This window comes from Marmota flaviventris, chromosome 2 (assembly GCF_047511675.1).
Source record: "Marmota flaviventris isolate mMarFla1 chromosome 2, mMarFla1.hap1, whole genome shotgun sequence".
In the NCBI taxonomy this organism is placed as follows: domain Eukaryota; kingdom Metazoa; phylum Chordata; class Mammalia; order Rodentia; family Sciuridae; genus Marmota; species Marmota flaviventris.
The window spans coordinates 97,556,366-97,831,848 of NC_092499.1; the positions used below are offsets into that span (position 1 = coordinate 97,556,366).

The window sequence follows — 275,483 nt, forward strand, 5'->3', positions numbered from 1 at the left end:
GAGGAGAGATAGAAGGAGACAGAAGTAAAACCATCACCTGTCAACCATCATTGCTCATTTTCCTAGAAGAACTGTGGACACATTTGTGACAAGAGATGAAACACTAAATTTCTCCTTGATCACTACTCTATTTCCTATTTCCAAGTTAAGTTAACCATCATCTTTCCCCAACTCCTGGTCCAGTAAGATTTTTCTCCATAAGCCCAGGGCTGCAATTTATTAAAAAAAAAAAAAAATTTAAACTTGCCCTTTATAAGCCTTACAGGAATCTGCATTGAGATAGCCAGACATTTTTGGGCAACTAATCATTATTATTTCTTGAACTCTGGACGTTTATGTATGTGCTCCAAGCTGATTTGCATTCTACACAAGTTACAGGAATAGATCTGCCAGGAAGTTGTGAAATTCAAGGATAGATAGGCCCCTTTCTTGGTTAAGTCATAGCTCCAGATCTACAGATTAGCCTAGCAAGGCCCTCCAAATCTTTTGCAATGCGCATTTTGAAATACATGGGTCATTTGCTTCTGGCTTCCAGGCAGTTCAACTAAAGGCTTAGGCTACAAAATTGCAAAAGTTTATGATTCCTCACAGAGGAATGAAATGTGACGCAGTAGAGCAAACTGCAGGCATTTAATACCAGATGTTAATGTAAAAATTGGAAAATTGTGGCCCCTTGTGGTTATCTGACCCATGACCTTCAAAATCCCATCAAAAAGTCTGTAAATCATAATTTCTAGAATCTTCCACTATTAAACCTTGTGCCTATTTTTAATGTGAAATAATAATTCTGGATAGACAATTTGATCATATCAAATGTCTTAAGACATTTACAGTCTAACAGAATAATTCAATTTCCAATCATAAATCATTAAGTGCAGACTTTCTGATTTGTTGGGCTTTCTAAAGTGATTTTTTTAAAAAATAGTTTGAGACATGTTTGATTCCCTTGTCTGCACGCTACCCCTATCAAATTTATAAGATGTTAAAGAAAAGTGAAAAGGGGAAGAAATCTCACTTATTTGCATGGAGAGGGAATGAGGACCCTGGAAATATACCTTTCAAAACATTTTTGCATTTGTTTGCACTTCTTCCCAGAACCTACACACTTGAGAAATGAAATGAGTGATTCTGAATGAGGTAGGACTGTTTAGAAATCCCATGTCTATGAGGAGAGCTTGGTGTTAGGTGAGGAGTTGCTAAGAGGTTCTAGATTCAGTGTTAGAGATGAGTGAGGTCTAGCTTTTCTACCTTCTGTGGGATATCGGGCAAAGTTCTTAACCCCTCTATGCCTCCATTGCCTCTTCCGAAAAACAGATTTAGCATGATGTCTTGATCATCCCACAGGGTTATAAGACTCAAGGAAAACAGTTCGTTTAAGAGCCAGACATGAGCAGCAAAGTGCTCTACAAGTATGAAGAACATCATTCAGGCTCTTTCACGCAATTTAAATCTTGAAGAATCTCCTTCAAGCCCAAGGACAAGGTAGAAAGGACTTTAAAATATTCCTCTTCTTACTGGGCATGAGTATCTTAACTTTGTATCTATACTTTTTATATTTAAAGTGGTGGAGAAGAAAGGAAGGTGGAAAGGAATCTTACTGAATCATTAGCAAGAAACAATATGTTCAACCACCACAATATATTCAATCACCACAGGGTTTAGCGCCTCTCTGGTGAACAGAGAGCCACAGAGAGCAGCATACCAGGGCTATTCTAGAGAAATGCAAATCAATGTTAAGAGTCAGGCCCTTCCATCAAGAGAGCCTCCAGTTTCATGTCTCCTCTTTCTCTCCATAGTCAAACACAATTGCATAAACACATGAGCAACACTGGCAAGAACAGCTCACAGAATGGGAAAATGCAATAAGGTCTTTGAGACCAACTAGTCCAATTGTCCATGGACGAATGAAGACTCTGAGGCAGACAATGTTAGGCAGCATGCCCCAGTAATACAAATCAGCAGCATCACTGTGATGACAAGCCAGAGCTACTGGCCCCTTGCCAGGAAGATCTTGATATCATACAGAACGTACAGGAAGTTTTGTTACTCAAGTCTCAAATACAATGTAAATTTTTCTTTTTCCTTTGAGGGATTAAATTTGTATTTCAGAGAGTCACATCACCTTAAGAAACTCACAACTAGAAACGTTTCTCCTTTCTTCCTACCTTCCATCCATTTCTTTCTCTCATTTTAACTAACTTTCTTATCCTCTTTCCATCCTTCATAGATATATATACCTGGAGGCAGATGAGAGCAACAAAGATAGCAGACCTAAGTCAAGGAAATGCAATTTGCATTTGCCTATGGTAGCTCAAAACTTGGGATGAGAATTTAAAACACAAGGATATCAACTTAATTCCTGAATCTAGAAAAAAATAAGTTTTTTTTCTCTCCAAATAATCTGATATCATTTATGAAAATTAAAAATTTATTACTCCCCAGTGTCCCACCATCACCATCCCACTCCTTGGACTTTTCATCTTCAGGATCAAAATCATCCCTGGCACTTGTAATCGAACAATCTCACAATGGGTGTGTGTGTTTATTTGGACCTTGTGGAACCAAAGTAAACTGATAATGTGTTTCTCTTACAATAATCCACACTATCTGTTTATAAACAGCCTTATTTAATTTGAACTGAATTTGCAAAATTGGATCATTTCTAATCTTTCCCATCCTTACACAAAGTTCCAACTGGTCCGTTTTATTCCTGACTCTGATCCTAAGAATGATGTACATTTTCCCCAGACATACAAAGGAAGGGGGAAGAAAATAGTGGACCAATGCAACAAAATTTTTCCCAATGTGTTCCCCATAAAGAAAAGAAAAAAAAAAAAAAAACACATCAAATACCAATATGACAAAGCATTTACTGAAAGTTTTCAAAATTTCCAAAAAAAGTTACAAAAAGTGAGCACACAATGAAACTGATGACAAATTAGATACTAGAAACTAACATATTGTTTAAGTCTGCACAGACGTGTAGAGGGGAAAAGGGAACACCTATAAGCATTTATATGGTTAAAGCACTTTATTTGGCTCTTTTATTCATATTATCTCATTTGGCCCTATTCAGAAAAATTATCCCAGGCTTGGAAATTAAGACCAAAAAAAATAAAAAAGATTCTGACCTTTTAAATATCATACTGGCCCATTATTCATCAAGCCTACTCAAGGATCATCACACTCTCTTGAGAAATACAATTTTGTTTAACCAATAATTCAATAGGGAACAGATTAAGAAACCTATAAAACTAGAGGTTGGTTTGTAGAAAACTAATAAGGAATGATGATTTATTTTTTGCTTTCTAGTTGAGAAATAAACCTCCAAGTTTATAGTTTTATGTCCCTGTAGGACACTAACCATGACACATGAGCAACTACCTTACTTTGAAATCTCATTTCATCAAAGCTTTCCCTTGAATTACTGATTACTGAAATTCTCATTCTTCAATTCTCTTCAAATTGTTCTGGTATTCTAGCAATTAGTCAGCTAAAACCAATCTCATATATTCATATAGGAATTATTAATGATTTGAGATTTATGATTTGACAATCATCAACTACATGAGGTAGGAAGTATATCCTCATTACAGAGGAAGAAATTTAGTCTAAGGAAAGGCACTGTTACCTGCCCAGGTTATAGAGGTAAGAAGTGATGCAGCTAAAATTTGAACAGAAATCTGCCTGAAGTCTTTTACAGGAAACACACTGATGACTCATATGTGGATTAAAAAATGGGCTGGAACATCTCCAAAATTATCAACCTTATCTATATACATATATTTATATATTGAGATTATAAATGTGATAGATTGAGATCAAGTGTAAACTCCCAATGCTTGCTGATTCCATTGTTCTGGATGATGATCAGAAAATTACTTCCAAGGTTGAAATAAAACTCCCTGAAACATATTCAGAATATTACTAGAGAACCACTTTTTGACTTTTCATTAGCATATCCCTACAAAACATAGTCCAGGAGATTTTTAGTAAATTTGACTAAATTATCAGCCTGCACTGCTGCAAAGATATTCAGTTTATTTTGTCCCTAGACTGGTAAAACAGCCTTTTCTATTCTTCAGCATGTAAGTGAATTGCTGACCTGGCTGAACAGACAGGTAGTATCAAGACTAGCGAGTAACACATGACTCTTAGTCTGAAAGCACCATAGTATGCATTTAAATCTTGGAAGAATATCTGGAAAAAGGCTGCCCTTTACATACATGGTTTGTCTAACAACTGTGACTTTCACCTCTGATATGTACCTTTAAAATGTACCCTTTTATCCACCTGATGATCCATTCAGTGTTTATGCAGATTTTTGCATTTCTTTCCGTAAATAACATTCTAAAGTTTGGGTCAATTGGCCTCTGGGTTGATAAAAATCTGTGGCTGTATAATAAGGCTTTGGTCTACCAAATCACAAATTGAACATCAGGCCTGGCTTTCTGTAGACCACACCCCTCTTTGAGAGGCTTTGACAGCTGTCTGCCACAGACTCAAGTGAAGTAAGGCAATATGCCCCACTCCTTGCCCCTGAGCAGCTGGATTTCAACTCCAGTTGATGTGAAAAGATAACTATGTGTTCAAATTCATCTTGATTCACAGTTTCACTGCTTTATCCTGACTAAAGCTGTTCACTGTGTCTGTGGTTTTCTTGCATAAATTTTCAATCCAGCTAGTGCTATTATAAAGTGTCTTTTCCAACCCTGAGGTTGGGGGTGGATTTTTAACTCGCATATTTTTTCCAGATGTGATAAGCTCTCCATAACCTTCTTGGTGAGCAAAACTATATCCAGATCTTCTTGAGCTTGACCTGCGGGTCTGAGGCCTTCGTCTGCTTGTGGGCTTTGCCTTTTTTTGAGCCTTCTGCCACCAGCGGATCTGGAGAAAAACAGACTCAGAGTGAGATGAATCCAAGTGACAGACTCTAGGCACTGAGCCATTTTGTAAAGTAGAATGTTTTTTCAGTAATAATAACATTGGCAATAACAAAATACTCACCTTCATTATTAAAGGAGGTTTTAGACCTAAAAAACAAGAAATTTTCCACCCCAAAGATCACACTGAGCACTGATGGAGTTTTATTTCTATCAGGAAACTAACACGTAAATAAGAAATACTCTGAAAAATTTCATTATTGTGTCCATCTCATACATCTTAATTGTGAAGAAGCAACTTTTTTTTTTCCAGTGCTGGAGATAGAACCCAGGGCCTTGCACAGGGTAGGAAGAGACTTATTTGTTTGTTTCTTTCTTTCTTTATTAGATACCAGGAATTGAGGTCAGAGGCACTCAAACACTGAGCTCTGTTTTGTATTTTATTTAGAGACAGAGTCTCATTGAATTGCTTAGTGCCTCGCCATTGCTGAGGCTGGCTTTTGAACTCACAATCCTCTTGCCTGAGCCTCCTGAGCCACTGGGATTACAGGTATGTGCCACCATACCCAGCAGGAGGATGCTTTTATTCAGAAAGATTTTCTAACATGCACCACCCAGACACAATCAGTTCAACAATGTATAGTCCCATTTCCCCAAAATAGCCTGAAGCAGGAGAAAATTTAGAAGAGTTAGGAATTGTCAACTCTTGTTGTATCATTAGACTTTCAGGATTTGAGTTTAGTTTGGGATGTTGTGTTTTTTGTTTTTGTTGTTTATTTCAACATCACTTGAGTGGGTTTCCAACATTTTTTTAATTTTCCTGCAAAGGTAAGGAGAAAAAGACCACAGGTTTGTGTAAGTGACCTTATTCTCTGGTTTGGCACAGTGCCTAATTCTGACTTTTGTCTCTGGAGAAAGTTATGAAGCAGAAAACCACAATCAGTCATAACATAGAAAAAAAAAAAAAAAAAAAAGAGCATCATCTTCCTTCCTTCAGTTTATCTGTCATTTTCGGTTTGTATCAGCTCAGAGCCAAAGAGAAAGGACAGACATGACAAGGGACTCTGAATATTCAAAAGGACTCATTTCATACATTGGCCCCCGGATGTGAGGGACATCATGATAAGAAGAGTTCCCCTCAGAGCATCCTTGGCCTGGCTCACTGCCCTCATTGAACATCTTCACCTTTCTCTTGATAAGGCTATAAATATATCTATCTCCCTGCTTTCCTTCTCCTTTTTCTTTGAACCTGAGTCTTGACCTAATCTGATATTATTTTCTTTACACTCCTCTTTCTGTGAAATACTGAAATATGTCCAAATTCCCTGGTTTGTGTATTACTATAATCTTCCTACTTTCCTTCTAACTTTAAATTTCCTAACTCATCCATAATGCTGTTATTCCCTTTTTAAATCTGTTCAAAAGGGAACCTCTCTCCACATTTCTGAATATACTATATTACTACAAAATTGAGGGTCCCTTTGACTCATCTCTTGCCTGTCTCCCTTTTACTGCACCCTTTACTTGCCCTCAAGTTAAAAACTTTTCCTATAGCTTGCCTTTCTCTTAGAATAATTATCCAAACTGACTTGGAAGTACTTCCTTTTTAAAAAGTCAGCTTTTAAAATACCCAACTTAACTTTTACTTTCTCACTGTTCACCCACATTTAGTCTAGATGCTTCTTTTCATTCAACACATGGGCAATCCCATCTGTCCTGACAAGATCCAGGTACTTATGGGTGTTGGCCTATGGGAATTTCATTAACCTTTCCTTGGGCTTCCAATCAAACAGAGAAGGACACCATTCTGAGAGCCAAGAACAAGTCTCTGAGTATTAGCAGCATCGCAACATACCTGATCACTCAGGGATGGGTATAAATGCATCTTCAAAAATCTGAATGCCACCACAGGTATGACTGAGGCCACTGTTGTTAAGAGAATAATAAGCCAAATGCACTTCTGGTTTAGGGAATGCCATGCGTTTCCTGTTGTTAAAGAAAAGTATACACTCTGGTTATAAATAGAACTGAAGTAGTAATAGATTTTTTTATCAGTAAGGTCTTCTATAAAATGATGAGGCCTGGTCTACATGGGAGAACCAGTGAGTATCTTCTCAATCTATCACGTGCTCAGTGGTGGTGTGGAGAAGGTAAACATGGGAACTGTCTAGTGGCCTGACCCTTAGATTTACCAGCATGAGCCAAGCATTTGTTATCCAGGCTCAGTCCAGCTTCACTCATTAAGCATAATTCTTGCTTTAGCCTCAAGTTTCCTTGACTACAAAGCAGCAATTGTTTTTAAAAGGCATATTTACTTCTGTGGATTCTTGGATAAAAATGATCATATCAAACTCCACAAAAAGTATTCCAAATGCAGGCACAATCTCAAATAATGGTCATGTTGACTGGCTGTGTCATCAAAGGTGAGCTTCACTTTCTTCGGGGCCAACCTTTTAAATTCTAGGCAAAGGACCCAGAAAACCTGCCTCAAAGATATTTGTTATCTCTTTCATGTTCTCTTGGTTATGAGATGCTTAAATTTCCAAGGAGATCAGGGAGGTTCCTGGGGTTGTGAAAGGAGCATCCATCCCCCTCACTGTTGATACAGTCGTCCAACATGCCAGGGCAATAGGGCAGTGAAACTCATTTCCAAACTTGTAGACAGTTTCCTTCCTTTACTCTCCACTTCACAAGCTTTGATATTTGCCCAAACACAGTCAAGTTCCATGAGAAGATACTGCTCCAGTTTATATTACCACAATAAACTTTTGCCCCTATTCTTTTGCTAGGGATCTATCATGATACCTACATAGGTCCCCTATGGCAGTGCCAACGTGTTAACACCATTCATTGGGCTTAGGTTATGAGGGCTTGGCTGCTCATGGGTATGTCTGCTTTTTCTGGCTTTGGAGAGTAGAAGCTGCCTACCAAAGAGCAGTTGATTCCAGTTGCCTTCAGCCACAGACAGAAACAAACTTGACTCAATAAATTAAATGTCTTTTGAGCAACTTGAAGCTCAATACCCCTAGGCAAGGCTGGAAAAAACAAGCTTCTCTTTAAAACCACACTCCCGCTTGCTGCTGGTTGCTAAGGGAAAAAAAATTTTTTTTTTCTTAAACCCCAATGTTGATCTAAGTTTTGTAAAGTCTCATTGGAGCTCAGTAATTAATTCCTGGAATGGCATGTGCTTAGCAGAAAAGAGTGGTCCCCACACAAACTCCTTTCTCCAGTTGAGGCATTCCAATTCCATTATGCACGTTAAAAGGCTCTCTCAGGACTGGAGGTCTGCTATTCAATGCACTGAACTTCCATATTTGGCAACCAAATAATAAACAAATAAACAAACTTAAAAATAATTTTAGTCTCTTTGTTTCCTAATCAGTTTATTCTAGTTCATAACTGACATGTCTGTATGTGGTTGGAATCTTTTGGTATACAAAGTATTAAGATCATATATTAAGTAAGAATGGTACAGTTTAAAGACTTCTATGTATACACAGGGAAGGACAAAAGTTAAAGAACAATCTTTAAGTGCATGTGTGCATTTAAATGGAACTTGAATTTCAGCTACTTTTGCATCAGTGGCAATATCTAACTTTATAGTTAGTTCTGTATGTTTTCTATGCGAATCAATCGTCTAAGAATTGTTGTCCAGACTGTTACCCAACTAGTGGGTACAAATCTCAATTGAGCTCAAGAAAGCTGTCCCTGCACATGGCTACTCTCTAGTTCACTGTTCCCTACATACCTAGAGAATTCAAAACTTCTGAGCAAGTGTATTAATAACTTTCTTGTGTGAAGCTCAGTGACCTTGCTGGAAATCATATTGAAATGTGGACTGCATTGGAAGTATACTCTGTGCACATACCAGGTATATATACTCTTTTAAGGAATATTAGGGAACCTTTTCTACCCATCTTACATTCAAATCCTTCTGCAATGTCCCCAACCAGTAATCAGGCCACCTTTGCTTGAATAATAGTTATCACCTATGTTACAATCAACATTTATTGAAAAATTACTATGTACCAGGATATTTGCTAAGTAGTTTATATATATTTTCTTCATAAGTTTTCTATGAAATGAAAAACAACTAATATCCCCAGTCTATAAATGAAGATTAATTAAATCATGTAAAAGAGAAGAAACTTGCCCAAGGTCACAGTTTGTTAAGTGGTAAAGGTAATACTTGAGCCTTGGATGTCTGCAGAGCCTAGTCTTTAGACCATTTATAGACTAATGTTCAGCAATTTGTAAGAGGCTCTAACTTATATCATTTCTTTCCTATCTAAGTGCAAATAATTCCTGTAGGTGAACTTTGGCAAGTATGTTAATGATTATGTGGGAGAGTCTAGGGTTTCTTTTTCTTCTCTCTTCCATATACAAACTTCTCACAGGCCTTCAGGTAGCCTCAAGGTTTGTACTATGCCTCTTGTTTCCAAGGGGACAGCCTGCTACATCTGGCTATTGAGAACCTGCAAGCTTCTATCATAACGATTTTTCTACATCTGGCAAAGACAACAGAAAGTGATATTTTAGAACTTCTTTCAAGTCTAGAATCTCCAGATGCCTACCTCAGTCAGTTCCTGGAGAAGGGATCACGGGTCATTTTCAGACCCAACCAACATGCACATGAAAAATAAATTACCAAGGCAAATAAATGGAAGTATGACTCTAGGCTCCACTAGACAGTAGGTGTCACTTACCAACAAATGGAAACTGGTTTGGGAAGACTTCATAGATGCCATTACTATGCATTGCAAACAAAATAGAGAAATAAGTAGCAATGCTGCCCCAGATGAAGACATGATTAATGACAGTCCAGTAACTGGTATCCAAGGCTATCTGTAAAAAAAAAAAATTAAATGCAAAATGGAGATCTTTCAAGTTTAAAAGGGCTTCAGAGACCTGCTCTGTGACAAGAAGGTTGCACCTACCTAGGCTCCAGGCCACCACAGGTACCTCCACCATCTGCACACACACAGGAGACTGACTTAATTGATTATTTCCATTAGACAATGGATTTGAGAACTTACATATGCAGACCATTGTATCTGCCCAGGTTGAGACAAAATGTTAAGCTTTTTTAAAATGAGAAACAAGAAATGGAATGGTTTTATAATTGTTAGAAATTCTCTCAAAACTTTTCTGTTGGAAAAAATCTGTGGAAAGCAAATGTAACATTTTAAAATCTGTACATAAATTTTCACATGACCATTTGGACACATGAATAATCTTTTTTACATAAATATTTTACATAAATATCTAACTCATTTTAATGATCTTTTCCTTAAATTACCCAAATCATAACAAAGAAAAATCATGAATCCTCTTTTGGCATAAAATTCAGAAACTGAAACTCAAGGTGACCTGGGAGCATGTCACAAACCCTTCTGCCTTCCAATAACATGTTGTGGCAGCTCAAATAAAAGAAGAATGAAGTGCTACTAGAGAATGAAATAATCTCTTCAATACTTGAATTCTCTAAGATTAAAAAAAAAGTACATTTTGGTGTTATTTTTGTATCTCAGAAGTCCCAAGTGCTTGAAGGCCAAGTGACGGTTACATTTCTAGTACAGTCCAGTACAAGACCAGATTTTTTCTCTGCACGAGGAGACCCTGCCTGCAGAGTAAATAGGTATTTCTTAATATATAAAAACGTATCTTCTTCTCACTTGCAGTTTACTATCCTTTAAAATGTTGTGCATTAAAAGGTTGCTGCAGCTTTGGCTATGAACTTCCAGGTTTATAAAAGGACATTTTTTTTTTTTCCTCGAGAAGCCTAAAAAGAGTCCCACCATCATGCCTCAGCCAAGAGCTGCTGATTTTCTAGTTCATTAGGCTAAGACATTAGACTAAAATCTCCAACTCTGTCTTACACCACCTGTCAGTTCATCACCATCGAGAGACAACAGCCTGATCTATGTGGGTAACAGAAGTCAAAGAAAAATCATAACCCATGAAAAGAGTCCAACTAAAAATACAAGAACAGGTGGCTCCTACTGAAGCAGAACTAATAGAACAGACAAGCCCTGTAACAACAACAAAATGGAGTACAGCCTCTTGAGATGCAATTAGATCACAGGAAAAAAAAAAAAAACTCAAAGGAAGAATGTTATTTCTAAATTTAAAAATTCAATAGATAAACCAAATAAGAATAGTTAATAATGAGAACTGAATTAATATTCTGGGGGAAAAAAACTGGAAATAATATCTCACAATAGGGAACCTGAAGAAATGGAAACTGTTTGTAAATCTAGAGATGTTGGAACCATAAGCTCAATATACAATTAATGGGGGGGGGGGGGGGGGCTGGGGTTGTGGCTCATTGGTAGAGTGCTTGCCTAGCATGTGAGAGGCACTGGGTTTGATGGTCAGCACCACATAAAATAAATAAATAATGAAGTTATGTTAAGCATATATATTTATACATATGTAATATATATATATATGTGTGTGTGTGTGTGTGTAAATATATTTATACACACACAATTAGTGGCATTTTAGAAAGAGAAAAAGGAACAAATAGAAAGGTAGCAATCAATGAAATGACAAAAGAAAACTGCTCTGTGATAACAAATAACAGACTTTCAGATTGAAAGAGTCCTCTAAATCCTAGGCAAATTAATGAAAAAAGATATATTCTGGTAATATTTGTGAAGCCCAGAGACAAAGAACATAAGCAATAAGACAAAGTCGATATTCCAAAGGAAAGAGAATCAACCTAACAAGTGAGGCTGGGATATGATGGAATAACAACAAAAGTTCTTAAAGAAAAAGGCTCTGACTTTTACATTTATAAGTAAAGACAAAGAAAGAAAGTTTTGAGTTCAACCTTGTAACAGCTAAATACTCTTTCTGAACAAATTGCTCAAAGATACTATTACAACCACATAAATCAGAACAAAGACCTCAAAATATTGGAAGGCTGCATAAAAATGGTATTCAGCAATGATTCTTATAAATTTATAGCTATAAATGAATAATAATGTAAGCATAAGCTGTTTTATTAATATGGAAAGAATTTGGGAATGGTCAAAACATACATTAAAGGAGCATTTTATAACATCTTGGAACTAAAATTCAAAATTATTAAGATGCAAGAGTTGAGGATGAGAGTAAAGAAGGGAAGGAGAAACAAACTTAAAACTTTTTGCTTAATTGGAGATGGTTCAGAAAAGGTTTAGAAAAGAATAGTGAAACATTTGGTGAAGGATACACATAGTATGCAATTTTAGTATAACAAAATGACCATGTAGCTTTAAATACTATGAAAATAACAGAAATCAACAGTAACATAGAAATATCATAGTATTGCAAATTATTCATAGAAAATAGGATATTTTATGAATCTAAGTATGAAAAAGGAAAAAATACAAAGAGTAGGCTAAAAAGTAGTCATAAAATAACATTAAAAGAGCTATATAAACATTTTACTACAATAAAATGAGTTAAATTCCCATATCAAAAGAGAAGAACTAATAGAATGAGACAAAAAGAAATGAATTTGAAGTGATTGGCCCATTTTTATATAAGACAAAAGCAAACTAAGCAAAAGAAGCAAAACTGATACTTAAAAAATAAAACTTAAGTAAGGATTTTTTTATCATGAAAAAAGCTAAGAGCTACAAAGAACACATCAGGAACCACTAAGTAATATAGCCTTGAATTATATTAGGTAAAATCTTTTTGAAATACAAGAACTTGATAAAAATCAAAATTACAGTGGTAAACTTTAACTAACACACTTCTCTCAACGTTGAACAAGCATGGTGGTAGAGGTAATTGGTTCTTTTGGAATTGTGTGGCTCACCTTCTGGCCTCTAGTCACTAGTGTGTTCACAGCTGAGCTTTAAGAAATGGCAAAAGTGTTTTCACTACAAAAATGCAGCCTTATGGGTGGTTTTTGTTCCCAATGGCATTACATCTAGCTGTAGCTCTTCCTGGTTCATATGTCCTCATAAGGACACTGAAGCCATCTAATACCTTTTAATAAAATGTTTTTCTTTAAATCGTAGAAGTCTGTGATAGTAGTACCTACTATCATTTTTCGTAAGTAATATGGCAACATTTATGAAAATTTTGAACGTACATACTGACCCTGAAGTGAAAAACAGCAAAATATCATTCTTTATCCAAGAAAATTAGGAATTATGACCCCAGAAGTCTTATTTCTAGGAATCCATCTGACAATACATAAAATATATATGTACTATTATATGCATTGTAACATAGCTTCATAACACAAAAAAATAGAAACATATTAAATATCTATCTGATGAATTTCTATTCATCAGAGGACTGATGAATAAATTATCATATATCATAGTATGAAATTCTGTACAGCTGTTAAAAAGATTTATATCTGAATATGTTGATTAGGAAGGCTGTCCAGATTATATAGTTACGTGAGAAATGCATATTACAGAATAATATGCAGAATTATGATCCCCTTTTATTGTGTGTGTATGTATGTGTGCGTGTGTGTGTGTGTATCTCAAAGCCAAGAAAAAGTATGGAAGAACTTAAACTATGATAATCACATTAGTAGTTAAAGAAGGGAAGGAAAGGAAAACAGTTCATTTTATTTTGAACACTTCAGCATTTTTTTAAATGTTAAGGGAACATTTTATAATTCAACGGACTACAAAAACTTATTATTAAAAAAAAAAAGAAAATAGAGACTACTAAAGTTTGGCCTGTAGCATCAGCAGGACCTAAATTTATAACTGTAATTATAGACCATGGAAATTTCATGGGGGTTGAGACCACATCAACAAGTCAAGCTTAGACAGCAAGGAAAGGATATCAATACTGCTGCCAAAATGAGCGTATTCACAGAACTCCTGAAATTTATTATTCCATATATTAAAGACATGAGTTTTCTGTTGAAGCCAAAATTGCTGAATTTCAATGGTTACAAACATTTACATGCTGAGGTCTGAGAATTCTATGGTGAAGTAGACATTTGTAGGGCTTCTTGGAAGCAAGATATAGACAGTGATCATCCTCAAAGAGAATAAAATGACAGGGGCTGGGAATCTCTTATCTTACCCAAGCTGAAACTTTCATGTTGATAAAAGATAATTTTAATAGAGTTTCTTTTCCATCTTATTCAAAGATGATCCTGGTCTCCTAGATATCCTCTCAGGAAAGAGAGGTAGAGATCATGAGTTTCTTATAGTTGAAGGCATTTGGGGAGATGTATAGCTATTACTGATGGTATTAGAACTGGGGAACTAGAGTTGGAAGACATGTGTTCAAATCCTGGCCTAACATTTTTTTTTTGCAGGATTATAAATTAACCTTCTAGCCACATCTATGTTCTCATCTGTAATAACATTATATACATTTCATTGGACCATGAAAAGGGACTACATGACATAAAGAGATAATCCCAGTGCCTGGCCCAGGATCTTCCTTAATGCTCAGTATAAGCTTTGTGTCTGAAAACCTGCATTTAAATCAGTCTTGCTGTAGAATAAAAGACTTTGTCCTAGACAACACTGAAATCATACAGACCCAGATTTTACTCCTAGCTCTCAGACCTACTGTGTGACCTCAGGAAAGCCACCCAAACTCTCTGAACTTCATCTGTAAAGGGAAACAATAATATGTACTGCAGAGTGGCATTGTGAGGAGTGAGTTTTTATGTGGTGCGAAGGATCGATGTATAATGTCACTCAGAGTGGTGACAGGCCTGCTGTGGCCATGCAAGGTAAGAGGCAGGGAATTAGAACAGCAGGGGTTGTTGGTACCTTAACCAAATCCTTCTCCTTTCCTCTCTCCATGTATCCCTCCGCCTGACATTCATTTGACAAATATTTATCCATGTCTGGCACTATAGTTTTTGCTGGAATTTCAGTGGGAAACAAAATACACCAGAAACTAGAAACCTGGGTCCATTCTGCTTCTGGGCAAACATCTTAGTCTGGATCTCTGCTACTTCATTCTCCTGCCAGAGATTATCCTCAGTCTCCTGGCTGCTTTAACCCTCAGAATTAAGATAGGGTAAGGGCAGGGAGAAATCAGGCAAGGGGGGACCCACAGAACAGAGGAGCATGTGGATAAGATGGAAGACTTCACACTGCAACAGGGCAAAGGGATCCCAGCCACTGAGGACTGAGATCCCAAAGTTCATGACTTCTTGTACACCACACTGCTTTCCAATTGTGCCTAACTACTCTGCATACTAGTAATAACTGTGCTGTAGGAAATGCTTGCCCCAAATCTTTACTAAAACACTGAAAGAAAGAACACTGAATGAAAGAACACTGATGAGAGAAATCAAACCGTTGGATCCTAATGCTGAGCCTGCAACATTGTCACTGTGTGATCTTGAGCAAATCACTTATTATTTCTGGGCCTACAATTGTTATTGTCAATTTTATTTTAAAATATATCTAAGCTTGTGGTGATGCAAGCCTGTCATTCCAGCTATTAGGGAAGTTGAGGCAGGAGTTAACAAGGTTAAGGCCGCTTGGGAAATTTAACAAGACCCTGTCTCAAAATATCAAATAAAGGGCTGGGGTTGTGGCTCAGCAGTAGAGTGCTCACCTAGCACATGTGAGGCCCTGGGCTCGATCCTTTGCACCACATAAAAATAAATAAAATAAATGTATTGTGCCCAACTACAACTAAAAAATAAATATAAAAAATATATATATATATATATCAAATAAAAAGGGCTGGGGATGTAGTTCAGTGGTAGAGTGCTTGCCTAGTATGTGGTAGGACCTAGGTTCAATCCCCACTAACACAAATATACACCCAAATAGATGAAGAGAAAGGGGTCTTAACATGCAACCATTAATTTTTTGATCCTCCTTCCTTTAGATTAGAAGGTGGATCTTAATTTTCCATTTGAATGTGGGTTGAACTTAGTGACTCACTTTTAAGGAACAGAGGGAAAGAGAAAGACAGTTTACAATGGATAAACCTGAATATCACCACGATAACCAAGTAACCAAGTTCATCTAGAAGTCGTGTTGATGTCTCGTGTTCCCTGAGAGGATGAGACACGATATACCCATCAATCACCTCTTCATGATTCTTCCTCAAAATCCACAACCCTGGTCTATCCCTAAGAAAATATTAGACATCCCAAACTAAGGAACATTCCACAAAATACCTGACTACTGCTCTTCAAAAGTGTCAAGGTTGTGAAAGATGAGGAAAGACTAGAGCTGTTAGAGACTGGAGGCTATAGTGACATGAAAATTAAATTAAATGGATGATCCCAGATTGGCTCCTGGAACAGAGAAAGCGTATTAATAGAAAAACTAAGGAAAGCTGAATCTAGTCTGTAGTTCATAGTATCCTATCAATGCTGATTTCTTCATTTTGACAAGTGCACCATAGTTATATAAGATCTTAACAATAATATTAGAAACAAGGAGAGAGCATACAGTATCTCTGACTTTTCTGTAAATCTATGAGTATTTGAAAATAAAAAGACTTTTAAAAATTATTCCTGCTTGAATAGCAAAGTTTATGAATATCTTTTCAGCATACCTTAATTGTGTGAGTCAGCAAAAGATCATCAATTTATGGGCATTTGTTTCCAAGTTTTGCATTTTAAGAATAAAGCTACTATAGATATTCAGGTATAAAAGAAAGATCATCACTTTAACATTGTTAGATAATCCAGAGTAATACTGTAAATCATTGAAGGTCTGCTGAGAAGGGTACTTTGTACCCTTCAGCTGAAAATAATCTATTTGAAAAGATATCCAGCAATATGTAAAAGAAACCTTAGGCTTCCTTACATCCTTTGACCCAGAATCCTCGCTTGAAGAATATATCCTTAGGGAGGGATGTGCCTATAATCCCAGACATTCAGGAAGCAGAGACAGGAGGATCACAAGTTCAAGGCCAGCCTCAGCAACTTAGCAAGACCCTGTCTCAAAATAAAATAAAAAGAGGGTGATGCAGCTCAGTGGTTAAGTACTCCTGGGTTCAATCCCTGGTACCAAAAAAAGAAAGGAAGGAAGGAAGAGAATATATAAACTTGAGAAATAATTAAAGAATCATATTAAGAGTTATGTTTGTGAAAACTTGCCATCAAGACACAGTTTCACCTTCTGTACTACAGTTTCACCATGTGGTCCTGAGGCTCACCCCACAGGGCCTCACTTTTGAAGGCTTCTAAAATCTCACTCATGTACTTCCCCAGAACATGTTATGTAGCTGGGTTGGTGGTTGTTTAGACTCAGCACAGGAGGACTCTGATTTTCAGACTGGTTGGGAACTTACAATGGACACATTTGAAAACTGTAGGTACAATCTGTACCTATGGATTTGAGACACCCAGATGAACTTTCTTTTTATGGTAGGATCATTAGAGAGAAATTTCCCTCTTAACATCTCCCTCATTTACTTACTACACAAAAAGTGTCCATTGTTGTGTCCGGTAGATCCTAGGTGATGTGCTGGGCCGTGGATATATGGGGAGAATAAAATAGACATCACCGCTGCCTTCATGGGGACAGAGTGACATTAAACAAGGGGAGACCTCTCTGACAACAAGGCATCTAGGGGAAGAATGTTCTAGGCAGGAAAAAACAAAAAAACTGGAAAGTCCTAAGGCAGGCAAGAGGTTGGTGAATTCCAGGAGCTTGAGAAGGCCAGTTTGGCCAGTGTTGTGATTAACGAGATTAAAGTGACAATAGGATCTATTGCACTTGAGGAGAGAGAAGCCAGAGAGTAGATCTCAGAGAGACAAGTGGTTATCAAAGCTTTAACCAAATAGATTTGGATAACCCTACCCAAAACTTCCTGAGTGAAAGGCCAATGTTACTTGGAGTCCTCAGTGCAAATCCCCTCTGAGAAAGCACGAATATCATCCTTATAAAACCTTAATAATCAAAGGTAAAAAATTGTCAAGACCTGATTTCAAAAGCTCTAAATGACAGGACGCAAAATTCTATAATCTTTTTTTGTGAATAAATTATGTTTTAAAAGTGGGATTGTTTTGTGGATCTCTTAAGGAGAAATGTAACCGTGAAATCTAACTGGAACAAGAACTATTATGGGAAAAACAGCTTCTGAATATAAAGTTTATATAAAAACAGTACTGACAGAACTGGCACTGCAGTGATAACATATAGAAAATAATTTACAGATGAGCAAAGAAAAAAGGGAAAAAAATACATAGAAATGTAGGAATAGCAACAGTCTTTCTTTCAATCTAAAAGATAAAATTAAACAGAATTTGTAGAGCTAATTGTGAAGACTACTTTCACTAAACACATTTAATACCTGTCACAAATCATACACACTATGAATTTTATAATTTCCATTTTAAATTTATTATCCTTACTTATTTAGCAGATAGTGTTAAGGACAGTTTGAAGAATATTTTCCATTTTGCTTTTTCCTTCAGATTAGCCTTTTATCTCAGTTACTTCCTTTCAAATCATCTCTTGGAACACCAAGTAACAAATTTGACTTGGTAGTGCATAAGCTAAAGCCACTAAAAGATGTCCCTGTGTATCCCACAACTATCCTTCTCTCTGAAGAGGAAGAACCCAGAGAATGGGAAAAGTAACCTCAGGTCAAAGATGAGATTATCTGATTCTTAACAAGCTTGCTCAGTAATTAAAAGGCAACAAAATAAAACAAAGGCCACATTGCTTCCTGTGTTCAGCTAGAGCTACAGAAATGAATAAAGTTTCTGTGAACTCTAACTCAGCATATAATGGTATTAACCACCATTTGCATTTTTTAAAAAAATAGTAACACTTCAAGATACCCATGAAAGAAGGTCAGTAAAGCATCACAAATTGGGCTCACCAGAAAAGCTTCCCTAAATTTGAGATTTAGATATACCATAGATAGAGCATTGAACCTCTTGAATAATTTCACACACACACACACACACACACACACACACACACACAAATGTATTGCCAAAAAGCCTTTAGATCTCACTTTTAAACCTGGAAGTTATTAAGTCCTACAGAAATCATGGGAAAGTTTTTCTGTTACCATTAGAAATTTTTTCTTCTTCAAACACAAGAAGGAAGTAGTAGTATGATCATTTTACACACAATACTCAACCCAAAGACGTAATTGTTAGGTTTCTAGAATCATGAAGGTTATAGATATCTAATGCTAATTGGCCACATCAGGTAATTCATGTCAAGCCTTCCTGTTGTCATCTCAAAATGTGTAATTAAAAAAATAGTGTTCTTTTAGGATTTTTCCCCTAATGGGTAGATAAAAATCAGTCAACAATGAATGAACTGGAATTTTAAAAGTTATAAACCCATCAAGTTGTAGTGCTTTCAGGAACAGGTTACCTGCACACTGACCACAATGACCAAAGATGTGGCCATGGTAACTGCAAAGGACTGGTAGTCAGCAACATGTTGCCCATCTTCTCCAACCATGTTGTAAAAGGCCCCAAAGGGGACGAAGAAAAGGACTAATGAGGTGTAGATTCCATGTGCCACGCAAATGAAAAATTTACGCTTGTTGAAAAGTAGATTCAGTTGTCCAGGTTCATAGAGCTGGGGATAGTCCATGCTGTTCTGGTCACTCACATCCTGTAAACAGAGTATAATCTCAGTTGAGGGGGGTAAGGAAGAGTCAGAGAGGCCCTGTATTCCCCATCTCCTGAAATAGCAAATGCCTTTTTAAGCATGCCCTAATATGCACTACTCAACGAGCCAGAACAAGACATTATCTTGTTTTCATTCCCATAATAACCCAGAAGATAATAAAAGGATCCCTAGTTTACAAGAAAAGAACTAAAGTCTCCAAGAGTGATTCATGAAAGGTCACACAAATCTTAAGCAGCAGAATCAGGCCTTCATTGGAACCGAGATACTTGTATTCAAATCAAGGTTTCTTTTCTACACTCTCCTGCAGGATGCTATGGCTTCTTCAAACGCAAAACTCCTCAAACATCCATGCTCCCAGAATTCCAGCACCTCCTCCTACATGCTTAGCCAATGGTCAATGCTTAATTGCCTAAGCGGTAGGTGGGTAGTAACCAGGAGATGGCAGCAGAGAGCTGTGGTGTCAGAACTAGCGAACTAGAACCTTTAGGGAGAGGTAAGCAAAGGAGAGGGAGCAAGGAAAGAGGGAAATTCTATGTGGGATTTCAGGTGGGAAGCAGGCTGAGACCAAACGCTTAGGGTCTGAAAGTCTTACCAAAGTGAGGATTCAATAGCGGTTACCAAGTATTTGGGACAAAGAAATTAGAATGAGAAAACAGCATGCTTAGTACCAACCAAGTCCTGGGAAAACCTAAAGAGATGTTTCTCAAACATTGTGCTCATGAATCTCTCGGGGAGCAGATTATCAGTCAATAGGTCTGAGAGCTGAGACTCTACACTTCTAATCAGCTCCAAAGTACCGCTGATAATCACACTAAGTACAAAAGCCAAATGCCAAGAACCAAAAAAGATGGCAAGAATCAATATTTGGGAACATCAAAGGGCCAAGGGTAAGGAAGGCCCAAGATAGTAAAAGCTAGGGGAAGATCCACCTCACCTTATTCCAGGCCTCACCAAACAGGGTCCCATGAAGGACACTGACATATTCTCCTTGGGAAGTCCTGCTATGAGATACTGGCAGGTGCTTCCTCTCCTATGGTGTCTGGTGGGGTTACTTATGGACATAGGCTTCCAAACTCACACAGTTCTGAGTTCAAGCCTTAGTAACATGTTTAGCTGTAGAACCTGTTATTTAACCCATCTGAGCCTTAGTTTCATCATCTCCAGAAATACAAATAGTAACAAGCACCTCCCTCCCAGAACCACTCTCATGATTAAATGAAGATGTGAAGTATTCAGTAGAATTCTTGCCATGTCTTAAGTAATAAATAACAGATGCTTCTACAAACAAAAGTAAATAAAATAATGATGATAATCATAATTAATGATAACAAGGGGTATAATGCAGAAGCTTCAAAGTCAAATGACCTGTCCTAGGCTTATTTCTGTCATTTATTGGTTGTATAGTATTAGGGCAGTGACTTGAACCTCCAAGGCTTGGATTCCTTCTTATAAAATGAACAAATGCATATATTATCACTGAAGCCCTTCCAGCATAGCATTCCACAGTCCTGTGATTACTTTAAGGGCCAAAATTGACAAAGCAGGAAAGGAGAGGAGCAGACATTCAACTTGACAGCAATAAGGAGCCTTATTATATTTTTTTTCAAATTGCACAATGACCATGTTTTCCCAGAAACTGCTTTATTTTTATTATTTTATTTCATATTCTGGACAGCTGCAAAGCACCAAAAAAAGAAACACTTGTAAACATGGGCACTTGGAAATGAATGTGTTCAATCCTTTACATCTAAAGTCCTCAGAAGTTCATTATGTTTTGCAGAATTCCACAAACTGCCCTTCACAAACTGCCTTTTTTTTACATATGAAAAGTGAGACTTACAACTGACTACACGGCCAGAAGAATGGGAAAGTGGAGTGAGCTCATAATGGGAAGATTTATATTTTGCAATAGACGGCTTTGGGCCAGAAAATGAGGCCTAGCAAATGGGTCTAACAACAGCCTGTAGAAATCTGGTCTCCTTTAAAAATACTTCAAAAAAAAAAAAAAACATACTTTTTAAAATAATACACTCTAATTATGCCATGGAAACTCGGCTGGCGAGCCTTCTACTTCCCCATAGGCAGCCAGACTTTTACCCCTTTCCAGGAAGTACCTGCCAAGGCTCTGAGTGTGCCAAGCAGCCACCATTTTCATAATTGATTCCCTCCCTTTTCCCCTCTCAAGCACATTGATGCTGGACAAAAGAAGTCTGTGCTCTGTCTCTTCATGGCTGTGAGCTTTGTGTGCTCCTCTCCCACTGGCAGACTACTCCACGGGCCGCAGTTCCTGTTCTGAGGCTGTGTTGGCCAAGCATGTCTCACTGCAGATGGTAGCTTTCTGAGCTCCAACCTAGTTCCTTGATTTTCCATCTACTGCATGGCTCTCTACAGTCTCACAGGCTAATGTAGCACTTCCCAGTTTGTGAACCAACAAGCACTAGTTCTGAGGCATATTGATAGGTGCTATTTGAAAAAAAGAAAAGTAAACTTACTAGGCTAAAATAAAAGGGAGTACTTGCTAAGGGATTTCTCAAAACCTTTACATCAATAATGTGGGGTGAGATTCTCTAAGTGAGCAGCCAAACATTAATCAAAGAATCCTTTGGGGAGAACAGGGGTAGGGAAGGGGGCTCTGGAAGGGTTTATGACCCACATAACCTCTATTAAAATAACTGTATTCCTGGGGCTCTTTGCATGAATTGTGTCTTCTACTTTGAAGTTAAAAGCAACTAAAAGGTGTAACAGAAAAACTAAGCTATGATAGAGAAAAACACATACCTGGTCAAAAATCCCCATGGCTAAAACAGGTAATGATGTGTAGACAATGTTAAAAAGAGTGATGAACCACTGATCATAAACGGTCTGAAAAAAAAAATAAGATAACAGTGAGAAACACCATCCATGTTAGTAATAGTAAGAACATTCACCTTCAGGTTCCTGAGGTGGTTTAAATAACCTGCCTTTCTAAGGTGGGTGGGAATTAGCTTTTAGAGTCAGAACTCTCCCAGTTCTGCCTCTTATTGCCTGTTGCCTTAGTGGGAGACTAGACCTCTCCGAACTGTAGTTTCTTGATCTCTGAAGCAATACCATCCCCTCCCTGCAGAGTGGCAGGGGGATGAGATGAGATCACAAATGTAGTATACCTGACACAATGCTGGGCATGTGTGATCCTGAATTCTTGTGGTAGATTGATATTTCTGCTCCACATTTTCAATGACTTATAAGGAGTTCAAATGTCTGATTTAAGTGATAGATAAAATCTTCAGCAAGAAATATTTATCTATTATTCCTACCCTATATTCAAATGAAGAACTTTTTCTTAGGAATGGTTCAAAGCAAGGTGGGCATTAAGTTAAATGTTCACTATACTGAGTATAAGCAATAAAAATACCTCTTCACATCTATATAGAGTACATTACACAAGATTTCCTTGCATGAGCTCACTAATATAATCATTATATTTGCACTTCGTTGATTAGCACACAGAGAGATGGAAATGAAATCTTTCTGTTTCTTATTATAATCTAAGATAAAATTTAAAACTTAGAAATGGAGGAACTACAGAATGAAATTGACCGAATTATGTTATGTGTAAACATAAATATACCACAGTGAATTTCACCTTTATGTATATCTCTAAAGCACCAATTAAATAAATAATAAATAGATAGAAGGAAGACCAGTAGAGTACAGAAAGGGGAACATGAGGAAGGAAGAGGGAAGGGAAAGATGAAGTACTGGGGATGGAATTGAAACAAATTGAATACCATGAATGTATGATTATGTCAAAATGAACCTCAATAACTACAATGCACGAATAAAAACATTTAAAAAATTAAAACCTAACCAATGCCCATTCTACTACTCATATCATTTATTCACTTAGTCATTTGATATTTATTGAGAAATAACTATATGCCAGGTACTTAAATGCAAGGCAGTGATAATTCAATTGATCATATAGATAAAATTTCTCACTAAAATTGCATTCTAATTGGGGAAAACAATAAACAAGATCAGTTTTTATGGGGAAAATGAGTGAGTGAATGAATACATAAGTTAGAAGGTAGTAAGTATTAAGGAGGAAAGGCCATAGGGGATGTGAGAGGGTTAGAACAGTAATAAGGTAACGGAAGAAGGTATTACCGAGAAGTGACATTTGAGATAAGATACGAAGGAAATATAGGATTGAATATGCAGCTTTCTGGGACAGAAGCATTCCCTACTGCAAGAAGATCCCATGAAACATGTCAAAGGCAAGAAAGCATTGTATGCTTAGAGAACATCCAGGGGGCCAGCTGGGTATAGTAGAACAACCAATAGGGAGAATAATGGGTACCAAGAGCTAAGGAAGAGAATACTATGTAGCTAACCATGATTTCTTCCCTAGGTGAAATGAGAAGGCAGAGGATTTTAAGCAAAGGAGCAACCTGATCTGATTCACATTTTACCAGAATCATTCTGGATGCTGAGAGAAGACAAGAAGAGCAATGGTGAAAGTAGGAAGGCAATCAGGAAGCTATTGCAGGGTTTCACATGAAAGAAGATGGTAGCTGAATCAAGTGACCAGAGGGACACATGTAAGATTTTGAATATATTCTGAAGTACATTTTCTTTTTAGGGAAGTTGTTAAGCACTGAAGAACCTTGAATGCAAATGACTCAGACCAAGAAGTTAAAGTTTAGGGTCTACAAGGTAAAAAGTTCTTTAAATTATGTCCTTTGGATGTAGAGTATATTAAAGATAAAATATTTTGGTATCCTAGTGCTAAATCTGAATTTGAACTGTGCTGTGTCTTAGCATTATGGTATATTCCTGAAATGGGTATGTCCAAGAAAAAGAAAAGTAGAAGCTGTTCTTAAAAAGCTAAATTCCACTATTCTGCTGAGCTACATAGGCAGATTTATTCAAAACTGAATAATTCAAACCCTGAAACTATGCTGATTACTGTATTCTGAACAGTTGTCAGCAAGATTAGTGCCTAACTTCATTAAGAAGTAGGAGCCTGGATATTCCTGCTGTCAATTATACTGGGGAAGGTCAATCTTGGGGCAAAAACAAAACAAAAAAAACAAACACACAAAAAACAGATGGGTAAAAGAGGACTAGGTGGATGGGTGAGGAAGACAATCATTTCATTCCCTTTGTATCTCAGAGTGAAGGCCTGGAATCCAAGTAGGAAAGACCTGCTCAACATCATTCTCTTTGCTAGGCAGAGCTAGGCAGGGAAGTTGAATTTTACCACCAATAGCCAAGGTGAGGCTTTGGGAGTGATGAGGGTTTTTTTGTTTTTGTTTTTGTTTTAATCCTGATGTCCATACACACACCAGCCCAATTAAATCAGCATATCTGGGGATGGAATCTAGGTATTTATGTTTTTTAAAACATTTTCAGATAATTCCAATATGAAGTTAATATTGAGAATTGCACAAACTTCCCATTAAAAACAAAACAAAACAAAAACAAACAAATAAGAAAAAGAAAAAACACAGAAGAGCTGACACATATCTTCCACAATTTTATGCTGGTATCTGACGTTCATTCCTCAGTTTATTAATCCATTCCATGATTGCAGTATGGAAAATAAAAGAAGGAGAGAGCAGTTAAACTGAGGTCTTGTAGCCCTGGGCAGAGCCTGGTGACATTGAATCATTCCTTCACCATCCACCTTGTCCACCTCCCAGCTTTCACTCATAAGAAGAGATGAAGAAAGAATCTGGGAAATTATGACAGACTGAACTGTTAGTAGCTGACGGTCTGGCATTAAGTGCCCTCCTCATCAAAACTGGAAAGCATCAAACCTACAATTATTTGACAGCAGTAATTGTCAATTGGCACACAAATTTGAAACCTCATTTCATAACTGGAGCCGGAGTGGCAGGAAGGGTAAAGCAGTTAGAATAAAGTTTCAGTGAGGTTTTGGCAATTTCTTGGAACAAAAAGAAAAACAAAAATAGCTAATATTTGTTGGGACTTATTAAGTGCTTCCCATGTATTAGCTCATTGGATTCTAACAATCCTATGGAGTAGATACTCTAAACAGTGCCCAGTTTACAGATGAGCAATCTGAGGCCTGTCGGGGTTAGAAGATGGCCAGTGTCATATCTCAACACAAAGACATTCTAAGTGTGGTCCAGGGACCTTTTAGAGACCTATAATGTCAAAACTATTTTCATAATAATATTACAAGGTTATCTATTTTCCCTTTTACCTCATTCTCACAAGAGTGTATACGACTTGTAATATGGCAGCTGACTAAAAGCAGAGCAGATATGGGGACCCAGTTACCTTATTTTATGCCACATAGTTTTACAAAGAGTGTAAAGCAATGGTACCCTTCTCACTAACTTGTCTTTTGTTTGGGAAAATACAGCAATTTTCCTGAAAAGTACTTATGTAAACATGGCATAAGTTATTTTAGTTAAGAAATATTTAAATTTTTTCTCCATGTTCATTTCTAATCTGACAAATATTGATGGTTGGGGTCTTGAGATCCCAGAGTTTGAGCATGCTGGCCAAGCAACTGTCAGAGCCAAGTTCAAGCCTTGGACCTTAGAGTCTTCAACACTGATCTCTGCCCGAACCACCTCTTTGAATCAGTAATATCATGTGGCAAGTTTCCTTAAATCCTTTCTTCTTTACTATGTTATACATAGTTGAGAACTTATAATAGACCCAATGTTCATATGCTGGGTTTTTTGTTTTTCCTTTTCTTTCTTTTTTTTTTTTTGGAGGGGGGGGTCACTTAAAATGATAACATTAGCATTTACCTGTTAAAACTCTCCAATGATGTCCCATTTTCCTTGGAATAAAGCCAGACTCTTTGTAATGGGCTAAAAGCCCTTCCTTCTCTGGCCTATCTATCTCCCCAGCTTTCCCCAATAGCACATTCATCCTCACTCACCAAGCTGTAGCTTTACTCACTGCCTTTCTCCAACTCACCAGGCTCATTTCTGACTCCAGACACTCACATTTGCTATGCCCTCTGCTGGCATACTTCTACCCCAAGGTAGGTTCCTTGTAAACACTTATGCCAAAGCCAGTGCCAATCTCTCAATAAGACCTTTTACATTACTCAACCCTTTCTTTCTTTCTTTTTTAAAAATTTCTTATAGCTGTAGATGGATAGCATGCCTTTATTTGATTTTATTATGTGGTGCTATGGAACCCAATGCCTCACACATGCTAGGCAAGCGCTCTACCACTGAGCTACAGCCCCAGCCTTCAACCTTTTCTTAATCACAACTCTGAAATCATCTTACTGATTTGCTTCTCATTATCAGTCGTCACTCCACTAGAATATAACCTCCATGAAAACAGAGGCCTGTTCACAATTATAACCCTAATGCCTTAGAGCAGTATTTAGCCAATGGTAGGTAAGTACTCTGTAAATATTTGTTGATTTAACTATTTTGAAACTTTTTAAACAAGGTTATTTATTTATCTTCTCTGAGGATGTACCATAAGCTCCTCAAACCTGACATGTTGAGACCTAAGCTCTTCTTCACATCCCTTAATCAGGCCCACCTCCTCTGTAGTAAGCCTATACTCATTTATGACACTACTGCATCCACCCCAGCAGCCAAGTCAGAAATCTGAGACTTCTCCCTTTCTTACTCATCTGAGGGGCCCAAGAACCTAACTCAGTGCCTGGCATGTGGTAAGCTTTTGATAAAAGAAACCTAGATCCTTAGAGGAAAGGTATTGGAGTCAGTAGACATAACTGTGTGGCCTTGAGTAAAATCCCCAACTTCTCTGAGTCTCTGTTCCTTGGCTATAAAACGGGGTTTACAGGGAGGCTGTGGGTATCCAATGAAACGAGTAAATGGCAGTCCAGCATCGAAAAACAGATACTGCTCAGTACAGTGACACTATCAATATGGAAGGAGGAAAGGGGAAAAAGGAGGGAGGAAGAAGAATGCAAGGGTCCAGGTTTCAGGTGGTGTGCTTAATGGGTAAATAGAGGGTACATTTCCCCACTAATTGTATTTGTAATGAAAATATAATTTTTGTTGGGACAACTAACCAGAGACATTTATTCCTGTACTAAACCACTATGTTCACAAAATGAATAGAAATTTAGAACAAGATTTAAGTAAAAACGAATTCCTCAATATAATTAAGTATTTTCCTCAGGAATTCTTAATTACATCCATCACAGACAATTCTGGCTTTGTCTCAGGCTCTACCAAAATTTGTTCATTTGTGTCCTTCACGTTAGAAATCACCTTTCCTGGTTATTGGCAATGACTTGGCACAGTTTAAATATCAGGGACTTCCACAGAAATTAAAGCCACAGTAGAATTTTTTTCTTTAACACACTTCTTCCTCTTGCAAGAGATCCTCAATTACTCAGTTATCCTAGAAATATGCCTCACTTTCACTTATGTTCCTTTGACCCCCCTCAGACAATTAAGGGCCCCCTTTGGTGACTAGGACTGACTGAGAGGGATGCACAAGCCTAGGTCAGGACCCGCATGGACTCTGCCCTTGTTTTCCCCCTTCCCTTCATCTTCAGGCCCTCTCCCACCTCCCCTCCTCCACTACACTGGTTGACCAGATACCCTGAGGGGATGGGGGCAGGGGAACAACTTTTCTAGGGTACCTAGAGGGACAAGCCTGTGTTCTAAGACCAGACTACTTGAATGATGCCAACATTCTGATTTTGACTCGAATTATTTTGCTATTTCTTCTTCTAAAATTTCTATTCCCTATCTTCAGAAGTCCAAACTAAGAGAGAAAAGACACACTTCTATGAGTTGCCACTAGTCTGCTTGGAACAATCTAGTATCTTTTCACAGATCAGAAATAAAAGGGAAGAGGAGAATTTTCAGTTTTTCCAGCTTCACTGTTTTCCTATTTAAGGAAAGCTCCTCCTTGCTTCCTTCTTTGTGGGAGCAATTTATTAGTCTTATCAACCATTTTATATAGAGTAAAAATACCCTGACTACAAATTACAATCTAAAAACAGCTTGGAGAACACAAAATCAATGATTTATAAATGCCACATGTATATAAACCTCCATAAGGTTCTTAAACAGTTACATGGGGCTTTCTGCTCTGAGATGGTGGATCTAGCTACTTATTTAAATAATGACACAAACTGCCTCTTTGGAGATACATATCCCCCTTTTGCTTTGTATTGCAGAGAAAAGCTATATAATGACTTTTTTTTTTTTTTTGCCTTAAAAAACATTTGTCATTTAAAGAAAACACATTGTGGAATAAATATGAGGTGCTCAGCTTCAGCACATCTGTTGTTGATTTACGTAATTAACAGAAACCCACTAGCAGGCTCCAGGAAGAATGGCTGAGCCTGAGCACCAGGCCCCACCCTTGGTTTTCCACAGAGCACATCTGGAAAGCAAGGGAGAGAGGAGCTTCCATTCAAGGTAGAAACAGACTCACAGGTAACCCAATCCATGAAGTCATCAAAGCTTTGAGATTAGTGGCACTCTTTCACATCACTTTCTAAACTTTTCACTGTGCGCTTTCTTATATTGTTTGACAAAACTAAAGTTTTTCCAGCCTTGACAAGATAATTGCTTCCATATCACAGCAGAAATTTTTAAAAATACACAGCTCTGTATCTCACTGACAATGATAAATTGTCATCAGATAATATCATCTCACAAGTACACAGTGCCAGTAGTTGCATAGTTTTAAATGTGAAGTTCCTAAATAGGGCCTCAACATTTTTTTTCCCCCTTTGGCACTAACTCTGCAGGGCAGCAGCTCATTTTTATTAAATCTCCTGAAGGCATAGGGTGCTTTTAAAGTTACAGGTATTAATAGTGTAAACAACCCCACAGTGGACTCCATGCAAATCACCGGTTTCAATAGTAGATTAGAATAAGGCATCTCTTTTAAAAGACTCCATGATTCTGTTTAGAGGCATATCTGACCTTTATCCAAACTTCTCTGGACCAGAAAGCTGGCAGAAAATCTCATTAGGATAGATTATATTGAATTTGTCCCTCAGTGACAGCTCAGTTGGAATGTTTGCCAGCAGATGGTGGCCTCAAGCTTTCAGATGATTCTAGAAGACAGTTTGCCTAGGAGTAGGCCTACTCTTCCTACAGGTCTAAGCTCTGGAAAATACCACCCAAGAAAGATATAAACTTTTTCTCAATAAGAGAGTTCATCTCCTTAACATAGTCATATGAGACTATTTCTGGATGTTTTTCCTTCAGATTCCAAGTAAAGCAAACATTTGTTGATTAGGGGTTGAGGGAAGATAGTTGAAAAAATAAAATATAAAAGGATATAGCCATTAGCTTTTCTAAATTCATGGTAAGTCAAGTGGCATGTACTGAGCAGAGTAGAAAGAGCACTAATGGGGACATCAGATACAGGGTTCCAGTTCTGCCCTTGCTCACCAACGATCCCCAGCTCCTGGGGGACTGGGCTCCTCCTCTGTAAAGTGAGGAGCTACACTCATCTCTGAAGTTCCCTGCCAGAGCAAAGGATCTAGGTTTCAGCAAGACATGCGTGCTTTGTTCTTTGTCCCAGCTGTTTCTCCCAGGAGAATTCACTTAGCAAAGAAAGCAGAAGGGAATTTGGTACCTCCCAGGCAGATTCTTTCCTCATGTTTCCCAAATCAGTCACGACAGAGGTGAGGTACTGAGTTAACCAGAGGGAAGTATGTAAACCAAGCACAATCCAGCCAGCATCACATCCTCACCAGCCTTCTGAGATGTCCTAAGTGCCACGATTGCACAGGTGGTGAATGGTCCCTCAGTTGAGCCCTCTTGGAGCCTCACAAGGCACAGCTGGATTGGCTTACGCATCTGTTCCCAGCCCACCTACCAGGATGTGGCTTTAGCTGAAATCTACAGGAGCTATCATCAGAGAATAACAACCTGGGTAAAACTCACCAGGCTCCAAAAGACAGGCCAAAATAGTAAAGAAATAGCATATGTCACTTCATTAAGTAATTAACTGGCGTTTTTACAAGTCAACATTGTGTCTAAAAAAACACAATCTGTTTACATTTGGTCAGATTCTGTCAAGTGCAGAATGCATTACTTCAAAGCATCTATTGAGAGTTGCAGGGAAGAATATTTAGATGTTTATGAATCATACTAGGAGTTCACAGGTTGGCCCCAAGATGTGACTCATCCATTGTAAATTGATTTCAAACAAATTTTGGTGAAAAATAAGAGAAGCACGACTATTGAGTTATTCTACATCAGTTCCACATTTGTGAAAATAAAATCACTCCCAGACTATAAGTTCTCGGAGGGCAGGAAACGCATGTCTCCAAATCACTCTAGTGTCCCTAAAGGCCATAAGAGCGCCTGGCCCTAAACTGGCACTCAGTTTATTTTTATTAAATGAATGAACATGCAAAAATGAGAGGCTCTGTGTTAGAGAATGTGTATGTGAGTCTAACTCCTGTCAGGATTAGACAGAGAAACTGACTGACGATAAGGCCTATCCAGGAATGTCCTCTAAAGAGATGCCAGCTGTTACTGAATTTACCAGGCCCTGGAGTTTTTATTGCTACTCGATCCTTTTCACCATGGAGCTTTCAACTCCATTGAAGCAACTTAGAAGAATATGGCAGGAGGTGGGAAGACCTCAGATGGCCAGCTTTTTAAAGAAGACTGGAACTAAGCAGCCATCTGATGGCTTTAGGAGCAAAGAAAGACTGATTACCCAACACATGACTTTGGATGCCAACACCAGCTAGATGATGATTACGACAGGAGCGGGAAGGAGGGTGACTGCAAAAATGCCCCCCATTCACAAATTCTCATTCTCTGTAGACTAATATTTCTCCCAAATGTGTTGCTTTCTTTCCACTTGCCTCATTTAAAGCATATTGTCCTTAGAAAAACAAGGCTAAGGGAAAAAAGTCAAAACATCTTCAGTGGCTGATTAGGTCCTTCTAGTGAAAAACAGGGAATAGAAAAGAAACAATGATTCCTGCCAATCCCAATCCCACATCCCAGTGGCCCTCAGTCGGTTCTCAGTAGCCAATGCACGAGGCCAGTCACACGTGGGACGGAGTGGTGAACACCCAAGTCTCCATCTTTATCGTGATAAAACACCTGTTCTAAAACAGGATTCTCACACTGCATACAAATACCAGTATGTCAGATTCCCCTTCAGCACCATGCAGTTTTTAGAAGGTATTAATGAATGAGTTGGTGTTAAATGGAATTTTTAAAATTAGAAGATTCCAGATAACCACAGGTCAGTCGGGAGTTGTGAGATAGGGAGGGATTTCCTCCTTTTACTCTCTTCTCTCACACCTTTTGCACACCAGGCCCAGTGTCTCTGCAGGTGGCCAGACTTTCAGGCCTTTTTAGATCTCAACTTTGAAAGTTCTCACTTGCAAACAGAGCCTCAGAAGTCCCAGATTCTTCTCCTTCCCCCCTGCTCTCTCAGGAACTTTCTTCACAATCTTTCTATTATACCTATTTATACACATCTTCATTTTCCAATGATAAAAACAATTCTAACTGGGTAGGGTCTTGTCCTAGTCATCATTTTGTCTATCCTTTCCAAGATGGCAAGGAAATATTTCTACTCGCAGTTTGACAATGCCAGGTGACTTACAGCTGTACGGGGAAAATGAGAACATTAAGGAAAATAACATTCTTGAAGAATGTAAATCTAAGAGGTTTTTCAAAATGTTATGTGTTTTTCCCATAGGAAAAATACAAAAAAGTATAGTCCCAGGTGTATAAATTAATGTATGTTATCATATAAATATTTGTATAATCAAAAAATAGTTTGAGGATAGTAAAAAAGATGGTTTTAAAAGGTTGAATGTAAACAACTACTTTGATATATATAGGGATATTTTGTACTGAGAACTACAGTTAATAAAGGAAATGAAATTGTTTGAAAGGAAAAAACATAAATAGCCTGTTCTTATGAGGATAATATTCTTAGCATCATTTTGTGCTTCATACATTTGTAAAATGAATGAATAAATTTTCAAAAAACAGAAGTAGGATAAATTGCAGGGCAATGTCATGTTTTGAAATTGCCACTGTAAAGACATCTATTCCGGAGTTTCCCAAAAGAGTTCCCTATGGCACCTGTCCTACATTACACTGTACATGTTGCTTGGGGGGGGGGGGGGACAGGTCTCCATGCCAAATGAATTTGGGTAATAATCCCAAAGAGACATCATTGTTGATGCCAAGATTAAACCAAATAGGGAACCTAACATTCCCATCAAGCTAAAGCAGCAAAGGACCAAATCCTCAGTATGAGAGTAAAAGAGCAACAAATCTTCATGTAGAAAAGGGACTGTAAGGGAACTTACCTGGGTCAGCTTTGCATTAGCTAAGGGGAAAGACAGAAAGACAAACAGACAAAAAACCTACAAGAAAAACTCTACTGAAAACTTAAACCACAACTGCCATTTGCTGTAATTTGTAAACAGATTTTTAAAATATCCTTAGAAAGAGAAAGAGATTTCAGGTTGGCTGTGCCCCCAGAAGCTATTTAAATGCTCTCTGGAAAAAGTGACTTTACTCTAGATCAAGGGCTATTGTAATATGCTTTTGATTACAAAGTTACATCCATATATATTTTAGAGATGTCATATGTGAAAAAATAGACGAATATATGCATCTTGGAAACAATCAATTATGATTTCTTTACATTTGGACTTGTCAGAGTCTTTAATAGACCAATGCAAATTGTGAATTTTCATGTCTGTGGAGAGAAAATGAGGAGTTGGGGGTGGAAAAAAAATGAAGTTTACTGCACAGTAGAATTTGAAATATTATTTAGAAAATATTAACCTATTGTAGATAAAGAGGTGGAAGAAACTCAAATGTTCATTGGTGGGCAAATGGACAAACAAAATATTATATATATTATATGATGGAATGTTATTTAGCCTTAAAAAGAAGGAAATCCTATCACATGAACATTGGGGGCATAAGTGAAACAAGCCTATCAGAAAAAGATGAATACTGTATGACTCCATGTTATATCTAAAATAGTAAAACTGATAGAAACAGAAAATATAAAGATGATTGCCAGGGACTGGGGGAGGGGGAAATGGAGAGCTGCTATTCAGTGGGCAGAGTTTCCATTTTGCAAGACAAAAAGAAAAAGAAAATGTTGTGGCAATCTATTGCACAACAATGTGAATGGACTTAACACTACTGAACTACACGCTTCAAAATAGCTAGGATGGTAAATTTTGTGTTATTTTGTTTTTTTAAGCACAATTTAAAATTATAAGTCACTTTTAAAAACATGATATAGACCATGATTATAAAACCTACTTCCCATGATTATCACGAAACTGAGCTAATAGAGGTAAAACATTTAAACAATGTCTGGAACATAGCAAGTGCTATTAAGTATTAGCTACAACTATAATTTTTATCCCTAGATGTTAGTGCAACATCATGATTCTACATAGAAGTTGAAACCTGTGTTGATATCATTCATGGGTACCTCTCCTCTCCAATAGACCGTAACAAATTACTACTTGTTACTCTCTTCACAAGCCTATCTATTTCTCTAAAAACCCTACAAATAGAACCTTGAAACCTCCATAACAGCCAGGTGCAGTGGTGCATGCCTGTGATCTCAGTGGCTTGGGAGGCTGAAGCAGGAGGATCAAAAGTTCAAAGCCAGCCTCAGCAAAAGCATGGTGCAAAGCAACCCAGTAAAATCCTGTCTCTAAATAAAAAATACAAAATAGGGATAGGGATGTGGCTCAGTGGTTGAGTGCCTCTGAGTTCAACCTCTGGTACCACCCACCCCCCTCCAAAAAAAAAAAAACAAACCCTGCACATGCCCACAGAGAAGGCACCTTTTCCCATACCGAAGATACAGGTTCTAGGAGGCACCATAATTTGACACGTAGCAAGAGCTTAGAAACTATTTATTGAATGAATAAAAGGATTAAATAATGAGACCAAGGATCCTTTCCAATATAAGCCTGGGACCCAGATTATCTTACAAATTAGGGCAGAGTAGAGAGCAGTTTGGGACTTCTCAGAAGCCCAATCAGTTTTATATAGTGATTGCTCCTTTGTCTAAAAATGATTTGCCCTGCCATATTTAAATCAGACAAGTCCTAGGCAACAAAATAAACCTTGGAAATCTGTTCTGTCTTTCCTATAATGAACTGATGTGTAGAAAACTGGGAAATGCATCACTTGTGGCCCAGTTAATTATCATGTCATAAAAGTATTAACAGAACTGAAAGACCATCATGAGACATTCTGGAATCAATGCCATCACCACATTTATAGTCTTAGACCCTGAGCTCCTTTTCCCATAGTGTTGCTCAGGCTGCACACATTTACACGGACCACATCCAGAGCCTGTGGGGTTGGCCCTTGGTGCAGGTAGAGTAAGTGGTAACTGAGAAAAGTGACTGGAGGCTGGAATAGCTGTTCTTGCTGCACTTGCCTCAATCATGAGAAAGGGCTTTAGAAACACCCAACGACATGAAATGGCTGGAATGCCTCCTATTTGCCAGGAGCCGTTCCAGATAAGTCTGCATTTAGATACGCTTCTTTTCCTTAAGGACCTAATAGTTAGGTAGATGAAATCTTAACAGACTGACTGAATTGGAGAACACAATCCTCTACCCTGAAACAGATACCCTTTCCCTCCAGACCCTATCTTGGTACAGGTATAATACACCTGAGAGATGATGATTTGGTAGGAGGGATGAGGGGATTCTAAACTCTGGGAATTTTTGATACATGGAGGTCAGTTGTTTGCTTAACTGGTCTCCTTGCCTCAGTAAAGATGAATAAGGTCCAACATGGACAGAACAAAAGGTCAGCAGCTTGGATCTCACTCCAGGTTCTGGGTTCAAGAAAGCAGACCTTTGGATATTCTTCTAGGTTGGCCAACCCAGTGGTTCTCAAAATATGGTCCTGCAACATCAGCATTTCTAGGGAACTTGTTAGATAGATTAAGTTCTTGGGCTTTACCTCAGACCCAGTGAATCAGAAACCCTGGGACTGGGATCCAGTGAGATGTGCTTTAACAGGCCTTCCAGGTGGTTCTATGCATGCTAAAGCTGGACCAGCCCAATTCACCAGCTCAGGAAAGAATAGGGTAAATCAGGAATGAGAATGGATTCAAAATTAATACTTTGCAATTAACTAGATTTTTTTTACATAAAAAAAACATAAGAGAAGAAAGAAAGAAGCACAAAAGAAACATGCTAAATTAAACATTCAGAAACCTAATCATAGTCAGGTAGTGTGTCTTACAGCTGGATCCAACCATCTGATACTCATGTCTTTGGAGCAATTTTTGTTCTCCCTTTTGTCTTTTAAAATTTAAATACTGGTGAAAGGACTAAAAATCTTGTTGCTTAACATCTGACTCAGACAAGTATATCAGATCCTAAAAGCAAAGCAGAAAATAACCCAAGGGCTGAGGGCGTGGCTCCGGGGTAGAGCACTTGTTTAGGCCTAAGGTTCAATTTCCAGCACCTCAAAAAAAAAAAAAAAAAAAAAATTAAAAAAAGAAAGAGAAGAAAAAAGAAAGTTACCTTTCTTTAGAAGTTAGAAATCATTGAACATTACTTTCAGCTTCACGGTTTTAACAAAGACAAGTTGGCAATAAACTTGCCTATATAGGTTTTGTGTATCTGTAAATACAAACCATTATTCAAAATATTAATGCCATGCCGCCTACATCCAAGTTTTCTAATTTTTTTCTTAAGTATATTTAGATACTATAGTTATTACATTTCATGGTTTCTACCTAGGGTCAGAATATCTGATATCCAAGATATGGGGGTTAAATAACTATAATTTAATATGAATAGGAAAGTGACAACAGCAATGTGGTAGAATAAGAGGGTCCTGTTTCTCCAAATGGATGTGTCCCTCCACCCACAGACATACCAAGTAAACATCTACTCATGGACCAATTCCCTCTGAAGGCAAGTCAGAGACTCCTGCCCATCAGGCAACTGAGAAAGCACTCATGTCACATGGGTAGGAAAAGATGAAGCATATTTGGATATGGACCTTTCCCCAGGTACTATGCCTTCATATCAAGAAAGCAATCCCTGACACAGCTTCTTCCTATGGAGAGAGGGGTTTGGACTTCCTAGAGCTAATTCTAAAGTTTCCCATGGTTTGGCTTTTAATTCACTAATTCTGGGAATGGAGTGTATTAGATACATAAGTCTTTCTAGATTGCAGGGGGAATCTGTGGTTTTATACCAATGCATAAGTATTTCTAGGGGCTTCAATCCCCAAGAGAAGAACAGAGAAAGTACTTTTAAAACACAACCCTTTTTCTTTCCCCCAGAGTGCCCAAACTTTCATAGGTAAGTCTTGAAGGATTTCATTCTCAACTTCTAAGCTCTGGGAATAGAAGGGTCTAGGCATATGGTGGTTTTATGTGGACATACACTCATTATACCCACTTGGAGTAGTGCAGAAAGGGGATGAGAATATGCAGCTCCTATTTTCTTTCTGGAAGGGGCTAAAGGTACATACATCCAGTGGTATTTGGGAGCTGAATTCTAAAGAACTTGCATCAAGGAGCTACAAATAGTAGCCCTCTAGAAGCCAGAGTTTGGAACTTCATGAGACTTTCCTCCAGTTCACCCTAGTAATACAACCAGAATTACTCTTTTTTCCTAGAAGGAATGAGGCCATATACTAAGTGCCTTAACTTTTATAGCTTCCATCCAAGGAACTGTCTCTTTACTGATCCAGGGGTCAATGGGGATTTGCATTCTTGGGAGACTCTAGACTGTAGAAATCAAAGAGGATATCAAGGGACTCACTTCCAGCAGCTATCTCCCCAGGATCAGAGGGTATGATCTGAACCTGAATACAGGCATTTGCCACAGATCCTACCCTTGGCTTAAGGTAAGAGAGTAGGCAACAAATATGTGTGATTAGCTTCACTGTGAAGAGAGAAAGAAGTAGAACAGATATCCAATATCACAACCTTTCCAGCTGCATCTAGAGAATCTGGCAGGGTATTGACAGAACTTGGCACATCCTAATCTCCAGGGATCCAACAATGTCAGAGACAGTATCCTAGACAATGATTTGGAAGGTATCTTAAAATCTCTAACTAGATGGATTGGTTGGAACCTTCTCCTACACAAGACCTATCTGACAAGTTGTCTTAGCTTATGTGCAGAAACCAATTCAGAAAGTCAAAAATAATGAAGAAACAAAAATATATTCAAAATAAAAGAACAAGATAAATCTCCAGAAACTAATCTGAGTGAAGTGTAGATATGTGACTTACCCGGCAGGGAATTCAAAATAATGGTCGTAAAGATGCTCAGTAAGGTCAGGTAAGCAATTCAAGACTCAACTGAAAATTTCAACAAATATATAAGAACTATAAAAATGTTCCAAACAGAAATAACAGAGCTCAAGAATACCATAATTGAAATTAAACATTTTGTAGAAGGGTTCAATGGCATATTGGATCAAAAAGAAGAAGGATCTATAACTCAAAAGATAGGTCACTAGAATCAGTCATCCTCTCTGAGAAGCAAGAAGAAAAATGAATGAAAAAGAATGAAGATAACTTGAGACTCCTTACACTACAGCATCAAGCAGAAACAACTTAAACAGTATGCTAGAAGGAAAAGAGGAGGAAAGGGGACACAAAACATATTCAGAGTAATAATAGCAGTAAATGTCCCTTGCCTGGGGAAGAAAATAGCCAAGTTCAGGAAGCCTGAAGGACATTAAATAAGACAAATCCAAAGACCCACAACAAGATACCCCACAATCAAATTGTCAAAAGTTAAAGACAAGGCTGGGAGTGCAGCTCATGGTAGAGTGCATGCTTGGCATGAATGAGCTCCTGATTTGGGAGTGGGGTCAGGATTTAAAAAAAAAAAAAAAAAAGCTAAGACAGAGTATTAAATACAGCAAGGTAAAAGTGAATCTCCCATATAAGGGAACCTCCACAAGACTATGAGTGAATCCCTCAGCAGAAACCCTGCAGGCTTGGAGGGAGTAGAGTGATAAGTTCCAAATTCTGGAAGAAAAGAAACTGCCAACCAAGAATACTATACCCTGTGTCTTTCAAAACTGAAGAAGTGATAAAAACTTTCTCAAACAAAAGCTGAGAGAATTTATCTCCACCAGAGTTACCTTACAAGAAAAGCTAATGGAAGTTCTTCAAGCTGAAGAAAGAGAGTGCCAATTAATGACACGATGACATATGGAAGTATAAAACACACTGATGAAAGTCAAAAGCAGAATACTCTAATACCGCAATAATAGTGGGTAAACCAATTATATCTATGGTATACAAACAAGTAAGACAACAGTAACTTATTAAGTTATAAAAACTATAAAAATATGTAAAATATGACATTAAAGTCATAAAACCCATGGGCGAAGTAAAATGTGTAGAGTATATACGTATGTGATCAAATTAAGTTGTTATCTGCTTGTAGATATAAAAATAGGATTCTAGTTTATGGATTTGCTAACTTTACTTGTTACCAATATCATCTATAGAACAACTTTCAGCTGAGTTGCTATTAAAACAATTTTAATGTCACAGTATTAATTACTTCTCCCTGATATAAAACACATTTACTTTCAGCCCAGATTACATTCAATGTGGTGAGTCAATGACTGCCTTCCCCAAAAAGAGACCTCTGCATTTCCTGTTAGTGTTCTCAGACTTCAGTTTTAAATTAAAACTCTTCATCGAGCTTACCTGTCATCGCAACAAAACATTTCAATAAAAAATAAAAAGTGCATAGAAGGAATACACATTGGTTGCTATATAAATAAGGAAGTAAATAAAATTCCAGCTAAATATAGTATTTTGGGGGATTGGATTCAAAGCTCATGTCAACTATCAATTACATAATTGTTAATACTGTCACTTGTATCAGGCCCCATAAAAATGTTCTCTAAAATAATGTAAGGCCAGTAAAGTAGAAAAGGGGGATTGGGGAGGGAGGGGGAAGAAAAAGGGAGGCATAGGATAATTAAATAGATTACTTTATACAATGTGCATTATGTACATATCACAATGAATCTCACTATTACATATAATTAAAATGCACCAATAAAAATAAAATTAAAATGTTCTCTACTTGTTAACAAAAAACTATGAAGAAGATCCCATGTAATTCATGGGTGTCACAAGCCATCCATGAGCTGTGTGTGTGAGCTATGCACATTTGAGCATATGAGGGGACTGGTCTGGCATTGCACGCTTTGGGGGCTATGTGATGGACGCACATGTGCCTTTTCTCTTGCTCTACCTGTGATCCCACATAGCACCTGAGATGGGTGTGGCTTTCTAAGATGTTAATCAACCTGCTAACCACAAGACATCACCAAGCAAGACTCCACCCTTCAAAACCCAATCCCTTGCCTTATTTGGGTGGAATATTCTATGAATGGCTTCTCCCCATTAAATAGGGGGGTTTCAGGTGTGCTCTCTCTCTTGCCTCTTGCCTCCCTTGCTCCCCTTGCCTTCCAAAGTGGGAGCTGAAACCTGAGGTCTCAGAGCCATCCCTGACCCCATAATAAGGTATTTCTGCGTTTGTGTGTTTTTTTAGTGCCAGCCTGGCCAGCTGATGACATATGGGATTTTACAGAAGAAACAAAAGTGCTTTTACCAACCTGGGCTGAGAAACCACAGAAGAATCCAAACCAGAAGTGCACAAGTGTAAATGCAAAATTCTTATAGAAGAAATAGCACAAGAATTTGCACATTCGGAAATAGGACCACCTTCCATGAACAAGGAGAAGCCTTTGGAGATATCTAAACTGTGCAAATGAATAGTCACTGGCTAAGACTGCTTGTAGTCCTTCCTGGCCACTGATGCCAACGCCAATGTGAGCACCTACAAAGGAAGAGAAGAACACTTTCACTCCCAACAGGAAGACACAATCTCTTCTGTGAATTTAGCCATGCCTTTTGTATGTCATTCATTTTTGGAAACTTATAGCAATTATAAATTTTCACATATATTATGTCATGAAACACTTCCAATGAGTATTAACCCTAGTTTTATGTAAGAGGAAATTGAGCTCAGAAAAGTTTAGTACTTCTACGGGTTTTCCAATTTGTAAGTGGCAAAGATGGGGTTAAACCCACATGTTGCAAAATGGCTCTTAATTCTTTCTATACTCTAGCTACTTATCTGCCCACACAGTATTAGGTAACCAATGTCCTTTTCTTTAACCTAAAAACACACAAATGATTCGATTAATTCATACCAATCTTATGAATTAAAATAATGGTGGAAGCATTGGACCCAGAAAGTATCATTATTTAAGAACTACAGCAAAATTAAATTTTAATGCAATCTCTAGCACACATTACCAAATGCTGAACCTGAGGATTCTAGATATACAACATGCCCCTTGAGCAGATATCCTCTTACTTTTAATCATGCTGACATCATTGGCTCCATCACCGATGGCCAAAGTGACAGCATTTCTGTGTTTTTTCACCAGCTCAACTACTTGAGCTTTCTGGAGTGGGGTAACTCTGCAGCAAACCACAGTCTTACACAGGCAGGCAAGCTCTATGAGATCATTCTTGACATCACTTTCTAGGGCATGAGCCTGTGTTATTAAAAAAAATCAGAAAAGAACAAGCAACAATAAATGAAGGTTGCTGAGAAGCAAATCTCTTGTTTTCTTAACTGCTTTTTAAAACCATTTGATTCACTTCAAGTCATTGTTGATCCAGGTCACAAAAGCAAACAAAACCAAAGAAATTAGTATCAAACTTCCAGTAAGCACCAAGGAATTTAAAAATAAAAATGAAGACTATGCCCTTCATGTGTCCCCCTAAACACCTTACCAGGCTACACTGGCAAGAGATGGTTAAATGCTGGAAAAGTTCTAGAAACCACTAAGTTTAGAGAAAGCAAAAGACAAAAATTTATTCATCATCTCTCCAAATTTAGATGGAACTACAAATGTTAGTGATTTGTTTGTTCTTTGTGACAGGCTATTTGTCTCCTTTGCATTGTTTTTGGAGAACACAGCTACTGAACTGTGCTAAAGGGTGGCATGGTACCTGCATTTCAAATAGGGTCCCTGAAGTCATTTCCACCCTCACTCCTCTCCAAATACAGAAGAGGCTTCAACATGCTAGAAAAGTATTGAAACATAACATAATCCCCTCCAACTCACTGTACAATTATTTTTCTAGAAAAAAATGTCACTGTACATCCTTGAATAAACACATTCAGAGGAAACGGGAATCCACTTAAACTTTGAGTCACAGGTTATCTTTTAGCAAGACATTAACAGCACATGATGATCTGGCCCATACATTCCTTTGGAGTTTTATCTTCAATCATGACCTTTATGTCCACTGTTTCTTCGCTTCTGCCAAATTGTTTGCTTCCTAAGATTTACTAGGTTTTTTCTTGTCTCTGTGCCTTTGTACCTGCTGTCATCTCTACTTTAAACCATTGCTTCCTCCAGAAAGTCCTCCCTGATTTTTTTTTTACAGGGAATTAAATGTACCTACCTCTATGTTCTCAAAGCATTGTATTTATTCTTCTTTTCTAGTTTTTGCTATATCACCAGACAGCAATCCCTAAAACAGTGGCCATGTTCTATTATCCTTGGACTCTAGTACTGTGACCTGGGAATGTTTCATAAATGACAACGGTATGAATGGACGGATGGTTGAAAGAATATAAAAACATAATTCTGGTATAGAAAATTCTATCTCCAAACCTATAATTCCTATAGAAAATTATGAATCCACATTCTCAAATATCATCACCTTTTCTGGAAAAGAAAGCATGTAATTGGCACTCTTGCTCAGAACAGCCCTCTTTTCTTTCTACTCTTAAAAAAATCTAGACTAAGACTCTGAGAAAGAGGGGACTGATCACATTCTGTAAAGCATCAGCATTTGAGCAAATTAGAATTATGATTAAAAAAAAACCAAAAACACAAAAACCTTCCAACCACACTAGCAAAAAACAGAGTCAGTTCTCCTTAAACAATAAAGTGACATTTCATGGTTTCATGCCTATCAGGCTTTGAAGCTAAAGGGGTTACTAAAGACATCTATCTTAGATCCTTCTTTCAACAAATTTAGAGACAGAGAGAGAGGGAATGGAGTAAATTATCACCTGAGCACTCTCACCCTACCACACAGTGTTTCTCTGAGCCTGAGGGAAAGTTGAAGCAGGACTCATAGGGGATCCTTTCCCTATTGTGGTCCCTGGAAAACTCAGCTTGGAGACTACCAGCCTCAAGTCCCAGCTGGCAGTATCATAATTTTCAGTTGCTGTTCATCTGAGCAAGGAAGCAGTTCGTGTCATCTGGACCAACTTTCGACTGAGCTTGGCCTGCGCCCGAGCTCTGTAACTTTCCATGGTGTAGAAGGCAACACATCATTACGTCTGGAGTCCAGCTGGATAATGCTCTAAGCACTAAGAGCTAACAGACAGACAATCACAAGGGGGAAAATGCACTCTACTCACATCCAACTTCTTTTGTCCTCTAAGAAACTGTCTACAAGAAGAAACATTTATTTTCCAAACTCCAAAATGAAAAATGATCGTCAAAGCCCAAGAAAGATGTGAGATTAGCTCTTTGTGCATACAAATGATAATTTCACTAGAGTGCCATCGGAGCTTTTGTATTCTAAATTAGAAACTCAGAAGAGCGTTTTGATATTTGTTCAAGATTTGGAACCTGAACTACATCAAAAGTACAATGCAAGTTTATTCTATTATGACAAGAACCAGATTTCCTAATCAAAGCAAATTGTTTGGCATTGCTGTAAAATGCTGCTATTTAGAAAAACCACCAGAGGTATCTTAATGGCAATAATTTGGTGTGGTAATTATATGAAGGTCAGGTTATGCTCTGCAAATCACAAACTTTAACAAGAACAAGAATTCACCCATCCAGTTGCATTTCTTTAATTAAATAACAGCGAGCTGTGACACTCCCCCTTAAAGCCCTTAAATAATACTGCTAAGTGGTCTACAGTCATTTAGACAAGACTGATATTCTGTGACTAGAGTGTTGCTTTGGAGACTCCCTTTCACTGTGATGGTTCAAACAATAATGTATGAGATATATATTAGAAGTTTCCTTTCCCTTTGCAACAGGAAATCATTGTGTATGCCCTGCTTCTTGTAGTGCCATTTGTTTGAAAAAAACAAAAAGAGTTCTCATTATGACAGCACAAAAGAGATGATTATTGAGGAAAAGAAGAAGAAAAGACAAAAGCCTGAAGCAAACTCACCAAACTGTGGCCATTTATGACTAAGGCATAATCTCCTGTTATGGTTTCTTCTACCACAGAGTCCAGCTCCAACTGCGGCTTGTTTTCACTAACTACATGACCATTGGAAAAACTTCTGTTTTGTCCAAACAGATTTTCCTTTGCTTTCCTAAAAGAACAAGGGGAAAAGAAAATCATAACAGAACATACGGAGCATACATACTAACTCTTATAAAAGGCTGGCCTAAAAGATTAAATTCATTTCTTCACTACGCAGGACCGAGGATGGCATAAGATCCAGTTTCAGCAAGCAAGCTGGGAATTCTTTGTGATGGGGAGACCATAGCAAATTTCTAAATTCCAGGAACTAGGCTGATGAACACAGTGAAAACAAAATCATCCTGAACGTTTTATATCAACTAAAAGGTAAATCACCATCTTGAGCAGGGTTTATCCAGGGAATCTTGGTCGACTTAGTATAGAAGGCCTGGAGAACCACTCTGTGGCTCACAATGTTGTTAAATAATGGAAAGCAAAAAACTAAAGAAAATCGATGAAAATCTTCTAAGAATTCCAGGGCATCTGCAAATGTATAAGTTCATCAATTTGAGGGACCATGTAATATGATCTGGTTTAAAATGGGAGTCCTCTGAGACATATGTTCTTTAAAATTTTGACAATAAAAATAAATGATGGTATTTACTAGTCATTATAAAAAATAGAAAATTTTAAGCTAAATTTATATTCATCAGTTCAAACAATAGAATTAATCTCCCTGGAAAGAAATGACGACACCCAAGTGTAGAGGAGGGGCATTCCAAGTAGAAACTCCGTCCAAATGCTCCAGCTCTCACTAGCAGTAGCTGTTGAAGAATCCTGCCCACACTCCATCTCCTCCATTTAAGAAGAAGCATAGATGTTGACATAGCATCCTTAGAAGTGACATGTTACTGCTCGTTTCAAAATGCTAAGACACAGGAAATTTCTTCCCTGTGAACTCCTCAGTGACAGGCTTTGAGGTAACATAGGTAGGCTGACCTGACTACAGGAGGCTTCAACCACAACCTGAGACCTCTTAGCAGTTGCCCCCTAAGGAGGGGAGCTAACACCAGTCACCAACCCTTTAAGGCACATGCACAAAGTGAGTACTCAGAAGAAAATGGGAAGTGAGAGCTGAACTAGAATAATGGATATTTGGGTTTATAGCAAAATGGACTGGGCTCCCTAAAGGCTCATTTGATGTAAAAAAATGTTTATTAAAATGGTTTTATGCTAAGGTTCCTCTGAAAGAAGAGAACAACCACTGTATCAAAACAACCATTTGAGCCTTCATTTTTCTAATTATTTGAAAATGCAACACTAATTGTCTACATACTATATTTAAAGAACAAAACCAAAACAACATCAACAACAACAAAAGCAACCTTATCCTCTGGCTCAACATCTCCTTCTGCTGTCCAGGACCAAAATCACAGCCTGCACTTAAGAACCCAGAGGTCACATGCTCTTGGCTCCAAGGATACTATCATGCATTTAGCAACTAGTTTGCAGAACCAAAGAAAAAGATTTATAAAATCAGAGTGCTACGTGTGAAATTTAGGGAGTTACAGTGGGAAGGGGGAGGAAGAGAAGACATGAAAAAATCAGTGTTGTAACTGATCAGACTTTCACTACAGATAACCATGTCAGGGAATCCTCACAGTCATGAAAATTTATAGTCCCAGATAATGAAGAAAGCAAGGGAGACAAGTTCCTTCAAAATGAACATTTCTCTGACAATGCTTTAGAGCTCATAAATAGGATCTTAAGAAAGCACCACAGGGAAAACATCTCCCGAGGTTTCCTTTTTAGTAAAGTTCTCATTCGCTATATAAATGACTCAACCTCTGTTTTCCCCTCAGAGAATGAAAACATTCCAAAGAAGGGCGAAGTTCATGAAAGTATTGGCTGAAATTCTATTTACTTATGACCCCCCCCTTACAAAAAACTGTCTTCCTAACATCTAACATGAACCCTTTTCCAGACAGAAAAGGGACAGTTTTCCAACTCTGTTTAAATTCCCACTGCCCTCTCCTCGCAAGCCATTACTCCATGCCAGATTAGGCGCTCACGTTTTCAGACCTTTGTCCACGTTCTGTAACTGTCATTTCTTTTTACTCCAGAAACTCGGCTCTTCAAACACCAGCTGGTTCTTGCAAAAACAATTTATTAGAAGGGAGAAAAGCTGCACATAATTCCCTTCAATGGATATGAGCTATACATTTTTTGCAGGCATAACACACGATGCTTAGCCACAGGATTCAAATAACAAAAGCTAAAACAAAAGAATGCCTGTGTTTTGCAAGCTTTGTAATGTAGGGCAGTTTATTCTGTTTTTGGCAGCAGAAATGCATTAGTAGTTGAGGTGACTGTGGCATTGGCGGCCCTATACCATCACAGGCACAGCAGACTAATTAGGTCTGTACTTGCTGGCGGGCAATCTATCAAGAACAAAAGAGATGGTAGAAAAGAAAGTCATTCTGTCTGTCTCTCCTTGAAGGTACTCTATATTAAATATTAAAAGGATCTGTTTGGAAGTGAATTAACATCATGACACCATGACTAAAAGAAGACAATTTGGACTTTGATGCAAAAGTTACAGCTCTGGGCTTGGTGACAGGAGACCTGAGTACAGGATCACTGTTGAGTTATCTGACCCTCCTCCCCCGACCTTTTTCTTCTCTCTCTCTTTCTCTTTCTTTCTTTCTTTCTTTCTTTCTTTTTTTTTTTTTGTGATATTGGGGATTGAACCCACTGAACTCCATCCACAGCCCTTTTTAATTTTTATTTTGAGACAGGGTCTCACTAAGTTGATGAGGCTGTCCTGGAACACGTGTCCTCCCGCCTCAGCCTTCCAAGTCAGTGGGATTGCAGGCGTGCATCACTGCATCCAGTGAGTTATGTGGCTTCTGACCACTTGCTTAATCAGTGACAGACCTCGATTTCAAATTCCTAATTCTCCATCTACCACACCACAAGCTGCCTCCAGGTTGAACTAGATAGAGCATAGTGACAGAGGGGCATTTAAAGAAATAGTACCACCCTGCCCACAGTAGAGAAAGGGAGAGAGTACATGAGGCTTTTATTTTCAGTCCCAGTTTCATCATCCTTTTCATAAGAAAGGCCTATAAGACATTCAACCCCTGAAACATTTTCATTATTAAAAATGTGGGGAACAGGACCAGCCAGTCAGACTGGTTGGTGCACCAACCAGTGAAAACAGATGCCAGCTATGAAACCTTGGGTAGCTGCATCATTATGTGTTAGAAGAAAATTTATAAGAAAACCTTAACTTATTAAAACACTTTGTCTGGGCAACTAGAAATTGAAAATTGGGACCAAGATGCATTTCTATGGCCTGTATGGCGTTGAAGAAACCGGTAGGACTCTATGAGCAGTATGTTGTTCCCCTTCACCTAAAGCTTCACCACAATCTTAATGTCTTACAAATAACCTAGATAGTACTAATGTTACCTGCCACACCTGGAGCCATTTGCACTTGATAATCCTGAACATCCAAACCAATAACTTCCCACTAAGTAGGTGTTCAAAAAAAAACCACCAATGTACTTTTGTTGACTATAGAGGAAACGTCGATTTCCAGGTTTATCACTGGGATACCTCTCAAAAGCTGTGAAGTCACTGCATGGTTTAATTAGTTAAGAGGACATAAATTTTTAAAAGATAAAACAAGTGATCAGTGCTACAAAAATGAAATATGGAATGAGTTCTTCTGTCAGACCAAACAAAATTACATTCTCAGCCTGTTTTCCTTTGGGCCAAAGACATGCATTGGTGAAATATAATCAATGCAGTAATCTTCTGAGAAACCATAGCAGGGTTTAATTCTAGATTTCTGGGCATGCCCTTAATACTAAAGCAGCTACAGAAGCAAAATTAAGCCAGGACTTCAAGTGTCTAATATGGTTTCAAGACACTAAATTTGAAACAAGCCGTGTGCATGATATGCATGAAAATCACATATCCATGTTTATGAAATAATCTAAACATATTTGACAGGTTTAAATATAACCATTTAGGTCATTTCCTTCCAATAGCTACTATCACTCAGATTTTGTTCTTTTGATACACTTTCTTTCCATGAACTTTCACTGAACTCAAAAGCATAACACAAGAAAATGGAATCATGCAAATTTATGATTTCAATTTTTCATCCCTAAAACTGTGGGCTTGGGTAAAAGTAGGTTAAGGTCCTTATAGCCCAATCATATCATCTCTAAACTTTCTTTCATTGTCTCACACATAAGCCTTTGGGGGATACCACGTATCTAAACCATAATGCACATGGACAGATGTGTTTTATATGTACATATATATAAAGAACAAATATATGTATGCACATAAATTTTTTGCAAAAAAGATATTACACTATGCATGAAGTTTTGTAATCTCATTTTTGCTTAAATATATGGTTGGTATCTTCCAAAGTTAGTAAATACATAATCATTTTTATGGATTGCATAGTATTCCATTGCATATTTATATCACAGTATTTGACAAAACATTTCATGACTGGGTATTTGACCTACTTATATTTTCTATTATTATAACTGATACAGCAGTAAATATTTCCTTATATACTTATTAATACATTTTCCACTATTTTTCTTAAGAGAACTTCCTAGAAGTAGGAATCACTGGGTCAAAAGTAGGCATATACATAATTTGGAATACATTGCTAATATGCCCTCTAAATAGTTTCTACCAATTTGCAGTTCCAACAACAGCACATAAATAATGTACATTTCTTCCACCCAATGATAGTGATGTCATCTCTCTATTCAATCAAATGAAGCCAAACAAACTCTTGAGATACCACCTCAACTGCTCCTTCTACAGCTACCACCAAGATTTCAGGTGACCCTTTCTATCTACTCAGAAATGTCCCTGGCCTCAGAAGGACCTGACAAAGCCAAATACAGAGAGAGAGGAATCCAATTCTTGCTTTTGGAGCACAAAAATAGATTCTCGAAACTCATAGCAGAGCCATCATTCTGAATGCCAGCCATCCAGAATTTTACTGATTGAGCTTTTTGAGAGGAAATAAAAGTTTCTTCAAGTCTCAAAACACTAATTCTGAAAGAAATTAGGGCATAAAATATTGCCATACAAAGAACAATAGAAAGAGCAGCTTACGTACTGGTGAGTTGCTAAAAGAAACCTGGGTCCTGACACACATGTGGGGTTGATGGTGGATAGAGGACCTGTGTGGGTAATGGAATACTCAGATAAATTCTGGGGATTCAGTGTATACAGTAGTTAAATACTTCCCACAGAGGTGCAATGGCATAGAGGATAGTAGCAGAAAGGGTTTTCAGGAACTGAAATGACCATGTGAGAGCACAAGTCCTCTAAGACACAGGGAGGTGAGGATAAGAGGCCACAATTACCATGTTTCACCAGGAGGTCTGGAAGTCAACCAGGAGGGAAAGCCAGCAACCCGGAGCCCAGAGACAAGACTGAGACAGAATAGGAACAGCTAGATGCCAGCAGGGTAGACATTGATGAGCAGTGACAGGTGAGGCAATTGTGCATCCCAGACGAGAACTAAATTTAACTGAAAGTGCATAGCTTAATTGTTATGTCATCGGGCAGAAAAGGGGTTCAAAACCAGTTTTAGCAAATTTGATGAGTTTCTGTTCTTGCATGCCCGAGTGTATTCTGAGCTGTCAAAGTCAGAGAAGCTAAAAATAACCAAGCCTCCTTGTACTCAGTCAAAATCCCAGCCCTCTCCATTCTACCCACCAAAGAAAAACTTCAAAGCCTCTCTCCTAGGATGAGACAAGGATGGTGGGAAAGTTGTTTCTTTCTACTCAGCTCCCCTCAGCAACATTCTAGGCCACTTTTCACTTCCCCAGAGTCCTAGGCTCACTGTCCTTTTGTGGCGAATAATAATAAAAGTAGCCCTCGTTGGTGAAAGGATTGGAATCAATGCCTAAAGTCAAGGGATTCGGGAAGGAAGGCAAGAAGGAACGAAGAAGCTCAATGAACCTACATAAAGCTTTAATTTCTTACCTCATTTAATCCCCCAACCCAAAAAGCCCATGGGGAAGATATTTGTATCCCCAGTTTAGAAAGGAGGGAACAAGCAGGGAGAAGTTAAATAACATATCAAAAGACTCCCAGCCAGCCATGAGCAAGAAGCTGAGTTTCCAACTCTAGTCCAGCCAATATATTTCCCATTTTTTATTTGGCAAAAAAATATTCAGTCTCATCTCATAGGTTCTAACCAGCACTAGTTTTCTTCTTGAGGCAAGACAAGACACAATGGGAAATTTGATCTACAAATATCTATTGGTGATGCCGGTGCTGACATCTAAGACCTTTATTTTTTTCATCCAGTTGAGCTTAAAGAAGCTACTATAAGCAGCAGCAAGAAAAGAAAATTGTTATAAGACAGCATTTTTAAAATTTCTAGGGAAATGATTATGTCACTTTTTAAAATGGTCTCCAAAAGAAATAACAGAAAATAAATAAATAAATAAACTGATATTAAGAAATATTATTTTTCAAAATTCAATGTTTATTTTGCTAACTCCAATGTCAGCACTTAGATATTATCTGCTACTCCGTAACAATCACACAAATGTCAGTGTTCTATTTCTCATTAGCAGTGTAAGTCTGGAATTAATAGTAAGTATGTCAAAATATCTATTTTCTTTAATGCTGAAAGATTCTATTCCAACTTCACATGCCATATACTACAACTGTGTTTCCCAAATTTATCTGATCATAAACTTTGCCTAGGTGTTTATTAAATACAAATTCTCATACTCCAATCCCCATAGAGTCTTCTAAAGGAAGATCTGAAGGAAGACAGGGAACTGATATTTTTAACAAGTGTCCTTGGGGATTCTGATCACTCATCATCACTTAAGAGCTATCAGACATTCACCATTGAACAATTTTAAAGGACAACTTAATGTAAATGACTTGAAATTCTTTTCTAAAAACACCTGGGAAATGTTGGAGGCCTGAAGACAATGATTCACTGCTGAGTCAAACTTACCTTAGTTTGTCACCAAAATGAATACGAGTTAGGAAATATGTAGAAAGAGCTTTATATGAAGTTCGAGACATAGGAATCTTTCCACTTTCTCAACTGTGTGATCTTGCTTTTCCCTTCTCCTTCCTACCCTTCCATTTTCCCTCCTTCCTTCCCGGCCTACCTGAGTTCTTCTCTCACTTCAACTGCAGTGTTTCCTGATATCACAAACACGTCATTCATGTCATCAGTCAGCATGTTGCAGGCATAACCAATGTTGATGGCAGTTTCTATATAAAAGATAGCTATCTCAGTTAGAATTAAGAACAGAAGTATTTTTTATACAAAAGTTTAGAGGTTGTAGCTGCATTTTCTCATGGCCTATACACCCTTTTAATGTTAGCACACAATGAACAATAAAATACAAATGACCCAGAGGAAAATCCAAAGACCTGCTTTCCATGATCAAATTTACCACTCACTAAACTCATGAAAAAGTAGCAGTATCTATGAATCCTCAGCTTTTCATTTAGTTTTTTAAATTAATTTTTTATTTGTTTAAATTAGTTATACATGACAGTAGAATGCACTTACATACTTTGATATATCATACACAGATGGGATATAATTTCTCATTTTTCTGAGTATACATATTGTAGGATCATATTGGTCATACAGTCATATATATACATAAAGTAATGATGTCTATTTCATTCTACTATCTTTCTTATCCCACATCCTCCGCCTTCCCCTCCTTTCACTTCCCTCTACCTAATCTAAGGTAACGCTATTCTTTTTATTTTTTTTTTTTTGCCTTTATACATGTACTTTGTTGGTTTTTTTTGCATTACAATTCTTAATACACATATATACCACAATTTTTGTATCTCTGTTTGTATATAAAGTATGTTGACACCCAATTCGAGTCTTCATACATGTAATTTGTATCATTTAGTTTTTAATAATAACTTTAGATTCTCAAACCAGCACTCATGAAGACATTCTAAGATCTTGTGATAGAATAATACATGCAAAAATAAAACTTTTGGCCATAAGTCCCAAACACTGTCTTTAAAGAGCCAAATAGTAAATATTGCTAATATTTAATTGTGAAATTATAGGCAAAGTGAAGAGAAAACTCACAAAATGTTCAGTTGAAAAACAAAAATCATTCTTAAAAATTTTTTTATACTTCTCCTGTACACAACAATGCCATTTTTCCAATAAATGATATAAATTTGGAATTTAACTATCTTACCATACCACTGTTATTGTTTGAATATGAAGTGTCCCCCCAAAAGCTCTTGTGTTAATGTAAGCAATGTTCAAAGGTAAAGTGATTGGATTGTGAGAGCTGTAACTTAATCAGTCCATCCTAGTTTGAATGACTGGGTGGTAACCATAGGCAGGTGGGGCACCGCGGGAGGAGGGAGATCACTGGAGGCTTGTCCTGGAAGGCTTCATCTTCCCTGTGCCTCCTTCCACACTCCTCTCCCTGCTTCCTGACCCCACCAGGAGCTGAGTAGCTTTCTGCAGGCTAGGTCCCTCCCCCCACGATGTGCTGCCTCACTTCTGGCCTAGAACAATAGTGTCAGTCATCTGTGGACTGAGACTGTGAGCCCCAAATAGATTTTTCCTCCTCTGAGTTGTTCCTGCCAGGTATTTTGGTCATAGCAATGAAAAACTGACTAAAACAACAAGAACTGCCTTACTAGAGAACTGGAGAATCCCATGATATTGTTCAATCTTTCCTCTAATTTTATAGGAATAGAGTCTGGGGTAGTTACATAACTCCTACCATCTCCAATAGAGTCATTTGATTCTAACTCCATAGAATCATTAGATGCTACCTAATGCTATAGAATCATTCATTTGTCCTAAATCAAAGAAAACCATCCATAAAATCTCAACATATACTTTGCATATATCACAGAAATCAAAATTCATGGCTATTTGTAATACTCAAATAAGTGTGTCCACAGATCAACATCACACTGTTAGGAGTCTCTATCTAGGAATACACCAGAGGGCTTGACTCTGTACTATGTATTCCTTGCAATCAACAATTTGGATAAAAAATATGGAGAATTGATTCACCACATCTATAAATTCCCCAGTGCTATAAAAATAACCTAACCAGTATATAGAATCTTTAAATACATGTGTGCCAGTTAACTGAATACTTTCAGATTACTGATGGCCAAGCATAAGGTCATTTTAAAATATTACTGTTAGCAAAAGATCCAAACTGTATTGACCCTTTTTCTTTCTTAGGAAAGCAATATTCTGAACATAATAACCTAGCATTTTGTCATTCCTAAAAGTGAGTTGATACTCACTGTGCCATTGCACGGGCAGCCCTGGAATTCAACAGGTTGCACTGGTATAGCTGTAGTGTTTGTTAAAAGGCTAAAATATCTCCATAAACAGTTGATAAACAGCTGTTCACCTGTGCTTCCCCAAAGCCTGCCACCACTCTGTTTCCATAAGATCCCCTGAGCCTCCCTACCATGAAAAAACTCCAAAGTCCTGCTGCAGTACTAGGCCAATATCTGTCCCACCTGGGACACCACTCATAAGAATCAGTTGTTAAAAATTTTTAGTACTATTGTTTCCTATAGGTATAAGAGGCAATTGGTGTGAAACTCTACTGACCCCATGATATACTATGAAAGATATTGCGTTAGTTTTGTTGTTGTTGTTGTTGTTTTAAAATAGTAATTCTTGAAATATATTAGCTCTCTTTTTTGTATTTCAACTTTTTCCTATGTGGAGGACTGGCCAAATATCTAATAATTAAGGATTCTGCTTAACTAAAAATTTATCATAGAATTTAATACCCCCTTTCCAAACATCATCATCATCCACTTTCAAATTACCTTGTTTGTCTCCTGTGAGAACCCAGATCTTAATATTGGCCAGTGATAAACTTGTAACAGTTTCAATAACACCTTCTTGTAATTTATCTTCTATAGCAGTAGCACCTAATAGCTTCAGTGAAGGATAGAGAATAATTTAGGTTAATACAATAACCATAACATCTATGGCCTTCCAACACAGTGTATGAAGGACAAGGAACATGAGTTGAAGACAGAAATTATGATATATTGATGTCATAATATCAGTATCAATATATCTATATCCACATTGCAGATGCAGATGCAGAAGTGGATTGGGAAGGACCCCAATAAGAAGTTCCCAAATCAAGCCAACTTAATGGCAGAGATCCCAGGAGTTAATGTTCATATGAGGGGGCTGAAATGCTCAGATAACATGTTGGTGTGCAATATGAAGCCATTTGGGCCTCTAATGACTTCTTTCTCTAGATGACTCCCCACTTTCACTAATGGAGAAGTCCAAAGTAAAGTCCTCACCTCATAGTCAAGAAACTGACCAGAAAAAAGAGAGTCATTCTCCCACATTAACAAACCACAGATGCCATAATAAAAAGTGAAATTTCCTGTGCAATTTCCATTCAAAGATGCACAGGACATGCTCCCTAGCACTCACAATTGACCATGCTACTTGACCACTGGGCCTCAGGAAAGAGTGGTTTCTAGAATATACCATACTCTGAATAGCACAGGTATCATCAGAAACTCCTGAGCCTATAACAGTTTAGAGCCATAGTCTCACTTAATAGCAAGTTTCTCTTCTTAAAGTGGATCACAAAGCAGGGAGAGAGGGCAAGAAATAACATCAAGGACACATGAGAGGTTGACAAATAATAGGGAGTGTATTATCTTCCACTCTTGGGGAACTTCCAGTTATATAAGCTACTGCTAAGAGAAATAAATCTTTAGGCTCACTAGGGCCATACATGGCAAACTCAAAGCCAACATATAAAGCAGAAGTCAGTGTTTGAAAGAATAACATCTGCTGTGTGCAAGATAGTTTAGCCAATGGCTAATTCCTATGGTAGATCTCCAAACACATGCTATCCTTTCTGTAAACACAAACCCTCGGGCTTCTAAACTTGTACCATCAAATCACTTTCAATTTCTTCATACAGCCCAGATATCCGTTCGTCCCTCTTATCCATAGCAGCATTTGCATCTTCAAGCATCTTATGCCACTCTTGAAAGTACTTGTCATCCAGCTCTCTGTAAGCGATGGCCAAGGTTCGAAGGCCTTCCCCTGCAAACTCCTGCCAGAGGAGACAGACGTAGGAACAGTAGAAAACAATAAGCATGCCAATCACAACAGCCACAATAATGGTTAGGAAGTTTTATACTCCAATTCATTTTGTCCCAAGAGCACTACTTGGCCATTCTAACTCTAACTTTTTACCCACTCAGAAATGAGAGATAATGTTTATATTGTGTATTTTATTTCTATGAAGTTAAAACCTTCAGGGGAGCCATGCTTTCCCGTAAAGACAGATGAAACGCCCGGTGAAGTGTTCTAGTTGAGAGGTGATCAATGATGCCTATGACTTGAGACATTCATTTGGAGCAACATATATTGGTTTGCAGCCTTTCCTTGCCTGAAGGAAGTATTGCTGGCCATGAGAGAGACCAAGACTGTTTCAAGGCCCTTGGCTTCCAGTGAAGAGAAAGCACAGCCCTCAAATCAAAGGCAGGAGGTTCTTTAGAAGAAATGCATCAGGACACCTCACCAAAGTCTCAACTGCTTCCCTTAGTAATATATCTATGCTTAAAATTAATTGAGTCCCACTTTTGCATGTGTTTGAAAATTCTCATAATGAAAAGCTAAAAGTAAATAATAAATGAATAAATAGATTTCAGATATTCTGGTAAAAAAAAAAGCTTAAACATATTACTTCAAGTTGTAATAATAACCTTTAGAGGGAAAGAAAGGAAAGAGAAAGGAAAAAATGATAATACAACTGCTTCTGGGGCATAGGATTAAAAATGGGGGTGGACTTTTCATTCTAGGCCCTTCTCTGAAATTTTCTAATTTTTGCTATATTAAAATTTCATGGTAATAATAACAAAAGTTTGAAATTTTAAAGACACCATCAGGTTAGTTTGAAAATTATTTTTAATAAACTATGTTCAATGGAGTTAGTACTTAATAATTAATCAAATTGATTGGGAAGCCATACTTTTCCTATAACATCTCAATAAATTGAATCTCAGATAATACCTCTGGTACTTTATCCTTCCAATAGAAGGGGAAAATAGGAGACTGTTAGTTATTAAGTGTCTCAAACAGCCACAATAGCTAGAAACACTATTGGGGAAATGCTAAAAACCTCCCACTTCGCCTCTGCCTCCAATGGACATTTTATGGGCCTCTACATTGCAAGCCAAGCATCTTTACAGCCATTTCTGCTCCTTTGGGCATTGCCACAGAGCATGTCTTCTCTATTGTGTTTTGGCCTGTAGTACAGATAGAGGTTTATGATCAGGCACAAGTTAAATCATGACACACCCTATTAAGGTAAATAGAAAGTACATACTGTGCCAATGTGATTTAGCCCAGAGAAACCATGAGAAAAATTATCCAAATTCATCACATAGCACTTGGGACATTGCAATCACATTTTACAAGCCCTGCCATCCAAGACCACCACTGGGTCTCCTTCTGATCTGAAAATCTAGTTACTGCCTTATAACGATCTTTTGTCTTCTTAATTCGCACAAACACTTCTTTGCCTTTAACTTGCAACCCCACTGGGCATTACCAGTGCCTTACTCTATGTTCAGTACAACAGTGAATCAATCCTAAGATGGCATTACAAAAGAGACAGATGATTTAAGTTATTTAATTAGTGCATGAAACACAAGTTTAATCCTAAATGAGCATTTGAACAAGGTCTTTTCCGATCCTTAAACAATTCAAAATCAATAATTAAATACAAATTTAAAACCTCAGAATATAGAAGGCAGAATGAATAAAGTGAATGAAGCAAAGAGCAAGTCAAATTGATCTTGCCTAATTTTTTTTCAATTTTGCATACGAATGTTAAAAAAACAAATTAGGCTTCCTATACTTCAGTGTGAAAGGAGAACATATGAAAATCCAGGGCCTTGGTATCTTGAGTAATGGCAAAAATCAGATAGCTATGATTCCAATGTTGTTTTCCTGAAAAAAACAATAATAATAACTTTAAAAGACCATGCCAGCCTTCTGGAAGAGATTAAAAGAAAATCAAGAATGCTCTATTGGAAAGACAAAAACAATAGTTGTGTTTGTACCCAATATTACTAAACCATCATTTTTTTGAACTTCAAGTCAGGCAGGGTTTTTATATTTTATTTGTTTGTTTTTTTAAAGATTCAAGGAATGTTTATATTAAATATAGGGACAAAGAACATGAAATTTCAATAATTTTTTAAAGGGAAAAAATGAGAGTTTTGACCACTTTCCCTCATTAAAGTTCACATGGAGTTAAATAGAACCTCAAACAAATATTAAAGAGACACTCTGATCTCAGGTGTAAACCACATAATGTTCATATTAATTCATAGGCCATTACTCCTTCAGGAGGAAAGAGAGAGGGGGTAGGGGGGAAGGGAGAGGAAAGCATGTGTGCAAAGGTCATCTCTGCTCCCCTTAGAAAACTTCTGGAAATAAGTTATGCAATTATGCTGGTCTAGACATTCTGAGTTCAGTGTCCTATAGAACACAAGGGACTCATCATATTTATACCTTTATTTAACTTTCAGCAGAAAATTGGTTCCTGGGGCTATTTTTTCCTCACCATCTGAACAGAACCCTGAACTAGAGATTCCATTGGTACAGACACAGCAGAACTCAAGGAAAAGCAACTTTTCAGTTCCAGAACTAGTGCAGTCTCCAGAGCAGGAAGCACAACACTGCAGCAGTTAAAGCAGCTTCCCTAGGTGGTCCTGAAGCACCCCTGAGCCTCACCCTGGAGGGAGACCAGGTGCCCACACTGTGTGGCCCCTTCTCTGCTGCGGTGTCAATCCACCTGCAGTGAAGCTGACCAGACTCCCAGCAGGGCAGGGAGCGGGTCCATGTGCCAGTTTCCAGACATTCGCTGGCACAGTTTCCTGTGCAACTGCTCTCCAGATGCTTTCTATTTCAGAAGTCAGATCGTTTAGCTGATATTTTTTAAACAAAACCTAACCATAGGAGATGGAGATGGCAAAGGGACCGTTGTGCTAACGTTAATGGGCAGTCACTTACACTGAGATGGTCTGACGTCAAAGACAGAAGGCCCTCATTGGAAGGATGAAGTTTTTCGAAGAGAATAGTATCCGCTCCCTTGGAATAAAGCTTTATCTGTCCCGCTGGGTTTCGAACTGAAAAGAAAAACAGTTTGGAAAAACAGATTATAATCAACGAAATCTGTCAAAACTAGACTGTCGTAGGGTTCCAGCTGGGCAGTTTGGAAATGGGCATAATGTTGTAGCCAGTAGTAAAACATTCAGTGCCTTCAGTGAGAAAGTCACTACCTAAGTCACTTGGCTTTATCCTGTTTTATTAACTTAGAAACATTCCTTCAACTGTAATCCTTTGATTTCCCAGATTCAGAAACAAGTGTTTTTATTCTGATGCAGAGGACTTTTTAAATTTTCCTTGCCTACTGTTACTAAAGGGTGGAAACATTTAAATTAAGTCTTCGTATTGAGCAGAATTGAGAGCTTTGTTTGAAAGCTCCTGGTGTGAAATTCAAGACCTAGTGTTCCAATCAGCATTATTATTATGCCAAATCGTCTCCATATGGAATTCTAGCCATCAAGACATCATTTATGCATTAGTTCTTGGCCCTCACTGACTTAATTCCTTACCCCCTTTGCTCCCTAGAAGAGCCCATTCGTTCTTGGGGGTTCATTCTTGGGTCAATCATGGCTGCAAGCATACCTCACAAAAGGCTTTTTTTAAAAAAATAAAATTTCTCTCCTCTTCCCATTGGAATTCTGTAATTCATAGGGCTGTGGTTTTGACCTCCCCGAGTTGGTATGATAGCCTTTACCGGGCTCCTTACATCTTCAATTCCACCTCTGTATTTTGTCAGACAAATGTTTCTTTCAAACCACAGAACATTTGCCCCAAGTTTGTAGGCCTGGTTTCACAGCTTGACACAGAGTAGGCACTTAATAATTATTTACTGAATGAGTAAATGAATGAGTGTCATGATCATGTATTTCTTCCCAGGAATTGCCTACAGTTTAAGACAAACACCTGGGTCCCAAATGCATGGTCGGATCACTCTGACCTTCACAGTCTTCCTCATTTGAATCAAAGATCATTGTAGATGTCCCACTTAATTCTACCTTTTCTCTAAAACTAGAATGCCTCAAAACGGATAAATATAAATATCTATTACTGTTAATGTAATTTGGATACAAAATTTAGAGTTTTATTCAAAAGAATTTCACTACCAAAGTACAATAAACTACTTTCCCCTCTAACTTTTAACTCTTTATTCAACACTTAATCTAGTCTAGTTTCCTCCTGGCTTAAACAGATCTAATGCACCCTGAAAACTTAGTAGTGGATCTTGTCTAAGTCTTGTCTTTTGTCCTAAGACCCTTGGTCAGCTTTCTTAGTTGCCTCAACTCATGCAGTTTTTCTTGTATTCAGCTCTGATTACCTACTGTTATGGTTTGGATCTGGAATGTTCCTCAAAGACTCATATTCTGAAGGTTTGGTCTCCAATGTAGCAATGTTCAGAGGTGGAGCTTCTGGGAAGTGATTGGCTAATGAGGTCTCTGACCTCACCTGTGGATTAATCCATTGATAACTAAATGGAAGGCAGTAGAAACTGCAGGCTGTGGGGCCTGGTTGCAGAAACTTGGTCACTAGGGGCATACCCTGGAAGGGTCTTTAATGCCCTCCCAATTGCTTCCCAGCTGCCATGCCACGAGTTGAACAGCTCTGCTCTGCCACACCCTTCCACCAGTTGTTCTGCCACTCCTCAGGCCCAAAGCAATGGAGCTAGCCTAACATGGACTGAGTCAAAATAAAGCCCTCCTCCTTTGTTTATGTTGGGTATTTCAGTCATAGCAATGAAAAGCTGACTAATATACCTACACTGGGAGAAAAGACAGAAAATGTATATGCAGCATATCTAATTGCTCAACTGAGAATATAACTGCATTCTAGGAAGAACTTTCTCTACTTTTCTTCTACAATAATCCAATTTTATAATTTCCCCCACATTTACTCCCTTGCATCATCGGAGACATATATATAGAAGCAAAGTATGTATATCTTTCATTTGCTATTATTATTTCTTGATGATTACTTTTTATAGTCCAGCCTAGGACATCAATTCTCAATTTTTTTTAATCTCAATTTTACACACTTAATACTTACTGAAGACTCCAAATGTTAATAGTCTTATAACACTAATTCTAATATCACTATAGCAATAATTAATAGTAATAATAAAACTAATATGTACTAACATAACTTTCTATGACTGTATTTTTTTAAAAACCCCCAAAAAGAGGTTGGAGAGTGGCACTGTTATACATAATTCAGATCCCTTTAATGTCAGGCTTAATAACAGACAATTGGATTCTCCTATCTGCTTAGGCATGTATTCTGTTGTGATATCATATATCATGGCTACTATGAACTCTACAGTATACTCATGAGAAAAAGAATGAAAAAGGCAAATAATGTGTTTATATAATGAAAATACTTTTGGCCTTGTGCATCCATTGAAAAAAAATCAAAAATTTCCCTAAGGTTCCCCTAAACATTGAGAACAACTACTTTAGTGTAATCACAAACTGATTGTAATTTGTGAAAGTCCCTTACCACCTCCTTACCTCAGTTTCTACATGTAAAAAGGAGATATTTAAACACTATAATTTCAAGGGTCCTTTCCATCTGTACAATTTTCTGATTCAATATTTTCTATACATTTTACCTTTTCTTTTGGGGGGTGGGGGGTACCAGGCATTGAACTCAGGGACATTCAACCACTGAGTCACATCCCCAGTCATATTTTTTTGTATTTTATTTAGAGACAGGGTCTCACTAAGTTGCTTAGTGCCTCGCTTTTGCTGAGGCTGGCTTTGAACTCGAGATTATCCTGCCTCAGCCTCCTAAGTCGCTGGGATTACAGGTGTGCACCACAGTGTCTGTTAATCCAGCATCCACCCTTTAAATTTGAGTTTGTATAAATCCAGTTTCATGAAATCCTGTTTAAGTTTACTAACTAAACATTTCTTTTGGAGCTCAGCAAGTTTTCAACCTCTTTTTATCCTAGACTACTGGTCATTTCTGTTGAAACTCAATAAAATCTTCGTCATTTCAGAAGTTAGCTTTTCAAAACAAATTAAAAAGAACATAATAATTTTAAAAGGACAAAATAACATATGGCCAGAGCCTGGACAAAGGTCACAGTTTTTAAGTTATAAATCTTCTATTGCTTGCCCTTTAAATAATCGACAGATCTCTATTCATCAGAGATTTACAGAGTATATTTCTCCTCCCATTCTTTATACTCTTTCTGTGCAATTAACTTCATATCTGTGGTTCCAGTTTCCATCTATAGACTGACTGTTCTCAGACAGATATCTTCTACCCAAAACCACATTCGGCACTTTCTTCAACTACCAACTGAACTTCTCTTGGATGTGTCCAAACACATCAAACTCAAACTGGACAGACTTACTTTCCACCAATAATTTACTGTCTTTCTTATATCTGTAGCCTCAGTAATCAATTTCACTATCCATTTGTCTTCTAAACTAGAAATATGGACATCATTACTCATAGCTCCTCCCCACCCCTGCCACCAGTTAATCCCACTAGAGCCATGAATTTCTCTCTGCCATCTTCACTCTTGCCTGGATTTTCACATTAACTGAACTGATTTTACTCATTTCATTCTGGCTTCCTTCCAAACTCTTTTGTATGTTCCAGCCAGCATCATCTTGACACTGATACTTAGAATCTTTCAATATCTCTCATCTGTCCTAGGTCAAATTCAGACTCCTTAACATGGCCTATGAAAAGTTCATGAAAATCCACCCTTTTCCCATCTGTGTCCTACTCTGCTTCATCATACTCCCCTGAATGTAGCCAAATAGAGCATGCTTCAGGTTTTCACATTCTCCCTTAGAACACAGTAGGTACTTAATAAATATTTGCTTAATTAAGATGAATTATACTTGGGCAAAATTCATTGAAAGTAGTAGTTATATCTTTTTGACATAAAGGAAAGAGAAAAATAAAATATGACTTCCAGATTGATGTAACAGTAGTACCGGAAAGGGAGATGAATAATTCTACCCAGAGAAATGCCTGTCGTGCGTGCGGCACCCTGGTTTGTACTGTTTGATCATCTGTATAAAGTGAAGTTGAGTAACCTTTGTCTAAAGATCTTGTAAGGTTTTTTCAAGGAGCCAAAGGTTGCTTTAATGATTATCTGCCAGTTATCTCTATTAAATATCTTTGAATTTTATCTCTATATTTTTATTTACCAAACTAGTACAATGGGTGCTTCCAAAATGATATAATGAGATTTATATGTTTAGTAATATAATACATTTTTTGCCCTCTAACAAAATTCTACAGAAATCAGAATCATTTAAATCAGGGTTCTTACCCCAGAATGGAAGACTTGGTGGTATTAAAACTATATATAGATGATTTGATGAGTGATAAGGGAAAAAAATGAAGGCAGAGCATTATGAGAAGATGAAAACGGAACGAGAAGGAGGAGGAGGAGGAGGAGGAGGAGGAGGGGAAGGAGAAGGAGGAGGAGAAGGAGAGGGAGGAGGAGAAGGAGGAGAGGGAGGGGGAGAAGGAGAAAGAGGAGGAAAAGGAGGAGGGGGGAGAAGGAGAAGGAGAAGGAGGAGGAGAAGGAGAGGGAGGAGGAGAAAGAGGAGGAAAAGGAGGAGGGGGGAGGAAGAGAAGGAGGAGGAGGAGGGGGAGGAGGAGGAGAGGAAGCAGAAACAGCAGCAGCAGCAAATGTCTGGGTCTTCAGGACAGTGTTGTCACCACAAACTATGCCATATGACAATCATGAGACTAGGACTGTTTCTTGCCTAGTTATCAAATGGAGACTTTTCTACCCTAGTGGAGTCCCTTTCAAATTCCTCCTGATTAAAAACCAAACAGAACCAAAGTAAAGCCTGCAAGCCTCCATATCCTCTGCGGTGGAGCATTACCTTGCTTCATATGGAATCCATTAAGGCAGACATCTGATGTTTGTGGTTAGGCTGTGATTTCTCCACAGCCTGTAATGGTGACCAAGGCTGAGGAAAAGCCAAAAGTGTCCTTGTGTAGCAATCTTAGGTTTTTGTCAACACCCTCAGAGCAAAGAGAAATCAGATCTGGGCCAAATCAGCATCAGTAATACCTCCCCTGAGATTGTAAATAGCAGGTAGCCTGCTGACACCAAAATTAAGCCAACACCTAGAGACTTAAAGCAGCATGTGTGTTCTTTGGCAGACAATGGCGGCCTATATACAGCCTGTCGTCAAAAAAAGCAGAAATAAATATCCTCATATAGCATTTGGTTTTTACTTACTGAGAGCAATCTCTCAGGGCTAGTTTCCATTAAAAACCCCGAACCCTGACATTATATATATATATACACATTTTCCACATTAGAGATTGCCTTTAAACACTGATGAAGATATTCATGAGTTACAAAGTGTTCGGTTGAATTTTACTTAACAAGAATTTATAAAAAAATCTTAACTGAGTGCCAAGCTGTGTGCTTGGCCCTGAGAAGTGTAAGAAGACTAAGGCACAGCACCTGCCCTCAGGTTGCACACAAGGTACTGATTGGGGTAATAATGAGTGTCTTGGGACCTGTGTCACAGTAGTGTTATGAACAAAACACTTTGGACATCACCAGAGGATGGAGTTATTTGGAGACTAGGAAAAGAGAAAATAGGTAATATTTGAATTGAATATTTTAACCAGATGAAAGGAATTTTCAATAAGTAAAAGTAGGGGAAAAGACTTCTAGACAGAGTGAATGGCATAGCAAAGGCTATAAAACTATAAAAGCATCCCAGAAATAGTGCGGTCTAGTGAGGCTGGAACTCAAAGTTTGGAAAGTAGAAGAAAAGTAGGTGATGTCCAGTTGCAAATAATGTTGTGTGCAACACTAAGGACTTCATGCTTCACATTCTGGGAAAGCATCAATGCTTCTTTAAGTAGGTGGTAGCAAAATCAGGACTATGTTTTAGAAAGAGTACCCTGATGTCAGCACACAGGATTATTTTAAAGGGAACATTTTAAAGATATTGCAATAATATAACCAAGTAGGGACAAGACCCTTAAGTACTAAGAATTAAGAGAAAAAATGACTTTTACAATAAAAAGTAGTTTATGAGGCTATTTTTTGTAACATTACTCTGATGCCTTTGTGGAAGAAAGATTTAGAAACAGGTTGACAACAAGATTCTAGAGATGTGCTGAAGTGAGAGAATAGGTGAAAAGAAAACAGTTTAAAGAAATGTCTTAAACATCCAGGAAAAACAATGACTATCATCTGAGGATACATTAGTCTAGCCAAGTGGTCCTCAAACTGTGGTCCCCTGCCCAGTAGCACAAATATCACCAGGAAACATGTTAGAAATGCACATTTGAACCAACTGAATCAGAACCCAGAATCTGGAGCCCAGAACCTGTGTTTTGACGAACCCTTCTGGTGATTCTGATGGGAGCTAATGTTTGAGAACCATTATTCTAGGGGGCACAAAGAATATGAAGGTGTCAAAAACAAGTTACCTACAATAGGTTAAGAGGCCAGACTTTAAAGACGACAAACCCAGGTTCAAATATTTTCTGTGTATCTGACTAGCTAAATGGCAAGTTGTGTGACAATCTTGGGTAAGCTACTTAAAATTTCCTGCATCCTAAATGAGGGCAATACATTGTTGCAATTCAATAAAATAATTCATTATAAAGTGTTCAGTTCACTGGCAGGTTTTTAGTAAAAGGTAACTATTAATTTTAATTCAAACTATAGGAAGGATAATAGTCATGAGACAGTTTAATATTTGACATAAAATTTTATATAACTATAATGCAATCCATTGATAGCATCCAGGAGATGACTGAAAATGTGTGTTTGGACCTCAGAGGGAGGATGAAGCTGAAGAAGTATATAAGCAGGTCACAGAATTCAACCAACAGCCACTACCACGTGAGTGGTCAAGATTGTTCTGAAGAACACAGGAAGTAAGAGAAAAGGATGCCAGCACTAAAAAAAATGGGATGAAAGAGAGCAGTCAGCAAAGGAATTTGAGAAAGAAAATGCTGTACTAGAGGAGAACCTAGAGCCAGAGAGGTCACAAAGTCCAAAAGAAGGAGTATCAAGAGAAGATCAGATTGGGGTATAGCTCAGTGGTAAAAAAGCACTTGCCTAGCAAGCATGGGCCCTGGGTTTATCCCCAGTACTGCAAAAAAATAAAGGAAAAAAAGAGAAGAACAGTACTATAAAAGATTATCAGGTTTATAAGTTTTATATATATACATATATATATATGTGTGTGTGTGTGTGTGTGTGTGTGTATGTGTGTGTGTGTGTGTGTGTAGTTTTGAAAGGTCATGGAAATATCTGAAAAGATATTCCTTTTTGTTCAGAGGAAACAGAAGTCTAACCCTACTGGGCAAACTGACCTTGAGAAATTCACCTGTGACAGAGAGTAGAAGAATGGGCTGGTGGATTCAGTGCACATCACAACATGAAGAATATTTTTAAGGAAACAGGATGATGGTAGAGTTGTAGGATGAAAGAAGGAGCCAGTGGTGGAGAAATCAAAGGCACAAGCAAGAAGGGAACAATCAGGGATAGCAAACGGCACCAGGTAGAACCTTCAGTTTGAAAAGGAAAAAGAGCAATTGTTCTCTAGTCAAGAAAGAGAATCAATAAAGATCTCTCAGAGATGAAGTGGGTATGGGAAAAACAGTACATTGATAGAGTATATCTTTGAGGGCATCAAGAGAGCACTGGGGATTAGCACTGAGTTAGGAAAGCATGGATTTGTTGTGGTGCTGAATAGTGTTAGGTGATCATCTCCAACAATGGGTTGAACAGAGAGAATGTGAATACTGTTGAGGAGGAGCTATTGCTAGCACATGCCAAGCAATTCAGAAACTCATCCTGAACTAGTACTATGAAGGATAAGATGAATGGACTCTGCAGTCATACTGTCTGGGTGTAAACTCTCAGTCTGACTCTTTAGGCAAGTTATTCTACTTCTCTATGTCTATCTGTAAAACAGGCATTACAATTATAGTACCTACCTTTTATTATGATTATTGTGACAATTTAATCAGTTAATTCAGGTAGAGTAGTTAGAACAATTCTGGGCACACAGTAAACACTTACTAAATGATAAACATTAGGCATGTATTACTACAGTTTTGAGGCTCAGTTGAAGATCACAGGAGTTCATTCACAAAAATAACTCTCAGCATATAGCCAAGAGTGAAGTAATTTTTGAAAAGCATCAATATAACCATAGTACTATCAAAAGATCAAAAATAATCTGGTACCAACCATACCTATGACAGACATTCTTTTTCTGATATTGTTGAAATCCAAAAAAGCAAGCAATTGATAAGTGACTAGTGTTCCCAATTCTTCTATTGTTATTGTCTCTGGGGTCCGAGATTTAAAAATGAACCCAAAATTTCTAGCAGCAGTTACTAGAGCCCCTTCATCCGGTGATTGCACTTGGTAAATCAGCTGTCCTAAAAGGGAAAGAAACAAATGTGTCAATACTGAGAATAATTTCTAACAATCATAGAATTCCAATGCCAATCCCAACTCATTCTTCAATGACCAACTCAAGTGTCAGCTCTAAAAATCTTTCCTACACTTAGATCCTCCTAATTCCCCACCAGCTGAACCAGGTGTCTATCCTCTGGGTTAGCACAAAGCTCCACGCATAGCACCATTCAGCCTTTGTCATCTTGTAGCAAAATATCCATTGGCATTTGCTCTCCACATTCTATAAGTTTCTTACATCAGAGACCACCCTTTTGTGTTTTAGTGACTACAAATGAACCTGAAATATTTTAACATATATTAACTCACATAATCCTCAGGGCAAGTCTTTGAGGTAAAGATTAGTTAAATTATTATTTCCATCTTATGCCTGTGGGATCTAGAGCTAAAAGAGATTATATGATTTTTGGCAAGATCACACAGCAGAAAAGAAAGGGAGCAGATATTCTGAATTTCACTTCAGGTAGCCACTAATGACCCTTTTATGAGATTGAATACAAAACAATCCACTGAAATGTCAGGAATCAAACCAGCTTCTTAATACTTGTTACTTGATATTGTGTGTATAGGAGGAGGGGTAAGAGAGGAGAGGAAAGAAAAAAAATGAAATAATAAATAAAGTTAAACTATTCTTTTAAATTTATATATAAAAATCATATCATGGTTATAAAAATGAATTAGAAAAAGCAGGTAGAGCTAGATTTATGTATGCCAATTTATAGTGATGTTCAAGATAAATTGTTAAGAAAGCAAGTTGATATTAATGTATGTACTCTGGTTCCTTTTTGTTTAAAAAAATCCCTACTCATCAGCACATATTCTTAATATATGTGCATGAACCATTACAAAAAATGAAATTATATATACCAAATGTTATCACTAGTTACCTCTGAAGGGATGTGATAGAGGAGTTTAGGAAAGATGATTAGGTTTGCCTTTGTAAACCTTTGATTTGTATTGTTTTACTTGATACAGTAGTCATGAATAAACATTTGAAATTCAAAAAAAGGAAAAGACTTAAAGCAATTACTATTCTACTTATGAACTGATATAACTTCCACTCCTGGCAACATGGTGAATGGGAAGCCAGGACCAACCAATTTTTCTGCAAACAACTCTAAAACAATTTTGATATTTTTTAATATATCCATTAACTGGAAAGCAAGAATTGTTCAGGTCAGAGATTGAGAAAACTAAAACAGATGGGATTTCTTAAAAAAGAATTACTATAGCCAGCTTTTGCTTTGAGGGCACTTTCCAAATCAGGAAAACTAAAATTTTTCTTTTTCTTTTTTTGTACTCAGGATTGAACCCATAGCCTTATGCATGCTAGGCAATCACTCTGATACTAAGCTATATCCCCAGTCCTTTTGAAATTTTATTTTGACACGGCATCTTGCTAAATTGAACAACTTGGCCTTAAATTTGCAGTCTTCCTGCTTTAGCCTCCCAAGTAGCTAGGATTATAGGCATTCACTTCCACACAGTCTCCTTGACCCAGGAGAATTTGATCATTGATTTTAAGTTTCTCAAGTGTTGGATTAGAAAAGGTATAGCTAGGGCCTACCCAAGGTAAGAAGTCATCTTGTAAAACTGAGTCCTCCAAAGACTACTCTCTCAATATAGGGGTGAATTAGAAATTTGTGTCCCTTTGAAGAAGAGGTACTGTGGTGAGCCGTTCCTATAGACCGTGGCCGCCATTAGAAGATGGCGCCGGCTTCCACTGTGGCCTGTGATAAACAACTCCTTTTATGGAGAGTTGGCACGTAATCCCTTACCACCCTATGAGAAAGATCCACGTGGCATCTTGGGATTGGTACTCGGGAGGCTTTATTAGGCTGTGCTTGGGCGCTCGGCGGGGGGTCACTAGAAGATGATACTTGAATCAAGGCCTGAATAAACTGCTGAGAGAAGAATCCTGTGTCGTGTTTTCCTTGCCGGCGAGGGGTCGCGACAATTGGTGGCCCGGACGGGGAATTATATTCCTCGAACCCAGGATCCAGAACTTTCAGCAGTCAGGGTGGTGCACCGGTAAGTTCCCAGGTAAAGTGGGAATCCGCAAGCAAATAGCGGGGCGCTCTCTCTGTAAATAGAGAGAGAGCGGGAAAAAGGGACGCTCCCCTGTAAAAGGAAGAGGGCGGGGATTTTTGTACTTTCACTTTCTTTATAGCTCTAAAAACATTATGGGCGCTACTTTTTCAAGCCCAATTTTGTTGGCCCTAGATGGGTTGCTACGTTCAAAAGGACTTAAGGTAAAGCAGAGTACTTTGCAAATGTTTTTGAGAGAAGCTGATATAGCGGCTCCTTGGTTTGCCTTTTCAGGGAGTCTCACGATTCCTAGCTGGGACAAATTAGGGAAAGATCTAGATTTCGCTCGTGAGCAAGGCACCTTAGAGGGTGGTGTTATACCACTTTGGAAGTTAGTTAGAGGATGTATAGTAGATAGTAAATGCCAAGAAGCTGTGAGTGAGAGTCAAGCTGTTCTTGAACAACTACATGAGGAAAAATCTGAAGGATCACATAGTGAAGTGGCAGAGAGTATTAAGAGTAAGAGTAGTGAGAAGGCAAAAGAGCCTGAAAATAAAAATAGGAGAAGGCTCTATCCAGATTTGACAGAATTCAAAACACCTGAGAACACAAGCGGCTCAGAGTGTTCTGAGGACCTTGATATATTGTTACAACAACTACGTAAGATAAAAATGAAAAAGAAGAAAAAGGAGACACAAGGCGCGCATGCCTACTGTAAGAAGGGGGAGGGATCTAATATTGGTCAACAGAATTCTGAGGAGGAGGAGGTTGAAAATTTAGAAGAAGATATGGTGCCTGTTGCCCCACCCCCGTATGTGGGGGGGAGCCAAGGTTCCGGGAGATCTTTTCATGCGCAAGTTTGGAGGACAGTTAATACAGATATGGTACTTGCATACCCTGTATTTCAGGACAATAACAGGGGAAGATATCATGAGCCTTTAGACTTTAAGATAATTAAAACCTTGGCAGAATCTGTCCGCACTTATGGCATGGATGCCGCTTTCACCCTTACTCAGGTGGAGGGACTTACTAGATTTTGCATGACTCCTTCAGATTGGGCTAGTCTAGTCCGTGCTTGTGTTTCCCCAGGGAAGTACTTGGATTGGAGAGCATTTATGCTAGAGGGTGCAGTAGAGCAAGCTGCCCAAAATCATGCAGCGGGACGCCCTGCCTGGGATAAGGATATGCTTTTGGGGCAAGGCAGGTTTGCTAATCAACAAACAGGATACCCCCCCAACATTCAGGCCTTGCCAAGATCATTCTTGGGAGAAACATCAGGTCGCTAAAGGTTTCTCCCTTTCCCCCTCTCTTAAAAGATATTTGTATAATTCTTCCAGCAATGCTTCCTCTGTAGGAACAGGTTGGTCTTGGTTTCAATGGTTGATTTCCAATGAAAAGGGGGCCACAGCTGATATTTCCGCTTTGGCTCAATTACGAGGAGTCCAAAGTTGGCTGTTTAATGTTTCTGGTAGTACCCAAGACTCGGAGCGAGGTAGGAGGCTTAAAATTTTTGCAAATAATTCACAATTATCTAATGCTACATTACCCTCCGCAGCAGTCTGTCTCCAATCTCCGTTCCTGTTTCTTTTGGCTAATGATACATCATAGGGGATGCTTAATTGTTCTAATGTTACTTGCTACTTGTCTGAGTGTTGGAATGGCTCCTGGACTACGGCAGTGGTTATGAAAATTCCAACCTTTGTCCCGATCCCAGTTACTGCAGATCCAGAATCCTTTCCTATTGTTGAATTGATTAGAGCCCGTAGAGATTTTGGAATAACGGCAGCTATAGTGACAGCTGTGGCGGTATCTGCTGCTGCAGCAGTTACAGCTGGAGTAGCCATGGCCAGCCAAGTACAAACTGCTGCCACTATTAATCAGGTTATTCAACAAACATCCACCATACTTGAATCTCAAAGTAGAATTAATCAACACATTTTATCTGGGATTCTGGCTGCTAATCAAAGGATAGATCTGCTTCAAGCTCAAGTTGAGGAATTGTCTGTTCTAGTACATTTGGGTTGTATTGATCAACGTGCACATTTATGTATAACCTCTGTCAGATTTAATGATTCCAGAAATGCCTCCCGCATCATCGGGGAATATCTATCCGGAACCTGGTCCATGGAAGCAAAAAACTTGATCCAGTCTCAACTGACGCAGATTGCTGTTTTGAATAGTACCCGTGTCGAACCAGTGACTTTGGGTCAATTCACCAGTTGGCTGTCCTCTGCCTTTTCCTTTTTTAAGGAATGGGTGGGAGTGGGCATTTTTGGGGCAATGTGTTGCTTCGGTGTTGTACTTTGTTTGTGGCTTCTCTGTCGCCTTAAAGCTCGCCATGCGCAAGAGAAAGCTATGATTGTACAGGCTCTTGCGGCCTTGGAGAATGGCATTTCTCCACAAATCTGGCTTGCACATCTTAAACAGTGATTTCTGGGCATGGCCATTGCACCCCAAGTTAGTTTCACATTGCACTGGGATTGGCATGTCCTCTTCTTTATGCTCTCCCGGTACTGAATAGCCCTTGCACTCTGCAGGTCTTGTTACCATTGCACGCAGATGGGTTTCAGGACTGGTCTTTCTTCTCGGCTACAGACTCTTTACCTTCCTCTGGGGCTTAGGGATTGTGTTGCCAACTTAAATTTTGTCATTATTACCAGGCTACCTGTATTATCCTACTTCTCACCGTCGTCACGATGCAGGATGCGAGGCAAGGCACTGCACTTGAGTGATCCCTCAACGGACCTCAAGGAAAGCATGTCCTATTGCATGCGGGTTTGACGTCCACACCCCGCCCTACGAAAAAAGGCGTCGGCTGATATGGGACCAGGTCTAAGGAAGGGCCCTCCTTAGGACTGAACCATACATTGCAGCCACTTCTGCACAGTGGGATAGGACCTCTACTTTCGCCTGCATTGTTTTATAAAACAGAAGGGGGAACTGTGGTGAGCCGTTCCTATAGACCGTGGCCGCCATTAGAAGATGGCGCCGGCTTCCACTGTGGCCTGTGATAAACAACTCCTTTTATGGAGAGTTGGCACGTAATCCCTTACCACCCTATGAGAAAGATCCACGTGGCAGCTTGGGATTGGTACTCGGGAGGCTTTATTAGGCTGTGCTTGGGTGCTCGGCGGGGGGTCACTAGAAGATGATACTTGAATCAAGGCCTGAATAAACTGCTGAGAGAAGAATCCTGTGTCGTGTTTTCCTTGCCGGCGAGGGGTCGCGACAAGGTACAATGAAAATTGCCTATCTAAAACCCCAATTATAAAGAGAAGGGAAAAACTCTGAAAATTTATTATCAAAGACCAACTCCTATATATATTTTCCTCCTGAATTCACAAATTCCAGGTGGCCTAAAAACAAAATCAAGTTGAAAAATTAGTTTGAGATGTTCCCTCATTAAAACATTGATTAAAGTGGACTAGGACTGTAGCTCAGTGGCAGAGTGCTTGCCTAGCATGTGTGAGGCACTGGGTTCCATCCTTAGCACATATAAAAAATAAACAAAGGAAAAAAGGCCTGTTGTCCATCTACAAATACAAAAAAAAAATTTTAAAAAGAACATTGATTAAAGCAAATTTAAATCCTTCTTAGAAGAACAAATTGGACCCAAGGAATTTCTACAAATAAAGTTCTAAGAAAAAAAAATGTCAGCTCACAGTAAAAAGTATTAAAATGTCTATAAGTGAGACACAAGAGAACCATCAGACAAGAGAGAATAAGATCTGCAAAAGCTTAGATATTGGGATGATCTGAAATAGCACATGCAATATATTTTATATACTTCAAGGTATAAAATTAAAGCATGCGATTAAGCAGATTTGGGAAAAAAAAACTTGTAGAAAGAATTTTTGGACTAGGGAAAAACAGATAAAATTCTAGAATATATTACAGACAGACAAAGATATGGTAAATAAGAGAATAGTTAAAAATCATAGAGGATAGCATGAAAATATTTAACACTGAAGACCCAACATGACAAAGAAATTGACCAGAAACAATATTTGAAGAAATACATGGATGAGAACACTGCAGAGGTGATGAAAGAACATTCTACAGATTCAAGAATCTCATTGAATCCCAAGTGACGTAATTTTTTTAAAAAATATCATAGCTATAAAAGTAAACTTTAAGTCAATAGATGAGACATAGTATAATCATTGAAGAACATAGAAACTAACAAATATATAATATGAATCAAACACTATAAAAACAGCAAAAATAACATTTGTGGGTTTGAAAAAATTAAAATACATGACAAGGACATATAACAAGTATATTATATAAGTCAGGACAGGTTTGAAGAGTATTAAAAGATACTTGTCTTGTTCAAAAGAAGGCTTAAGCTTTTATAAGTTAATTATGCTATAATTTCTAGGATAACCACTAAAAGAATACAAATTAGGGTATATTATTTCCAAAAAGAAGAGAATAAGAGACAACATGTGAGGCAAATATAAAATATAAAAGAGATGGTAGAAAGAAATCTAAATATGTAAACAATTGCCTATTCAATACTTAAAAGTTAAATATATCAACAATAAATGAAGGCAAATGGATTAAATATTCCATTTATCCTTTGGGTAAAAAGATAGACATTAAAGGGTGGTAAAGCTAAACAATACAAATATTAACAAAGGGAAAACACCTATAACTATATTAATATCAGATAAAATAAACTTTCAGACCAAAAGTATTATTAGAGGATCAGTATATATTGATAAAGATTTTAATTTAATGACTATATGACTACTTATATAAACTTAAAACATAAACATTGGTAAAACTGCAAATGTAAATATAAAAATGCCCAATGATAATTGATGATTTTAACATCTTGTCATTACTTGAGAACTCAAGTAGTTAAAATTATCCAGAGAGAACTAGACTGAATAATACTATTAACAAACATTATCTATTGGATAGATTTAGAACCTAGTACCCAATTACTATAGAAAACACATTCATTTCAAGCACACATTAAGCATTTATATAAATGAAACAAATGCTAGGCCATAGATAGAGTAAACCTCAACAAATTTTAAAGGATTAAAACAGTGAGGCAGTAAGAAAAAAATTAATTTTAAAAACTTCTTTTATTATCATCCACTAGAAAATAAGAAAATATCCTTGGACTTTTCATTTTTCTACTTTGGAAATTTTATCCTGGTAAAGAAACTGAGAACAGCAACTTCTCCAAATAACTTCCTCATGAAACAAATATCACATACTCAAAAGCAATACTCTCAACCATAAATTATATAATCATATAATTTTAAGTGTGTTAGATTTGGGTTCTGTTCTTTTTCATAACTAACATTTATACAGAAAAGTCTATGTTTTTCAATGTACTTTAACATATGTGGATTTATTTTAATTTTAAGCTACATATCCTATAAATAAAACTTTAAAGGAAAGCAAGTACAATTTTTCCTTACTCAGTAACTCATCCTTCACTTACAATTTGATATCTCAAAGCAAGAAATAGAAACAGTTGAAATGATATGTATATCTAACTCTCCTCACTTCAATAATCCTTTTAAATGACAGAAGGGCTATTAACCTATATCACTAGAATGGTTAACATTTTTAAAAATGATAATATTAAGGGTTGGTTAACATGTGGAGATACAGCAACTCTCCTACACTGATGAGAAAACAATGTAAAATTCTTCAATCATTTTTATAAAACAGTTGGAAGTTTTTAAGGCTAAACATATATCTATACTATGACCTGGCAATTTCCATTTCTAAATACTTACCCCTCCCCCACACAATTAAAACAAATGTTTTTAAAGACATAAAAATGTGTGTGTGGTAGCTTTACTCACAAAAGCCCAAGGTTGGAACCAACTCAAATATGCTTCAACAGAGAACTGGAAAAAATTATAGTATATTCATTCAATAGAATATTACTCAGCTATAAAAAATAAACTATTAACCAATATAACAACACAGATGAATGACAAGAACAGTACACTGTGTAAAAGAAGCCAGACACAAAAGAATGCACACTGTATGTTTCTATTTGTATGAAGTATAAAAATAGGCAAAATTCATCTTTAATGATAGAAGCCAGGGCAGTGGTTGATTGGGCAGGAGTTGTGGGCACTGAATGGAAAAGGACATGAAGAGTTACTCTGGAGTAATGGAAGAATTTTATATCTTCACAGGAATGGTGGTTATAAGAGCCTGTGTAATTGTCCAATTTCATCAAACTATACATTCATTATCTGTACACTTTATTACATTTAATTATGTCATAATTTGAAAAAATTAAATGATACTAAAAAATGAATATTCTCAGTAAACTGCAAATTTGAGAAAATTCTGGAAAATAAAACGTAGATTTGATCAACAAAGGGAAAACAGAGAGAAAAGCAGCTCAAAACATTTGCAAAAGAAAATGAACACAGAGGTTAAAACAATCCCCATAGATTCTCCAAACTCAGCCAACAAATGAGAAGAACAGAAGTAGTCAAGAGGACATCATTAGTAAAATTTATTAAAAAATTACATTTAGCACTCGGGGACCATTTGGGTTCCCCCTTCCAGCTTACTCTGAATAACAGGCTGGAACAATATTTGTCCCAGGATAAAAACCTTGAAAATGTTTCTTCTAAACTAAGTATATAATTTCTTCTAAACTAAGTATATAATTCACCTCAAGAAGTCTCCAAGATTTGAATCCTGGGACTGGAATCCAAAACTGAGCAGAACCTAAGGCAACTTCAGAGTTCCATAAGGATAAGAGAAAGAAAAGAAGGGAAGGAATTCATCAACAGATTTACATACAACGTTGTCTCAAATATGGGTTCTGACAGACTGCTAAGTACCCTATCTGGAAAGCAAGATAGTATCCCCCGGGGGATGTCAGGAATCCCAGGAGGGAGAAACCTCACATCCAGGAGACAAACTACAAGGTACTGTTTCTCCTGTACAGTCTCAGGAAACAGCTGCTACATGACAACCTACATTCACCAAACAAGGGTTCTCAAACACAAATAAGAGCAGACAACCACAAAATTTGAGAACAACATGAAAGTCAGACACAGAACTCAAAAACACAGAACACTCGATAAAATGAGTGTTTTAACCAAATAAACAAAAAATTTTAAATTAAGTATAATTAATATCCTCAAAGAGGTCTAAAGAATATCATAACGTTAAATGGAAAACAGATTGCTATTAAAACAAAATAGAATTTTGGAAATGAAATAAACTCAAAGGCAGAGATAAAAGAAACTTACTTAAAGGCATATTCCCAGATGGAAATATAACCATTCCTTATTGGTGTTAATATTATAACGATCGGTTCAAGTCACAAATATAATTATGTGAATCCCAAAGCTATTAAAATCTGAGGAATGGGTTAATTTACCATCATCAAGGACAAAACTAGGACTTGCGTGTAGTCCCAATAGGGAAGAAAATAGCAAATAATAATGAACACACACACACACACACAATCATCCTCTATCCACATGTCATTGTATAGAAGTGTTTATGTACACATACACACATACTTAGAAGTTATGTATGTTTCACTTTTTAGTTGAAATTACTTGGGTAGTAATTTTGATATTTCTCGATATTTGATAATTGAAAGAAACAAAACTTAAAAATGGAATAGATAGGGCTTCATTTAATGTAATGTAACATTATCTACCCACCTCACAGCTTCAAAATTTAAAGTAGTCCCGCTACTTTTGCTCTATTCTCTGAACCCCGAGTCTCAAACAACCATGTTGTAAGTAGGAGGACTTGCTTGTATGGGGACTGAAAGTATTCTAATATTAATGTAAAGTTATCCCTATTTTGGGAAGATTCTTTTTTTAGTATTACTTATTCTTTTTGTTTATATACACCACCAGGATAACACCCTGACATAATCACAAAAGCATGGAATACAACCCACTCCAATTCAGTGGCCAGCACTTCCCTCCCGCCCCACTTCCCGGTGCTCCCTCCACTCCATGGATCCCTCTTGGATCCAATTAGAGTCTGCTTCTTTTCTTATTAGTGTCCTGTGTATAAACATAACGCCAAGACCCGCTGTGCCACATCATGCATGCACATACAAAAGTTCCATCCGAATCATTCCACTGTTCCTCCCTTTTCCCATCCCTTCTTCCTTCTTCTCAATCACCTTTGTTCACTCTACTGATCTTTCCCCTATTTTGATGAAATTCCCTCTCCCATTTTTTCCCTTTGTCTTTCTTTTTTTTTAAATTTTTTTATCCCCCCCAATTCCCGCTTATTTTGGATTAGCTTCCCAATACCAGAGAAAACATTCAACCGTTGACATTTTAGGACTGGCTTATTTCACTTGGCATGATAGTCTCAGGTTTCATCTATTTATTGACAAATACCATAATGTCATTCTTCTTTATGGCTAAGGAATACTCCGTCGTATATATCTACCACATTTTTTTTATCCATTCATCTGTGGAACAGCATCTAGATTGGTTCCATAGCTTAGCTATGCTGTGAATTGTGAATTATGCCGCTATAAATGGGAAGATTCTTTCTAAGCATATGCCTGGTAGGCCTCTACATCTATTAGACATGCTTGACTATGTAATTCAACTGTATTTCTGTGTTTGTTCTGGGTACCCGAAGCTCAGAGGCAAATGTGGTGTTCAATTATAAGAAATATTTCATCCCCTTAGACTGGCATATTTGGGTCCTCACCTTTCCATTGACACTATTTCTTTTTCTTTAGTATCCCCATATTTTAAAAAAGCATTCGGGATATAAACAAATAAAAAGAAAAGCTAGTAAAGGGTTAAACCCCTAATGCAATGTTTCAGCCTAAATTCAAAATCCTTCAAATTTAACATCGATTTTTATTTTAAAAATAAGGCTCACCACTCAGCCATATGTTTCACTTACCTGCATTATTCTCCTCTGACATTACAGTGTGGCAGAGAGCAAGTAACCTAAGGAATTCATGTACTTGGGGATCTCCCAGCTTAATAGATTCCATCAGACTGTGGTCAAACAACTGAAATGTTCTCTTAGTTTGAGATTTGACTGAGAAATCCACAGATTCTTTTTTCTGCAGGAGAACAATAACAATATCAAAAAGAACTATAGATCTCATTCCAACAACAACCTTTTAAAATGTTAAATTACTTCCTCCAAGTATTTCTAGTGTTTGTATGGTATTGCAGCTTCAAATGCCCAGTGCTAAAAGGGCTATTTCATCATCACTATTAAATGTAATCTTCTCATTTCAGAATCTGCACCAAAGCAATGAATGTACCAAAAGTATACAGAGAAGAAAAATCTACAATGTTCAAATGCTAAATACAAAAATCCCAGAAAACAAAATCTACTTAATGGCAAAACGTGAACTCACTTGACTCACTTTGGCAACAATATCTGACCCGGAATAGTATGTGTCTGATTATAGGCTTTCTTTTTTAGTCCACTTAATACTTGTGAATTAATATTTTTCCAACACAAAATTACCAATGTGCTTGATTACTAGGTACTTTCTCAGGTCTCACTGGAGATAACTGCATAATATAATGGCAGACACGTCACCGTATCTTTCTTCAAACTAGAAAGTTCTGAATTTCTAAACACATCTAGTCCCCAAGTTTGAGATTAAGGATTGTGAACCTGTATCTATTTTAGGAACAAACCTACAGAAGGCTCTTCTCTGGACACTTTCTTCTAAGGGTTTATCAGCTACAGAGCCCACATTGTGTTCCCCAGGACATCAGATGAACCTCTGGAATTCTAAATTATGCATTTATGCCACTATTTTTGGATTTAAAAGTATTAGACCTTATCTAAAAATTTCCTTCCACAGTTAAAGATTTAGTTCAAATCCACGTCTCCATTTTTCCTTTCCCTTTCTAATGACATACATATATTCCTAGTTTTAATGTCTCTATTGGTTCCTTCTGTAACTTTAATGTAAGAAAGACCTCTGTTTTGTTTGAGTTCATCAATTATAAACACTCCCTTATTTATCCACCCGCACCTCCTCTTCATGTCTCTTTTCTCTTCCAACCTCTCATTTGTATTTTTTTCTAGCTCACTATAGATGTTTAAAACACTCAGGCCCTGTACTGTAACCAAACTTAAATCCTTCTCACTGGTCTAAGGATTGATTCTAAAAGCAATACATGGAGTGTGCATAGTATGGATTTGAAATATTGCTCACAGAAGAGGCCAGAAGTGCACTTGACTATAAGGGTCTTTGTGGTCTTGTCCACTCAAGTATGATTGCCAAGTCTGCTACTAGGCTACACCCTGGGATTTCCCTCAATTATCCTCCTGGGCTGGAGTCGGTTTCTTCATCTCTTGCCATCCCCTTTATTAATCCATTTCCTTATTTTATTGGGGCAGAAGAAAAAGATCATGGGAAGTAAATATTTTGAGTCGTTTTGCCTGAAAATGCCTCTATTCTGCCCTCCTACTTGTCTCATAGTTTGAGACACTTCTCTCTTCGGAAAGCTTTCAGTTCCTCTTTATCCTTAGAGTCTGATATTTCTTTTATAATTGTCTGTTCTTTCTCCTAAGAAACCACTTGCCTAAATTTTGCTTCTGCCAGTTAACCTTCCATTTTATCTTTATTATTCTGTTTTGATTCTCTCCCTTCCCTCTACTTCTGGGAGAGTCTTTGACTTAGTCTTCCAGCCCTCTATTGTTGAATATATTATTTCATCACTTTTTTATTATTTCCAGGAGATTTGTTTGTTTTTCTTGACTGTGTTATTCTAGAGCATCGTGTTTTTTGTTTCATGGGCACCATGACTTCCCAAATGACCGTAGTGACATTAAAGTTCTGTAATTGATATTGCTAAGTTCAACTCTATTTTTAAAATCATATTAATTCTTATTGTTTCATGTATTGGGGTTTTTATATCTCACATTTTATCACATATGTTTTGTTAATGTTGTGTGACTTTCTATTGCCCGTTCACCTCTAACACTGAAACTGATCAAATTCTTTATATCAGCAGGACTTAAGTGTCAGGTGTGCCTTTCAGATGAAGAAGAAGGAAGGTGGCCCTGTGACTTCAGGCCACTATGTACCAGAATGTAGAAGGCATTTCACTAGGAAAAATACTCTCAGTTCTTGCCCTACTTCTGCCCAGAAAATCTGTGCTATTTGAAGACACCCTTGTTTGGAAGAAGTATTACTACATCTGAAGACTTTCAGTTAACTCCCACAAGGCCAAGGCTAGATGAGTCAAGACACAGGTATAATACCTAAAACCGAAGGAGGTGCTTTTGTTCCACCTGTTCGTTTGTTCATTCAATAAAAACAAAACAACAACAACAAAAAAAAAAAAGAAATATGCCCTTGATTTTTCATTATATATTGGGCACTTTTCTAGGTAATAGGAAAGTGAAACTCAGAAGAGAACAAGATAGATTTCTACTCTCATGGAGCTTATACCATCTTAGGTTTTGACTTTAAAAAAAAAAACACACAAACAGATCATTCAGATATTTGAAATACAAAATATAAGTCCTTCAATTTTTTGGAAAAGACAAAAGAATACTAAAAAGAGGTTATTTTAATAGTCACTCGAGTACTGAGCACATCTAATGCCCAGAGTTTCAAGATACACTGACCATTCACTGTTTAATAGACAACCAGTGTATTTTGAAATACACACTCAATGCATTCATCAAATATTCATCATGCACCCTACAATGCTCCAGGCAGTGTTCTGGGTTCTGGAAGTAGAGTGGTAAACCAGATGGCATCATTGTCCTTGATTAAATTTTCTCTTTTAGAGAAAAGCATCAAAAAACAAATGGTATGGTTTGATTATTCCCTTCAAAACTCAGGCTGTATTTAGTTGCCATTGTAACAATATTAAAAGGTAGGACCTTTGAAAAACCCTCTTGGGGTAGGCTCCTAATAAAAGGATAAGTTCAGCAATATTTCTGTCTTGTGTGTGCTTACCTGTCCTACCATTATTTTGATGCAGCGAGAATACCTTCACTGAATGCAGCCCCGTAATCGTGGACTTCCTAGTCTCTAGAACTGTTATTCAAATAACCTTTAATTGTTTACAGTTTACTCAGTTTCTAATATTCTGTTATAGCAGAAGAAAATAGTCTGAGAACAGGCCATACAATGTAGTGACTTATGGGATGAAGAAAGCACATTGGACCAGGGTATGGAGGAAAGATCCTAGACAAGTAGAATCTAAGTTGAAGCTGGAGGAATGAACAAAAGTGAGCCATACAAAGAACTAGAGTCAGATGATTTCAGGCTAAGGCTATAACATTTGAAGAAGCCTATGTGAGAAACTGAATGTGATTCATTTGGAAAGACTTTAAGGAGTATGGTATGGCTGAGGCTTTAGTGCATGTGGCCAAAGAATCAGGAAAGAGAGAAAGGGGCCAAGTACTCAATGTATTTGTCTGCCAGAGGCCAAACTCTGCCAGACAATTACCAAAGCTCCCTTTTTCCACTTCTGGATGATTTGTCCATTGCACTCTAAGTGTCTCTGAAATTAGAAAAAGCAAGAATTTGTAGGCAGAGCACTGAAAGGTCAACAAATATTAGTCAGACTTTTAACATTATTGCTCATTACAATACAAAGATAGATTTCTACCTTGCCTTGCTAAAAATCACCGAGAGAGAGAGAAAGAGAGAGAGAGAGAGAGAGAGAGAGAATGAATTAGAAACAAACCTCCATTTTTAGGTAAATTAGTAAAACCTAAACTCATATCTCCTTGAATTAGGTCTAACTACAATCAAAGTAAGGGAAAAAAAGATTACTGCATTAGGGTAAAGGTGAAAGGTAAATCACTTCTAATTCAAAAATAAAATTTAAAAGATAAAACTATCCAAAAAACTATAACTAGGGCTGGGTTGTAGCTCAGTGGTACAGTCCTCACCTCACATGTGGGAGGCACTGGATTAGATCCTCAGCACCACATAAAAATTTTAAAAAAGGTATTGTGCACATCTACAACTAAAAATAAATGTTAAAAACTATAACTAAAATAATTGAAAGATACATAATACAAATAGATATAAAGTATGATAGAAATGACAAAACATAGGCAAAGGAGAAGTCAAAAGAGTTTTTACATGCACTTAGTTATTAAATTAGACAGTTATAAAATATTTTATATAATTTCAAAAGTAACCATTAAAAAATTCTGTAGAACTTACAGAAAAAAAAAGACAAACAGGAATCAAAGTATATCAATACAAAAAAAAAATCAACAAAACACCAAGGAAACCAGCAATAAAGGAAAAGACAGGCAAAAGAAATACAATACAAAAAAAAAACAAGAAACAAGACAGCAATAGTTAATTTTTCCATACCAATACTTACGTTAAGTGTAAATAGGTTAAATTCACCAATCAAAAAACAAAGAGTCACTTAATGAATTAAAAATTTTAAAAAGATGACCAACTATGTGCTGCCTACAAGAAACACACTTTAGGTTTAAGGATACACATCAGCTGAAAATGTAGCTATGAAGAAAAGGCATTCCACGTAAATGGTAAACAAAGACAGCTGGGGTGGACATATTTATAATAAGCAAAAACAGACTGTAAGGAAAAACAAAACAAGACAAGAGACAAAGAAGCTCATTACCTAAAAAGGGTAGAAATTATATATGCAAAATCCAATATTAGAGCACCAGACGTAAGAACAGTTTGACAGAACTTAAAAGAGAAATAGACAATATTACAATAACAGTATATGCCAATACTTCATTTCTGTTACCAGATAGAACATCCAGACAGAACATCGATAATGAAACCGAGAATATAAACAACACTATAGACCAAACAGACCTAAAAGAAATGTATGAACATTCTATCCAACAAGAGAAAAATGCACTTTTGTCTCAAGTTCACAGAGTTCTTTCTTAAGAATAGATCACATGTTAGGTCACAAAAGAAATCTCAACAAATTTCAAAAGACTGAAATCATACCAAGTATTTTTTTCCTGACCACAATAGAATGAAACTAGAAATCAATAGCAGAAGGAAAAGTGGAAACTTCACAAAAATGTGGAAATTAAACAACACTTGAACAACCAATGGTTCAAAAAATTTTTTTAAAAATTCAAAACTATCTCAAGACAAATGAAAACGAAAATACACTACACAAAACTCACAGGATGTAGCAAAAGTAGTACTAAGAAGGATATTCTTAAAAATAAATGCACAATTTAAAAAGAAGATTTCAGCCTAACTTTATACTTCAAAGAGCTAGAAAAAGAAAAACAAAGACCAACATTACCAGAAGGAAAGAAATAAATGAAATTATTTATTACAGCAGAAATAGATGAAATTAGATGATAATAGATGATTAGAGCAAAAAATAAATGAAATAAAAAAATTATAGAAAAAAAGCAACAAAACTAAGGGTTGGTTTCTTGAATAAATAAACAACAAAATTAGCCAACCTTTAGCCAGACTGTGATGGTTTCAATTTGTCTCCAAAAGTTCATGCATTGCTATCTTAATTCCCAACGTGGCAGTGTTGGAAGGGGTGGGGGGGTGGTGCTAAGGGAGGTGTTTAGGTCATGAGGGTTCCCTCATGTATGCACTGAGGCCATTCTCATAAGAGTGAGTTGGTTCTTGAAGGAGGATGATAAATGTGAGCTCTTCTATACATGCTTGCTTGCCTTTCCAGTTTTCTACCATAAGATGAAGTAAGCACAATGCTCTCACCAGATATTTGCTAAACCCATGCTCTTAGACTTCCCAGACTCTGGAACCATGACCTAAATAAACTTTTCCTTATGAATTACTATGTCTCAGGTATTCTATTGTAGCAGCAGAAAATGAACTAAGACAAACTAAAGGGAGAAAAAGAGAAAATTCAAATAAATAAAACCAGAAAAAAAAAAAAAGAAAACCTATTACAACTGATGGCAGAAATGAAAGAGATCCTAAAAGACTACTATGAACAATTTTATATGTACAAACTGGGTAAATAAGAAGAAATGGAGAAATTTCTAGAAATATAACCTGCCAAATCTAAATCATGAAGAAACAGAAAACCTGAACAGACCAATAGATAGTATGGAGACTGAATTTTAAACCTATAGTCCCACACACAGGAGACTGAGGCCAGAGGATCACTTGAGCCTAGAAGCTTAGAGAGCAGCCTCAGCAACACAGCAAAACTCCATCTCAAAACAGCAACAACAATAAAAACTTCTAACAAAAAAGGAAAAAAAAAAAAACCAAGATGGCTTCACTAATGAAATCTACTGTACATTCAAGGAAGAATTAATGCTAATTCTATTCAAACTCTTCCAAAAATTGAAAAGGGAACACATTTAAACTCATTTTCAAGTCATCATTGCCTTGACACCAAGTCAAAGATACAATAAGAAAAAAAAAAACTATAAGCCAATATCTCCAATGAACATAGCTACAAAAATCCTCAACAAAATACTAGCAAATTTAATCTAATATCACATTAAAAAGACCCTATACCACAAGCAAATGGGATTTACCCCTGGGATGCAAGGATGGTTCAACATATGAAAATAAATCAGAGTAAAACACCACATTAATAGAATGAAGAATAAAAACCATATGATCATCTGAATAGATTCAGAAAAGGCATTTTACAAAACTTAATGCCCTTTCATAACAAAGACTCTCAACAAAAGAGGAAGAGAAGAAAAATGTCTCAACATAATAAAGGTCATATATGAAAAGCCCACCTCTAACATCACACTCAACAATGAAAAATTGAGAGCTTTTCCTCTAAAATCAGGAGCAAGGCAAGGCTGTCCACTATCATCACTCCTATTTAACATAATACTATAAGTCCTATCCAGAATACTTAGATAAGAAAAAAATTAAAGTCATCCTAATTGGAAAGGAAGAAGGAAAGTATCCCTGTCTAAAGATGTGCAGGATCCAATTGTCACAGATTCTAAAGAGGGGCAATTTGCAACATCTTCAGAAATGAAAAATGCACATGCATTTTTATTTAGTAATTCCATTTCTAGAAGAGGATGTTATACTCTTGAATAACAATATACCCAGGTTTTTCTGCATTTTCTCTACTAGCAAAATATTGAAAATATTTGAAACTTCCATTAGTGTTTCCTTACGTAAATTGTGGGACACCAATACAACAGAATATCATTTGGCCCTTAAAAGAATATGTACTTTTCAAAAACTGATCCAAAAAGATCTCAAAGACATGTATTATTGAAAAACAAAGTTGAAGAACAAAGTATCCATTACACTACCATCTATGTAAAAAATGGGGAAATATATTTGCTTGTATATACATACATATTTCTAAAATAATTTTAATAATGAAAACATTAAAAAAATTTAAAAGCAGAGAGAACTCTGTGGTTGGGGGACCTAGAAGTGAAGAAATTTAGAACCATGTGGATCTATTTTATAATGTTATGCTTTAAGATTTCATCTGGTGATAGTGGAAATCAGACTTCTAGGAACTTATATTTTAAAAACACATACAATTTGAAATTAAAACTAAGAATGAAATTTTATCTCTTCCTTACCTTAGTTATTTCTTTCTTACGCTCCACATCATCATGTACTTCTCCTGCCAAAACAAAAATTGAGAAATAAAAGTAAATAAAATTGAAACCAGATTTACATATTTAAAGAATACACTTACTTATTCAAGCACAATTACTGGATGGCAATATAATTCAAACATAGGAGTCTTTGTACCCTTGAAAATGGGAATTAATGCAGAGAGGTACTCAGGTGGCCCAAGAACTAAAGTGAAGTAGACATTAAAACAAAATATAAAGTTGGAATCATGTTTGTCTGCAAATTTTGTCATTTCATTGTTACAATGCCTCTAATGCTTGAAAGAGACAATTTTTTGTCTTCCATATTACCCCCACTGTCAGAGAAACTAAAATGATATCCTAGCCAGAACAAGCCCCTTAGGTATAGAGCTTAATGAGTACATCTTTTCCTATCTGATCCCACCCTCTCCCTCTCTGTTTTTTGGTGCCCGGAACCCAATGGCGCTTAATAATAGAGCCACATCCCCAGCCCTTTCTTTAAATTTTTGAGACAGGGTCCTGCTAAATTGTTTAGAGCCTCCCTAAATTGCTGAGACTAGCCTAGTACTTGTGATCCTCCTGCCTCAGCCTCCCATGTCACTGGGAATGCAAGCAAGTGTCACTGTGCCTGGCTTTCTGCCTCAGTTTCAAGCCAGATATATTGGTGAATATCATGGTCAAATTAGCACGTAAGCTTTAAAAAAAGTCAGTGCCTCATAGGCAGAGAACATAACCACCTATGTGCCAGAAACTTAAGGATAAATGCCTTCTTAGTATAAAATTGATTATAGATGTTAGAAAATGCAGGACACTTATAATAGAAAATAAAATTCACTAAGCCCCATCACCCAGAGATAATCATGATTTGCAGGGGTTTGGGGTGGGGGGTGTGTGTATGTGTGTGTGTGTGTGTGTGTACACACACACATATATAATCATATTGTTTTTAATTTATGGTTCTTGCTGTTTATCATGCAAAGTATGAGAATTTCTTCTATAATTAAAAGTTCTTGGTGGATCTATTTCAAAGGGTCAAATAATAACCCATTGTTATATTTTAGCATAATTTATTTTACCTTTTCCCTACTGTGGAGCATTTTAGATTTTTCCAACTTTTCCTTGGTATTTGAAAGTTTAATACCATTTATAAGGATTTTATTTCTTGCAATAATAATAATGAGTTACCTGCATTAACCTTATACCAGCCACTTACATTGTCAATAATACTTATAACAAACTTTCAAGATGAAAATTTCCATTCCTGTTATATGGATGAGGAAACTGCATTACAGAGTTCAAAATGACAGACTAAATTAAAACTAAAAAGTCAGCATGGTAGGTTTTTGAACCCAAGTTTCTCTCTCTGCACTATACAATACTGTGATCACAAAACACTCCACAAATAGTTATTGATTGTTTCTCTGGGGCCCAAGTCTGGATCTGGAATGCTAAGCTCTTGCTGTGCATAATAAGCCCAGCCAAGCACCTGGAATTTAAATCTCAAACTCACTGTGGTTATGTTCTTGTCATTACCACATATGTACTCACTATAGTAAAATGATGGGAAAAAAAGAAGAAGAAGAAAATCTGTGTCTTTGTGTTAAATGATTCCCCTGCAGAAAGCCTAAAATTCCCCATATATAGGGCTAGAGATGAAAATGAGGAAAAATTACAGTCTAAGAGGTAATATTTTTGATCTAGAAAAAGAAGGTTTAGACAAAGCAGAGTGGAATATCAAATTTTCCCAAAGCCAAGATCTATGACATAAATAAGCCCAAGTTGTAAGAAAATAAGAAAAAGTGATTTTGAAAGCTTCTGGGACCACTTTAGTGAGAATATATTTTATTGGCCCTATAAGTGCATTATAAATTATAATGGCAAATAGATTAGGGGTCTAAAGAGGTTACTCAAGTTTTTCAGTTACTTTCCTGCATTTTATGATGGAAATTTCAAGTTATGGGATTTATAAATTTGGAGAGCTGCAAAGATCTTGAGATATACAACTGTGAAAGCCAAGGGCCTTCTCTAAAACCAGTCATGCTGAAATAAGCATCACTATGAATGAATCTTGGTCCACATATCTGATAATCTCTTTTAAGATTGCCTCTTAGAAATAATCAATATGTAAGAAAAGAATACAAAAGAACCCCCAATTTCAAAATACCTCTAATACTCTAAATATTTCCTATTTAAATGAGCCCACTATTTGGGTTAAGGCAGTATTTTTAGAAAGCCTCTAAAATAATGTCAAAGAAAAGATTTTTTGTTGTTTTTTTTTTAATCTTTTTTGTAGTTGTAGATGGACAGATTGCCTTTATTTTATTTATTTTTATGTGATGCTAAGGATGGAATCCCGTGCCTCACACATGCAAGGCAAGCACTCTGCCACTAAGCTACAGTCCCAGCCCAAAGAAAGTTTTATGGAAAGGTTCTGTGCCATTTGTCAGTCATTATGACACTGACACAGTGCAGCTGAGGATTTGAAAAAGTCTGGGTGGGAAAGCATCTTGTCCACTACCAGAGAAGAAAGAAGAGAAAGCTGGGGTAGATGAGAGCTGCAGGAGCCACAGTGACCGTGGATTATGGCAATGGGCATAACAGAGAGTAGTCAAAAGGCAGCAGTGTGCAGACATCAACTTCCTGTATTTCTTGGTTTTGTTCAGGGTCAAATCTTGCTTTAAAATATTGGGCAATGGATGAAGTTTCCCATCAGGAGACAAAGGAAAAGTTTCCCTTACTTGGATTTTCTGAATTTTCCGAGAATACAACAAAAGGTTCCACTGAGCTCTGTGCTCTAGGCAGAAGGATGTTTGCTAACTGGCCATCCTCAGGTAAAAAGAGCCCCAAATAAATATAATTTTTGAAAACCCAAGTACAAAGCATTATCCTAATGAAAGTATACAAACAGGAAGTTAGATTGATGAAATAGCTTTTCCGGCCAAACAAGGTAGCCCTGTGAAGTGTGAATTCTCAGGGAATGAATAATAAATTCTCATGAACACATTTACTAATGTCAATCCCAGATCTGATAGCAAGCAAACATAAAATACTGCTTTACCAAGAAAAACAAAGCTGCAAACTTGTTCTCCCTGGGATGTGGGTCTATTGAACCCTGCAGAGCAGGATCACCCAAATTAAGTACGGAATAGAATTTTGGAGAGTATCACTTCTAAGCCCCTCTCCATCCATGAATGGTAACAAATCCAAGTTCCATCTAAATTATTCAAAATTTATCCAGTAACTTTTTACTGAGTGTTTATTACATGTCAAGTGGTACTGGTGGTTCGCTTATTAATAATAAAGCCAGTGATGGTTTCAGAGGGTATTTTTTTCCTTTTAATTTTAAAAAGGTGGTTACTTGTTAATTTAATGAACATTAACAATATCACTAAAAATGGGGAATTATTTCTCTTACCATAAATCTTTCCATTGATGGAACATTTTTTAAAAGTCATGATGTTTTGAGTGAGAGTACCCGTTTTGTCAGAGAATATGTACTCAATCTGGCCCAGCTCCTCATTGAGTGTGGTTGTCCGAGCTTCAGCAGGTGTTGCTTTCCCAGAGTAATACATCTTCCGATCCCAGTTTATAAAATAACTGTGTCCCAGACGAATTACTTCCACACTGTGGTCCATTAAAATGGAAAAAATAAAAAGAAAAAAGAAATGCTCCATCAATTTTGGAACATGCAAAGCTTTGCCAAAGTAAGAAGTCTGCCAAAGTCCTCAGAGTTTAGAAGAAAATGTGATGCTCTGTCCCTAGGTCCTAGTGATCTTCAAAAGCATCTCAGCAAAAAATCTGTTCATAAACTCAAGTTTCTAAGTCGTTTCCTTGCAGCACCATAAAACAATAAGGATGGCTGAGCAAAAAGCCTTAGGGAACAATTCAGGTTCTCTGTTTACATTAAACAAGCCCAGTGGAGATTTCTGTGTAACATTAGTTTGCATCTCTTCCTATATTTTAGAGGAAACTAATTATTATTAAAGATGTTTGTCATATGTTCAGTCTAAAGAAATGTGTTCTGTCCAATACACTGATGTAGTTTCATTTTGCCAAAAGAAGTAAAAAGTTACATCCCCATGAAGCACTAAACAAACCATAACAAGTATTGAGTGAAAGGTGAATTGTTATATTACGAATCTATCCATTTACTAGCAAAAGAGCATTGCTTCATGTTCTAGGGATGATATACAACTTCCAAAATCCAGAAATGAAACTTCTGTGGCCAAGAGCAAGAACTCTTCCAATGTTTGTCACAGATAATGCCAAACTGATTTCTCAAAAGGCTATAACAATATAGGCATCTACCATTAGATTATGGAGAATTATCTTTTACTATACATCAATTCAAACAGCATCTCATTACATTTTATTGCCATTTATTTTCTCATCAGTGAACTGAGCACTTTTTTCAAATTTTATTGGCTGACTGTATTTCTTCTTGGAACTATCTAATTTTATCTGCCTATTTCATTTTTTCCTATTCTGATATTAGTGTATTTCTTATTAATTTATAAGAATTATAAAGATATTAAAGCTGTTAGATCTTCATCAAAAAACAATACAAGTATTATACCCAATTTAATAATGTTTTTAATAATGTTTCAGTTTTTTCATTAAATGTTTTCTCTTTTTTATTAAAAAAGGACTAAACTTTATTGACAAACTGCTGCAGACATTTTTACATAAGTTTAAGCTACCAATTTAGGCAGACTTACACATGTAGCATTTAATCTTTATAGAACAAAATGGGAAGATGGTACAAATCCAATTAGGACTTTAAATTATGTACAAAGTGGATTTTTATTGTTTTCTCTTTTTAATCAATCAAAATTTTATAGTTATTCTTTGTAGGCTTTTGCTTAAATAGGCCTTCCCTGTGCAGAGATTGCATATACAGACATCTGCATTTTTCTTCTAGTTTATACTGAACTTTTTTCCATATTTAATTATTTATCCCACTAGGAATCCAGGAACTAAGGAGCTAATTTCAGTTTTTCCAAACAGAAAGATTTTTTAATCACCACTTGTTGGGCAGCTAGACCTTTGCTTATTAAGTTAGAATGCTTCCTACAACACATATAAACTATTTTATTCACTAGAATCTGGTTTATGATTTCAGTTTTGTTAATTGATGTCACTTAATCTATCTTTTGTTTTCATTATTGTAAATTTATAAAACCCAACAATACCTGGGAAGATATAAAAGCAACTTTGTTTTCTTCCTTTTCAAAAATTCTTTGCTGTAATCACTCATTTTCTTCCTGGTAGAATCAATGCATTCATCTAAATAAACTTTTTTTGTTTGAAGTGCTGGGGTTCAAACACAGGGCCTTGCACATTCAAGACAAGCTCTTTACCACTGAGCCCAGCCCTCTAAATAAACTTTAAAATCAATATATCAGTTTTCCTAGAAAATTTATTTGGGATTATTTTTTTCTTAGGTCTATATTAAAATTTTTCATTATTTGAAAAGCATTGATCTTCATAAAACTAAATACAACTTCAAGAAATAAAAATCCAGCAATTAGAATTTTAAAAGTAGCTCTGTCAGTAACGAGTCTTAGTTTGTTTTGTTTTGCTTTGTTTTTCACATAGGTCCACTGCATGGCTTTATAAATGTGTTCTTGGACATAATATCTTTTTATTGATAGGTTTTTAAATTATTGTTGGCCTGAAGGAAAACTTTTAATTTTAAAAAAATATTGCTCACATAAACAAGTATTTAACTGAATTATTGTACTAAGAATTGCAGTAATTATTATTTTGATTTTCTAGTTTTATAGTCATTATACGTGACTTTTTTCTAATAGGTTTATTGCAGTTGCAGCTTTATGTCTTACTTTGTTCATTGATATTGCAGTTCATGTCTTTGCACATTAACAAGGGCATTCAGAAGAACATGAAATAGTAATGGTAGTTGCAAAGACTAATAGCTTATTTGTGAAATTTCTGCTCTTAGTGGAAATTAAGTTTTATAGTTTTCTCATCTATAAACCAAGAAAGTTAGACTAGATGACACCAAGACCTTCTGAGCATTAAACTCTATGCTTCAAGTTCTAAAACCACATTTTCCTTTCTAAATGGTTATGGTGCCCATTCATTTTTAACTATTTGAATGACAACACTTTTTTCTCCTAAACTAAAATCACACTATGACTATATAGAATCATATAAAGATAAATAAGTCATACTCATAATAAATACATACATGTATTTGTGTACATATTTTCATGTATGATTTACTCTTCTGTATATCCCACCCCCTGCCTACTTTGTAAGTTCCTGGCTAGCTGGTTTGATTCAGCTTTGTTTTCTTTATTTCTCCCTCTCAAAAAGCATTAACACTCCTTTAACAGGCCAGGGGCAGTGTGTTGCTGTCACAGGTGATCAGTCAGTGTTGATGAATAAATCCTGGCCCTCTCATCTCCAATTTCACCAATAGGACATTAAGTCTTGAAAAGTTAAGTTACTAACCTAATATCACACAAATAATTACCCACAGAGCCAAGACTGGAATTCCAGTATCTGGTAAAGCCAATGTGAACTTGGCTCCAAGAATGATATTATATAGGAATTTCCCCTTATATGAGGTTTCACTTTTCATAGTTCCAGTTGCCAAAGTTTACTGCATCTAAACATATTAAATGGAAAATTCCAGAAATAAACTATGTTTTAAATTGTGAACTGATATGAGTAGCATAATGAAATCTTACACCATGCTGCTCTTTCCCACCTAAGATGTGGCTCATCCCCTGTCTAGTATGTCCAGACTGTACACACTACCCTCTCAGTTACCTCAGAGCCATCTTGGTTATCAGATTGACTATTGTGGCATTACAACACTTGGTTCAAGTAACCTTTACGTCTTAGCCTAATGCTATGTCACAGCCCTGCATCACTTATCTCACTTCATCTCATCATGTAGGTATTATATCATCTCACATGAAGGCTGAGTACAGTATTTGAGAAAGACCATAGTCACATAACTTTCATTATAGTATATGATTATAATTTTATGTTGTATTATTAATCTCTTAGTATGCCTAATTTATAAATTAAACCTTATCATAGATATGTATGTATAGTACAGAAAAAATGGGACTATATAGGATTTAGTACCATCTGCATTGGGGGGGGGGGGGTCATGGAACATATTCCCTGAGAAGAAGGGTGTCTGCTCTTCACAAGTCATTTGAAGTCTGCAATTATCTGAAAGTATGTTAGCTCCCTGTAAACTCAGAGCAAAATGAACGTAAGAGAATTTGGATCTTCCCTGTTGTGGTATAAGCCAATGGAAATATTCAAAATTCATTTGAATTCCTAGAGCTTAAAATAGCCTGTAGAGAAGATGGGGACCCTTTTAGTTTGGGAAAAGAGGATTTAGGAGAGTCACCATGGAACATGCACCCTTCCTTTTACAATAGCAGAGAAAAGGAGACAAATGTTCCGAGTTAGCAAAATTAGATGGCTTTGTGTTTTCTGCCTGACCACTCAGAGGGCAGGACTTAGGATTCCACCCATTCTAAAACAAAAGAAGCTACAGGGAAATGAGTTCCTATTGCTTCAGAAAGAACACTCAAAACTAATTCCTTGGGAGAACAATAACTGCATTTCCTAAAATGATGTATTTTTAAAAAATCTGTCTGGGTACATCTTAAAACAAACAAATCAAGCATAGAAATGTCCTTGAAAATAAATGTCTCTGCTCACCTGGAATTGTTAAACATTCAAAGTAAATTATGAGCTTTTGTCCTCAAGTAACACAGAGCACTAGTTTCGTCTCTGTACCTACTCAAAAGCCTAATGGGAGCTTTTGCAGAAGGCCCTCATCCCTCCAAATGGATACCTGAGAGTTCTCTTTTTCTGTGCCTAAGTCTTTAGGACCAAATAACTTGAAATTTCTTGGAATACTTTCCCCCTAAAAATGAGAATCACTGTTCTTTTTGGTAAGAGAAAAGCTCACTTTTAATCTCCATCAGTTCTATTCTTTACCAACAAGTAAAGAACTCTAGCCTCTTTTTTTTTTCCTCTTGATGTCTTCATTGATCATTCACAGGTTAGGAACAGGGGAAAACACAATACCAGCTGTCAGAAAACTTGAATTTGGATCTTGGTTCTCCCCGAAGCTAGCTCCATAATCCTGAACAAATCATGTCATTTGTGAAAGAAGTTCAGCAATAGCTACTTCTTAAAATTGTTGGGAAGCATAAATTAGATGAGGTATGTGAAAGTACTGTATACAAAATATTTTAAGAAAAAGATACCCATAGAGTTAGAAGATATAATATTCCTATTACAAAACATCAGTGAGCAACTTTGAAAATTATAAAAAGCAATGCATGAGGAAGTAGTTTTAAACAATATCATATACTTTTTTAAATAATAAAGTGTGTGTGGGGGATACTACCTAAAAAGCAGAGATGAACTCAGAAATTAATTATTTTAATCCACTCATTTTATAGAATAGCACATGTATGATAGACATTCTAAAGCACAGAAAAGCCAAGTGCTTTCTTTAAGGTCACACAGTTATTATTTGCAGTGTGAAGACTAGAAACTGGGTTTCGACTAATACAGACAGATTTTCTGTCAACCACTACACATTAGAAGTAAAAGGAATGCTAACCTGAGAATGTAGCCTTGGTCTCTAAAAATATCAATTTTTCAAATCATTAAATGAAAAATACCAATGCACTTCAAAGAAAGAATGTATACAAAAATACAGTTTTTTCATAAGGACATATGAAACTGCACATGTGCAGATGGTAAGCCACCATGCACATTTATTATTCATTTAGGACATAAAAGGAAAGCTATAAAAGTTGACCATAGCTCTTCTGGCAAAGAGCAGGATTTACTACAGACTCTATAATTGGATTCAAGCATGAGAGGTCCTCAGAATCAAAGATGAGCCAGTAGGATACAGTTTAAATAGAGCCCACTCCAACCACAACCCCAGAGGGCCCAAAGCAATTTGTGGTGTTATGGCCTTATGCCACAACTTCAAGTCAATTTCCCACAACTTGACATTTCAGTTTCCTGACCACTATCCAAAACAAGGGTGATTTTGTGCATTCAACTTCCCTTGCCTCATCATAGCTAGGTTTTTGGAAAGAGAGAAAAAGAGGCTAGTAAAAATTAGTGGGGATTTCAAGCTGGTGATTTTGTGTATTGTTAAAGTACTGATGATGAGAAGTGTTAAACAAACAAGCTCTATCTTGGCTCCACTGACTTTGGGACTGTCTGGATTAGTTTAATAGGATCAGGATCAAGCCTGTCTCAGGTATAGACTCCAGAGCTAACTTCTCAGTCTTATCAAGTATGCATACACACAAATACATGTATGTGCATGTACATGTGTATAGAAAGTGTGTGTGTGTGTGTCCGTGGAGAGAGACAGAGACCATTTAGCTTTAGTTTGTGGGATTAAATCTAGAAATGAGAGATCAAGATACAAGAGGAACTATAATACATAGCTTTTATATAAAAAGGGGAAAGCACTACCTACTATGTGTTAACCCATTTATTGTACTCATTTATAGTTACCAATAGAAAAATTAATATTCATAATAGCTGCCATTCTGACTGGAGTGAGATGAAATCTTAGAGTGGTTTTGATTTACATTTCTCTAATTGCCAGAGATATTGAACAGTTTTTCATATATTTGTTGATTGATTGTATATCATCTTCTGAGAAGTGTCTGTTAAGTTACTTGGGCATTTATTGATTGGGTTATTTGTTTTAGGGTGGTTTTTTTTTGGTATTAAGATTTTTGAATTTTTCTTATACCTTAGAGATTAGTGCTCTATCTGACGTGCATGTGGTAAAAAATTGCTCCCATTCTGTAGGCTCTCTATTTACTTCACTGATTGTTTATTTTGCTGAGAAAAAGCTTTTTAGTTTGAGTCTATCCAATTTATTGATTCTTGATTTTAATTCTTGCACTTTATAGGAGTCTTATTAAGAAAGTCATGGCCTAATACAGCATGATGGAGATTTGGGCCTACTATGGCAGCTATTAAGAATACAAATACTAATAAATGTTGGCAAGGATATGGGGGAAAGGCACATTCATACATTGCTGGTGGGATTGCAAATTGGTATAGCCAATATGGAAAACAGTGTGGAGATTCCTTGGAAAACTGGGAATGGAACCACCATCTGACCCAGCTATCCCACTCCTTGGTTTATACCCAAAGGACTTAAAAACAGCATACTGCAGTCACATCAATGTTTATAGCAGCACAATTCACAATAGCTAAATTGTGAACCAACCTAGATGCCCTTCAGTAGATGAATGGATAAATGTGGTATATATACACAATAGAATATTACTCAGTATTAAAAGAGAATAAAATCATGGCATTTGCAGGTAAATGGATAGATTTGGAGAATACAATGCTAAGTAAAGTAAGCCAATCCCCCCTCAAAAAAAAAACAAATGCCGAATGTTTTCTCTGATATGAGGATGCTGATTCATAATGGGGTTGGGAGGAGGCACATCATGAGAGGAATGAAGGAACTTTAGATAGAGCAAAGGCGAGGGAAGGCAAGAGAGGGAGCATGGGGGTAGGAAAGACAGTGGAATGAGACAGACATCATTACCCTAAGTACATGTATGAAAACATGAATGGTGTGACTCTACTTTGTGTTCAACCAGAGACATGAAAAATTGTGCTCTATTTGTGTAATATGAATTGAATTACATTCTGCTGTCATATATAAAAAATGAGAATAAATAAAAGAAAAAAGAAAAACTAATATTCATTAAACTTTTACAATATGCCAGTCATTATTCTAAGAGCTTTACAGGCATTGACTCACTCCTCATCCAATCCTATGAAACATTCCTCCATTTTTGAAATGAGAAAACTGAGGCATCAGAAGTTGAAGTTACTTGATCAATATTATGGAGCTAGTAGGTGGTAGAACTGGACCTGAATGCAGGTATGTAGAGCCAAACTAGTGGTGGAAAGGTACCATCTCTATAAATCTCCTCAAAGGTTCTTTTTCTTACCCCAAAGCCACTCAATTCTTGCTCAGGTTGCAGTTCCATGAAATTATATCCTAGTCCATGGATTCCAAAGAAAAACATTACCAAGAAACTAAATCAAATCAAGAATAAAATAAAATGCATTTATTGTAATTTGAAAATATAAAAGTTAAACAGATTAAACAGCTTAGTTGCCTCATTTGTAACAGATGTAGCAGATCATAAGCAGTTACAGCAAGCCATCTATCCCGCTGCTGTAACTTTAAAACAAACAAAAGTGATTGCGTGAAACAAAGGCTTTAAATGAAATGTCTTCATTAAAGTATAAATGCTTATCTTACCTCACATATAATGAAATGGGTACAACAGTATTGAGAATAATAATGTAGGACCAGAAGGTTAAGAATCCTGAAAACACAGAGTTCTTCTCTCCTTCGCTCCAAAATAGGAAAGTTCTGAATTGGCCCCCAACTTGATTCTCCCAGATTGAATTTCCTATTGCAAGAATAATTCCCAAGCATACCAGAAATCCAAAAATCTGCAATAAGAATAGAAGTCTGGTTAAGGTTAACTTGAACCCAAAACTAGTCATATCATCCTAATCTAATTATACTCCTAACTCTAAGAAATTGTCCTTTAAAAATCAAATTATACAAACCTTTTCTTACTTCCCCATTAATCATATGAATAAAATTTAACATTTTTATGTCAAGAACATGACTAAATAGTTGACATACATTTTTTCACTTCATTCTCCCAGGCCCTCTGAGATAGAAACAGTCATTATTCACACTTTACAGATTGAAAACATGACACACACACAAAAAAACAAAAGTGCAGAAAGACTACAAATTTGCCCTTAGTCACATAGCTAAGTTCACACCCTCAATCTGTGATGCATACACATATTTTCATGGGTCAGTGAAGGAGACCATTTGCTCTGATTTCACCTGGATTGCCCTAGTTTACATCTACTGTCCAGGTATAGTATTACTCATGTTCCCTTTTGCCTTCAAAGGTATCCTCCTTGGATGATAAATTATATGGTCTTCCCAGTATAAATGCAAAAGGAAAAATATAGATATATATATCAGTGATTAAAAAACTGCTTCCAATGCTCATCAAGTCTACTTCACATCTGGCTGCACAATCCTTAAGATCACCAAGAAGTACAAGAATTAATTAAAATACTTCATGACATGTTCACTTTCCACTTGAGATTAAATGAACGCGGGAAGCAACCTGAAATATTTTAACAGACTCTTATTTGGTTATTGGTATCAAGATTGGAAAAACAAGGTCAATCTGTGGTGAGACCAAAATTTCAGTCATGGAATGGAAGGACATAAGCTCAGTGAATGTGGTAAAATCTGAGTAGAAAAAGGTGTTTGGAGGACTTTGTCCTAAGTGTCACCCTATGTTGGAACTGAGACCAGGCACTGTTGAGGGGAGGGTAGTGCTGGAGATTAGGAATGCATTCTCTTCTATTTCCTTTTTCCTCCAAGAAATAATAATCATCATAAATTCTAGAGATGTTTTCTTCTTTATTCTCTCATGAATAAAATAAAGGCATAAGAAGAAAAGTTGTGGAAAACCTTATTTAGGGCAGAATTTTGAATCCCCCATATCCTACAATCTGGTACCTGTATCACACTATCCTCTTTTCTGTTAATGATTGAAAATAATTTCAAAAATTTCAAGGGGAAAGAATTCACAGCAGATAGAAAACTATGGCCAAGTTTACGTGTCTCTGTGAAGGAGGTCAACTGGGACTTGGGGCTCAGAGACTTCATAAGTAGAACCCGCTGCCTAATTTTTAGGGCCTAGTGTCAGATGAAAATGTAGGCCCAAATTATTAAGAATTTCTAAAGGGCAACAGTTGATCAGTAAAACAAGGCCTTTCTGAGTCGGGGCCATTTGTATCTACACAGGTCACACGCCTGTGAAGCTGGCCTTGTCCATAACAATGCAGAGAGGGTTTAAGCAAGGGTAAGACAGCATAAGCACAGAAAAATGCACCAAACTACCTTTAAATTATGTTTTGTTTTTCTTATTTTATTTTATTTTAGTGGTTATATATGATAGTAGAATCCATTTTAATAAAATTATATGCATAAGATATATCTTATTCTAATAGGACTCTATTCTTGTGAGGGGGGCATAATGATAAGGTTCATTAGGTAATTTTATATGTGTACATTGGAAAATTATGTTAGATTCATTTTACTGTCTTTCCTACTCCTATCCACGCTCTCTTCCTTTTGTTCCCCTTTTTCTAATCTACTGAACTTCTCTTCTTCCCCTCCTCCTGGCCCTTTATTGTGGTTAAGCTTCCACATATCAGCAAAAACATTTGACGTTTGGTTTTCTGGGACTGGCTTATTCACTTAGCATGATATTCTCCAGATCCATCCATTTACTGGTAAATGTCCAAAGGTCACTTGTCTTTATGGCTGAGTAATATCCCATTGTGTATATATGCCACAATTTTTTTATCCATTCATTTGTTGATGAGCATTTAGGTTGGCTCCATAGCTATTGTGAATTGTGCAACTATAAACATTGATGTGACTGTATCCCTGTAGTATGTTTATTTTAAATCCTTTGGATATAACCAAGAAATGGAATAACTGGATTTTGTTTTTCAAACATAAATCTTTGCAATATGGAGAACTGAAAAACTGTGAAGGCCACTACAAACACTAACCTACCTTTCCTGATAAATTGTATCATTTGTTGAGAAATTATTATAAACTAGAAAATAGAAGGCAGTATAACTGGGCTTCAAATCATAGTGTCCAAACACAACTCCACATGAGAAATTCTGAAAGAATTTCCCCCAAATATAAGAAATATACTAAGGTTATAATGACTAATGACATTGCCTAATTTTGTTATAGTTACTTACCCACAGTACTAGAATATTCATCAATCTATCAATGCTTGTTCTTTTAAACTTTGTTTTACCACTGTTCTGCATTAGTTTAGTGTCAGGACCTGTAAATAAAAGAAGAGCCAACTTTGAAACAATTAGATGTAATAGTAGTAATTATTACTCATATCAATGTCTCTAAAAGGGAAAATATATTTTTCAAAAATAATTTAACTTTCATTAAGAGCAAGGGCCATTAAGTTGTATATGATTCTTAACTAGTGGCTTAACAATTGTCCTGGAAACTACAAGAGAATCAATCTCTATAGAATATGTCCAGGTTAGAATTTGTTGCTACATAAGTCTTAAGAAATGCTTTTTTAAAAAAATAATGAATGAATGTGCTTGTAGTTTGAAGTATTCAATGACAACAAAATCAATAAAAGGAATTATTTGGAAATACTGAAAAGAACTATAGTAGCCAAAACAAATTAGAATACTGAGGTCAAAAATTAAAAGATGAGAAATCAAATTCCAGATGTTTCCCAAAAAGGCTTGAGGTACCCTTAATGAAGAATCTTTAAAAAACTATAAAACATGTATCAGCAAGTAAGTTAAACCTTTTCTATGATTGATAGCTGTTTATATAATGTGTGCTTTTCTAAGAGCAAGAATTGACTTAAATCTTGTATTTCCTCAAGATTCAATATGACATATTTCTTAAGATCATTTTTTCAAGGAAATCTGAGACTAATGTTAGCTGCTTTAGAGGTGGGTTATTAGATAATTAAATAATAACATGTTGCTAAGGAAATTTCTTATTCACAGAGAAAATGCTAAATAGAAACAATTATTTTAATTATAACTGACTTCTGGAGTGTTCTTTTTCCACATTGTGTTCCCATTACTATTGATCCATGCAGCCATTTAATATAGGAGGAAGGGGAAAATGAAAGAAATAAAAGAAGGGGGGCACACATGAAATTATATACCATTCTAGAAGTCATGAAACGGTGGGAACATCCTTCAAACACTTCCTTTTCCTCAAAAAACAAAGATTGGGGTCTCAGAACAATTCATTGTCTTGAGTTGGAAAATGCACCCCAGGGTCCTGTTCCTAGTCACTGGTGTATAAAAGAGACCACCCACATTTTCTCAGAGTTGTTTATTAAAGTCATATGGACATTGGGGGTGAGAAATATTTATTTTGTAGTAAAGATCACAAAGACGAAATAAAGTTTGTGTTTGCTAAAAACTGAAATATTGACAGACCAGTTGATGTTAAAAATTTATATTTCTTCAGCACACAAACATACACAGAGTAATGAAGAATCTACTTTATAGGCTGATAAGTACTTTTTTAAAAATATATCCACAAATGTTTACATACACAAATCTTCTTCATAATCAAAGACCTTGAAAGAGTCTTCTAGAGTTGGCTGCTCCTGTTTCCTGATCCTCCACTCATTATTCAACCTAGTTTTGGGGCTAATCATTACACCATATCATCAATAGCCACCATAGGTTATGATGATTATTTTGATACTGATATCATAGGTTCTAATATTGTTGACTATCTATCCTTGTATAACATACTCTTCCCTCAACTTCTGTGTTTCAATGTTCTCCTACTCTTACTCCTACTTCCTTGATAACTCCTTCCCTGTCTTCCATAATGTTCACACCCCTCTACCCAGTTGTTAAACACTGAGATTCTTAAGACTCAAGCATAAATCATCTCTTTATACTCAATCCACCTTCCCTGGGCAATCTTACCTATGACCATAATCAATCTGTAATACCATCTTCAAACCACTATATCTCTAGCTCATACTGCTCTTTGAACTCTAAGTCATATATTTAAATCCATATATTTTATTGCCCACATGAAATCTCCACCTGGATCTTCCAAAGGCCCCTCGAAGGACCTTTGTCAGCCTAGCTTGGAATCTTCAGGGTTCCTTACCTCAGTGAATGACACCACTATCCATCCAATTGTGAAGGTTAGGAGATACCTAAGAGTCAGAGTTGATTACTCTCTCATCCTCACTGTTAAACCTGTTCATCGAAGCTTGTCATCTCAACTTTCTAAAAGGCTTCTGATTTCTCTATCTCCATATCCTCATTCCAATCCAAAATACCATCATCTCTCAACTTTTAAAATCCTAGTAACTTTGTGTTCCTGCATCACTCTGTCCTGAACTCGATCAATATTTTTCCTTCTCAACATGCACTCTTTCCAGAACCTGCTGAATATTAACAGAGATTACAAACACTGTAGGAAAGAGTGAATCTTTCAAATTTAACACATATACACCCCACCTGTTAGAAACTTGCAATGGCTTCCTCAAGCTCTTGGGATAAACTCCAAAATTCTGGATATTAACCACAAGGTCCTGCATGGTCCAGATCTTCTCCAGTCATATGTCTACCTCTATTCTCGGTGCTGTGTCCCACAGGCCTAAATTTTTTGACCTCACTCTGCCACAGAGCTTTGGTCTACAAATTGCCTTCTCATTAGCTAGTTCTTTCCCTTTTCTACATTCTTTGCCTCTTTCTCCTTCCTAACCCTTTCTCATTCTTCCAATTGCAGCTCACATTTCTTTAGGAAAACCTTCCCTAAAGTTCAGGTCCAATCAGTTTCCTCCATTATACACTCTTGTGATTCCATGTTTTGTTACTGCTGTTGTTGTTGTTGTTGTTTTGGAACACTTATCTCAATTTGAGATTATGCATTCATTACTGTAAGTATTTGAGATGAATGTCTTTCTTTCTCTTACAAGGCTGAAAAGTACATGAATAAAGGAACTGCCTTTGTTTTACCAGATTTTGAATCCCCTATGAGCATGCAGAATAATGCCTCATGTGTAGTAGGTATTCAATAAGTAAAATTTTAGTGAATTAATTAATTGAATACTTGCTGTTCTAGGCAATAATCACATGTGCTTTCATTCGATTATATCAGCTGATACTTACAATAAACCAACACAATAGGTTATCCTTCATTTGTTAATAATGAGAATGAAGTTTAAAGAATTTACCTTACTTGAGATTTCTCATCTAATAAGTGACAGAACCAGAATTTAAACCTCCATATATCTAACTCTGAAGTTCTCATTTTTTAACTACTATTTTTAAAACCATATGAGATCGTCAACCAATGTACATTTAAGACTGTCTCATTCAGGGTCCTAACAGGAAATATATATCATATTGAACAAGGATAATGACAGTGGAGTTTATTTAAAAAGAAACACTTTACAAAAGTGGGGGTGGGTATAAGGAAAGCAGAAGGTTAGTACAGTAACCAAGGGCTTCAGAGCAACCCAGCTATTTCTTCACCTCAGCCAGAGGGATGTCCAAAGGAGTATTACTGGGCCCTCAGGTGAGAGATGTGTGGGGTTTACAGCCTTTAAGGGATGAGTAACCTTATATTGAGGACCAGTCTGAAGTGACCACACAGGGATATATTCTGAAGGAATTAATACCTTGGCCTTAATCATCTTTGTCCCTTTGATCTTTTTCCCAAGACAGAGTCCAAAAGAAGCCAAAATTTAAGGAAAACTATCAGTGCCAACCAGACAAGTCAGCCTTCAAGGCAAAAAGAAGATTGGAAAAGGGTCAGAGCAGACCTGAACAGGCAAATGAAAGAGATCCAGCACTAAAATCTTACCTGCAACCAAGATGGTGCCTGATCCTGTAGACTCCTTAAATGGATTAGACTCCTGCTCTCAGAAATAACACCTGCTCCTCTTTTGAGCAGAAACAAAAGTCATTACCAGGGAAGTATGGCCAAGATGTTAGTGTATATTAGACTTCTGTAAATCATAGGTTTGCAAAGCAAGCCATATCTGTCAATTATATTCCCTGCACAATTCTTAACGGTAGATATAACTAGAGTAACAGTTCAAAAAGAAAAGTTAACCATTCAGTTAGGATTCACTTTCATAAGACCTATATAGTCACCTACAATTAGTTCCTCAACCAAATATCTCAAGACTTCGGGAACCTGACTCAGTTCAACTCTGACATGGACCAAACCAATGGTTCATTCCTTAGTTTGCCTTTATTCTGGTTCAAGTTTTATACTAACTTTTGTGCACAAACTAAAGTCAATAAACATATTCTTTGCTTTGCAAATGTCCACCTGATGGCTGTCCCCTGCAAGTAAACCTCTAGGACATATCACAAGAGAAAAGGCAGCTCCCTCTTTTCCCACCAAAGTACAGCAAGCAGGAAGTTTTCCCAGCTCAGCCCATGGAACAGGAGTATGCTCTGGATTGATGATGAAAGAAAGGAGAAGCATGGAAGGAAGGAAAAGAAAATTTGGGAGGCATCCTCTTCCACAGGCATCCGCTCATGGAGACTTCGCAGTATACTCTCCGATATGCTCGTAATTATCCCCGTGTTTCAGAAAGGGAAACAAAGCTTAGGGAGGTTAAGTAACTGAGGATAATGCTCCTACAGCCAGATATGCCTGATTCAATTTCTGTGAACTTTCTGCTCTTCTCCCTTGGAGGACATCTGTTTAACTTACCTCTCCACTTCCTTTTTTGTGAGAGCATTCTCCCATAGAGACAACCTTATGAAGAGGAACTTGACTCCTCAGTGGTTTACAACAGCTGTCCTAGCATAACATAGTGTAACTGAACTACAATCCTGAATTAGTTGCTCCAAACAAGATCATACAAACTCAAACAAACTTCTGGACTATGTCCCATTCCTAGGGTGAGGCATCTCCATTTCTTTGGTGACAGGGAGCAAACTAGATGGGTATTTCCTACCAGAAGACTTTCAAGATGACTCCCTATCATTAAGTAGGACAGTAAAAGGAAGTTTGTGGATAAGCCTTACTGTTTCTCTGCAAGAAAATGCAAATAAGGAAATAAATAGTAAGAGGTTTATTTCCCTGACTAAAGAAAAAAAGCATCTGATGAAAGAATCTTGAAGCCAGATTCATCCCCAGATAAAAGCACTATATTGTCTCATTTCTAGGGATTTCCCAAGTCCTTACAATACTAATGCCCCAAGCAGAAAGAGCCTTGCTAACAGCCACAGCTGAGAGTATTTAGAAACAACTGGGAGGACTTTCCTAGTTTGGAACACTTTTAAGTCTTTAATGAACATTTTGTTGTTGCTGAGGAAAGTTAAGAAAAACATTCCAATTTTGATTGCACATATAATCAGCAGACCCAAAACACATCTTAATTTGGTGCCACAATAAACAGGATTTATAAAATCAAGGGCTAGCAATTGAAGCCATGAGTACAATTTGAGTGGCTTTATGAAATGGTGCTACTGTGAGCTTCCTTAGCAGGAAACTGCCACCTTAAACCCATAGAGATAAAGTAGGGAAAGCAAAAATGACAGGCATGAAGAGCAGGAGGCATTGCACCCCCCAGCCTCCTTCCACACTGGACCCACCCATCATGCACAGTCTTTCCAGACCCCACTGTCCTGTTTACAAACAGTGGAGAAACTATGGAGTATAAACAGAAGTGACTGCAAGATCTCCAAGAACACTTTCCCAAAGGAGCTGCTTGACTTCCACAAACTACACCAAGAACAGCACAATGAGGGGCTTTCTTTTTTACTCTTCTGTCAATTTAAAAGGAGCTTAGTTAATACATAACATGACAAAATGACTGGGATGGGGCTAAAAAGACAGAAATTAAAACAATAGGTATCTAGCACCCACCGTATAACGGAGGCCCCAGCACCCTTAAGAATAAGCACAAGATGTCAGTGGTTCCCACACCGTGGACCACCTGGACTATTTTAAAGCTGTGGTGTTTTACCCTGGAGCCACAAATCCTGAAGTCAACTCCAGAGCAGCCCTTTGAAAGGGCTAAAAGCACCATGCTGCTCTGAACTTGGAGAACTATGCTGGTGTGTGTTGCAGGAAAGGGTCACATAGATCTGGCCCTGAGCCATAAACTGTACCTGCAAAAATAACCATTCCAAAACACCAGCTGGTGTTCCTCAGGATGCAGCCTCTCAGGATTATCTTCTGATTGTCGAGGGAGTGCTTGCTGTCCTTCCAAGAGAGGACTCCCGTAAATTTGTCTAATTTGTTGTTAGGCGCCTCACAGACAACAATCCCTGGAAAATAAAAAAGCAAAACTCCTAATATGCACCTGAAACTCTCTTCAGAAGTCCATGGTCCTGCTGTGGCACCCTACTTCTATGTACAGCACATTTTTTCTTCCCTCTTAGCATGGTATATACCTGACTGTGCTGGAAAAATAAGCTTGGAGATGCAAAGATGGAAATCTATCAAATATTTTGGAATACAGCTTTCTGTTACATGAGATTATTTTTTCCCCTAAAACTTAAAAAAAAATCACTTATCTTTCCTTCTAGTTTGTAGCAAATGACTTTTGGAAATACAAAGCAGTGCTCTCCTAAACATTTTATTTTGGCTTAATGCAAACTGTCACACAGGTTACCAAGGCATACTTCCTGTTTCACAGCAAAAGTTAACCATCTTTCTAGTCTCCTAATCAAGATTTTTGGGGTCCTACTATATTCCACCCTAGAAAAACCTGGGCCTTGTTTGCGCCTTGTGCTTGAGAATGCGTATGATTCCTTTCAGCTGTTGTATGCTTCTTATCTTGATTAGATTCAGAGTCCTGGGGACTCAAAGGCACCATATAACTTGCCCAAACTGGCCAGAAGATGTTTCTAGTTTTTTCTTTTTCTTTTCTTTTTTTTTTTTTAATTCCAAGTCCATTCCAAACCAAGGGCATGCCATTCCAAATCAATGAATCAATTCGTTCCATCATTTCAATAAGAAAATGCACATTCTGGGTGGGGTACTTGATAGAAAAAGAAACCAGAAATAATCTTTTATGGACCTTGTCACAAGACATAACTATTAGGTTAATATACATTTGCATTGCAAACAGGTGGGGTTACATTTTTAGAAGTAATGAATACAGAGACATGAAAGAATACAACAGAGAAAAGCAAAGGAGCAAGAAAAAGAAAGGAGGAAAGAATGAAAAAGGATTTGTGGGTAGATCTAAGCAGAGTTCAAGTTGGAGTCAGGGATAAGATTAGGGCCTCTACATTTCTTGCTCTTCAAAACAATAAAAATACATTTATTTAAGCGGAAGTGCAAAGGGCAGTTTGGAACATAAAAAGTGGCATTTGGAAAAGAAAGGGGAGCCTATTTTCAGGATTAATTGAAAGTTAAAGGAGACCAGATGATCTTAAGGAATTCTTTATGATGCTGTGTTAGTCAGCTTTCCATTACTTTTAAAAAATACTTGAGACAAATAGATTTATGAAGAGAAAAGGGTTATTTTGGCTCACAGATCTGAAGGTTTCAGGCCATGACCAATTCACCCCTTTACTTTGGGCCTATGATGGTAGGTACATCAGGGTCAGAGTACGTAGAGGAGCAAAGCCATTGACCTCAGGGCCAGGATACAAAATAGAAAGAGGAAGAGACTAGAGTTCCTCAGTTCCTTTCCAGGGCATTTCTCCAGCAATGTAAAATCTCCCATTATGCCCCACCTTTTAAAATACCCACCACCTGCCAGTTGCACCAAGCTTTTTACACAGGGCCCTGGAGGATATTTAAGATTTAAACTATAGCAGATTCTGACTCCGTCTTCTTTCCACACTGTCTTCTGAACTTAAAGAGGCTTCTTTCATGACTTCCTTTTCTTCCTAGGATTCTATGTTTTCCCTTTAGAACTCTTAGAGAAAGGTAACAGCAACTAGTTTTCATACAGGCTGACCCATCCTAACCAACCAGATTACTCACATTTACAGCCTTTGCATTCATAAAACAAAAACACTCTGGAAGGAATGAGGGATTCATGGTCTCAGGACTGCTTCTCCAACTTGCACTGACCTTTTCCTAATATAAGAAAACATTGACCCAAAGACCTCCCTCTTGGGCACTTTCTGACAGCTTCTCAGACATCCACTGCTAAGGGAGAAAGTGCTGGCAAGAGTTTTCAAATAAGACAAATAACCTGTACAAGGTCATTTTTTATTGATGGGAAGTGGCTGAATTGTGGTTAGCTCCCATTATAGCCCATTTATGTATTAAAACTGATTTAAACTAGCCCAAATTATTTGGGCAGCTATATTGTAGAAGAGGAGACTTTTTATAAATTCTCGGAATTCATTATCTTTTTTCCTCTACCAATAACTTTCATTCCTGAATTTTGAAGAAACTTGAATCGGGTGGATATTACTCACAAAACTTAAATAAAAATAATAGGCTAACAGAAGCCATTAAAGCTTATTCTAGTTTCTTGACCCAAGACTCAATTTCTCAGGCTTCAAAATTGGTACAAAAAAAAAAAGTGCTTTGGGCAAAAACAACATGATACATGATTCCTGCCAACAGAAATATAAAAAACAGGTTCATTTGATCATTTTTATTGTCGTAAGCAAAGACTGACATAGAGGCAAATACAGCCTTGAACGTGTTGGCTCGCTATTCCCTGGCCCCAAGGCTCATCCACTTCTGGCCTCACACCAAGGGTGCGGTTCTAGACAGGAACAGGCAGTAAGGCTAAGGGTTCTGCATGGGTTCTTGGAGCCCAAACTCCAATTCAGCCTTTCTCAAAGAGTGTGGTGCCAGTGATTTAAGCACTAAATATAGGGCTCAGTCAAAACAAAATGGTAGGAACCAAGCCAAATTGCATTTTTTTTCCTTAATCATCAGAAATGTTCATCTTCCCTCTTCTTAGTCCTGTTAGCATAAAATCAAACTTCTCAATTTATTTTCTGCCCCTTTCCAAAAGAGGTTAACAGTTTTCTTTAGGGAGAACTATATTTGCCTCTATATCCCGTAACCTACCATACTATCTACCTACTAGGAACTTAATAAATGTTTGTTGGAGAGATGAATGGAAAAAATTCTCAGATAGTTTCAAATGAGAGGTTGGGAGATGAGATATGTATTAGAAAAAAATCAAAGATAAATGGAAAGTGGGTATATTTTCATAGTAGTAATGAGAAAGGGGATTATCTACAGTCGGTAGAAATCCACAACAGGGGGCTTAGGTTGACCTAACTCTAATAGAAGCCAAATAGATCTGAGAACAATGAAAAAAGGTGGGAGCCTCAAAGCACATTAGAAGCAACCAAAAATGGATTCTAATCAAAGCATAAGAAGGACTAGGGAAAACTCTCTTAGGATCCTTCTCCCTTTTTTCCAATTGTACCAGTAGAGAAAATGGTCAGTTTGACAATTGATAGGAAAGCATTTGGGTAAAATAGAATCATTTCTCACAGTCACTCACTGAATATATGTTTAGAGCCCAAAGTCATATTTAATGGGCAATCATACAACCAGTGGAAAGGCATACCAATTATGAATTAAAGGGATATAACGAAACTAGCGAGTCTCATTAGTTTGCCTCTCTGAAAAAATATGAAAGCAGACATCAATTCAACCATTTCACAATCACATGGAAATGCCCCTACCTAACAAAATCTACAAGATTTCATTCTGAAGCTTTTTTAGTACATAAATTTAGTCATGAGGTTATTGATTAATTGCCAACTTGATAAATTTCTCAAACTACAATATTTATCTCAAAGAAGAAATCTGTAGTTTGTCATGAAAATGGAACTTGGTACTCAATATTCCATGGTTTTCCAGAGAAATTCATTTCTTTCTATCCATTATTAGCAATATTTCTTCATTATCTGCACTGCAACTCTTTCATAAAACAAACTCTGCATTCAGTAAGACATCATTATTGTTGTTCAAGAATTTTTTGAACCAAGAGCTTCTTAACATTTAGGAGATTGTCTACTATTATTGCCCTGATGATTGTGATAAATGGGTTTTTTTTCTTAGAAACAAGAGTGTCACTTTCCTATTTTCCTTTATTCTTCATTCAGCTTTCAGCCACCCATCAATATCATCATAATGGCCATGTCAGCATCAAAAAAAGAAGTTACTCTTATCTTTACATGGAACCTATGTCTCGTGCATCAGTCAGTGCTATTAGGCTGTGCTTCCATCCAGGTGAATAGAAAAGCTATCTGGTAAGTTTTTAAAAAGTCACAAGATGCTAACCAAGCCTTTTTTATTATTTATTTTAACCAAAAGAAATGCTTATTTTTCTGTTTTAATTACACACATGCTGTTCTTTAGAAAGGACCACAAAATACACAAAGATTCCTGACTAAAGAGTCAACCTTTCTCTGGTTCAGAATTCAGTATTAACAGTCATACAAAATATGTAAACTTGTCATGAGTTGCAAAAAACAGATCTCAGTCCATCAGTAACAAGATGCAAGAGATTCTTAAACACATTTGGACAATTTACATCCGGGGCTTTCCCCAAGGGATAAGAATGTCCAGTTTGCAAATGTATAATTGACAAGTATTTCCAGTTACTTATTTATAAAAGCTTTTCAAGATCCATAAGGCTTTAATATGAAAACTCAAGACCTACCCAACTAATTTTTATATTTATTATAATATTAGATCAAATTAATATATCTTTTTAAAAAAAATTCAACAGACTGCATACTGATTTTTTTTTCAGATGTTTGAGATGTATACAAACATTTAGATGAGAACTTTTCAAATAAATGGATTTACCTACCAAACTCTAACTCAGTCTGTGTGTACTAGTCTCTGTTTGGCTACCTCTTCTGTACATTTTTGTTGGGGATCCTCACTTTCAAAATCACAGAAAACATTGCTATTTTTTAAAAAAATATGATAATCTCATCCTAGATCTGGATGGACTTGATCTCTGATAATTAATTTTGTACCTTCAGGTTTAAAGTACTTTTATAATTTATTTCTTATCCTGAGCAGAAGCTAAGCTATTGTGCTAAATTGTTGCCTTTCTGCTTGTAGTTTTTTGTGCCCTTTGTAAAACAGGCTTTGCCAGTAGTCTGGATTCATATTCTGTCCCTCTACCTGGTTGCCATATGATACAACTTAGGTGGGTCTCAGATTCCTTATCTATAAATTAATTGAAGCTAATAATACTCTCTTCCTTTAAGAGATTATAAGAATTTAATAAAATAATGTGTATAAGTGCTTAACATGGTGCCTGGTACATACTGAGTACTTGTTCTTGTATCACTGTCATGTTTAGGGCCTAAGAATTTAGACCTTTACCTTACCTTCTGTGGCATGAGCTCTGTTCAAGTATGTCTTCCCCCTGGGCTATAAATTCCATGAAAACAAGGCCTGGGTCTGACTCCTAACCTTGTATTCAAAAGAAAATTCTTTGGCACTGTGTGAAATATATATTTGCTAAATGAATGGATAAATAAGTGAATGAATAATAAAAAGAAGATAAGTTCATGTAATGCAAAGGAGGCTGCAAGTAAGAAGCTGTCTTTGGGTATAGGAGGGGAGGCAGAGAGACTTATGAGAGATACCTGAGTCCCAGCTCATCTCAGTTTTGACTCTAGATCAATTTGGAGTCTTCAGTGGAAACTTCTCTAGGAATAAGGGTGGGAAATTCAGGTCTTCAGACTTGAAAGATGTACACTTATGAGACAAGGACAGAAAACTAGTTTGGTGCTAGTCAAAATATCTTGGCAAGCCTCAGAAGAAAAACCACAGACTAACTAGAAGCAAAAATAATGTCATCTCCAGATTTGTCCAGAAGTCACAAGCTAAAAGATAAACTTAGCACAGTCATAACATGGGCAAGGACATGCCTCCTACATCTGTCTCATCTAGTTTACCTTGCCCAAAATCAAAGGTAATTGCCCACAATGCTGACATCATGCTTCTTATTTAAACTAAAGGAGGCAATATCTGGTCTTGATCCCATTGCCTTGGAAGTGTTTCTAGTCATTAGAGAAAAATCTGAGATTTATTGATACTTCAATAAGACAAAGGGGAATAAAGAAAACCAAAATAAGGGAAATAAGGAATATTGGCAAGTAAAAGGATCAACACAACCATTGTTTTACATTGTGTTCCTAAGAGGTTCTTAATAAGTAGACACTAATAAACATGGAGAAAATTATGAAAGCAGAAAAATGATGACAGGAAAAAAAGATACTACAGGTTGGAAAAAAATAACAAAAAGTGTAAAAGGGAGATGAGAAGAGGAAAGTAAGAAAGAGTGCAAAGAGAAGAGAGGCAAGGGGAGAATGGTGAAATGGGGTAGTTAGAGAAACACATAGGTAGTGCACAGTAGGTGTATGTTGGGGGGGGGGGGTGTAAAATTTGTAAACCAGGACCTGGGAAGAAGTGGAGTGGACAGAGAAAAAATTGAAGGCTACGGGAAAACAAAAGCAATCATGAGAAAAACGTAGAGTTTATTAACTGTCTCAACTCTTTCAAAGATTTTTCCATACCACCTCTTGCATCACTCTCTTGCTCTTTAAATTTGACTGCTAACAGGGGAAATCTAATTTGTATATTGTATCTAATTTATTTCCCCTTAATCCATCCATTCATTCTTCAGATGCTTTCTTGGAACTAGCAAATCACAGTTTAATAAGGATAAACTCATAAAATAACATATTGTCTTGAACTGTAAGGTACTTTAAAATGAAATTTAAGATTTAAGAATGAAAAAGTAAATTTAACAGAAACCTGGTTCTTAGTCAAGAAATGTACCAGCTTCATGAATTTGACATTACATGTTCTCTAAAAAGTGACCACAGCTTAAGTGTACATAATAGAAAAGAGAGGCCTATGTTGCCATTATTTAAGAAAACAATTATACTTTGGTGATGTGGTGAGTGGCCAGTCCTTAGTAAATAATAGTTATTACTGCACTTTAAAAGTTAATTTTATGAAGTAATTCTAAACATATGTATACATATATATGTATGTATATGTATGTATATATATATATATATATATATATATATATATATATATATATATACACACACTATTTATACACACACACACACACACACACACAGGTCTGTTATACTAACCTGCCTAAATATCTGTTACCCCATCTGCGACAAAGGAATTGTTTTTACTGAGGAATTATTTCTCTGCAGCAGCCTGGGCAGCATCAACTTGCATTGGTTTAAATTCAGGGCTATGGTGTTCAATTTGTTTGGTAAAGGGGCTCTAAAGTAAAGATATTATAAAACCACCACCATCAACCCTCTCTCAACCACCTGCCCTCCAGGAGAAGGGGACCCAGAAACTCTTGTTTTTCACCATAAGGCCCCATCAGGAACCTTCTTCCTCACCCTGCAGTGTCATACTCTAGTCCCAACATCTTTATCTTAGGTCTTTCCTCTCCTTTCCCATTGCGTTCTGAGGCCTGATGCTGATCCTGACCCCCATTGCAATCATTTATTAATTCACTCTTTCAGTAAGGATTTATTGAGTATCTACTATGTATTAAATGTTGTTCTAGGTGCTTGGATATGTTAAGCATACTAAACAAAGATCCCTGTGGAGCTTACATTGATGAATATATAGGTGGATATTATGGTTTGGATGTGAGGTATCCCAAAAAAAACTCACATGTGAGACAATGCAAGAAGATTCAGAGGAGGAAATGATTGGGTTGTAAGAGTCTTAATCCAATCAGTGATTTAATCCTCTGACAGGGATTAACTGAGGGGTAACTGAAGTGGTAGGGTGTGGCTAAAGGAGGTGGGAATTAGGGTGTGGCTTTGGGGTATATTCTTGTATCTGGAGAGTGGAGTCTCTCTCTCTACTTCCTCATCACTGTGATGTGAGCTGCTTCCCTCCACCACTCTGTCCAGGCATAATGTCCTGCTTCACCTCTAGCCCAGGGGAATGGAGTTATCTGTCAGCCTCTGAAACCGTGAGCTCTCAAATAAACTTTTCCTCTTCTACAATTGTGCAGATTGGGTCTTTAAGTCACAGCTGTGAGAAAGCTTACTAAAACAACGGGCAATAAATAATAAACTTTAAATAAATAACTAATGTAGCACATCATGTTGGTAAGTGCTATAAAGAGAAGAAAAAGCAGGGTACAGGGAATTGACAGTATGAGAATTCATGCTGAAGACGAGGATATGAGGCCTCAATCCTAAGGTTCCATGTAAGAAATCTACCTAACCCAGCCTGGCTGGATTATTGATCCTGGCATTGACCTCCACAGCCACAATTCTTACAAGGGTGTGGCAGAGGCAGTGCTCAACAAATACCCATATCTGTTATTTCCTAGCCTCCCTTGCAGTTAGATGACAGCCAGATAACTCACAATAGCCCATGAAATAGGAGAAGAGGGAGCAGTTAAAAGCCACTGTGTCTCTTCCTCTCACCCTTACCCTGCTGTGGTGACCTGAGAGACCATTAGTCTCAGTATCAAGGCCAAGAGATGGAGAAGCCTCCCCAACCCACATCAGAATGTGACATGAACAAAAAATACAACTCTGTGGTGTTTAGGTCACCAAGATTTCAGGGTTTTTTGTAATTGCATCATAGTGTAGGTTATCTGTGCCAATATCTATGAAAAAGAGCTACATAATTATAACAATCATTTTCTGCTTTTCATTTGTTAAGGAAATATCTACCTCCTTATAGATTAATAGAGGTATACAAGTGTAAAGTTCTGCCAGGAAAGAAATGAGTAATGGTAAGTTATATTTAGGTTACCCTTTTAGGATTTGATAAATGTTCAATGAGATATTTTAAGCAAGTTTTTTGATTCATGAAAACAATTTACTTTCCTTGGATTCATATAACACTAAAATTTCATTGAAAAAATTACTTTGTTAGAAAATGCGTAATTTGTTTTACTCTAATCTAAATATGTCTTGGGCCATTCAAAGTTTCCTGGCTAGTCCCCTGACTTAAATCTCAATTTGGAAGAATATTTTTTCTATAAACATTTGTTATAATAGCATTCACTTAAGAGAGATTAAGATATTAATAAAATCAGAGAGTTTACAACCAAATGCAAAGCACAGACAATATAAGTTCTAAGCTATGCACTGAAGAAACTTTATAATGTAAACTTAGTTGTGTTTTACTTTAACTGAAGAAAGGGTACTAAGAAACTTGTCCACATTTTCCTTTAGTATCTGGAGAGTAGAGTCTCTTTCTACTACCTCATCACCATGATGTGAGCTGCACTCTTTCAATTTTCATAAAGATTGTCTCAAATTCATAGACTCACTAGTAAATAAAACCAATATGTATGAAAATATTAATATTCAGAACCAGATTTACAAGTGAGCAAAGCAAAAGACCATTGAGGGGTAGCAGGAAGGTCTATGGCCTCTCATGGGCCTAAAACCCTACTAATAATGTCTTTTTTTCCTTGACTCTTAAAGAATTGTATTATTTTGTGGTCTCTTAATTATGAAATATAAATATCCCTAAAGTGGACAATACCTAGAGGCTATTCCATGAATACTTAAAAATAACTTTAACAGAAAAGGACAAGGTAACAGTTGGAAAGGATAGAATCAAAATATCACTGCTGAGGAGCAGGGGACTGGGTCAAACGGTGTGAAGGTGGTGATAATAAAACCATGGTCTAAAATTAAAGGCAACAGACAGCCAACTGATTTATAAATTAGAATGTTCTTTCTGAACACCTACTACCTTGAAGACATTACACCAAGTACCATACCAGATACAGAAATATATGAGGCAAAATGGCTGTCTCCAGGAAGTTGGGTTAGGTCTAGCGTTAGGTCTTTGTTGAAAATGGAGGGATGGTTAGATCTGGAGCTAGATATGGGAGTGTGGCCTGCATTCACCCCCAGCAAGTCTACAGAGGTCTCCAGGGAGGCCAAGGTCGAGCAACAGAAGTGCATTTTAATATTGAAGGGAATGAGATCTACATGAGAAGAAACAAGGTGAAATAAAAAATGAACTGAGGAAGCCACTCTCCCATTGGTACACTCTGTTACTCCTTAGCATGAGAAGAGATGACAGTCTTGATGCCGAGAAAATTTTATGTCCTTCCAGGAAGTATAGAAATTGGTTCTCAGATAACTAGCTTGTCACTTTTTCTTTTTGGTTTTGAGATTGTTCTTTAACTGTTTCAAACACTTACCATCAAACCTTGCAAGTCTGCTAATATCTGCTCCAAGTTCGGAGGTAACAGATAATGCATGACGAACTTTTAGGTTTGTTTCCCTGTAAAATAAATGATGGAACATGAATTTTTATATGGAACAGCCTAACAGCATCTTACCCAATGCAATTAGATGGATACAACACATGCAAAACCTAACTCGAGACTCAGGGAACCTCACTTTGAATGTCATTCACACTTCTCACACTGTCTTGGGAAAATGGGTGGGACTTCTCAGGCTCCTAAGAGTTGGCATTCCACCCACCACACATCTGTATAACACCACAGTAATCTGTTTTGCAATTTGAAAGAACAGAGAACATAATAAATATGGTTTCATTTGAACCTAGTCAAACATCATGCATGAGTTATAAAACACATTAGGAGTGGGAACACAGTTGCCAAATAAAGCAGTCCAGTATCACTCCAGATTCTAATATCTACCTAGGAGTTTTACTTGCAAAAGATGGTCATGGCTAATTTTACAGTAGCTGAAATTAAAATGGGAAAAGGAATGCAGCTTTCTTTTTCTTGGAGACTCAATCCAAGAAACCCGTAAGTCTCAAATAATACGAGACAGGCTCAGCAGGTCACAAAGAGCTGGTCATCTTCTTACAGGGAGGACCACACATATATTGGACAGATGGCTCTCTGGTATTCAGGATGTGCCCAGCAGTAATCCCACAGCCATCACTCCCATTTTGGGTTCAAGGGCTTGCTATCGCAGTTTTCTCACGGATTCAATCTAATTTTCGTCTACTGCAGCTCCCCACCCCATATTTAATACCTGGCAACCGCTAATATATTCTCCATTTTTATAATGCCTTTTCTCTTTAAATTAGAGTTCTACCTTTTACACAAATGTTTAATCATGGGTTCATTCAGTCAATAAACATTGATTGAATACTTAGCATAGTCACCTAGAATCTTCAATGCTTCCCCAAAAGATTATCCTCTTGGAGGAAACAAAGAGAAGATTTAACAGTAAATATCACTGTGTGGAATTATATGCCAACTTATGAAATAACTGAGTATAAAGAGACAAGAAGCAGTTATCCAAGAGGGCACTCCATCTGACCTTCTATCAGCCAGTTTCACAACGATGTGAGGACAACATGAAGCCAATGCGAAAATGCCCACTGCTAAAATAGCCTTCTTCAGAAAACTCTAAATTGGATGTATAACTGAAGTTATTAGTGGAAACAATCTCACTAATCAAAATGTGCCCATTCCTAGGTGGCAGAGGTGACAAGGGATTAAAGTCGTCAAAAAGAACTTCCTAGATGAGGCAGAAATTGAGCAGGGCTTGCTGGACAAGAAAGAGGAAGGTTAGTGGTGTAAAGGCTACAGAATCACATGCCCATCCATCTGAACTACTTTTCTAATAATTGAAACAATCACACCAACTAAGCTGGATAGCTCTAGTTCTCTGACCCTACTCTACATCTGTTATTCATGGAAGTTCATCATCATTTTGAGATGCATCCTCAGAATCCTCTCCATTATCTCACTCTAGCTTCGAATGTGAAAATTTAAAGGGAAAGAATAATCACACAGAGGCCTTACTTACTTTAAAAATCTACTTTTAAAGACTCCTGATTAACTCCTTCAGTGCCACACCACACTCTTTTTAATCCGTCTGAATATCTTAATAAAGTTCAAAATCATTTTCAGCATAACAAACAATATGGAAAAATCCTACCTTTTTCTCGGTTTCCCCTATTGGTAACACCTCGCAAAACTATCATGTAGTTTCACAACCCAGATATTGACAGTGACACAGTCAATATACAGAACATTTCTATCACTACAAAGATCCCTTGGGTTGCCCTTTAGAGTTACACCCACTTTACTGCCTTTCCCACCCCATCTTTAATATCCGGAGACCACTACTCTGTTCTCCATTTTTATAATTTTACCTTCTCAGAAATGTTGTACAAATGGAATCATAGCTTTGGAATTGGTTTTCCATCTCAGCACAATTGTTTGAAGACTCATTCCAGGCATTGCCTGTGTTTGTAGTTAGTTCCTTTTTATTGCTGAGTGGCAATCCAGGATATGGAGGTACCAGTTTGTTCAACCATTCACCTGCTGAAAGATGTCTAACTTGTTTCCTCTTTGGATGCTACAAATAAGTCTGCCACAAACATTCATGTACAAGTTTTTGTGTAAACAGAAGTCTTCATTTCTCTGAGATGACTACCCCAAAGTCAAATTGCTGAGTTGCATGGTAGTTGTGTGTTTAGTTCATAAGCAACAGTCACATTGTTTTCCATTCCCACCAGCAATGTATGAATGATCCTATTTCTCGACATCCTTACTAGCACCCAGAGTTGTCACTTTTTTTATGTTAGCTATTATGTTAGATCTATACTGATATATCATTGTGGTTTTAATTTTAATTTCCCTAATGGCTAATGATGTTGAGCAACTTTTCATGTGCTTATTGGTCCCCTGTATGTCCTCTTAGGCAAAATGTTTGTCCATGTCGTTTGCCAATTTTCCAGTTAGACTGTTATATTTTTTAACTGTTGAGTTTTGAAAATATTTTTATATATTCAAGATATAAGTCTTTGTCAGATGCTGTGCAAATAATTACTCCTGATCTGTAGATTATTATTCTATCCTCTTAAAGCCTTTAATTAGATGAAGTCCAATTTATTAAATTTTCTTTTTATGGATCCTGTTTTTTGTGTCAAATCTAACTCTGATTAGCCCCAAATCACATAGTTTTATGTTTTGCATTTGAATTAATTTCCTTAATAGTTATAGACGTATTCAAGTTATCTATCTCATGTTTGATATATGGTCTGTTGTTTTTTGTTTTTTTTTTTTTTTGAGAAGTAGTCCATTTCATCTAAGGTGTCAAATTTATGTGTGTAGAGCTATTTGTAATAATTCTTCATTATCATTATCCACCTGATGTTTTCAGAATCTGGAGGGAATTGCCCTGGTTTATTCAGGATAGTGATAATTTATCTCATTTTTTCCCTTTATCAGTCTTCCTAAAGGTTTGTCAATTGAATTAATGTTTTCAAAAAACTAGTTGTGTTTCATTAATTATCTTTATGGTTTTTCTGTTTTCAAATTCACTTTTTTCTGTTTTCAAATTCACTTTATTTTTGTTCTTACCTTCACTTTCTTATTCCTTCTGCTTACTTGGGTTGTTTTTTTTTAAGTTTTCTATGTTCTTGAGATGGGAGATTATTGATTTGAGACTTTTTCTTTGTTTAAGTATATACACTTAGTGCTATGATTTTTCCTCTCAGCACTGCTTTAGCTATGTCTGCAACTGTTCTGCCCAAACCAGGGGTAGGATCATGCAGGCCAAACTGTTTGAATAGTTCAATATGAAAATGACTTAGGAGCCACTGTTGAAAATCATAGGTTCTGGTATCAGACTGCCAGCTTTGAGTTCTATCTTTATTCTTTAGGAGTTCAGAGCAAATAAACAAGTCTCTCTAAAACCTTGGTATCCTCGTCTGTACAGTAGGACTTATATAGTACCTATATCAGGATTAAATTATATAAACCATCTAAAAACACACACAAATTATTCAGTGTGATGAAAATGTAAGTATTCATTAAATATTTTTTTATGCCAAACAGACAAATTGAATCCTATGAAGCAGACCTGCTATATGGTCTATAATGAAATTCTAAATTAACATCAATATCAAAACTGCATCACAATCCTTTTCTCTCTTCTTTCTCTGTATCTTCATTAACACAGGTCCAAGGTTGCTTTTCCATCCTTTCTTCCTCAGGGAACTCTTGATCTCCAGCCCTCTCATTTTTGTTAGAAAATGACTTGAACTTACAACAAACAAAAACTTCTAAGGCAACTCACTGAAGAATCCCTGCATGAAATTATTCACATATACATGTTTAGCTCACTGTTTCTGAAAGAAAATAAACTAAAAAGTCAGAGTTTTCAAAATAAATTCAATAGAAAAGTAATTTTCAAAATTACTGCAAAGTAATTAACAATGAACTTGGCAATTTAGACTCTTGTGTCTTCTAAGGAAACAAAGAATAAGATTTAAGCCCTGCTTATAAAGACATTACTTTTAAATAAATTAAAAACCAACCTAATCAAGTATTCTAACTTAATAACTTACCCATCGAGCTCTGCAGTTTCAATATAGCACAGACCATGTGGCTCACTACTTGACAGAAGCAGCAAATCAGCCTATTTTAAGAAAACATGACAAAAGAATACTTGAGAAGGGCAGACTGGCTGAAGGTCTGTTCTGCTGCATCACCTCTCTACTACTTGCCAGCACAGCCTGAGGAACAAAGTGAAAGGGGTAGGATCCTGTACCACCTCCATGTGGTACCCCTGGACAAGCCCTCCCACCCTCAGTGTTCCTGTTTCCACACCCTTGACCGTCACAATAGGAGCAAGTGCTGGGGTATCATATAAATTAATAGCCGCTTGCTTTACTTTTTTTGAAAGACATATATAAATTATATATTTTGTTTTAATAATTATTCATGGAAAATATGTCACTAATAAATAATTGGAAATATTTATGGGCACATACTTTGACTATCTAGTAGGACCAGTTAAGAGCAGGCAGCAGGCAAAGACGATTAGGAAGACAGATGAAGGTGGAAGACATTAGAGAAAAAATGAGAGACAAAGAAGTAGATATGAGAGACTTAAAAGATAAGAAAAGAGAAAAAAAGAACAAGATGGTATATAGTAAAGAAAGAGAAATAAAAGTGGGGCTAAACAAGAGAGCAAGGTAGAATAGAAAATATAATAAAAGACAATGGAAAAAATTTAGACATTGAATAGTTTTGTCTTTTGGGGGAAGGTACAAGGGATTGAACCCAGGGGTCCTCTACCACTTAGTTACACCTCCAGTCCTTTTTATTTTTGATTTTGAGATGGGGTCTTGCTAAGTTTCTAAGGCTGGCCTCAGCCTCCTGCGTTGCTAGGATTACTGCTATGTGCAGTCACACCCAGTATTCTTTCTTTTAAGATAAATAGTTTTATTCTGCTGTCCATTTGAGCTTTGAAAATTACCTATCAAAATGCAGTCTTAGAATTCTGGTAGCTTTCTATATTGGGAAACTATTTTATTTCAAATTTCAAATTTTATTTTAAAATAAGCATTTTTATGACATTCTGAAGGGTTTGAATGTCTTCAAAAATTAGCTAAAATTTTAGGCTAGTTATTTTGAGACATTAGCCTAACAATTTTGTAGTTATGTCTGAATGTAGCATTCCAAATCTATGAAATCTTCTTACTTTATTTTTAAAAATATTAGAACTTTCATTCTCAAGACCTGGAGGTTAAATTTATAATCAATCCACTTGTTTCATTGTCTCCAGATTTTAAATTTCCAGTTCAAAAATTGGTGTGTGTTTGTGTGTGTGTGTATGTGTGTGTGTGTGTGTGTTTTGTTTTGTCTAGATTAGACTGAAACTGCTGGAAAAACTTAGTGCCAGCCCTCGCGGGAATAAATGGGTTTGTATTATCAAGACTCCTCTTCAACTCTGAACAAAGAAGCCACAGAAGCTTCTTGAGGCAGGAATTATTTTCTTACTTGTCACAGAGTAAAACAGAGTAAACCCATAAAGAGAGTGTGTCAAAAATGTAGGCTGTTCTTGAACTAAAAATTACCTATCCTGATCTAAAAGGAAAGAACAAATTTTGGAAAATTCACCCTGATCTTACTTCTCACACTTAAATTTCAATGTGTAAAGGTCTATGGCAGGACAGCAGAAGAGCTTAACGCTCTTTGGGCCTCTGACTCTCCTCCCTTAAGCTTAAAAGGATCATTTTAAACAAAATCCAGAAATCTCTAATTCTGATCATCAGCAATTGAAAAAAAAATGTGGTGTGTAAGAAAGATATCTACTTGTACCTAGCTTTTCTTCTAAAGTCTACATAGAAAGAGTGAGCCAGCGTTACTGTTTCATACTGAGCTCTGCTGTGTTCACACTTACTTTGGGGTAAACAAGGGGAGGATTCTTTGTGCACAGTGGGCTCCCAACATGTGACTGAGGCACCACTGCCACCTGGCGGCTGGATTCTCTCTGGAGCAATGATCAACTTCCTACAAGTAGAAACAGACCTACCCACCTACAATGGTTTCTGGCCTCACTGTTTCTGCTTGGTCTCCCTGGAATCTGGGACTTCCTTGCCCGCATCTTCCTGTCCCCTGCATTGCTACCTCTTTCTTTCTTTCTTTCTTTCTTTCTTCCTTCCTTTCTTCCTTCCTTCCTTCCTTCCTCCCTCCCTCCCTCTTTCTTTCTTCTTCCTTCTTTCTTTCTTTCTTTCTTTCTCTTTCTTTCTTAATATTCTTTCAAACTTCTTGCCTCCCACTCCCTGATTTCTGGCCTGCCTCCCCTCATTCATCCTCCATTCTCCCTTCCCCATAGCTGAACCTTGGTAGTCCCTTTTGTGAAGCAGTCCCTTCATGGTATTTTTAATCCACTGTCATTGAAAAGGATGAAAGCACAGAGTGGCGGGGGCATCTGGCAGGATGAGTGGTCACACACTTAACAGCATGCCATCTTTCTCCCACCTTCTAGTCCATCAGAAATAATTCCAAAAAGAAAAGAGCAAGAGAATTGTAGTAACAGCCGTGTCAGTCCCTGATCACACATTTGTCAGAGGTGCTGGACCAGGAGCTGGAGCCACATGAGTAGTCTTGGGGTCCACCAGCCCCCAACTCTACAAGTCTCAGATCAAGATGACCCTTCCAGTAAATCTCAAGAGACTGGGTTTGTGGTTGATCCTGAAACTTGTGATCCAGTGGTGGTATCTATGACACCAATAGCCAATATTTAGTGAGGACTTTCTGTTTCTCTCACTTCCCTGAGGGCTTTATATGTAATACTTGATCTAACTCTATGGAAGTCCTATAGTGTAGGTCTTGGTGTTGTCCCTACTTTACAAATGAGTAAAGTGAGACCCAGAGAGGTTCAGTAACTTGTCTGAAGCTATTTAGGTAAGAAGCGGGAGAGCCAGAATTTGAATCCAGGCAGACTGAAGCATACACTGAAATGAATTAAAACTTCTTTGCTTGAAGGATTTCATTGTATAGTGAAGATAGAACATGGTAAGTGTTCCCAGGGTCATACTAACAAAGAACTATGGGAAGAGTTCAAATGAGAAAGAACACTGTGTTGGTAGCATCATGGAAGATTCTAGAAGCACTGTAAAGCAGAATCCCCCAGGAAGAGGTAGTAGCAGGAGTAAGGAACAGAAAAGGGAAAGCATGATTATCCGAATGCAAAAATAGGCCAGGCAAAAAAAGTTGACAATTCTAACCAGAACCACCTCCCATCCACTCCTATTTTTTTTTTTACTTTCTTCTATCAATTTTTGGTACCTTTTCCCCATTCCCTGTCAGGGGAGACTCAGTTCTGTTTCCCATGAATGAAACAGTGTTTTCTAACTCAGCAGCCCCTTCCCCGGCTTTCACAGGCAACAGAAAGCCAAGCAATTGCCTCATGGAAACCTGAAATGAATATTCCCATCATAGAAAACTTGAAAAGAATCCACTAAACATCTTTGAGCCCTCAAAGCCAAAGACATTGTCTTCAGAAATTTATTAGGTATAAATAACATTTGTGAAATTAAAGAATAAAGGAAGCAAAACCTCAAGAAATAATAACATCTTAAAGTTATACAATACTTTAAGAATTTACAAACCCTCCCTCATAATTAGGTCATTTTATTCAAATCCTTAACACTGTGTGCATGGGGAGGTCAGATCTGGCCAGCAGCAAAGAAGGAATGAACTCCTGCATACACACCAGGTGATTTAAATTAATTCACATAGCGCCCATAGGCTTTCTTGACATCAGATTTATGGACACTAAGACCTTAAATTACAGATATGGAACCAGAATTCAGAACTTCTGATCCAAAAATGAATACTTTTTCCCCTGGTGCTACTAAATCACTGCAATACAACTCATGTATGTTTTGCTTTGTTGGTATTAAAAATCTAAAACTACAATTGTGTAAGAATGTTGGAATAGCAATTTCAAAAACTGATGGAAAGATAAATTCGTAAAATTAATTCGAATATCACATTTAGATCTCCTTTTAATTTTTACACAGTTCTTCATCTTCATCCCACACAACATTATTTTTAGTCTAAAAATTTTAAAAAAATTAAAAGAATGAGGTATCCAGTACATATTAGCAGTTATTCAACATGAGCTTACTAAGTCTGAAATTTAAAGTATTACCTGTAATCTTAGACACTTTCATTTTCATGATTTAATTCTAATCTTTGACAATATGCATAAGTCATTTAGTCTTTATAATTCAACTACTTTGAGAATGCAAAAACGATGGCAATAAAAAAAGAACAAGAGAGGAAATAATAATGATGGCCAGAAGAGCCTTTATTCATTTATTCAGGCTCTTCCAGAAAACATCCTTGCCCATATATCTTCCCCACATATACCTGTAGAGAAACAACACTCACCGTTTACTTTTGTTAAACAGAAAATAGTGTTTACCTTTATACTTTAGCAAGAAGCGGCTTCTTCAGTACAGCTTAGACAAACATATTTTTTAAAAATATTTATTCCCTGAAAATTCCCTACTTTATACTGGCATAAGTAGGAGGTATATATAGAGTTACACCTATAAAGAGGATTTACTTATAGCAATTAGATTGAAAGAATAACTGACTTGAAGCTATATGAATTAAAATAACAAGGAAGTCAATTAGACCACAAAAAAAAAAAAAAAAGCCTCTCTAGAAGTACATCCAATAAAGGTGCTGAAAGAGACTAAATGAGAGACAGCCAAAGCCTACCTGCTATGGTTTGAATATGAGATGTCCTCCCAAAACCTCAGGAGACAATGTGGTAATGTTCAGAGGTGACATGATTAGATTATGAGAGTTGTAGCTTAATCAGTGGACTTATTCGCTTAATGTACTTACTCACTTGCTGTACTGAGTGGTAACTGTAGGCAGGTGGGGTGTGGCTGGAAGAAGTAAATCAATGAGGATGTCCCTTTGGGGTTTATATTTTGTCATTGGCACCTCAATCTCTGTCTCTGCTTCCTGGCTGTTATAAGCTGAGCAGCTTCCCTTTGGCATGCCCTTCCACCAAGATGTTCAGTCTCATCTTGGGCCCAGAACAATGGAGTCAGCTGACCAGGATGAACACAGACCTCTGAAACCATGAGCCAAAATAAACTTTCCCTCTAAGTTAGTCTTGTCAGGTATTTAGGTCATAGAGATGAAGAGCTAATTAACACACCACCCCTGTTCTGGTCTAAAGTTTAGGTCAAATTAATCTTTCAAGACCTAGCTTCTGAAAGGTAAAAATTTTTAATTCCTACAACTGAAGAATGCCTTGGTTTTCAAACAAAAATTTAAGGGTCATGAACCCCCTCCAACAGGATCTGTTCCTGTAAATTGGTGGCATGGAAGAGCACAGAAAGTGCAAAAAGAAAGGGAAGGAAGGAAGTTCCCGTCAAGCACACCACTCCCTGCCCCCAAATCCACCAGAGAAATCATTCCTGGGTGAGGGGAAGGATAAGCAGGGTGCAGGACACTTAAAAGTTTTTGAGTTCAGTATGGTCCCTCTAAATAACAATGGGAGGAGTCTAAGCACTCTCAATTCATACAATCACAATAAAAGGCCTTATCTACATTATCCAATATGGTAGCTACAAGTCACAAGCAGCTATTAAATCTAAACACAATGCAAAACTCAGTCCTCAGTTGCACTACCTGCATTTCTACTATTCACTTGCCACACAGAGATATTGAATACGGCATTGGACAAAACAATTATAGAGCAATTACATTATTGCAAAAAGTTATATTGGATAGCGCTGAGCCACATGGATCACTAACTTCATGGGAAAATTCCCATGAGTCATATAAATGAGTCATTCCTTTTTAAACCAATGTTAATGATGCACCCATAGAACTGATTTCCTTGTATCTGATATTTGCACTTCTGTGTCTCACTTCACTGAAGGTACTGCAATAGTAAGTAAACATATATGCTATAACATAGAAAATATAACTAAATTAAAAACAAAGGCCAAAGGAAAGAGAAATTAGAATATCAAAGATAGAAGTCAAGTTGGAGGCAGAATGCTAGCCATGAGGTCCTATGGAATTAGATTTGAGACATTGACTTGATTCCTGCTTTTTCTGGACTCACCCCTAAGAATTTGATAAGTAAACATACTAGGGTATAAAATTAGTGAACAAGTGAATCCAAACTAATATTCATTCTTTTCAAAGCAGAAATGGGGCTCTTAACATGCATTATTTTTATTGAATACCTGAAGCAGAAACATACCTAGCATTGCCCCTGAATTATTCAACTCCATGTAAAATGAAAGTTAAACGTGTGGCATATTTTAATGTATACTGTATTTCCTCTAGCACCACTGGGGATAAACAGTTGCCAAAAAAAAAAAAAAAAAAACTGAATGCCTGCATCTTAGAATTTCACATATGCAAGTCAAAAAAAAAAAAAAAAAAAAAAAAAGGTTATTCACTTAGAAGCACCAAAAACTCTTTCACTGCAATCATTTTCATGAGAGTAAAACTAAAATGAGTTACATGGGGCCCTTTCTTTTAAACAATATATTCTGAATGTAGGTAACCTTTGTTTAATAAGGGCATCTAGACATTTTTATTTGTATCCCATTAATATAGAACACCCTGAATTTTGAAAATTTGTATCCACTTTTCATTTTTTTTCTGTCTTCTTTCTTACAAGATTGACACCTATTCATTCAATCAACATTTACTAAATGCCCCCTCTAATCCAACATGAAATTAGATGTCAGAAACCAGACAAATCAAGAATTCTTTGGTGTAATCTCAGTTTACACAATCACAGCATGTAAAGGTTAGAAGAGATATTTGAGACCTTACAGTAGTCTGGCACCCTAATTTGGCCACATGGGGAAAACAAAGGCAAAAAAAAGATAAAGTATTTGCTCTCACTGAAGGAACAGAGCAAAGATTCAGCTCTCAGTTCCGTATTCAGTCACCATCGGTCTCAATCCCACATCCTAGTGTGGTGTTCCTAATTTTTAATGATCTGGAAAAAGGGTCAAACAAGTAATTTAAATTGTCTAAAATAAAAGTAAATAGATTGTGAATGAGAACCTGGCATACTGCCCTACATATGAGGAGCCCAAGCCACAGTGTGTGGACTTTGAGACCTCTGTTTTAGCTGCCCTGACACCTTTTTGCTTATTTTTGGTTCTCAGTTATTTTCTGAAGTCACCAGAGACATAAGTGTTCCTCCACTTCGATGGTAAACTCTTCTGTGCCTGACCTGTCCACTGGGTAGTTCCTAGTCTGGACTCTTCCACACAAGTCAGGAAGTGCAGATGGAGCATTCATGAAAGAAGACTGTTTCAGAAAGTGCATGTTTAGAACTCTTAACTGGGTTATTATTCTTTTTTTTAATATATTTTTTTTAATTTTCGGCGGACACAACATTTTTATTTGTATGTGGCGCTGCGGATCGAACCCAGGCCGCACGCACGCCAGGAGAGGGCGCTACCGCTTGAGCCACATCCCCAGCCCTAGGTTATTGTTCTTGTAAATAGATCTTGGGATCGTATTTTTCCTTGTCATAAAATGTCTCAGATTTAATGAAGAATACAATTTGATTCACAAAATTGCACTCAACACAAAAATTTTCATAAGTAACATAATATAGAGAGATATAGAGACATAGATTAATATATATACATTTGACATGAACACTATAATAATTAGAATTTTTAGTCTCTAAACTGGGTAGCTTTTGTCACTCTAAATTTAATTTGAACTATAGTTAGTTGCATATATTTTTGGTGACTGAACTGAATTTTATTAAGGAAATTTAATATCCAACATAGCTTGAGAATAGATAGTGCACTTGATATGCAAATGAAGGCCTCATTAATATTTTATTAAGTCAGCACAATCAATAAACATTTTCTGATTACTCAAAACTGAGCAAACATTTTTTCTTTTTCTCTAGATTGTTGTTTTCAAATATATCACAAATTAACAGTATTAATCATAGTATTAAGGAATAGCATTGAAAACAAATTGTTTTTAAGATACTCATAAGTACTTTAACATGTTTTATTACATAAATTTATTGACATCCTGATTTAAAATCTCTCCTATCTATCAATGTAAAATATCACAAAGGAAGTACACAAGGTGATAATTACTCAGCCTTATCTGACCTTGTTACTGAAAGTGATAAATTAATATATTTTAAAGAGTCTATAATTGAGACTTTGTACTGTTACAATACTGGTATTCACTCCTTAATTACCCTTTATTAGTATGGATTTACTAAATATAATTATTTCTATCTGTATGCTATTTTCATCTAAGATAAAGTCTTCAATTAATATTGAATACTCACAGCAACAAATTGGTTATTTTCTAATTTAACGATGTCTCCCACTTTGACATTCATCCATTTTTCACTCTGCAGTCTAAGAACAAAAATAAAATTAATTTTTTCCAAGAATGGAGAAGAATCAAAAGTATAATCAAGGGAATGTATTCACAATACAGTAACATGTAATGGGAGGAAGCAAATAAGGTTTCCCAGGATGTTAAATTCAAAAGGCCCTCTCATAACAATGTTCTTTAATATGGGAATAAAGGCTCAGAGAGGTTAAGTGATTTGCCCAAGGATACGCAGTGAGTTAATGATACCCCTTGGCAAAATTCAAAATGCCTAACTCATGGCTGAGTACTCTTTTCACCACCTCATGATGACAGATTTATACAATAGCTATGAACTTTCAACAAACCCAATCATTAACATTCTTTTCAAATTCCCTATTAATAAATACAGAAATATCATTGCCATTTTCTCTGAAGTCTATTTAACTAGAGGCAAAAAGAGATGGGAAGACAGTGGTAAGAGAGAGTAGTCCTGGGCAATAGTTAAAATACAAGTAAAAGGGAAAAAGAATAAAAATTTGGAAAGGACCACAATGGATGAAAGAAGAAGACTGGAAGACCAAGAGAGACCACCTACAGACGCTGCCCAGCACTCTGGCTGAAGGATGGCTTGGACCAATGACCCAGGACCCAGAACGACACAGCTGAGATGCTGCACAGCTTTCTTTGAAGACTATCTATATAGCAGAGTCCCAAGCCCACCCTGCACCAAGTTCAAAGGGTTTATGATGAAAAGCAATTGTGTCCATCAGATCTGGCCCCTGGTGACAAGTTAGTTGGAGCTACCCAAAGCCAGAGAGACTGGAAACAGGCCACCTGTGGCAGGAAGCCATAATGCTATCATCCCTTCTCAAACTCCCTGAAAGGTAAACCCGCCTTGTTTTCCAAGCTGGGGGCCCTCATCACACTTCTTCCTCAGAGGTTCCCTCTTAGAAGGGAAAGCCAGGCTGCGTAGGGCAGGATTCCCCTGTAAGTTAAAGTGGGCAGTTTACTTTCATTGTGCAGTTTTGTTTTGTTTTTGTTTTTGTTTTTAAAAAAAAAAAAAAAAAAAAAAAAACCTCATTTACTTGCTTTATAGGCTGGAAAACCATTTTAAATATTTATACAACTGTGAAATATGCCTCACACTATCAACCCTGCTGGGTCATTTGGCTTAAACACTCAAAGAATTTTTCTTTAATACAGATCCAAGTACATGTTGTTCTGGAAAATTTTCAATTGCAGCATTTTCATCTGTAGCCAGAATTCAATCATTTCTCCAGTGCCATGCTTCTCTGCACTTTATCTAGCTCGATGACAATGGGGGAACTTGGGAAGCCTTGTAAATCTCACTTTATTTATCTTTACAGGTATGGATTATGCGCTGGTTTACTTCTCCCAGGGATACCTCCTTTGGAACGTTTCTCAGGAGACTGTCTATCAGAAAGAGTAGACATGAATGGATGGAGAAGGATATCGTGTCATTTATAGAAATTGCACTGCTACTGAATTGCCCTGGAGTCTCTATTGAAAGTGCATCTGTTTCAGGAAGCTGAGATGATACTAAGTTCCATTTCCAAACTCTTATTCTTCCTATTTTCATGCTATAAGCTACGGAAGAACTGCACAGGAAAAAGCAAGTGGTATTCCCTAGATGTTGATCCAGAGTCCAGAGTTGTCCAACTGACAGCTCTGGACAATCAATAACGTACACCATGGTCAAGCAGACATTTGTCAGATTTGTGAACAGAGCCCTGACAAGAAGAGAGCATAACCCTCACAAAGTAAGATTATGCTAGAAAGTCATCTGTGACTTGACAAAGTTACCAGAAACTGAAAGCAGAGTAAGATAAGAAATATAAAATATATTATTTTAAGGAAGAGAAAATAACACTCTAAAAATGTAGCTCGAATTTTGCAGAAAAGAGGCCTGGAGATATTGGTAAATCATAAGTCGTGTGAGATTTCTGAGTTAATCCCTTATTTGGATATGTATCTATAGAAGAATAAATGTGTATAATACAACTACAGGTGTGAATTTTTTTTTAAATATCATTTCCTATTCTTCCTTACCAGACATATTAACTGCACCTAACTAGGAATTGAGAGATATATTTAATGAGCACGAAGGGTCATAACTACCAAAATATCCAAGTTTACTAAAGAAGCGGAAACTAATAAAGACCTGCAAATTAATTTAAATTGTCTATATTTTGAATCCCACTATCACCACCATGGACAATACAAGATCAAAGACATCCCAGCAGAATTAAAGGGACATGCAAGAAGATTTTCTTTAAAGCTCATCTTCAAAATATTTCTGGACTTTTAAGATTTTAAGTTGTATGGTGATTGGGTTTCATCATTACCCCAAAACAATAAAAACAGACACTCCCTGGTTCCCCATGTGTGTTGCAGCTGTTTGCTAGGCTGGTGTTTGAAGCACTCTTGCATCATAGCTCTGGAGAAGGATACACAATGGCCTCATGGGCTGTGAAGATGATACTTGGCCCCAAGGACTCAGTATCTTTGAACTTGGCTTTTACCTTTGTCAGTGAAAGCCCTCTTACTTGTGTAGATGAATTGCCATCTTGAGTATCCTGCAAACAAGTTCATGTATTTGATCACACTGAAATTCCAAGATTTTAAAATGTGGATCAATTTTCAGAACCAGATTTCTCAAAAATAGGGTAACAAGACAGCCTATACCTTAGTAAACTCACAAGCCAATTGATACATAAGCCAAAATTTAAGAAAATAGTTCATAAAATTTACATTCCAAAGGCATCATAAAAATAAAGAGTTCAAGTGCCACAGAATGACAACAAGAACTACTTTAAGGGGGGGAAAAACTTTTTATGTACCCACTCTGAGTTCTAAGAAAAGGAGATGAGAGATAGCAACTTCACCTAATAATTTTGATAAATAAATTAAACCTGCTTTTTCCTGATGATGCACAGTACACTATTAGCTGCTAGGCTTAGGTGAAAACCTCTTGGAGAAAATATAAGTCTGAGAGTGAGATGGCACTAACCATGCTCTATGTCACTGAGATGGCACTAACCATGCTCTATGTCACTGAAGTGTTGGCTCCCAAGGCTACAAATCAATGGTTTACTTTGACCAAGATACCAAGCCCATTGCTGAAGCTTAAGGTAAGCAAGAGGGGACCTTTGACAGGCTCGTTAAGGTGTCTGTCATCTTTTCCATACTCTAATACTCCTAATTTCCCATTAGACACTTGAATTCCTGAAAAAAACAGACTTCTTAAAAGCTATAGAAGAAGTGTTAGGGTACTATAGAGAGAATAGAGTTGACCTTCACCAATTAATCAATCAGTCCACAAGCCTTGGCTTCTTCTATAGTCTCCAGCATACGCTATATAAAACATGAAAGCACTTCCTGTCATAAGGACTTTATTTTGTTCACTTCTGTATCCTTAGGATTTAGAATAATGCCTAGGTCATGACAGCCACTAAATAAATACTTATTGAATGAATGATAAACAAATTAAAGAATATAAAATCAATAGTTCCAAAATCATTTGTTGAATAGTAGCATTTTCCTGAAAGTCTAATAAGAATTATAGCCGCCAACATTTATTTAGTGCTTATTGCATTCTAGGGACTGTACTGATCCCTTCATGTAAGAGTTGCCAATAAAAAATAAATGAAATGTCATCAAATTTGAATTTCAGATAAACAACCAATTATTTTGTTAGTCTAAGTATGTCCCGTGTAATATTGGGGATATACTTATATTAAAACACTATCATTGTTTATTTTGATTTTCACTGGAGTGTTACATTTAAATTTGCTATACCCACTGAGACTATTTATGATTCTTAACTCATTTAAACCTCACAACAACCCTATGAGATAGTAATGTTTTTACTCTCATTTTATAGAGCGAGATACAAGGTTCAGAGAATTTGAGATGTTTACCCTATTTTGCAATATCTGTAAAAAAAAAAATTGAAATGCCCACCCACCTCAATACAGATAGTCCACCTGAACCAATAGTACAGATGCTTCAATATGAATGTACAAGATGTTTATTGTAGCATTATTTATAGCAACTGATTAGAAGCCAATTAAAATTAGACAGAAGTACCATAGAACACTTATTCCATCATGGCTCCTGTACTCACTGGGATACAATGCATGCACAAGAAGAATAAAATGGTTTATATGTGCTAATATGAAATATACTCTAACATACATTATTAAGTAAAAAAGAAATATGTGTGGGTAAGAAATTTGGAACAAGGATATACTAACACATATGTGTGTTTTTGCAGGCACAGAAAAGTTCTTAAAAGACACACAAGAGAGTGGTTGCCACTAGAGAAAGGAAATGAAGAGGGGAACTGGGAGACAAGTAAGAGTTCATTCGACTGTATACTCTTTTGTGCTGTTCAACTTTGGGGCATGACACAAACTGGCATTTTAAAGGCCAATTTGGGAGAGAAAAAAAGAAACGAAAACTTTAAGGTCACATGTAAATGGCAGGATTGGGACTGGAACCTAAGTCTATCTGGTTAAAAAGCCCAGGCTCTTCATGAATCCATATTTATTGTTCTTTTTTACTTTATTTTCTATGGTCATTATGTGCTGTCTGTTTAGGAAGAGGATAGACCCTGAGGAGCTGAAGTGATTTGATCAGGGCAATGGTGCACGCTCCCAGTGTTTAAAACCAGCCAGTCCAAAGACAGCTTGCAGTCATGGTCCCCTGATACCAGTGCTCAGTGGGCAGCAGTATTTCTGGTTCTTTTCAATCCCAGTGCTGTCAGAGCTGCAGCAGAGGGAAACACACAGCTTGGCCCTAATCCCCTAACAGCACAATGGTGAACAGGATCTCATTACGTTGAGAATGAACATAATGCTCATATATTTGGAATCTATTTATTTTGAACAATGCAGATGTTTCCCTCCTTTTCCTCCCTTCTCCTTAGCAAAACACTTAAGCTGAGGCAAAATCACACAGGGAGGTCTGTAGTCAGCTGCTGAAGATGGTCTCTCACCAATTTTGCCAGGGAAAAAGAGTGGGTGATGATGAAAGATGCAGTCCTACAGCATGGATAATTTAATTTAACCATTTATTGAGGAAAAAGTAATGAATCTTGTAGATGTCCTGCCTTATTTATATAAATTTATATGTAATTTAAATCAATCCTATTGTGCATTATTTGGATGCTGAAACACACACACAATTTAGCCTCCATACTTTGAAAATAAAATGACTGATACACTTATTAAGTTTTACATGAACAATAAACCTGCTGGATGTTGTGCAGACTAAATCTTTCCCTAATCGGTCTCTTAAGACGCTCGCTCTTTTCTGTAAAGTCTTAGAAGGATTCCATTCATAGATAGCTAACAGATGACACCTCCTGGTGGCTGGGGAAAGGTATCCTGTAAGTCCTGAAGGGGATGTGCTGGCACTGCAGAGAATCCACCACAAACTGAGAGCCCACTCCCCAAATCTGCTATAGACGTGTTCATGTAATTATTATAATACTCCTTTTTTAAATATTTTTTAGTTGTAGATGGACACAATATCTTTATTTTATTCATTTATTTTTTTGTGGTGCTGAGGATCGAACCCAGTGCCCCACACATGAGAGGCAAGTGCTCCGCCACTGAGCCACAACCCCAGCCCAATGCTCCTTTTTAAATTTTAATCTGTTTAACTTTCTCTAGTTCCACTTTCAATTTCAAAAAGTCAGTGTGAGCAGCTTCTCACTGTCCAATTAAAAAATCTTTGGGGGGGAAAATCTGTAAACTCATCTCCCACTCCAACAGTTAGTAAATAAGGTTGGAATGGTCATCATTACCCTAAGTACGTGTATGAAGACACAAAGGATGTGACTCTACTTTGTGTACAACCAGAGATATGAAAAATTGTGCTCTAGATGTGTAATATGAATTATAATGCATCCTGTTGTCATATATAACAAATTAAAATGAAAAAAAAGAAAATATTTCTGTCCATTAAAATATTCTAAAAATTACCACTGACTCCCCAAATAGTATAAGAAGAATGTGACAAAAATCTATTTCTCTATGGGAGAAATATTCCTTATATAAAGAACATATTTTAATGAAAAAAATTACCAGCAACCACCTTGGCCTGGTTAGATGAACCGTTCTCTGCATCCAAGTGACCACACTTTATTTTGAGGAGAATTTTCTCTTACAAAGTTCAATAAAGAATAACTTTTCTTTTTGTGGAAAAAAAAATAACTCACCCCAAAAGTAGTTCTCAAAGGAGGAGAAGAAAATCTGAGGGTCTTAGTTCCAGGATTAAAAGCCTAGATTATGTTTTTCCATTGCCTCAATTAATGGTCTCAATGATTTTTCCTATGGAGGGGTAGGTTAACAGAAAGAACATTGACTGCTTAAAGTACCAAGTGAAAATAAGGCCCATATCAATAGAGACAATGTGCAAGTATCTCCCAATGGTATGATTTGGTTTGTTCTGGTCAGAGAACTTAATATTTCTGAAGTCAGTATACCTGATTTTTCAGCCCCAAGTACAACTAAGGGAATCTCTGGAAGATTATGATCTTAATTACTTGCTGTATTTTCAGTCACATTAAGTCCTAAATACTTTCTCACAAACTTAAAACTTCACTTTAAAATAAGTTGTAATGTTTATCCTCTTGAGCTCCTCAAAAACAGAATAGCTTGTAGGTAGAATTCTGAACTAGTTGATCACCCACTGGCATGTAATTTGTCACCCTTCACTAATGAGTTCAAGACCTGCACAACATGAGCACTCTGAGCTAGACACTGTGCGGAGTGTTAGGGCTACAAGTGGAACTAGACGCAGTTGTGTTTATCAAAAACCTAGAGACTCATGGGAAAATGTAAATCTGGCTCTTAAATAACCCCAGTTAAATCATCTTTGTCTCCTGATACCTGGAGCATGTGGCTATACTTCCATTCAACAAGGAAAAATACCTGTATTTCAGGAGAATGACCTCAGTATTAAATTGTTTGCCATACAGCTGTCATCAAAAGCCCAGTGAGAAAACGGATAGACCATAGAGATTGTCTAATATGAAGGATATATTAACTTTCATGCCTTAAGATATTCCAAGCTTTGTCCCCATATACAGTGAGCTCATCAGAAAACTATATGCCTGGACTTTATTACTCTGATCCCTTTAGACTTGTCTTCTCAAAAGCATGACTTAATCATGCCAACAGTCTTCAATCAGGTCATGTGTAAAATATCTCTGCTCTCTGAGGCTTCAACCATTATGTCATTCATATTTCTCTCAGCACCAGGATAAATCTTATTGCTCACAATTACTAGAATACTTCCTTCCACTGGACCATCAGTTTTGTATCCTCAGCACCTTCATTATGAGGAGAAATAAAGTTCAAGGACTGTTTTAAATTCATGAATGACAAATCTTACTGGATTGTTTAAACAAAAACTAGAAAATTTTTATACTATGACTGACTTTTTTGGGAATAATCTTGATAATTCCATAAACAAAATTCTGTTCAGAATGGACCAGCAGTTGGAACTGAACTTTTAAAAATTATTATACTCTTATGGATTGGCCTCCTGCTAATGAAGGAAATGATGTGACATAGCAGAAGAAGTTGTATAATTAGAAAACATAAACTTGAGTCCAAGCTTTACCATCAACCAGTCACGTGACTTTGGTCAAGAGTTTGACCAAAATTTGAATATCTTCCTATACTATAAGAATCTTGTCAAGCTCTCAGAAAGTCTGTTAGACTGAGATCTTTAAAGTGGCATACCACCAGGGGCTGGGGTTGTGGATCAGAGGTAGAGCACTCTCCTGCCATGCGTGAGGCACTGGATTCCATCCTCAGCACCACATAAAAATAAAATAAAGATATTGTGTCCACCTATAACTAAAAAATAAATATTTTTAAAATAAATAAATAGAATGGCATAACACCGGGCTGGGATTGTGGCTCAGTGGTAGAGTGCTTGCCTAGCATGTGTGAGGCACTGGGTTCAATTCTCAGCATCACATCAAAAAATAAATAAGTAAAATAAAGTCATTATGTCCAACTATAACTAAAATTATTTTTTAAAAATGGCAAAACACCACCTAACACTTAAATATCTGTCATGACATTTGTGAGTTTCAGATAAGATAAATTTATAAAAGCAGTTTTAAACTGTAAAATGTATGGTGATTTTTTTTATTATTATGAAGCACCTCATTATAAAGATGGTACATTCTGATTTTTACTTCAAGTCTTCAAAAGAGCTTTTTACCTTTAACTGCTGCCCATACTTTCTCTAATCAGGACTCATCTCCACCTACCCAGCTATAACCTCTCTGGTTATATCCAATAATCATTTCTCAGTTTTTCCTTTATTTGTCATGGTGAGCTACTTCCTCTTTCTTCAAACACTCTACTTTAAATCCAGAATGATACATTCACATGGTGTCCTTTTCACTTCATTAGTCACTCCTCTACAGTTGGCTGTGTCCATCAAAGGCCGATGAGTTGAAGGCTTTGTCACCAGCCTGTGGCACTACTGAAAGATGAGGAACCTTTAGGAGGTGGGGGCTAGTGGAAGAAGTTAGGTTTCCTCAACACAATGACTAATATCTTAATGGAGCTATGGTATCCCAGTCCAGGCAGACAACTGCCACAATAGCAGGAATCATCCCCAGTAATCCCCATCTTGGAACTTCATTCAAGAACTATGAACTCTTGATTCACAGATATCCAAAACAGCAGCATTCTTGTCGTTGTCATCTTTAAAATATATCTCACTGTGTGGGTACTGGATGATATTATAAAAGTACTGCTATTTTGCTGAGTATACAGTATTATGGCTAAGTATATTTTAAGTTCTTATGCTCAAGATAAATAAAAGTATTTACTGATAGCATGATAACAACATCCAAAATTTGCTTCTCAAAAACTCTAGAAAATAAAAAATTTGGAATAGACACAAAAACAGTCAATGGTGGCTGCTGTAAGGTAATATATAGATGAAAATTCCATTCTGTTTATACTGTTCTATTTGTATTTGAAAATCCATGATAGATGATGATAACGATGTAGATACATAGACACACACACACACACACACACACACACACACAGTCCTACTTCTTATGTCCTCCACTGTTATCACCCATGTCCGTGGCATCATTGTGTCCCTGGGACGACAGTAGGAAACAAAATTTGTCATCAATATTCTGCCCTTGCCTCCCTCTACTGTCCAATCTCTACATATCAGACAGAGAAATATTTTTTGTTATTCATATCATTTTCCTGCCTGAAACCCTCCAATGGCTTTTTATTACATTTAACATAAAACTGGAATTCTCTACCAGGACCTACAAGAACTGAGTTTTTCCCATTCCTTGGAATTTTCTTTATCATAATACTCCAGTCATTGTGGAAATCATACTGTCCAGTTCATTTCTACCTTGGGACTTTTATACTTGCTGTTCCTGTTACCCATGATCCTGGCATGTCCAGCTCCCATTCAAATATCACCTCTTCAAGAGGACTTTTCTGGGAACCCTATTTAAAATCATCTCCCGGGCTGGGGATGTGGCTCAAGCGGTAGCGCGCTTGCCTGGCATGCATGCGGCCCGGGTTCGATCCTCAGCACCACATACAAACAAAGATGTTGTGTCCGCCAAAAACTAAAAAATAAATATTAAAAATTCTCTCTCTCTCTCTCTCTCTCTCTCTCTCTCTCTCTCTCTCTAATAAATAAATAAATAAATAAATTTTTAAAAATAAAATAAAATCATCTCCCCACACCTCCCATCCTATCATTCTCTATTCTATTTTCTTTGCTGTACTTAAAAACTATGTCCTACAGGAAAGCTTACTTCTTCCTTCATGCCTTTAAATTTCTAATTTCTTCACTGTGGTCTGTCATGAATGCACATTGCTGACTGAAAGGGTAGGTGGAGTCTGCTGAATTTAAGCACTCACTATATTTCAAGCAATGGTGACAAATCCAATTGGGACTCTGCCCTGAAGTGACTGGCAGTCAAAAGAGAGCACCTAAAAGGGGCTAACTTCTAAAATGCTGTGTTTAATTGTGCCCTGATGACATTTGTAAAATGCTGTGGCAACATAGAAAGAGTACTAATTGTTTTACTTGCCCAAAGTAGAGACTGAAGGAATTTCCAGAGATGGTAACACAGAAGCTGAGTCCTAATGGATAAAAGAGGGAGAAGGAAAAGAACACACTGCAGGTTTTTAAAAGCAAGTCATTTGGTGTGATTAAGGATGATATTCAAATGATGAGCTAGAAGCTATACTGAAATAGGTTATTTTGATCATAAAGGACACGTTGGGAAGCTACCAAAGAATTTTAACAGGAATATAAATTGACTTGGACTGCTTCATGGAAAGTGGCAGGAATGTGAATGTCTCAGCAGAGCCCAGTCCTGCCTAGAGAAATATCACTCACCCCGCACACTATGCCAATCAAGACCCCAAGGCAATATCTCCATATACAACGTAAGGATGTCATTGTTTTCCACTGGAGAATTTATTGGAAAACAAAACTTAAAATAGATTCTCAGCATGTGGAGTAATACTATAGGCCAATAATAGACTATGAATATAAATAGATGAGTCACAGAAAAGACAAATAATAAATGAAGTTAATAAATATTTGGGAAAACATAGTTAACTAGAAAGCAACAAAATTTTTAAACAACGCACCTATTCCTACTCACCAGATTGACCTAGAGTTTTTAAAATATAATACGTAAAGTTGTGAAGGCGTCATGAGAAAAACACTTTCATTTGTTTAGATACAAGGATAAATGTCCTGGAAAGCAACTTAATGATATGTAAAACTTCAAACACCTATTTGTTTCTGTAGAAATATGGTTATAAAGAAATAATTGGAGGTGCACATAAAGTTCATATTCAAAAGATGTTCCTCTAAGCGTTATTTAGGAAAACAAAAAACTAGAAACAATTATCCAACAATAGAGGAATCATCAATTACAGCACATCTATTATACAGTGCTTAAAAATATGTTATCAAGGAATTTTTTTAGACCATATGTGATTTACCATGTCAAAAGAAAAAAAGTGGAATACAAAATTGTATGTTTTGCATGTACTTTTGCATATATACATATTTGCAAGAACAAATTTAAAAAAATGAATACTTTACAGAGTAGATATTTTTACTTTTCTAGGTTTTTTATTTTCATTGATTAATTTTAGTTATAAAGCTTACTTCCTCTAGAAAGCCTTCTATGACTCCCTAACTAGACTAAGTATCTCCCCTTTAGTACTTCCATGGATAGTCCATATGAATACCTCCACCATCATGTACATTAGGTTATAACCATCCACTTGTTCTCTCTCTCCTCTATAAAATGTGAGAAAACCATAGATGATATGTCAATCATCTTCAATCCATAAATAGTACTCAATATTTGGAGAACTAAGATGGATGTAAATATTTCTCTTTGGTTCAGAGCAGCCATCGTAAGTCTGGTCTTAATAGTTCTGAAACAATCACTCAAATGTCTTCAACTAGGCTGGCTGCACTGTTGATTGTAATCAGTTTTTCTAATCTAAGCCAAAAGGATAGGGTGTAGCCAGAAACTACAACACTGTGGCCTGCCATAAGCTAGGGCATGGATCAGAGTGCCCTCATCAGTCTATTTGTCCCAGATCTAGCAAACCTGAGTAACATTGGCTTTTGGTACCTTGTGTCCCACTGACCACAACTCTCTAAGTCCTGAGCCAAGGGCTGGTATATCAAGTGGAGGTTCCATTTCTATATTTCAAGATAAGAGGAATGATATAGGCCTTCTAATAAAATCCCTTCATTTCTCATTACTCACACTGATATTACTCAAATGCCGATTATGTTGAATTGGCTTTCGTTTGTTTTGTTTTTCTACCCCTGGATCTAAGTAGAGATTAGATAAATAGATAGATAGATAGATAATAGATCTCTATGTATTTATGTGTGTGCATGTATATACAAGTCAACTCTGTTTTTCTCTATTAGGAAGATGAAATTTTTCCACCAGAAAGTTGCCCTTTTAGTTACTTTCTGGAAAACACTCTACATTTGTGCTCCATCCAGCTCTGTGACGCACTTTTTCTGCTTCATAGCAATAACAGGCCAGCCTCCCACTCTCCCAAGCCTTTTCTGCTTTCTAGTTATCAGGGGGTTTCCAGGCCTTATGGCCTTATTATAGTTTGTTAAAATATGTCTAAATTTATGTATGAGTTATCATCTCCCTCCCGAATTTCTTTTCTAATTATAACAGCCACTAGGGAACTTTTATTTTCAACTTGGCTAATTAGGAGATTTCATGCCAGGGATAGTGGCCAATAATCAGATACCTCTCAGTAGAATTTATACTAGTTTGACATTGGTTACAGGTTTGAAATTCAGTATCAACAAATCTGCATGGAATTATAAATATTTATGCTACAGCCTTTGCATATTTGCTTGTAAAAACTCTAGTCTCTACATTTTTAGATATCCAGTTCTCTAAAATGCTCTCTATTTAATAGGGTCATGTTAAATATTGTTTGCATAGCACTCTTCATATCACATTCCACTGTTATTTTTTCTTCATCCTTGAAAGAAAAGTGAGAAAATAGATACAGCACAAGGACAAAATTTAGAATAGAGAGAAAGAAAAAGAGGAAACAGAGAGAAGAGGGGAGAGAGGAGAAGGGAGAGGAAAAGGAGGAGAAGGAGGAGAATAAATTCCCCATAACAGCATCTTGTGTCACAAAAACTGAGTCAAAGGCAAAAAATATATATTTTTTTGAAACTCCTATTTACTACTTTCCATAATGAAGGATCAGGTAAAAAAAAAAAAAAGGGTGGGGGGAAAGTCCAACAAAGAAAATAAGACATTTGCTGAGAAATAGTGTTATTTATTGTAGTGCATTAGTTATTTGATGGTGTGCAAATGAAGGAAGCTGTGTCCCTTTTCTTATTTTTTTAATTTGTCTTATTTTTACTGGAAAATTAGGGCTCTCATATTTTTAAAAATATCAACCTATTAGTTTCATCCAAGATTCAGAAGGAAATCTTATAGGTACGAAGACAGAATTCCTTTAAAGTCATGTACCTAGCAATTTAACTCATGGTACTGTGACCCCAAAACCAATTTCTGATAAAGCAAGGTTTTGCAGAGCTGAGTCCTCAGGGGGCTAAGTCTGGACAGCCCTCCTTGGATGATAGAGACAGTAAACAGATTGTATGATAGGGGCCGTAATTTCCAACAGACACTTAATAACTGAGTCTAGAAGGAAAAAGCTTCAGCTCTGCACTTTTGGCAGAAAACTTTACTTTTTCTTTTTCTTTTTCTTTTTTTTACATTTTAAAACTATTTTCAGTTCATATGTTTTCCAGACCCACTCTTCCAGAAGCAAGGGCACCATCCCCTGCCTGAGTCTCTCGGCGCTCCACATGTGATTTCGCAGGCAGCCAGCCAGATGAACATTTAATTTGAAAATGAAGACTTAAATTTAGCAGTGTGAAGGGGAAAGCACATCTGAGCACAAATGCCTGGAGAGGGGCAAGGTAACCAGATGAGGCGAGGGGTGAAAGCCATTTGTCAGCCAGGAAACTCACAAAGTGCTGCTGGGAGGGAAAGGTCTGCTGCAGACCCCAGCATGCCCTGCTCTGCCCTCAGGGTCTAGAGCTGCCCAGATTCCCACAGTTTTTTCTGTCTAATGTGCTACAATGTGAGGGAAGCTATCGATAAAACAGTAAGCCTGCTTCAGGCACTGTCCTACACTGTGCTGTTTCAGAAATGAAGCTCATTAGGTGAGGTGGAGAACATAACTCTCTTCCTTGCTTTAAATTTCAGATATTGTCCCATGCGTGTTAAGGCATGGCATACCAAATGACTCCTAGTAACACAGAATACTAGGATTAAAAATGGGTTTGGTATCCAAGGACCTCGTATATATTCAAGTGGCAATTATAGCAATGATGCACATTAAAAGTGCAGTATATGGACACCTCCCCTTGTCCTTATATTAATTACAGGGCAGAAGGGGGGGTATTCTGCTTTTGCCTTGAAAATGAAATATTTAACTTACTTAAATGCATTTTGCTTTCTCAACATATAATATTGAGGATCAACTGCATGCTGTACGGTATTCAGGTGGTAATAGAAATAGATCCTCTCAGTCTCAAGTAGTTCACATGAATATTAAGAATAGACAGACAAGTCTTCTCCTCCCCACAAGTACCCTGACCTCTCTCCATTGGTTTCTCCCAATGAAGCAGAACAAGATTTTCCAAAGACAGAATTTTCCATGTATTCCCTTTTGTTGTTAGGGGAAAGACTCGAACTCTGAATGTGGCCTTCAAGGTCTTGCAGGATCCGACCTCTCATTGTGTTCCCAGCCCCATCTCACTCGGCTCTTCTCTTGGACTTCCTCGCTGGGCTGCGACCATTCCACCATTCCATCCCTCATAATAAGCATTCTCCATCCTTCCCCAGGGCCTTTGTGATATACTGTGCCCTCTGTCTGGAATTCTTCCCATCTCACTGCTCCCTTCTTCATCATCTTTACCAAGTTAACTTCTAGTCATCATTAAGTTCTCAGCTGAAAATTTACTGCCTCTTTAAAGAACCCTTTCCTATTCTGCCTCACGTCACCACACGCTGCCTATCCCTTACCCTGCCACCCCACAAACCTTGCTTTAGAACCATATTCTTTTCCTTTGCTGCATTTGCCTGGGATTGTAATCATACTCTACCTAGAATGACTATTTTATTAAATCTACACCACCACCACCACTGGACAGTAAGCCCCAAGACTGCATAATCAAGTCTGTTTGGGTTTGCCTGAATTTCTAGCACTTAACACAATGTCTGGGATACCATAAGCACTCAATAAAGACCGAAAAGTACATGAAATATAAGAGGACTATTAGGACACCATGTGCTAGATAATAGAGATGAGCACAGGATTTGGGGAGTATTGGGTCAGGCCATTAACTCTGGTAGCCTCCTGCTCTGACTTGCCTCCTGATGCTTTTTGCTACACTTTCTTCCATCTGGAATACAAAAGCCTCACTGCTGAAAGCTCCTACGGTTGAATTTCATCTTCTGTCCCTAACCTATTATGTGACTTACTGTCTTCTATCTGATGTTCCTCTTCTACCACATCCTAATCACATTATCGTCATATCTACCTTTATAAGTCCAACCTCCCATGTTATGTTAAATCTTTCTTTTCTGTAGTCATTGGCTTCCCTTCTTTGGCTCCTCGCCATATGACAAAGCTGAAGAGGATCACAGAATCAGTATTTAAGGGCTGAAAAGGACCTTGAAATATCTAGCCTACTGGTACTCAAACTTCAATGTACCTGTGCTTTTTAAACACACAATCCTGAGTCCCAGATCCAGAAATCTTTATTCAAGTCTGGGAAAGGAACCACAAGTCTACAGGTAGGGTGATTCAGACCTAGGAAGTCCTCCAGTCCCATGTAGAGAAGCACTATTCAGTGTAATGTTATTCATGGAGGCCCCTCAAGGGATGCCACAAGGGGGAAGCAGGTGCCGAGGGCATCTGCTCTGTGCCTCTATCCCAGTTTCATCCTGAGCAGCAATATTTGTACCTATTTTATATACTGAACTTCCATATATGATTTCATTTAGAAAGGCTTCTGCTAACCAGTGCTATATGGCACACTTGTAATCCCAGCAGCTGGGGAGGCTGAGGCAGGAGGATTGAGAGTTCAAAGCCAGCCTCGGCAATTTAGTGAGGCCCTGAGCAACTCAGCAAGACCCTGTCTCTAAATAAAATATATAAAGGACTGGGGATGTGGCTTAGTGATTAAGCACCCTAGGTTCGATCTTTCAAAAAAAAGAAAAGAAAACTCAGTGCCACAGTCAATCAGTTACAGACCCCAGGACCAGGCCCCAGCCTCCTGACATAGGGCTGGTGGGCTCCCTACAACACCCTACTGCCTCATAGGGTAGAAAGACAACAGGGAAACAGGGATTTTGTGTTTCATCCAACTGTCTTATGATGAGTGGCTTATATATGAAGAGGGCACTTGTGGCTGGCCATATTTCACCGGAGCACATAATTGGAGAGGTGGGAGGGGTGGGAGAAAAGGGATTTACACTTGCTCATCTACCCATATTTCTTATCAGGCATGTTCTTAGCCTCCCCCTGAAACAAACCTGTGAAGAGCCAATCATCTTTTATGGTCTGGCCCCTTTCCTAGTTTTCCCCCACTCTCCCTGCCCCATATATCCAACCCCCGCCCCACCATTCAATTAGCTCTTCCCCAGTTGATTTTTGCTGAGGGCCTAGTCTTTCAAGGTTATTCTGAGATAATGATACTCCTGCCACTGGCCTCTCAAAACTTGTGTTAAGATCCCCTGTGTGTGTGCACCTAGAGAACCTCATGCTTCTTTTTATCATGCCACCTGTTGCTGTAAAATTATAGTCAGTGAATTTGTCTACCTCTTTCCCTAGACTCCAGGGACTTGGTCCCTATATCCCTAGTCCATAACAAGCATAGGGGCTGGTACAGAAAAGTATTACAGAAAATGTGAATTGAATGAACAGACAGATGAGTGGTGAGCATGAATCCCTGCCAATATGCTCAGTGTCCCTATAAAACTTGTACTGCACATCCCTGATGAAGCACTAGCACATGTTGATAGATGCACAGAGCAAATCAGATGATCTGATGAAAAGCATGCCCTATTGCCAACATAGCCCCTTAAATCTCCACTGCTGCTCATGTGCTCTCCTCCCTGAGTCCTCTCTAAATCTCATTTTCATTTTCAATACATAGCTTTTCTTTTTCCCCTACAAATCCCAATACTGTAAATGTTAAGCTAATTTAAAATTCAATAGGTAGGGCTGAGGATATGGCCCAGTGGTAGAGAGCTTTCCTAACATGCATGAGGCCCTGGGTTTGATTCCTGGTATTAAAAAATAAAAAAACAGAATCTTATGGTTTAGAGCTGGGATTCAGCTCAGTGATAAAGTGCTTGCCAAGCATGTGCAAAACGCTGGGTTCAATTCCCAGTACCACCCCCCAAGAAAAAAATCCAATAGGTATTTATTGTAAAGAAATGTTCACTTATTTTCCAAAGATTACAGAAAACATACTTTATTACACCATATGTTCTCAATATAAAAATACTATCAACTTTCTTCACATCTTCAAAGTCTCTTCTTTCTCCATTATTTAGAGTTCATCTCGTTCTTTCTGCAATGTTCAGCATCACTCTCAATTATATTTTCCTTATCTTCAGTATACAACTTTGCTGCCAGAATTTATCTTTCTATATGTTGCTGACAATGTCACTGTCACAGCCCCAATAGTTCCCAAGTTCTTTAGATCTAATTTAGAGATCATTACTCTTACTTTCTGCTATCTGCCAAATCCTTTCTTTTCCCTTCATGGCACATCCAATCCTTGCCAAATACCGAAAAGTAGAATTAGAACACTTCCTAACATGGAATGAGAAAACAGATTTTAGTTTTTGAGACTACTGTTTAATTTAAAAGTGGTCCAGTGTTCCTCTGAGTTACAGATTCAAAGCACCATTCTTGACCAGCTTCCCAAATCCTACACCAAGGTTCTCTAACACCTGGCATTGTTTTGTCTACAAAGCCTGAATACTGACAAGAACTTCTGAAAATCACACTTTCTTAATGAGATGAGACTTTTTTTTTGATGCCTTACGTGTGAATAAAACAATGAAATATTAGAGTGTCCTGGCAATTCCAGAGATAAAGCTAATCACGTTCATTTATATATGATAGTTTTATATTTGGGGAAGAAATTATGTCTTCTTTAACTCTGTAGTCCCAACATAGAACAATCTGCCTGGCACACAGCAGGCACTTAATAAATGTCTGTGAAGTGAAAGAATAAACAAACATAGAACTTGTTAAGGGAAAACTAAAAACAAGTGCGTATTAGTTTCCTAGGACCACTGTAACAGATTACTACAGAGTATGCAAATTCAAACAGCAAAACTATATCCTCTTGCGGTTCTGGAGGTGAGAAGTCTAAAATCAAGATGCTCAGAAGGCTGCAGTCCCTTGGAAGGCTCTGGAGGGAGACCTGTTCCATTCCTCTCTCCTACTTTCTGGGAGCCTCAGGCATTCCTCCGAATAGGGCTATGTAACTTCAGTATCTACCTCTTTCTTCATATTACCTTCTTTTCCGTGTCTCTTCTTCTCTTCCTTTCTCTTATAAAGACATTTGTATTTGGGTCTAAGACCCACCTTACTCCAGGATCATCTTATCTCAAAATCTTAATTATATCTTTTCTTTTCCAAATAAAGTCACATTCACAAATTCCATTGGATGTATCCTTGGGGACAGAGAGGGGAAGAGACATTCAACTACAGCAGTAGGCTATGGAATAATTCTCAATTATTTTTAAAACAAATTTTATATGGAGGAGTAGAAGAGAAAAAGAAAAAATGGAGGAGGAGGGGGCAATATAATATGTCCACAAATTAATTATAGTTAATTTATAGATCTAGATAATGAAATCAAGAATAACTTCTATATTCTACTTAAATTCTTTCAATCTTTTAATTTTTTAAAATGTTTTACCCACTACAGACAGATCATATGCAAATTTAAAATACGGAAGAAATCACCCCACTGAGATCACCTCAGGAAACCTAAAGCAAAATATTCCTGTTGTGTTTTCTATGAGAAAAAAAAATCAATGGGGGATAAATAGTTAATCAAATGCTGCTAAAACATTGGTTGGGTATAAACAACCTTTGAGCTATGATTGAAACTAAATCTATTCATAATAGTATTATAAGCTCTTTTAGCTTTCAGGTTTGAAGACTTTTTTAAGATCTTAACTTTTCAAAGTTAAAGTTCTAACATCTCCAAGGCCTCTGTGGTATGCCACTGGAATTATAGGAATGTGCCACTGAGCCCACCAGGAATCAAGTTTTAAAATACATCGCGTATCTGGTGATGTATTTTTACAAAGGTGATATACTTTTAACATGCTCTGTCACCTAAGATAAGTGGGCCCTGGTTACATAAGAGTCTGCCATCTTGGTGAGTAGCAGCAATGGGTTCAGAGCTGAAGAAAACTCAAACTCCATTGAGTGATAAAAGTGAGATAAATATGAGGATCCCCAGATACTGAGAGAGAGGAGACCAGAGCCAACCACATTGAACACTGAATGGTGAAGGTAAGATTCAAAAGATCAGCAGCAGAAGAGGAGAACTTCTTGGGAAGAAAAACATGTGGATTCCACATTGTTTGGAAAGGGCTATGTGATGTGAACCTCCTCAATGACCTCCTCCACAAAATCTGCAGTCAACTCTACCTCACTCTCCAAGGTTGTTATGTGAGGAAGTTCTTTGAAGGAGTGTTAAGAGGACAAAAAAAGCAGCTAACATCTGTGTTATAGAAACTGTAAAGATGATATTAGAAGATGCCACTGAAAACTCCACATGCAGAGGTCTGAAAGTGTTATAATTTCCTGTTATTTCAAGATTCATCTCATTTGGGGAAACAGTCACCATTTAGAAATTCAACCTTTAAAAATTGCATCCTTGCAACATAATAATTGATTACAACAGAAAATTGTTTATAAGAACAATTTCACAGCTCCCATACAGAACTCAGCCCATTGGCAAATGGACCCTTCCATCTGCAAAGCTGACGAGCAGAAACTGCCAGAGAAATGATCAACACAAGACTTGAGAAACCAAAATTAGTTTTGTGAGAGTGAAACTATTTTTGAAACAGTTTTATTATGAGTTATCAGCATGAGTTAAAAATTAATTTCACTTTTGGTCTTTCACTGCATCCAAATAGCACTTGAAACTACTCCCGTTAGCTTGCTTTTGAACTCATTATTTAAGCCCATAAAAGTGATTTATTAGCATTGTTTTTAAAAAAGAAAAAAATCAAGCATTTTTCTCCTCTAATTTTACTTTCTAATCTGCAAGTCTCTTCATATAGATCCTAAATAGCTGTCCCCTGGACCCAATGGTGTGATCATAATGTAAAAATAATTTGGGCAGACTGAGGATAAAAATAAATAAATAAGAAAAAGGAAAAAAAGGCAAAACGTCAGAGCACTGGTAATCTCCCTTGTGTTTAAGCACAGACGTCTCCATTCCAAATGCAAATCTGTAATTGAGATGAGATAACTCAACAGAGGGTGCATCAATTCTCCCATGAGATCAACAGTGTCTTACTCTCCTGCATTCAAGACACAGAAAGAATGTGCTTCAGCTGCATGTGCACTAAGTTCAATGGTCTTTGGTATTTTTTATTGCAGGTACAGATAAAATCAGAGCCTATCTGATAAGAATAATAATTCACTCTTGCCCAAGATTGACATTTTGTATAAAATCCAGCAGAAGGTAATGCCACATATGAAGACTACCCCACACCCCTCCCTGAGGAAGTTATTCCCAGGAATTCAGCAATAAATAATAGAACTCTTGACTATTGCTCCATGTGTGTCTAACCTGGCAAGATAAAGAAGCTTTCTTCATAGCTGTCCAAAGGATCTGCCAGTCATACTTTTGAAATACTGTCCAAATTTACCACAGAAACTCTACAGACCAGAACCGATAAATATTCTTCACATATGAGTACTATATGGTTAGTAATTATAATGTAAAACTTATATTCAAACTGTTTCAAATTATTGATATTTGGGGGTTTATATGTGTCACTAATACATTTTTTTTAAAGAGAGAGAGAGAGAGAGAATTTATTTATTTTTTTTTTAGTTTTCGGCAGACACAACATCTGTGTTTGTATGTGGTGTTGAGGATCGAACCCGGGCCGCACGCATGCCAGGCGAGCGCGCTACCGCTTGAGCCACATCCCCAGCCCAACTAATACATTTTTTTAAAGCAGCACTTTTTTTTCATCATGTGTAATGATTAAGAGAAGATAAACTTGGAACTTGTTGGTGTTCTGATAGTCATCCACCCAGGACACCCAAAATATAATTGAAATGAAACCTTCTAGGGTTTCAATATGCCCAACCTAGTCTTTATCACACTTGAATCCTGATACACTTATGAAGACATGTCCGTGGACTGAACAAGGATGCTTCAGGTTTCTTTGCTTAGTAAAGAAATAGTGGGCTCATGTAACCCTTCTAGGTGATTTTGATAAATATGTCACAAAGAAAAAGCTAAGACATAAATATGTCACAGACACCTAGGTCTTATGGAAAAGGGTAACTTCATCAATCTAGAAAGATGAATAAATTATATTTTAAAATTGAAAGCAGACTAAACATTCAAAAAACAGTTATGTGAATTATGAGACATATACCCAAAGGAATGTTATGCAGCCCTTTAAAATTATATATCTAAAAACAATATAAAAACATGGAAAAATTTTAATGATGTGAAGTAAAAACAGAATAAAAATATACATACATAATTATAAGAAATCTTGGCATAGACAAAAGACAGAAAGGAAATATAAGCAAATAGCAATGATTATAACTTTTGTATTCTAGAAGAGTAAATATTATTTTCTTCCTTGGACTTTTTTCTTATTTTCCAAATTTCTTTTTTTTTTTGTGGGGGGGGTGTTTTGTTTAATTATTTTGTTGTTGTTGTTTTTAGATACACATAAGAGTAATGTGTATTTTGACATATTATACATACACAGAGTGCAACCCATTCTACTTTTATCTCATTCTTGTGGTTGTACAGGATGTAGAGTTGCACTGGTTGTGTATTCATATATGAATATTGGAAAGTTATATCCAATTCATTCTACTGTTTTTCCTATTCCCATTCCTCCTCCCTTCCCTTCATTCCTCTTTGTCTAATCCAATGAACTTTTGTACTTTCTCTCCCTACCTCCCTTATTGTGGGTTAGCATCCACATATCAGAGAGAACAATCGCCTTTGGTTTTTTGAGACTGGCTTATTTCATTTAGCATGATAACAAAAAGGATGAATAAATAATTAATAATATATTATTAAATAAATAAATAATTTAAATAATTAAATAAAATATTTAAATAATTAAATAAAAACTAAATATACATCCATTTACCAGCAAAAGATGAATGGATAAAGAAAATGTGAGATATATATATATATAGATATATATATATATATATATATATATATATACACACACACACACACACACAATGGAACATTATTTTCCAACTTTCTCTTAATGAGTGTGTTCATTTTAATGGAAAAAAATAGATACTAAAGGAAAAAATGAAACAAATTTTAAATTCTCATATTCAATGGGAGTCATCACTCAATCAAAGTGGAAAAGTCAATTGGGCAAAGGGAAAAGTTGTTTCCCACTGAAATAATATATTTGGTTGCATAATTTTTCAGCATTTAGGAATATCATACTTGACTGGTGCAGAGACTATACTCGCAGTAGTCAAAGGAAGCTCTTATCTTTCTCCATAATGCACACAATTTCAAAACAAAAACAAAAACTGATGGGAACAGTTCTGTGAAGCTCGGGAGATTTGAGCAAAGTTTACCAACACTGAGGAAAGTTTAAAGTGGGATTTGTGTTCCACAAAGGGCTGGTGGTCAAGTGCAATTTGAAATCTATAGGAGTCAGGGAAACATCCTGACTGAGAGGAAGGTAATTGCACTGGAAAATCTGATCTCGGATGTTCTAATGCAAGAGTGTACATTAAGAACTGTCAGGGAAACAAAAAAACCAAGAAAAAAGGATGCTGGCTCTATTTGTTAACAGTGACACAAACAGTGACTACCACAGATGCTGGCAGCCTGGAAGAATGAACACAGAATCCTGAGCTACATATAGCGAGGCCACGCTCCAAGCAGAGTTCATGGTCTTCTCTGTTCAGTTTCTCACTGCTCACTAAAGATAGAGTATAGAGCAACTCTGTTCAACAGAACTAGCCACAAATCTGTGGTTTAAAATATTCTAGTAACCACGCTCAAAACAGGTTAATAAAAAGAAAAGGTAAATTTCATCTTAATAATGTTACTTAATCCAATGTATACAAAATATTATAATTTCAAAGTGGAATTGATATAAAACAAATTATTTTTATTGATTTTTTAAAAAAATAAATGACAGTGGAATGCATTACAATTCTTATTACAATTTTTCATATCTCTGGTTGTATATAAAATATATTGACACCAATTAGTGTCTTCATACATGTACTTTGGATGATGATGTCCATCACATTCCACCATCCTTGCTAATCCCCTGCCCCCTCCCTTTCCCTCCCACCCCTCTTCCCTATCTAGAATTCATCTATTGCTCCCATGCTCCCCCTCCCTACCCCACTATGAGTCAGCCTCCTTATATCAGAGAAAACATTTAGCATATGTTTCTCTGGAATTGGCTAACTTCACTTAGCATTATCTTCTCTAACTCCATTTATTTACCAGCAAATGCCATGATTTTATTCTCTTTTATTGCTGAGTAATATTCCATTGTGTATATATGCCACATTTTTAAATCCATTCATTCACTGAAGGGCATCTAAGTTGGCTCCATAGTTTAGCTATTGTGAATTGTGCTGTTATAAACATTGATGTGGCTGTGTTCCTGTAGTATGCTGTTTTTAAGTCTTTTGGGTTTAGACTAAGGAGAGGGATAGCTGGGTCAAATGCTCATTCCATTCCCAGATTTCCAAGGAATCTCCATACTGTTTTCCATATTGGCTGCACCAATTTGCAGTCTCACCAACAATTTATGAGTGTACCTTTCTCCCACATCCTCACCAACACTCATTGTTGTTTGTCTTCATGATAGCTGCCATTCTGATTGAAATGAGATGATAGAGTAGTTTTGATTTGCATTTCTCTGATCACTAGAGATGGTGAACATTTTTTTCATATATTTGCTTATTGATTGTATATCCTCTTCTGAGAAGTATCTGTTTAGTCCTTGGCCCATTTGTTGATTGGGTTATTTGTTTTTTTGGTGCTTAGCTTTTTGAGTTCTTTCTATACCCTAGCAATTAGTGCTCTGTCTGATGTATGAGGGGCAAAAATTTTCTCCCAGGATATAGGCTGTCTATTCACCTCACAGATTGTAAAACAAATTATTAATAAAATAGCTAAATTTTTTTACTAAGTCTTTAAAATTTGGCATACATAGTCTTTTTACTTGCAACACATCTCAGTTTGGACCATAAACATTCCAAGTTCTTGGACAGCAGAAGATCTGCACATCCTTTTCCATATTTAATATCTACATGACTAGAAATTTTTATGGGATAGGGCAACAAAAATTGTAAGTCGCATAAATATGTACAAGTCAGTGAGTGATTCAGCATTCAGGACAGTAGATGTAATGGAGAAAGAAATAAAACACAAAACTAAAATCTTGAATTTCTGAAGAAAAGAAAAACATGGCAAAATAACTGTTGATGGATCAAGTGTTTAACTAAAAATGTGAGTCCTTCCAAAAAAAATTACAAATATACACTGCAGAATAATTCCTTTATAAGGATATTTATAATGTGACAAAATGATGCTTCCTATTTTAAAATAACTGAAATTCATTTCCTTGAGTGTCTTAAAATTAAAGAGATATAGGCTAGAGAAATCTATATGGGTAAAGAGGTGGGTTTGATTAGAGGTCCTTAACCTGTCTGCACATTAGACTCCTCTTGAAAACTGAAAAACACTAGGCCTTCACCTCTAAGACCCTCAATTATTCCTACATGCAGCTAGAGCATAGATAGATACATACATACATAAATACACATAGACATAGTTGTTGTTGTTGTTTAACTCTCCCAAGTTATTCTAACATGACTCCCAGATTAAGGAGTATGGTGCAGGTGACCTCTGCAGGAACTTTCAGGGTGCTTCTCACCAGCCACTTACCTGCCCTGTTGCTCCCACAGAGGCCAAAGACAGTTAGCATAACTTGAGAGTAAATGTTCTCTTGTAAAACACGTCTCTACTGATATTTATAGAGTCAGCCGGCAAATAGTATTTCATGGCCTACGGTTAAGGGTGTGTACTTCCTCTATAGCTGTCACATTTATTTCTACAATATGAAGCCACCTCTACTTAATTTTACAACTCAAGTCATCAAAAGATTTTATCAGTGCCTAATGCAACACCCATTTCTAAAGCAATTTCACATATTACAACAGTTTGTCAATGCAGAAGGTTGGTCCTAATATGAAAGAAATGAGTGACCATAAAAAAGTAAAATTTAAAAGGATGGTCAGAAGGGAAAGATTTCATTTATTTTCATGGCTATTTTAAGACTCAGTTTTACAATGTTGTTCAACACAGCAAGAATGAAGATGAATAATGCTCCTGGCACCAAAAGTAGATATACGTGTTTGTATACTTGTGTATACTACATATAGATAAGCTACATGTATATTGTGTAATGATTTTATACTTATATAATTGTATACAAAGCCTTTCAAATAAAAAACAAATAGTGAAGACCTGGTCAGTTCACATTTAAACATTGCACCATGAGTGGATAGAAGAACTCTAATTTAGGGTCCTGTTTGCCATGGAACCCTAGACTAGTCATTTCCTTTCTGAGCCTTAGTCTCTCCATCTTTAAAATGGGGGAACTATTGCCCATATCCTAGAGTTTTATGAGAGTTAAACAGAGAGCACTGGGCCCCCACACAATAAATATGTGTTGAATGTGAGTATAGCCCCCACCTTCTTTGCTTCTAAGATAAAGGGCACCTGAAGCCCAGAGGAAAAGTTAATTGCCCAGTGTCACACAGCAATCACTTACATGGGCCCAGATCTCCTGACTGGTACTTTCAACACAACCCTTCCTCCTCAGGGACTTTCTCCCCAAAGCTGACTATATCTTTCCTTGCCCAAGACAAGCCAGTCTCTCCTGCACTAGCATGAAGACCTTGACTCTAAGACCTTCTGCCAAGAACACACAAAGGAAGCCACAAGTACCCAGCAGTGCCCAACCTAATGTGACACCCACTCCCAGCAATGCCCATCTCCCAGGGCCCCCAGACCCAAGTCATTTTACTTTTATTCTTGGACCATGACCCACAGGAGCCAAGGAGAGGTTCAAAACACTTTCTTAATATTTTCTATTAATATTGTCATGGGCTTAATTATGCGTTAACCACTGCATTCCTAGAAGCAGATCCTGATATGAGGATTCATGTGCAATTGGCTAATTAAGACAGTACTAGGAGTAACTGATAAGGGATATGAGAAGCATCACAGAACAAAGGAAGCAGCAAAGCAAAGGTGTGACTGCTGGCAAGGCTCATCTTTTGTCTGGTCTGGAGGAGTGCTCAGGGGTGAAATTTAACCTCAGAGTTAGTCCAACTTGAGGCAAGGAAGCAACTCTTTCATACTCCTGTACCAGTTAATCTTTGGTTCCAAGAACCCAAGGGCAGTGTTCTGAAGAAGGTGGCAAGTACAAGTTCTGAGAGGTAATATACATAATTTCTGAGCCCAGAAGAACCAGGTAGAGCCACGAGCTCCAAAGAAAGACTGGAAGCTCTCTGCAACATCTCAGATCTGAGCCCATTTGATTTCCCCGGCACCTCCAAATCCAAAAAGTGAAAAGCCAGTCTCCACAGCCTGAGCACATTCTGCTAAAACCATCATACCAGCCACCAGAATCGGTTAGTGATAGGTTTTAGCAAAATATCATAGAACATTCTCTGGCAGATTGCCCTCTCAGCAAGATGGCTACAGCTCAGCTCGGTACCAAGATTCAACAGACACCCTGGTAGGCTCAAGTGACATAAACATGACCAAGAGGCAGGACCCCTGCCCTGGAGAATTTCAAGTAATCTTTCAAATGGAAATGTTTGTAAATGTAAGCATTTACACCAAATGCTTAAGATTATCCCATTCTTAATGATAAGTGAATCTCTCTTCAACTTCATAGAATCAGCAACAATACCTCCACAGAACATCAGGCCATACTGGTTTACAGACAGAACCTACCTCATAAGGAATTAAGGAAAGGATAAATGAAACCACAAGAAAGTAGCACTAATACTACTCCCAATAATGATGATAATGATAGCAAGTATGTGTGAGAAACACCTAGTCACCAAGCTTCTCAATATCTAAGTTACTGGATTAATCAATCCATGGCCTCCAGACAGAAGCCCCAATATCTTAACCAGGTATCACCACAAAATTTAACTTGAGAAGATAAAAAGACACATGAAGGCCACTAGTTCAAATTAATTATATCACTGTATATATTTTAACACCCTTTATATGAGATGATACAAAGTAATGAAACTGATTATCAAATGTTCCTTGGAGAATTAGTCATAACATCACTTGAGACAGTCAAGACATGCAATGCATACTGCTCAAAGCCACAGACCACATTAGCTTACAAAGAATCACCATGCCTTAAAGAAATAACAGGCCACGTGGAAATGCTGGCAACACACCAGACTCCAGGCAGAGCATGTTATAGTAGCTCAACCCTCACAACAGCTCCATCCATGCATGGGACCCCATCATAACCCCATTTTATACACAAAGAATCTGATGTTTATAGAGGTTAGGAACTTGCCCAAGACCACAGAAATATTCAGGAGAATGAAACCCATACTTCAGTCCCTCCAAGTGCAAAACGCATGCTTTTAACACCACACTATCGTGGCAACAATTCAAAACCTGCTAACACTGGAAATGAACCAGATGGTTCCAGCATCTTTATGGCTTATCCTTGTCACACCAGAATTATGCTTTCCAAAGCTTTGTCTCTACAACTCTGGTTTTAGAGTAAGATCATCTTTCTTCATTAAGTACCATTTTGTAAAACAAGACAATAAAAAAAAAAAACTATAGGAATCATTGCATTAATAGTATCAACCAACATATTAGTTACAGAAAGAGATTAATTACATTAATCTTACTATTTATTATCTCAGCTACCTAGCCTCTCTTGATAAGTCTATCACTTTGTGGAATCTTCTCTCACATGAGGTTAATTTGCTCTATTATTTTCTCTTTTAAAATTATATTCTTCACAATATCTAAATAATTAAAAAATCCTTGGCTGGTGTGATTTACTGTCAGATTATGAATTAAAAATACATTACAAATTTACTTTGCCACCTGTTACCATTAGCAAAAAGAGGGGACAGAGAGAAAGCAAATAAGAAACGATGGAAAGAAACTTTGAAATTTACTCTTGTCAAGTTTTCTGGAGATGTTTTCAGGGTTGTTGGTATATAGAGCATTTATGATTCTAGTACTGTTCCGCAAATATTTCTCCATTAATGGATAAATTTAAATGCAATGAAAAATTCATGATATAGTGGATAGTATATTCTAAATTCAACTCTCAAGGGAATACAACATCCTTATTGCTATCACTTGACACAGTAATGTGCCAGAAGTCTCTCTAGCAATCTTCCCCAGAAATTGCCAAATTCAAAAACTCAAATACTCATGAAGTCTACAAAACATGGCATGTATGCCACCTCTAAATAGTATTCTATCTAGAAATAAAAAGTGACAAAGATATGTCTGTGTCCCATAATAGAAAGCCACAGGAATTCAAAGCAAAAGTTGAGTGAATGGTACAAATACTGGTTGAATATGAAAAGAAGACATGAAGATGGAATGGAATTATATTTCAGCAGCTAATAAACTAAAGGAGGGAGGAAGCAAACATTTAATTAGAAAAGAAAGCCACCAGTTATCAAGACCAGTTTTGGGGACACAGAAATCATAATAATAACCCAAAGAATGCATTTCTTACTTGCTGTCAATGATCACTTCAGACTGCCGATTGTTCACTTGATTATCACTCTTGTGGCGGAACTGGAAAATCAAAGTATTCATGAGATAATATATTAAATCACACTTGGTCAACCCAAAGGGACAATGGAAATTTTTTGAGTGCATGTATCTGGACAATGTCTCCATCTGCCTAAGATGAACACAATTATACTTACCTTGAACCCAGCTGCACATTCTAAATCTAAATCAACACTCAGCTCACTAAAACTCATTGTAGGCATCACCAGTGGAAGAAGTCTAGCCACGTGCTCGACTCACAATTCCAATTCTCACACATTTTTAGTCACTTCTAAGAAGACAATGTGTTCTTTCCTCTGTCACATAGTACCAGAGAAAACCATACATTAATTTTGATGACTCCAACCAGGAATGGGGACTTCCATTTCTCTCACATATGTGCTCAATACTTTATTGGAACATCACTGATTCTGTTTTATGGATTTCTTTGAAGTCAAGAAATTACTTGTAACAACATGTATTTTTATTCTCCAGAAATTCTAATTGTTAACAGTGATCTTATGAAATAGCAAGCATTTAAAACAAAAATCAGAATACAATACTTAACCACATTTGGTGTGAATTTATGTTTTATGCCCAAGAGATCACATTTCCAGTAATGTAAATATCTTATATTGCTTGAAAGAATCCATGTATTATAAGTTCCTCACTAGACTCAGAAATTAGTAGCCATTGAGATAAATGTTTCTACATAAACTTTCAAGATCATATTATTATATGTTAGTTATTACAAATTATTAGAGACAAGGGTAATAGACAATAGTGTAAATTGTAATAGACTAAAATAGAAACAAAGTTATTTCAGCATATTAGCTTACATACACATATGAACGGGGATAATTTTAGAAGACATGAAACTTTGATTTTATAGATTGTAATCATAAAGATAAGTCACTATTCTTTTTTTATTTTAAATGTTGTATCAATAGCGCAACATATAAAATGCTTCAACAAAACCTTTTCTTTTTAACATCATTCCAAAACCCATTGCAATCTTTCTATTATGCTATCCCTGATACATATAATTGCACGGTATTATACAGGTATAAGTTAATGGGTATTACCAGTAAAAATAAGAAGACAAAGCTATTTAGCATTTTTAAGATTAAAATAATTTAAAATATTATAAACTTTTAGGAGTAAATTGAGCCCGCCCATTCACTGATGTGTAAACTTATTTCTACAAATAGAACACTAGAGATGGAAACATTTTTCTGAGTACATGGTTTAGTGGGGTTGCCCAACATCTTCTGTTTGCTCCTCCATATCTTTACCTTAAATTTTTCTATTCTGCCCTGTGCCAATGGGAAGCTGTCCCCTATGGTCTTTGTTTCTGGTTGCCCTTGGCCAATAGGTGGTACTGAAGATCAGAAAGCCAGAGAAGAGTAAAATGAGGGTATTTATTCCCCTGCTTCCTTCTAGTTGAGTTAGCAACGGCTATGTTCTCTACAGATAGCCCCAGATGCAGCAAACAGCCCCAGCTATAGCTCCAGGGCTGGTAATTGCTTCCTTCCTTTCTTCTTCAGGCCTAGTATTTACAATAGTAGGGTAGCCCATGTTGCTAGCCTAGGTGCTTTTCCTTGTAAATGACCCCTTCATTATTAAACTCTCCAGTCTTCCCCATTTCAGAGTGACAGCTCTCTCCTGCCAAGACAGAATATCTTACTGATGAAGATATTCAACTATTGCACTAGCATATTATCACAAAAAATAAAAGCACTTTCAAATATTAACTATAGTAAAATCAACGGGAGACTTCATGTTTAGTCATAGCTGTATGTAATCTGAAAATACTCCTCTAAATTGAATAGTTAAGCATCAAAGGCCAAATAGCTCACCACCTCCCCAAAATCTGAACAACCCACACTCTGGGCTTCGGGATGGAACTCCCACTTTTGCTCAGGCTTTGCAAAAGGGTTTTGGTATTGGAACAGATGGAGTCTAGAAGGATTAGATTTGGTCTTCTCAGGCCCAAGCTGACTCTTTTTGACGATTTCTACTCTAGAAATAAATACAAAGTCTTAGAGGGGATCTGCTCCAGGCAGGAAGGGAGCAGAGGACCAGCATTCATAGTGTACTCATGGTAAGCCCAGCTGTGTATCTGGTGCTCATTTTATCCTTCACTTCATTTTATCCTCCCAACAGTGCTTATGTCATTAGCTCCATCACTCAAAAAAGGGAAGGGTCAGAGGTCCACTTGCTGCTAGTCAATGGTATGGTAAGATGTCTTCCTCCATGTTTTTTCTACTCTACTATTTTTCTCTTTAATGAAGTGTGACTATAATGAATAAGACCTTTAAGGACATTATTTAGGAACTCATGCATCTAAATGAATACTATTTCTCTGAAAGGTCAGATAATAAGGAGCAACCATACACTTACTCCAAAGGTATCATTGACCAAATTCATCCTCAAATGTCGGAGTCACAATGTGCACCATGAAATTGTTTAGGCATTTTGAAACTTCTTGTATAATGAGCACAATATGTAAGAGTGTCTAATGCTTGCCAACTCTCAAAACTTAGACAAAGAATCTGATAAAGGATAAATAATACTTCACTGTGTGAATGCATGTTGTATTCTAAATCCAGTTTGCTTTTCAACAAATAGGTGGTATTATCCTATGCAAAATGCAAGCTCTCTATGAATTTTAGTTTCCTCATCTATAAAACAAAGGAGTGTGTCTAGATAGTGAAAGCCTCTTGCTTTTAAAGAGGCACAGCTTCTATGACACCAATATTAGCAGATAGCAAAACAAATAGAAAAATATGTATTACGTGGTATTCACCAAAAGAGTTTCATCCAAAATTTTAAATAGATTTCCACTTTCTGTTTAAATAGATTTCCACTTTTCTGTTTCTGAGATATTGCCATTGAAACTGAGACCTCAATCATGCTCAAGAACAAATACTCACATAGTCATCTGTGGCATCTTTGACAGCTGTCATAGTTATTACCAGAACCAGAGGCACGATGGTAGTAAACCAGGTTAAGGAGGAGATTTCTGGAATTAGCTGAAATAAATATTTCAAATAATTTAGGGCTGTTAGCATTAAGAAATATATCTTCCAATTTTGTTATTTAATTCTATAAGACTTGGAAGAAATTAATGCAATTATATCCTGTTATTTGTACAAATGTAGAATAACCCAATAATTTCAGTGTTTGCATTTGATAAGACACATAGGGTAGAAGCATCATTCTGCCAATTTTCAAACTGAAAAAAAAACATGAAAATTCTAAAGCAAGTTGAGAAGTAAACTTTTCTTGAAATTTTTCACATATGGTGGTCTTTCTCCATGTTGTTAAATGTCACCTGTCTTTCTCAGCTTCTCATCTAACTTTTAATAATTTTACCAATGCTTTATCACACCAGGTCTCAAAGAAAGATCCTTTGAATATCTACCTTGCACCAGACACTGAGCCAGTATTTTCCATATATCATTTGATTCCCAGAAAAAAAATCATTCAGTTAGATTATGTGCTATAATTATTTTTGCACTAGTCCATAGGGTTTTTATTCCACATATTTTATAAATAACTAGAAGAGAGGAGTTCAAAGGTTCCAAGTGCAAACAAATGATTAATGTTTGAGATGGAAATGCTAATTACCTAGGTTTAATCATTACACATTGTATATATGTACTGAATTATCACACTATACCCCATAAAGATGTACATTATTGTGTGTCAATTAAAAGTAAAAACAATTTAAAAAAACAATAAGAAAACAAAATAAAACTCCTCTGAGGAGGCAGGAAAAATGTTGGACTAGTAGAAAAGCTGGATCCTACTCCTAGTGTCTCAGTAACTCATGCAAAAGTTTTACACATCACCTAAGCTCTCTGGATCTCATTTCTTCATCATTAAACAAAGGAGGTTGGTCTGAACCATCTCAAGTGTACTTTCCAAATATAAAATTGTATGAACTAGGGCCTGGGGCTGGGGCTCAGTGGTAGAGCGCTCACCTAGCACACGTGAGGCATTGGGTTTGATCCTCAGCACCACATAAAAATGAAATAAAGATATTGTGTCTACCTCTAACTAAAAAATAAATATTAAAAGAAATTGCATGAACTGAGGCTTTGACCACAGGTAAGAAAGCCATCAGAGAAATGGATCCTAAGTTCTGCAGTGGCGTGAAGGGTTACACGAAGAAACCAAACTAGTTTTGTGGGACAGAGAAAAAAAACCTTGGATTCTACATTTTCTTCAATAAATGGTAAGTTGCTCATTAATTGTGCTCATCTGTTTGTTTGTTTTATTTTTATTTGGGGGTTTTTCCTGATTGTTTCTCAACTATATCCCTATTCTTAAGGAACTCTCCTACCCGCTCCACTTTCAGTCCTCGTAATTTCGTTGGGTGATTCCATTCTGGCTCCACACTTTGGCACATGATCTAGGTCAAGCCAATCACTGTCTCAAATCCTTGAGCCACAGTGATCAGTTTAGTAATGAGAAATAATCTCAAGACATTTACTAGAGATAAAAGGTAATTCATTCTCTCTCTCTCTCTCTCTCTCTCTCTCTCTCTCTCTCTCCCCTCCCTCCTCCTCTCTTTCTGTCTCTATCCATCTACATATCTATCTCATATTAGAGTTAGACTGGAGAGCAAGGAAGATAGGTCTAAAACTGCCAGGGCCACCAGATAGTAAGAATTTACACAAGAATCCTCATGACCAGCAGGGATGAGAACAGAGGAAGAGAAGCTACATCCTCATCAAATTGTTACTGCCCAGGAGTCTAACCACACTAGAGAGGAAATATGACCCTGAATATATTCACCTTTTGATTAAATTAATTTAGATTTCTGCCACTTTCCACCCAAAGATTCTTAATACAAATAGCTACTCGATTAAAGGAAAATAGTACCCAAAGCTTATAATCTATACTTCACACATCCAACCTATCTTCTACCTCTTCAAACTAAAACAAAGCCCAGCACATTCTGAATCAACCAGTGTGATCTGATTAAATTATCCAAAATTAATACTAAGTAAATAACTGACTAACAGGAACTGTTTCTGTGTGTGTGTATATATGCATCTTTCTTGACCTATACCTTTTTCCTTCCCAAAATATCAGTAAGAGCTAAAATTTCAATTAAGCTTAAATTTTAGTCAGATGAGAAGGGAGAAATTAACTAATTACCACTCAAAACTGTAAGAATAATCATTTTAGAGTGAAATAACATACAGCAAACATCATTCATTTTATATGCACATAAAATATGTCATTGTTTTTGATCAAAATGAAATGTGCCAAATTAAGTACCGCAACCCTCTCAGTCTTAGTCAGCAAAGACTCTTTGCCTCAACTCTAGCAATCCCCACACTGTCATCGTGAGAGGAAGATAAAAAAAGAAAGGAGGCAATGAACAGTCATTATTATTAGGCTCTGGTTTGGTTCAAATAAAGTGCAAGTCTGCATTTTTTAAATGACCTCAGTGTTTAAAATGATGAATGCCCTGAGTGTTACCCATTCTTAGCACTCCCACATTTGTGAAGAGAAACAGCAACAATAACATTAAAAATCTGATAAGGATGGCTTTACCTCATCGCAAACATTTAGCAGAGTAAATTAACTTACTTTTCCAAATTATGTGAATATTTTTAAGAGATAATGAAGAACTACAACCCAAACATTACCTGTAATATCAGAAGGAAAAGGAAATAGGCATTTGCCACTCTTTGGAACTGTTCAAATAAATTAATTGGCAAGAAGGTAAGAATGTTGTACTTGGATGTGTGGATACGATTATCCTGAAAAAGAAATAGCATCGTGTTAGTATGAGGCAAGGTGTTGCTCATTATAGCTCTGAAATGTACAAAGATGAGCATGAATCATGCCAGAGTAAGAAAGAGAAGCCAGTTATCTAGGAAATGTTAAACTCTGCATGGCCCAAGCCCTTCATCTTTCCCAAGATAACATACTCCTCGTGCTAGATGAAAGGACGATGTGGTGCCATAAAATCACCCTTACTAAAAAATATATCAACTGCACAAGTCCACTGATTAGATATTTTTGCTTTTGTGCATTCATCCCTTTGATATGTATTGCTTAAGTACCTACTATATGATGGCATTGAGTTCATGCTAAGGCCCATATATTGGAAGGAATCTGTGTGAAAGTCATCCAGTTCACCTTCCTGAAGCATGGTCCTTTAGGAGCTTGACAAAGGGCCCTTAGAATTGTCTTTGAAGGTCTCCTCTGATGGAAAACTTACTGCCTTTAAAGGCAGCCTGTTCCCATTTAAGAACAGGAATTACTAGAAAAGTCTTTCTTATGAGAAACCAAATCTGCCTCCCCATAATTTCTTGTTATATGCTGAATTCCATCCCTCAGGTCACCCAGACTAAGTCTGTCTTTTCCATGTTGATAATTGGTTTTGGGGGGATTTTAGTTGTTTGTTTTTGGTTTTGTTTGGTTTCGTTTAGTTTGGTTTCAGTACTGGGGACTGAGCCCAGTGGCACTACATCACTGAGCTACATCCCCAGCCCTATTTACTTTTTAGTTTGAGTCTCTCTAAATTGCCAAGGTTAGCCTCTTTCACTTTCAATCCTCCTGTCTCAGCCTCCCAGTTCACTATGATTACACGCATGTACCACCATGCCCAGTAACCTTCAAATATTTGAAGACCACTCATAGAACTCCTCTAAATCTTCTTTAATCCACATTCCTAAACCTCTCAGTCTTTTTCCATGACCTATTTTGCAGACATTTTTAATTGGTCAGCCTCTTCTTGACCTACCCCAACTTCTCCAAATCTGTCTTAAAACATAGCACCTAAAGCCAAATACAAATTACAGACCTAGTTCAACCAGACCATGTACAGTGGGACTTTGCTGTTCAGTGTTCTGAACTACTATGTTAACAAGCCCTAAAGTTTCATCAGCATTTTGGAAACTGTATCTCCATATGTATTCATATTAAGTTTCAATCATCCAAAATCCCTAAATCATTTTTACATAAACCACGATTTAATCAGTTTTCCTTCCCTAAACATTGCAGTTATTTTTTTAATATCAATGTTCAAGATCTTTCATATATTCCTATTATATAAGACTAATAGAAAAAAACATTTTTAAACCTTACGTGTACTATAATAATGTATTTAATATTCCTCCCAGCATTGTATCACCAGAAAATTTTAAGTACATACCTTTTATATATTCTTCCAAAGACAAAAACAAATACATTAAAAAGGATACACCACAGATGAAAATATTGTTCATTTAAAAATAAAGCTAGCTTGGCGTGGTGGCACACGCCTGTTATCCCAGCAGCTTGGGAGGATGAGGCAGGAAGATCATGAGTTTAAAGCCAGCCTCAGCAAACGTGAGGCACCAAGCAATTCAGTGAGACCTTGTCTCTAAATAAATACAAAATAAGGCTGGGGATATGGCTCAGTGGTTAAGTGCTCCTGAGTTCAATCCCCAATACCTAAAATAAAATAAAGCTATAGTAAATTACCAGAGATCTCTCTATAGATCAATGTTAATAACATTTTAAGGTATTATATAAAACATATTAAATACACTTTATTTAACCACTTACAAGTCCATTTACTTGTACTCCACTGAGGCTTAACTCTATCATATCCACAAAAACAGCATGACAAAGTCAGGATGATAAGTCCTGCTAAAATTCAGAATCAACATGCCCTAAATAGATTTTTTAAATGAGGTTGTTTATGTTCCTAGTAATCACTGTTATCTGTTTAAATAAAATTAAACCTTCTGCTAAATGACCATTTTGACCATTTAGCAGGAATCAAGATATCCTACTCTGTGCTACAAGTTGTGGGAAAGTAAGAAGAGGTTAAGAGAAGAGTTCTCAGCTTAGTGGTCTGATCACTGTTATGTGCTAAAAACTGCTCTATTAGCTGAAGATGAGTAACTGCAGTGTGTTACCTACTCAAGAGCTGGGCTGGAAAGGAAGGATGTAGGAACTGTCAATCATGATGTTTTCCTCAAGAGGGAACTTGGAGAAAATACTGGGGAAGAGGAAAGCAAAGGAGAAAAAACAGTTAACCAAAAGTATCTTATATTCCAAATTCTATTGTATTTTTTCCTTCTAAATTAAAACTAAAACAGAGGTTAAGCTTGCATCTTGCTAAAAGGATAGATACAACATCTGTGTCAGTCAAAATCATAGTAAGAACTATAAAGAAATTCTCCTGAATTCCATATAGGTGAGGAGCTAATTCTGTGGGATGAAGTGATAATGTCAACCAGAAACTATGACAATTTTCTCCTAGTTACTTAGCTTGACATATAACAAAGATTATGTTTGTTCTGGCTCTGTTGTAACTTAGTCACAGATGATGCAAACCTGCACATCTTCGGCTGGGAGCAAGGAACAAGGGCTCCCCCTCCTGGACAATCTCTGGGTCCATCTACTCCTTGTTCAAGAATGTATTAGTGACAGGACTGACAGATGCAAGTAATAGGAACATGAAATTAAGGGAATAATTCTATAAAATGGGGCCACTATGCTGATCTCTATATGCTTTCTTTTCCAAGAAGCAATTTACCTGAAGCCCTGCCTACCTTAAGTAGCCTGGATATGTTACATTCCTTGGCAAACTACCTCTTATCAGCAGGAGAAATGTAAGCCTAAAATAATATTGATGCGAGGAACCTAAGTTAGCCTAAAGGTGGAAATTTTTGTGACCCTTTTCAGAGACCAGATCCTGAAACTCAGAGAGATAAGGATAATTCCCCCTATCCATAAAATCCATAAGAATTTATGGTTAAGAATACAATTATATCCACTTATTATGGGCCACGGTGACCTAGAGTTGTCATGGCAGTGAGGACTTGAAAGTCTGATGTCATCCTGCTGTCAGTCAAAAGTCAAGAGGTAAACCTGGACAGGACTCTCTGGAAACTTCTTTTTGATCCCCAATAGAAAATGGAGTACAGGAGAAGCACACTGTCCCTCTCCTGAGAGAACCCACTCTCTCCCTTAAGAGTATCACCTTTCCCTTCCCATCACTTTAATAAACTCATAACTGTTACTCTGAGTGACATGTCTGAAATAATTTTGACTTGATTGCAAGAATTGGGGTTTGGAGGGAGGGGGCTTCATGCTGCCTCAGTTACCTGGAAGGACCTTGGCCTATAACATTAGGAAGACCTTAAATCAGATACATTGATAGTTAGCCATTTTGATGAGCTGGCCTATGGGCTTTCAGTCAAGTTTTAGTATGACTCACTCTATAATACAGCACAGAAGATCTTCACCTCCACCATCTTAGAACTACTTCTCCACTACAGAATACTAGAAACATCCAAACCAGAAAAGAATGAGAAGGGAGTGGCCCCTGGAGAATCCGTGTGGCATGTCTGGTGCTAAAGGAAGCCAGGCTGGAAGCCATGGTGTTAGCTTGTTAGCCAGATGGGCTGGTCAATTGGCTCCATGATGAAATAGACTGAAGCACATCATCAAAGACCATGCTGGACCAGGGCAGGCCTTCCAGACAGTGGGAAAGAGCCAGCCCAAGGGAGCATGGAAACCACCCACTCCCTATGGGAAACTCACTCCCAAGAGCTCAAAGTGAAGCCAAGGCCAATTACTCCTGCAAGACTGGCCATCAGGAAAATGACTCCAAGAGGCACTGTGAGTAAAGGTCTGCAGAGGTACATGTAGCATCGGTAAAGAGCCTCCCTCTCAACGTCAGGATGAGGACAACGCATTGCTCCTCTAAAATGTGTTAATAAAGCTCCAAGGTAGACAGAAGATGGCCTGACCTAAAAGAGACTGGAAGGAGAGTCAGGACTAGAGGGTTCAGCACAAACTGGGCTAGAGGGAGAAGCTCTTAGGAATCCATACTAAGAAATGGAGGGCTCACCAAAAGGTTTTAAAGAAAAAAGTTACCTGATGGGATTTTTTTATGTTAAAAAATTTCAGGGTGGAGAAGAAATTGGAGATGACTAAGAATAGATATAAAAATAGCAACCAGGAGGTCTGTGAATTATTCCAGGTGAGAGATGATGGGCAGCTTCCACCACTAGGGTGATGGCAGAAGGAATGACGAATAATAATAATAATAGCAGATTTTTCCAAGCTCTTATTATATATACTATTCTTTATATTTTATAGCCCATTTTATCTTTAGAACATCCTTATGAAATAAGTACTCCATCATAAAGAGGGAAATCCAACATTCAAAGAGATTAAGTAACTTACATGAGGTTATGCAGCTTATAAGTGGTGCAGCCTGGATTTGAATCCAGGGACTCTGTCTCTTTAGCCCACCCTCTTCCCCCCAGTTCACTGTCCTCTGCTGCCAGGATAATCCTCCTCACCCTCTCCTCCCTTCTTCTCAATCCTGCTGGCACTTTCTTACCAAAGGAACCAGTACTTCCATCTATCTCTTCCTCTCCTGTCACCCCTCAGTTAGAGCCCTAGTTATTAACTGCCAATGTATGATTATAGTTTCCTTGTATTCCCTTTCAGTTCCCCTCAAGAGTGATCCCTTTGTCCCCTCACAAAGATCCATGCAGACAAATAGTATACATAACCACACCCTTATTTTAGCCTTCTCAACAGAAGCAGCAGTGGTGAAAGTCTTTTTCACTTTTCAGTGCTGACTAATAGAAGGGAGGGGGAAAGTAAAAATGACAAATTCCTCAAACAGGCTGTTCTAGTTTAGATGTGAGATGTCCCCAAAAAGCTCATGTGTGGGACAATGTAAGAAACTTTAGAGGTGAAATGATTGGGTTATGAGTGTTTTGATCTAATCAGTGCATTAATCCCCTACTAAGGATTAATTGGATGATAACTGTAGGCAGACAGGTGTGGCTGGAGGAGGTGGTTGTCCTTGTTGAGTAGAATCTCTCTTTCTCCTGGTACGAGGTATTGAGCCTCTTTCTATGCCACACTCTTCCACCATGATGTTCTACCTCACCTCAGGATACAAAGAATGGAGACAGCTGTCTATGGACTGAGACCTCTGAAACTGTGAGTCCCAAAATGAACTTTTCCTCCTCTATGTTGTTCTTGTCAGGTCTTTTGGTCACAACAGTGAAAAAGCAGTGACTAAAACAGAAACTGTTAGCTGTGACTAACCTGACCATGTGGTTCAGAAGCTTTTGGAGCCTTTTGGAATTTGTTGGAGAAATTTTGAAATGTTTAGTGATACAAGTTGGAAAAGTTTTAGATTGTTGTAAACAGAGATTAATGGGCAATTCTGGTGGGAACTCAGAAGACCAGAATGTTGATTTGACTGTGGAGAGTAGTGAATGGGCTCATGAGATTTCAGAGGAAAAGAAGAACTCTATTGGAAATTGGGCTGGAGGCCATTCATGTTACATTCTGGCTAAGACATTGCATTTTGCCTGTGTCCTGATACCTTCTGTGAGGCTGAATTTGTAGATGATGGACTTCTTAATCTGGTAGAAGAAATTTCCAAGCAGCATACAATTCAGGAGATGGCATGGATATTGTTGGTGGCTTTTGGCAGAAAGCAAGGAAGAAAGATTCAAAAAACTCACAGTTTGGCCAGAAAACTGTGAGTAAAGCTGAGGATAAGGAAGTTGTGGTTGTTGAAATCATTACAGCCACTAAAAAAAAAAAAAAAAAAAAAAAAAAAATGTTAAAGACTTTGCCCAGAGACAATAAGAAAGATGGCTTGTAGGCATCTCAGGAATTAGCAAGACCACACCCATCTTAGGCACAAGGGTATAAAAGTAAAATTCTTTTGAGAAGAGACCATGGGGACACCCTGCTTGTATATGGGTGCCTATGAAGTTATTTCACCATGCTCAGCCACATAGGCACTCAGGTGGAAACTTGACTACTGCTTGAAATGGCAGCAACCACATGATGCTGGTTTTGCAGGATTACAAGATGCTAGAGTTAGGGCCTGAGAGGCCTGGTAAAGTGCAGCAGGGTCAGCAACCCCTGAGAGAACAAAGTGTGGACAGGGAAGCTGAAGCTGTAGTGGAGTTCTCCCAAATTAAGTATCATCATGTATCCCAGATGCTGGACATGGAGCTGCAGGACTTGTTTGCCCAGCTGTATTTTGCTCTCGCTTTGGTTCCATCCCTTCTTCTATGCCTCTGTTTCTCCCTGGTGGAATGGAAATGTATACTCTGAGCCTTTATATATTGGACATATGTAACTTGCTTTTGATTTTTATAGGGGCTTATGCTGAGAGTTTGCCTTGAGTCTCAGAGGAAACTTTGGACTTGGACTTTGGGGCAATGCTAAAACTGTTAAGACTATGAGAACTCTTGAAAATGAACTAACTGTATTTTATGAGATGGCCATGAGCTTTTGAGGCCCAGGGGCAAAATGTTATGGTTTACATATGAGGTGTCCCCCAAAAGGTCATGTGTGAGATCATGCAAGAAGGTTTAGAAGTGAAATGATTGGGTTATGAGAGCTTTAACCCAATCCATGCATTAATCCCTGGAGAGGGATTAACTGAGTGGTGACTGTTGCCAGTTAGGGTGTGGCTGGTGGAAGTGAGTCATTGGTGGATGTGTCTTTGGGGTTATATTTTGTGAGCTGAGTGCTTTCTCTGCTTCCTGACCATCATGTTCTGAGCCCTTTCCTCTTCCACACACTTCTCCATGATGTTCTACTTTGTCTTGGGCCCTGAGGAATGGAGTTGGCCATGTATGGACTGAGACCTCTGAAACTACAAGCATCAAAACAAACTGTCTCCTCTAATTGATCTTATCAGATCTTTTGGTAACAATGGCAAAAAAACTGATAAGAATGTGGGCCATCAATAAAATATTAATAAAATAGAAAACATTATTTTGATAATAAGATTCCCATTTACTCACAATGGGAGTGTATTGCTTTTAAAAAATAGAAAATAACACACACTGTGAAATTCACAAGCAGAATATTTGGGAAGTTGACCTTGATTTTTCCACTGGAACATAGTGCAAATAATATTTCTCATCTATATATTTATAGAACTATTATGGAGATAAAGTCATAAATGTAAAACCATTTTACATTAAATTAAAGCATTTTTACATGAAAGAATTATACATATACAGGATTGTTTGTGAGCAACTCCCAAATAATCCCAGGGGAAAAACACATACAATGTACTAGTCAGGATAAACTGACCATGCCATGCTAACAACTCCTAAATATTCATAATGTCATCCAATAAGTTTATTTCTTCCTCATGCTACTTTTCTAACATGAGCCCTCTCATCGTTGTTACTCACAATGGACCAACCATGTTTTCAAATACAGTTGCCATACCAAAGAGAAAGAGAAAGCTTTGAAGAATCTCACACCCATATGTTAATATTTTAACCTGAATGCTCACAAATCATTAGACAAGAGAGTCACCATGTATACAGAAGACAAAAAGCTAAAAACAGTGACGGACATCAACAGCTACCTCAAATGGAAATCTGCCACAATATTTTGAGAGTGTGAGACAAATCAGTACAAAAATAATTTATCAAAAGTAAAGGGAAGGGAGAAGGAAGGGGAAAAGGAAAGACAACAGAATGAATCTGACATAACTTTCCTATATACAAATATGAATATACCACAGTGAATCTCATCATCACATACATCCACAAGAAATTAATTTTTAAAATATCTATGGGTAAGTGGAAGAAAGATCAATAGAGGAAAGGAAGCAAGGGGGCATGGAAGAAAGGTACTGGGGACTGAATTAGAACAAGATATATTCCATGCTTTTATAATCATGTCAAAATGAATTTTTCTGTCACGTATAAAACTAAAAAGAACCGATAAAAACTTTAAAAATGAACCTCAGTGCTCCAAGTCCAGCTCTAATACACATTTGACTATGTTCCCTTTCCCCACAACTAACAGAGCTCTATCTAGACAGACTCAACCCCCATCCTGTAACTCCAGGGCCAGGCTCAAGTTAACATAAACCAACTACATGGTTCACCCTCATAATTACAATTTTGAGTTCATACACAAGCACATGACTGGTCAATTCTGGAATTTGCTGAAAATTTAGGCTTTCTCTTTCCTATTTCATCTCCACCTGGAAACAAGCAGCCCTAGGGGTTTGTTAGCATCTTGGGGTCATGAGTAGGGAGGTTGCCAAGAATTAACTTGACACTGACTATACAGCTAAGAAATGTAAAGAAATTAAACCAAGCCTTTCCTGAGGCTAGCCCTAAATATGGAATTTTTCAACCAAAAAAAAAAAACCATCAGGTAATAATACACTCAAGATCAGTTTATGTTTTCATATAATAATCTACTTTTATCTCTACTTTTGCCTAAAAGAATGCATCATGGAAGGTTAAATTTATGTTCAGCCACTGACCAGGGACACTGCCTGTACCTGTAAATCCCACAGGCCAAGACCCAAAGCTTTCGCAATCAGTACCACAGTCTCAGCACTCTTTCCTCACTTGATGAAACATTTTTTATGTCATGACAGCTGTAAAAAGTAACCATCTAGAACTTGAAGGGGAAATATCTAGCTTTTCTTGCCACAAGAGGAGAAAGATGGAGTATTGTTATGATACAATCTAGATTCTAGGGAGAGAAATAATCCTGATTTTTAAGGGAGAGATTATCACTAAACCATGAAATTAAAACCAAAAAGAAACTGTGTCCACAGACTTCTTGCATAAAAGAGGAAGTGGCCAAAAGGCATTTGCACCACTCAGGAAATATGTGAAACACACATGTTTATGCAAAGATCCTAAAAGAATGCACGTATGGGGCAAATGGGCTGGAGATCAATGTCTGGCACCTCACTAATACCAGAAGAAACTCAGCTTCTCAGCATTAATGTTGCCTAAAATGGAGTCCACTGTGTTCAGGAGTGGAGGAAATGAAGAGATGGGATGCTCATGGATGAACCCACCTGGGGTTGCATCAGCCACAGAAGAGGCTGTGCAGAGAGCTGTCAATAGACATCAGCTACAATCCTCATCATTATCTTAATATTCTCCTAAGCCTGGGCTGCCAACCTTGAGCAAAAATATGTATGGAGAGGGAATATGCACAGGGCACATTTCCCCAACATTTACCCACTTATCCAATTCATCTTTATGAAAGGCTTTATACACATCAGGTATAATATTATTGAGCCAGGGCTACAAATGCAAATAAAGTCCCTACCCTCCTAAAACAAGTTTGCACTTCAGTAGGAGAGAGAGAGGCAGGAATACAAAAATAAACCTGCCAACTGATGACACAGTTTAAGTAAGTGATTTCTGCTATGAAAACAGTGAGCTACAGAACAGAAGTACCTGGCCTGCCGATGCTCCCTTAGCAAGCCTTCCTGCTTGACTTTCCAAGCTAATGTAACCACAGGATTATCCCACCCAATGAGACCTTTGGAATATGTGACCCATCTTCCAGGAGTGCCCATCCTCCAGGGGTATCCAAATGAATCCTATGGACTAGCAGGGAGAAAAAGTGAATGTATATATTAACTAAAATTGTATAAAGATTACTAATATTGAACATACAGATTGTCTTTACTATAGATGATGTGTACTATAGATATATGTCTCTAGTAATGACAATATATAAACATACATGTACGTGTGTGTATGTGCACAAAGTGTATATTTGTGTATGTGTGTGCATGAATATGTGCATATTATGCATATTTATATGCATGCATACAAATGTGCTATATCTTTGGTAAAGACAATCCATGCATATATGCATAGATATGCTCATATACAGATTTATTTTCCTTCTGACAAGTAGGAAACATGCTCAAAAACCTTGAAGACAGCAGACTAATTATTTTTATGGTCAAAGGAAATGAGGATGACCCTGTTCACCAAAACTTGGACACAGGACAGAGAACATGTGGCTTTCTGTGTAATGTTTTCTCTGTGTCACACAACACCACCAGCTCACAGGTATAGTATTCTTACCCATCCTGAGCACTACGCTGAGGCGCTGTACATACATCATCTCAAGCAGTCCTAAAACACCCCAATAAACTGTCACTATTTCACTACCACTTTACAGATGAGGAAACTGAGGTTTACAGTTCTGAGCAGTTCTGAGGATTGCCTAAAGAACAAAGCCACATACAGTCCTGTGTGTTCTCAAATGAAACGTGTTTCTCAGAAATGAGAAATCTTCAAATATCTCTTGATTAGTGAATTCACTGACCCTCCTACTACAGCCCTCACCCTAAAAAGAACCAGGACCTCCTTAAGACAAAGCCCAGGAAAGGGCTCACATTAATCCCATCAGCAAGAACATCCACTTCAGTCCTTTCAACTGAGGGAGTGCTTTGCCAGGCTTGGCTGGGGAGCTCATTTCTCATCTAGACCTCAGGGGCGGGGTAGGCAGTAGGGGTATCCAGGCCTCCCTCTTCCCCCAAAGCAAAACTGCCTGACAGTGTCACAAACCTTGTTCTTTTTTCTACCCTCCGGCCTTGGTTTAGCGTTCCAGCGTCTGAAAGACTGTTCTAGAACTAGTAAATGTCCTATGAATAGTGATTTGTCTACAAAGAACTAATTTTGGACAATTACCAGGGGAACAAATTAAATTTTCCTTTGAGATTAATTTAATCATGCTAATTTTTTTTCTCCAGGATGCTTAGATGCTTACGACATTTTAGACAGTTTCAAACAAAATGTTGACTTTTCTTTTGTGACATCGGAAAAAAAGAACTGAAAATACCTGTAAAATTAGAGAGAGAGAGAGAGAGAGATTTCAAGTATACACCTTCTCCAGAGAGATAAGAAGGTATACAAAAGAGCAAAGGAAAGATGAAAAGTTGCATTTTCATGGAAATTTCATAGGCATCCCTAATGATCTGTGTGCCCCCTATTTCTGCCTTGCCAGAGCTCTTCTATGCCTCCTCCTATGGATCCAGTATCTGCTGGAGAGTAGGCCCTCAGCTCTGGCCGACTGGCCCATCTCAGTCGGGGCTTTGAGTTCTATGAGTAGATGGGCACTTCTTTGAACTGATGTGGAAGCTAACTTGCTCAGGCAACTTCCTGAAAGGACTTTGGGAACAACAGTACACATAAGCTGCTTTGTTTATGAGGACTAAAAATTTAAAAGACTATGGTCACACACTGCTGTGTAATCTGGGAACAAGGCCAAATTTCCAGCAGGACTTCAATGCTTATGACAATTAAAAAGGCACAATGGAAAAGTCCAGTCAAGAAAAAAAAAAAAAAAACACCTCTGAAGAACTTCCCAGAGGGCCAAGAGGTTATAACAACACACTATGAATAGTCTAATCCTTCCTGGGACACCACTGCTTCCACCAGGGGTCTACATAAATAATACCACCTCAAGGGTTGCCATTTTCTCCTGAACCCCAAGAGATTAGAGGGGAAGCCCCTGCTACTGCAAGGCCCCCACCCCTGCAGAGTGCTGTAATCAGTTGGGACCCTACTGTACTCCCTTGCCTGGGTTGGCAATGAATCTAAATTTAAATTTGGACTGACCCACAACACCTGTCTTTGTGGTTTTTGTTCATAGTTTTCTTTGGAGAGTGAAATGAGAGGGAGAGAACAGAGGACTGGTTGGAAATAGGGAAGCAAAATTCTCTACATTGGTGAGGGAGGAAGAAGGAGACAGGAGTGATAAGAAGACCTTAAAAATATCCTTAACACACAGCAGAAACTATAATTTATAAATAAAGTGTCAGTCTGACATTTTTGTGATCATAACATGCACAAAGGAGGGTTTGATAAATTTTTACCAAATTTGGAGGTTATGCTGCAGATGATCCGAATTAAATAAAGATTACCCAAAATTTGCTTTGGGATTGACAGTGGGGTTCCCTAATGGCATACATAAAAATAGGCAGTTGTCTTCTGTAGCCACCAACACAGAGATTCAAGAAGAAGCCCAAGTGAGGGCTGAGCACAACAAGACCTACCATGATGTGGTCACAGAGTCCCCAATCAAGGACAGATGCTCCAAGTCACTAAACTGATTTGCAAATGAGCTGCTTCTCACAGAAGCAATCCTAAGTACAGGCCCCAGAGCAAGTAATTGTAGAGATTAGTTTATTTAACAGTTAACAATCCACCAGAGCATCACTAGGGAGGCCGGCTAGGAGTAACTACCATATACAAAACTGCTTCGAAACAAAGCAGACCAGATCCTTTCCCCTGTTTCTTGAATGAATAAATGAATGAATGTGGGCTCCTGGCTGCAGTTCCCAAAGCTTCTCTGCCATCTCACCCTACTTCCTTAATTCTTCTTCCCAACCCATTCCTCTTCCACAGTCTTCCACCCAATCCACTCCATCTAGGGGGTAAATGTTAGAAAACTGGACTCTGCCCCTTTCACTGGATGACAGAGGGATCACCAGTAGCACTGTAAATTAGGATTTTAAGGGGTGAGGAAGTAAAACCTAGGGGTCTGTGGCCGAGGGCTTTTTTAGAAACAAGTTTTCCCCAAATGGTTAATGTTTATAATTATAGGTACTAAAGATGTCAAGCTCTCTTTTAGATACTCTGTTCCCACAATAGTTTTCAGAAAAATTATTTGCTTGCAACCTTAGTAAGGACAGTGAAACCTAGAAAGGATGAAAGCTAAAGCCATAGTCCACAATACCCAAATGTTTTTTATGAAATTTGCTGATTACAGATCTAAAGAAAATCTCCCATTAAGAAACAGGGAAGAAGAGAATGCAGACATGCTATAAAGAAAAGAGTTACACAAAAACTGCAAAGTATTAGATAAAAACAGAACCAGAGATCAATGGAAAAGAGTAGAAGACAGAGACAAATCCTCACAGATACAGTCATCTGATCCTTGACAAAGATGCTAAGAACAACATTGGAGATAAGACTGTCTTTTTAACAAATGATGCTGGGATAATTGAATGCCCATATGAAGAAGATTGAAATTAGATCTCTATATCTCACTCTGCACATGGTCAACTCAAAATGGACCAAAGACGTAGGAATTAGACCAGAAACTATGCAACTGCTAGAAGAAAATGTAGGGTCAACCCTCCAACATACAGGTGTAAGTAATGACTTCCTCAATAGGGTCCCAGAAGCTCAGAAAATAATATCAAGAATTGATAAATTGGGTGACACCAAACTTAAAAGCTTCTGCAGAGCAAAGGAAACAAATGAATGAAGAAGAACCTACAGAATAGGAGAAATCTTTGTCAGTTACTCTTCTGGATATGTATTAAAATATCCAGTATATAGAGAGAGGGCTCAAAAAACTTACCAACAAATAAGCCAATCAAAAATGGGCCTATGAACTAAACAAATATTTTTCAAAAGAAGAAATACAAATGGTCAACAAAAATATTTTTAAAAAATGTTGAACATCTTTAGCAATCAGGGAAATGCAAATCAAAACTGTACTGAGATTTCATCTCACTCCAATTTGAATGGCAGCCATCAAGAATACGAATAATGGGAGGGCAGAGAAGATGGCGGCAAATAGAGTGCATCACCCCCCTGTACCGCGTCACTGCGCAGGTGAATAATGAGTTAGAACGACCAAAAGCTATCTTGTTAGGAATTTCCAGCAAAATTGGGGTGCACCGAAACCTAGAGGAAGGATTTCCATCATCGAGGACCTGTTACTGGGTCTCAACCGCGAGTGAACTGTGTGCCCGGAGATCCAGGCTGATTGATCCACGGCTAGAGACAGCGGGGCGCCGAGAAGCGGCCAGCAATGCAGAGAAACAGCGCTACGGATTCTGTGGAGTCCTGCCGGCTGTGCCCTCACTGAGCTCCGGGCTGAGTTCGGGGTTTGAGACGGGGAAGGAAGCGGTCCAGTTCTGTCCCCCACATCGGACAGTCCACCAAGGAAGCCAGCGGCCACCATCTTGGAGAGCTGACGTCACCATCACCAGTTTCCGACAGATCGCAGCAATAGAATAGGTGTGTGTTATTCAGCCCATCTCCCATACAGCGGGGAATTCGCATAAAATCTCTCCCCGGCTTTCCGGGGACGGGACTATCAGAGTGAGCGTGGATGGAGGCCTGGGGAAAGGTAAAGGCACCTGACCTCCAACTCCCCCTCCCATCAGCAGAGAAAACGAAACCTGTCTTGCAAGCTCTGGGTGAGTGGCAAGCAGAAGGAATCAAACAATAAGGTGCCAGTTCCCAATAGCCATGCTCCACACCCAGCAAACTGCAGGCCCAGAGTATAGTTTGAACTGCTGAGAGGTATCACACTGGGGAAGGCCTGGCTAGCAGGAGAAGCCAGGGGACTAGAGGCCAGGAATAAACCTAAGCTAACAGGTTTTTGAGAGACACCAGGGGGGGAGGAGGGAGCGACCTCACAGGGATTGTATCCTACAGCCAGAGGGCAAAATCTTGGCCTGGAAGGCACAGCAGCACCTACTGGAAGCGAAGAAAATAGAAACCTAACAGTGCCTTTTTTTTTTTTTCTTTCTTGTTTCATTTTTTTAATTCTTTAATTTTTTAATTTTAATTTTTTTTCTTTTAATTATTTTTTTAATTGTAATTTTTTTTACTGCATTTTATTATTTTTTATCATTTCTTTTCATTTCTATTCTTTTCTCTTTCTTTCTTCTCTCCCTCTCTCTTTCTTGGTTTGTGTCCTTACCTTTTCCCCATCTTTCCTCTTAAGCATGAACACCCAGATTACATATAACTTATTAAATTAAAATAGGTGAATACTACGAATAGGTCTATAGTCCGCCTAAGCCCTTAACTACCCCCAAGTACTCCTGTCTATTCTCTTGTTAATATCCGCCTGCATTTGAGCAACCCCCCAAAGAAGCTAACATACACTAACCTCCATACCATCAAATCACCCGACCTTAACATAAAATCCTAAGTCCAAACCTCAATTCTCTATATGCCATCAAAATCTGAAGCCTTTAATGAAACTATAAATTTACCTTAAATCACAATTAAATCCAACATCTCTAAACATTGTCTCCCAACACAAAGGAGAGATATTGGAACTATAAAAACCAAAACAAATTTAAAGGAGAAAACAGAAACACAGCAGTCAAACAGAGTTGGAAAGTAACTTGAGCACCATGAAAAAAACAAGGGAAAAAAGGATTACAAACAATGCAGGACAACTTAAATACACAGGAGAACCTAGAGGCATCAGAAAAATGGACACAGAAAAAACTCAAGGCATACCTAACTCAGATGGAACGGAATCTTAGAGAAGACATTAGACAGCAAGTCCAAACAATGAAAGTATATTTTGAAAATGAATTAAATAAACAAATTCAAATGGCAAAGAACGAGCTCTACCAGGAGATAGAGATTTTTTAAAAAAATCAAACAGTAATCCTAGAAATGCAGGAAACTATAAACCAAATTAAAAACTCAAACAAGAATATTACAAATAGACTAGATCAAGTAGAAGTCAGAACATCAGATAATGAAGACAAAGTTTATCAACTTGAAAAGAATATAGTCAACACAGAAAAGATGCTTAAATCTCACGAGCAATCTATCCAAGAGATATGGGATGTCATAAAAAAACCAAACTTAAGAGTCATTGGGATAGAAGAAGGTATAGAGGTTCAAACCAAAGGAATGGACAATCTATTGAATGAAATAATCCTAGAAAACTTCCCAGATATGAAAGATGGAATGGATTGCCAAATCCTGGAAGCCTACAGGACCGCAAACATTCAAAACCGTAATAGACCAACTCCAAGACACATAATTATGAAGATATCCAACATACAGAACAAGGAGAGAATATTAAAAGCTACGAGAGAAATGAGACAGATTACATTCAGGGGTAACCAATTAGGTTAACAACTGATTTTTCATCACAGACTTTGAAAGCGAGAAAATCCTGGAACAACGTATTTCAAATGCTGAAAAATAATGGATTCCAACCAAGAATGCTGTATCCAGCAAAATTAAGCTTCAGATTTGACAATGAAATTACAATATTTCACGATAAACAAAAGTTTAAAGAATTCGCAGCCAGAAAACCAGCACTGCAAGGCATTTTGAGCAAAACACTACAAGAAGAGGAATTGAAAAACAGCACCCAAAACTAACAGTGGGAGGTAACTCAGTAAAGGGAAGGAAAAAAATAACCAAAAAGGAAAAACTAGCCATATCAAAATAAATAAATAAACAAGCATGACGGGAAGTACAAACCATATATCACTAGTAACCTTAAATGTTAATGGCTTAAATTCACCAATCAAGAGACATAGGCTAATAACCTGGATTAAAAAAACAAATCCAACAATATGCTGCCTTCAGGAGACTCATATGATAGGAAAAGACATACACAGGCTGAAGGTGAAAGGTTGGGAAAGATCATACCACTCACATGGCCCTCGGAAGCAAGCAGGAGTGGCCATAATCATATCGAATAAAATCAACTTCAAACCTAAGTTAATCAAAAGGGATAAAGAAGGACACTATATACTGTTAAAAGGAACCATCCACCAACAAGACATAACAATTATCAATATGTATGCACCAAACAATGGTGCTACAACGTTCATAAAACAAACTCTACTCAAGTTCAAGAGTCAAATAGACCACAACACAATAATTATGGGTGACTTCAACACACTGCTCTCTCCATTGGACAGATCCACCAGACAAAAGCTGAATAAAGAAACTATAGAACTCAATAACACAATCAATAACCTAGACTTAACCGACATATATAGAATATATCAACCATCATCAATTGGATACACGTTCTTCTCAGCAGCACATGGATCCTTCTCAAAGATAGACCATATATTATGCCATAGGCCAACTCTTAATAAATATAAAGGTGTGGAGATAATACCATGCATCTTATCTGATCATAATGGAATGAAACTGGAAATCAATGATAAAAGAAGGAAGGAAAAATCCTGCATCACCTGGAAAATGAACAATATGTTACTGAATGATCAAAGGGTTACAGAAGACATAAAGGAGGAAATCAAAAAATTCTTGGAGATAAATGAAAATACAGACACAACATATCGGAATCTATGGGACACAATGAAAGCAGTTTTAAGAGGGAAATTCATTTCCTGGAGTTCATTCCTCAAAAAAAGAAAAAACCAACAAATAAATGAACTCACACTTCATCTCAAAACCCTAGAAAAGGAAGAGCAAAACAACAGCAAATGTAGTAGAAGGCAAGAAATAATTAAAATCAGAGTGGAAATCAACAAAATTGAAACAAAAAAAAACCATTGAAAAAACTGATAAAACTAAAAGTTGGTTCTTTGAAAAAATAAATAAGATCGACAGACCCTTAGCCATGCTAACGAAGAGAAGAAGAGAGAGAGCTCAAATTACTAATATATGGGATGAAAAAGGCAATATCACAACGGACTCTACAGAAATACAGAAGATAATAAGAAATTATTTTGAAACCCTATATTCCAATAAAATAGAAGATAGCGAAGATATCGATAAATTTCTTAAGTCATATGATTTGCCCAGATTGAGTCAGGAAGATACACACAATTTAAACAGACCAATAACAAAGGAGGAAATAGAAGAAGCCATCAAAAGACTACCAACCAAGAAAAGCCCTGGACCGGATGGATATACAGCAGAGTTTTACAAAACCTTCAAAGAAGAATTAATACCAATACTTTTCAAGTTATTTCAAGAAATAGAAAAAGAAGGAGCTCTTCCAAATTCATTCTATGAGGCCAACATCACCCTGATCCCAAAACCAGACAAAGACACTTCAAAGAAAGAAAACTACAGACCAATATCTCTAATGAACATAGATGCAAAAATCCTCAATAAAATCCTGGCGAATCGAATAAAAAAGCATATCAAAAAAATTGTGCACCATGATCAAGTAGGATTCATCCCTGGGATGCAAGGCTGGTTCAATATACGGAAATCAATAAATGTTATTCACCACATTAATAGACTTAACCATAAGAACCACATGATCATCTCGATAGATGCAGAAAAAGCATTCGACAAAGTTCAGCATCCCTTTATGTTCAAAACACTAGAAAAACTAGGGATAACAGGAACTTACCTCAACATTGTAAAAACTATATATGCTAAGCCTCAGGCTAGCATCATTCTGAATGTAGAAAAACTGAAGGCATTCCCTCTAAAATCTGGAACAAGACAGGGATGCCCTCTCTCACCACTTCTATTCAATTTAGTCCTCGAAATACTAGCCAGAGCAATTAGACAGACAAAAGAAATTAAAGACATTAAAAATAGGAAAAGAAGAACTTAAATTATCACTATTTGCGGATGATATGATATTATATCTAACAGACCCAAAAGGGTCTACAAAGAAACTACTAGAGCTAATAAGTGAATTCAGCAAAGGGGCAGGATATAAAATCAACACGCATAAATCAAAGGCATTCCTGTATATCAGCGACAAATCTTCTGAAATAGAAATGAAGACAACCACCCCATTCACGATATCCTCAAAAAAAATAAAATACTTGGGAATGAACCTAACAAAAGAGGTGAAAGATTTATACAATGAAAACTATAGAACCCCAAAGAGAGAAATAGAAGAAGACCTTAGAAGATGGAAAAATATACCCTGTTCATGAATAGGAAGAACTAATATCATCAAAATGGCAATATTACCCAAAGTTCTCTATAGGTTTAATGCAATGCCAATCAAAATCCCAACGGCATTTCTTGTAGAAATAGACAAAGCAATCATGAAATTCATATGGAAAAACAAAAGACCCAGAATAGCAAAAGCAATTCTAAGCAGGAAGTGTGAATCAGGAGGTATAGCGATACCAGATTTCAAACTGTACTACAGAGCAATAGTAACAAAAACAGCATGGTACTGGTACCAAAACAGGCGGGTGGATCAATGGTACAGAATAGAGGACACAGAGACCAATCCACAAAATTACAACTTTCTTATATTTGATAAAGGGGCTAAAAGCATGCAATGGAGGAAGGATAGCATCTTCAACAAATTGTGCTGGGAAAACTGGAAATCCATATGCAACAAAATGAAACTCAATCCCTTTCTCTCGCCATGCACAAAAGTTAACTCAAAATGGATCAAAGAGCTTGATATCAAATCAGAGACTCTGCGCCTGATAGAAGAAAAAGTTGGCTCCGAACTACATATTGTGGGGTTGGGCTCCAAATTCCTTAATAGGACACCCATAGCACAAGAGTTAATAACTAGAATCAACAAATGGGACTTACTCAAACTAAAAAGTTTTTTCTCAGCAAGAGAAACAATAAGAGAGGTAAATAGGGAGCCTACATCCTGGGAACAAATTTTTACTCCTCACACTTCAGATAGAGCCCTAATATCCAGAGTATACAAAGAACTCAAAAAAGCAAACAATAAGATAACAAATAACCCAATCAACAAATGGGCCAAAGACCTGAACAGATACTTCTCAGAGGACGATATACAATCAATCAACAAATACATGAAAAAATGCTCACCATCTCTAGCAGTCAGAGAAATGCAAATCAAAACCACCCTAAGATACCATCTCACTCCAGTAAGATTAGCAGCCATTATGAAGTCAAACAACAACAAGTGCTGGCGAGGATGTGGCGAAAAGTGTACTCTTGTACATTGCTGGTGGGACTGCAAATTGGTGAGGCCAATTTGGAAAGCAGTATGGAGATTCCTGGGAAAGCTGGGAATGGAACCACCATTTGACCCAGCTATTCCCCTTCTCGGACTATTCCCTGAAGACCTTAAAAGAGCGTACTACAGGGATATTGCCACCTCGATGTTCATAGCAGCACAATTCACAATAGCTAGACTGTGGAACCAACCCAGATGCCCTTCAATAGACGAATGGATAAAAAAAAAATGTGGCATTTATACACAACGGAGTATTACGCAGCACTAAAAAATGACAAAATCATGGAATTTGCAGGGAAATGGATGGCATTAGAGCAGATTATGCTAAGTGAAGCTAGCCAATCCCTAAAAAACAAATGCCAAATGTCTTCTTTGATATAATGAGAGCAACTAAGAACAGAGCAGGGAGGAAGAGCAGGAGGAAAAGATTAACATTAAACAGAGACATGAGGTGGGAGGGAAAGGGAGAGAAAAGGGAAATTGCATGGAAATGGAAGGAGACCCTCATTGTTATAGAAAATTACGTATAAGAGGTTGTGAGGGGGAAGGGGAAAAAAAAACAAGGGTAAGAATTAAATTACACAGATGGGGTAGAGAGAGAAGATGGGAGGGGAGGGGAGAGGGATAGTAGAGGATAGGAAAGGTAGCAGAATACAACAGTTACTAATATGGCATAATGTAAAAATGTGGATGTTTAATCGATGTGATTCTGCAATCTGTATTTGGGGTAAAAATGGGAGTTCATAACCCACTTGAATCGAATGTATAAAATATGATATGTCAAGAGTTTTGTAATGTTTTGAATAACCAATAAAAAAAAGAATACGAATAATGATGGGGAGGATGTGGGAGAAAAAAAGAACAGTTATACACTTTGTGTAAACAATTATACACTTTTTGTAAAGTAATACAACCCATATGGAAATCAGTTATCAGTAGACAAAAGTAGGAATGGAACTACCATATGACCCAGCTATACCACACCTCAGTATTTATCCTAAAGAATTAGCATACTATGATACATGCATATCTATGCTTATATCAGCACAATTCACAATAGCCAAATTGTGGCACAGGCCTAGGTGTCTTGATAAATGGATGAAGAAAATGTGGTATGTATACACAATGATGTTGAAGCCAGAATTAGACAGGCAGTCAGTGTAGATAGGTAAATCGAGTCAGGTTGAATCAAGGAGGCCAATTTTGAGTGAGTCCAGCAAGTTGGAGACTGTCCCCTAAGGGATTGAAATGTTAATTCCTTCAGAGCCCTTCCTCCACCCTTATCAAGAGCCTCCCCAGCAATGTAAGAGTGTACTTTTTTCCCCACATCCTCTCCAACACTTATTATCATTTGTCTTCATAATAGCTGCCATTCTGACTGGAGTGAGATGATATCTTAGAGTAGTTTTGATCTGCATTTCTCTGATTGCTAGAGATGGTGAGCATTTTTTCATATATTTGTTGACTGATTGTATATCCTCTTCTGAGAAGTGTGTGTTCGGGTCCTTGGCCCATTTATTGATTGGGTTATTTGATTTTTCAGTGCTTAGTTTTTTGAGTTCTTTATATACTCTAGAGATTAGTGCTATATCTGGTGTGTGAGGGGTAAAAATTTGCTCCCAGGATGTGGGCTCTCTGTTCACCTTACAGATTGTTTCTTTTGCTGAGAAGAAATTTTAATTTAATTTCATCCCCAAAAGTACACTCAGACATTGCTGGTGGGACTGCAAATTGGTACAGCCAATATGGAAAGCAGTATGGAGATTCCTTGGAAATCTGGGAATGGAACCACCATTTGACCCAGCTATCCCTCTCCTTGGACTATACCCAAAGGACTTAAAAACAGCATACTACAGGGACACAGCCACATCAATGTTTATAGCAGCACAATTCACCATAGCTAAATTGTGGAACCAACCTAGATGCCTCTCAGTGGATGAATGGATAAAAAATGTAGCATATATACACAATGGAATTTTACTCAGCTTAAAAGAGAATAAAATCATGGCATTTGCAGGTAAATGGATGGCACTGGAGAAGATAATGCTGAAAAACCAGCCTCTACCTCAGAGCAAAGCCTGTCCAAGGAAGGGACATGACCTTTGTCCTTGAAGAGACCCACAGAGCACTCCTAGGCACATTCCCACTCTGCTAAGTGGTTTATCTACAAATAACAGGAGAGATCTGCTGCGCCAGGTATCCCTGACTCAGTCAGGCTAGGTGGTGACCCATAGAAACCCCCTATCAGCCACCAATCAGCATGAGACAGGGAAATACCTGGGATGCCAGATGACCCTCCCAGTAGTTTATGGTGTTGGGAAACCACTTAGTTCAGCATGAACACCCCCCTTGGCTTAAACCAATCAGTTCAAATGAATACCCCTTTTGTACTGACCAATCACCCTTACCCAACTTGTTCCCACCAGTGAATGTGCTAATCATGTTTTAGAGTTGTTATTTGATTTTCCCCTCCCGCGGTGTGTGATGATTTGCTAAGAGATGCTATGATGTATGTGGGGGTCCCTGCTTTCTCCAAAGAATGTATAAAACTGGTGCAAACCCTGGGCTCGGGGCCTCTCAGCATCACCAGTTGCTGTGTGTGCGTGCGGAGGACCGAGCTAGCTCGCAATAAACACCTCTTTGCTGCTTACATCAATCTTGGGTCTCTGGTGGTCTTTTGGGGGTCCTGAATTCGAGCATAACAATGCTAAGTGAAGTTAGCCAATCCAAAAAAAAAAAAAATGTCGAATGCTTTCTCTGATATAAGGGGGCAGACCCATAGTGGGGTAGGGAGGGGGAGCATGGGAGGAATAGATGAATTCTAGATAGGGAAGAGGGGAGGAAGGGAAAAGGAAGAGATAGGGGATTAGCAAAGATGGTGGAATGTGATGGACATCATTATCCAAAGTACATGTATGAAGACACGAATTGGGTGTCAGCTTACTTTATATACAAACAGAGTTATGAAAAATTGTGGTATATATGTGTAATAAGAATTGTAATGCAAAAAAAAGTACAGGTATAAAGGCAAAAAAAAAAAGAACCCCCTCCCCCAGCTCCAACCTGTTGCTAAGGTAACTTGTCCCAGGAATTACCCCTCCCTACAAGAAGCTATACTTGTTCATTAATGTGTCCTTGGCTGCTCCATCCTGCCCTTCCCCCTTCAGACCACCTGTTTCCCACCTTTTGGCCATCCCACCAGCATTTCCTAGGCCTAGTCAAATGCCTAGTCATGTAGCAGGAAGGAGAAAGATAAGGGGAAGAGGGCAGAAGAACAAAGAAAGCGTAGGACATATAAAAAGGGGGAAAACACCTCACTTCTTGGGATACCAGGATACCAGCTATGGCCCCCTTCTCCCTCCGGGGAGAAGTCTATGTTACCCCTTTCTAAATAAACCCTGCTTTATATGCTTGCTTCCACATGCTTCTCTAATGTTCAGACTTCAACATGAGAGAAAGCAGGACTCATCACTGATAACCAGCAGTATCAATGTTGTATTCAGTCATAAAAAAAAACTGAAATTATGTCATTTTCAAGAAAATGGATGGAACTTGAAAGCATTATGTTAAGCAAAATAAGCCAAACTCAGAAGGTCAAGTGCATATGTTTTCTCTCATATGTAGAAACTAGACAGAACAAGGTGGGGAATGGGGTGAGTCTCATGAAAATTGAAGTGAGACAAGAGAGTAGAGGAAGAGAACCAGGGATAGGGAGGAAGGCAGGAAAAAAGGAGGTGCAGGGGAATTAAATTGACCAAATTGTATTGTCATATCATCGTGTGCATCTATGAATATTTAACAATGAATCTCACTATTATATAGAATTATAATGCAGCAATAAAGATTTTTCTATACGAAAACTAAAAGGAGGTAGTATAATGAGACACTTTAACCCTTAAACTCAGGATGCATTGATTAAAAAAGAAAGACCTTGCTCACAAATCTTGTTTCAGAAAAACTTCAAGACCTTTTAAATCCATTTCCCCAAAAAATATCTTAGTCATATTTACTATAAAGAAAAAACAATCCAGTTCAAAATTACTCTATTGAGCACCAATTGTCCCAAGAGATAACAAGTAATAGGAAAAAGTAAGGGTTTGAAGTCCTAAATCTAAAAGGTGACTCCATATTTTACCAATTAAGTAACCTTGGAAAAGTCACTTAATTCTTCCAATCCTTAGTTCCCCTTCTTGTGAAATTTGCATAACATTATCTACCATGCAGAGTGAAATCAAAGATCAAAAGAGATAGTAAGGGTAGATTACTTAGCATTGTGCTTGGTAGGTAATTAAATACTTATTCCCCCACCCCTGCTTTACGCTTTTGCCAAAATCTTCCGGGCCACTCCTAAATGAAGTAAAATCAATGCTTCTGAAATTCAAACATGCAAGATGAATCATTTGTGGATTTTGTTAAAATACAATATTACATCTGCAGTTTTGTGGTGGGGCCTGATAGTCTGCATTTCTAACAAATTCCAGGTGAAGTCAATGATGCTGGTCTCAAGTCTGGAGACCACGCTTCAAGAAGCAGAGTATTAAATAACCCACGAATTTTCATAGGCTCAAATCGTGATGATATAGGAAAGGCCACATGTAACTTTTTCAAAATCCTCTGAAAATAATTAAGTTGAATTAATACACATCCAGTAAAGTCCCATTTGTGCAGTGTAGATTATGAACCTTGAGAGGTATTTGTGTAGTGTAAATTGTAAACCTTGAGAGGTATTTGATCTCTCCCAAGAGACTGTGGAGCTGAATCAATGTCAGAGGTGAATCCTTTTGATTCACTGAAGATATTTTTCTGGAGTTTTTTCTTCATTTTTTAAGAAAAATATACTGGATGAAAAAAAAATCATAGATTTTCTTTTCATACATCTTAAACTTAAGCTCTAATAAATGAAGATTAGATCAAGTAGGAAGTTGGGAAACAAAGGAACCATTAAGGAAATTCCATAGGTGTGTGGATGCAAAGGGGAGTGTGGCAGCATGGGAAGGAAGCAGGGGACAGGAGGAATCCCTTTATAAAAAGGTACCTGGCCAAAAGGCAGGCATCATTGAACAGATAATAGAATACAGACTCTGAATGGTTTCAGGAAATTACTTAGAACTTTTTTTTGGTGGTGGGGGTGGGGCGGGGGGGGGGGGTCAGGTACGAGGGATTGAACTGAGCCACATCCCCAGCCCTATTCTGTATTTTTTTTTAGAGACAGGGTCTCTTAGCACCTTACTTTTGCTGAGGCTGGCTTTGAACTCATGATCCGCCTGCCTCAACCTCCTGAGCCACAGGGATTACAGACATGTACAAGGATTACACCAAGCCCAACACTATAACTAGTTTCGATAAAACATAAATTCAGAACTATTCCAATGTCAAAATACCTTAAGTATTGGTTTTAATAATGATGTATATAATCCACACTTGAATTTAATAAACAACAAAATGTAACTGCCTGTCAGATTCAAAACGTTCAGTTCCTGTATATCCCAGACAGACTTTTCAATGAGCTCATTTTATTTTAACTAGTTTAGGCTTAGATCAGCTTCAAGGTGACTGACACTTGGCTTTTTTTTTTTTTAAGAGAGAGAGAGAGAATTTTAATATTTTTATTTTTTAGTTCTCAGCGGACACAACATCTTTGTTTGTATGTGGTGCTGAGGATCGAACCTGGGCCGCACACATGCCAGGCGAGCGCGCTACCGCTTGAGCCACATCCCCAGCCCAACACTTGGCTTTTTGAGTAGCTAAATGGTTTCCCAAATTCAGATAAAATTCACGGTACAGTGCAAACTGTTAGACTTTCAAACTAAGTCAGACCATTCTTATAATATAAATGAAATGTGGTATTTTATCACTCCTTAATATTTTAAAAAGACATTTATTATCAATGTGAACTACAAAATTTATAGTAGATAAAATAATTTTGTTTATATATAAAAAAATAGTTAACATCAGTGTTCATAATCCACAACTCAACTCAATAATTTCTAGTACATAACCCAGAAAAAAAACTGGGCACTAACATAAATATATATTTTTCACATTATTTAGCATGCAGGCAGTTTATTGATTTTTCTCATATTAGAATTCAAGAGAGAAGAAAAAATCAAATATTCCTTTGGCTTCTCTTTTCATCTAGAAAAATATGAATTATGCTTTCTCTGCAAAATATTATAAAGAGGATCTGCCCGTTTGTACTCCTAACCTCAAAAATGTCTTGCTTAGGACAATGGCGTTTTTGTGGTCTTTTGTCTACAAGAGTGTTTGAAATAGCAAACAAATATATGGAACTAAGTGGTTTGCAAAAATCATAGAAACATGACTTGGAAAGGAATCTTCAATGTTCAATTATTCATTCTATCATTCTGCTTCCATATAAAAGTCATCTGGACCAGTACTAGAATAAATTTTTTAAAGGCATTTATGTTTATTAAGACCAGAAGCAATCATACAACATAACTGAACAAATATTGGGTTGGTGACAAGGTCCATTAATTATAGAAATTGAATCTAGTTAAGTAAACAAGGTGCAATGAATGTTTAACCACTCCAAAGCAACCTCTAGGTCTGCAGTGATACAGGATAAGGCATGTGGCTATGCCTTTAAGAGTGTTGGACTCAACATGATTATTTTTACTAACTTAGATCAGGGATTCTTAATACTGGTTGTCCATTAGAATCACCTACAGAACTTTAAGAAAATGCCTGGACTCCACCCCGAGAGCTCTGACTCACTAGATCCATTAGTTTTCATATTGCTGGAGATACCGAAGACATGCTCAGTAAGACCACATGTGATACAATAATAAAAGGGATAATAACCCTAACCTTAACCCTAACCCTAACTCTAATGACAGGTTAAGTCAGTCCTTGAAAATTACATTAATAGGAATCAATAATCTCCAATAAACTAGTGCAAATTTAGGCTGGATGAATAATTTTTTCTCTACTTAATAACTTCTAAAATATTGTACTTGACTTTGGAGAACCCCCCTGTAAGAAGTTACAGAAAATCTGAAGCTCTTTGAAAAGAAAAAGAAATGACAAATGATTGTCCTGGAGATTAGTCTACTTGGTGAACTCTTGTTTGACATTGTAAACACAAATATCAGAAAGATTGTCCTATAAAAAATGAGATACATTAGTTCTGCTTTGACCTCTGAAGGAAAGCAAAAACCAGTGGAAAACAAAGTAAAGAATATTCATTTGGCTCATTTGATGTTAAAATTATCTAACGATTAAAACTACCCAAAGACAGAAAAGCTATTTTGTGAGGCAGTGATTTCTGCGCCTCTAAAGGGATATAAGCCCAGACTGGATATGCAGTTTAGAATTCTGTAAAGAGAACTGGATGGGAAAGCTTTAAAGGTTAATTCCACACTGAGTTTCTACAATAAACATAAACTAAATTTACAGTAGCAGTCAGTCAGCTTTTTCCTTTTGCATAAAACAATCCTTCTTCTTCCCTGTACTTTTAGACAATTGGCACAGAATGATGTCACCATCTCCAACATACCTGGATAACACCTGAATGGCCACAGCTGGAATAGTGTGCTCTTGTCTCACAGTAGAGAACACATGCTTCTTGACAACTAAGAAGTTCACACTAAATCCTGAACAATTAGGACTGCTGAGATGTCCAGACTAAGGTAGCAGCAGCTGGAGATGTAGATTATCAATCCAGACATATGAATCTGATTGTTGTCCTATACTTAATTGCTTGAAGATCAGTCTCTCGCTATTCAAGCCAAAGCATTCTTACAAAGCTCTATGCATATCCTTAACTACAAATTCATGCAGCACACATAACATTTCTGCACACATAGATAGCCTCTAACTAACTCCTAGAATCATTTTTAAAGTATCTTCAGGTTTAATTTTAATGTCTAAATAGCTTACTTTTGTAAGAAGCTCTGTTTTGTATACTTGATAATTGTTGTGAAAGTAGACATTAGGTGTTTTCACCATAAAAAAAAATAATAAGTATGTAAGGGAATGCATATGCTAATTAACTTGATTTGGCCATTCCATAATATCCCACAATAAATATATGCAATTTTTGTTGAAAACAATAGAGAGAAGCACATAGAAAATCAGTGATCTGAGCACAGGTTTCATAACAGTGAACATGAATTAGAGACCACATTTTTATGTTGATGATTTGATTAATCTTTCAACCAAAATATGGAAGGCATGATAAGTCACCATATTTTAGCAATATGATCACAAAACCAGATTATTTGGTCCAGGAAAAAAAATAACAAAACAGGATGAAAACCACTCAGAGACCGTTGGGGTTGGTGGTTTTTCTGTTAACTTCCCAGTTGTTACTGAACTTGCCCAATTTCATCTGTGTGATGATTTATGGATACTATCATACACCATCTACAAACAAAGGAAATTGAATTTGTAGTTCTCGGTCCACAAGGGAAGTTCCTTTTCTTCCAGCTCCATCTTTTCATTTCTCAGTCTTAGCTGAAATTTGTTTTATGATATCCAGTCTATAATCGTGCTCCAAAATTCTACCATTGAAAATTGCTTATTTTAACTCAATTCCAATTACATATTGCTTGGATACCTTTCAGTTTCATATCATTACAATAAAGAAATAAAAAATAAAAATAAAAGTCAAATCTGTAGTTTCGTTTAAAATTTGCCTTGCAAAACAGGCAAATGAAATTAAGGAAGCAAGGAATCAATCAAATGCTTAGCCAAAAAAAAAAAAAAAAACTACACAAATCGAACATCAGAAAGATAAAACATTTATGCCTTTAAACCTTTGAATCCAGAAAGAAAATGAGTTTGAGAGTTGTCCAAAAAATATTTCCTTCTCCAAGTAAATTATTTATAAAATAAAAAATAAAATCTCTGCTATATGTAACTTTGAGTAATATACACAGGTATTAACAACACACAAAACAGAAGGCAAATAAAAAAAACAGAAAGCATTTTTGATGTTTGTTTAAAAATCACTATTACCATGGTAATATCAAACATTATCAATGTGAACTACAATGCCCCAATACAAAGAAGCAACAACTAACAACCAAAAACTCTTAATAATGCAAGTTCCTGGCACTTTTTATGGTCAATTCCAAATTGTCATTCTGCTTATCATCATCTCTACTTGTCAGCTGGTACATGCACTATTCTAGTTATCAGGCCTGCTAGTAAGGATCAACAGGATATTCACAGTACAACCACACTGCCCAAGGAGAAAAGGAGAAACCCAACTTTCTCATCAAAGCAGGATGAGGGGCTGGGGTTGTGGCTCCCTTGGGGTTGTGGCTACCACTTACCTAGCATATGTGAGGCATTGGTTTTGATTCTCAGCATAGCATATAAATAAGTAAATAAAACAAAGGTCCATCAATAACTAATAAAAATATTTTTTAAAAAGCAGGATGGATTGTGCCCAACATGTTGATATCCCAAAGGTCTCCCAAGGAAAACATTTAGGGTTTTACCTTTCTTATGAATCTGAAAAGCCAAAGATGCAAACAATTGATTTGAAAATGCATCATTTAATTTCAGTGAGCCTGAAACTTCCCATACCGCCATCACTCCTTAACAAGTTTCATCCTTCTCTTAGCCTTAAGTATCTCCCTCCATCTGATATTTCTAATCTACAGCTCTCATTACACCGAAACTCTATTCCACATTAACTTGGGCATTTCCTTTTGGGTGGTGGGTCTATTTAATCTGAAGGCCAACAGTAACTCTTTTTCACTTTGTGACACCCAGATCCTAAGAACCTGTCACTTCATAGTCACACTCTTTGAACAGTCTGGTCTCACCTACCTGAACCATGATTTTCCATGACACACCCTTACTTCCGTTTAAGCCCAACTATAGACCTCTCCTTGTAGTTCAAATAAAGAAACAGTACTGGAATCATTTCCCATATCCTCTGGCAAAATTTCCTCAAACATTTGCATTCACACTGAGCTCTCATCTCCCTAACATTTACAGGCCACATAACCCAAAGGAAATTTAGTATTACCTTTTCATTATTATCTATTGTTAGGTTCATTCTAGTGTAGTGGTCTTCTCTTCATGAGTAGATTATGTATACTCCTTGAAGGTAAAAATCTGAATTTGTCTCCATTTCTTAATAAGCCCAGTAGCACTCAATACACAGCTGGTTTACACACATAGATCCTTCCAGCATGAACTTTTGGGCCCACTAAAAATACGCTGCACATACCAGTTTCCTCATGTATTTTTATCACTTTGAGCTTTATAATTTTTGCACATTGCCTCACATCTTCTTTGGAAAGTAAATAAAGCAATAATCATACATGTTACTAGTTATAGAGTAGGCACATTGTGAATATCAAATTTCAGGAATTGTTTATTTCTATTTTAAAAAGATATAATGGATTGTGTATTCACTGATATGTATATAAATGAGAAATTTTACTGTTATGCCAATCTTTTCTCAGAAAAGATACATATACATCATTATAATGTAGACCTACAGAGATTGTGAGGACCTAAAGAGGTTCAGTGATTGTTGAAGCTCACATACTAGAAAAATAGTGAAATACTAGAAAGACAGTGAACCAGTAAAGCAATAATAAAGTTTCAGGTGATGAATATGCTAATGACTCTAATTTGATCATTACATAATGTCTACATGAACTGAAGCATCACATCATACCTATAAATTTGTACAATTATTATGAATTTGTCAAAATAGTATTTTTGAAAAATTATTAAAAATAAAGTTTTAATGGTACAACTATAATTAATTTTATAAAATATTTGGTGATGGGGGGGCAGTAAAAGAATGATGGTGGACCATATTTTTCTACTCTACTCTTAACCTTAGATTCTAAGTCAAGAGAAAAGCAAAGTGACTATGGAAACACACACAAAGCCCTGTTGAAATGAATGGGAGGGAAACAGAAGTGTCTGTTATAGCAATGACTGCTGGGAGCTGGAGGTACTGAGCCATATTTGCTGCACTGAATGAACACTCTTTGGAAAGTCCAAATGAGCATATTCCACCATTCACAAAAGTCATAAGAAGAACGATAGATTCCATCCAATAACCATTTGTCAACTAGGCATATTAATCCTAGGAATCTAGTGTTAGAATCATGACTTTGGATAGAAGGCCTTATTTATAAGCTGAAAACTCTTTAGTTATATCTCACCAACTTATAAAAGCCTATGTACTTCCCAGGCAGGATCAAAAATTTCAGCTCAGGAGGAGAAAAAAAAATCTCCCATCTACCTAAGTGTATGAGATATTCAGATAAAGTAGTCAGTTTTTCTGAAGTTTCTGAGTTTGAGGAGGAATAACTTTTTCATCACTGATGAATTCATTTCCTTTCTCAAATTATTCAAAGTTCAAAAAAAGTAGGGAAAGAGCTTACGTGGGCCACAACTAGAGAGAACAAGAACCAGTAGAAACCAATGTTTTCCATCATTATTTCTTCATTTTTAAATGAGTCACAAAATAGCCATAATTAACCCAAAATTTTTTCTGACATTTCTTGACATTCACACCTTTTCATAAAACTACAACTGTTTATACTGCTTCTTCCATTCATTTTAAACTCCTTTTACCAGGGATAATGAGTCTGACTGCTTGGCTCTCTCACACATATTAAACATTTTTAACATTAACATATTTTAATACAACTATTCTCATTACTTCTATTATGCATTTATTTTATTAACCAAGAATACTTTGAACTCTCTTCTAATGAGAAAACTCATTCTAGCACTTGGCTCACTCTCTCCTCTTTCCAATCCCACTTTTTTCTACAACTCTTGGCAGTCTGAAATTCCTCTTATAATTAATTTTCTTTCCCACCTTCCAATTTTCACAATATCATGTCTGGTTTACCAATTAATTTTACTTACAATCATTAACCTTGTCTTTTGTTTATGTTCTAAATCCTTTATCTTCTTTATCTATCCAAAGTGCTTTTGATCATTTTTCTAAGCCTGGGTTATGTCTTATAATGTATTTTGCAGCTTTAGAGTTTGGTGATAAATTAAGTTTCTCCATGTATTGAAATATCTTCCTTCAGCCTTCAAAGAAAAAAGCTTACTTTATTAGCTTAGTGTCTGTGGAGATTGCACCATTTATCTGAGTTTTATGTAAATTTTCCGCTCAATTCACATATACAAATGCTAAAGATAAGATTTAAGGTCATTCTAAGGCCACTTTGTAAAATTTTCTATCTCTTTTTATCTTGTTTTGTCTTTTGGGTATAAAATCTTTGCCAATGGGTACATGAGGGAAGCAAAGGAGATTAGAGTAATTGGGTTGTTGTTTTGGTTTTATTGTGCTTATTTGTTTGCCAGGATGGGTCAAAATAATAGTATGATATCATGGGAAAACACACACACACACACACACACACACATACACACAAGACTTTGGAATCTGGCCAATTAGAGTTTCAATACTGCCATCTTTTACTTGTGTGATTGAGACAAGTTACTAAATGGAGCCTCATCTATATCTCGCTGGGCATTTTGTTTGTGGGTTGGTGGTTATTTATGAAGCATAATGAAACTTTACTGAAAAAATTATCAGCCAAAGCAACAGAGTAAATTGCAGTTAAATGTAAGATATCAAGACATTCTTTATAACTTGATTGTTTGAAAAGTCATCAGTTTTTCACTGTTTTTATTTTTCCAAAGCAACTGGTACACAGCTGGATTGACAACCACATGAGTAGAACCCATTATCTACTTACATAACCTTAAATCCCTTAGGTAAGATATCTATGTCTCGATGTTTTAATGTACAAAAGTGAGATGATAAAAGTACTTCATGGAGTTGTAAAAGTAAATAAGTTTAACATAGTAAAGTACTTACAACTATGACTTTCATTTGGTGAGAACTACATGTTTTAAACCATTATTGCTATTATAGCTACATTTATTACTACTGATATTATCACACCATATATCTATTGATATTCGTGCTGACATTGTAGGAAAAATTCTGAACTCAGCAAATGCTTTGCACAAGAGTAGGTAATCAATAAATATCTCATTAAACTATTATCATTTTAATATGGCTCATTTTGGAAGGAATCTCTACAACCACACTTGTTTGTACTATTATTCCTCTTCTTGTTTTAGGTACATTGTTTTTTATACTGTTGTATAATCTACATAATTTATTAGCAGCTTCCACACCTTCAGAATCACACATTTGCTCAATCTGGGACATATTATTAACTGCAAACAGTTTACAAGTTTAGCCTATTCCTCATTACTAATCTTAACATTACTATCACCAAATCTCTTACTTCATCTGTAAGGGTAAAAGAAATTGAAGTTAAAGCGCAAAAGTTAAAGGGTAAAAGACCGGGTGTTGTAAAAGTTTCTAAGCTGCAAGGTCTGAGTTAAAATGTAAAGGAGGTATTGTTAGGTTTCTATGCTACCTGCAAAACCTGAAATTTCTGTAGCTGTTAAGACAATGCTTAGAACCGCCCAGTAAATATTTCCCCTGACTGCTTGGTTATTTAATAACTGAAGGGCTCTGTGTAACTGGTCATGTAGTCCTCTAGGCCCTAAAACCAATCAGTTTGAATGTGTACCCTGTTTAGAAATGACCTGTCACTCCAGCCTGACCTGTTCCCGCCAATGAATGAACTAATCATGTTTAGGAGTTGTTCAATTTTCCCGCGCCTCATGATGATTTGTTCTGATGTATACAAAGCCCTCCGCCCTCCCCAAAAAGTGTACTTAAGCAGTGCTCAGCCCCTGCTCGGGGCTCTGGGCTGCTTTCCCTTCTTGAGTGGGCACGGAGCCCCAGCATGCTGGTTCAATAAATCCCCTTCTGCCAATTGCATGTGTGGTCACTTGGTGGTCTCTTTCTCCAACGTTTCGAGGGACCCTTACACATCCAGTTCTTTATAAATAATCCAAGATTTATTGTGATTATTTTCTCAGAGCCATTTTTCTCTTACATTTAGGAGAAACCGAGGATTAATAGAGAAATCCATACAAAAGGTGTACCATGGGGCCTGTTACATAGTAAATCATCTGATAAATATTAGTGTCACTATTATCAAATATTTTATATTAATTAGCTGATACAATCCTTCAGTAAATAATCTCATGAGAAAAAAATTCTTCAGGTCATAGGTGAAATAACTGATGCTCAGAAAAATAAAGAGATTGAAATCACAAGTTAACCATTAAGATAGAGAAAAAAGATTCACACTAGGGTCTATCTTATCCCAAAACACTCTTCTCCATTTCATTTGAGGGCCTTCGCCATTTCTCCTTTCATCTTTTTCATGACAAGTTTGGGCTTATTTGCATTTATTTTTCAGTCTTTTGGTGGGAAGAATACTTCTCCAACTGATATAAGTATCCTGCCTGGCATCAATTGGGGGTCTCTCCAAATCTACTTGCATTTAGGATGATATCCTTTAAAGCTGGGCAAGACTAAGCAAAAATGGCCAAGGTGTATTGTATATTATTCTACCTTACTCCTTACAATAATTCTATGAAATAGGTGCTTTTATTAGTCTCCATTTGTAGCAGAACAAACTGTGGCTAAGATAAGCCGCACAGCTCACTGCATTGGGAATCCCCAGGAAAGGCCAGGTGCTTGCTCTTTCCCATAGAGCCACAACAGTGGACATTGCAGTTGAGATACCTGTGCCCCTCACTTTTTTTCAGCTTCCCTTCCCCCATTTTTCATGTCATTCTTGGTTTTACCAATCCAAATGGATTTTGCTTTTGCTCTGACATGTTTGCACTCAGAGACTGAGCTGCCTTGTAGAATCTGCTATTGTTCTACTGCCCTTTTGTTATTAGGAAACAAAAGAAAAAACACATCTAGAGTTGCACACACGTGTGCTTTTGCTCACTATCATGAAAGATGAACTATCCTTGTAGCACTAGCATATCATTACTTTGAAAAGAATGATCTGAAATCATCTGGTAGGTTAACATCTACTCAACCCGAGTGGTGGGCACAAGGGTGTCACACTATTTCTCAAACTTCTGTGTAAGTTTGAAATATCTCATATATTAAGCAAAAAATAATAATAATAAATAGAAAAGACTGTCATCTTAGAAAGCACTTTTAGAGTTACTGCTCACAGAATGAAAACACTTGTTATACATTGGAAAATAAACATAGCCATGTACTTACATGTATAATTATACCCATAGCAGATTAGTTATTATTGTTTTTCCTCCCTCTGATTGGGCACTGGATGATTTTGGCATAAGCTGTGCGGCTTAATCAAGGCTTTGAAAAGTCATCCTCTACAGTTAAAAGAATGGATGTAGAATGGGTGGAAAGGCATCACTTGAAGATGACCAGAGGGGCTAATTGACCGTATGTCAGGAGACCACACAGAGTGCATTTATCACCTTGAGAATAATAGTTTCTCATTCTCAGGCTAAGACACACGTGTATCACCCTTCTGAGGGGGATTCCTCTTCTCAAGAGCAGACTTACTTTAACAAAGCTCACAAGACTGATAAATAAAATCAAAATGTCAACATTGTTTCACAATTAAAAATCTGTCATAGAAACAGCATATTGACTCCCTGTGGGGCAGCCTACATTGAAAATCAAACTATAATCACAAGTTTTCGTGACTAGCACAGAATGAGAAAAGAGAAGTGTTAGATAACTCTGCTGCATATTTAATAGTGTCAAGCTATATTGTCCAATGCATCCATCCATATATACAGGAAAAGACCCACCCATAGGAAAAAAATACTACGAAGTTCCTTGACCAAAACTCTCTCTTCTCTGGCCAGTGCCCAGGTTTGCCCACATGACTCTCATATTTTTGTTTTAATGGCCATCAAACCCCTCTTTGAATGGAGACTTTTTTTCATTAAATGCACTGACACACTCAACATTATAGCAGGTCTTGTAGGCCACGTATCACCTATAGAAGTGATTGATTCTGCCAGTTGCCCATGTTAGAGCTTTTAAAAGACTCAATGTAGAAACTTCATATTGAGACATAGATCACAAAATATTTATGAGAGGCCGTAATGTAATTCACAAAGTCATTCATTAATGTGTCCCAAGTTCCTAGAACAGTGCCAGTCACTTAGTAGACTCTTAATAAATACTTCTTATATAAATGAAGAAAACTCATTTAAAAGAAAAAGTAGTTCAGTATAAGCCTAATGAACCTAATGATCCTCACCATTCACTTTGTAAATATAATTATCCGGAGCCTGGGAACTTTATTCTAAATATACTTTTCCACATTCATCATGAATTACTGAGAAAAAAATCCCTCAAATGCCATTCATCAACTATCAGCCACTACTACCATTTCCATCACTAAATACTATCAAAAAGGGCCATTTTCATATTGTTCTTGAAACCAAATGGGCACCAAATGAACTATCAATTCTTGATAAAGAAGATATTTCATCACCTCACAAAGCCAATAAGCACACCAACCAGTCTTAGTGCAGAAGAGAAATAAGTGTGTAAACATTACAAAAATATGTATTTATGGAAACTTCTGTCACCTTGCTTTTAAAACAGGCCAACAAAGAAAGTTTATAGTAAGGTCATAAGGTCCTAGAAGGCGTGATCCCACTTATAGTCCTTAAGGTCAGACCTACCCTAGCATGTATATGCTGTGTGTTTTACTCACCGCATACTGGAACTTTTCATTATATTCACGGTCATTGGCTTTTACAATCCGTTCCACTTCTAAAGAGAAAGAAAAATCAGGTATGAAATCAAATTTTAAACCCTCAGCAATATATAACTCATTAAAATAAAATCTTTCAGGTTACTTTCTTGTCAACATTACAAGAATTCTTTTCTTTGAAATCGAAGGGCAATGGCCTTTTTCTAGCCTAAATATTGGAACCTGCATTGGAAAGTCTCAAAATGGAAAGCTGAAATGTTTCTCATTGTCTTTTTGATGCCCGACATAAAGCAAAACATTATGTGCCTCCAGTTCCTATGTCCTTTCCCCTCCACAAAGACCTTTTTCCTTAACTTCAGGTCATTATTAAAGGAGAAGGAGTTACTGAAAACCAAATGTACCTTGAGTTTTTTTTTTTTTTTTTACAAAATATAATACAGCTAAATAGAAGCATACAGAAGTGAGACAGCAAAAGTGTCATATAATTAAGAGACTGAGACCTTTAATTAGAAGTAACCAAAAAGCAAAATCTCTTCAGAAAGCAAATGCAATCACCAATACAAATAACAAAATAAAACAATAAGCTCAAAGATTATGGTAGTGCACAAATAAAATTTTGTAAAGGGCAAAAAAAAAAATAGTGCCCAGAAATACCAGCAGTGCATGTTTTATAGTGAAGGTAGCAAGTTCTTGTCTTGTGTTTACTTGGAGAGTTACTACCAGAGTTGAACAAAGGTTTCTGATAGAATAAACTTTGTTCTATCAGAAAAGAGTCAGTAAAATTCTCACCCATGCAAATGGTGGCCTCTCATGGTAAGTGACATAACCCACTCACCTGGGATTTCCTTAATCCCACAGTTCTTTAACTGAGTACAGGACAAGGTAAAAGGTATAGGTATAGGGGTAGAGAGAAGAGTTTATAGAAGGTACATACAATCACAGAGACAAAGAAGATCTGGAGGGTGGAAAGTAACTTGCAGGCACATGTCAGGGCTGAGGAAGGCAAACCAAGAGGACAGAGTAGAGCTGCAAGCAGAAGGAAAAAGAAAAAGATGAGCGAGATGAAGAGAGAAAGAAAGAAAACACTTAGACTTTAGCACCGCCCTCTGCATGCCAGACACCATGAATTGTAAGAACTAATTTTTCCAGGAAGTCCAGGAAGAATCTAAATGTTTCTTTGGCTCCTGTGGCTCATCTTCCAAACCTGAAGGTCACCTCTCGAGCTTGCTCCTGACACATGACACCCTGTTTTCAAGGTGACACTTGGGTTTCTACCATCTGTGGGGTGTTTTGTTTGCTTGGCACCCACCTATGTGGTTTCCTTTTTGCCTATGAGTAGTCAGGCCCTGTGATTGTTCCTGTTTTCTAGTCTGACTCACCTAATTGCTGATAAGAACAATATTGGACTGAGGTCAACAGCTGACAACACCTGAGTGGGCCCACCCCTGATGTGGATGACTCTAAAATCCAGAACCCACCAGGAAGCAATCCCTCAACCAACCAACCAACCAAAAAAAAAAAAAAACCTAACTATGAAAGAACAATTCTTTTTTCTGATTCTCCACAAAGAGCAAAAAACTCAAAAGCCCAAAATGGTATTTCAGAGGATGAAATTATTTAAAAGCTTAAAAATCTAGATAATTTATTTATACATCCCTATCTTAACCCAGGAGTAGTGAAACAGATGACAGGAAAACAATGGATATTATTGGTAGGGTGGAGGTGAAAAGTTAACTTGGCCCACTGATATGGGGCATCTAATTTATGAATTAACTTTGGCTCTAAGTAAAAAACCAAAAATCTTATATACTAATTTGAATATTAATTGGCCTTAGCTTAGACCATGCACATTCAGATGGTGATAATTTTCGAATTTTACAATTGTATGATGCACATCCAAGAACAGGAAGTTCCATACCTAATTTTACCTACTTTAAATACCAGAATCTTTACTCTATGAGGTAAGTAGGAGCCATTTATCCAGTGACTATATGAAACCACACTCTACAAGGATTGGGACCAGCCCTCCCACAAAAGTGACCAAGTAATTTCTATGATGGGTCAGTTTGGTGTCCAAGATTACCCTTGTCCCATAAGATCTGGTTGGAACTAACAGTCCTCTTTTTTTGGTTCTAAATCCTTATGATTAAGTCTTAATCTTTGCTTCTATATTTCCAGTAATTACTGTCTTTCTGAATGAACGTTTATGATTAATTCTGGCAGATTTCACATTACTTCACTAAGCTCTGCAAAATTCTCACTTTGGTTCTAAATCCCTCCACCTTTCTGCCTTTAACCTAACTATGCTAAACCTGAATTATCTTTGCAGGGATTAACTTTCTTTTATATGCTACCAGAATATATGAGGGGATATAAACCCTTCATGACAATAACTCACATCCTACAAGAAAGGAAAGTAGAAATAAACTCTAGCAACAACTCCCAGTGAGAATGGCTTAGTGGTTCTGTGACTTAAACCAATATCTCATAGGCATCATGGGACTTTCCAGATGTAATCTCAATAGGAAAGTGGTCACCATGGGGTTTGTGTACGACCCACATAAACTCACCCCTGAACAATTATCAATAAATTTGTGTGACTCCAAAAAGAAGAAAAGTGAGATATGAGGATCACTTTTTAAATATAAAATATAAAAATCGTTTTTAAAAACCTGGTATATCACCAAGGATAAAGTACAGTCAAAGAGATACAAGGTCTTCCCATTTAAAATGGAAAAATGAGTATGCTCTTTACCTGCCTAACTTCTCAAGTCCCAATGAAATAACAGAAAACGTTTTTTAAGAATAAAGACAGAACAGTGCTACAAAGCAAAAGTATGGCTAGCAGAGGTTCATAAATTTTTAAGAAAGCTCAGAAAATAAATTAGAAAGTAAATGAATCATTATGACTGAGAAATTAAAAAGATAGGAATAACTCCAGCAACAGAATTAGAAGAATGGTCTTCCCAGGAGAGCCCCCAGAGCAGCCCAAATTCAGAGTCAGTAAGTATAAAAATTGAGAGTGTATTATAGACAGGGTGACAGTACAAATCTAGGCCTATTAGCTTTGTGAAATAATTGATAGGGTCCCCTTTCTTCTCAAAGTGTCTCAATGTGAATAATAAATTATATTATTACCTTACTTTTGGAATGTCATCAGAGTAATTGTATAATACTGGACCCAGATAGTCCTTCCCACACTCCCTCTTTTGCCCAACACACCAGAGGAGGAAACCAAGAGTGGGTGCACAGGCCTAAGAGACAAGCAGCTCTGACCCTCTACAATAGCTATAGTAGATTTTAATAAAGCCTGCCAGTCATGGAATTTTCCAGACTCCTGCCATTCCCATAGAAAAGCCTTACAGCTGGCTACTCTCTGATCTTCCTATTTAAAGGAAAGGACTAATAAAGAACTTTGCAACTGAACTAGCCTAGCCAGTTCTTCACTTAAAAATATAAACCAGTAATCAAAAGTCACCAGATAGCTAAAAAAAAAAAAATCATCACAATTTTTTTTAAAAAAAATTGGAGAGGGGATTGATTTTTCTAATTCGAATTAGTACCTTGAAGATATGTAAGAAGACATATCACCCATGAAACAAAAACAAGCTGATACAAAGGAAATAAGAGTGAATTCTTGGAAATTAAAGATATTTAATAAACAAACAAGAATAGATAAGATTAAAGAAATTTCTTAAAATATATATTGACATGACAAAGAAAAGGAAAATGTGAAAAGAAAACTTGAAGGAGTGGAACACAGGCAATGGACAGGAAGACATAATCAAATAAACAAAGAACTCTGCACTAGAGTAAGCCATAACTCTCCAAAGTGAAAGGGCCATTAAATGACAATAAGGACGAATGGAAACAGGCCCACAAATCTTCATAAAATTTTTAGCTCTGAAGACCAGGAGGTGATCCTCAAATCTCTCAGAAGGGGAAAAAAATTGGTTAAGCCCAGAGACATAAGAATCAGACCAACATGAAATTTTTCATCAGCAACAAAGATGCTAGAAGACTTGGAGTGATGCCTTTCAGGTTTAATTAGAGATGAATTTGAACTTAGAAGCTGATATCCAGGAAAGCAAACAATCAAGTATGAAGGGAAAATAAAGACATTTTCAGACCTGCAAGAATATTTACATCTAAGAATAACTTTTCAAGAATGTACAACAGGGGCTGGGGATGTGGCTCAAGCGGTAGTGCGCTCGCCTGGCATGCGTGCAGCCTGGGTTCGATCCTCAGCACCACATACAAACAAAGATGTTGTGTCCGCCAATAACTAAAAAATAAATATTAAAAAAAAAAAAAGAATGTACAACAGAAAAAAAGTTGTCTTTCTGAATGAAACTTTACGATTAATTTAAATTTATTTTAAATTTTAAAAGTAGAGTAAAAAGTGTAGAAGCAAGGGTGGTGATTAACCATAGTCAAGAATGATAATAAAAATGCAAAATAGGATAACCCACATACCTGCCCAAGATGGAGCGTAAATTCTGTAAGGAAGAAGAATTGTCTAGTGCCCTTTATCTCACAAAATCAATTTTTTGGAAAAAGTAAAAGTACTACCTATTCTTGGCTCAGACATTAATTTCTCTAAGAACATCTCACAAAGAAGTCATTGGTACAAAGAAAATAAAAATAAGATTTTTAGAGCTCTGTTTTATAACAGCCCTATAAGATGTCATACCAAAACTCAATTAGAAAGGACCAATAGTGTCCCTGTACTCATTCTCTGCTGATCTGATTAAATCCAGTAGCATATTTTAGGATCTTTGGATGAATAAATGAACTGAATGTCCTTCAATCATTTATTCTAATCATTATTTCTCTCAAATTCACTTGTGCTAAATACTATGTGACCATGAGCTTCAACATTTCCTGAAAAGTACCTGGAGAGTGGCTGTGTTGTGTTGCTAAGTACAAGACAGAAGATCGGTTGGAAGTAAGGTTACACCTTTGTGTCAGCTGAGGAACAAAGGCAGGTATCTGGAAGGGACACCATCGTTCACCATTCCAGGGACCTATCCAAGAAATCAGCCATCAGATAGAATTTTCTTGACCTTGTTTTGAATCTGCTTCAGAATATAGAAAAATAAGTAATGCCTTCAAAGTCCTACTCCACACAGATGATGGAAATGGAAAAAACATTGTAAAAATATGAAAACCAATATAATTTGATGTCTTCCTCAACCAATTAAATATCAATGAAGCACTCATAGACTGCTTATCTTTGATCCCATGTGCTTCCTGTTACATTCTCCAAGATAACTACATAAGGATAACTCATTTATTTAAGGAAGTGGTTACTTATGAATCAGTAAAATGTTAGGGATCATTTACCAAAAAGAATAACCTGGTCTCAGAATTACCATCCTATGGTCTCTTACATCATGATAGAGCTGATGGTTTGTTAATGTCACTCTGAGTTCAAGATTTTGTTTTTAATCTGTGTTCACTTGGCTTGTCTTTCAATTTGGAAGAGAGATACCTCTAGCACATCCAAAAATGTTAGCAGATCACTTAAAAAAAAAAACAAGTTCAAAAGGTGATAGAAACCTAACACTACCTGCTGGAAAATAATAACTGCAATTAAGATGCTGTTCCTTTATAGGCAAGATTTTTAGCACCCATAAAAGTGAGAGCTTGATGAAAGAGCCCTCAGATAAGAAAAATCAGCCTGGATCTTGAGAAAAGAGGCCTGAAGTACACTAACTCATAACCTCTCCTGACCTATGATTTCTCAGTAAAATAACACCACTATGGGTCATAACCATTAAATGAGGAAATGTGTGGGAAGCCCTTTATAAACAGAAAAATACCAGAAAATTCTTTCTTCAAAAAATAAATAAATAAAACATAGAAAATAGATGAAAAAAGAAAATCACCCAAGCTTGGATAGCCAGTCTTATAGTTGCTTATATTATTATCGCCCGAGAGGATCTTAAAGTAATTTTCTGAATATTTTTAGTGGAAATTGGCAAATGCCCATTGATTCTACTCCAGGTCCCTGAAGGCAACACCCAACTGCTCATCTGGGCTCTTCTCCACCATAATGTAATGAATTATGCATTATTCATCTTCCACTTCCAGTAGGCAAAAGAAAACAGCTCATTTGTGTCTTTTTTTTTTTTAATTATTGGTTTGTCTGTGAACAATTCATAACACCTTACTATTTAAGGCCAGTTAATGAAAGCAGGGCCTTTGCTAACAAGACCAAGAGGAATAGGAAAGATTTGGGAGGCTTCCACTGGACCCAGGAGTGACCACAGCAAGCATGATCCCTCATTAATAAACACACTGTCTTTCTTCAATTAACTCCAGAGCATTTTGTCCTTCACAAAATGTGGTTTAGAAGACAGCCTTCAGGCACTTGGCTTTAGACCCCCCAAATCATGAAATGATAAAGTGCCATGGAGAATTCAGGGCCCCCTATGTAAAACCCTGATAGCACAGACAACCATTTCTTGAGCAAGGTTGGTACTGAAGATTGTCTCTAAACATGGTGTGTCATTTGGGGTTTGGGATTGTTGTTGATTTGCGGGGTTTGGGTCAGAAATCTCAGGGGGAAAAAATTCCCCCAAGCTAAATCAATAACTTCAGTTTTTTCCTTTCTTAATTTTCTTTCATTATTCACAATGTGGTCTATGTGGATGGAAGCCAGACCAATTCATTAAAGACATGAGGGGGAAATAATGAGTGGGGAGAGCTTTAAAGAAAAGAGTTCCCCAGACTCCAAGATTTTCTGATTTGATTCCAAGAACACATTCTGATACAATTGAAAACTATGTGTCTTGAATTGGGGTTTCCTATTGAATCCCAGTGGTGACCTGCAGCTTCTGGGACTTATTGACATTTAAGTTGAAAACTAAAGATAATTAAAGGGAAAAAAATCTTCCCACAATTTTTTTTTTATTCTTGTCCCCACAAAAGAGCTTGGAAACAAAGTTAGGGAATTCAAACAAATACGAAAGGGCCTTGGGTTTGTTTTCTTCTTGGCTAAGCCAATTTGCTCATCAAGTCCAGATAGTTGGAAAATTTGATTTATTAGGCACTTTATTCCTTCCATGGCTTATGATAGCTTCACAGAGAAATATAAAATTTTTATTAATTCATTCTTCTTCTAGAATAATGAACTGAATTATATAAATTACAAGTGAAATCAATAAAATCCTTAGATAAGTCCTCAGCATTTAGTTTCCTATAAATATACAAATAATAAGTATAGATTCATAACTGGGGATTTGACTCACTATACCAATAATAATAATAATAATAATATCTAATGTTTATTAAACACTTATTAAAAGCTAGATATTTTATGAAATATCTGAATGCATTATTTCATGTATCCTCCAAACTATTATTAAGTCTCACCCTACAGATAGAGAAAGAAAGACCTAGAAAGATGATACAAGAGAGTCAGAATTCAAACCCAGAACTGTCTTCCCTGTAAAAGATGGTTGGCAGAAATTCTGGGTATAAGGAGATGGTAGATGATACCATGCAGAGATGACTGGGAAACTACAAATTGGTGTGTGCCTGAGACCAGAGGTCAAGGTGAGAGGGGCCTCTCTCATGGGATGTAATATTCGGGGATGTTCTTCAAATGGTACGCACACATACACACACATACCCATTCCAGTTAACCTTGTGGCCCAGTGGCTTCTTATATCTCACTCATTTCCAGTCCTGGACTCTACTCCACTGTGGAGGACTTCCTGTAGGAATCCTCTGGCCCCTCTTTGGAGACTTTGGGGCAGTCCTAGCTGAGGATGCTCTCCCAAAGCCCTGTTCACAGCTGACTGCTTTCTTTGAAGCCCTTATTACATGTGCAAGTTTTACTTTGCTGTTTTAATTTCACATTCTTTTACAATTTGAGAAAGAGAAGGCAGTTTTATGGACTGGGCCAGAATCAGAATGCTTTCTCTAAAGAGAGATGTTTGTCATCTTAAGATGGATGGAGCTACAAATTGAGTTTCTTTAGTACATATTGGTTCTGTATCTCAGCTCCCTGAATCTGTGTGGCAAATTAACATTGCTGGAGTCAAGAGAAAGTGATTTATTACAGAAATATTTATTGAGCTCTTTTGGGAGGCTCTACTCTAGTCAGTGAAAGAATAACAAAGACAAGTCAGCAGTTGCCTTCAAAGGGTAGGCATGCCCACAAATACAAGCACAGCAAGGAAGCAAAGAAGAGATCCAGAAAACCACAGGAAAGCAGAGAAAAAAAAAGTCAAGTCCAGATGGGTGGCCAAACATGTCCCACCCATGCCAGGCAGATCTGAAAGGAACTTATGTGGCTGTATACACACCAGAGTGTGCTAGGCTGTTTTGCCATGCACCTTTTCCAAGCTAAGCAGCTGTGTTTACTGAAAAGAAATGTGCTTGAGGACTAAGATGGGGAAAAATACAGTCATGAAAACAGGGCAGCTCAAGGGGGATCCAAGATGGAGGGCCAGAGGGAAACAGCATTCTGTGTCACTCCGTGACCTAGGTCTCAACTAGTGGGAACACTGCTTTGCTGAGAGTGATAGAGGACCCCTCCAAGCTGATCCCACACGGGCATCACAGCCGCCTTGCTGTGAGGCCCCATTAAGCAAGCAGCATTAGAAAAGGACTTTCAACTCCCCACTACTTGCCCACCCAGGTCTCACAAGTGCCTTAGTGGGACGACCGGCATCAGCTGCAGAAATCCCAGACACTGCTCACATGAAGGACACTCAGCTGCTAACTACACACAGGAACTCCAGCTGCCACTCCTGTGTGGACCCCCATCTACCAACTTGGTCCTTCATCTTGGGACTCCACAGCTACTGCCATAGTTCCCACTCAAGGTAACCTGTTTGCACCTGGGGACATCACAGGCTCTGAAGAAAGCCAATAGCCACAACACTGCAAGCCACACTGCTCATCTCTGAACGCATCAAACAACGCCATCACCTGGCTCCCCACAACCAACCCAACACCCCATCTGTAAAAGCAGCAGCGTCCATCTTGGGTCACCTCCATCGCCATTTTTAGTCGGGGCAACTATCAGTTTGGAACACCAGATAGCCAGGTGAGGCCCTACAGGGCCACTATAAGCCTATAGGGTAAAAAGGGTAATGCTTCGGATCCATAGAGTTAGAAAGGAAGAAATACGAGCAACATGAAAAGACAAGGGAAGAAAATGCCCCAAACAAATCAAGACACCACATTATTAGAATCCATGGCTAGCACAGCAGATGAAATGACAGAGGAGTTCAGGATGTACATAATTAAAATGTTCTGTGAATTAAAGGATGAAATAAGAGAACAAATACAGGCAGCAAAAGATCATTTTGGCAAAGAGCTACATAAGCAAATACAGGAAGCAAAAGATGACTTCAATAAGGAGATAGAGCTTCTAAAGAAAAACCAAACAGAAATCCTTGAAATGAAAGAAACAATAAACCAATTAAAAGCTCAATTGAAAGCATCACCAACAGATTAGACCACTTGGAAGACAGGACCTCAGACAATGAAGACAAAATATATAATCTTGAAAAGAATGTAGACCACACAGTGAAATTGGTAATAAACCATGAGCAGAACATTCAAGAAATATGGGAGAGCATAAACAGACCAAATTTAAGAGTTATTAAAGTAGGGGAAGGCATAGAGTTCCAAACCAAAGAAATGAACAATCTATTACATAAAATAAAATCAGAAAATTTTCCAAACTTGAAGAACAAATCCAATACAAAAAGCTTACAGGACACCAAATGTACCAAGCACGTTATAAGGAATATGCCTAAAATACAGAATAAGGAGAATATTGAAAGCAATGAGAGAAAGGAATCAGATCACATACATGGGGAAACCGATTAGGTTATCTGCAGATTTTTAAGCCCACTCTGAAAGCTAGAAGATACTGGAACAACATATATCAAGCTCTGAAAGAAAATGGATGCTAACCAAGAATTTTGTATCCAGCAAAATTAAGCTTTAGATTAGATGATGAAATAAAAACCTCCCATGATAACAAAAGTTAAAAGAATTTACAGCTAGAAAACCTGCACTATAGAACATCCTTGGCAAAATATTCTATGAAGAGGGAATGAAAAACTGTTGGAATAACTTTCAGTTTACAGCTAGCAGCTAGCAGTTATGAGCAGCTCGGAGTGCTTGAAGAATCTACACTCTTCTGAAACGGAAATGAGGAAAAACACCCCATTCACAATATCCTCAAAAAAAATAAAATACTTGGGAATCAACCTAACAAAAGAGGTGAAAGATTTATACAATGAAAACTACAGAACCCTAAAGAGAGAAATAGAAGAAGATCTTACAAGATGGAAAAATATACCCTGTTCATGGATAGGCAGAACTAACATCATCAAAATGGCGATTTTACCAAAGGTTCTCTATATGTTCAATGCAATGCCAATCAAAATCCCAACGGCATTTCTTGTAGAAATAGATAAAGCAATCATGAAATTCATATGTAAAAATAAAAGACTCAGAATAGCAAAAGCAACTCTAAGCAGGAAGTGTGAATCAGGCGGTATAGCGATACCAGATTTCAAACTATATTACAGAGCAATAGTAACAAAAACAGCATGGTACTGGTACCAAAAAGGCTAGGAATACAAGTCATGTCTCAATAATAACCCTGAATGTTAATGGCCTAAACTCACCAATCAAAAGACATAAGCTAGCTAATTGGATTAAAACAAAAAGACCCAACAATATGCTGCCTCCAAGAGACTCATAAGAAAAGACACACAGACTGAAGGTGAAAGGTTGGGAAAAAATCTTACCACTCACATGGACTGAGGAAGCAAGCAGGGGTTTCCATCCTCGTATCAAATGAAGTAGACTTTAGGCTAATGTTAATCAAAAGGGACAAAGAAGGACATTTCATACTGCTCATGGGAACCATACAACAAGAAGACATAAAAATTATTATAAATATATGCCCCAAACAATGGAGCCTCTATGTTCATCAAAAAAACTCTTGTCAAGTTCAAGAGTCAAATTGACCACAACACAATAATTCTGTGAGACTTTAACACACTTCTTTCACCACTGGATAGATCTTCTAAACAAAAGCTGAACAAAGAAACGATAGAACTCAATAACATAATCAATAACTTAGACTTAACTGACATATATAGAATATTTCATCCTTCAACAAGCAAATACACTTTCTTCTCAGTAGCACATGGATCCTTCTCTAAAATAGACCATATATTATGCAACAAAGCAACTCTTAACAAATACATAAAAGTAGAGATGCTACTCTGCATTCTATTAGATCATAATGGAATGAAATTAGAAATCAATGATAAAATAAAAAGTAAAAACTACTCCAAAACCTGGAGACTAAATAATATGCTACTGAATGAACAATGGGTTGCAAAAGATATCAATGAGGCGATAAAAAATTCTTAAAGGTAATGAGAATATTGATACAACATATCGAAATCTCTGGGACACTATGAAGGCACTACTAAGAGGAAAGTTCATTGCATGGGGTTCATTCCTTAAAAGAAAAAAAGTCAACAAATAAATGACCTAACACTACATCTCAAAGCCCTAGAAAAAGAAGAACAAATCAACACCAAAAGCAGGAGAAGACAGGAAATAATTAAAATCAGAGCTGAAATCAATGAAATTGAAAAAATTGACAAAACAAAAAGTTGGTTCTTCCAAAAAATAAATAAAATTGGCAAACCCTTAGCCATGCTAACAAAGAGAAGGAAAGAGAAAATTCAAATCTTTTACATACATTATGAAAAAGGAAACATCATAAAGACACTATAGAAATACAGAAGATAATTAGAAATTATTTTCAAAGCTTGTACTCTAATAAAATAGAGAATATCGAAGGCACCAACAAATTTCTAGAGGCATATGAGTTGCCCAAATGGAATCAGGATATTACACACAATTTAAACAGATAGATTTCAAGCAAGGAAATAAAAGATGTCATCAGAAGCCTACCAACCAAGAAAAGCCCAGGACCAGATGGATACACAGCTGAGTTCTATAAGACCTATAAAGAAGGACTAATACCTATACTCTACAAATTATTTTGTGAAACAGAAAAAGAGGGAGCACTTCCAAACTCATTCTATGAGGCCAATATCACCTGATTCCAAAACCAGGCAAAGACACATCAAAGAAAGAAAACTTCAGACCAATATCATTACTGAACATAGATGCAAAAATTCTCAATAAGGGGTTGGGGTTATGGCTCAGCAGTAGAGTGCTCACCTAGCATGTGCAAGGGTTCAATCCTCGGCACCACATAAAAATAAATAAATAAAATGAAAGTATCGTGTCCAACTACAATATATATATATATATATATAAATAATAAAAATTCTCAATAAAATTCTGGCAAATCAAATACAAAAACATCAAAAAGATAGTGCACCTTGAACAAGTGGGGTTCATCTCAGGGATGCAAGGTTGGTTCAACATACAGAAATCAATAAACATAATTCATCACATCCATAAACTTAAAGATAAGAATCATGCGATCATCTTAATTGATGCAGCAAAAGCATTCCACAAAATACAGCATCCCTTTATGTTCAAAACACTAGAAAAACTAGGGATAACAGGAACATATCTCAACATCATAAAAGCTAAGTCCTAGGCCAACATCATTCTAAATAGAGAAAAATTGAAAGCATTCCCTATAAAAACTGAAACAACACAGGGATATATCCTCTTTCACCACTTCTATTTAACACAGTTCTTTAAACACTGGCCAGAGCAATTAGACAGACAAAAAAATTAAAGGGATATGAATAGGAAAAGAAGAACTCAAATTAGCTCTCTTCGCTAACGATATGATTCTATACCTAGAACACCCAAAAATTTACCAGAAAACTTCTAGAACTAGTAAATGAATACAGCAAAGTAGCAGGATACAAAATCAACACCCATAAATCAAAGGCATTTCTGTTTATCAGTGACAAATCCTCTGAAAGGGAAATGAGGAAAACTACCTCATTTACAATAGCCTCAAAAAACAAAATATTTGGGACTCAACCTAATAAAAGAGGTGAGAGACCTCTACAATGAAAACTACAGAATGCTAAAGAAAGAAATTAAAGAAGACCTTAGAAGATGGAAAGATCTCCCTTGTTCTTGGATAGGCAGAATTAATATTGTCAAAATGACCATATTACCAAAAGCACTATACAGATTTAATGCTATTCCAATCAAAGTCCCTATGACATTTCTCATAGAAATAGAAAAAGCAGCCATGAAATTCATCTGGAAAAATAAGAGACCCATAATAGCTAAAGCAATCCTTAGCAAGGATTAGCAGATCTCAAACTATACTACAGAGCAACAGTAACAAAAACAACATGGTATTGGCATCAAAACAGACTGGTAGACCAATGGTACAGAATAAAGGACACAGAGACTAAACCACATAATTACAGTTATCTTGTATTAAACAAGGTGCCAAAAACATACATTAGAGAAAAGACAGCCTCTTCAACAAATGGTGCTGGGAAAACTGGAAATCAATATGCAACAAAATGAACTTAAACCTCTATCTCTCACCATGCACAAAACTCAACTCAAAGTAGATCAAAGACCTAGGAATTAAGCCACAGACACTGCGCCTATTAGAAGACAAAGTAGGCCCAAATCTCCATCATGTCGGATTAGGCCCTAGCTTCCTCAATAAGACTCCTATAGCACAAGAATTAAAATCAAGAATCAATAAATGGGATGGACTCAAACTAAAAAGCTTCTTCTTGGCAAAAGTGAGGTGAATAGAGAGAATACATCTTGGGAACAAATTTTTACCACTCGCACATCAGATAGAGCACTAATCTCTATCGTATATAAAGAATTTAAAAAGCTAAACAACAAAAAAAACAAACAGCCCAATCAATAAATGGGACAAGGAACGGAACAGATACCTTTCAGAAGATGATATACAATCAGTCAACAAATATATAAAAAAATGTTCAACATCTCTAGCAATTAGAAAAAAATCAAAACTACTCTAAGATTTCATCTCACTCTAGTCAGAAAGGCACCTATTAAGAATACAAACAACAATAAGTGTTCGTGGGGATGCGGGGGGAAAAGGCACACTCATACATTGCTGGTGGGACTGTAAATTGGTGCAGCCAATATGGAAAGCAGTATGGAGATTCCTTGGAAAGCTGGGAATGGAACCACCATTTGACCCAGCTATCCCTCTCTTCGGTCTATACCCAAAGGACTTAAAAACAGCATACTACAGGGACACAGCCACATCAATGTTTATAGCAGCACAATTCACAATAGCTAAACTGTGGAACCAACCTAATCAATAGATGAATGGATAAAAAATGTGGTGTATATATACACAATGGAATATTACTCGGCAATAAAAGAGAATAAAATCATGGCATTTGCAGGTAAATGGATGGAGTTGGAGAATATAATGCTAAGTGAAGTTAGCCATTCCCAAAAAACCAAATGCCAAATGTTTTCTCTGATATAAGGAGGATGTTTCATAGTGGGGTTGGGAGGGGGAGCATGGGAGGAACTCTAGATAGGGCAAAGGGGTGGAGGGAAAGGCAGGGGGCATGTGGATAAAAAAGATGGAGGAATGAGATGGATATCATCACCCTAAGTACATGTATGAAGACATGAGTGGTGTGAATATACTCTATATACAACCAGAGATATGAAAACTGTGCTCTATATCTATAATATGAATTTTAATACATTCTGCTGTCATATATAACAAATTATAATAAAAAATACATTTTAAAAAGAGGGCTTTCGGGGCTGGGATTGTGGCTCAGCAGTAGAGCGCTCGCCTAGCACAGGCGGGACCCGGGTTCGATTCTCAGCACCACCTAAAAAATAAAGGCATTGTGTTGTGTCCATCTACAAAAAAGATTCTCTCTCTTTCTCTTTCTCTCTCTCTCTAAAAAAAAAAAAAAGAGGGCTTTTTCCTCTGCTGTTCCTTCTAGTAGCATATCTGTCCCAGTGTGAAAAGAACAACAGGAAAAAAAAAAAAAAGAGCCTCGTTTATTTACTTATTCATGAAATATCAAATAAAAAGCACTTAAAAAGAGATATGAGTGAGCCAGGATTTCAGGCAGAAAAGAAAGGTGGCATTTAGGCCATCTGGCCACTTCTCCCCAGCTCTCCTGCCCGTGCTTTGGTTTAAGCCACCATCATCTCCCACCTCCTTCTGAGATTACTGCAATAGCCTCCCCTCAGGTCTCACTGCCTCTGCCCCTGCCTCCCAGTCAGCCTATATTGTCAACAGAACAGTCCTTTCAAATTCTCTTTTCTATTTCTGTTTTAACAAAAATTACGAGAAACTTTTTTTTTATGAGAAACTTATTAGCTCAGACAACATCAACATATCATCTTACAGTTCTGGATGCTGGAAGTCCAAACCTGTTATCAGGGCTGAGTTCCTTTCAAGGCTCTTCAGGTAAAACACTTCCTCAACTTTTCCAGCTTCTAACAGCTGCCCACATCCCTTGGCTCATGGCCCACATCCCTCTGAACTCTGCTCTCATTGTCAGGCCTCCCTCTCTGACTCTGACCATCTGACACCCTCTTCTCTGGGTCCTGGCAGTTATTCTGGGGCCATCTACATAATCCAGGGTATTGTTGCCATCTCAAGATCCTCCACTGCAAAGTTCCTCTAACCACAGAAGGGAATGTATGCCTAGGTTCTAGGGAAGTAGATATTTTGGGGGAGTGGAAGCTTCAATCTGCCTTCCACAAGGATCATCTCTTTCTAGCTTCTCAAAGTTGCAAAGGCCTTCAAAACAGTCACAGTAAGATTCTCAGCTGCTTTTTCAAAAGAATCAGTAGAAACTTGAAAGCAGTGGAATGACATCTTTGAAGTTCCAGAAGAAAAGGCTATCTGCCTACATAGAGGAGAAGGATTCACATTCACAAATAAATGCAAAATAAAATTGAAACTATATTGAGATTTCATATCATTTTACTCAGAATGGAAATTATCAAGAATATAAGTAACAATAAATGGTGGTGAGGATGTTGGGGAAAGGGTACATCCATACATTGTTACTAAAAAAACACTCTGGAAGGCAGTACAGAGATTCCTCAAAAAAAAAAAAAAAAAAAAAACGAAAATGGAACCATCATATGACCCAGCCACCCCACTCCTTGGTATGTATCCAAAAGATTTTAAATCAGCATACTACTGTGATACAGCCACGTCAATGTTTACAGCAGCACAATTCAAAATAGCCAAGCTAGAGAACCAACCTAGGTGCTCTTCAACAGATAAATGGATTAAGAAATGTGGTATATATACACAATGGAGTATTACTTAGTCATAAAAAAAGAATGAAAATATGGCATTTCCCAGTAAATGGATAGAACAGGAGACTATCAGGCTAAATGAAATAAACCAGTCCCAACAAACCAAAGGTCAAACCATTTCTCTGATAAGCAGAAGGTGGTCTAAAATAAAGGGAAAAAAAGAAAATTGGGGGAGATGTATTCCATCAAAACAAAGTTCAGTGGAGTAAAGAAAGGGAACTAAGGAAGGAGAGGAGGGGCAGGATAAGGGAAGAACAGCAGAATGAACCAGCCCTAACCTTCCTATGTACATATATGAACATACCACAGTGATCTAACCTTATGTATATCTATAAGGCACAATTTTTTTAAAAAATCTGTAAGTAAGTAACAGAAAGATCAGGAGTGTAGAAGGAAGGAAATCAGGGAAGGAAGAGGAAAATGAAAGGGGAAGTACTAGGGACTGCATTGGAGCAAAATATATTTCATACTTTTATAATTATGTCAGAATGAATCCTAATATTATGTGTAACTAAAAAGACCCAATAAAAAAAGCATCATAAACAATAGGTGTTCATTCAAACATCTATTCAGTTTCTGGAACAAAATGAAGAACAGCATGCTATATGTTTCAAGGTCAAAAAGGAGAAAGACAGCAGAAATTTCCTTGTGGAACTCAGATCTCAGTCATAATAAAAATTTGAAAACTATGAACGATGTCTTATATTAGAAAAAACTGGGAGGTGTCTAACCAAAAAGACAGATATAAAGGGAAATTCAGAGAGAGAGAAAACATGGAGATGTAACAATATAAGGAAGGTCTTCAAATATCTGATGATCTTTAATATAGATGGTAGAATATCTATTCTGCATTATTCAAAAGCTCAGAACAGAAAGTGAAATTTACAAGGCTCTGAAATTCCAGTTAATATGTAATTGAATTTTCTGTCAAAACAGAGAACAAGCCGTCTCCTAAATTAGATGTCTGAACTACCTGTCAGAGCAAATATTCAAGGAAATATTCAGCTGCACTATAGGAATAGATTATCAAGTTGGAAGTAAAGCTGGACAATGTGATTGTGAAGATCCTTCTATTTCCCAAATCTTACCATTCAATACAATTACTATGGTTTGAGTATCTACCCCAAGGATTTACGTTAGAGGATTTGTTCTTAGTGCAACGATATTGGGAAGTGGTAGATCTTTAAAAGGTGGAGTCTGGTTGGTGGGTTTGGATCACTGGGGTGCTGCCCTCAGAAGGGACTAAGGTAGGTTTAAGGGACCTGAGTTCTTGTGAGAGCAAATTCCAAGAGCAAATTTGACTCCTGACTCACTCTCTGAATTCCTGTTTAGTGATCCAATCTCTTCCTCCCCTGTGTGTTCCTACTGTTGGGATGCCAACTGCCAAGAGGTCCTCACTAAAACTGAGCCAATGCTGGCACTATGCCCTTGAACCTTCAGAACCATGAACTAAATAAATCTCTTTTCTTTGTTTAAAAAAAAATTTGCTTCTGCCTGGGGTACTATGTTGTAGTAACAGAAAACTGGCTACTACAGCAATCTAGAACTATATTAAGAGTACTATTAGATCAAAGGTAGCAGCAGAGGGAAATAAGGTATAATATTTAGTTTCTCACAGTGTACACTATATTTAAGAATCATCTCCTTAGAAGTGAACAGAAGCCAAGATAGAAAACAAGTTCTCTATGGAACAATATGTTCGGAGGAAAAAAGTGAAGAAGACTGAACCAGGAGGAAATTCTGTAACAAGGGTCCAGTGAAGAAGATAAAAGTATAAATCTGAGAAGCAAGAAGAATGTGAGAGTCATGAAGACTAAAACTGATGAGCATTCAAGAAGAGAACAACCACCGCTGCTAATACCAAAGAGACATGAGAAAGGACGGTGTTGAAGAACAGGTTCTAGGCTTCTCCTTAGGAAGTCCTCTGTGACTGTTGATCTTTTACAGCAACCTAACCTAACCCACATCAGGGGTAATAGAACATCAGATCTCTCTAAGCCTACATAGTGCCACATTTGGATAAAGTTAAGAGTAGCACACAAACTCAGTAAGTACTTGAGAATAAGAAGACAGCTCTTCTCTGAACTTTCTATTTGCAACTCTGCAAAATGACTATGGTGGTCAATTTTTAAATAGAGAATGAATCCTCTGTGAGAAGATTTCTATTCCAAGACTAAATCACAGGACAAAAGTCTGGAGCACACCTAGGTATAAGGACTCCAATGCTGTCTCCTTCTGTTCTCCCAATCAGAGAGGCTGATGAACCTAGGGATGGAGGACAACGTCCTGCAATATTTAGGACAAGCAACAGGACTTGGGATCTCTGGATGATCCCTATCATCTTTTATTAACACTTATTTTTTAGTTGTAGGTGGACATAATATCTTTATTTTATCTTTATGTGGTGCAGAGGTTTGAACCTAGTACCTTATGTGTGATAGGCAAGCACTCTACCACTGAGCCACAACCCCAGCCTCTCCCATTATCTTTTTACATAGAATTTTAATGTGGTAAAATACAAGGGATTAGGTGGTTCTTACCTCTAGTGGCACCAGAGAAAATACACCATGCTCCTTCCTTCCTGAATACCAAAAAGTTATTAAAATATACATGAGACATCATTAGGAAATTTAAGCCCAAAGTTATGAGAGGGCTTTTGTGAAGCCAGCACTGTCTTAAGCATGTCATTGACTTATCAGTACCTTTTGGTATTTCATTTCAATGGTCTCATTCAATTAAACTAAAGAAAACAGATTTTGAAAAAAGCATGATCCAACTTCACAAATGAGTTACTATAACAGACAAAAAGCAAGTTTAAAACAACAGCTACTTCATGTAACTGCAAAACTACTTGAGAAGACAGCCTTTGGATTTCTGTTGTTGTTCCATAAGAGAGAAACCCAAGGAAAAATATGTTCTTTAAAATATATATATATATATATATATATATATATATATATATATATATATATATATATATATATAATTAAGCCAAGCACAGTGGTGCATGCCTGTAATCACAGAGATTTGGGAGACTGAGGCAGGAGAATAGTGAGTTCAAAGCCAGCCTCAGCAATATAGTGAGGCTCTTAGCAACTTAGTAAGACCCTGTCTCTAAATAAAACATAAAAAGGGCTGGGAATGTGGCTCAGTGGTTAAGCACCCTGGGGTTCATTTACTGGTTAAACTATATGTGTGTGTGTGTATATAAATTTTATATACTTGTAAATTTTATCGATACAGGAAATATATATATATATATATATATATATATATATATATATATATATATATATATATATAAATTTTACATATATATTATAATTACATTAATGTATTAATATGATACCAATAAGGGTAGAGTCTGCGTTTTTCATTTTTTTAATCACAAATCCTCTAACACAGGACAAACCCATTGTCTAATATGCTCAAAAAATGTCTGTGGCATTAACTAATCTAATTACACAGGAAAACAAAAATATGGACTTTACTCCTTTATTAGAGCCAAAAAAACCAAAAAATCCAAAATTCTGTTAGCATTGAGGCTCCATAATTCCTGGATCCTATTGTTGCTTGGTTGCAAAACAGACATAATAATTCAACATTTATTTTAAGAGAAATCACTATAAACTCCTGCAAAGCAGGTATATAAATTTCAACCAAAGCAGCTGATTCTTATTGTTTCTACCACACTGGCAGGCCTCTGACTCACCAAAAATAAATAACCCCTGTGAAATGAGCAACACAGCAAAGACTCCCAGGGCTTCCAAAATGTTCTCTTAAAAATCAGAGCCCCTTACAAGTTAAGTCTGTCAACAGAAAATCCACCTGTAAAGGTATTATTCATGTCAGCCATGAAACCGGACAAAATCATTTTGGCAAAACCCAGAATATTAGGATAAAAACCTACCAACCTATGAACTATACCAGGTTTCTATGAATTCAGTAGCCTAACACTGATACAGTACTTTTGTGATTTGTAAAGTACTTCATATATGTCATTACATTTTGCATTCATCTTCACGATAGCCTTGAGAGAGAGAGAAAGGGACGAACCCCATTTTATAAATAAGAAAGGTGAAGCTCAGAGAACTCAAGCAGGAAGAGCTGTTAAGCAGCAAAGGGCAGGTTTACTCCTATTGCTTCTGACTCGTGTTTCTATCACACCACGAAGGACCATTACAGAGGGTTAACAGAGCTTTACACACCTAGAGCACTAATGCTGGTCAAACCCAGGAAATTCTTATGCTATTGATCTAAATGAACCATGTTACATCACAGCCACCTAGAATCAAACGTATGGATAAGTTGGACAAGGAAAAAACTCTGAAGATTTTGGAGTGTAGTGAAAATACGTAAGCGCCATAGAGTTCTATATCACCGCATGATTTTTAAACTTATAGTAGCAATAATAATGTCAAAGAGCTACATTACTGCAGGCATCATGGACTGCTCTCTACATGAAGGTTCACAAAAATAAGCCTAAGAAACCATGAAGCCATGTCTCTCTCTCCTGCCCAGGACATTTAGGGTTGCTTTCTAGAAGGCAGCTGGCCCCAAACTGGTTCAGGGCTGACTTCCCCAGGGGCACAGCTGGCAGAGTGCGTAGGCCCCATGATAATTTTAAGGACCCTCAAAAATGTTTTAATTTTCATTTATTTTAAAATCAAAAGACAAAAATGAATAAAATAATAATGGATTCACAATAATGGATCCAGTCTGAATTCTATTTGTCTTTGTATTAATGCAGTCATAAAATCCAATGTTTAATACATTTTATGGAGGAAGGAAAAAACAAAGGCAGAAGTGCCTAAGGCCCACGGAAGACAGAAAGCAGCCCTGATCTGACTCGTCCCCATGCCCCATAAACACTCTAAGTGCGGCCCTTGTGGTGTAATACGTGCTGGCTCCACAGCTCCCGCATTTTGGAATCAAGAACAGCTTTAGTAAAGAAAGATCTTAATTATCTACTTCTTTTGCTTTCCATTGCCAAAGTAATAAGATCTGAATTAGGTATTTTATACATGAACAACACTTTTCTGATTGTTTTGTGGAGAAACACATATTAGCTTTAACACAATTTGTCGCTGGGCCTCCCCTGCAAACTATCCAGAGAGGGTAAATTACAAAAAACAAATGGAAAATAGACTGTAGTCACAGTGTTTTAAGTATCTGACTCAATTCACTGTCATTTTTCACATCTCAAAGAATGTGAGACGTATATGAATATGGAGATAATAAAAAATAAAGTATATCTCAGGAGGAGATTAGTATTTTCTCATTACACTCATGACTGGTTCACATATTTTCACAGAAATTATCAACAGCCTCAGCTTCCTGATGATGCTGAGAGTTTAGATAAGTCTAAGTGCAGCTTTATTAATGCTGTAGATGTGAAGTACCTTATTGAGGCACAATATCACCTCTTCAAGGTATTTCCCCAAAGAAACCCAGGCAGATTCAAATCTCTACATTGTACTCCTCTGGCAAATATAACACTGTAATGATGGTGAGTAAGATGTTTTAAAGTCATGATTGCTACCATAAACATAAAAATTATGTGAGTATATATATATATATATATATATATATATATATATATATATATTCATATTCTATTGAATTGTAAAAAGCAACAGTTAGTATAACAACATATCATAAGGGTTCTAGTATGATTTTTGAAAAGAAATGATAGATGTCTGAGGTTAGGGGTATGCCAGTTATTCTGATCTGATGATTATGGTGCTTTGTAAACATGTACTGAAATGTCATACTATACCTCATAACAATGCACAACTAGTATGTGTCTATTAAAATTTAAAAATATACTTTAAAAACTGCTATTAGCCAGGTACAATGGCACACACCTGTAATCCCAGTGGCTTGGGAGGCTGAGGCAGGAGGATGGTGAGTTCAAAGCCAGCCTCAGAGAAAGTGAGGCACTAAGCAACTCAGTGAGATCCTGTTTCTAAATAAAATACAAAATAGGGCTGGGGATGTGGCTCAGTGGTCAAGTGCCCCTGAGTTCAGTACCAAAAAAGAAAATGCTATTGATTGACTGATTGAATGAATAAAAGAATGAATAAATACTTCAAGTAAAAGAAGCTCTCCACCCTATTACCAGATCTCAAGGAGAAGAATTAATGTGACCCAAAAATGCCTCATTCCCAATCATGATGATGATGCTAGTGATGGTGACCCAATGTGAGTTTCTAAGTCATATGGCCATTGTAACAGGTCCAAGAAGAAGGGACATGCCTCAGCTTTCTCTGCCAGTTAGAGTTAGGGTGCAGAAACGACACAGCTATGTGGAAAAAAACCAGTTAACTTCCTTAAAACAGCAGTGATTATTTGTCTAAAAGATGAAATTCTGTGTGAAGAAGATAAACACTGCATTTCTCATTAAAAAAAAACCATCAGTTAGAACTTTTATAAATAAGAAAGGTGAGGCTCAGAGAACTCAAGCAGGAAGAGCTGTTAAGCAGCAAAGCCCAGGTTTACTCCTATTGTTTCTGACTCGTGTTTCTATCACACCACGAAGGACCATTACAACTGTCCATTTAAAAACAATTGTTAATATAATATTTGTACCAAAAGTATTCAATCCAAATCAATGTAGTAGGAATTAACTAAACTATTTAGAATACTTTTTCTTTCTTCCTTTTTTATTAGTGCATTACAATTATACATAAAAGTGGGATTTGCTGTCACACATTTGACATGCACACAGTATGACAATATTTTGGTGAATTTCATTCCCCAGGATCTTCCCTTTCCCTCTCCTCCTTCTCCCTCCTGGTCCCCTTTCTCTATTTTGCCACTCCATTATGAAGATGCTATAAATGGCTGGACTAGACTTTCCTAAAATTCAAAATAAAGAAAAATAATCTAAAGTTAAAAGAAAGTAAATGGATTAAAAGCCAAACTCAACGTGTGAATAGTGATTAGATATTGTATAAAATTTAAATCAGCTCTGAGAGATGAGATTTTGGGGTAACAGTTGGGGAAATTAAAAAATGGAATGTATGTCATTTATCAATGTTATGTTTCTTACATGTGGTACCAATACTGTAGTTTTGTAGGAGAAAGCCTATTCTCAGGAGAAGCATAGCACTTTTTGAAGAGAAAGGAAGAAAGAGAGGAAACAGTAGCAAACTGTGACAACTACAGATAAAGTGAAGTGCATGTGGGTGTTCATTTTAGGATTCTTTCAACTTTTCAGTAAAACAATATTTTCCAAAAAAAAAGTTATGGGAACATGTAGATAAGAATAATGTTATGGAGAAATAATTAGACAAAAATATCTATAACCACAGTATTAAGTTTAAAGAGAGAGTTTCAAAATAATGTGCAGTGAAATTCCATTTGGAGATATATAATTAGATCAACACACAAGTGCATGAATAGAGCTCACTGTGGTGGGGCCTCCAAAGTTGTACCCCCAACAGCCTTGAATGATGGTCCCTAGATTGCACAATTACAGTCACTTCTGCTTTTTTACTTTTATTTATTAAGAAATTGCCTCTTTTTTGTGTGTACATTAATATATATATACACAAGTGAGGCCTGGGTCTCAGACCATGTTCTTAACACACCAAATTTTGCAATATTAGGTTCTGTCAGAAACTTACCCATGTTCTAACTAACCTTATGTTTACAATAGTAAGATCGTACCAGTGGTCTGATATAAATTATTTCAAGCGACAAAGAAAAAAAATGTCATTCTAGACTCTTAGATTAGTACTGGGAAAGCGTTGCTCCAGAGGGTTGTGGTTAATGGCCGGCAGTGGGAACAACCTTGAGACAACTTGTAACTCATGTTGAGACTATGTTGCAATGAGTGAGTGTCCAACAGCATGGTCTGCACCATGAAATCAATACCTAGGCAAGTAGGTTAAAGAACTGTCAGGGGTGTCACTAGAAGGGATGGGGCAGTAGATTAACTCCAGCCCAACCTTCAGTCTACAAAATCTATGGTCAAAAATAAAGAAAATAGCAGCAATAAATTGGATACACATTCACTGAAGGAAAAACTGCATGATAGACTGCCACTGGCTAACCAGGATCAAAAGGCAAAATCAATACTTACTAGTTGGGATGCTGCACAAGAAACCAGAATATTATTAATACTATAGTTTGAATATCTTAATCTAAAATGCTCCAAAATCCAAAACTTTGTGACTACTGACATGATACCCAAAAAGTTTCAGATTCTGAAGCATTCCAGATTCCCACATTAGGGATGCTCAAGCAGGTAAAGTCTGTGCAAATATTACAAAATCTGAAAATATTCAAACTCTGAAATACTTCTGGCCCAAGTATTTCAGATAAGAGATGTTCCAACTATTTCCAGTTGACTGATTACTCAATCAAGAAAACAAAGTATTTCCTCCTACAACAACCAAAATTATTTCCACCGTGTAAAGCTGGTTTTAAGTGTTCGTGTATGCACACACCACACAGAAATAAAAATGAAGAACAAACTATTGATTCATGCAACCACATAGATATGCGTCAAAAACCTTATACTGAGCCGAAGAAGCAGGACCAAAGAATAATTCTGTGTTGTTTCATTTATATTTGTGTTAAAAACAGGCAAAGTTAAACTGATAGAAATGAAAAGATGGCTGTGGGGAATGCAGGAAGGATGAATAAAAAGACACACCAGGGAATTTTCTAAGGTGACAGAAACGTTTTATATCTTGTTTTATACAACCTTGAGAGTTACAAGGATGCAGACACGAACTGTCAAACTTGTTGGACAGAACACTTAAGACCAGTGTGTGTGTTGTCAATAAATTAAACCTCCATAAAAAATTAAAGTTAACATTAAAATGCATATCGCTTCATATCATCTGAAGAACACAATACTTACCAAGCAATTTCTTTTTACTGCAGAACATTATTGCTCCTGACCATTTACCAGATCTCAAACACGGACCTACGTTAGAAAACAGGAGAAGCATACAATATCAGTATTTGAAAAATGTTCAATGACCATAAATTTATATTTATTAACTTTCTTCCTAGATAAATCTATACGACTAGGAAGTCACTGACACAATAAGGAACAGCTTCAATTTATCAGGCTTAAATCTAACTGGATAAGAATAATTCTACATTGCATTAGATAATGTGGAATGAAGGGAAGGGAGGGGAGATGGGAATAGGAAAGACAGTAAAATAAATCAGACAGAAATTTCCTGTGTTCATATATGAATACACAACCTGTAAAACTCCACATCGCACCATGTATAACCACAATAATGGGATCCTAATTAGAATAAGTTATATTGATACTCCAAGATGGCCGCGAATAGAGTGCATCACACCCCGTGTACCGCGTCACTGCGCAGGTGAATAACGAGTTAGAACGACAAAAAACTATCTTGTTAGGAATTTACAGCAAAATGGGGGTGCACCGAAACCTAGAGGAAGGATTTCCAGCACCAAGGTCCGGTAATTGAGTCTCAAACACGAGCCAACTGTGCGACCGGAGATCCAGGCTGACTGATCCGCGCGGCCCGCCCCGCGGCTACAGACGGCAGGGCGCCGCCGAGAAGCGACCAGCAAGCAGAGAGAAACGTTGCTACGGATTCTGTGGAATCCTGCTGGCTGTGCCCTCACTGAGCCCTGGGCTGAGTTCGGGATTTCAGACGGGGAAGGAAACAGTCCAGTTCTATCCCCCACAACGGAAACTCCACCAAGGAAGCCAGCGGCCACCATCTTGGAGAGCTGACGTAACCACTGCCAGTCTCCAACAGATTGCAACAATAAAACAGGTGTGTGTTACTCAACCCATCTCCCATACAGCAGGGAATTCACATAAAATATCTCCTAGGCTTTCCGGGGGAGGGATTATCAGAACGAGCCTGCATAAAGACGCGGGGAAAGCTAGAGACACCTGACCTCCAACTCCCTCTCCCATCAGCGGCGAAAACAAAACCTGTCTTGCCAGCGCTGGGGGAGGGGCAAGCGGAAAAAATCAAACCAATAGAGTGCCGGGGTTCCCAATAGCCACCCTCCACACCCAGCAAACAGCAGGCCCAGAGTACAGTTTGAACTGCCGAGAGGCATCACTCAGGGGAAGACTGGTCTAGCAGGAGAAGCCAGGACTAGCAGGAGAAACCAGGGGACTAGAGGCCAGGCCCTCACGACTGGGCGGCTGGAGACCGCACGCCCGCCGGCAACCGACCGCGCAACTGGGTGGCTAGAGATCGCCTGCCCGCTGGCGACAACCGGCCCGCTACCCGTGCGACTGGGCGGCTGGAGACCGCACGCCTGACGGCGACCAATCGCCCGCCGGCTGCCCGCGCGATTGGGCAGCTGGAGACCGCCCACCCGCCATCGACTGATCGCCTGCCAGCTGCCCACGCAACTTGGCGGCTGGAGACCGCCCGCCCGCCGGCGACAGCCGGCCCGCTGCTCGTGCAACTGGGCGGCTGGAGACCGCACGCCCGCCCACCGGCGACCGGGAGCTGAAACCAACCAGAGACAGTCCAGTCCCACCCCCCCATTCGGACACCCCGGCAAGGAGCCTGGGGCCCACCATAGCAGAGAGGTGACGTCACTGGAGCTCGGCCGTAGGAATTCCTTCCCAGCGGATTCCACTTTAGCAGGCATAGTCTACCAACACAAAGGAGAGACAACAGAGATATACAAAACCAAAACAAATCTATAGGAGAGAGCAGAAATACAGCAATCAAATAGAGCTGGAAAGTAATGTGAACATCATGAAAAAACAAGGGAAAAAAGGAGTACAAACAATGCAGGACAACTTAATTCTACAGGAGGACCTAGAAGCATCAGAAACATGGATAGGGAAAGAACTCAAGGCATACCTAACTCAGATGGAAAGGAATATTAGAGAAGACATGAGACAACAAGTCCAAGCAATGAAAGTATATTTTGAAAACGAATTAAACAAACAAATTCAAATGGCAAAGAACGAGCTTTACCAGGAGATAGAGATCTTAAAAAAAATCAAACAGTAATCCTAGAAATGCAGGAAACTATAAACCAATTAAAAACTCAAATGAGAATATTACAAATAGACTAGATCAAGTAGAAGTCAGAACATCAGATAATGAAGACAAAGTTTATCAACTTGAAAAGAATATAGTCAACACAGAAAAGATGCTTAAATCTCACGAGCAATCTATTCAAGAGATATGAGATGTCATAAAAAAACCAAATTTGAGAGTCATCGGGATAGAAGAAGGCATAGAGATTCAAACCAAAGGAATGGACAACCTATTAAATGAAATAATTCTAGAAAACTTCCCATAGATGAAAGATGGAATGGATTGCCAAATCCTAGAAGCCTACAGGACCCCAAACATTCAAAACCATAATAGACCAAAACCAAGACATATAATTATGAAGATATCCAACATACAGAACAAGGAGAGAATATTAAAAGCTACGAGAGAAAGGAGGCAGATTACATTCAGGGGTAAACCAATTAGGTTAACGACTGATTTTTCATCACAGACTTTGAAAGCGAGAAGATCCTGGAACAATGTATTTCAAACACTGAAAAATAATGGATTCCAACCAAGAATACTGTATGCAGCAAAATTAAGCTTCAGATTTGACAATGAAATTAAAATCTTTCACGATAAACAAAAGCTAAAAGAATTCGCAGCCAGAAAACCAGCACTGCAAAGCATTTTGAGCAAAATACTACAAGAAGAGGAATTGAAAAATAGTGCCCAAAACTAACAGTGGGAGGTATCTCAGTAAAGGGGGAGGAAAATAACCAAAAAGTAAAAACTAGCCAAACTAAAATAAATAAATAAATAAACATGACTGGAAGTAAAAACCATATTTCAATTGTAACCTTAAATGTTAATGGCCTAAATTCACCAATCAAGAGACATAGGCTAGTAACCTGGATTAAAAAAACAAATCCAACAATATGCTGCCTTCAGGAGACTCATATGATAGGAAGAGACATACACAGGCTGAAGGTAAAAGGTTGGGAAAAATCATTCCACTCACATGGCCCTCGGAAGCAAGCAGGAGTGGCCATACTCATATCGAATAAAATCAACTTCAAACCTAAATTAATCAAAAGGGATAAAGAAGGACACTGTATACTGTTAAAAGGAACCATCCACCAACAAGACATAACAATTATCAATTTGTATGCACCAAACAATGGTGCTACAACGTTCATAAAACAAATTCTCCTCAAGTTCAAGAGTCAAATAGACTACAACACAATAATTATGGGTGATTTCAACACACCGCTCTCGCCATTAGACAGATCCTCTAGACAAAAGCTGAATAAAGAAACTATAGAACTCAATAGCACAATCAATAACCTAGACTTAACCAACATATATAGAATATATCAACCTTCATCAAGTGGATACATTTTCTTCTCAGCAGCACATGGATCCTACTAAAAGATAGACCATATATTATGCCATAGGGCAACTCTTAGTAAATATAAAGGTGTGGAAATAATACCATGCACCATATCTGATCATAATGGAATGAAACTGGAAATCAATGATAAAAGAAGGAAGGAAAAATCCTACATCACATGGAAAATGAACAATATGTTACTGAATGATCAATGGGTTACAGAAGACATAAAGGAGGAGATAAAAAAATTCTTAGAGACAAATGACAATACAGACACAACATACCGAAATCTATGGGACACAATGAAAGCAGTTTTAAGAGGGAAATTCATTTCTTGGAGTTCTTTCCTCAAAAAAAGAAAAAACCAACAAATAAATGAACTCACACTACACCTCAAAAACCTAGAAAAGGAAGAGCAAAATAACAGCAAATGTAGTAGAAGACAAGAAATAATTAAAATCAGAGCAGAAATCAACGAAATTGAAACAAAAAAAACCATTGAAAAAATTGATAAAACTAAAAGTTGGTTCTTTGAAAAAATAAATAAGATCAACAGGCCCTTAGCCATGCTAATGAAGAGAAGAAGAGAGAGAACTCAAATTACTAACATACGGGATGAAAAAGGCAATATCACAACAGACACTACAGAAATACAGAAGATAATTAGAAAGTATTTTGAAACCCTATATTCCAATAAAATAGAAGATAGTGAAGATATCAATAAATTTCTTAAGTCATACGATCTGCCCAGATTGAGTCAGGAAGACACACACAATTTAAACAGACCAATAACAAATGAAGAAATAGAAGAAGCCATCAAAAGACTACCAACCAAGAAAAGCCCTGGACCAGATGGGTATACAGCGGAGTTTTACAAAACCTTCAAAGAAGAATTAATACCAATACTTTTCAAGATATTTCAAGAAATAGAAAAAGAAGGAGCTCTTCCAAATTCATTCTATGAGGCCAACATCACCCTGATCCCGAAACCAGACAAAGACACTTCAAAGAAAGAAACCTACAGACCAATATCTCTAATGAACTTGGATGCAAAAATTCTCAATAAAATCCTGGCGAATCGAATACAAAAGCATATCAAAAAAATTGTGCACCATGATCAAGTAGGATTCATCCCTGGGATGCAAGTCTGGTTCAATATATGGAAATCAATAAATGCTATTCACCACATCAATAGACTTAAAGATAAGAACCATATGATCATCTCGATAGATGCAGAAAAAGCATTCGACAAAGTACAGCATCCCTTTATGTTCAAAACACTAGAAAAACTAGGGATAACAGGAACTTACGTCAACATTGTAAAAGCTATATATGCTAAACCTCAGGCTAGCATCATCCTAAATGGAGAAAAACTGAAGGCATTCCCTCTAAAATCTGGAACAAGACAGGGATGCCCTCTATCACCACTTCTATTCAATTTAATTCTTGAAATGCTAGCCAGAGCAATTAGACAGACAAAAGAAATTAAAGGCATAAAAATAGGAAAAGAAGAACTTAAATTATTGCTATTTGCGGATGACATGATAATATATTTAACAGACCCAAAAGGGTCTACAAAGAAACTGCTAGAGTTAATAAATGAATTCAGCAAAGTGGCAGGATATAAAATCAACATGCATAAATCAAAGGCATTCCTGTATATCAGCAACAAAACTTCTGAAATGGAAATGAGGAAAACCATTCCATTCACAATATCCTCAAAGAAAATAAGATACTTGGGAATCAACCTAACAAAAGAGGTGAAAGATTTATACAATGAAAACTACAGAACCCTAAAGAGAGAGATAGAAGAAGATCTTAGAAGATGAAAAAATATACCCTGTTCATGGATAGGCAGAACTAACATCATCAAAATGGCGATATTACCCAAAGTTCTCTACAGGTTTAATGCAATGCCAATCAAAATCCCAACGGCATTTCTTGTAGAAATAGAGAAAGCAATCATGAAATTCATATGGAAAAACAAAAGACCCAGAATAGCAAAAGCAATTCTAAGCAGGAAGTGTGAATCTGGAGGTATAGCGATACCAGATCTCAAACTGTACTACAGAGCAATAGTAATAAAAACAGCATGGTACTGGTACCAAAACAGGCAGGTGGACCAATGGTACAGAATAGAGGACACAGAGACCAATCCACAAAATTACAACTTTCTTATATTTGATAAAGGGGCTAAAAGCATGCAATGGAGGAAGGATAGCATCTTCAACAAATGGTGCTGGGAAAATTGGAAATCCATATGCAACAAAATGAAACTGAATCCATTTCTCTCGCCATGCACAAAAGTTAACTCAAAATGGATCAAGGAGCTAGATATCAAATCAGAGACTCTGCGTCTGATAGAAGAAAAAGTTAGCTACGATCTACATATTGTGGGGTCAGGCTCCAAATTCCTTAATAGGACGCCCATAGCCCAAGAGTTAATAACAAGAATCAACAAATGGGACTTACTTAAACTAAAAAGTTTTTTCTCAGCAAGAGAAACAATAAGAGAGGTAAATAGAGAGCCTATATCCTGGGAACAAATTTTTACCCCTCACACTTCAGATAGAGCCCTAATATCCAGAATATACAAAGAACTCAAAAAATTAAACAATAAGATAACAAATAACCCAATCAACAAATGGGCCAAGGCCTGAACAGACACTTCTCAGAGGAGGACATACAGTCAATCAACAAGTACATGAAAAAATGCTCACCATCTCTAGCAGTCAGAGAAATGTAAATCAAAACCACCCTAAGATACCATCTCACTCCAGTAAGATTGGCAGCCATTATGAAGTCAAACAACAATAAGTGTTGGCGAGGATGTGGGGAAAAGGGTACACTTGTACATTGCTGGTGGGACTACAAATTGGTGAGGCCAATTTGGAAAGCAGTATGGAGATTCCTGGGAAAGCTGGGAATGGATCCACCATTTGACCCAGCTATCGCCCTTCTCGGACTATTCCCTGAGGATCTTAAAAGAGCGTACTATAGGGATACTGCCACATCAATGATCATAGCGGCACAATTCACAATAGCTAGACTGTGGAACCAACCCAGATGCCCTTCAATAGATGAATGGATAAAAAAAAATGTGGCATTTATACACAATGGAGTATTACGCAGCACTAAAAAAATGACAAAATCATGGAATTTGCAGGGAAATGGATGGCATTAGAGCAGATTATGCTAAGTGAAGCTAGCCAATCCTTAAAAAACAAATGCCAAATGTCTTCTTTGATATAAAGAGAGCAACTAAGAACAGAACAGGGAGGAAGAGCATGAGGAAAAGATTAACATTAAACAGAGTCGAGTGGGGGGAGAGAAAGGGAGAGAGAAGGGAAATCATATGGAAATGGTAGGAGACCCTCAATGTTACACAAAATTACACATAAGAGGTTGTGAGGGGAAAGGAGGGGGGAACAAGGGAGAGAATTGAACAACAGCAGATGAGGTAGAGAGGGAAGATGGGAGGGGAGGGGAGGGGGGATAGTAGGGGATAGGAAAGGTAGCAGAATACAACAGTCACTAATATGCCATTATGTAAAAATGTGAGTGTGTAACCGATGTGATTCTGCAATTTGTATTTGGGGTAAAAATGGGAGTTCATAACCCACTTGAGTCAAATGTATGAAAGATGATATATCATGAGCTTTGTAATGTTTTGAACAACCAATTTAAAAAAATCTAAATCTTTCTAAAAAAAAAAGAATAAGTTATATTCCATGTATGTATAATATGTCAAAAATACACTCTACTGCCATGTATATCTAAAAAAGAAAAAAAGAATAATTTTGTACTAAAACAAAATTTATTTGCATTATAAAGGTTTGGAGGCTTAGAAAATGACGTCCCAGAGTGAAGGAAAGTTTCTCTCTGAACTTTTGCCCTTCTGCCTCTGACTCCTCATTCTCTCTCAAAGTAAGCCACAGAAACTGGAATTCCTCTTCTCCAAGACAAGTAAGAAAGCAGAATCCTTTTCCCCCAAAGCCATTCATAAAACCTAAAACTACTATTCTTTCTCCTACCTTTCTGTGTAGAGTTGACCATAAAGAAATTCTCCAACTTACTTTTTTTATTATAGATCAATAAGATCCCCATTCCAGAAAGTTCCTAGCCCATACCTGGGAGAAAGAAATGCTACAACTGAAGGGCCAAGAAGAATCAGATCAGACAGGCCTTGCTGGGCTTCCCCCATTTGGTCATTTTCACTAGTTCAGACCCTTTTTGCCCAATTATAGTTCTCCATGGTTCTGGCTGCTTCATTGAACCTAAATATAAAAATGAATAACTCATTCCAGGTCTCTGGGTGTTTAATATGAAGCCTCCTGCATCATGTAGGACTATGATCAAATAAAATGTGCATGTTTTTTCTCCATTAATCTATTGCCAGTTTATCTCATTAGACTCAAATATCTAAACTTCAGAAGAAAAAATTGAACTTCTCTTGGACAACTCAAGGTAAGACCAAGTGTGACATTCAATTTGGCATTAAAATTGTACCAAAACTAATATATCCCATACCTTGTGGCCCAGAACACCTTGGGGTGAGGTTTCAGCATCTGCCTTTTACTCAAGAGTCATAGGTAGTTCATATCAACTGGAGCTGGTAATAGCTCCTGAACTTTGGGAGCCACATGTAAGAGAAATTATTAACCAAGCTCTGGAGAAACTAAACACAATTCAGATTTTTTTCCTCCATTTATCCTCATAGCCTCATCCAGGTTTTATCAAGAAATCCAGAATAATGCCATTATTATCTTCCACATTTTCTGCACAGGGTCTAATTTCCTTCTTATAGTAAAGTCTATTAAAGATTTAGAATGAATACAGAAGCAAACAAATGATTTCAAATATTCAGAACCCAGTAGATCATGGATGTAACCCAGACACCTTTGCAAATACCTGACCGGGTACACAGAGGTAATGAATGTATGCTTTTTGTATTCAAAGGGAAAATGACTTGTTTGCTTCCTGCTCAGAAAATTGATATGGTAGGATGCAGTAGACATACATAAATAAGAAGTCTGTCAGTCATACGGAGGCCACAGAAGGGGAAGAGTAGTTACAAAAAAATAGTTTGCACAGGAAGCACAGCCCACTCTGCTCCACCACAGATCCCCCCAGAATCTAAAACTCCTGAAACAACTCCTCATTGTGCCTCTGAGTTCTGCCTGACAAAGAAAGCCACTGACACCTCATAGGACCTGGGCTTTTCTAGAGCCCAGGCTACTAAAACTGATGACTCCAAGCGAGAAGAGAGGGCACTGCTGCCTAGAAGCAGGGATAGGTGTCAAATATGACCCATCAGTAAGTCCCCTGTTCCTCCCTCTACACCTTCTACCAACTGCCACCAAGGTTGCCCAAGACCATCCTTCCCACCCCTCCTCACTACTTCCCTCACCCCAGCCCCGGCCGTGGGTTGTGACTAGGGCATGTCGGCTCTTGCCCTGTGCTCCTTCCCCACAGGTCTCCCTCGCTCCAGCCTTGGCCACCTATAGACCAGCGTCCACATCAACGCCAGAGTTATCTTCATAAAAGGGAAATGTTGTGCCCCTGCTAAAGACCCTCCAAACACTTTCCACTGGCCTTGGGAAACAAAGATCAAATTCTAACATGACTGCTAGAACCTTCCACACCCTGATCCCTGTTCATCTTCCTAGCCTGATTCCTTATCCCTCTCCTCCACCGCCCACATGCCTCCCTGCATTTCTCAGGTCTACACTCCAGAAACATTCCATTTAGCCTCTTGCCATTTGGGAGACTTCACACATGCTCTTCCCTCTGCTTGTGTTAACCACCCAACCCATCTCTGCCCCTCTCAGCTCTCATACCCACTCATATATCACTACCTCTAGGAGGCCTTCCCTAACCTCAGATAGGAACACCCCAATGCGCTCCCATAAGCCTGAACGGCCCATTTCAGAGTCCCTATCACTCTGAATTGCCTGTTATTTTAGCTATTTCCCCATTGCTTCATATACCCAATTAGGGCAGAGACTTTATCTGTCCCAGTTCTTAGCTGTTAAGTCTGGTATCTAATACACGCCTGGTGCACAGGATTGCCCTATCAACACTTGCTGAATGAAAGAAGATGAAGAAATAATGTCTTGAAATTCTAAGAGGAATGGAGCAAGGGCTTCTAGATGCTAAAAGTCACTGAGCAACTATCCTTCCCAATCCCCAGATGCAAATGGTAGAATGTTAAATCTGCCTTTCCAGAGCTGGGGACTAGAAGGCTTCCTGGTCGAAGGAGGCTCCTCCCACTTACTGGCCCCCATCCTCCTGTGTGCCCCTATCTCCAGCCTAGAACCCCAAAGGATTAGCAATAGGAAGATTGTTGTGGGCCAATGGAAGAGCAAATGAGCAAATCCTGGGAGAGGGAGCAAATGAGCAATTGAAGAGAAACTAGAGCTAAAAAGGAAGATTTATAAAAAGGATCGTTTTTTGAGGTAAAGCTTTCATGTGAAAATAAGGTGGGCAAAGTAAGTTCTCATCCATGAAGGACTTTCTTTGTTGTTTCTTTGTTTCACAAAACAGTTGCAAACAAACAAAAGCCTCAACAGATATAAAATTACCTAAGGAAGGAAGATGGAGAATCCTGCGGCAATGACCCTTGTATCTGGTAGCCCCATCTGGCCAGAGGGGGAAGCTCATCAGCAATTCTAGGCTAACTTGTTAGGGACTGAAAATTCTCTCTGGGGACTAAGTCAACATGTGCTATTTTCAATGGCTCAGAATCCTTGGAGCAGAGGAAGAACAATTCTTTAAGCCAAGATGACAAAAGGAACTGTATACCCTGAGAGGGAACAAAAAGAAAGCAGGCACAAGGAATTCAACTCTCAGAAGATTGTGACAAGTCACTGGCTAACTCCTTCTTTCTTTTTCCTTGTTGGTTTGGCAGATTGGTCTGAGAGATTAGAACTGACAGATAACCAGTAGAAAAGATGGACCTAGGGCTGGGGTTGTGGCTCAGTGGTAGAGCGCTTGTCTCGCTTGTGTGAGGCACTGGGTTTGATTCTCAGCACCATAAATAAATTAATAAATAAAATAAAGGTCCACTCACAATTTTTAAAAATACAATTTTAAAAAAAGATGGACCTAAATGTATTTGTGTAATATAAAGGTAATCCAAGGGAAAATATCCATGTAACCCCTTCCCACTCTTAGTTTAGATCTTCCAGCAAGCACTTCTCATTGTAAAAACTCCGAGACAATCAAGCATAAAGCAATACCAAATCCTTTATGGTCATCTTCATGATTTTTTATTTTGTAGAAAATATTCTCTATTTCATAATTAATCAAGAGTGATAAAATAATCACTATTGGATGGATTAAATAATATTTCTGAAAATTTTTCAGAAGTTATTTCTTATTTTTGATACTATTCAACTGCTTTTTTATTCTCAGAAACGTAAAATTACAACGAAAAAGAAAGAATTGACATTCAAGCCCACGTTTCCTCTAGACCAATCTTTTCCTTAGAACAATGGCAATTCAGGAGTATTTTTATGGAGGTTTCATACCAATGTATCAGATTCTAGTTTAACTTTGAGGAAGGAAATTTGTCTTTTCATTCTTGCATCTATATCACCTCACCAAAATACCCCTGCAGACACTTGTTCCATCTCTAAATGATGTCAGAGTAGAGAAACAGTCATCTTTTACTAAACTTTTGGGCCAGAAGATATCTAAGGAAATACAGTAAACAAAATGAGATAAGAAGAAAATGTTTTCAAAAAAGTAAAATCTAGCTGTAGAAGCAGGAACTTGGGATTTTGAAATTCAACCATTTACAAGTACTAAAGCAAATTATATTTACGTAAACGTTCCCCCTTTTAAAAATTGTCCCAAAGCAGAAGAAATGGGAAGAAGCTGCTAAGTAGGTAGGTCTTATCTTACTCCTGGCTTCTTCCTCTCATGCAGGCGACCAGAATGGTGGTTTCCTTGGGTTAAAGTTCTAGTAGATTTGATGTTTACATATATATGTGTATATGTGTGTATCACATATGTGATATGGTATGTATTTATGAAAAGGTATGAGAAAAATAAGAGAATGACTAACAGAAATTACAGCTAAGGGCTTTATGCATACATTCATTTTAAAATGAGATTAGTACTTTTTTAAAATCAAAAATTAAAATTCTATGAAGATTTTCTTTTCTTTACATTCCAAGTTTAGGTTTGGTCATAGAAAATAATTCTTGTAATGATAGAAACAACAAAATCAAAAGAACATCCCAATTCATAGAGGGAAAATGAAGAGTTGTTTTCAGACACCTGGAGATTGAGGTTAGACAGGCTAGTTATGCCTATGTGGGGAAGAGGGGCCTCCTGTCCTTATTATGATTTCAGATCTCTTACAGTGGAAAGTGTACACCAGGTGCAGGTGATACAATGCTTTAGCAAAGGATTAAAATGGAGAGTCCTTTTAATGACCTGAGGCTACTCAACAATCAAGTTATTAGGGATAATTCCCCCTGCTCCAATTTCATGCTCACCAAGCAACCTGCTGATAATAAGTTGCTTTCCCACAGAAGCTGCCCTACAGGGAGAGAAGGCACTAGTCATGATGAAGTGAACATTCTGGTCCTCCTGACAGTTATATTACATATTTTAAATCAATAAATTGTCATTCTTATTCATATCATCTGTCTCCTGAGCTAATATTAGTTTGCTCCAGGAAGGTAGATCTGTTTTTGGTGTGCTGTTGAATTACATTCCAAAATCTACAGGACAGATGGCCCACTCTGGCCATGGTGAGTTCACCAGGAGGACCTCAAGGGAATAGCCTGGTGAGCTACTCAATCAGCAATGGGATGTGGTAGTTGGAAGCCTGTTCTTTGGTGTCAAACAGCCTGATTTTGGATTCCCACTCTTTCTCCTATCTCATTACAAAACCAGGAGCAAATCTCTGTATGCCTTAGGGTCAACCTGATAGGCTATAGAGACAAAGGGCACAGAGTGTTCATTAGATATGAGATCTCAAAGGTAGCTCTTTGAATCTTTTTTGCCAAAGTAGCCACACAAATGTTAGAAAGAAAGGAGGACTGTGAGTATAATTCCTTCAAGACATATGCAGTGCAAGATAAGTGTAAAAGGGTAGTAAGGCTTTAAAAAAAAAAGAAGGAACTGAATTTGGTGTAACCCCAGCTTCTTGAGAGGGTTGCTAAGTGAGCCTGGGCAACATGGTGAGACTGCCCCAGTCCCCTGCATCTAAAAGAGAGGAGGAGAAGGAGGAAGAGAAGGAAGAGAAGGAGGAGGAGGAGGAGACTTTAAAGAGATGATACGCATTCAGTGTAGAGATGGTGTGTAAGGGGTAACCTAAGGGAGAAGAACCAGTAGAAGGAGAAAGATTGAAAAGAGTGACAGAAAGGCAAAGGAATGGGAAGAGACTGGAGAAGAAAAAGAAAATGAAGGGGCCAGGGCAGGTAAGGAAGAGACAGGAGCAGTCCAGACCAGGAGTTTGGACTGCGCATGGGGCAGATCCTTGGCTGCCCTGGGAGCCCCTCCCTCCCCTACTGAGAGTATAAGGAAGAACTGGAAGTTTCCCACCAGATGGATCCTCTACTTCCTTTGAGCTGTGGGTTCTCTTCAGAGGCCAAGGGGAAAGGGACCCAGTATGGCTCCAACCTCAATCTCTTCCCATTTCTTTGCCAACACCAATCCTGCCCTCCTCTCCTCTAGGCTCCATTCTCTACTCTGTCCTACTCACTTTCTCTGACTCTGCTTCCTCTTGCCCCTTGGAGTCAAGAGAACTAGACAGGAGAAACTTTAAAGATAATAAGATTCAAATCCCAGCTCAGTTACTTTCTAGTGTTACTCTGAACAACTCAGGTACCCCTCCCAAGGCTCAATCTGAATCTATGAAATGGAGACCACAGTGCGTCCTCCAAGCTGTCGCACTGTTAATATATATGTATATACAGTTCTCTCCATAAACGTGTGTCCTCCTCCCGGTCTGCCTTTTCTCCTCCTTCAATCTCCCAGCTTCCTCTCCCCGCCTCCTAACTTTTCTTTATATTCCTCACTGCGGTGCTTCCCCGCTAAATTCCACCTTGTCTCTGAGAACCAGCTCAAGCATGGACAGGAAGAGGGCTACTGTGTGGACTGAGGTGAACCTTGAAAATCCAGCTGCTTGAGCAGTGGTAGGTACTAGGGTGGAGGGCAGGATGAGGGAGCAGGCCCCTTCTTCTCTTCTTGCTCCCTCCCGCCTTCTCTGGCCCTATCTCTGCCCCTCCCCCCCCAGGCCCCAGGTTCCCAGAGTTGAAGAGGAAAAGCTTTAGCAAGCCCACCTTAGAAACACAGCTCTAGGACCCCACAGAAGGGAGATTCTGGTGAAGCAGAAGAATCAATGTGGGAGGTGAGGCCAGAGAGGAAGCAAGCCCAGGGTAGTCCTGCACATATTCAGCTGTGAGTGTGAGTGGTGTGGACACTTGAATCATATTTGGTATCAGTGGCAGATGCCTACATCACGGTACTTGTCAACATGGTACAAAAGTAGAAGTGCAAACCATCTAAGCCAATCTGCATGTGCACGTGTGTTCATGTGGGAGTAAAAGCAAAGCCAAATATATAAATTGCTTAGCAATTATGTATAATTACCATGACTCAATAACAGATTGCTGTATTTCTGTGTAAGGTATATCAGGTTAATATTGTCGTGAGTCATCCTGTCAACCTGTCGTTTTATAGTCTGTTAGGCGTGTAGTCATTACCCAGCCAGATTTTCACAGCTTTTCTTCTTGTTCATCCCTGTTCGTTTGCCTCCTTGGTCACCTAGCTTCATTTTCTCTTTCCTTCCTCCTCCTTTCCTAGCCTGCTTTACCTGCCCCCACAGGATTGAACCCAGGGGTGCTTTAACCCAGGGGAGCCACCTCCCCAATTCCAGCCCTTTTTATTTTTTATTTTGAGACAGGGTCTTACTACATTGCTTAGAGCTTGCTAAGTTGCTGGGGCTGGTTTTGAACTTGCCAAGTTGCTGCAGCTGGCTTCCTGCCTCAGCCTCCCAAATCACTGGATTACAGGCGCACACCACCATCCCCAGCCTAGCCTGCTCTTGCTGCCTTTCTTGAGCATTTTCCCCACCTTCTCCTCATCTTGTCCTTTCTCTCCCAGACATGCCTCCCCTGATTTAGTCATCTTCCTTCCCCTTCTCACTTCTCTATTTCTCCACCATCCTGGAGTCAAACCACTCAGGTTTGCGTGGTCCAGCTAACCCTTTAACCTCCAGCAAGTTCCCCCACCTTCTAGCCTGTTTTCTCATCAGTGAGTCTTGAGCATCAGAGTAGCTCATAGGATTATTAGGGAAACAAAATCAGACCATACCTGTAAAGAAATTAGCACAATATTTCCTGCCTCAAAGTTAAGTCTCATTTAAGGAAAGCTACTATTGTTTTTATTTTTCTTAAATGTGTTTTCTAAACTCTCCACGTGTAGAAAAACACTTATCCAATTTGAGAGCCATCTCCTAGTGATGCTCAAATAATCAGACATTCATCAGGTGTCTACTCTGTGTCTAACCTGGGCTGGGCATGAGGAGGGCAAAGACGCATTCCCTATCCTTCAGAAGGCCACAGTCCAGGGACGAGAACAGACACACAGAGCATTAGAACAGGAGTGCAGGGCTGTGGTAGGAGGCATGGAGAACCATGGAGGCAGAATGAAGGGAGTCACCCAGCCTGCTCTACAAAGTCAGCTAATACCTCACACATGGCAAGTCTGAGCTGAGTCCTCTTGAAAGGAAGAGTTTGTTGAATAAAACAAGGTAAGGACAGGCAAAACGAACAGACTGTGGAAAGACTAAGTGTTGTGAAAGGAAGGTGAGCAGTAACAGTGGTCGCAACAGGTCACAGGGATTTAGGTGGAGTATGATGTAGCAAAGTAGATGAGAGCTGGATCCTGAGTGACATCACTGTCACCACGGTCTTCCCCATCACCATGCATTGAGTGCTTGATCCTCTGCCAAGTACCAGCATGTATTATCTCATTCAGTCATCACCAAAGCTCTGTAGATAGGGACCATCATAAGGAGACATAGAGCATTGCTGCAGCCAAGGTCTTTTATCGGTCCTGCAGGATAGTGTGATTAGAATCCAGCCCCTCTTGTCCTTCATCATTGCTCCCTGTGTCTCTCTATGCTAGTCCATGCCGTCTGAGTTTTTAGATTACTCTCACAGCATGGGCTGGCATGGAAAGAGATTTGGAATCAATGACAACAGGCAACTGAAGCCGCATTCTAGACATGGCTCTGCAGTTGAATCACCAGACTTTACAAGTGGTCCATATGTTGAGGTGCAGAACAAGGAGAGATATGGGGTTATTGTTAGGTTTTTTCCTTGGACACTGAGAGGACAGAGGTACCATTAATTAAAACGACAAATGTAGCAAAGGAGGATGGAGGAGAAGAGGGAGGGGCAGGAGCAGGAACTGGGATAGGAGAATAATGAATCTATTCAATCCCATTGGTCCTGGAATGGTTCTTGATCACTGAAGATATCTTCAGCACTAATGATAAAAGACAAATTTGTAGACTTGGAATCATCCACCCATAAAGTGCTGAAGTCATGGGGAATGAATGATCTCATTCAGGAAGAACAAGAATGAAGAGAGGAGAGTGGGTGAGGATAAGTCAATAAAAGAATAAGAACAGAGCCCTAGGGAATCTCTTGGGCTCAAGAAGAGTCAGAGAAGGAGCTACTGAGATGAAATGCTTTGGCCTACCCACAGCCCCCTACTCCCCTAGGCATCCTAGGGGTTCAATCAACTTCAGGTGAGTAAACCAAAGAAGAGAGGAAGAAAAGGTAGACTCAAAGCAAGGAAGAAACATTTCCAAAAGTATAGCAGTCAATAACGTTTGATATTTATTTAGAAATGTATTGATATTTAAAGCACTCATTACTACTAAGAAGTTATGTTTTTCTTTGAGATCTTTGCATTAAAAAACCCTCAAAACCACCTTCTAATTTTTATACATGCCATGCCACCAGCATCTAGAACATACACATTAAACATTCTATTTCTGCCAGGCATGGTGGCACACACCTGTAACTCCAGCTACTCGGGAGGCTGAGGAGAGAGATCACAAGTTTGAGGTCAGTCTCAGCAACTTAGAAAACTTTATTTTGAGACAAGTTCAAAGCATTGACAAGGTCTCAAAACAAAGTTTAGAAAGGGCTGGGATGTAGCTCAATGGTAGAGAGCTTGTCTAGCAAGCACAGGATCCTGGGTTTAATCCCTGGTACTGCAAAAAGGAGAAGAAGTCAAATTTTCTTTTAAATAGTTAAGCTTTTTTCTTACTAAAATTATTTCCAATTAGCCATCTGTCAACAACAACAATAACAAAAAAAAAAAATCCCCAGGCACAGAAAAGAAGATCACTTGGTCCTTCTATTTAAAGATTCATATATGATATGACAAATCACTGAGTTTTAATCTTAGAGAAAAGGCCCAGCACAGAACAACCCCTGAGGTTCATGGGCACAGGTGTTGCTCATCCCACACAAAATGCTATATTTCCTCATCCCTTCCTAATAAGCCTTCAGCCCCCAATTAACAGTTCTCTCCAGTTTCCCTTTTTTTTTTCAAACAGCTGATCATTTGAACCAGAGACCTGCAACACTTTCATGTCTATCAATAAAACAGCCTATAAGGATCATTTCTTCTATTCAGAAATATCTCAGCACTGAAAAGTTAACCCTCAAGCTTCAGAGGGATGGACCAGTGCAAACTGTCACATCTGAGCCTCGAATTCATCATCAAATAAAAGAGTATCTAGAATAGGCTCGCTAGATAAAATCTTACGGGGGTGGAGGGGAGGAACTACCAAAGGAAATGACAAAGACCCACACATCAAAAAGAAAGGGATATTCATGCTACCCCCCCTGGCTTATTTATAGGCTAACATAATAAAAATCTGAATTTCAAGTGAAGAAAATGTCAAATCTCCCATCCCTAAATTCTCTCAAAGAAATTTTTTCAGTAAGAGGAAAATAATACAGAATATTTGCTAAATCTCAACCACAGATAAAAAAACAGCAAAATGAAATACTCATCCGGAAGAAATGAACAGAAAGTTCCCAAGGAGCAGAGCCAAATAAATGCCCACTTGATCTCACCAACTCACCTCAACCTGGGAAGCTCTCCCAGCAGCGCAGAAAATCACACGAGGATCCGACCCACAACCATATTGAAGGGAAAAGCAAGGCTATACTGCAAGAAACAAACTAGATCTCTAGAGGGCATTCTTGAAAACCTGAGATCAACTCCCGGAAAAATGGTCTTGACCACTTACCGCTACCGGAAGCTACTAGGTAGCAGCCAGATTCAGCCTCTCACCAGAAAAAAAAAAAAAAAGCAAGTGGCTGCAAGTGAGGAAGTGGGGGAGAAGAACACTCCTAGGAATAGGTTAGAGAAAAGCCTGTCCTCCAGCTGCCTGCTACTGCTGCCAGGACAGAACTGGTTAATATTGGAGAAACAAAAGGAAACTCCCAAGAGGCTGGCTTCCTCTGTGAGAGTCAAGAATTCAGAAGGGTGAAAGTGAACAAAGGAAGGGACACCAGCTAGCATCTACTTACCAAGCCTCCACCGCCCTCCACCGATAAGCGAAGAAGAGTCCTTTGGAGTTCCCACCTGTTACCAGAGATGAAAGACTTAGCAGTGAGGTATTTTGTTTTGTTTTTGTTTTTAATCATCACAAGGGGAGTTCAGCTCTCCTACAGATGAAAGCCAAGCACACATGAGCAACATTGAAGACGCAAAGAAATGACACTTCTTCTTTCCCAACATCCTTAATTTCAACGCACAGGAAGCAAGCATTAACCCTGAGGATACCAAAGAACAAATGCTCATAAGAAATAGATTTGAACTTTTTTTTTTTAGTTTGGAATAGAATTGAGGGATTCTGGCTCAAAAGGTGGGATAAGATAAAAACAAAATATTTTGGTTTGTGTCTATTTTTAAAAGGAAGGTTATGGCTCCTTTTAAATATTCCTGAAGTCATTTAGGGATTTTCCAGCTGTTGCATCAGATCTGCCAGTTCAGCATTGAAATAAGTATGTTTTAATCATGTCTCTGTAACCAGAGCAGGCTGATCCCCTGTGCCTCGTCAACACTGCTCTCCTGGAACATCCTCGTAATGGGCCCTAAGTTTTTCACAGAGCCAGATAGACAGAAACAGGGGCCTTTCCCTCCCCAACCTAGAAACTACAGACTTCTGGAAACAAGAGTGATGACTTTCTCCCTTATGTGATAGAGGACCAAGAACAGCTTAGAGAAGGATGCAATCATCTCTTTAAAGTATTTAAAATAAAAACATCTTTAAATAAAAAAAGACTTAAGCATAGCCTCTAAACAATTTTTAAACCCATCATATTGACAAATATTGTAAGTCTGGTAATCCTCTTTGTTGAAGAAGATATAAGAAAACCTACACCTTCTCTTATATTCTTATTGAAATATAATTTGGTAAAATACTTTAAAAGGAAACTAATGCCTATGAAATCTAAAAGTATATATGGTTCCATTTTTTAGAGATTTACCTTACAGATAATCATACACATGTGCAAATGTGTTGGCAAATATGTTCATTATAGATGTATGTGACAACAAAAGAAAAAAAAACTAAAATTGACCTAAATATAGGGAACTGCCTAAATAAGTTAAGGTGCTTTCATACAAAGGAGTTCTATGCACTCATCAAAAGTTATAAACCAGGCATGATGGTGCACACCTGTAGTCCTAGCTACTTAGGACACTGAAGCAGGATTATCACTTAGTTCCAGGAGCTTGAGGTCCACCTGGGGAACAGAGCAAGGCCCTGACTCAAAAGAAAAAAAAAAAGAGAGAGAGGATAGAATTGGAATGAAGACTCAGATCATCTGGGTTCAGCTCTGGCTCCACTGGTAACTGAGTAGGTGACACTGGGAAAGTTCCTAAACCTCTCTGGGCCTCAAATTTCTCATCTGCAAAAAGGTCGATAATAATATTACTTACCTTATAGGATTGTTGCAACTAAAACAGTGGCTGGAACATAGTAGATACTCAATAAATATTAGCTATTAAAACTAAAAGAGAGCCAGGCGTGGTGGTACACACCGATAATCCCAGAGGTTCAGGAGGCTGAGGCAGGAGGATAGGAAGTTCAAAGCCAGCCTCAGCAAAAGCAAGATGCTGGGGCTGGGGATGTGGCTCAAGTGGTAGCGTGCTCACCTGGCATGCATGCGGCCCGGGTTCGATCCTCAGCACTACATACAAACAAAGATGTTGTGTCTGCCGAAAACTGAAAAATAAATATTAAAATTCTCTCTCTTTCTCTCTCTCTTAAAAAAAAAAAAAAAACAAGATGCTAAGCAACTCAGTGAGACCCTGTCTCTAAATTTAAAAAATACAAAAAAAAAATAGAGCTGGGGATGTGGCTCAGTGGTCAAGTGCCCCTGAGTTCAATCCCTGATATCCCCCCCAAAAAAATAAATAAATAAATAAAGGCCCTAAGGCCTTAGTTATTCATGCACTAACTGGTCTGAACTGATTTAATCGTGTTTTTTTCCTAACCAAAAACACTGAAAAAATGAGAAATCTTAATGGGAGAAGACAGGCTAGAAAGACAGAAGACATTCCTACCATGGCACCCAGAACTCCTATCTCATGTTTGTCTCATGCACAGAACTGATTTTAGTGCATGCACAGATGTGCAAGAGGGAAAGAGAAATCCAGCAGTGATCACTTATCACTTCAAAATACTCATTTTGGAATGCAAGTGTCTTGCCATTTGAATACCCTCTTCCAGGTACAACTTCAGATATTATAAAAAATAATTTTATGGTGTCATAAATTATGTACTGAAAGTCACGGAACACCAGATTTATTTGTGTCATCCCTGAAAGTCCCAAATCTCTTTATCCACCTCTGGAATGTAACATTACAGCAGTCACCTCTCTTCTCTGCCAGGCCCCTTTCTCATCTACACATCCCCTTGGCTCACATTATTCAGATTTCTGCTCACTCACTGTGTCAGAGAGGCCCACACTGGTCAGCCCTCCTGAAACAATACCCACCCACAACAGTGTCATTTCCTATCCTTTATCTTGCTTTATTTTTCTCCACTGGAAAACTACACAGCCATTATACTATGTATGTTCTTGTTAAGGGTCCAGTTCACCCCAGTTCGTCCAGTTCACTAAGATGTCAGCTTCAGGAAAGCAGGGACTTTGCAATGTTATAGATGTGCACATAGGACCTAGAACAGTATTTAGCAATGCTTGATGGATAAACAGATGAGTAACAATGTGGCAAAGTAGTCCATGATTCTATAAACTCATTCTTGAACAATCCACCTGCTCCAGGCAGACCAGAAGCCAATTTGAAACAGCATCTCTTTGAGAGGAGCCCTGGAGTCTACACCATAAGCCTGATACAAAAGAGTGAGAATTACTGCTGGTAATGCTGTAAACGATGCCAAGTTGTGCAAATTATTGAACAGTCCTAAGTCTTAGCTTTGGGGTTGTAAAATTTAAAAAAAAAAAATTATAAACTTCTTCTCCAGCTATTTGTGAATTCTAACCAAGATACTCCTTAAATGAACAACAAATGAATCCAAGAATGAGTTCATTTAAAAATTGCATATGCGGTAATAGAACAGAAATAAATAGCACATGACCTGGCACCTATCATATAATTGTTGTCTAACAAAGGTCAATGTCTACTCTCTTCCCAGAATCTTCCTAATGGCTACATGGTTTCCTGTGTCAGAGAAGAAGGAAGACATCTGAGTTCTGAGCTAACCCACATCCCCCGTTTTTTCCTGATCAAATCACCTGGCTTCTCTTCCCCAAGACAGTCGTTCTCGAGCATACCCTTTTGATATGTGATAAATATAGATCTTTTAAAAGGATGAGATCAGTAAGGGTAAGTAGAAGTTTTACTGTTTTCTTCCTGCACTCCAGGAGACTGTCCTCCATGTCCCACATCCTCCCTTCCCCTGAACTCTGTAAAGCTCCTGGCCTACTGCCCTACTGCACCCTTTCTCTTCAGTGGTTGAGACTCACTCACCTCCTATTCACGAACACTTCCACCAAATCATTGAAATCATACGTACCCCTATGGTCTTTAATACCTAAGTATGGTTTGTTTTTAAAGAGAGAGAATTTTAATATTTATTTTTTAGTTTTCAGCGGACACAACATCTTTGTTTGTATGTGGTGCTGAGGATCGAACCCAGGCCGCATGCATGCCAGGCGAGCGCGCTACCGCTTGAGCCACATCCCCTGCCCTAAGTATGGTTTTCTAACTTCCTGTAGTTTCGTCTATTCTCTGGCACTTTCCATGGTTTATTGGGTTGAAGTTCACCAAGAAAATGTGATTCAGCCTCCCCCAATTTCTCCACCGATTGCTTCCTGTTGGTGAGTTAACCTTTAGCAAAAGAAAGTAGGTTTCCTTACATTGGCCAACATAAACGACTGACCAATTGCTGGTGGTAAAGTGTCTCAAGTGGAGTTTTCCATTCTCCATAAGAGGATTCACATTTGAGTTTCATTATTACTCAATTAGCTCACAAAAAGAGAATAAGAACATAAGGAAATGTTTCTTTAGAAGTTAAGCAATGGATAGGGACCTAGACTTAGAAATAGAGGAGTTTCTTAATGTACTGCTGAACTTTCAGGAATTAAAAATAAACTAAAAATAATATAAGCCCACTACTACATTAAATGATTTAAAAATTAAAAACACCAAAATTCCTGACTACCTCTAGAAACCAGCTCCTGGCAGCAATCTGGACTTTTCCTCAAGGACTCTCCTAAATATCCCTTTCAGTGCACCAAGCAAAACATGGAACCTAGAGAGTTTACTGTTATGCAAGCCTGCTCTCCAAAACCAGGTGATTTGCATTTAACTCGCCCTTTCTAATCCATTCTGAACCATGTGTTCCAGAACTAGATGACCCAGCTTTAAACCAGACAGCCTAACCCAAGCCAGACAATTGGCATCCCTAGTTGTAAAAGTCATTCTAACAGTTTGTTTCCAAATGACGAATGCTCCACAGACAAAACTGGATCCTGGAATAGACTACTGGCTGAAGCATGAGAAACACTCCCCAGAATGATGCAGCTCTGGCTCTCAGGGAAGTACAGTGTCTTCTTTGCACATACTAAGTACCCAGGAGAGATTTGGGGCCTCTATTTTTTTTTTTTTATAGAGATTGACATCAGAAAAAGTCTTTCCAGCAATAAGGGCATTGATCAGAATGGAGTGGAAGAACAAATCTGATTTGGATCTATTAGGGCTCCAGTGGCTCTTGCCACCTCAGAACCTTCAAGAGACAGAAGCAGACAAACCGTCAGGCTCTGCTAACATACTCCTGCAGCCTTGTTTTCTCCTTAGGCTGTCATCCCAAAGAAGCCAGGACCCAGGCCAAATGGTATTATGAAGAAATTCTTCTTAGTATCTCTCCCCTTTTAGTCCATCCTACAGATCAATAGTGTGAAAATGCCCTGCCCCATACAAGGCACTGGCATAGTGCATCATCAACTTAATGCCCCCAATTAGAGCATATCTCCAGGACATTTCACACATTTGTCACCATTTTCCAAAGTCCAATTCTGTATCAACCCCTCAACAAGGCACTGGGAATCCCAAGGCAACCAAAATCCAGTCTCTTCCCCAGCAAGAATATTTCCAGGGGAAGGGAAATGAGTTGTCAACAAATTGTAATTCTGTGTGGTGAGAACTCTAATAGAGGTAGCTCCTGTCCAAACAGGATTTGGAACTACAGAAGGACATGCTTTTGTGTGGGTGTGGAGGGGTCAGGGGACACTTTAGCAGAACACATGAAGGTGAAGCCTGAAAAAAGAAGTAGGCAAGTAGGGAAGATCTTTTTATAAGCTAACAGTCCAAGAAAAAAAAAATACCACTGAAAGTTTTTATCTCCTCTTCTCATCTATACTCCATCCCACATCAGAAGACAGCATCCTCTACTATGACCTGGGCATTCATTTCCAAGTCCTGGACTGAGTCACAAACATGTATCCTAGAGCATTCATGAATGTGGGAGACAGAAGCACATTTGTCGTTATCTCAATCTATCAGTATAGGTGAGGACTAGGTCTCACTGGATTAGAGACCAAGCATGGGTTAAGCAGAAATTGAGTCTCAGGTGCCTCAAATGCTACCTCGTGTACATACCAACCCACCAACCTGGATGAATTCTTCCTTGGGTAAGTGTCTCCGGCTTGCATTGTATTATTGACTGTAAGAAAGTCAAGCTTATGAAACTGGAAAATCGCACTGGGGCAGAAGGTAAAAGAAGAGGGTGATAGGAGGGACCCAAGGCTGTTGAAGGTAACTTCAAGGTCATCCTGCCTCTGGAGGTATTCCATTCCTGATGGAGAACAGACCCTACCGAAGACCGTCTTTGAGGAACTATTCCAGATGAATAATGACAAGGTGTCCATCAGCGGCTCTGCACACATCACCACTATCACCACTAGCACCTCTGGGTAGAGTGTGCTGAAGTCTCAAGGCCTGGGACCTACAATGGCTGAGTGGATTATGGAACCATTTCCTGTGCTTTCTCATGTTTCTGTGCATCCCTGGGTAAGGAAGGTGTCACTTTCAGATCTTTCTATATTGGTAAACCAGTGCTTCACCTTGTATCTAAATCTGCCAGGAGAAAGGGACATGAATATCACCTCAGAACAGCAGGAGGAAATATGGGGTTAAGTAAAGCCAGAGGCCAGAGAGTGAATACAGAAACATCCAGAAATATATGGAGGCACCTGAAAAATCTGAGCTGATGTATGGTTTCTTTCAGCTCTAAAGTGTGCCTTTGTCCATCAGATAATCAAATGCTGCAAGGTTGGGGGCACTAGGGAGAAGATGGTTCCAAACACTTTAGGCTGTGTTCCTGCCGTGTCACAGCTGATGAAAGGAAGACCTGGGTCAAGGTGACAAGATCTCCTTGTGCAAAAGAATCCAGGGACCCAGTATGGGCCCAAAGCTTCTGCTCCCTCCACTGCCACAATCATCTAAGTCCTGTGATGTCTTGTTGGGAGGATCAGGAAAAGAAAGGGACACCCAAGTGCCTTAAAAATGACTGATCAGAAGAGGTTGTTTGAACTGGAAAAAGACTGTGACAAGTAAGATGGCCAAGTTAAGATGGAGGAATACTTTACCCCTGGTTACCCTTTGGGGGACACTCACATTGGTGAGAAAGAACTGGTCCACTGTAGAAGTTAAGGAGTCACATTTTTCAGAGCATATAAGTATTATGAGTACATGTAACCTCAGTGCACTCACATCCGCCACTGAAGGAAATCTGTCTCTCTCTTGTTACCTCAAAGAGTCAAACTCTTTGAGGGTTGCCATAGCAAAGTACCACAAGCCATGTGGTTAAAAACAACGGAAATTTATTCTCTCACAGTTGTGGAGCCTGGAAGTTAAAAATCAAGGTGTCAGTCACTCAAGTTGTTTCCTTCAGGAGGTTCTGAGAGAGAATCTGTTCTGTGCCTTTCTTCTAGCTTAACCAACAACTTTTGGCATCCCTAGGTCATAGATGCATCCCTCTGCCCGCTACCTCTGTCATCACCTGAGCTTCTCCCCGTGTTTCTCCTCTATTTATTGTGTCTTCATGTGAACTTCGTATAAGGACACCAGTCATTGATTTAGGGCCAATCCTAGCCTTAATTTCTGCAAAAACTCTACTTCTACATAAGGTCATAGTCTGAGGTTCTGAGTAAACACAAATATTGGGAAACACTACTGAACCCAGTACAGATGCAAAGGGAGTTCTAACAAGTAGCCAGTATTAAAATTACAGTAGTCTCTCCCCTTTTCTGCAAGGGCTATGTTCCAACAGTCCCAATGGATGCCTGGAGCTGGAATTTGAACCCTGATTCTGATTCTAGATTCTGTCAGCCTAACAAATCCATTATATCTGCTTCTCTAATGATGTCCTCCTTCCATTCCACAGAGGAGCTAGTGGAAATTTATTTATCCCCAAGAGAGCAGATGTTTCTGAGTCTCCACTGATGTGTTAAAAATATAAACTCTAATTCATCACAGTTACATAAAAAAGGAGCAGCATTCAATATCATATAACCAAATTTTTAACACCAAGATCCAAACATTGGTAGGCTTTAATACTCTCCTGTTCAAACTCTGGTAATATGATTAGGAATAATACTAGCAATACTTGTTTTGAAAATTAACATTAATTATAATTAGTAATACTTAAAAATAAAGGCTGTAAAATCATGATGCTACAGTTCCTGTACCTTCTTATATCCTTACTCAGCATTACAATCAAAAATGTTTTGTTCTGAAATTCATACCTGATTTATATTGATGTTGGAGCAAACTTTAATGTAATTTATTTTGACTTTTCAATCATTTTTAAGATAATAGTAAAAAAAAAAAATTGGTTCCATGCCTGATTATTAGTTAATACACTATAACAGTCATTCAGCAATTGGTCTGTGGTTTGGTGTCCAGGAAACTGACTTAAAAAGAGACAACTTATTGGCAATATTTAGAAACAGGACACATTACTACTAAATAGCTAATGTCCTAATTCTTGATTTTCATAATGAAAAGTACATAAACAGCTACCCCAAGCTTATGTTGGAGGCATAAGAATTAACTAGATGTAGATTTTTACTTTAAAAAGTTGGAGATATATGTTCAAAAACACACTCAGTACACACAAGCCCACTATGTAATATTTTTCATCCTTAAAAACGAGAGAAATTCTGCCATTTGTGACAACATAGATAAACATGGAAGACATTAAAGAAATAAATCAGGTGCAGAAAGTCAAAATGTATAATCTTATTTATATGTGAAATCTAAAAAGTCAAGCTCACAGAGACAAAGGAGAATGGTGGTTGCCACGGGCTGGTGGGTGGGGGAGGAGTGGAAGATGTTAGTCAAAAGATACAAATTTGGAGGTACAAAGTGATCACTTTTAAGAATCTAATGTATAACATGATAGTTAAAACACTGTATTATGTACTTGAGATTTGTTAAGAGTGCATCACAAGTGTTCTCACCTAAAAACAAAATGTGAGGTGATAGATTTGTTAGTTAGCTTGATTTAGATATCAGACCATTATGAATATATGTTAAATATATACTATTTGTATTTGTCAATTATGCCTCAATAGAGCTGGGGGGATTTAAGAACAATAAACTATCGATAAATAAGTAAAATAAAAAATAAGATGTTGGAGTTTAGTGACAGAAAACTTAACTATGACAAATAAATTATGCAGTGATAAGTGCCACTGTAAAGTCGGAAAGAAAGTTGTGATGGGAAAGGAAGAGGAGAAGTGGTCAAGATCAGGGCAGACTTTAGAGAACTGAGAACATCTGAGCTGGGGGGCTTGAAGGACTAGTCTGATTTGTGTACACAGCAATAGGAGTGAAAGTCATTTGGGTAAAGTGACCACAGGAGCAAAAGACAGAGAAATCAGAAAACAGAACATCTGCCAGGTTCTGGTAAATACACCAAATACTGTACACCCTCTCTGGCTGGCTGGCAAGTGGAGTGTCTGGGAGACAATGAGTAATATGGAAGAAAAACAGATATTAAAGTTCGACATACAATCACCTAGACAGTGATACAAATGTCAATGGGACTGGAGAACAAAATATTGATTCAAGAAGTATTACAAGAATGGAATCAACAATACTGGACAACAGAAAGGGAAGGGAGAGAAAAAAAGTCAAAGATGATACTACATTCTTTGCCTTAATATTTAGGGGTACGTTGATGATCTTGACAAAAAAAATCCAGAGGAAGAAGGTGGGACAAAATCTGTTCTGCCTACTTATAAGCCTGTGCCCAGCTAGCTCATCGTGAAGCAGAAGTAGAGAACATTCCAAGCCTGACAGTCATTCTGTGACTCATTTAGATATAAGAGTAAAGTTGTTGTTACTCTCACAGAAATAAAACAAAATATGCACATTATTAACAAGATCCTTCAGGTGGGTTGTTGAGAACAGCTAAGCCTTAACTTGAGCTTCAAAATTAACCATAGAGGAAAATGTCAAATGTTTTACCTCCCCAATCCTTTAGGTCTTCACTGGTTAAAATCTGAAAATCATCTCTTCTGCTTTTGAGATGTGGGTATAACATGTTATTCATTTCTATACTCTTTCAGTTTCACCTACACTAAATATTCAGTGTAACAAATTCTCACCTTATCAGTTGATGAGTACTCTAGATTTCATCATTTGGGGTCTACCTCCAATATTCTGCATAGTCTTTCCATCTTGCCCTCAATCTTTAACGGCTCTGCCCCTCCTCTGATGGTATCACACTTCAGAGAATCTCCAATTTTAACCAGGTTTCCAGGAATTATTATCACTGTGATTTGTGGGAATTACTTGAGTTATAGCCAGAGTATTTGACACGTCACATCTGGCCTTCAAGATTGCTTTAGCTGACCTTTACAATGCACATGTAACTGTGCTCCTAGACATCCTTTAACTTGTCAAGTAAGTATGGGGAGCAAACACATGAAAAACCCAAGTGCACTGACCTCACCTAGCATCACAGTAAGCAAATGTTTTCTGCTAAGCAAGGAGATGAAGTCTACTTCCTGAACATATTTTCACAGGGCTTCCTAATTGAAACCTGACGTACATAAAACTGCAACTAAATACTAGTGCCATTGAGGAAGAGCACCATAAAGAGAAGTGTCCTAAACTCCTCTTGTACCTGAAGGGGAAGCTTTCTGCCCAGTTAAAGGAACACAGATGTTGCTTCAAAGGGCCTCCAAAGAGTGCTAAATTCTCACTTATAGACTCATATCTTCCCAAAATTAAATGGTATAGTCCCCAGAGATCTAATAATTCTCTCATATATTTCAATGAAAGATGGAGTTGTTTTATTGAATCCAAACTGGAGTGTGGATTCTCTCCTTTTCATAGCATTTGAATGCACACAAGTAGCAGCAGTTTGGTGCTACACCATCTCCTGATGGTGTAAATTACTATGATACTAACCATGCCCATTCCATCTTGGAGTTTAAGTAAACAGGACCACCCCTCACTGCTCTTAGCCCATGATTTACAGGGGCCCTGTGTCTGGCACTCAGGAAGATGTTAGCTTGCTCTCACCAGTGATTACAACTACAACATCATCATGTAATTTTCAGATTTTTTAAAGACTTCAAAGCCCACAGCTCTCTGTGAACTTGCTATCTGGGCATGTTTTCATGGTAAGAACTAAAGGGAGGAGAGCTATACAGAAACTTCAAATTATGGGCACTTTGCAAATGCATTTTGCGTGTCTATTAAATGTCAAAACATCAAGGAGAAAAATAAAAGGGCTGGTCAATCCGCCACCCATACAGGGGAAAAGCCAAGCTGGGGCAAATGTGACTTAAATGTTGGTTTGGAAGGGCCATTTGATTTTTCCATGATCCAGATATTGTATCCTAATTGCTTCCTTTGCTAAATGAGTAGTGCTTAATTAGTAAGTAGAAATGAATTTACTTCCCCCCTTCTCTCATTTCCTAAGTGACCAGATGTCCCATTTGGACGTATCCTTTGTGGTGTGGTACTGAGAGCACAGAGCAGTCTTCATGTGTCTTAAGAAGCCACACTGCTTGATGGTGAGACTAGGGACTCCAGAGTCAGACTTGCCCATGTGCCAAGCCCCACTCTGCCACACTGTGGCTGAATATCACTGCACACCATACCCTGTGTGACTCAGTTGCCTCAATGTCTAACATGGGGAATCATAATAATAATGCCTACTTCATCAAGCTGTGAGGATCAAATAAAATAATTATGTGCCTGGGACATGGAAAATGTTCAATGAGTATTATTTTATTATCATAATTGGAACATTGCTTAGGGGAAATTTTTAAAAGTTATTTTTTTGCTTAGAGATTAATCTCTAAATTCTCTTATCACAATTCTGAATTCTATATCCCCAAAGTTTTTGTTCATGCTCTAGTGGAGCATGTCAAACATATATCAATATCCTAATATGTATGAAGCACCGTGCGAGTGACTTTTTATGCATATTATAGTCACAGAAACAAACAACATGTTAGCACCAATTTAAAATTCAATAAGGACCTATTATATGACAGGCAGTGGGTCTGCCAAATGCACCTGCCCAATATCCCTCTTACCAATCAATGAGTAAATTTTCCAAAAAAGCAACATTTGGAGAGATGTTTAAGTACCTGTGGTATCCAGAACTTTGCAGGAAGATTCATTCAGAGAGACGGCACATTACACATGACTTTTCATGTAGTACTGGGTGAGGAAAGCCACCACATGCTGAAGTCACTGTGCATCATCATGACTCACAAGTGATAATCACTGAGTGACATTTAAACATCTTAACTAAATACCAGCAGCATTTTGCTCATTATTAGAAGCTTCTCAGAGTGAATGTGATCTTGTGATAAGATCTGAATCACTTCTCTGAGGGCAGCAATGCCTACTGACAGGAAATGTATAACAAACTGCCAGGACATGAGAACAGTATCATCTCATGTCACTTTTCACCAAGAGGTATCTGATGTCTCTCCCTCATCAACAACTCTTGTAAATGTTTCCCTCATGAAGTGAGGCATGTGACCCTTACAGGCACATGCAGTGTTAGCGCTGGGAAGTGCCGTCTACAGATGTGGATGGTCAGATAGGAGAGTAGAAGGAATCTAACTTTTATTAAATTCCAGAACCCAGGCTCCCTGTGACTTTAATGATCTTCCTACTGCATCACACTAGTGACGACATTTCAATCTTCTGCTTATATATTCTTCTGCCAAAGTCTCTGTTTACAACTTAACTATCAATATTTTGGTAAAAGCCGTGAGTATGAGCTGCCAACTGCAATGCTCATATCAGTACCACTCTAACCACATTCTCCCATGATGAGAGGATACATTGGTTCAACCTCTCCAGAAGGCATTCTGGCAATCTTTCAAGCACCTCATTTAAGTATATACCTTGGAATCAATCCTTCCCCTTCTAAGAATGTACGCTAAAGAAATTATCAGAGATGTGGCAAGTGTGTGTGTGCACATAGTTAGCAAGAGTCAGGGTGTTTGCTGGTCCATCTCCCCCTCTCTCTGAATGAACTACCTGCTCAGCCACACCTTGCCACACTAATAGGCATTGACCCCCTCCTGATGGCAGGCACTATAATCAAAGGCACAATGCCAAAGATGAACTATTATATGTAAGGCATACCTCAAAACTCAAAACCAAATTTCACTTACTTGCAAGCATCCTAATTGTAAGCCAGAAATTAGAATTTTTCTAAAGACACTCCTTTCCACTTTGTTATTTATCTTTTTCTCCTTTTATTGCCATTTTAAGCTATATAACCATCTCCTCTTCCTCCAGCCTCCAAGAAGTTTCTCTGAGTTGTAAATCATTTTCCTTTTTTCAAAGTCAAATTGTACATGAACAAGACTCAGTTGCTAGATGGGGGAAACTGTGTGAATAAATAAGGTAATTGGATACATCTGTTTGACACATGATGTGATACTACTTGGAGTGACTTTGAAATTTCAGACTATATAGTTCAGATGTGAAGTAGTTCTCACCACTAACAATCTTCCTATAAAACTTCAAATTTTTAATTAAGAAAATTCACTGATTATCCCACATATATTAAAGGAAGTAATTTCACCAACAACTACATTCCAAAGAAAGTATTTTTGTTAGAGATCACATTTTTTCCTTCACTATACAACAGGGTGGTTTTTGTTTGATGTGTAGATAGAAATTAAACCTGGATAAGCAGAGTATTACCTTGCATAGAAGGTAACACAAATGGTAAGAATAGATTATCCTATAGAGGATTCTAAGAAGAAAAATGTAGAACCTAGACAGCTCCCACTGTCCAAGGCTGGATTTCTGACTCTGTCCACTGGCTCTTTCACTGGGTTAAAAGAACCCAAGACCAATCTGGTCCCTTTCTGACCCTGCATTTCTAAGTCACTTAATCTCAAAGAACATACATTTAGGCATCATCTTGACTTCTCCTTTTTACACTTGTGACTATTTAATAAATTACTTATAATTTTTTGATTAATGACGTCTGTCTTCTCCTTAAGTCTTGAATCTCCCTGAGAACAGAGACTCTCTGTCTCATTCATGGCTTTATCCCCAGTGCCAGCCTTATTGCTGGTTCTCAGTAAACTCTGTCCCCCATTCTAGAAACCAGGTAACGTTCTTTCCCACACCAAGCATCTTGCATGAGTCTCTGGCTTGAAAATACCCTTAGAGTCTGGGACGCTACCTTGTTCTTACCAGACAACCCATAACACCAAGAACAAAGCTCAATCCCTGGACAGCCTCAGGTCTCTGAAGCAGGCTGGCTCCCTCTCTATTAGCCCCGCTCTCCTCACTCCAGCTGCAAGTCTTTCTTGCCTTATCTATCTGCCAGGCCCAGCTCCTCCTTATTTGACCCCTTTTAATGACAATAGAGCTCCAGTTCCAAGGGTGGAGAGCCTCCAATCAAAGAGTCCCTCAAAAACCTCTATATTCAAGACCCAAGAGATCATGGAGGAAAATAATGTGATGGGAGTTAGCTGCAGAAAAGAGCCATGCTGGGTCACTTGCTATAGGGTAAGAGAGTGTGCCCACAATCCTATGAAAGATCCACTAAGAAAATTTCAAACATGACTCTCTGGAAGGGAATAGAGTCTACTTGAGAGCCTGATTTATTCACAGGTAAGTATATAAAACATTTTTAAAATTCATAAATAAAGCAAAAATCATATGAGGATGGAAAATAATGCAGATGGAAACATGAAAACAACTTTCAACTTTTTTTTTCTGTAAAAGGGCTAAGGGGAGAGTACTGACTAGGAGCTTCCAGCAGATGTAGTAGCAGTAGGAGTGACAGTACTCTAGCAGCCAGACTTAATTAGTGTCCTGGGTGGGCTAGGCATTGTACTAAATTCTTCATGTAAATGATCTCAGATCATCATGAAATTTACCAAAGACACAATATCCTCCTTTTAAAGAGGAGAAATCAAGTTTAAATAGATTCCCCCAATGTAACATAACTAGAAAAGAGCAGGAAAAAAGATTCAAGATAGGTCTATCTGAGACCAAAGTCTATACCTTGGTGCTGGGTGACATTTCCTGGAAAGAAGTAAGAAAAAGGAGCTTTCACAAAGTGAGTGTCATGCTCAGGAGGTGTTTGTGGTAGAAAAGTGTCATACTTACTCTTCTGATTGAAGAGGGAAGTTGCTTGGGGGAGTTTCAAGGCAGGTATTTGGTGGGGGGGGGGGGGGCAGGAAGCAGCCATTGGAGGGTCTTGAAGTAGGTCTCTCTCTACATGAGAGAGAATGGTCCAGGGTGCAGTTGAGGAGGAAGGACAACTTCCAATGTTCTGTGACACAGTAGGGTAACTTCAGTTGACAGCAATCAATTACATATTTCAAAATAGCTAGTAGAGAGGATTTTGAATGTTCCCAAAACAAAGAAAGGATAAATGTTTGCAGTGATAGACATGCCAATTCTCCTGATCTGATCATTACGCACTGTATACATGTGTTGAACTATCACACTGTACCCCATAAATATATACAATTATTACAAGCCAGTTAAAATGGGTTGAATGTCAAAAGCCCATGTGATCTTTTGAGTTGGACAATGACTAGTTGGGGAGAATTCTTTATTGGGAGCTCAGCGTAGGGTGAAATTGAACGAAGAGCTCAGAAGCAGTCAATCCAGCGTGGTCCTTGGTCCTCAGTGAGGAATGATCCAAGAAACTGGAATAATAGGAAGGGAGGGGCTGGGCCAGGGAAGGAGCAGAAATACCTACCTGATGAAGGATCTGGAAGGCAGGAAGAGGGAAAAGCATGAAAAAATTAAGATTTCAAAAGTGTCCAACTGTGAAGGGAATTTGTGTGGCTCAAGTCAGAGTTATTTGGATGAAGTGAAGAGGAGAGAAAATACACAATAAAGACTAAGAGAGAAAACTGATGCTGGAGTTCATTATTACAGATTACTTGTTCTAAATAGGCTTTTAGAAAAAGCCTATTTTTTAAAAAATGAGATGAACTGGTAGCTGGCTGGGAAAGTTAGAATAAGAGTGTTTTTCCTGTTAATCAGGAGCTTGAATGCAAAAGAAAGAGAGCAAGAGAGTAAGAAAGAAGAAGGCATGGAGCGCTCACAGACCTCTAGGAAATCCCCCAGGTGGGCAGAACAATACTTGCCAGTTCCAAGCAAACTCACAAGTTTCCAAGCAGCAAAGCCTCCTACTGTGATGAACTGGCATGGATCACTGCAGGCCCTGATCCCTGAAGCTTCCCAGACTGGCCTTGGGACTTAAAGCCACTTCTGGTCCTTTCCTGATGTAATGTGGGAAGAACAGTTATTTCCCTGTCAACCCAGCACTGTGAGACCAACACTAGGAACTCATCAAATATTCCCTGGTTGATCTCACAGAGAAGTTATGAAAATACAGATAAGAAAGCATCTGGAAATACTCCAGAGGGCTATCAGTGTCATTATTCAGTAAATGCTGTTTGCCAAAGTAGATCAATATTTATCACATGTTAAAGTGAAAGCATAATTCTACTTATTCTAATTCCTGAACTTAAAATATACATGGAATGAAAAAGCACACTGTGCTTCACTGGGGAAAGTTATTTACATATAAATTTTATTATACATTTAGAGCAGTGACTCCTAAATAGCCACCTAAATAAATTCTAAGAGAATCAACAGGGCAGCTTTTCAAAACATAGGGATGTTTGGGCCCCGCTCTTGGAGATTCTGATTCTATAGTTCTGGGGTAAGACTGGGGAATCTATACATTTCAAAATTTTCTAAGATGATTCTAATGCAAAGACAGCTTTGGGAAGCACTAGTAGAATGTTTTACAAAAGCACTGATCTGTCTTAGGTAATTATTAGGCTGTCCTCCAAAGAACAAAAATCCACCTGTATCTTCTCAAACCTAACATGGCAGGAGTTATGGGTCAGATATTCCCTCTCCAGTATCTATGGGCTCTAGGAAGTTCTGGGCCCACACCTGCTGCCTAAGCCACTTCCTCTGTTCCTCTTTTCACTTTTCTTAAAGCTGCCTCTTCCACCCCAATCCTTATTTAAAAATTAAGATTAAAAATTCATGTCCTCCATCACCTTAGCCAGGTTTGCAGTGCTCAATGGCCACATGCACTAGTGAGTAACATACTAGAGAGCACAGATACAGCGCAGCATTTCCGTTATCACTGACAGTACTATCACTGCTGTGAGAGAGGCACTGTGATGATCCCGAGAAGACAGTGACTCACTCTGCTTAAGGAGCTCATAGAAGCCTTCATAAGTGGCACTTTTTGTGTAGCTCGGGAAAGATGAACATGCGTTTTTCCTGTGACATAAGAATTGAGGTAAGGAAAGAGCAAGTGGAAAGGAATGATGAGAGGTATGACTAGGGTCCCAAGATGTGTGGGACACAGGGTTAAGTTATGGTCTGGGGAAGTAGGTCCTGAACAAATACCTCAGGGCAGCTCTGGATGCCAATGAATAGGGGAGAGTCACTCCCTTGTCTTAGTCCATTTGTGCTGCTATAATAGAATACCACAGAGAGGACAATTTATAAAGAGCCAGAGATTTATTTCTTACAGTTCTGGAGGATAGGAAATCCAAGATTGATGGACCAGCAGCATCTGGTGAGGGCCATCTTACTGTGTCATTCCATGGTGAAAAGCAAAAGGGCAAGAGAACACAAGAGAGGCCCAGACTCACATTGACAACAAATCTACTGTCGTGATAACGAGCCCTCACCAGTGTTAGCAACACTAATCCATTCAAGAAGGCTCTGCCAATCCCTGGAAAGGCCCCACCTCTCAACACCATTGCACTGGTGATTAAGTTTTGAACACATGAGCTTTTGGAGACACATTCAATCCATAGAAAATCCCTTGCTAGCAGAAAAGCCAACATTTGCTTGTTTTATGATTAGATTTTTAATAGGCTTTTTTTTTGGTAATATATTATACATACAGAAAAATGCACATAAAATCAGGCTTAGAATGTTCAAGAAGGGTACTTATCTGTATAACCACCATCAAAGTCAAGAAGCAACTTTACTGGTACCTGAAAAGCCCCCTTCCTACCTGTTCTCATTCAGTCTCCACTATCTTCTCCTCAAAAAGTAACAATCCTAACTTTAATTATATAGGTTTGTTCTGTCATTTGATAGTGGTTTTTAAGCAGAAGAACAACATGGTCACATTTAGCTTTGAAGAAGAGCATCTTGGCAGCTCTACAGAGGAGAATCTGGGTAGAAAGCAAGGGTGCTGGCTTAAAGTCTCACAGCAGGATGCTGTGACAGAAAATACAGTAAGGAAGTAACACAGAAAAGGCTGATGTCTGGAGAGTCTCCGCAATAAAACAGTAGTGTTGACTGTGTTCTGGATATTTCCAGGCATTGCATATAACTTAACATTCAATCTCCATGCAACACTGCCAAGTCAGGGAGGGAGAGGGAGAGCTGAGATTCAAAACTAGACACCCCTGGTTGCACAACCTGTGGCCTCAGCTCCCCTATTCTGCCCCTCTATTGTTCTTTTGCTGAAGGAATAAACTGTGTTAGGCTGTGATTCTGCATAATGCATAGGTAGAAGGAGGTAAGAATGAATCAATCATCTAGTTTGGGAGAGAAGCAGAAGACTTGGAAAAACCAGGGCCTTGCTTTGAGGTCTACAGGCCTCATTAAGGCTTTCCTGTCCCTTAAAAACCAGAACTTTGGATCTAATAATAGAAATTGCAGAGCAAGTCACTCCAGTCAGCGCCAATAACTGTTTCAGCAGAGGCCTGATAGTTGATTATCTGTCTCTGTGTAACTAATCCCTCCAAAGCTTAGAGGTTCAGAACAACAACACAGTGTATGGGGGTCAGAACTTCAGGAGCAACCTGGCTGCATGGTTCTGATGTTAGCTGAGGCTGCCTCTGAGGTCTCTACTGGGGCTGGAGGATTCACTTTCTTATTTTTTTAATTAGCCTTTTTTATTTATATATGATATCTGAATGCTTTACAATTCTTATTACACAAATAGAGTACAATTTTTCATATCTCCAGTTGTATACAAAGTATATTCACACCAATTCGTGTCTTTATACATGTACATTGGATAACAATGTCTATCACATTCCACCATCATTTCTAGCCCCATACCCCCTCCTTTGCCCTCCCACCCCCTGCCCTATCTAGAGTTCATCTATTCCTCCCATGCTTCCCCTCCCTACCCCACTATGAATCAACCTCCTTATATAAAATATACGGCATTTGGTTTTTTGGGATTGGCTAACTTCACTTAGCATTATCTTCTCTAACTCCATCCATTTACCTGCAAATGCCATGATTTTATTCTCTTTTATTGCTAAATAATATTCCATTGTGTATATATGCCACATTTTTTATCCATTCATCTATTGAAAAGCATCTAGGTTTGTGTTGCTATAAACATTGATGTGGCTGTGTCCCTGTAGTATGCTGTTTTTAAGTCCTTTGGGTATAGACTGTGGAGAGGAATAGCTGGGTCAAATGGTGGTTCCATTCCCAATTTTACAAGAAATCTCCACACTGCTTTCCATATTGGCTGCACCAATTTGCAGCCCAACCAGCAGTGTATGAGTGTACCTTTTTCCCCACATCCTCACCAATACTTATTGTTGTTTGTATTCTTAACAGCTGCCATTCTGACTGGAGAGATGAAGTCTTGGAGTAATTTTGATTTGCATTTCTCTAATTGCTAGAGATGTTGAACATTTTTTCATATATTTGTTGATTGATTGTGTATCTTCTTCTGAGAAGTATCTGTTCAGGTCCTTGGCCCATTTATTGATTGGGTTTTTTTTTTTTTTTTTTTTTTTTTTTGGTGCTTAGCTTTTTGAATTCTTTATATACCCTAGAGATTGTGCTCTATCTGATGTGTGAGGGGTAAAGACTAGCTCCCAAGATGTAGGCTCTCTATTTACCTCACAGATTGTTTCTTTTGCTGAGAAGAAACCTTTTTTATTCCATCCCATTTATTGATTCTTGATTTTAATTTTTGCACCAAAGGAGTCTTATTAAGGAAGTTGGGGCCTAATCCCACATGATGAAGATTTGGGCCTACTTTTTCTTCTATTAGATGCAGGGTCTGTGGTTTTATTCCTAGGTCCTTGATCCATTTTGAGTTGAGTTTTGTGCATGGTGAGAGAGAGGGGTTTAATTTCATTTTGTGGCATATGGATTTCCAGTTTTGAATAAAGGACACAGAGACTAATCCATAAAATTATAATTATCTTATATTACACAAATGTGCCAAAAACATGCATTGTAGGATTCACTTTCTAAGTAACTCCTTTACATGGTTGGCAAGTGTGGTGGTGACTTCAGTGTCTCTCCATCTCTCTCCACAAGCTTTAGTGTCCCTGGGTATGTGACTGGCTCCTCCCAACTATGTGATCCAAGAGACCAAACAGAAGGACAGGCATTTGGGGCTGGGGATATAGCTCAGTTGGTAGAGTGCTTGTCTCGCATGCACAAGGCCCTGGGTTCAGTCCCCAGCACCATAAAAAAAAAAAAAAGGAAGAAGCTACAGGCATTTTACACTCACCATATTCTATTGGCCATACAGAGTTGGCCCTGATTCAGTGCAGGAATTTTATAGGGCAAAAATACTAGACAGCATGGATTATGGGAGGTTATCTTATCAGTACCACAATAGGAAAGGGCAAACTTTGCAGATTCCAAGTGCTCTATGAAATAATCACTTAAAATGAAAATGGGGCCAGGCGTGATAGCACACCACTGTAATCCCAGCAGCTCATGAGGTTGAAGGAGGAGGATCACAAGTTTGAGGCCAGCCACCTCAACTTAGTGAGGCTCTGAGCAACTGAGAGAGATCCCGTGTCAAAATAAAAAATAAAAAGGGCTTTGGATGTGGCTCAGTGGTTAAGCACCCCAGGTTCAATCCCTAATACCAAAAAAAACAAATTAATTAAACAAAATGGAAATGGGGAGGGAGCATTCTGCACTCCTGAAAGATGGAACAGCATGATGAACTGTAGAGTGATATCAGCAGTCTCTAATTTGGCTGAGCAAACTCATTATGAGTACAGGGAGAGTCTGGGAAATACAGGCCCACATTGTAGACCACCTTGCAGATCTGAAAAGGGAACATGGACTTGACCTACAAGTAAATGGAAATCACACATGCCTTATCTGTCAAAGAATGACATCTAATAGTCCTAAAATGCTCGAACTGGAAGGGTTTTGGGAGACCAACCTCCTACTAATTATGTTGCCCTGAAAGCTGATCCTGGCAGGTGAGCTGATGCAGAGACCCTTATTATACAGAAGGAATCATACCTTCTCAGAGTCATGCATTAGGAAGACAATCCTAGAAACAGCACAGGAACCAGATCAGAAGAGGAAAGAATGGAAACAAGAATATCACCCTGATTCCTTGAGTCCAATTTAAGGAATAGAAAGTCTGATATCAGTAATAGAAAAGCAAAGGAGGGGAAGTGATGTGGAGGACATTCTCAAATATTCTGGTGAGCATGATAGATTTTTGCACTTACAATTAAGTCATGTTTTCTTTCATTTCATCATGCAAGAATGGCTAATTATAAGATGACATGATTTGCAATTATCCATGGCTTTTTACATCTTTTCTCCTATCCACAATGTCTACCTTTGCCCAGCTACCTACTCATCCATATTACTTCCTTTAGCACCCTTTCCAAACTTACCTACTCCTGGGAGCCTTCTTTGATTACTTCCCAGCTGGTCAGATCACTTCTCCCTCTTGTGAATATTGTGTTTGGCCTTGTTAAGTCAATACTTGGGATTGATTGGCATTTCCTCCAATTAGGATTCCAAAAAATGTAGATCTTAGCAGCAGGCTCAGGGCGGGACAGAAAGGGGGGACACAGCCAAAGAGCAAGGAGAAGAATAGAGGAACCCTTCAGCTCTGCAAGCAGCCCTCAGATGCCAAGCTTCTCCCAGCCTCTCAGGTAGTGGCTTTGATTGTGAGACTAAACCTAAATAAGCCCAGCTGCTGAGGTTAGCCTGCAGGTAAAAATTCTTCTAAGTCACAGCCCAGCAGAGCCACAAAAGGTGAAACTGATATTAAATAAATCAGGAGTATGGTTCACTTATTCTTGAAGTGGGCTACCAGATCATAATCCAAGTTAAAATGAATCTTAATATTTATTTTACTTTCTGGTTTGCCTATTTTTTTCACTCATTTTAAAAATAAAGATCAATCAAAATTAGGGATATAAAATACTTTTAATAGAGAGATTTTATATAACATTTTAATGAATCTTAAAGTTAATATTTGTTGTTTATAGCATCTTGTCTGATTTGAGAGGCTATCACATCACAGATCAATCATAAGCAGATTCAGGATCAGAGTCTTCTTTTAGTATAATTTTGGATTCCTGAGCAACGAACAGCATTTAGAATTAAATTTTAAAAGCTAAAATTGTCATTGTTTAAAAGATTTCTGCGTTCAGTAGGAGACTGTCCTAAGCATGTTCCATAGTTCCTCATTCCAAGTAGGTGGTTGATTCCTTTTTCAGAATACTGAGGAATTCTATTCTTGGACTGTTACTGCCATCTAGTGGAAAGACTGACAAATGTAAATCAATGCCACCCCCTGTCCATCCTCTCCATCCCTCATCACATCTTTTTTTCCTCTTTCTCTCCATCATAGGTGCCCTCAAGAGCATCAAGAATAGGAAATGTTTGGTCAGTAATTGGAAGCTGCTTTGAAATTTTTGGTTTCATCTCAAAAAAATATTTATATTTATATTCAGCCCAAACTGTCAGAAACCTGTGTAAGAGAAAATCAGAATTAAAATATTTTATATATGGGAAAAATAGTATGAAAAATAAAAATATGTATGATATGCTACCTTCTATATGAAAAATTAAAAAATATGCTTATTTGCTGACTTTTGAAAAACATAAAAAAAGGAAGGATAAACCAGAAACCTACAGGATAAGGATGAAAATAAGTGGAAAAGCCAGAGAAAAGGATGCAACTGCTCTTATTACAATTCTATATAATTTTGACTTCTGAGACATTTAAATGCTTACATTTCCAAATTTTAACATTAAATCAACAGGCTGAAGAAACTCTAAAAAGAACATAAACAAAAACCAACCAACCTAAGAACATATCACATCAACAAAGTTACTATTTGGAACAAGTCAAATAATTATTCCAAGCATTTTTTTCTTTTTGGTGATTCTGGGGATTAAACTAGGGCCTCAAGCATACCAGGAAAACGATCTACCACGGAGCTGTACTCCTAGTCCTGAGTGATTTTAGAGTGTGAATCTCTATCCATCCTCAGAGAATATTCTAAGGATAATAACTGCAAGAAAACCTTGAACTTTACTCGGTAAGGTAATTCATTGCTAATAGTGTTATTTGATATAGTAATTCTAAAAAGTATTGTGTTTGTGTCCTAGGATGCTCAATAAATATATTGGTGCTGCTGGGATCCAGTTTTCCCACTATGAAAGGTTTGGCTTTGGTTTGTTTTGTTTTTTAAGAGGCAGAACAGAGGAAGAAGCAATCTCTATGGTACTGAATTGGGAAATTAAAAGTATCATTATAAATTTATGATCTTAATAAAGCATATATTGCCTAGCATTGTCCTTTCAAAGAGTCCAGAAGCAATGGCTCTCCTGTATGAAGAGTACCCCCTACACTCTGTTCTGTGTCTAAACACCACAGTCCAACAGACAAAAGCAAGATTCCATGGAGATCCAGGGCTGGGTCAGGGGAGGTGCAGTGTAGACCTAGATCATGTTTTATTTCAAAACATAAGAACATGGTCAAAACTGATTAAGATCTGCGAAAGAAGACAGAAGCCAGCCGAGATCAATAACACAAAAGGGGGGTCTGGGAATGTAGCTCAGTGATTAAAAGCTTGCCTAGCATGTGCAAGGACTGAGTGTAATCCCCAGCACCAAACACTCACACACACACACACACCACAAAACAATTATAATACATTGAATTATTTAAAATTAACGAAACTATATTCATTCTTAAAAATAGAAGAAAAAGAAAACAGGATGCCAATAAATGCATGCAAAAGGAATGATAGAAATAAAGTCATCATTTTAGAAATACCATATGAAATAATGGATTCTGGCAAGAATAATCAAAGGTGCTAAAGTCATTTGGAAAAATTGAGGCATAAAAGAATATTTACAAATCTGACAGTGTCACCTCACAAGATATGTCTTAATGATGGAGGAAAAATATATATTCCCAATGAATCTGGCAGTGAGCACTCCAGCTAAGTGAGCAAACAATTAGCAACAACAGAACAACTTGAGTGGGCCTAGGGTGTGGCACACTGGGAAGGACAGATGCCTCTTCTGTGGCATACCTGCCAAAACTGCATAACCTGGGTCTAACCGTGAGGTAACATCAAACCCAAATTGAAGACCAAAATTACTGGCCTGCACTCCCAAAATCATGAATGACACCCCTGGCAGCATTTTTCAGCTTTAGCTCCCTATTCCTGATTTTCTAGTCCATTTTTTTCCCTTGGAGTAAAGGTGTTGGGATTGAACCCAAGGGCACTCTACCACTGAGCTACATCCCCAACCCTTTTTAATTGAAACAGGGTTGCACTAAATTGCTGGGCTGACCTGAACTTACAATCTGCCTACCTCAGTCTCCTGAGTCCCTAGGATTATAAGCGTGCCCGGCCACCATCACTAGCTCTAGTTCATATTCTTAAGATAACAAACATGGTAAGCCAAACAAATCCACCCACATACATGATTATATGGAATTCTTTTTTTAAAGAGAGAGTGAGTGAGAGAGAGAGAGAGAGAGAGAGAGAGAATTTTTTAATATTTATTTTCTAGTTTTCGGCAGACACAACATCTTTGTTTGTATGTGGTGCTGAGGATCAAACCCGGGCCACTACTGCTTGAGCCACATCCCCAGCCCTATATGGAATTCTTAATGCTTTGGTCTAGCTGAAGGCACACAATCCTGGTCCAATTGGCCATGCGTGTTCCTGGAGATGGGTAGGGGTGGGAATAGAGAGGGAGATAGAATCTCCTGAATCAAAACATGGTTACCACACATAAAGTGCTTAACAGTAGAGTCTTGTCAATTCCCCTCTGCAGGCACTATTAATAATATTTATTAATCTTATATTTCTCCCATTTAGTTCAGATGGCAATGTTTCCATGAAGTTCCCTCTTACTACTACATATAGCAGTCATGGATGCTTCTATTACTAATAAATCATGATTTCACAATTTAGTCACAAGATTACATCTTGAAGTATTTGTACAGATTCTAGTTTGTGTCTGTTGTCATAATCCTTCTGCCTGGAGAATTTCCCCTAACATTACTTGTATGGTAGATCTGCTGCCAACTAATTTTTTCTGCTTTTGTTTTTCTAAATACACACACACACACACACACACACACACACGCCTCTGCCTCCATCTCTCATCACCTTCTCTTCTGTGTGTCTTCTCTCCTTTTCTTTTCTAAGGATTCTTTTAAGTGCATTTAGAGACCCCATCTAATCCACATTAATGTCATCTTCAGCCCTATAACTCAATTATATCTCCAAAGACCATGTTTTCAAATAACATCACCTTCACAGGTTCTGAGTGAACATATATATTTTTGCGGGAAGTGGCATCATTGGATCTACTTCATTAAGCATTCCAACACCTAGTAGAAATCAGAAATTTGGGATTCTAGTCCCTGTCCACAATTTCCTTACTGTGTGTGACTTTTGGCAAGTTGGTTAACGTCTTGTAGTTTTAATTCACTTATCTGAAAATGGAAATGATAATATTTGTCCTGCCTGCTTCTGTATGAATAGTCTGTACATAGTGTACTTTAAATAAATGCAAATGAATAAATTGAGTGACTGAAATAATGGATTCATCTGGAAATGTTCTTTATGCCCTTATTAAATCAGACCTGAAAATCAGAAGAGAAATTAGAGCTGACTACTTAGACTTGGGAGTCCTTTGCCTACAGATGGCATTCAACTATATAGGAATGGACAAAGTCAACTAGAGAGGAAGACACCAGAGAGAGAAAGTTGAAGATACAATCCTAGGCAACTTCTACCTTTAAGAATTGGACAACAGCCAGACGCTGTGGCACACTCTTGTAATCTCAGTGGTTCAGGAGCTTGAGGTAGGAGGATCACAAGTTCAAAGCCAGCCTCAGCAATGGTGAGGCACTAAGCAACTCAGTGAGACCCTGTCTCTAAGTAAAATACAAAATAGGGCTGAGGATGTGGCTCAGTAGTTGAGTACCCCTGAGTTCAACCCCGGTAACAAAAAATAAAAATTAAAAAAAAATAGTGGACAACAAAAAGATATTACAAGAGAAGGTGGTGGGGAAATAGGAGCTAAGGAATAAAGAATTAACCTACACATCCCATAATGACTGACATGGGGATGTATGGGTTGTAGTGGGAGACTAACAGAAAAATGAGAGGGTTATTGAAAAAATAGAAAGCAAATCTTGTGAAGCACCTGTATTAGCGCTAGCAGCAGTAATCATTTCACTACATTCTGGCACTAACTAAAGACAGCAAATGCCTTTTTTTCAAGCTGTATTTTTTTTCTTGAGTGTGGCATTAGCAAGCACAACTGGGATGCCAATAAAAGGTGTTCCCACTTCCTCATGTCCAATATCAACAATTAATTGTTCCCAGCATCTCTTCTATTTTATTCTCCAAAAGGAGAGTAAGTTTTGGCACACACCATCTCCACTAAACTCTTACCATTTCCCTTTCTGAATATCTACATATCCTGTGTGTCCTCACCCACATGACACATGCTTGACCGTCAACAGGATAACAAACACCCACACTGCAAGAGGTGTGACTGATTCCCAGAACCCAGAGACAGAACCTCCTACAAACCAATGAGTCAGTCAGTGACACAAAATTCCTATTTGTATAAGTAATGTCACAAAAACATCAGGCTTCATAATCTTCTGATTTTAGCAACAAAGGTCCTATACATTAGGCCTACAAAATTAACACAGGTCACTGTGAGAGTTCAGAGAACTTAACCACTGGCATTCAGCCAATGTGTAGCAGACAAAGACTTCAGTGCAGGTCCTCTGACTTTGAGCTCCATGCTCTTTTCTATTACTTCTTTCTGGAAAGTCTGGCTAGGGGGAGGGGTTAAAACTCACAAGCATGAGACAAGAAACCCTGGTCTGTGTGGTACATTTATAAATTCTGAAAAAGGGATAGATCCATGAGGGCTAGAAGATTGAAAGGAACAGGTTTTTGGAATGCTTTTTTCATATGAATACTACCTGGAAGTCCCGTAAGCAAAACAAAACAGATAGATGTGAAGCTGTTCTATTATAGAGTAGGGTAGGGTTCTTCCAGAGCCCCTTTCCCACTCTCTGCAATGAAGTCTCTTCAGTGGCTCCTCAGAAGTCCTGAGCCTCCGCTGAGCAGTTTGGAAACCACTGGATCAAATAAGGGTTCTCAAAGGACAGTCCCTAGACCAGCAGCATCAGCACTACATGGCAACTTCTAAGAAGTATGAATTCTTTGGCCCTACTCAAAAACTACCAAATCAGAAATTCTGTGGGTAGAGCTTAGCACACTGTGTTTTTAACATATTCCTTTGAGATTCTGACATCTATAAAGTTCAAGAAACAATGGGCTACCTTGCCTCCATAAAGTAGGAGAGATATACTTTGAAAGAACATTTGAGGTTGGGATTGGGGGGCTTTAACAGGAGAAGGGAAGGCCTGAACATGCCCTGGGAGGCCTTCTGTAAGAGCAGAAGTCCTGACCACAGCAAAAAGTTGTCAGTGTGCACACCCAGTTATCATGTCTTCCTGTGACTTCCCCTGCAGTGCCTCAGAATAGAACAGAAGAGATGGGGCATCTAGTGCTTTGGGTAGAGTTTAAGAAAAAGAGAGTGTAGGAAGCTGTGTTGAAGTGACTGGTCGTGAAGCAACTAGAATCTTGAAGGAAGTGAGTAGGCTCCACAAATATGGAGGATGGGAGAAGAAAGAGGATTTGCTGAGGGTATGGGGTGGATCTCCACATTTAAGATCCCATTTAAGATCCCAGTACTGACACAGTCCTGTTACATTAAAGTCTAACATTTGTCAGGGGAGATGGTGGAATGAGATGGACAGTATTACCCCTATGTATGGGTATGATTGCATGAATGGTATGACTCTATCTACAACATGCCCAAACGAGAAATAAAAAGTTGTACTCCATTTGTGTAAAAATAAAATTAATTAATTAAAAAAAGAAAGATTTAGATGGTAAAAATAAATAAATAAATAAAAGTCCAAGATTTGGCTCTTCTTTGTATTTCATTGTTGAATTTACATTCAAGCATGAATAAACTTGTATAAAACCAATCTCAATGTGCTATGGTAAACCAAATAAAAAATTGTGTTTTTTCTACATTCAAAGATATTCCAATTTCCTTTTTTGTTTAATATTCTAATTTCTATCTTTTTGTATCTTTGTTAAACATTCATCCTTTCTTGAAAAAGTCTACACTTGTGGAGTTTTATTAAGTTGTGGTAAAATATACATAACATAGTTAACAATTTTTAAGTATACAATGCAGGTACATTTTCTTTTTTAGAGCTAAAAAAATGTGGGGGTTTTTGACCCTATAAACTCACAGACTAGTTGGAGAAACACACAGAAGAGCAAGTCACCCTACTGCAACAGAGTGCATGGGACAGGGGAGGCACATGTGAGTGTGGAGGAAGCCCAGGGTACCATTCCTGGGAGGGAACACTGAATTAGGTTTTAAAGATGAGCAGAATCTATAAAAAAAAAAAAAAAACAGAGAAGAAGGGAGAAGTCAGGGGTGGGTGAAAGGCTGTCATATGATGGAGATAAGTACTATATCAAGTTAGCATTTATTGAGCATTTAATGATATACTGTCCAGAGTTCTTGAAATATATAATTTCATTTCATCCTTATGATGACTCCATTTGATGGTACCTCTTTTTCTGGCAACAGAGGGTTAAGGAACCTGCCTGAACCACACAGTAGACCAGGACTGCTGAGATATAGTACCAAATATCCACAGTAAGGAGAGATGAAACTAGAGAGCCTGAGTTGGGCCTAGGTTGTGAATGGTTTTGAATCTCAAGCAAAGGGTTTAATTAGAGGGCAGAAGATACACGGCAATTCACTGAGCCTCTATTGTATTCCAGGTATATACCTGATATCATCAATATATCATATCAGAATCTATGGGACACATTGAAAGCAGTTCTAAGAGGAAAATTCATTGCTTGGAGTTCATTCCTTAAAAAAAGAAAAAACCAACAAATAAATGATCTCATACTTCATCTCAAAATCCTAGAAAAAGAAGAGCAAAAGAACAGCAAAAGAAGTAGAAGGCAAGAAATAATTAAAATCAGAGCTGAAATTAATGAAATCAAAACAAAAGAAACAATTGAAAAAATTGACAAAACTAAAAGTTGGTTCTTTGAAAAAATAAATAAAATCGACAGACCCTTAGCCATGCTAACGAAGAGAAGAAGAGAGAGAACTCAAATTACTAGCATACGGGATGAAAAAGGCAATATCACAACAGACACTTCAGAAATACAGAAGATAATCAGAAATTATTTTGAATCCTTATACTGCAATAAAATAGAAGATAGTGAAGGCATCAATAAATTTCTTAAGTCATATGATCTGCCCAGATTGAGTCAGGAGGATATAGACAACCTAAACAGACCAATATCAATTGAGGAAATAGAAGAAACCATCAAAAGACTACCAACTAAGAAAAGCCCAGGACCGGATGGGTATACAGCAGAGTTTTACAAAACCTTTAAAGAGGAACTAATACCAATACTTTTCAAGCTATTTCAGGAAATAGAAAAAGAGGGAGAACTTCCAAATTCATTCTACGAGGCCAACAACACCCTGATTCCTAAACCAGACAAAGACACTTCAAAGAAAGAAAACTACAGACCAATATCTCTAATGAACCTAGATGCAAAAATCCTCAATAAAATTCTGGCGAATCGGATACAAAAACATATCAAAAAAATTGTGCACCATGATCAAGTAGGATTCATCCCTGGGATGCAAGGCTGGTTCAATATACGGAAATCAATAAATGTTATTCACCACATCAATAGACTTAAAAATAAGAACCATATGATCATCTCGATAGATGCGGAAAAAGCATTCGACAAAGTACAGCATCCCTTTGTGTTCAAAACTCTAGAAAAACTAGGGATAACAGGAACATACCTCAATACTGTAAAAGCAATCTATGCTAAGCCTCAGGCTAGCATCATTCTGAATGGAGAAAAATTGAAGGCATTCCCTCTAAAATCTGGAACAAGACAGGGATGCCCTCTCTCACCACTTCTGTTCAACATAGTTCTCGAAACACTGGCCAGAGCAATTAGACAGACGAAAGAAATTAAAGGCATAAAAATAGGAAAAGAAGAACTTAAATTATCACTATTTGCAGGTGGCATGATTCTATACCTAGCAGACCCAAAAGGGTCTACAAAGAAACTATTAGAGCTAATAAATGAATTCAGCAAAGTGGCAGGCTATAAAATCAACACGCATAAATCAAAGGCATTCCTGTATATCAGCGACAAATCCTCTGAAATGGAAATGAGGACAACCACTCCATTCACAATATTCTCAAAAAAAATAAAATACTTGGGAATCAACCTAACAAAAGAGGTGAAAGACTTATACAATGAAAACTACAGAACCCTAAAGAGAGAAATAGAAGAAGATCTTAGAAGATGGAAAAATATACCCTGTTCATGGATAGGCAGAACTAACATCATCAAAATGGCGATATTACCAAAAGTTCTCTATAGGTTTCATGCAATGCCAATCAAAATCCCAACGGCATTTCTTATAGAAATAGAGAAAGCAATCATGAAATTCATATGGAAAAATAAAAGACCCAGAATAGCAAAAACAATGCTAAGCAGGAAGTGTGAATCAGGCGGTATAGCGATACCAGACCTCAAACTATACTACAGAGCAATAGTAACAAAAACAGCATGGTACTGGTACCAAAACAGGCGGGTGGACCAATGGTACAGAATAGAGGACACAGAAACCAATCCACAAAACTACAACTATCTTATATTTGATAAAGGGGCTAAAAGCATGCAATGGAGGAAGGATAGCATCTTCAACAAATGGTGCTGGGAAAACCGGAAATCCATATGCAACAAAATGAAACTGAATCCATTTCTCTCGCCATGCACAAAAGTTAACTCAAAATGGATCAAGGAGCTTGATATCAAATCAGAGACTCTGCGCCTGATAGAAGAAAAAGTTGGCTATGATCTACATACTGTGGGGTCGGGCTCCAAATTCCTCAATAGGACACCCATAGCACAAGAGTTAATAACTAGAATCAACAAATGGGACTTACTCAAACTAAAAAGTTTTTTCTCAGCAAAAGAAACAATAAGAGAGGTAAATAGGGAGCCTACATCCTGGGAACAAATCTTTACTCCTCACACTTCAGATAGAGCCCTAATATCCAGAGTATACAAAGAACTCAAAAAATTAGACAATAAGATAACAAATAACCCAATCAACAAATGGGCCAAGGACCTGAACAGACACTTCTCAGAGGAGGACATACAATCAATCAACAAGTACATGAAAAAATGCTCACCATCTCTAGCAATCAGAGAAATGCAAATCAAAACCACCCTAAGATACCATCTCACTCCAGTAAGATTGGCAGCCATTATGAAGTCAAACAACAACAAGTGCTGGCGAGGATGTGGGGAAAAGCGTACACTTGTACATTGCTGGTGGGACTGCAAATTGGTGCAGCCAATTTGGAAAGCAGTATGGAGATTCCTTGGAAAGCTTGGAATGGAACCACCATTTGACCCAGCTATTCCCCTTCTCGGTCTATTCCCTAAAGACCTAAAAAGAGCATGCTACAGGGACACCGCTACATCGATGTTCATAGCAGCACAATTCACAATAGCAAGACTGTGGAACCAACCTAGATGCCCTTCAATAGACGAATGGATAAAAAAAAATGTGGCATTTATACACAATGGAGTATTACTCTGCATTAAAAAATGACAAAATCATAGAATTTTCAGGGAAATGGATGGCATTAGAGCAGATTATGCTAAGTGAAGCTAGCCAATCCCTAAAAAACAAATGCCAAATGTCTTCTTTGATATAAGGAGAATAACTAAGAACAGAGTAGGGACGAAGAGCATGAGAAGAAGATTAACATTTAACAAGGACGAGAGGTGGGAGGGAAAGGGAGAGAGAAGGGAAATTGCATGGAAATGGAAGGAGACCCTCAGGGTTATACAAAATTACATACAAGATGAAGTGAGGGGAAAGGGAAAAAAAATACAAGGGGGAGAAATGAATTACAGTAGAGGGGGTAGAGAGAGAAGAGGGGAGGGGAGGGGAGGGGGGGATAGTAGAGGATAGGAAAGGCAGCAGAATACAACAGACACTAGTATGGCGATATGTAAATCAATGGATGTGTAACTGATGTGATTCTGCAGTCTGTATACGGGGTAAAAATGGGAGTTCATAAAATAAATAAATAAATAAATAAACAAACAGAATTTAAAGGTCAAAAAAAAATACTATCTATAAGAAAACAGGCCCTGTCCCAACACTAATCTTGGAATTCCTAGCCTCCAAGACCATGAGAAATAAATTTCTGTTGTTTATAAGCTACCCAGTGTATGTTATTTTGTTATAGCAATACAAAAAGATTAAAACAACTACTAACCAGGTGGTAGAGCAAAAGGTAAACTTTTGGGGGTAAAGATTTACAAGGTATATGTTAAGACATTTGCTAATTGCTTCCCCAGATTTATTTATTCTCTTGTATCAACTCTCCCTCACCCACTTTTAATAATACCCTGAAAATTTCCACAAAATAGTATAGGTGGAATTGACTATACCTCCACCTCCATGAGTGAAACTGACTGGCTTAAACCAATTAGCATTTCTCTTCCCCAGGTCCCAAGGGTTCAGGGATGGGCACACAGTTCAGTCAGGGATTTTTTTTTTTTTTTTAAGTGAAGACGTCTAAGGAAAAAAGATCTTTGTGTATCTCTTTGAAATTGACCCAGGAAGTATATATCCCTAAAGGCAATTGGCAAATATCCTTGGACCATGAAGGGAGAGTTTGAATTAGAACAGAGGAGGTGGAGAAGAGAGAAAGTGAAGGAGAAATTAAGTCCAGCTTCTAAGCCACACATTAGGGATCACTTGAAGTTTTCAGACTGCTGGACCTTCCTGTTTAAATTTCTGTTTTTCTTTATGACAATGTGTGGCTTGTTTTCTTCACTTGCAACTGAAAGACAGTTGATATACAAGGTTAAAGTAAGTCTCAGGATAATAAGAAGAAAGTAGGCATCTTTGCTAATCCAGCATTCTTGATAGAGAGTAGCTACTCAAGGAAAAGAAAAGAGGGGCAGAAGGCTACATTGAAATGACTAGCCATAAAAAGAGAGGCACTGGGAAGATGGATCAGGATGAAAACAAGAAGACGGGCCCTGACCTGCAACTTGAAAGATAAAGTGCACACCAGAATGGTTTCTGCCCCCTACTTTGGTTAATGCTAATGACTTTTCCTCAGAGATGTTGAAGGTCCCCAATACATCCCCAAGGAAATGATGCAACCAGTCACTGGATAGTAGATCAGCTACAAAAAAGATAAGACAAGGCAAAACCTGCTTGAGCAGGTACCAGGGATAAAAAGAAGGGGCTATAAATGGGAGGCCCAAAGATTGTAAAAGACATTTTTTTTAATTGTGGAAGAATAAAAGAATATGGACAGACACCTAGAGAATAGGAGGGCCAAAAAGACATAGTTGCTATGTTGTTAAGTGTGAGCTAAGAGTGATTCCTGGGACTAAACAGATAACAGTTTCCAAAACTTATACCTTACTAACTCTCTTAATTTGCCTCTCTAAACTTCCCTTTCTTGTCTGTATTTCATAAGCATGAAAGTGTCACTTTTAGAGAATAATGAGAAATATATATACATACACACACACACACACACACACACACACACAGGGATATGACCCTAGCCAAGTGTCTGAGAGGAGTAAGTGTCCATTATTTGCCTTATAAGAGTAAGAAGATGGGCCTGTGGCTATGGTGCTGCTTGTAATCCCAGCTACTTGGAAGGCTGAGGCAGGAGGATGGCAAGTTCAAGATCAGCCAGGGCAATTTAGGGAGATTCTGTTTCAAAAATATTTCTAAAGGGCTAAGGTCGTAGCTCAATGGTACAGAATTTGCCTAGCATGTGTGAGGCCCTGGATTCAATGCCCAATATAAAAAAGGAGGAGGAGGAGGAGGAGGAGGAGGAGGAGGAGGAGGAGGAGGAGGAGGAGGAGGAGGAGGAGGAGATGATCAGGGAGGAGAGAGAAGAGGATGGGTAGGAGAGAAGAGAAGAGAATAAAATGGATGAACACAGGGCAGAAGGATTAGAGTAAACCACTGCTAAATTTAGATCCTGCCTCTCCTCAGTAGCAAGTAGTATTTGTTTTGTATAGAGTAATACTAAGGAAAATTATGAAAAGATCACACTTCCTCTAAAAGAAATGGCGTTTTGAGAAATGCCAATAATGTACTGTTTCTTTCGCATTGTGACAGGGCCACTTAATAATTAATTGTGTGTTTTGAAAACTTGCTGAGGGTGGAAGAG

The 275,483-nt window shown here is 37.6% G+C and overlaps 1 protein-coding gene across 1 annotated transcript; it reads right to left on the reverse strand.

Moving 5' to 3' along the window:
• Positions 1–2,850: 2,850 nt before the first annotated feature.
• Atp8b4 (ATPase phospholipid transporting 8B4 (putative)) lies at positions 2,851–241,434 on the reverse strand. The gene is made up of 28 exons (XM_027926068.2): positions 241,336–241,434; positions 223,254–223,319; positions 198,068–198,126; positions 161,606–161,719; positions 158,873–158,971; positions 155,899–155,960; positions 127,150–127,222; positions 118,874–118,944; positions 114,732–114,814; positions 104,704–104,862; positions 98,797–98,885; positions 96,230–96,426; positions 88,307–88,515; positions 84,874–84,917; positions 77,260–77,425; positions 66,108–66,296; positions 57,801–57,916; positions 54,664–54,828; positions 53,561–53,672; positions 50,866–50,971; positions 43,658–43,805; positions 40,812–40,995; positions 40,045–40,268; positions 22,229–22,312; positions 19,187–19,432; positions 9,590–9,728; positions 6,739–6,869; positions 2,851–4,887 (listed from the first exon to the last, which is right to left on the reverse strand). The coding sequence occupies exons 2-28, from the start codon at positions 223,279–223,281 to the stop codon at positions 4,606–4,608; spliced, it is 3,579 nt and encodes a 1,192-aa protein (XP_027781869.2). The 5' UTR covers positions 223,282–223,319; positions 241,336–241,434; the 3' UTR covers positions 2,851–4,605.
• Between the last annotated feature and the right edge of the window lie 34,049 nt (positions 241,435–275,483).

What these genes read in the sequence shown, in the direction of transcription:
- Atp8b4 (XM_027926068.2), bottom strand. Translation starts at nt 223,281, where the DNA reads ATGTTCTGCAGTAAAAAGAAATTGCTTG. An exon ending in CAGACTTGCAAGGTTTGATG is followed by an intron (nt 104,863 to 114,731) that starts GTAAGTGTTTGA and finishes TTTATTTTCCAG; the next exon opens with GGATTGTTGTCTGTGAGGCG. An exon ending in CCATGGGGATTTTTGACCAG is followed by an intron (nt 19,433 to 22,228) that starts GTATGTGTTTTT and finishes CTCTGTTTACAG; the next exon opens with GATGTGAGTGACCAGAACAG.